Source organism: Ammodytes marinus (genome assembly GCF_949987685.1).
Source record: "Ammodytes marinus genome assembly, chromosome: 1".
NCBI classification, from domain to species: domain Eukaryota; kingdom Metazoa; phylum Chordata; class Actinopteri; order Uranoscopiformes; family Ammodytidae; genus Ammodytes; species Ammodytes marinus.
Genome location: NC_137230.1, coordinates 31,077,348 through 31,365,705, shown reverse-complemented (window position 1 = coordinate 31,365,705; position 288,358 = coordinate 31,077,348). Strand labels below are relative to the sequence as shown.

The 288,358-nt window shown below is 39.3% G+C and overlaps 7 protein-coding genes and 1 long non-coding RNA gene across 10 annotated transcripts in view; 4 read left to right on the top strand and 4 right to left on the bottom strand.

The window, feature by feature from the left end:
- The window catches only part of tspan4a (tetraspanin 4a), a gene marked incomplete at its 5' end in the record, with an annotated part of 119,093 nt that extends 59,663 nt beyond the window's left edge, over window positions 1–59,430 (top strand). For both annotated transcript variants that reach the window (XM_080041679.1, XM_080041678.1), the window contains 6 exons: window positions 11,573–11,764; window positions 23,435–23,509; window positions 44,863–44,964; window positions 46,954–47,085; window positions 56,210–56,293; window positions 58,870–59,430. In XM_080041679.1, the coding sequence (XP_079897805.1) occupies window positions 11,573–11,764; window positions 23,435–23,509; window positions 44,863–44,964; window positions 46,954–47,085; window positions 56,210–56,293; window positions 58,870–58,938 (654 nt within the window). In that variant the 3' untranslated portion in view covers window positions 58,939–59,430. The remainder of the gene's footprint in view (window positions 1–11,572; window positions 11,765–23,434; window positions 23,510–44,862; window positions 44,965–46,953; window positions 47,086–56,209; window positions 56,294–58,869) is intronic.
- Window positions 59,431–73,624: 14,194 nt separating this feature from the next.
- On the bottom strand, window positions 73,625–122,700 carry ddb1 (damage-specific DNA binding protein 1). The gene is made up of 27 exons (XM_080033515.1): window positions 122,561–122,700; window positions 121,311–121,459; window positions 120,753–120,869; window positions 120,417–120,638; window positions 119,655–119,769; window positions 119,195–119,292; window positions 113,278–113,436; window positions 111,462–111,545; window positions 110,624–110,740; window positions 107,511–107,613; window positions 106,450–106,525; window positions 106,251–106,359; window positions 98,835–99,013; window positions 96,134–96,297; window positions 93,009–93,116; window positions 92,090–92,297; window positions 91,410–91,505; window positions 90,650–90,761; window positions 89,625–89,748; window positions 87,644–87,808; window positions 86,839–86,933; window positions 84,275–84,445; window positions 81,227–81,336; window positions 79,915–80,084; window positions 77,605–77,707; window positions 76,734–76,857; window positions 73,625–74,313 (listed from the first exon to the last, which is right to left on the bottom strand). Exons 1-27 carry the CDS (start codon window positions 122,619–122,621, stop codon window positions 74,230–74,232), a joined length of 3,423 nt encoding a protein of 1,140 aa, XP_079889641.1. The 5' UTR covers window positions 122,622–122,700; the 3' UTR covers window positions 73,625–74,229.
- LOC307252131 lies at window positions 103,296–105,645 on the bottom strand. Its single transcript, XR_013844921.1, has 3 exons — window positions 105,413–105,645; window positions 104,541–104,669; window positions 103,296–103,420 (listed from the first exon to the last, which is right to left on the bottom strand). It is a non-coding gene; the product is annotated as an uncharacterized lncRNA (long non-coding RNA).
- A 29-nt stretch (window positions 122,701–122,729) lies between the features above and the next one.
- Window positions 122,730–137,696, top strand: cfap70 (cilia and flagella associated protein 70; the record flags this gene model as incomplete). The annotated part of the gene is made up of 25 exons (XM_080029011.1): window positions 122,730–122,744; window positions 124,472–124,655; window positions 124,793–124,888; window positions 125,030–125,094; window positions 126,596–126,781; window positions 127,299–127,481; window positions 127,849–127,943; window positions 128,153–128,231; window positions 128,526–128,663; window positions 128,872–129,024; window positions 130,581–130,672; window positions 130,848–130,908; window positions 131,073–131,255; window positions 131,439–131,570; window positions 131,999–132,130; window positions 132,366–132,499; window positions 132,918–133,033; window positions 133,285–133,416; window positions 134,647–134,780; window positions 135,118–135,270; window positions 135,602–135,787; window positions 136,237–136,326; window positions 136,423–136,524; window positions 137,427–137,474; window positions 137,583–137,696. The coding sequence occupies 25 exons, from the start codon at window positions 122,730–122,732 to the stop codon at window positions 137,694–137,696; spliced, it is 3,003 nt and encodes a 1,000-aa protein (XP_079885137.1).
- A 658-nt stretch (window positions 137,697–138,354) lies between these two features.
- Window positions 138,355–141,392, bottom strand: LOC307251624 (transmembrane protein 138-like; the record flags this gene model as incomplete). The annotated part of the gene is made up of 5 exons (XM_080028999.1): window positions 138,355–138,467; window positions 139,705–139,780; window positions 140,095–140,266; window positions 140,894–141,099; window positions 141,360–141,392. 5 exons carry the CDS (start codon window positions 141,390–141,392, stop codon window positions 138,355–138,357), a joined length of 600 nt encoding a protein of 199 aa, XP_079885125.1.
- Window positions 141,393–146,749: 5,357 nt separating this feature from the next.
- LOC307254975 (CD151 antigen-like) lies at window positions 146,750–173,480 on the top strand. 2 transcript variants are annotated; one of them, XM_080033564.1, is made up of 8 exons: window positions 146,750–146,934; window positions 150,703–150,787; window positions 153,982–154,173; window positions 168,083–168,157; window positions 169,704–169,808; window positions 169,951–170,103; window positions 171,919–172,005; window positions 172,135–173,480. In XM_080033564.1, exons 2-8 carry the CDS (start codon window positions 150,704–150,706, stop codon window positions 172,192–172,194), a joined length of 756 nt encoding a protein of 251 aa, XP_079889690.1. In that variant the 5' UTR covers window positions 146,750–146,934; window position 150,703; the 3' UTR covers window positions 172,195–173,480. The 2 variants fall into 2 exon arrangements, with proteins under 2 accessions (XP_079889690.1, XP_079889689.1); XM_080033563.1 differs by having other exon boundaries at window positions 169,951–170,109.
- Window positions 173,481–229,645: 56,165 nt separating this feature from the next.
- Window positions 229,646–230,780, top strand: LOC307251613 (uncharacterized protein; the record flags this gene model as incomplete). Its single annotated transcript, XM_080028988.1, has 2 exons — window positions 229,646–229,650; window positions 229,874–230,780. 2 exons carry the CDS (start codon window positions 229,646–229,648, stop codon window positions 230,778–230,780), a joined length of 912 nt encoding a protein of 303 aa, XP_079885114.1.
- Window positions 230,781–284,011: 53,231 nt separating this feature from the next.
- Window positions 284,012–286,060, bottom strand: kcna4 (potassium voltage-gated channel, shaker-related subfamily, member 4; the record flags this gene model as incomplete). The annotated part of the gene is made up of 1 exon (XM_080025911.1): window positions 284,012–286,060. The coding sequence occupies one exon, from the start codon at window positions 286,058–286,060 to the stop codon at window positions 284,012–284,014; it is 2,049 nt and encodes a 682-aa protein (XP_079882037.1).
- Window positions 286,061–288,358: the final 2,298 nt, after the last annotated feature.

The following is a 288,358-nucleotide window of genomic DNA, read 5'->3' as shown; positions in this document are numbered from 1 at the left end:
CACTGATAAATGATGTGTTCTGATTGTTCAATCACGGCATTCTACGGTCTGTTATTTCTCAATAATGCTTGCTGTTAAGGATAATTCACCGTTGCTATGGACCTACATTCAAGGTGAACCATATCCCTAAGCTCCGCGTCAGGCTTTTGTTCACCTCGTCTGTCTTTATTTCTCAAGGGGCGAACCTTACGCAATGCATTATCCTTTATTCGACTACTGTCCACTTACATTGCTTTAAAGCTATTGTCATCCAATTATTGTTTTCAAACGTCTTAAAATTCACATATTTAGATCAGGGAAAGCGTGTAGTATCTCATGATGCATTCCACCCATAGCCCCTGACACCTCAGTTTTTTTTTAATTCTGAGTATTTCTAACCCTCTTTCATTTAACCAGCCCACTCAGTAATTTTTAATACTTCACTGCACCTCTTTATATTTTACTCAAAGCATCAGTGACCTGACCTAATGTTGTGTTCATGTAGGACTGAATCACTTATGTCTATCACTGTATTTGTGCATTGAGAGCATTGACAAGCCAAAAGTCAAATTCCTCGTAGGTATGTAAGCATACTTGGCAAATTAATCTGATTCTGTCTCTAGTGAGATGCCAATTGAGAAAATGGTTTAAAAAGATTTCAAGGTGTAGCGCTGGGTTTTGTTTACTCTTTCAAAGATGAAGGTATATTAAGATCACACGGTTCTTTGACAGTTATAAAAGAGCTGTGGGCAAATAGTCACCCTTGATACTTGTTTGATAAATGATTAAAGCACCAAAAAAAAACAGCAATAATTAAGGTGATTTATTTTACTAATAGAAAATGAACAGGGTTTTGTTCTTGTACTACACTTTGTAGACATGGCCTTTGAGTGCTTTCTGCGCCATTGTTATCTTCACTGAAATTCCATTATACACACAATGAGGAACTATCTGACCAAAGTCTCAAAATAAACATAAAAACCCTTTGAAGTACAAATCAGGGAAAATTCATCTTTACAGAGACTTTAAGGCTAAGAGGCAAAACTCTTTTCATATAAATGAATGTTTCATTCAAGCCATCGCCAAACGAATTGACACAAAGCTGATTAAGCCATTCCTCTCCATGACATTTTCTCTTTATTTCTCAGTATGGCAGCGTTTACAAGCTGGTGCAGGAGCTCAGAAAAATCCTAAGAAGCGCCCAAGAAATGTTTCAGTTGTTGATTCTTCTGCTAAGAAAAAAACGGTACGTACAGCAGTAGGTATTACATCGATGCACAATCACCGAAGGCTAACCTCATGTAGATGCACAGACAGTGTTGTTGTAAATACTCAGAATTCCTCATGGGGGCAAAAAAAGTTACGCACTATAGCATAAACTATCACCAAGAGAAAATATAGCCTTTTATCTAATCATTTGATTGTTTTCGTTTTCTACACGCAACTTCATTGGGTCTTCATTTGCTTCCCTGTATCATATCTTATATTACAATATACTTTATGTTTTATACCCACGTAACGGGCCTTTATTGTATCATGTATCTTTGATTTTATTTCGCCACATACCTGTGGTTTTATTACATTATATCTCACCAATGCTATCCAATCTTGCAAAATCCTTCACAGATGTTCTTCAAGTGAAAGAAAAAGAGGGTTTTGTGTTGGATGAGGCAGTCAGGGGCGGACATGGATAGTCAAACTTGCCTTCTGTCAGAAAAATATTCACAACCTTGGTAAACCTACAGTGACACCACAGCACAGGGAGTCCTGGCAGAAAGAGGACTCTTCTTACACTCTACCATGTAAAGCTCAGAAAAGCTTGTCGGGCCAGTCCCAAACCCTTAAGCATGAGTTTGATGTGAATTCGAAACGATTACTTTTTGGAAATGAACCATGAATATGACCTGCCAAAAAACTCCTTTACATAATGTCATAGAGCAATGATACTGCCAACAGGAATTAGGAACCAAATGCAGATTAATAGTGGAACAGATAACCATGTGGGGACGTCAGGAGGGTATCTGTGAATTGTGACCAAATAGACAATCTGGCCCACAAGGAGGGTGAAGAGAAGCGTGTCGCTGCAAAGCCATGATTAAAGTGTGTTCTGTTGCACCTATAAACTATGGAAGAGTTTAAGGGCTGAGAAAAAAAATGAGAAGAGGATTTTTTTTTTTCCTAATGCAATTGGAGAAAAAAGTTGAGAATAAAGTTTGAAATACTTTTAGTGACTTAAGTGGAAATGAAAAATCAATTAACTGATAAATTTGAAGACAATTTGATTAAAACAGCATGGGCTCTGTGAACCGGCCTGTTGCTTGTGGACCACCTTTTTTACACACCCTATATTTGCATACAAGTTTACAGAGCATAGGTTGTGTATTAACACATTCTCTGATTTTTGAAAAGTTATTTTGACAACAAGCGTTCTTTTTTTCTGTGAAGGAAAAGACAACATTCAGTTTCCTAAAGAATCAACTATAATAGAATAATGCAGTAAGGCTCTCAGGCATCCTGGATTTTTCAAAACTTTCTGCTATTTCAAAATATATCACATGTTTAGGGTATTTCTTTTTTAGGATTCATGACTCAGCACCAGTGTTAACTATTTATGCCACTTAAAATGAAATGACAGCCACCATTGGAAATGAAAAGGGTGGGCACTGGGCAGCTAGCTAGTTAGCTAAATTGTAACTTAAGGCAAAAGTTGGAAACAAATCATGTTAGCATTCATCCATAGACACTTGACACAATCAGTCATCAATATCAGTATGCTCTTTAGCCTCATAGATTGGCCTATTTACAACCCACAGAAAACAGACATATATTCTTCAATGCAAGTTCATCAATTCATGGCTTAAAATCTTGAGCAGTCGAACAGAAATTCCTAGCAGTAAGCTACGCAAGACTCCTAACCAATGGGAGCATGTGCGACGTGTGGATATGACACAGGCTCTGCATGCAGCAAAATATTGAAAAATAAATACATTTAAATAAATAATAATAGGCTATATTTTTTTTTTTTTTTTTTTACAAAATAGATTTGGGGCTAATCAAATTAGATCCGGGGCTTTTGCCCCGAATAAAAAAGCCTAGAGACGCCACTGGGCCCTACTAATCTTTTCTGCCTGGCACCATGAATTACAGATTTCCAGCAAAGCAAATACAAGTCAAAGAAGATCAAATAAGAGATTTGGGGAATGAGATTTTGCTTCCCTATAATTGCTTGATAAATCTCTTTATGTAAAAAGACACGATACATTTTTTTTAGACCAAAACCAAAACTGTGACACATTTATTAAATTCCTACGTTGCAAGAGGGACTGTATATAAATGCAGGAAAAATTGCAGTTTGGTAAATTTAATCGCATTATTCTTGGTAAATAACATCACACATTTTGTCGCTTTCTCATAAAGCAAACATTGAAGATTTATTGTTGGTCCAAGGCATTTGCTGTTTAAAATGTTTGTGGAATGAAAAGATAATGGATGTATCCAAACAGGGTTATATCTCAATAAGGGGTCAGTAGACACAAACATGTTAATGAATGTAGAATGAATGTAGAGGTGCCTGACCTTTCCAAAGCAACTTCAACCTCTTCTTTCATGTTTTTCTTGTGTTCGGGGATAGTAAAATTGGATGATACTTTCGTTGTAAATTAATCTTGTATTCAGTAGATTTGAAAGAGCCTTTTATGCCCATTCAAAATCAATGAGGGGAACTTAATGGTTCTTCAGCGTCAGCTTTCAATGACTCTATCATGGACATTCTCACTGAAACATGTAACTGCTTCTCATCTCACTAAGTTTCCCCAAACTCCTGTCTGCTTGCTGATTATTACTGTCTCCCTGTGTTACAGATCGCATACTCTTTCTTTTTACTTTTCTACATACTATAGCTGATCACAAAAACGTATGTAGTTAGCAAGCAGTAGGCATACAATTGGGACATACTTCTACTTATTTATTTCACCATAACATCGCGCCTTGAACTTGCCACTTACACATCCATTTCATCACTGGTTATTTTCAGTCAAAGGCTCCATCAATGTGACGCAGCTTCTGACCACATGTATTGCAACATCCTGAATCTTTTTTTTTACCCGTTCTAAATAGCAGGGAAGTATAGGTTTTGCAACGCAGCCTCTGTTCCATGCATGTTTGTCTCTTCCTGCTGCCATTGTACCTGTATGCCTGTTTTGTTTATTGCTTGTGTATGCTACTCTTGTGTCTCTATTTGTGTTGTATTTGTTTTTCCTGCTGTTGTGAGTGTATGCAAGTAGAAGCTGTGTAGAATACATTATTGATGTGTGGATACGTGCCGATGTGCTTTTAACTTTGTATTGATGCTGTAGCTGTTTGAATGAAGATGGGAGTTAAAAGAGTTGTATGCTGGTGTATTTTAACTGTGCTGAATATGTTTGGTTATTGTGGGCTGCTTTTTGTCTTTGACTGTGTTAGAAGTGTTTTGATGATCTGGGTGTGTGCTGTTTGTCCTTTTAACATTTCATTTGGATCTTCTTTTCACACACACTCCTCTCCCCTTAAGAGGCGTTTGTCTTTTGCCAGGCCACCCTTGCAAATAAGAATGTGTTCTTAATGGCTTATTTATGATTTATTTAGATAATTATTTTTAATTAACTAATACATTTTGAAATCCAGATCAATGTGATTTGAATGCATATCATGGTGCTTCTGAGGCATGAACAGTATGCTATTGCATTCCTGCTGTAAACAGAGAAGTGTGTTTTTAATAATGTCTCCAAACAGAAATTGGATGTAGCTAAATTAATCCAAATGAAGAATGGATTGGGGGATGAGGTGGGTGTGTGTGTAGTTTTCTAATTAAGTCAATTGAATGAATTTGTCTTTGCAAATGGGCTGCTGCTGTGAAACTTGATTTGCGTTAATAAGCCCTGGCTGATTAAGAAAACAAGTAATATCCCTGACAAAACAATGTAATGTTTTAAATGAAAAAGATGGCTTATAGTAGCATATGTTCAACCACATTGTCTTAAATACATTAGTTTGTCATAATTTCTATTAGGAGACCTAATGAGCAGTTCATTCTTCTGGTGATGTCTGTGTTGTGTGCTGCTAGCTGCATTGGGTTGAGTTTGTGTTAAAGTGAGAAAGGCTGATTCCAATACCCATATTTGCCTGATATTTAGTATTGGTAAAAAAAAAAAAAAAAAACATTTAGGATGTCCCAATACATGTAGTCAGATACATCCTGCTTCAAAATACCTAGATGCCACAATCCTCTGCTTGCCGGAAGTGACGTCACATCGACGAGCCTCCGAGTGAGAACAACCAGCAATGTTATTCAAATTATTTTATTAGGATAACCCCTTAAGATGAAACCATCTTGTTGTGACGGATATATAAATAAGATGCAACTTCAAGGTGCAATGTTATGATGAAATAAATAAGTAAAAGTATGTCCCAGAAGTATGCCTACTGCATGCTAACTACATTATTTGTTATAATCAGCTTTAGTATGTAGAATAGTAGAAAACAAAGTAGGCACATTTGGAACGCAGGGATGGATGCTAGAGGGAAGTTTGGTGTTTCTGTTCTTCTTAGCAACAGAGGCAGGATGTTAAGCATCTTTATATTCTCAATCTAAAAAAGGCAACAAATAGCCTGAGGTTTCCTGTTTGTACAATGACTCACTTACAAAAGCAGAGTTTAAGCCGAAACATGCATTATTTGGCCTTCTCAACTTTTCTTTTCTTCTGTATGGAATAAGAAGATTGAAAGTTTTGAGTAATCAAAAGGCTCAAGGTTGTTTGTCACATGTTATGAAGGACTACATCAACTATGCAGATAACAGTATGAAAAGAACAGAAGGAAATCCAATGAAAAAGGCATCAAATACAGTTTTATACAATACTTTAAATGCTAAAGATGCAACAAATCTTAAAGTGCTAAAGCTGTTGCTCTTTTGTGGGGTCTTATCCAAGAGCATTCTTTTTTCTTTTTGGTGCTGCTTTTAAGGGGTTCTGAAGCCTCTCTACCAAAGCAACATTTGAAACTCCCTTTAGGGGGTGACCCTGACTATCAAGTATGGCGTTTGCCTTGTTGAGCAAATGCCCTTCAAAAGATTTCTGCCAGCTGGGCCCAACTCTAGTGATCTTACCGAGCGATTTATAAAAAGTCTCTCCAATCTTTTATCTATTGAACATAGTCAGGTTTCAAAATCAGGACACTAAAACGTTTTATTTTTTTGAAGGCTACATTTTACCTCAATTGTCAAATCAATAAACATGTCCTTCACAATCTAACACTTGTTTGTTCAAAATAAGACCATCTCCCTCTTCAAAAGAAGCTTAAGAATGAGTGAAATATCAGCTTAGTTTCTAATAAAACTATCTTCCTGATGACAGTGTGAGAAGATGAAAGCGAGGGTGTAGCCCTCAGGAGAGTTACTGAGGATGTACAAAACTTAAACCTGTTAGTAAGAAAATCTGCTATCTTCATATTTTATATATGCAATTCGCCTGAGATCCATCCAAAGCTTTTCAAATATAAATGTAGTTGAACTGTGTAGAGAGCTGATTAAATATGAAATCAATAAGCAGAGCTGTGTATGTACTGTATAGGCTCTTTAGACCATCCACATTGCAAGTGTAGATTTGTTATCACCCTTTCCTGCCATATTGTAACTGTAAAATTCATCTCTTCGGCAATATACAGTAGTCACACAAATACATTTCTATATCAACATTTATTTCATAAAATGCAGTCATTATTTGACGTGATGGCCTATATAGGCAATTGCTGCTCCAGCAGATTTATAATGGAAATAAGAAGTACTCAATACGACTTGATAGCATCCTGCTTACTACAGCATAATACATGCTGAAATATTTTTCTGTAAATATAGTGAAAAAAACGAAAACGAATAGACCTCACTGTGTGGCACCGTTTGTTTTCTATGTTTTCTATTTTTTACATTTCTCATCTAGTTTGCATCCACTTAATTTAGTTGGCAGCACACGTAGAAAGATCTAAACACCACACAAACATACAACCAAGTCTCTCTGCATGGAAAGAGACTAGCAAGTGGGGAAATGTTATGAGGATTCTTAAATAATATTAATTCACGAAGATTAAATACTGTTTGTTTACAGCTTGCTTCCAAACTGAACTCAATTCATTTGGTGTTACCATCAGGGCCATAGTCAGGGGTACTATGCACCAAAATTATAAATCTCCCAAAAGTGGTTGAAAATATTTGGATTGTTCATATTTGATCTGTTCAGCAAACTGTTAAATGATTTTTTTCTGCACTGTTTTGCACTGATCCGATACCTATCCATGCATTTGGGTATAGTCTGGTGGGAAAGTTATGAATTGTTTATTTGTTTTCACTTGGTCAAAATATAGTCCAATTTCAAAGCGATATATTTTATGTACACTATGAACATAAAACCAGCCGTTTGCCTCAGCCACGATTTGCAGCCATATGTCAGAGAGTTTTTTTTTGTTGGCAGCCCCCTCTTGTTCTAAAAAGTTGCTTGATGCTGACATCTAAGAAGTGTGTGGGCTGGGTTTAGATATAAATACAATTTCAGATGTAAACAGTAACCAGAGAGACATATCTACCTTCAGATATGTCTTGGGCGCACACATTTTTTTAAATTTTTTTATTTTTTTTACAGAACTAACTATTTTGGCTAAAAGTTTATAATATGTAAGTTAAATGATGTGCCTCATTACGCTATAATTTTGACATCAAATCAACTCAAATGAAGTGAAGGAACTTCTTCTTCTGCCGAACCAACTGAAAATCATCATCAATCAATTGTGTTGAACGAAAAAAAAGATGTGACAAATAGAAGGCTACAGCTGTTCAATGTGTCAGGTGCTTATTTAATCAGCATCGCAGACATTTTGCTGTTATGTTAATATAAGTATCAGATTTGTTTCACACTTGGATCCAAAAAATCAGGAAATCCTTTTTTAGAACACATTCACCAGAACAGTGATGATCAGATATGGAGCTTAACACTTACCACGCTCATAAATCAAGACAGTGCAGAAAAAGATCTTGCTTTCTCGTTTTTCCTCCACTTTGACAAATCAAACATAGCCCAAAGGTGATACGGTATCCCTGAAGTGTAAATACATTAAAAACCCACAACCTTTAAGCCTCATCGCCAGGCTATAACCATTAGAACGCATTTAAAGAGTTGGACTCTTTTTCAACTGAATACACGATTCATGCATCAAAGTGTCACAAGAGAAATAATACATGAAGCATGTGCATTTTAAACTCTCATTCCTCGCTGTGGTACCAACGGAAACTCAGTTTTTTTCCTGACAGTTCTTGGCACAGATAGCTTCACATTTTATAAATGTATGCATGAGAATTAGAGTATGACCTTCTTATTAATAAAATAATTATATCTATATATATTCCGTATCCATGCTGTGGATTGGGTGCTCATAATTGCAGTGAGATCAGAGCTACTGATAGTAATATACTGTGAATGTAGTCATTAAAACAACCACCTGTATCATACAGTGCATGCCTAGTCCATCCACTGCCCATGTATATTTTATTGGGGAAATTATTCAAAGAGACTATATATATATATATATATATATTTCAATGTGGATGTTCCTGCTCCGCTCTACAAACTTATGTGATGTTTCTTTTAATGCAAGAAACATTGAAGGTAATTTATAGAAGAAAACTTTATGTTTTCATCAGCGGTTCTGCCTCAAATACTGTAGACAAAAAGGAGATGGCAGCTCAGACGGCGGCATCAAATGAAACCCTGCAAAATCAGTGTGACTGTAAAGATTCAAGCTGCTATTTCTGGGCATGAGTGCTAATCAAGACCAGTCGTGACCAGAGTGATGGTAAAACTCCCTGTAACAGCTGCTACATGGAAGTGTTTTTGTGAAGGACTAACTGCACAAACAAGACCCCATGTTGGAGACTGTGGTGATTAAATGTTGCAAGAAGTCACTGATTAGTTGCCCGTTAGATATTAAAGGCCTCCTTCACCGGTTGGAATATGAAGGTGTATTGAACTCGGAGATCCTATTTAGTATAAATGTGCAAAAAAAAATTAAATCCGATCATTTTAGCCTGAGAATAGGCAGAAAGAGTGTTTTATGGTCTCACTGTCTAACCCTACAGTTTCCTTCTTGTGACATCACAGTAAGGGTTAGGATTAACAGGACAGCTGGGCCAAGGGAAGACTAAGGGAAGACTGAGGGAAGAAAAACCTCATTCATTATATTATAATACTTATTTTATAATGATAGAACGCTGGTTCCGTATGGGTGAAGTATTCCTTTAAGTCATTTATCATGTGAAAAACGTTCGTTTCAGCAGTTGAAAAGGGAGAGGATTTTTTTTGCTTTTCTGACAGTTTAACAAAACTGTATTAATTGACCACATTGAAAATGATCCATAAAAATAATAATAAAATGTTTTAAGTTGCATACAGGTATATGCAGCCCCTTTGCCGACATATGACTTTTTAGCATTGCTGTACAACTTAAGCATGGTACAAGTCTTAAATGTCATTAGGTAATCCAGTAGTGGAGCCTGAATGACACTCCTGCAAACACACATACGAATAAAAGGTCACTGCAAACCCAGGCAGAGAGGTGTTATGACCTTAGGTGGCACACACAAATCCCATATATGTGAGTGGCTTCATATGTCAAGCAAGCTAATTGGTTGATCCAACTCTTGTCGGAAGGTAAGTTTGAATTGGAGAGGCAGGAAATGTTACAAAAAACAGCCACACAAACGTCTCCTCATAATCTTGTGCTCAATCATGACATTCTTTCAAAAGACAAAATAAAAACGTTTCCTGTTACCACTGTCAGTTGTGTCTCTTTATGTAGGAGACTTTATGCTGACTTTATGTGACATGATGTAAGCATGTGGCTCCGCTCCTTCCATTACTGTCCTGTCATGGTTGAATAAAACCTTAAGTAATGTTTACGTAACAAACATGTCTAGCTTTAGAAAAAAGCATTCGATATAAAAGTTGGATGAAGCCAGCATTGAAAGGTTCTATCAATTATTCACAAACATCTCTGCACGTCTCTGTAGATGTGGCAATGTTGACTGTTCGTCAATGTAAATCAATGTTTTTGTGGTTCCTCTTTCTTGGAGTTTTTTAGAAAAGGACTTGGTTTGATATGTATAAACACGACCTGTATAATCTCGACTGAATCCATGTTTTTTTAATATCACCCTCTCCAATGAGACAATCTGACCTTATCTTTTTCACAGCTGTCAATTCTCAGCGTTCATATTTCATTCTTCTTACTGCGGCAAATCTCCATTAGAGAATACACGTCTCTGGGGCCTAATAATGTTTCTTTGTGAGTGACACTGACCCAGAGACACATCATTAGCAAACTGCTGCCTTATCCCAGCTGTGAATTGAAGCCTTCCTCAGTGCATGGATCCCCACGAGTGCATTTTTCCTTTACTCCTGCCCTGCCCTAGTTCTAGCTCAAGAACTCATTAAATAAGATCTAGAAAAAGAGAGAAAAGTAGTGGAGGGAACAATAATCCTGGATGTAGCCATGTAAATCTTATTGCCTTTGGGGGCTTCGGCAAGTGGCCGTAGAGATTGTGCGAGTGTGTCTATGATGGATGTTTTCCCATTCCCAGACGCATTTATAAATCCCTCGCTGATGTGCATCATAAATGTGCCCCTGTTTTTCTCCCATTATCATCCTGGGCCTCTGAAGGGAACATGTTGTGTTGCTGTTCAATTAGTCTGAAAATTCAAAGAATAAAAAAAAATACAAAATCCAAACTGACTTTAGACCCGAAAGATTTCCTGTTCTTCAAACACTAGACCCAATTGCCTTTAATAGTTCTCATATATTAGAGAATAAAGCTCTTTAGTGGAGGTGATAATTGGTTTAATATCACAATTCAGTTTATTTAATGGGAAATTCACACTCTCTTTAAAATGTTCAAAGCATTCCAGACCATGTAAACCAAAACAGTAATTCAAGTTAGACCTATTTAGGGTTAAAGTGGGCCAAACGTGTCTCTTAGAAATTACCTTTAAACAATTAGGTATATTTCCCAAGATTTTGCTGCGATGGTTGTTCCTTCTAGTAGTTTTATGAGCTCTTGCCCTGTGGCAGACGATCACTGTAAACTCAACCGTTTTAAATGGCTCATTTGTTCCTACCTCTATCAAACTTTTAAACAATGTTGCTTGAGGCTGTATGAGCTCATTCCATTTTCTATTTTGTTATGGGGTGTGTGCAATATGTGTCGTGATTGGTGCTGTATTGTTTGTTTATTTGTTGGTTTTTACTGCTACTATCAAAGCATTCATTCGTGCAGCTTTCGAGTCCAAGACATATTTCCACTAAGAGGACAATAAAGTATATCATATGGAATTATAAGTCTATGCATGTTAAATATAGGATGAAGGTAATATTTGCACGGCCTCGTGGACATGCAGTTTAAAGACAAATGAAAGCCCCGACAAGGTGTAGTGCGCATATGAACTTGTTTTTAGGATACCTTAGTGTTTTAAGCACACCACCATGTTAAACCAACACCACTTTGTGTCTCCTTCTGCAGTTGGGAGGATGTGGGTTACTGGGAGTGGGAGTCTGGCTCTCTGTGACCCAGGGAAACTTTGCCACGCTGTCATCCTCCCTTCCCTCCCTGTCGGCAGCCAACCTGCTCATCGCCGTGGGGACCATCATCATGGTGATCGGCTGTCTGGGCTGTGTGGGAGCTGTCAAAGAGAGCCGTCCTCTGCTGCTCACTGTAAGTTGGTTTCAAGAGTTTTTTTTTGTTTTTCTCAATGAATTTAAAAAACATAAGGCTTGCATGGTTGTGATGATGTCACATTCTCACATGACCTCATTGTATTGTTCTCGGGATGACAAACAACATCCAACTTGTCATGAATTAATAATAATTGCTTTCACATGACATCATACAGTACGAGTTTCTTGTTGATACGACACACTGGTGATTCGACCTGTGTCTATTACATGCTTTTACAGCAACTGTTGTGAACAGCTACTGTCAGTCGCAGATGAAAGTCACTTACAGTATTTACATGTACTGCTGATCGGCTACTATAACATCAAGTGGAAATAGTACAGACACAGGCATGTTAGCAATCGCCAAGAGTTTTCTCTTTGTGGGAAAATGACAAACCTACATATTTTACATTAATTAGCAGCAGCGGTTTAAATTGCCATTGAAATTGATGGTCACGGATAAAATGTTCACCTTCAGCTTGTTAAGACATAGCTAAACATGTGGATCGTGTGTGTGGATCGTGTGTATCAAATGTTTTATACATCAGACAATTAACATAGCATTAACGTATGAACAAAATCCTTCTGTAATAACCTTCAGTATAGTGCTAAGGATGATTAATTATGGAAAGTTTAGTTGATGTAGGTGCTTTAGAAATTGAGATTATTTGTTCAGAGTATTGGGGGTAAAAAGAATGTTGAGATAATAGCCGTTAAAGATGAACGTAGGAGGAATGTACAGACGCAAACAGACACCAATAATAAAGTATAAAGTAGAATGTTAATTTTGGACCTTAAAAAAGACATGACGTTGAAGCAAAATAGCCAGAAATCTCAAAATTGACCTGTGCTTGAAAAAATAATGTTTTTATGCACTGTCTTACCCGAAAAAATGAATTTAAATGAAAATTACATTTTTAACTCCAGGCTTCCCTGGGCTTTATGGGGGTCAAGCCTTGTTGCCAAGGGAGCTTGCGCCGCTTGGACTTACCCCATAAACCCCATTGACACGGTTGCTCCTTTTTATTCAGTTAAATGCCGGGAGTATTCACTAATCTCAGTCCAACAGCCCTTGCTGCTTTACTGAGATTGTTTGTTTGTATGGAGGTTGTCACTCAGCTGCCATTCACGTTGAATTACTGACAGGCAGCACTGTTGAAATCACAGGAATGAGCAGTGCAACACACACCTTCACTCAACCAATACGGTGTCAAAACAATGAATACAGTATTCTCTAATGAAAGAACTTCCCTCACATTTTGCTCATAAACTTGCTAGTATTTGAATGAAGTGTGAGAAACGGTCTATAATTAAATGGAATCACAAGTGGAGATGCTGTACAGTCTGTCATGGCAGCGATTTTCAATAAATCAGATGTTTTTTTTAAACGTCTTCGTTAATTTCTCTTGTATGAAACGTGATTCAAGTATTTTACTCTTTTGTATTTCATTCAAAGAGGAAACTCATTTTTAAAAGTTGAGTTGGCAGTAGTCAGCTTTCAGATGTATCCAAGAGCTATGAGGCAATGTGGCAAGCAACAATTTCAAAGCACACTGAAATAGTAAATAAATAATTTCTAAACAAACTGCCGACATGTTTAGATAATTTAACAGCAGTGTGCCATGAAGAATTATATTAATTAGAATGGATATATATCCTCACTTATACGCGAGGCAATGCACAAGAAGTGTTTAAAATCAAATTTGTACAAATCTTCCCCGATGATTTGCGAAATATGGACCCTTATTGGTATCAATAAGTATTTTGATACAAATAACAGCTCATGTAATCAAGCCTTAAGCACCAGCACTGCACAGCGTTTATCAGAGAGAAAAGTTCTGTCAGGGGGAAAATGGCATTAATCATTAGAAAAAATGACACAGCAGGAGAAGGCAATTATGTGCTCGGTGGGAATAAGTCTTTGTGTCGATCATTGACGTGATCCATGACATTTTGCGACAGTGACCAGACAAATGCCTGTGCTGTGTTGATATAATGAGACCGGGCAAATTATGAATCTGCTTTAATGAGTGACGGAGCCGCCCCATTCTTCATGGAGATTAGAAATTACTTTTCTCCCTTCAAGTTTCAGGGATAATTACCGCGTTGATCACTGATGAGGGACACAGAGCATTGCTGCAACATCGCTTCAAGATATTAGAGGAATTACTACACTGGCTAAAGTATCATTGCCTTTTGTGTGCCTGGTAATTTGAAGCACCAAACTTCAGAATTACTTATTAACAGCTTTTAAAATGAAGCAATCCTTTGATCTTCAATGACTTCAAAGCATGTTTTCATCTTAAATATTAAAGTGAAACTTAAACATTTTATTTTTATCTTTTACAACACATAGCTAGTCAGACAGTCAAGCTCAAGTCTTGATAGCTGGCAGAAGTTTTTGGAAAAAAGTTACTGAAAAGAAACGTGGGTTGTAATATAAGTGTAGAAACCAATCACTTAAAAAAGGCCCCCAAGGCCTAGTTTCTATCCACTTTATACTCTGAGTGCAATTTTCTGCCACCATTAGAACAATTCAGAAAGGCTTCAAGGTAGGTATTATAGGTAAAAGTTCTGGAAGTAAAAGTTGTGTTTTTTTTGTACTCTCTGGCTTGAATAGTATGGTCTACCATTTGAATCATCAGCACAGCAGATACGCAACTGCATTCCAAAATATCTGTTTCATTTATAAAAAGTTAAACAAGGTTCAAGCCTGCCAGCTTTCGGAGAAAAGCTAGATATGATTCCCAATTTGCACTGGTCTGGTTTAGCTTTCGATCTCTGATAGCAGCAGACCTAATAGATCGAAAGCTCAAATCTACTGATAGCATAGTGATAGCATAGTAAGCTGATCAAATCTTCAGCTTTTTAAATCACCTTAGGTTCAGAACTTAAACTCAGCAACTTTGGTACAATATGTTGTTTTCAATGACGACAAAAAGTATTTTTAATTTCCAGAAACTCTGGATGTGTGGCTTTAGTTGGCTTCTTCACCATGGCAACAGAAACTGAGTTCTGCCATCACTGTGAGGTTGTCAGGCAACCAGCGGAGACCACAGGAAGCCACTGCACCAGGCAGAGCAGTCATCCAGCACGTAACCCCCCTGTAAAACCACAACTTTTGGTTCTGACACTTCGATTTTTGTACATATTAAACCGAAATACATCTAACATAGGGACTTTTAGAGGTTCTAGCAGGTAGATGTAGTGACCTTCGCACCCTCAGCCAAGCAAACTGTTTCAGCCCGTTTCCAGTGTTTATGCTAAGTCCCTGAAGATGGACAGAAATGTAACTGTCACCAAGAGATAAAAGTATATTTCAAAATAAAACATTTTAAATTCCTCCCCAAATCCATCTTCACTCAGAAGCATGAGGTAATAAAAAATGTAGTCTTTTAACTGTAATTATGATTCTCTTCTTTCAGCTAAATAAACCTATAATCTAGAAATACTTCGATTTCGATTTAAAAAAAATATATATAAGTGAGTATCTTTATCATGTCAGTGCATCACATTGGTCATGACCATGGACTTTATATAAAAGAGGTTACATTGGATCTTGGACTAAAATCCAATTCCCTGTCCTTTTGAGTTTAAGATAAGAGCCATCCGGGGACACTGATTTTCTGTAGAAATTCAATTTCCATCAGGGTAATGTGTGACTAGTCATGTTTCACCCTGCTGAGTTTGAACAGTCAATGCTATTGCAAATCAAAGGGGCACAGAGGAGATGGTGGGTCCTAATCTTCCCACAATCTAGTTAGAAAGGTGAGGCGATGTGTGGTGAAAATGGAAGCCGATTGTTTACACTGAATGGTGTTCTACACCTCTGAGATATAGAGCCTGAAAAAATTATTAGAACCACCACATAAAAAGAGCACACAACTATATCGCCTCAGAGGCTACCCTGCTGCATACACGCTCAAGGCGGCAACAGCCCAAGAGGGACAGTATTGATTTTTGGAGGCACTGAAGGCCTGTGTGTCTGATAGGCTGCTTCACTGGTCTGTCAACACATGAAGGAACACTGTAGCTTTAACACCGTGTGGAAATCACAGCATGGGTGGACATGAAGGAATCAATCCGTGTGTCTGGAGTTCTCCTCCTGAAACCCTGCCAAGGAATCAATCTCTGCCTAACAGGGATAATGGGAGCTGAACCACACATAGAAAATTAACAAGTGGGCTTCTGCAGTGTATTTTATACCTGTTCATCATGCATGCAATCTATATTTACACAGTTGCGGCTGTTTGACGAAAATGTTCTTCAGATATATTAAAGTATACTTAAAGTGACTACAAGGAACTTTAAAATGTTTGTTAAACAGTCCCATTTTTCTTTTGATGATCATGAAAGACTTTTAACAGCAAACGAGAACATCAGTGAAAAGGACGCTATTTTTATGTAGGTATAATCAATGCCTTTGCTCAGGTCCAATTTCTTTCAAAATCAGACAAAGTGATTTACGGCAGGCAGACCAGAACAGCCTGTGTTTCCAAAGTGGTAATAAATCAGAATGTACTTTGCTTCACCATCGTCTTAATACCATTATTAATATGAAAGTGTCACATATTAATACATTACCTCATCGCGATGCATCCTGCTGTTTCTCTTTCACCTGCTTCCTAAACAAATGCACGCACTGCTGGCACGCACTGGCTTAGAACTTTAGGACAGCAGGTTCTGGCGTCGTAAAAACACTACTGGTTTGATCCAAAGGGGATGCCAGAATCATCAAAATCTGAAAGGTCTCTCGTAGTCACTTTAAAATAGAGAAAATACTGTATATTACAACCTAAATCCCAGCTCTCAGTCTCTAGTGACTAACTGCAACACTGTTTTCTGTGATATAACCTACTCCTGCTCCAATAAAAACAAGTTGCAAACATCAAAATACTTCAAAATAACGCTTAACCCTGAGGAGCCATGTTCTGCTCCTCGAGAACTTGGCGTCTTGCAGGTTTCCTTTCACGCCTGAAGGCATCAGACAGATAGAGACCAGCTGGGGCTCATTAACGCGCATGGTACAAAAACCTGTAATGGAGCAAAAACCTGCAGGACGCCGGCCAAACGTGACTACTATATTGAGGTCTTAAAGCACCACTTTCCTCAGCTATCTCTCTCTCTCCCCCCTCTCTCTCTCTTGTAATACACTGACACGATCATATACTCCATTAAACATGTCAGGAATATCTGTATCCCATAGGTTTGCAAGTGAAGCAAGAAAAATTACTGTGTAGCGCTCCCCGCTTCAAACTCTAGTAGTTATCTGGTAAAGAGAAATGAGAGGTCTTGAGGCCAAATATGAATCTTTCTTGCTATTTCTCTGCCTGTCACTACATGATCAGGGAAAGGGTTTCACAGATGAGAGCGGCCTCACTACAACATACAGTGTGTTGGCAAGTGTGATATACTTTACAGTACACAGAGGTAGAAAGAACATTTACTAAAGTCCTATCCCGAAATGCCACTACAAGGCAAATCTTTGTGTATATTCTTTTGACAGCAGCTGTAGCTACTCGTTACTTTCCAGGTTTCAGGTTTACAATAACAATTACATGGTAATCTTACAGTATAACAGTGTAAACCACTGGTCCACAACCTTTTCGGCTTGTGACCCCTTATTTAAAAGCATTGTGTGATTGGGGCTCCTTCTAACATATCTATTAGTTGTTAGTAGTTTTACCAAAGACTGATATATCCCTCAACTTCAGCTTTAGAACTTAAAGAAGTTAAGTGATCCAATATTTTACAAATACATTACGGATGAGAGAAAATTAAAAAGTTAAAGTAATATAAATTTGTGACACAAAACTTGTTTCATCTACTGACCCCCAAGATAAGTCTTGTGACAATTCAGGGGGTCCAGAGTCTTACCTCTAGGTTGGGACAAACTCTATCAAGTGTAGAGTGTCTCAGTAGCCGAGAAGTTACCAAGTGTGCATGCCATTTCATTTCAAAGTCACTGGGTCGATTCTAGTCTAAGACCTTTTTTTCCTATCTGCCTCTCAGCTTTCCTACTATCCAATAAATGTCAACATGTCCTATTAAAACCAGCTCAATCTCAGCCTGCTAAAATGCTGCTATCTAAGCATTGATTTGTATATCAATAAGGTAAAGTATATCATTATAAGATTGTGGAATTCTAGGTTTTACTTCATACAATTATTTAAGTGTACTTAAAACTAATACTTAAGTAAAATGATGCTTTGGCTGTGGTGGAAAAGGCTATACCACAGTACCTTGGGATAAATTGAAAAAATCCAAAGAATTTTATTTGACAACATTTTTGTACGCTCTAATCCTTTTTGCTCCATAGAAAAACCTGTTTGTAGCCCGATGCCGTTTCATTTCATTTTGATCTCGTATAAATCTCCCCTGTCATCAGGCTGCTCGGAGCCGCTGCTCCAAACAGAATAACGTATTTCAGTTTGAATAATGACAATCCAGTGAAAACATATCGGGTCTGCTTTGGTCCTTTTGTAATGGGATCTGAGTCTGTGTTTATAATAGTTTATCACAGAGAGACACACCGGCACAAAACAACCCACACTTCAAAAGGCAGAGATGTACTGTATCCACCTCCATCTTTTCCATGCAAACCTTACTTTCAACACAAACTGCCACCAATTAAAACTGAAGCACTGATCTAGTAGTCTTTACACTGCCAGATTTTCCTTTCACCAGCATCGGCAAGGATGTCATCACAGTTTTGCTAGTCAAAGCCTTTTGAGAAGTTTACATCTCAATGCAACATTTTCTACTATGACATTTTTAAACCAGTTGATGATTATATTGTTGTTGTTGTTGTTGTTGTTGTTGTTGTTATTATTATTATTATTATTATTATTATTATTATTATTATTATTATTAGCATGAACATGAATACGAAGTTTCATCTGTACATTGAAATATTTTCATAACGGAAGGAACAGCCCCACGATTCCTCTGCACTGTTATTGGTTTTATCATCATTGAATCGAGAATATTTTTTTACCAAATTTTGGGGGATAACAATATATAAAAAAGTATCATCATTGTCATGAAATAATCAAAAATTAAATGTAACTAGTTCATCAGATATGTCTAAATAACATAATGCATTGGTCTAATTTCCCAACAAAAGTTGTGATAAATTAACCTAAATATAAGTATATAAGGTATACAATGTTGACTTCTGAATTTTTAAAGAGCCTATATTTTTACTTCTATCAACCCCAAATTTATGTATATTTCTTTTCAAAAATGGATTTTCATCTTTTACATCCTTGCAACCCATTTGATAATAGTTAGTTACCGATTCAATTCTGCATTTTGAAGCCCCTCAATCTAATTAAATAGCTTTCTCGTAGTATATAAAAAAAGCAGTCTATGCCAGCCAACGATCCCTTTGAGTCTGGCTGTTGCCTGTGGTATAAAGTTACATTTCTTATTAAGAGCAAAGTAATGGGGACATATTCAGAGGGCCACGGGGGACAGCTGTGTTTGTTTTCCCAGTCCTGGTGAGCATCAATTTCTCATTCTTAACGATGTCCCTTTGCTCTGTGCTCTGATTTCATGGTCTCGAAGAAAAACTCAAGGACCCAGTAGAGCAAAAAGCTATCTGAGAAACAGAGGGGGGCAATGATAGAAAATACTTTAAGGTCCATTTATTTGTTTTCTCTTTTTGTCAAAACTGTGAATTTGCTAAACGATTGAAGTCTAACTGATGTGCTCATAAACCATCAGAGATAGACCAACAAAATATCCAGAAGTCGCAGAGCAAAGAATTGCATTTCTGTATTGCGACTTTGAATCAAATGGCTCACTAATGTTCTGATGAACCCACTGCAGACTCCCTGCACTGCACCAAACAACAAATATACAACATTAGCAACACAGTTGCCAACTAGCTAGTGAAGAAATACAAACATCTTCCAGCCAAACTCTTTTAAGATATGTTTTCAGGAGTTGGTGGTTAACTAGCAAGAGCAATAAGAATAGGGAATTCTGGATATTTCATTTGTCAAGTGTATGGAAACATGGATTTGAGTAAAGGCTACTGTTCTGCTGGATGCAGAGCTTAGCGACGTGTTGTTTGCATTGACAGTTTTTTCAGGGCTAGAAAAATGCGTGATCGAAACCAGTGTCAGATGCACATACAACAAGCTGTTTTGAGAAGGTAAACAGAGATATGCAAGTACATGCACATTTCCATAATAATTCACCTATGTGATCATTTTTCAGAGCCTAGAAGCGATCAATAAAACTCTTAGTAACGACATAATCTAAAAGATTTTCATTGCTAGTGGCAAAATTATTCAGACGCTGAATCTTAATTTCTAACAGTGTAGTTGCACAGTTGACCCCTCACTCTCTCATAACTGTAACCAGAAAATATCTTTCCTCAAGAATCGATAGCAGGTCAAGATATAATCACATAAAATAAATGTTTAAAGACATATTTCAGACTTGACTTCTGACTCTGTTGGCTTCTTCCTTCTATAATACAGAATACAGTATGTATTCTGTATTATTTAAAACATATTATTTTATGGTCCAGAGCCCATGGTGCATAATAAAAAATAGTCAGTCTGACTGTCTAGGGAACCTTGTGTGGTGTGAAAATGTGAAATATTCAGAGTTAGTTTCTTCACCTGACTGAATTGTATTTTGACATTATCTACTGGCTCGTTAAAGGATTTCATCAGCCTGAAAAGCTAGAATATTTGAAGCCTCTGTAGAGAATATTTTTTACGTCTAAAATACCTGAAGATCCTTTTAGACTGGAGTAACCTGGAATTGGGAATCACAGCACACAGCAAGTTCAGGCAATAAAGGCTGACAGAACAATAGGAATTCATTTCAGGCGGTTTGAGAGTACTTCTTGAAAAGAGCATCAGTGAGTTGAACACACCATGGGCTATATTCTGTTACATAGTTGCTTCTCACCTTCCACTTTTTGCCGTTCTTAGTGATTTATTCATGCAGGTCCTGCCAAAAAGACTGCAGGGGCAACTGACAGCCATGCTCGCTGCCAGTCTTGTGAACTAGCAGCGCTCACGTCCGCTGTCAGGTAACACCTGGACTACACAAAGGGCGTGAAGCCATGGTGTCTTTGAAAAACAACAACTGTCCTTTTGGAATCCGTGTCAGCCCTCTGGGACAGTCCCTTTTGCCTTCTCTGCCTCAGTCTCTCAGCAACACAGCCATAATGGCAGCTCTGTACTATAGGAACAGCAGGGCTTACAGTAGAGCTACTTGCTAATGTCGGCATGCTAACATGCTCACAACCATAATTTTAACATAGTAATGTTTAGTAGGAATAACGTTTACCATGGTCACCATCTAAGGTTTGTGTCAACACTCTTGTCATTATAAAAAGGGGAAATGCCCCCTTAAAATGAATCAGACTCCTCTGAATTCTGAACCTTTTTTAACACAGGTTTTGAGAAAGGTGGAGGTGAAGAAAAAGAGAGGGGGATTTTTTTCTCGTATTTTGGGAGTCTCTAGACACACCAGGCACCCATTTTAATGGTGAAATTTAAAAAAGTGCAATTTGCATAATAGGTGACCTTTAAAACAAAATTATGGAGTATTGTTCTTCAAAATGCTGCACAGCGTTTAGTTATATTCGTCTCCAGACATCAATTGAAAGTCCAATGCCATTTTCTTCGAGATCCTTCTAGTGACCCTTTTGCGACGCTGTATCGTTTGCTTTTAAAATATGTCCCTCCCCGGGATCAGACAGTCACTCCCACATGTGAGCCACTAAGTTATGTCCTAGCCGAGCGCTTGATGGATGAGCTCGTAACCATTTTAAACGCTCACATGGGCCCACGGGAAGAAGATGCATCACCCATCAAGCAGCTCATTCGGGCCGCCATACAGAGCAGGGTAGGGTTTGGGGACTGGTGAGGAATAAAATGTGGCTCCTTTAATAAATTCAAACGTGGATAGAGGGAAACTGTACATCACCTCTATCAGTCTGTCCCACTTGCTATGATTGTCCCACCTCGAACTCGCTCTCTGCTCTCTTCTCTCTTGACCTGTCACTGAGAAATATCGAAGGCTGAACAATCTACAGCGTTTTGATGGTTCCTAGTTCACCAAATCCTTTCCCTTTGACGCTCTATGGACATTACTATGTCTTCGTTTTTCTAACTTTTCCCATAGGGTCCCTCACACACAAAGTTCCGATGTATAACGTACAATGACAATAAAGAATCTATCTACTGTGGTGTCTGCTGCTTTTTGAATTTTTACTTCAACTTATAATAATAGTAATATATACATTGTATGCTGGCGCCTTTCTGAACACTCAAGGTCGCCGTATAGAAAATATAATGTCATATTCAATACATTTGAAAAAACACATAATAATCACAGTAACAAAAAAAATAGAATACACAGTTACGATTTATTTCATAGTGTGAATAATGAACAAATACTCTATTCCTTCGCAGACAGAAACTCTATAGACTTTTCTGTCTCCTTTTTCAAAATGTTTCCTTTTAGTCCCTTGCACAGTCTGTCTGCTGCTTTTTAAAAATGTTCTTCAATTTATAGGTCATTCATCCTGCGCAGACAGATGTGTGTTATCCCCCTAGACATTTATTTTCCTCTCTCTAGGGCTGGCACGAATACCATTTTACAGGCTTCGAATATTCGTTGGATTTTCCGAGCGAGTATTCGAGTACTCGTTCTAAAAAACACACCATCAAAACCAACATTAATAATCCCAGTGCACTCACTGAAACCGAGTGTGTGAGCCGAGACAGCAAGCTGCTTAATCTGTTGATGCTTTAATAACGTTCTAACGGTAATAAAGTCGGACTTCCTTACTTTTCCCCGTGGAAGCTAACAGCTGTTGTTCCGTTCCAAATCAGCTGTCCTCTGCGCCACTGTAACCCGTACAGGAGCTTATCAATTCATCAAGGAACGTGCATCTTTTCGGCGATTTATAAATCCATACAAATATCCATGACTATATTGATAGTCTTTTGTGTCCATTGAAAGGTCAGCGACCAAAGCTCAAATAATTTGATAATATATGTTAAATGAACGTCTAATTTGTATTTTACACTTTTTGTATAACTTGTGTATCTAAATATGTGGGGCGACTGTGGCTCAGGTGGTTAAGCGGGTTGGCCAACGATCCAAGGGTTGGCGGTTTGATCCCCGCCCGGCCACCTGTGTCATGGTTGTTGTGTCCTTGGGCAAGACACTTCACCCACCTTGCCTTGTGTGAATGCGTATGATTGCTGTATGTTTGAGGTGGTGGTCGGAGGGGCCGTTGGCGCTGAATGGCAGCCACACTTCTGTCAGTCTGCCCCAGGGCAGCTGTGGCTACTCTCGTAGTTTACCACCACCGGTATGACTGTGTGTGAACAAATTGAACCAGGAACCCTGTAAAGCGTCTTTGAGTGCCTAGGCAATAAAGTGCTATATAAAACCTATCAATTATTATTATTATTTGCTGTTGCAGTTTGAGCTACTTAAAAAAAAAATTGAAAGTGTTTTTTGAAAAAAATATATATATTCCGAATACTCAATTGAGCTCCAAATACTAATTTAACAAACTAATAGTCGGATATTAGAATAATTCGGGCCAGCCCTACCTCTTTCACAGATAAACGGTGTGTTAAATGACTCTCTCTCTCTCTCTCTTCCCTTTGTGTCTCCACAGTTCTTCATTCTCCTCCTGCTCATCTTCTTCCTGGAGATCCTGTCCATCATGCTGTTCTTCATCTACCAAGACGAGGTCAGTAGACGACTCGATTGCCCTTATGTTACATCCCTTGTGCTCTATCTAGTCTAGACTATCTCTCCTCTTTGTTACTTATTCAATACAGAGCCGGAGAGTGCATCTGCCTCCCTTACAAATCGCATACTCTTTATATCCTATATTCTACAGATCATAAAAAGTATAGTCAGCATGCAGTAGGCTGGCATAACTTTGGAACATACTTTTTTTACTAATGTATTTCATCAAAACATCACACCTTGAACTTGCCTCCTGCTTATATATTTGTCGCATTGCTGGTTGTTTTCACACCGAGGCTCCGTCAATGTGATGTCACATCCGGTGCGCAAAGGCTTGTGGGTCAGAATCGCCCAAAACTAAAATCTGACCGGATGTAGAAGGGCATGCTGGTATTTTTCAGCATGCTGCATCCAACCACATGTATTGGAACATCCAAAATGTGTTCCTACCACACTAAATGGCAGGGAAGTATAGAGATTCGAACGCAGCCATTGTTCATTGGCTCAGAGAACCCAGGTTACAATGTAACCGTGCAGTTGTGAAGAAGCCCTTCATGGGTCATGTGGTCGGCTGATGATTCAAATAATAGCTGGACTTCAAAATGGCAGGCTCAGCACGGAGGTTGTTTTGAAGTTCATTCCAGCAGGGTTGTTTGTTGGTTAAGGAAAGAGTACGTCGGCTGACATTAAAGATGGTTTAATCAAACTGTTGATGAACACACATCTTTGGGGAAATATCTCTAGGGCTACGGCCAGTGGAAATAAGATGTCCAACATTCCCTGTCCCTGTTAATAAATCTTAATTTAGCTCAGCTCATGTATTTTGGATGATTTCCCCCGTAAATAAACAAGTCGGGCAGGAGAAAAGAAGCGGTTGAGCTATCCCTCTCCGAGTATGAATATGTAATCCCTTCATATTTTCAGCCAAGGTTTTAATAATGCATTCAAAGGGCATGTTGAATACCATCTATCTTAATCTTAATTAAGGATTCGAGGGCTGGATTTTGGAATTATCGTGAAATTCTAACAATAGGTTTAACATACAGTACTATTGTTCCATGGCATTGCAAATATAAGAACCCTAATGACTCATTTGTAAGCAGTGACAAGGATTCTTCTTTTCCGTCCATAAACATCCATCAAACAGAATAACAAACACCATCATCACAATGGGTATCAGGCGGACTCTGTGAGATTAGTTTTCACACTGGAGGGTATTACATTTCAAAAAGGCTGGGTTGAAGTTTTAATACAAGGTCCAAGTGCCTCTTAAAAAACAAGTGCCTCAATGCCCTTGGAAATTATTTATGTGGTATCTTGTAATGCAGAACTTTTAACTGCATTATTCACACTATTTACATCATCACTTAAAATGTTATTCTTTAAAAAAAGATCCTGAACATTTCGCAATACTAGAATCAAGAGTCCCAAGCATGTTTGTTTGTATATTGTTTCATGTATTGTTGTCCTAAGTTACTAGAAAAATAAAATGACAGGCAACATGGTAAGCAGCAAGAACAGCAGCCGTGAAAAGATGACTGCTTTTGTATAATTTCATGGTTGATCCTTAAAAAAATTGCAATTAAATTACCAATTCAAATTCAATTTAAAATGTAGTGTTGCAAGTCATGTTTAGCATTGCAGATTAAACAGTTGGTTTATTTATTTATTTTTAATAATGATTAATTGTTTAGAGGATAAAATGTCACCGAAATGCTCACTGATTTCTTAAAGTGCGGGGTGACATTTTAAAATCGCAGTCAATTTTGTTCCAAGATCTTTAGTATAAAATACAACAAATCTTCACATTGAGGACACTTGAGCCTTAGGATATTTGAGAATTTTGCATAACAAAAACACATTTCTATTGAACGAAAACACGGCAATTTCTTTATTTTAGAGACTTTAACATTCCAATGCAGAACTTGAGTATCCTTATCTTAGATGAAATAATAAAATCAAAAAAATAATACTGTGCGCCATCTAGAGGTACTTGTGACGCCTGCCCAATGCCAGGTAGAATAGAATTAAAGTTTATCGTCCTATCATAAATTACTGGTGATTTCCCAACCACTAGCATTGCATTATTCATGGGAGAGAAAACGGTTTCCCCAGAAGACTTAGGCCAAGGCCAGTGCTGACTCTAACGCCTTTGTACATTCAGATAAATAACAACCTACTTTGATATTTCCCCCACTTTCTGAATGAATTATATCTTCGACCATAGACCTTGGAAATGCATCTTCTTAGTACTGGCTTTTATCTCTTTGTTATTGTAATTATGACATGATTATATGGTTAGCTAATGTGTTATATTTCCATTTCACTTTGCTTTAGTGGTGTAACCCAATGAGTATTTCTGGACCGTTCTTCTGGGCTTTAAGCCAATCAGCACTTTGCTGTCTAGCGTTTATTGAATGTTGCCTTTGGCCATGCCTCACTTCTCTTAGTATCTGTGTCCCATAATGTCAACTGAACCCCATTATTGAGTCTGAATTATTCAGTTTTGTCCACTTAGGAGGTGATTAGTGACAGAAACTAGTAAAAAGTTTAGGGTGGATGTTCTGTAGTGCTGGAACGGAAATCACAGTAAAACAAATTGGTGGCCGTTACTTGCACTTGATGCTAACCAGGTATGGAAGTCACCCACTGATTGCAAAGTGGCATGAAGTAAGGTTAAAATACTAAGAGGGTGGGGGTAGATGGTTTATTTACCGTGGGTGTTCAACAGTCTAATGGCGAGGGGGAAGAAACTGTCACTGAACCTAGATGTCCTACTTTGGATGCTGCGGAACCTTCTGCCAGAGTTCAGCATGGAGAACAGTCCGTGGTGAGGGTGAGTGGAGTCAGAGGAGATGCGTTGGGCTCTGGTCAGGCAGCGCATCTGCCCAATGTCCCGGATGGAGGGGAGCGGGGACCCGATGGTTTTCTCCGCTGTTCTCACCACTCTCTGCAGTGACTTCCAGTCTGAGGCCTTAACTACTAAAGCCTTTATACATAATTACAAAGTATATTTAACAAAATGGGTCACTTTATAGTTTTGCAAAAGTGGACGAATGTTTAAACATAAAATGTATTTGGAGTTACTTCTCATGGATGTGACGAATAAAATAACTGAGAATGTTGAAAATAAATGATTTACAAATCATTTGATGTAATACAAATATATTCTATGTGTCCTATTAATGGTGTATTTTCATCACAGCTGCTTTTAAATTAAAAGTTGTATGATCATCATCTTTGATTCTGGCCAGATCAAAAAACGACTTTGTGGTATCATCCAACCCACTTTGATTTATGTCAAACTCCAGGGGCCTGTTTCAACAATCTGATTAAATCATCTGATTCTAACTCTGAACATTGATTTGATTAACCCCTGGGTAGTGAGAAATTCAACAATGTTTCCGTTTCAGAACAGCTGAAGAGTTAGTTCAATCAACTTCAAGAATAAATAAATAAAAACATCAGTGGAAGCGAGATAAAATGTTTCACCATGGCAACAACAGGGAAAAAGGGCTCCGTCCTCCCTCTGGAGTTAGAAATGTTAATGAATGCGAGCACAATGTGGTACCATGCAAACAAGAATATTATCTCAGAGTTCAAATATAATTATCTTGTTACTTCAGAAAAACAGGGCAAATAAGTGAACTCATTATTCTTCCCTATATGAGAAAGAATATACTGTATATTTAAGTTAAAAGGGACAACAAAAGAACTTGAACTGGTGTGGCACCAAATTGCTGACCAAGTCAGTGCGTATATGTGTGTCTATATACAGTACAATGGTGCTTAGGCAAACAGGGGTGTTACAGCCAATTAGTGTTTGAGAATAAATAGGAACCAGTCACTGTCAGGTGTTCTAACCGAAAGGGAAACGCATCAAAAACACGCGCGAGCACACACACACACACACACACACACACACACACTACACGAAATGTTGATGGAGTTAGAGGCTTTGGTTTTGTATATTGCTAAACATCTAAGTGGAAATAAGTGTTTTTAACTGCAAATAACACTCAGACTTTCAAGGTAAAGTGTGTCTACAAATCAATCAATGGCAAAGCACCTCATTGGCTTAGCTTCTTCAGGAAGGGTTGAACACCTCCAGCTGTGGCCTTAAATCATGTGCTGCAAACAGGATTTCGCTCCTTTTATTTGGGTAACTGCTGAAAACCTTGGTCAGACAAATTAGTAAAGTATTCATTCAAGTCAAAACAATTTCCTCCAGCAGGTCTTGGTTCTGTCATTGAAGTAGTTGAAATGTTTTTTATGTAACCGGGTGGTGAGGAAGAGCATAGTGCAGTGTTTGAGCGTTTACAAAACTAAGTTTATAATCTAGACTTTAAATAAAAGTACCTGGGGTTATTTATTATCTGTGGAAATGTAATCTGAACGGCCTTCATAAGCTTCCTAGGTGCTTTGAGATAACAACATTTTAGCCAGAGTAAATTGGCCAATACATCTTTCATACACACAAAATATTTCTGAACCCACATTTTTATGAGATCCTTGTCGATAATACTTTTATCTTCAATAGTGTCCCACGTTTTGTAGTGATCCAGTTTATCTACCGATTTTCTTCCCTGCTTTTTCACCTGCTCCATCACCATGGTAACTCCCTTGAAGCCTCAGTCCTGTAGTTTGAGCTCAAGCCCGATGCCATTCCTCCAGCATGCAAAGCTTTTCTAGATGCCAAAACTTAAAACAGAGTGCGAGCAGCAGCAGCAGCATTGGGTGCATGTTGATGAACTCCTTCCCAGGCTTGGGGGATGGTCACGCTCACTGGTCCAGTTTATTACACCTGCTTTAGACCTGATAAAAAGCTCTGTGACGCTGGCTGCTGGAAGCTACTTCAAAAGGTCTTTTCCATGCAGCTGAAACGGTCAACGATTTCTTTCCTGGCTTCCCTAAGAAAAGGTCCATCGAGCTTAACTTCATAAGGATCACCGTGTCACCCAGTGTCAGAGTGAATAAAAATTAGTCGGACTCAGCGGATTGATATGGAGAATTGATGTAAGGGTGTTTTAAAGTTTATACCATCTTCTTGTGTGGGTTTACAGCCCCATGTGTGCTAGGCTTTATTGTGCCCTTAAAGGAAAATTCCCTCACCAGTGCAGATAAACAAACAGAGCAATAACAGCGAAAGACCACCAGAGATATTTCATGAAATACATGCTGGCCTTTCAATGTTTTGCATACAGTACGCCATTCTGTATTCAATCTGTATTGAAGAAGTATGGCCCATTTTTAGCTCAAGTTAAAATACATCAAACTTCTACAAGTGCTTCCAACTTTAAACTAGGCTTGTCCATGAAATGCTAAGCCAACAGCACTGGCAGCGACAGAATATAGCCAATGTTGGCAAACATTAACAGGCCCCACATGTTCACACAGGTGTTTTTGCTTCAGCTAAATGGACCTCTGTTTTGCCGAATGCACCATGGCTGAGAAGATGATGGTTTCAAAAGAAAATTGTACTTACATATTGCATTTGTATATGATGTATCACTCTGTAGTTTGACTTATTTAAAGATAATCTTCATACATGATATTTGCTGTTCTGGGTTTGTATTTTCATGGTTGAATTGACTGATATCTGCTGCATCCTTCTCCTTGGGAATTAGCACACCTCCAGCCCTTCGCCAGGCCTTAGGTATCACTCCCTTCTGCCACACTATCCTCATGAGCCTCCAAAGATAGCGTAGAACATCTGGAGCGTTCTTATAAAGCTTATACGGTACTCCATTCGGCCCAGGGGCTGATGCTGATCTTGCACGCTGTACTGTATTCTCTGCTTCCTTCCATTTTGGAGGGCCAATCTCCAATTGGAATTCAGGAGGTTGAATAGGTGGGATGTCATGTGGGATAACTAGCTGTTTGTGCCTTTTCGTGTCAGAGTGGACCTTTTCCAGGTGTTCTTCCAGTTCCTGCTTTGAAGTTTTCAGGGTTCCGCTTTTTTCCTTAATGAAGAGGTCTTTGACAAACTTGAAGGGGTTTTTATAGAACCGTGTTCTTGTGCGTTCCATCCTCTTACGAAGTTTCCTTAAGTTCTCTGTTCTTCGCAAGGTTGCCAAACGGCATTTGATGTCCCCCTGGAGTAGCATGAGACCGTCTCTCTCTGCATCAGAGGCCTTCTTCCACTGCTTTCTAAGCTGCCTTCTCTCTCTGACCAGTCTTTCGATCTCTTGCTGCCTCCTGGATTTGGCTGGTGCTGATGTTGCTTTGTTGCTTCTCCTTATATTGACTCCAAAGCGCTCTTCTCCGTAGTGGTATATAATGTCGCCCATCCGTTCCAGCTTTTTCTCTACTGTGCCCACTGATCTTTTCCTCCTTGGGAGGTCTCTGTGGTTGGGTTGGTTCTTCCACCGGCATTTCTGTGCTTGTAATTTCCTCCTCAGTGACAGGGGCGCTGATGCTCTGCAAACTTTGGTTTTTGTCCCGTTGCTGTGCTTCAATCGACTGACTTGACTGGTTGCTTCGTAAGAAGTACTGATCAATGCGAGGCCCCTGTCTCTGCTCTCTCAAACACCTTCTCTTTCCTTGGTGGATTCTCAACCCCCTGACTGATGTTATTTTCCCCCATCCACAGGTGCACACCTGAAGTGAGTGTCCTACTGCTGCTGTGGTTGTCTCATGTGTTGTGTCCTTGCTCGTAGTCATGTCCGTTCCTGGGTCTGTTGCCGTGTTGTCAATCGTTGAACCATCTTGCGCCCCCGCTCTCGCAGGCTCTAGGGGTATTTTCCTTTGTTTACTTTTCGTAACATTTGGCGGGTGTCAAATGCTACAAAATGGTATATAAAATCAGTACACACCTGCACAGCCCTGAGGAGAGATCTAATCAGGCACGAAAAGGCCCAGTTCCAATCCGATCCCAACGCCCTCCCACACTTTGTTGGAGTGTAGCTCTGTGTGGAGTCTTGCTCCTGACTGTGGTGGGTCTCTTAATTAACGGGTATAAATACACCGAAAACCACAGGATGCCTTTGTCTTTCTTCGACGAAAACCTGGAACTTACATCAGCATGATGGCCAATTATCTTCTGTCTGGAAATAGCAATAGAGAACATTTTCTTCTTTTATATTTATTTTTATATTACCTATCAATGTAATGGTACTTGTTGAAAATAATAAAAACAAAATAAGCAGTCTTGGAAGGTTAATTATAATGTTAATTATACTAAATAAAGATACAAAATAATTGCATATAAAGTCAATTATATTCTGTTTCCTTGCATGGGCACTTTGGACCTTTTTAAAAAATCTGTTGAACATATCAAATTAATTTTAGTGCATTTGACACATTTAGTGGATTTGGCAAAACAACTACCACACCAAAAGCGCTCCCCAATATTGTCATTATTATTTGTGCCACACAAAACTGTAGATGTGTGCAGTGTCTTCTCCATCCCAACCACAAAAGAGTTTCTGCACCTGAGAGCAGTGTGGTCTGTGAGCCTGCATCGATGCAGACTCTGTAATGGATGGCTTTATAACGCACTCCCACTTAAGGCTAATGGATTTGGAACGACATTTAATGTTGCGGATACTCCACGGGAACGAGCAAACGGCGTGAGAGATGGGAGGCTGAGGATATAGAGTCCAGATTGGAATTTGGCCCGAGGCCTTTTTTCACAGCAGGGAAAGCACAGGTGAAACTGAAAACATTGACGCTGGCTCTGTCCCAGTAAGCCAAGCCAGTGAACAAAATGGAATTTGGCCATCAACAATGTTATTAATTACACTTGGGCTTGTCCTGCTATTTTTTTTTTAAATTTTTCCTTTATTTATTCTCGAAAGATCAATTGAGGGTTACCCTCTTTTACAATGACGTCGAGACAACTATGACCTGTCAAAATGTACATGTGTAGTTGAACATGTTGTGTCTTAAAGATAAACAACCTTACTTAACAAGGGTGCAATGGATATACAGAATGTTGTGCCAAGTAGAGTTGTTTGACAATAGTTCGATGTGTTGTCTATATTTATTTCAGATTTATTCTCATTTCCAACTGTCAAAGTCCAGTCACAATTAGTTTCATCTAGCCTTACGGTTTGTCATGTGGCAGGGATGCAGTTGTCAACCAGGCTTTACTATATTTGACGTAGCTGCTGGTAATATAGTATAATTAACTCAAGCACTGTAATAATGTTGAACATGTGTTTTGAACATTACCATTGTAATGCTTAATTATACCTTAATTTCTTTACATTTCATAGTAAAACGTTGTACTACTTACTGCCCTATATTTATCTTTCACATAGTTTCTCGTTCTAGTTGTTCCTACGTGACAGGTTATTCTGACTCATAAGTATTTACATTTGTAATGAAAGTTGCACTGGAGAGTTTTTATATTGTCGTGCATTACCACTTTTATTTAAGGAAATGATCTGAATGGTCCCTTCCAGGGCCTAGGAAGTTATGTTGAAACTAAATGTTCTTCTTGTATTGTACATTTTATACTATTTTTTATATTCTATCTAGTTTTGCATGTGTCTTTTGTATGTAGACCAAAGCCAGTGTGTAGTATGTGTGTATCTGGCTTACCTGGCAATGAACTTGAATCTGATCCTGATTCTCATCAATCAGACTGCAGGGATGTTGAAAGGTCTCAACAAAGGCAAAAGTAATGGTGAGTGCTGGTACAAGCGATAGAAATAATTGGCCATCCTTGCACTATATACAATATAGCTCCTTCATAAGTGACCCTCTGAGGTATGAATAACACTGTTGTGTTGCTATATTGAAAGTGTTTTTTATAAATGATCCAAAATCAGATCAATAACTGAAAAGCTGTGAGTTACAAACCGTGCCCTCTTTGTAAAATATAATGGTTGTAGTTGTTTAATGTAATAGTTTTACTAATCCTCTGTTGAATGCAGCCAAATATGTTGTATTAACACGTTGATATTGCTGCTCAGGCATATATACAAACACTCAGTTCGCACTGTGCTGTGTGAGCAGCTGAGTAGACATCAGTCAAACGGATACATCGTCTACGAAGTATGAAACACTCGGAGATAAGATTCAAATCCAATACCCGTTTGACATTAACAGTGATGCAGACTTGTTCATCTACTGGGATCTTTGATGTCAGACACTCTTTCCAACAAAGGCCCTGTAGCAAAAAGGTTTCATGTTGACATGTAGAGGTTAGAGTTAAAGGGAAAATCCGCAGAACTCAGATGTTCTTAAATTGCTCTGTGTCATCAGTCTGTGATCTTCGGTGCAGTTGTCGTTCACTTTCTTGTGGTAGAGGACAACGTGTCTTCTGGTGTAATGTATTTAAAGCTATTCAGGGTTCTTGAGTGGAGTAGATGGTCTCTGTTTCTCGGTTACAATACCTTTTTTGATTTGTTGAACATTGTAAGAAGATGTTGAATCTGAAAAGGAAGTGCTGATTAACAGCACATTATACTGTATATTGAAATTTCCTCAACAGCTAGAATAAATCATTTAAGGCTCAGCTGATAATGAAATAATATGATATAAATGAAATATATATTTGTATAATCATCCAAATCCAAAAACTATTTTCTTCAAAAGTTAGTTACCAAAAAAAGTATTTACTATGGACCCTAAGTCACTGTGTCCTTAATAAAGTAAGAATACATTTGTTTGTAACCTTTATTTAACCTCGAAAGATCAATTGAGGGGTGACCCTCTTTTACAATGACGTCGAGTACAGATACACAATATACAATGAGAATACATAACAAGTTTACACACACACACACACACACACAGACAACAACAATTTAAAACATTCAGATCAATTGAATGAAATAAATAATAGCCTAATTAAAACAGTTACAAGTGTGGAGGGGTTGATTCAAAATAATACTTTTAAATTGGTTAACAGATATGAGTGTATTTATTTTAATTGTATGTTGTAGGCTGTTCCAGGAGTCAGGGGCACTATAGCTAAAAGCGGTTTTACCAAGCTCAGACCGGGCATAGGGGACATATAACATGATCATGTCAGTTGAGCGGGTTTGATAAAGCCCATCTGAAATAAGCAGCATTTCTGTCAGATAGAGTGGTAGCTTTCCAGTCAGAGCTTTATATATAAAAATATGCCAATGTGCATCACGTCTCTCCTTAAGGGAGGACCACCCAACCTTTTCATATAAAACACAATGGTGTGTATCATAAGCATCTCCTGTAATGAATCTCAAAGCAGAGTGAAATACAGAGTCAAGGAGTTTAAGGCATGAACGAGATGCATGCCGATAAACCACATCACCGTAATCAAGGACAGACATAAAAACTGCCTCAATAATCCTTTTCCTACTAAACAACGGGAAGGTAGCTTTATTCCTATAAAAATATCCAATCTTTTGTCGCAGACGACAGACAAGATTTTTTATGTGAAATGTAAAAGAGAGTTTTTCATCTAGCCAGATACCAAGGTACTTATATTCAGAGACTCTCTCGATCAAAGAACCGTTCACAGCATAGATGCATGCACTATTGTCTAAATCTCTATATTCCTACATCAATATATACAGTGCATATACAGTATATATATATATATATTTGTATATTGATATATGGATAGCATGAATGGATGGGATGTTCATGGATAGGGTCATGAATAAACCTCTAAACTCCACATTTTGCCCGTACTTACTGCAGCTCCACTAGGAATATAATTATATTATATAAATCTTATCTGGGTTTAGATAATCATCTAAATCTCATATCCAGTAATAAGAAAATTACACGGCTGAACAACAGTCGGGGCCTAGAAATGTAATGCCAGTAGCTGTTTATTCAGTTGTTATATGGTGCATGTGTTATTTTATTTTCCTTCAGAGGGAACGCGGTTGCTCCATAATCTAAGATGCTTATAACAAGTCGAAACGTGGCCTGAGGTGTATTTATTTTTATGGTGATATGTAAAGCAGGGTAGTAAACCTCAAAACATTTGGTGTTGTTTGAAAGTGTGACATTTGCTGATTTAAATAATCATTTTGCCAGCATGTTTAGGCAAAGCTCGTGTGTAACCACGTTCTGTTTTTATTCTTCAAAGTATCATGTTAGTACTTTGGGTATTTTATTGGTCAAAACATTTCAAATGTTCTCCCACCTGATGGATGCACCCGTGTTTGTCCCATTCACTCCTCGGAGATGAAACATTGTTCACAGTTCATGTGTTTTTAAAATCTACCCTTTACCACAACAACACCCATATTTTACTCCTCTGATACTGTCAAATGTATCATAAAAGCAAAACAAAACATCAACAACAACAAAAAATTGTGACACATGACCATAAAAAAAAAATTATTTTGACCTCGCCGTGCTCCGGCTTCATCATAACATGAACCTCATTCCAGAGTGCACCTGCAATAGTGTATCTCATCCTGCCAGGTCCGTTTGTTTTCTCTGTGGCGCTACATGATGTTAGTTATTAGGTCAATGCAGACATGAGGTATTTCGTCTGCTACACGGCAATGGGCTGTGTCGGAAGGCGCCTGTCATGGGGCCAGCCTTAGAGGTGATTTCCTATTTGCTTGTGTGCTTTGGGACGAGTCAAGGTGAGGTAATGCTGCAGTAAAAAGAAAGTCATGAAGAGCTATGGTCCAGTTGGGTCCCCCAAAAGACCTCATCCACTAACCCAAAGGGCACTGGAGCTGTTCAAATGAGTCATGGCTACTACCGTATCCACGACAGCAGATATAGTGGTTATGTATTTCATTCTGACCGTGCCATTTGTTAAACTTTGAAATTGCCTGCTATTAGAAACCCCGGTAGCATTTTTATTTTAACCTTTATAATCAATGAACTTGTGTTGATTAGAGCTAATTGAGCTATTTCTCCTTTTGCAAGAGTATGTAACTGTTATAGGCTATACAAATAAAGAAGCAATTTAATTATATGTACTATTTCCTCCCTCTCACTCTACATATCTCATTGCCTCCGATGAAGGCAATGAGATAAAGAATCACTTTGAAAGTGTAGATGCACCAACAATGTCGGCACATCAGTACATGGGGTAAGACTTCAGTGATTTCAGATGGGCTTTATACCTTCTGCTGTACGTCCATTTTTTTCAAAGCAGTACAGTCACAAACTGAAACATTTCATGAGCACTTCTAGAGCTCCTCCACCAGTGTCTGGGGGGCTATCCCAGTTGTAAAAGCTGCCATACTGAGAAATGCAGACAGAGTTTTCTGGAGCTGATAGGCTTAATCAACTTTTTGTCTAATCATTTGGCAATGGATTGAATGTAACCATTTATAAGTTACACACTATAGCTTTTAAATGTCCTTATATCTACTGAAGACACTTATATAAGCAGTGACATTTCATTTATAAATGATAAATATGGGGTTCAAAGTGTTACCTTGTCTGAAGTGATCTTTCATGCGTATTTGAACCATGACCTCTCTTCAAAGGAGGAAAACTGCCTCTTGCTGCTGCTACGAATCCCCCTTGTATCGTTCTGTTGGATGTGTTTAAAATTAATACAGTTTTTTTCCCAGTGAGAAGATGTCTCGGGGTAAATACTGTTGACATGCCTTTCTCCTGAGAAGCCAGGTCTGCTTCTGCTGTCACTCTCAATAGCACATCACTGTATTCCCCTCTTGGCTTTCCCGCACTGTTGTTAAACTGAACATGGAAAACTGTGAATAATTTGATAAGAGGAGGGAAATGGAAAAAAAGTATCCACTTGTGAACAGTCTTCAACCGCATTCACTCAGGGTAAATGCAAACAAGCATCATCTATCGGAGCCGCAGACTCTGCAACACGTGGGGCCCACTGAAATCCCATTTTAAGCATCAGAGCTCCAGTTTTTCCACATCATTACTGTTGCAGCATCAGCTGTCAAACTATTTTAGCGTGTCAAGCTATCAAACGACACGACAGCAGCTCTTATCTGAATACATTTCAAGCCTCAGGAATATTCATTAGATTTAGACTGGAGAAATGCAATTAGACAAACACCCCTGGCTAATCACATCGCTAACATACACCCACACCAGCGCGACGTTGATACGAGAGACAAATTGAGACCATCGACAAACCGACAAGACATTTGTTTGTGAAGTCTGGTAAACAAATGTGTGAAGGGAATGTGCAGTTTGAGTGCCGCTGATAATTTTTGAGGAATTGCAAAGACAGTAATTGTGAATGATTTAAACTGATATGTGGCAAGGATTCCGACACTATGACGGAACACAAGAGAGCGAAGCAATGCTGGAGGAAGTAAACTGGGCTATTACTTATCCCTAATTAATGAGCATAAACAGAAAACATATTAGAAAACTGAACCTAAATCTGTAAAGTTTAAGATAACAGTTTTTCATGTTCAAATGGTGGGTCTAAAAAGCAAATGCGTGAGTTTGGTTCCAGAAATTGTGTCCACAATGAAGCAATTATGAGATAATGCATTCATTCATTACAAACTCAACTTTCATAATGATTTATATAATGTAAGACCAGATAGTTAATACTATGACAGTAAATGCTGCCTTTACATCTTGGCTGCTTAGAGCACTGTGATTTACTGCTTTGTCTTTTTCAATGGCTTTTAACAAGAATATTAACTTTTTTTTTTTACTCTATAAACATGCTGAGAATATGAAGTACTTTAAAGACCATATTAATGTCTGCAGGTATTAAATAGTATTCCTTTAAGGCTGCATGCATCCTTAACAAAGTCCACCACTAAGGTAGGGTAGCCTCTTTGTAGCCTGAAAAATGAAACTTAGGGCAAAAAAAGTAATTAAATTAATAAATTAAAAATCACTTCCTGTTGTTATAATTAAATATCTTTGTATTTGTATCTCCCTTGGCTGCATCATGGTAGAAAAACTGTTAAAAGAAAATGTTAAGAGATGGAAGTGAGAAAATAACTATAAGTACTTACATTAGTTTAGTAGCAACCTGAATCGCCTGTCTAAATTATTTTATGACTCACTTGGAACATACATAAATGACTTGACGAATGATGCTGTCGTTTCAGCATGAGCCTTGTCATCTGTCATATGTCATACGTATGTCATATGTTCCACAAACACTTCCGAGCGGTGTAGTTTACAGTTAACATTTCACAGCTTCTCCACATGAACAATTTTATTTTCACCATAAACTGAAGCCTTATCCACAAATCAAACGTTTCCAGTTTGGATTTTATCTCACATGGGTGTTTTTACTGGGAACCTGACCTAAGCTTTTGCTCATTGCGAATGCGAAGGCTTTTTTTTTTTTTGCCAAGATTGTTATTGAATTTGACATTTCACTATAAAAAGGCTAAACAATTAATGATCAGTTAATGAGCTTTGTTCATGTCAGAAAAAATAAGCTAAATGGGCATCCCTACCTTGTTATAATCCTGTCAAAATCAGTGAACTGTAATGTCACTATAAAGCAGTATCTTTTAACGGTTCTTTACAATAATACACAGAGCAGGGATGTAATAAAGACAGGCTGGCAGTTTGACTTCTGCTGTAGAAAAATCCCTTCGGAGGTTTGAATGTGCTGGACTGCTTTGGATAAAATGAGTTCTCCATTTGGTCTTTGTTGGAAAAAAAAATTAAAATTGAAGTGTGTCTTGGTACATGCTGAGATTTAAAATGATTTCTAAAAAAATACTTTGTCAGGTGTATATTAGTTTTGGCAGATTATTCCCTCTCATTCAAATACCAAAAATGGCACCGAACACATTATGTTATTGAAAAGTGAGTCCATTACTGTAATGGACTCACCGGGAAGCTGGCAATCATACAAGCTACAGGGGAGTTGTGTTCACTTTTTCTTGCACTCATAATACAGCCGGTAAGTCTACTTCTGTTCAGGGCCGTTGCTTACCCCAAAGTCATGTTCTCGGGATTGTTACTGGGATTTGGGGTTTTTCGATAACATGAGGGGGAGATCATGTTCTAGAATTACACGTAAATTGAACATGCTGCCTTTCAAAAGTTGTCTATCTTATTTTATTCTATTTGACTGTTTTTGGGGCGATAAATTAAACTGTAATTCATTTTAAATACAGGGTTTTATATTTCCCTAGCAGATTGTTACATACCATGAGAAGGATTTAAAAGAACTGAAAGAAAAAACTTAAGAAAAAGGATCAAAATACAGAATTGTTAGCGTGATGTGAAACCGTTCATGTCAGACTGAAGGCATCAGATGTCGGCTTCAAAAAAATGAACCTGTTGTTGTCTATAGCTGCAGGAGGAGAAATATCTCAGTTATCCATCAGAAAAGGTTTCATACTTCACTGCACAATTCGTTGGAGCATCTAGATGGAGGGAGAAAAACACAGGGATATCTGTTGAATAAAAATAAAAAAACAGGAAAAACTTGAAATATTGAAAATGGTTTAGTCAAGCTATTATTATTATTATTATTATAGTTAGAGTTTTTATAGTTATTATATCTGAGTTATAGCTTAAGTTACTGTCATGGCTCCCCCTCTCAAAAAAAAGAAGGAAAATCTGGTTACCAAAAGAGAAAAGAAAGGGAGGAAAAACAAAATTATAATTTAAACTATTGGTGAGTTATCGTATAGGCTACAATATAGGACCGAGGTTTGATACGTGGGGTAATTTCAAATTTCAAACCCACTCAACCCCTTATAACTGATTATTATTTCTTTTAACTTGATATGAACACATCTTAGTGACTATCCTTATAAACACTATAAATCCAATGAACAGTTATTGGCTCAATTATTTGGAGGACACAATTCAAAAAGTGTTTGTGCATGGATCAAGAGAGAGAAAAGGGGCCCACAGAGACTATCTATGGGGCCAAGGCAAGGAATGTTTTTACAGCACAATTATGACACAGGGCAATTTCAAAGTGCTTTACAGGGAGCATCAAAAATCCATCAAAAATGAAGAAATTAAGAAAATATTGAGGTCATTTTGAGCCAAGCATTTTGTGCTATGCCCCTGCTCAGCCACCGTTAGTGACATTGATTGTCTACTCACACGGTTCGGTGTAACTCAGGAACTGATTAGTAGTGGAGGATGGACATCTTAATTAATTTGCCTGTGCAGGGAACATAATTTAAATTATTTAGGCATGTTATTGCTGTGCCGCGGGACAGAATTACAAGTCAGAGACAGAAGCTTTGAATTTGTGACTCTGGTTGCCCTATTCATTAACCTAGCAGCGCTGCCAGACACACCACTCTACACGTCTAAGGGTTTGTTCTTGAGTTTCCAGCTGAAGAGACGAATTGTTTAAGTTTGTAATGATTGAGCGATCCATCCCGAGGCAAAGGAATAACATATGTGGATTAATCAGAAGGGTGGCATTTCCCTTGAACTCCTTATCCGAAATGCAGTGCAACACTCCAGAAAGGTCGTATAAAGAGGATAGTGTGTACGCAGTCAAACAGTGCCCTTGAAAAACCCTGACTTTGGTCCAAATTGGGGAGCCAAGGGAATGTATTCTGGGCTCTCTCGGAGGTAGGATGACATTAAAGAATTTGCACGGAGCCAGCGCTTGGCCAGTATAAGCATTGGCAGCCAGTAAAGATGAGAAAGGCATTAAACCCCAGTGGACATTTAAGGACATTCGGGAAATACGTAGACGACCTGGTGATCAAATGATTCACATTTGAATGGACTGAAACAAGACTTTTCAAAATGAAACATTTCAACCCCAATCAGGATTTGGGATGATCCATTTGGTGCACAGCTGCCATGTGCCACAGTGATGAATTTCAAACTTCCACGGCAGAAATTTAAGCTATGAATCAATAATGTTAAAATCCTCCAGTAACGTCTGTGTAAGAGGATGAAGTACGGCATGTTTTATGCAGCCTGGCATTCTTGTAGTGAAATAATGTGTATACGAGACATCCAAAGGGAATATGATCACAGACCTGTTCCCTTTTTTTCTTTAATGCCTTTATCCACTTTACTGTAGCCTAAGTCTGATTCTGTTTCTTCCTCCTACGTCGGCGGGACACAGGTAATGGATTCTCACTGAGTTGGAGGGAGCTAGTAAATTTAGCTATTTTTTTGCTCTTATTATTTCCTCTCCTCTCCTCTGAAAACCCTATTCTCCTCCAGTTTCTTTCAACATATTGCCCCCTCTCCTTGGGTGTCACAAATGGAAAGGCTCCCTCTCTTCTTCACTGGCTCCTGTGTCAGTGTTATCTGGAGTCCAGTTGTCATACAATATAACCACTCCATCGGACCCACACTCTATTCGCTATTATTATTACATAGGCTAGTCTGCCTTTCATCACCGTCTGGTCGCCTATTTTATTCCGCTGATTACGCTTTTTTTTGCCTGCACCCACTCTCCTCTCCTCTCCTCTCCGCACACTCCCCTTATCTCTCCTTGTATCCCTGCCATATAAATAATTGATGGCACATCTCTCGACTCGCCTGGTGTAGTTAAAGGGCGACCAAAGTCCCGAGGACAACATCAATACTGTGTTACAGCCCAGGATTATATGCACAGTCTGCTCTCCATCCCCATTCACACAGGAGTCACTCTTCACTAATGACCTACGTAGATTTGAATAGGAAGTCTTTTTTTTTTCTTTCGACAACTTCAGAAGACTTCGGGGCTTTATCCAGTCCAATCGAATGGGTCATTAGGGCTCTCTATAGTAGATTCTTACATCAGTTTAGATATAGCTAGCATATTTGCTTGTGATAGAGTTGTCATTGCATACAGAGGTGTATAGCGCCAGTCTGTTAAGAAATCAGACCAACATTTTTTATTGTTGCATGACATTACGTTGGGTGTCATTTGTCACGTCATTAAGAATTCCTTTTCATCTCCTTCCCTTCGAGGCATCAAAAATTATGATGTAATAACGTTCAGAGATGGCAGATGTTCAATAAGTGTAGTAATAAGCATATTTATTAATGTACTTAGTTGAAAACGGCTGTGCACAATATTAAAGCTCCTCTGATTAATTATTAATAATAAAATAAATTACTTTGTGGAATTTGAAATGGGTCACATGAAATTATCTGCAAACTCTGCAGCTCTAGCTCTTTTAATTATTTTGGTTTATCAGCACACTTTATTTTATGTTTCCGTTTCACAGTTCTCATCAATATCTCAAATTCCAGCAAATAAAATAAAAAATAAATTAACAGTATGCTAACTGCCCATCACCAGAAAGAGATTTTGAATGTGTAATTGCTCAAAACACAGATATTTTACTTAAGAGTTGGTGGATACCAAACCAGACATAACACTTTGTTTATATTGGACTCATAGTAAACTAATTCTAGCCTTATTTCTGGTAGGATTATGTTTCTAGGTGCCCAAACCTATAGAACCATTCGTTGTTAGCAAGAATTACAAAACTGTTGTCTCAAATTGTTTTTTCTAAACAAAAAACACATGAGGAAAATAACATACGTATTTATGGTTTTAAAGTTTGTTTCTTTGAATGTTTATCTTGTTTCTCATTGAAACAGCTACAGCATTACTTTGTCCCCAAGATCACTTGTTATTTTGCCTCAATGGCACCATAGGAATTAGTTTTAGTATCAATTATAAGTTTAAAAGCAGGCTTAAACAACTTGGAACATTTGTTTGTTAATTCCTTTTAATCTTATACTCCCTACAAGAATAATTTCTGTTCTTGACTTACATATAGTAAACCTATGTTTGCAAGGATACTACCCATCCTTTGGGATTACATTTATAGTCGCCAAACCCCCACAAAACACCGCAGTTGGTTGCTTTAAACATGTTCTCTTGTTGAATAAATTTTGTAGATCAAAATCATAAAACAAACCCTTGTGAACCCTTTTAGTTTTACTTCTAGCAGTCTCTCATGGTGATAAATGTCATGTAGTATCAGAGTATAGCGCTTGTGCAGATGTAGAGTGAATGGAATATTACTGACCACATGGCCCCAGGGCATATGGCACATTTTACCTCACAGACACTACTAGTTTAACAAAAGAGCATTTTATTTGTCTCTATTACCATTTTTATAAAGATAATATACCGCATCATAGATTAAAGTGCTGTTTCCGCCATTTTTCATGATGACAGAAGGCCAAATATCTTTCTCCAATGCACTTTTCTGATTGCCAAATAGTATCTTGAATAGTGAAATCTCTGTGGAATTGAACAGGCATTCAACTGAGAATGTTCTGAATTTGGAACAGTCCTTGCATATAAAATTGTTATTCTTATCTAAAGGGTTTGCTTGCATTCTTGAGAGTATAGTGCAGGAAATGCATTTCATTCTTCAGCTTGTGGTCTTCTTTTTTCTCACCTACAGTAAAAAATGTAACTCCTCTAGTTGTCAAATGGAGGGCTGCAAAGTTTTTGGCAGGACCTTTTTCTACCACTTTTAGTCCTTGTGTATAACATTCATACAAAATGGGACCCAAAACAATAATAATTGTTCTATGGCACTTGTGGTCAACAACTCTACAGGAGCAGGATAGGGCATATGTATGGCCTATTTCTTAACTATACTGTACGTAGTTAGATGTAAGTGGTAGTTTAGGAGAAATCTGCAATTTTTCCAGATTAAAAGTTTAAAGCAAAGACCAATCCACTCGGTTGTAGGATGGGTGTGTGTTAACATTTGAGTAAAATAGAGAAACTTGATTACTCACATATAAATCTGCTTACTTCCAGTAAAATTACTTTTATCTTTTAAAGATATTTTTTGGGGCATTTTTATGCTTTATTTGATAGTGCAGAGAGACAGAGGTGAAATGGGGCCGAGAGGGGAGTGACATGCAGAGAACGACCGCGGGTGGGAATCGAACCCGGGTCTGCTGCTGGGCCCGGCCCGGGAGGGGGACGCCTTACCAACTGAGCTAAAGGCGCCCCCGAAAAATGACTTTTATCTAAAAAAAATTCAGGTTACAGAGAGCCAGGTACAACCGTGCCCTGTTTATGTCTTTGAACATTTCTATATCAAGGATCACCACTGAATGTACAAAGCAACCTATATTCAACATTCAGATGCTGTTTGGCAACATGAAGGCCATATCTAGAGTTTGACCTGAGTGTTTGAAGAAAGAGAGTTAATAGTTGGTTGGTGTCTGCATCACCTCACATGCTAAACCACTGCAGTGTAGGAGAAAGCAAGGTTAGAGGAGATCTATGCGATTGATATCTGATGGGGCTGACCATCTCAATGTGTAAACAAAACAGGCTTCCCTGTGTGTGAATGGATTTTGGGTTTGCTGTTTGTATAGCGCCCAAGCTCTCCTGCTGTATTGTAGGCTACTTTAGATCCAGTAACTCTGCATTTAAACATGTTTATCTCTGTGACTGTGTTCACACAAACCGTTTGTTTTCTTTGAAGTAAAGCTTAGTGGGAAAGTAAACGTTTCGTTCAATGTTTTTATCTTGTTTGTTTAGGTCCACACTGCTGAACCAAACCCTGCATTGATCTGCGTGTAGCTTGTTTATTGTACAGCGACTCCCGTAACCTTCCATCCTGCAGTGTGTTGGGAGAGACAAAGCAAATCCAATTCAACCCCTTTGACTTGAGCAGAGTGGACTCATTTCCACTGTCGAGTACGGTTTATTAGCCTTAATACGATGGGTAACACTTGAGGAAATATGAGTTGAGGTATGAGTCTGGCTGGGGTCTCTCTCGGTCAGTTAAAAAGGTATCAACATACACTTTTATCCACTTATGAAACCTTGTGTATAAGGTGTGGTCAGTCATGTGAACATTGAAATCAATTGTGCACCACGTAATCTAACAGTTCAACTTGAAATCCATGTAAACTGGTGGTCTAAATGGACTACATTTATAAAGCACTTTTTCTCGGGTGACATTTCACAATTTTTGCCTCATTCTCCCTTTCCGCACACACTCACACACAGATGGTAGCTGGCTACTATGCAGGGTGCTGGCCAACCACCGAGAGCAATTTGTGGTTCAGTGTCTTGCCCAGGGAAACGTCGACATGTGGCAAGAAGAGGAGATGGAACCACCAATACCACAGCATCCCTGAAACATGTCACCAAATAAACCAACATTTCACAATCATTGCGGATGAAATAGTCTAAAGATATTGCAAAATTATTTTTAGCCTATATCACCCAGACCAACGAGGTTCGCCATTTAAATGCAAGGTTTCATGTGTGCTGTCAAATAAGGTGAAATGCCATTACTTTGACTTCACTCCCAACAGATTGCACAGCGGCTTCCTCAAAAGAGAACAGACAATCTGTGTGGTTATTTGTTGTTGCCCATTACGTTTAAATTACACCTGACAATGGAAATAACCTGCTGCTAACACTTGCTTCCTCCATCACTCAAACTAAAAACTCACACAAGGTGGAAATGGGATTTGTTAAATTGTCTTCTTTTCTTTTTCTTTTTTGACACACATCCTTTTCTTCTGTTGTGTTTTTCTTGTCAGATTGATCACTACGCCCAGAGGGATCTGAAGAAAGGCCTCCAGCTCTTCGGCTCAGAGGGCAACGTGGGTTTGACCAACGCCTGGATGATCGTACAAACTGATGTAAGATGTGAGGGAGTGGGCGTTGGTATTTTGTGAGGGCTATAGGTATTTTAAACATAAGATCTAGATGTTTTAAGACATTTTCCTTTCTCTCAGTACCAGTTTGATCATGATTCTTAAAAAAAATCAAACATCCAGTTTTGAACACCATTCAATATTAAAGTCAAGACATGACTGAAGCTGAGATACAGACGTTTTGGCTGAAATGTTGAAGCAACCATTTCTGCATTTTGTGTAGTATTTGAATGAAAAAAAAGTTATCCTTTTTTAAGCTAATGGGATCTGCTCATTAACAATAAGACTTGGGGTCGAAGAAAATTGGCAATCTTAAAAAAAAATTACATTAGAACAATACATTTCTACCGACAGTAACAAACACTTAAATATTTTCTAGGTTAAATGCTTCGGTAAAACTCTGTCAAGATAGATTAAGGCACACATCATACTCTATGAGGTAATCTTTGGTTCTAGCTCTCACTTTGATGTCTCTTTTCCTTTGTATTATTTATATATATTTATTTCTTTTTTTAAATCCACTGCAAAGAAAACACAATGTGAGAAATAGAGATTTGGATTTAAGGATTGCAGAGGACGGCTGATGCGGCTGCTGAAAGCCTCAGGGAGACATCAAATGATAGATAGGAGACGTCAGGTCTCTTTGGACCTTTTTCCCATCACAGATCCATTGTTGATAGTCTTGTTCATTTAGAAAATGCTTAATGCTTCAGTAAATGCTTGATGTTTGCCTGTGATCTGTGTGAATGCACGTGTCTAGCGTGTGGAAGTCATGGTACGGAAATGTGCATCTGTAAGTGGGGAGACTGAAAGAGGCATAAATGATGACAGAGAAATGTATTGCTATGCAAATAGCATATGCAAATGTAGGCATGTGTCAGCATGTGTGGGTGTTGATGTGCAGTTTTTTGTCCCGCCTGCGAACATGATGATAGCATGAAGAAAAATATGCCGGAACGAGCCACCGTTTGAAAATGCAAGTGTGCTAGCGTGATTTTGCGTCTATATTTCCTTGTCAGATCAGCGACGCTGTGTGTATATGGAGATCCATAAAGTCTGGCTGAAAAGTAGCCCATTAAAAGGCAGCTCTCATTCTGTCACTCCTCTCCCTCCGAAGCCTTCTCCATACATGCTGAGTCACTTAAATAGATAGTACAGCAGATGTCCCTGGAGCAAAGTTCACCCTGCATATTATTAATAGCGGCTTATGGAATATAAGAGGATCCACAGACATGAGAAGAAGAAGTAAAACTTCAACAAGGCGCCAAATGCCGCTACCATAAATCAGCAAGGGTCATCCGCCACACTGGTTGTTAACGATTCGCGGTGATTACATTTGAATATTACAACTCTATGCAGTTTTCAGCCTTTGATTTGTCCCCCCCGAACTTTAAAACTATATACTTCAGATGTTTTTTGGTCATTTGAATTATGCCGCAGTTCATGATAAATTGCAAACTTGATCCATTGTTAAAGCTGGTGAAGGAGTTTTAAATTAACACACAATCCCGGGCGCTGTGCACAGAGCAGAACGGGGGCCGTGCATTACATTAAAGTCCACTGCTGGATGGACAAAACATCAGGGGCACTTTATCATTTCATATAGTACACTGATGAATTGAATTGTGGCAAAGGCCATGATCCCTCATCAAAAATCTATAGCAATCACAAAGGGGGAAGATGTGGATAAAAAAGAAGCAGGCAAGTTAGAAAATGCTTTTAGGCTTCTGAGACAAATGAGATGTGAATTGTACAAAAAGGGGCAGCAGGTCAATACCAGAAAGATTAAGTGTTTTCTACATTGGGCACGTGAATTATTTTGTCCAATAAATCTTATTGTTGACGGGTAAATAATTTTTGTTTCCATTAGTGGAGGATATTCGTTTCATATCATGTATTGGAATTTCAGTATGGTGATAATAAAATGTCAAACTCTCCTGACTCATTGCATTTGTATTTTTTTTTTTTTTTCAGTTTCGCTGTTGTGGAGTAACTAACCACACAGACTGGTTTGAGGTTTATAACGCCTCCCGTGTGCCAGACTCCTGCTGCCTAGAGTACAGTGACAACTGTGGCCTGGACAACCCAGGAACATGGTGGACAGCGGTAAGTTCTGTCAAATGGAGGTATACTTCCAAAAGCTGCTTCTTCAATTATTTAGTGGTACAGTTTCTTATTGATTAAGAATTATTATTATACTATTTGCAAAGTAAGCTAACCACCAAATTAGGGTTATGTTAGATTAAAAAAGTCTACACTGCGATACAAGAACAATGCTTTCTTCTCATTTCCATTTAACTTCAATATGATTGTGGTCCAATGAGGATGCACACTTCTTTGCCTAGCAGATGTAGCCACACAATTACATTAAACCTAATGCTAGGTTGGTTATCTGTATTGGGGAAAGTTTACTCTCCAAATTCCAATACAATTTCAGTTACAGATTAAAAACATTTAGAAACAAAGTAGAGAAGCTCCAAAATGGGGTGAGGCCATTGTTGTCTTGGCCATATTTAATTTAAATGCAAATGTTTCCAAAAGTAATTCCTCATTTAATACCAAATCATTCTGGGACCATAATTAATATGACTTGTTATTCCTTGCATACAAAGAACATTTAAAAAATTCAAGAAACCACTTTTCTATTTAAAAAAAACATCTTGGCTCGCAAATAGGTAAGGCAAGGCAAGGCAAGGCAAGTTTATTTATATAGCACAATTCAAACACAAGGCCACTCAAAGTGCTTTACAGGGGCAAGATTAAAATACATAAAACACATTAGAAGACATTTAAAAGCGAATGAAAAGAAGTAAAACATTTAAATTAAATAAATAGTACAGGTTAAAATGGAAACAGAAAAGTCTTCAGACTCGATTTAAAAGAACTGAGGGTTGCAGCAGACCTCAAGTTTTCTGGGAGTTTGTTCCAGATAGTCTAATTCAGCACCCCTGAAAAAACCAAGCCTGCAATTTTCTGTCTGTTTTGGAACTAATCTAATCAGGCTAGCGGAAAGACATAGTTGGAGCTTTATATTCATAATTACCGATATTGCATTAATTACTTCCATCCAGAAGGACATGACTGCTGTGTGACTAATCTTTATTGTGTTCAACTCGTATAATCAGTGTCGTATTTGAATCTTTCAGCAGCTGCACTGTACAAAGAGTTGTTTTGGATGACGATACGAGCTCATGGAAGCAACTAACTGAACAACCTCTGAACTGATGTTTAGCGTTCTTACACCTGTGACCTCTTTATGTCTCCTCACATATCTTCTACTATTATTAGGCCACACAGACTTTGTATCTCACCAAGCTTAAAGTCAACAAGACGAAAAAAGAGTTAATTTTTCCAATCATTACAACGTTGAGAAACAGCCCGACCTGATGAGAGTTTTGGAGAAGAAAGAGCAGCAGAATGTGCAGAGGTTTTCATCAGCCAAAACGAGATGAATACAAGCGATGTCATTTTTCCACGTTTCGTCTCAATGAATATGTTACACGGGAGGCTTCTAGCGATATTGCCAGGACAGAATGCAAATGGGTTCATTTGCACATGCAACATGATTTAGCAGGACTGGATGTTGTTGTTGTTGGAGAGGTAATTGAGTGTGTTGAGATAATATACAGGGACAGCCTGTATAATTTACACATTTATTCAGAATTAAAATGACTCCTCCTACTTGTGACCCGTTCGTCACCCTTGGTAATCTCTGCTGCACTGGATTATTTTACTACAGCATTATTACCATTTCGTAACACATTGTAAGTGTGTCCTGCATGAACGCAATCACCTATTCTCTTGACACTGTTCCTACAATCTCAAATTTTTCACAATTAGTCATTCGATGAAGTTGGACCTTGATAATGTAGAAATGAGGAGAAGCAGTATGTGTATAACAAATTATAATTGCTTATGATCTATTAATGTAGTTAATTGGCCCTTTTCTTTCAAGTACAGTAGTCCAGCCACTACTTTAAAAATATGAACTACCCTAGAGTCATTTTCAAAATTCCCTTTCTTCCCAAAGTCCTAGAGAAAACACTGCTGACTTTCCTGCTACAGAAGACGGTCTTTGAAAATTCCAGTCTTGTTTAAGAGAACCTGAAGAATAAATCCTCACCACTAATGATCTCCTCTTGGCAGCTGATGCATCAATGGTGGCCTCCTCTAGATTTTATATTCGCCTTTTACACCTTAGACCACCTTATGCGTATGCTGAAACATGGTGGTAGAGGTTTCTCAGTATCAGTACTTGAATAGGTTTCATCATATTTAGCCAAAGGTCCTCGGCCTGTGTTGGAAATTCCTTCTCATCATAAGTCCACTTTTTCTTGTGGGATCCCTCAGGGTTCAATTGTAGGTCCTCTGCTATTCAGAATGTATGGACCACATGAGAATATCAAATATTGATTGGATATGCAAATTCAGCTTGGCTTAGTTACCTTCACGTGGGGATATTTTTTTTCTCAAATAATGTAGAGTATGTATTATGAACATATATTGCTCGCCGGAACCTCCATCTGGCAACAACAAACAATTATTGTTTGGAGTACTATATTAGTAGGAGTACTATACACCAAGTTAGTAACATTATATTGAAATATTACCACCATATAACATTGATATGAATGTGTTTGTAAACAGTTATTTATTTAAACATCCAGCAGATACAGAGCAACATTAACATTCATTGGAAGTGTATCAGGCCACACAGCAAACCTCATTCAGTCTCCACTTAGCTTTGGTCTGATCTCCACCAACTCCTGAGGGAAATATCTGGCTGTTTAGCTGCTAAGTACTCCACTTTGTTTACCAGCTCACAGTCGCAGGTGGAAACAAGATTAATGAGAGAGCAGTGAGTGAACCAAAACAGTCAAGTTGCGTGTTGTAAAACTATAAGAATGAACTCAAATATAATAGCTTTGGGAACTTTGGAGCTCAGGGAGAACTGCAGGGTCCAATGACGATTGACAATAAGACACCTTTACATTACGAATAGTCTTTTTTTGTTCTTAATTTACATTATACATAGAAATGTGTTCAATTCTTAACATGAAAAAACTGAGAGCATCTTTAGCAAAATATTATATTCCTGCATCAGTTTATCAGTTGATGCTTGTTTGCTGTCACTAACACTGTCTGTAAAAGTATTTTCTTAAAGTACTTTTGGGGCTTTGTGCTGCTTTAACAGCATAGTGTGCTTTTTAACCCAGTGCATTTCAGTCCAACTGCTTAACACCAGGAAGTAGATAAAACTATATTGTACCCAAGGTCACATTAAAAGGCTTGTAGCTATAACCGAGAAACAAAATGTTTTACTTGTTTTATGATCAAATTCACATTATATCTTATTCATTCTACTAAAAAAACATAAAACACAACAGCTGCTGTCTAGCTCTGCCAACTGCAACAGCTGATTGTTGCTGTATTTGTTGGAAACATTATTAATAAAGAATAAATAAAGTGTCAGAATAAAATGTGATCACAAGGCTCATAAAATATGTTACAAAAAAATAAGCTGGCACATTGACATCAAGGACAGAAAATGTAAGGGCCACTTAACACACTGAGTAGTCTGCTTATGTCATGCAGCAGTGCTACAGCAGTCTGTACATTGTAGTGAGCGAAATATGATGAACAATAACGACAACGATTTTCATTACTTGAGGTGTTATTTGGTCGATACAACTAAATGGCAAATGGGCCCATTCCAAACATCATATCAAACATGCTCGATGTCGCCTGAAGTAACAGTCACGGTTTGTAAAGCTCCACATCAAGTGTGTCACTCATGTCTGTCATACCAATTTCATACCTCTTTGGCCAATTTCAGTTTTCTTCTAACAGTACAATGTACTTAAAGTCTTAAAGTGTTAGGTTAAGAGTTCATTCCTCAATTCAGTCACAGTAGCTTCATCTTTAGATACAACCTCCTCACTCCAGTTATAGAATCCTGATTTCATTTGTCCGTTCTGCATTAAAAGGACAAGGCTGTGGTCAAGCTGCAGGTGATTTCAGTGTTAGAAACAAACAACATAACCTTATAAAATGTTACTTTTCCCATTACTTTTACTGAAAGCAGGTTCTGCACAAACCATTGAAAGATTTTTCAAACGTCCTCATATTTTCCTCCTTCGGGTGACAGCTTTCTTGCTTCACATGGACTTCCGAATTCCACTGGTCCTTGGTTGAGGGACGTTTCAACCATAAATTAATATGGATATTTTGATAGATATTTACCTTTCAAATCAAGGATTCAGATTATTTCAAATTGAAACATAACAGCTCTCTCTCTTCCAATACCTGCATAGCCTTATCTTTTAATTGTATATATTGTACATTTAATTTGAATTAAATGTATGTTTCTGCCCACACAATGTCAGTAATGTTCAGTCAAATTCAGAACTTCTCATTTGAGGTAATAGTGACAAAAATAAGTCAGAGAGGACGCTCAAGACCACATTTGATTTGATTTGATTTGATTTGATTTATTAGGATCCCCATTAGCAACACACCGGAGTGAGAGCTAGTCTTCCTGGGGTCCGAAACATACAATATAGACAACAGACAATCACTTGTTTGACATTATGTCAAACCGAAATAGACAAATAATAACAACAATATTACACAACACTATGATTTAAAAACATCATAATTACAAATATAACAAAAGAAAATAAAGATAAGAAATCTGCAAAAGGAGATTAAACATTTAAAATGTATACATTACATATGGACCAGGGGCCGTATTCACAAAACATTTTAAGGCTAAGAGTAGGTCCTAAGGTCCTGATTTAGGAGTAACTCTCAAAAATAAGGGGCGTTTCACTCCTAATTTTAAGACTCCTAACTTTTTAAGATAAGTGTAATTCACAAAGCATTTTAGCGCTAAAACTAGCTCCTAAATCTATGAAAAGCTAGGAGTCCTCGAGAGGACTCCTAAGTCACTAAGAGTAATTCACAGACAACCATTTGATGGTGTTTTGGAGAGATTTAATGCTAGTGAGCTTTACAAAAGGTACCTTAATAGCTGTAAGGGTTTAATGATCTTAGTAAAGCTATATTTAGAAATGATAGACTCATTTATATTTATTACATTTATATAAAAAAATATTTATTAAGTTCCTTTTCCTGCAGTTGCTTTGGGTTTACGATGCGCTGAAAGTTACTGTTAGTGTCACGTTTGGGTTTAATTTGTTACTTGATAAGAGTTCCATCTCCTCCATTCCACAGGTCCGCTACTGTATGGTTGCGCGTCTCGCCTTTTTCCTTCCGCGTGCACTTTACGATTTCGCCGGCTGTTGTTTCTTAATTGTGAATTTCCTGGTTTGTCGCTGTCTGACTATTGCTGCATAGTCCGCCGTTGAGAGAAATACAGTGAGAGTGCATGGCGTGCAGCTGTTCAATGAGGATATTTTTTACGATTCAAATCATTGTAAAATTTAAAATGAATAGACCTATGTGGCGCTTTTGTAGGTTAATTTTGAACGAATGTGTGGGAAACCCTGCAGTATCTTGGTTTCATGTTAAATCAGTGTCACTTGTCATTAATTGTATATAAAAACTCTTTACTTTAATACAGCGACACGATATGGATATCTCCCACAGTGTTTCTATCATAAATTCACTCCTAGCTCTCATTCCCTCTCAGCCAATCACTGTGGGCATAGAAGGTATGAACATGACATCATCCATAGCAACAGGGTCAACACCGCCCTCTAGTCTTAGCTTAGGAGTCCCTCCCATTCCTTAGTAAAAGTTGGTCTTATCATCTTTGTGAATAGGTTTTAAGAAATTACTCCTTACTAAGAACTTTTAGTGGTCCTTAGGAGTACTCTTAGCGCTAAGATAAAATGTTTTGTGAATACGGCCCCAGATGTTTTTTTGCAGACTTTTTAAAGTTGTATTTGCTATTAATGCTAAAAGTAATGTTTTTTGGCAGTTCATTCCATAATGAAATTGATCTGTAAATTATAGTATTTTTAAGTACATTGGACCTTGGTCTAGGTAAAGCTAGATGTCCATTACTTGCACCTCTAGTGCTATGACCGTGTGTGTCAGACACACTAACTAAATAGAGTTTGATGTTGTTGAAAAATATCAAGGCAGATTTGAGAATGTCTTTTATTTCCAAATGGAAATCGTATGAATAAGTCATGTTACCTTTCAGTGAATAGTTTAGCAATTGATGGAGCAGAAATAAATTGCCGTGGCTCTGGTCATTGGCAGCATAGTGTTTATGAACCCATGAACTCAGTAAAAGTATTTTCTTAGAATAAAAAAGAATTCTCTTTGCTCTCCCATTAATAGCAAACAGAAACATACACACAAGGCCACACGCATAAAGGCTTGATGACATGCTCACACACGCAGATACACTCAGCCTGCAAATGTTCAAGCAGTGTGTACAACGTACAGTATGTTCACTTTTTTATGTGAACTGTGAAACCTCACCAAGGACTGCTGTTTGTTTACAGTATCCAACCAAAGGTGCATGTTGGTTTCTTTTCAAGAGCCACCCACTTGATTTATGTAACTAAGACCACAACCATTAAGAAGCACAGAATCCTGTCCTCCTTATCCTCTCCTTTAAAATATGTTAAGGATGGATCTCTTTCGGCTTTATTAAATTTTATTCAGCATACATCAGTTCATTTGATTTACAAGCGGATGTTAACATAGCTAATGCTCATTTGGGCACTTGACTATTGGTTTAAGACAGAAGTGTGAACCTCTCCTTCAAGTTACTCTATAATCATGACCTTGTTCTTTTAACTTGGCAAAACCTTGACCATAGAGGCGGATGATTATTACAACAATCATTAGGGAGGTTTTGTTACGAAGTCACAGTTTTTCGAGCCCGGAAGTTCCTACTTGACCAATTATAAACCCAGTCGCTGAGCTTTTAATCAGGGTAAATGGGAGCATGCTCACGCGTCAGTGGCCTCATACATACACAGAGAGAACATCTTATCAGTGAGCTGGAGGATAGAGGGATGGAGAGGCAGCATGTCCAACTCACACAAGACCATGACAATACCAGTAAGGACCATCATCAGGCCAAGGGTATGAGGCAAAAGCATTGAATTTAATATTCTCAAAAAAAGGCCTTAAAAGTATTGAATTTCACAGACAAGGTATTGCATTTTCTTTGATTGCCATTTTGTAAGATAAAACAAATTATTTGATAGGAGTCGTTAAGTGACGAATAAGTACTTTTTCAATGTTGTTATTAAGAGTATACACACACTTCACAAAGCAATTGTTACTGTACATCAATGTGAGTAATATTTGTTATTGAAAGTACCTTAAAATGCATCTGAATTTTCATTATATCCTTCTTACTTTTGCCAGTATGGCCTTGACGTTGGCATTCAATTTAATTTTAAGTCGCATTAAAAAAGGTATTAAGAAGTCTTAAATTCAAGTCAGATTTCCATGGGGATTTCCCTGATCATAAGCATCCCAGTGAGACTAGCCAGAGGTTGTTTATTTAAGTCAGATGGAGTAAACAGCCTCAACAAATTCAAGAGACTGAATAAACACCAGCATACAGACAACATCATCTGTCAGAGAGCACCAGAATGAAACTTGACACGCCATCGACTGTGGAAAGGTCATTGTCCAGTGTCAGTGGACAACGTGCGGAAGAGGGTGATCAAGGCGGACATTGATTGACAGCAGTGATGCATGTTTGGAACGTAGCCTACATTAACTAATGAAGGATGCTAGATGTGGTTGAATGTGCAGCAAAGTTACAAAGTAAAGTGGACCTTTTAGGTTTAGATAATTTCGTCACAAAGGCCTGATTTGTCGTTTTTGCTTAGCTTGGATGACTTGTAAGCCTCGCAGCAATCTGAATGCAGAATCTGTGCTGCTGTGCCTGGCTTAGCAGAGGTTGAGGTTTACTTATCTGTTTATTTCCTGGATTTATGTGCAGTGCAGGGGAAGTCAAACAATAAAAATATGAATTTATATATATTCAGACGCAGCTCTGTGGTCCGGGGTGGAGGGGGGGTTGTTGCAGTTGGAACATCAGTTTGATAAATAACACTGAAGTTGCTCTAAATTTTAGCTTACCCCATGACTTTCCATATTGATTTCACCTTGTGCTAGGGAAAAATATATTTTTGTTGGTTCCCCGATGTTTCAGGCAGCGGTGAAATGCGGAGTAGATTGTGTTTGCTCTTTCCTAGCTCTGACTCAGCTTCTTGAGGTGAAGAGATTTAAAAATAAATATGAAAATAAAAGAAATAGCACTATAGGAAAGGTATGTCTGTGGAAATGAATAATTTAATTAGAACAGCAGTGTATCCTGCTATCAAAGCACCTTTACCTTTACTACACAGTATTCCAGAAAGGTCTTTTCTCTAATCTAACATAATCAAACTCACATTTTGGCACTCATATTGTTTCAATGTTTACGTAAGAGGTGATGAAACCATGTGCGCCTCATGTCAAATGCCACATGGTAACATGGTTTTGATATCAGCTTTCAGATGTGCTGCTCCTTGTATTAATACTACTATTAGCTTTTTTTTCTTTCTGCTTGCACTACACAACATCTTAAAAAGACATTTTGAAATGTACTCTAGCTGGTGAAAATGTTTCAGAGACGAAAAGAAAAGAAAACAAAACAAAACAAAACAAAACAAAACAAAACAAAACAAAAGAAATTGGGAAGCAATGAGAGGGTGGATTTTTTTTGTCAAGATGCCTTAAAAATGCAAGCAATGTCAGACATGAAAAATTCAGCCCGTGCTCATGTCTAAATTATACCTGCAAGCCTGTGTGCTGGTTCAGTATTCACTTTACTCCTGTTTGTACAGCTGACGGGAGACAAGAACATCCGGGACTAGCTTAAATTCAAGAATGTTTCCCCAAAGAATATGAGGTCAGAGTAGGAGGAGGAGGAGGAGTGGGAGATAAGCATGTTGCCACGGGGGAACCTTCTAGCCAAAGAACATTTTGGCACATTTCGCAGTTTCTTAATGAAGGGGCAGAAGACGGCTGTATATGGTGTATCATTCTATCAGTATAGTACTGGAAATCTGAGTTTAAATTTGTGAACTAATGTTTGCTCTGTGTGTGTGTGCGTGTGTGTGTGTGTGTGTGTGTGTGTGTGTGTGTGCCTGCCTGCCTGCCTGCGTGTGTGCGTGCGTGCGTGCGTGCGTGTGTGTGTGTGTGTGCGTGTGTGTGTGTGTGTGTGTGTTTGTTTTCCCCACAGCCGTGCTACGAGCGAGTGAAGGACTGGCTTAATGAGAACCTGGTGGCACTTTGGATCTTTGCTCTGTGCACAGCACTTACTCAGGTAATTGCAGGCGAATTATTTTCTTCTGCATTTCTTTTTCTCACTCAGTCCATGATATACATCCCTCAGACAAGAAGCGTTTCTTTAATGATAAACCAAACCTGATACTTCCAGTGTCCTTTGCACTAAGTGCTGAACGGCGGAATTCTCTGGACAGCGGGAGCCAGTTTAAGCTTCTTGTGATACTACTGAAGACCACAGAGGAGGTTTTGACTTTCCATAAAGAATGTTTTATCTCCCTTCCAGCCTAGTGTTACGTGATGCGCTTCCTCAATGGCAGAGAGATCTCACACAGGGCTCATGCAGCGCTGCAGGCTGATTTTTAGTCAACGGTTAGAATCTCGGTGCCCTTTTTCACAATCCTACAAGCAGCAAAATGAAAGAAGAAAGAAAGAAAGGAAGGAAAAAACTGAAAGATATTATCACTGCCAGACTTATCTCCTACATCTGTGATATTTTCCAGCTAAGTCACACAGCATTATACGATACAAAGAACATGCTTTATGCTAAGACAATGAGCACTAATCGCTGCACATTTATGTAACTTCCGAAAGAAGAAATGACAAATGATTCATTTTATAAACGGAAAGCTGAATTTATATTTAGCACATCATATTGTTATCTCTATTGTTTATGGTGAGTGACTAATGTAATCAGTAACGTCCATGGTCTTTTGACTTCATCTCTTCATACTACTGTTAAGGCTCATTTCTGCTCATCTTATGTACGATTTTTGGTGCTGCTGCAACTGAAACGTTTGGTCCTTAGAATTCTTTTCATAGCATTAGATACAGGGGATGTGAATAGGAAATTAATATGTATCCATATTAAATAGAAAAATGGTGGCTGGTAAATTCAAATAAACACACGTGTGTCATTACACCTGGAGAGTGTTCATAAATATTTTGCAGAAATGCAGAACAAACTGATGTCAAAAGTAGTTCAACTTCACATCGTATCCAACAAAAAGTTAAGAAGCTATGGCATGAGATCAGTCAGCATGTTATCATGCGTCCCCGGTCATGCACTAAGATGAAGAAAGAGTGTTGGAAATCTTCAAAGAAGTGTTTCATTATGAGAGAAGCAGCCCCAATGGGAGTGACAGTATGGGGAATCCTATTAACAGCAGCAGCCAGTGTTATACAGTAAACTGGTCAAGACATGACCTTTCTATGGAATTTTTAAACTCCAGAGAACTGAAGTCCTATTAATGGAAAGACTTCATTAAATTAATTCACACGCACTTAATCAGCTACGCTCTGCAGTGATCTCAGACAACAGCGAATGAGCAAAGTGTCTTCTTCTTCGCACTCTTTCTTTCAAATCTTTAATGTATATCAACAAAACAGGCTCATGCATTCTACGAATATAGAAAATATAGCATTTGACGTATAGAAAAATATATAAAGAAAAAAAGGAAAATAATTGAATATCTTATAAAACATCAGAAAGTAAAAAATATTGCAAAAAGCTATACACATGATAGAGATCTAGTTACAAATAAAAATGTTTTAGTTTTAATAAATAAACGCACATAGTAAGATTTTGAGGAGAGCAAGAGCTAGTTTAGTAACAACTCAAACTCAAAGTTCTTCATTTCACTTAAATGACAGCAGCCATGGCGTGTTATTTGCTACATTTGCATCGAAAACGATCGATTACGGGAAACGTCTGAGACCAAAGGAGTTTGTCTTCTTAACCTTCCTGCCTGTGACAGCAATAGACACAGCTGGTTACTCTGCTGACAGACAGCACACTCACTCTTCATTCAGTCTCCTCCAGCTCTCACCTACACGCGTACTGCGTTTTAATGCAGCCCAACTCATGGCATATATGTTCTCATTCACACTGGCTATTTTAATAATCATGATGTCATCTGACCAAATCACCACAAAACAAGGTTTAATGACAATAGCTCTGCTTTGGCTAAATTTGCATTTAAAACTGAACAATGACAAAGAAGGTAATATAAGATGCGACTAAAGGTTGCCTGTTGGCTTTACTGGCACACAGCACCCCCGTCTTTTGTGAACATACTGAAATCCCAAAGGAGAAGCATTTAAATGGTGTTTTGTTTGTATTTTCACTTCACTGGGTAGATGGATAGATTAAAAAAGACTCTGAAAAGCTTTTTTGTTGTAACCAAATAAACATGAACGTCAGTATTCACCAGATAGAGATTTGTTTGAGATGCTGAAGAAAAGATACAAAGTTTAATAAAGAAGAACAGCCTCCTCCAACTCCAATCTGTGCATATCTTATACTAAATGAATAGCGCACAGATTGGATTGTGTGGACGCTCTGCCTATTGTTATCAACGCAATAAACTTAATGAGATCTGGATGTAATGGTATGAGGAAAATTAATCCTTTTGGCATTTATCTGTCAAACAGATGTACGTTATACTACACAGATGTGTCAAACGGATAGAAGAGTTCCTTTTTATATTCACTGTGGCTTTACACATTGGACATCTGAACCCAATTAACAGCTGATTTATGTCTCTCTTTGTGTGTGTGCGCGTGTGTGCGTGTGTGTGTGTGTGTGTGTGTGTGTGTGTGTGTGTGTGTGTACAGATCCTGGGCCTGGTCTTCTCCATGACGATGTTCTGTCAGGCAGTGAAAGTAGAGACCTTCTACGCCTAGCCCTCGCCTTCGCCCTCGCCTGCCCTTCAACACACACTTTGCGTTGTTCCTCATCCCAGAGGGACCGATATAGACCCACCGTCCTCTTCCTCCTCCTCTTCCTCTTCCTCTTCCCACCAAAAGACTCTTCTTTCCAACGTCCTCTCTGTGACATTCCCTCTCTGATGTCCAACAGTTCCCACACACACGTCTTTCCGCTAACTTTCAAACAAGCACAGTCAGTGTCATTGTAATAACTGAGTTGGTTCCTATATGGTTTGCTGCGTGTCAAAAAAGCTACTTTTTTTGTGATACATTTTACGAAGCAGTATTATGAACGTGTATAAAAAAATGTGTATTTTTTTTTCTTCTTCTTTTTAAATATGTGTTTTGTTTTAAGTTATTTTAATGGTTTGTATGTGTTTTGAAAAATCAGAGCTACAGTTTTGGGAAAGTGCTGCAAGTGCATGTATCTCTTTGCGATGGTGTGTATTATTAAATGTTTTTGGCTCTACTTAAAAAGCGCACGTCATCTTGTCATTCCTCAAACTGGTAAAGCTGAAGGGGTTGTGTGTGTTATCCTGCTGTGCTTATGCCTGAGGTACCGGATGAAAGAGAAAGGAGGGACAAAGGTAGACCCTGTGCCAGAACAAAATGACCAGGGGTGCTTTTGAGATTAGAGTGGGTGCACCGGTAGTTGGTTTATGCTAGCCACAGTGGACAGCAACAGCAATGAAAAAAAGCATCTATGTTAAGGTCCTCAATGAAAAGATTATGGCCTTTTTTATGTTTTCAAACCAAGCAAAAGAGAACATTTCAAGTGTGTTAAAAATGCTTTACTGAAATATTTCATGCAGTCCGTACTAATCATTCAAACTAGTCACATTGAGTTCATCCTAAAAGACGTCATCACAGACTAAACAAAGTGCTAATCCACAACAGACCAAATGCATCCCCATCCGTCATGTTGCTGTTGTCTGCAGGAGATGCAGTGTTGCTGGTGATTGGTGATGGTGGATTTAACCTTTTTCAGATATCCATTATCTACAAATGCATTGGCTAGCAGCAGCCTAGACAGAAGTTCAGTCACTGGTGTGCATGCATATAGCAAATGACGCACACAACGGCACAGGTCAAGCGCACCTGATTTTAGTGGGAAAAAATGTGATTAAAAAATTATATTATCATTATTGTTATACTGTATTTATACCATGTCTCACTCCTTCCTTATTTCAATAGAGGGTACAAATAATTCAATTGTGGGTGCAATGCATATTTATGCACCCCTGTAGAACCAGGCCTGGATGGAGGACATTTATTTAAAAAGTCCCTCTGGCGAGACACGCTTGAGTCGTTAAAATATTGTCCCACACCAGGCAATTAGGCATTAATTAGATATATGTACTGAAAGGCCACTTTATGCACTGTGGAACATGTGGATTATTTTACTTTGTGGATTTACTATGTGGAGCATGAGAATTGCACCAACCACAGTTTTAAAAAAAAACTGTTCTGTTGGAAGAATTTAAATGAAGCAGTAGCAGGATCCTCTAGACTCGCCTGGGGCAACATCCCTCCCAACACCAATCAGAGCCCAGATGACAGAGATTCACCCTTCAGTCTCTGAAGCACTCTTTGGCCCTTGTGTGACTTGTTGAGTTCCCTTTTCCTGCCACCTTTGGGCCGTCAAGTATAATCTCAGACTGTAAGTACACCAGCGACAGACTTTGATTAAATAGCCCCATAGGAAAATAAATGGCTTTAAGAGGTGTTTTCAGAAGTCTGAAAGCCCTGCAGGTCCTGGAACTCTTTATTTTATTTCTTCTCTTTTGTTTCAGCCCTCAAACAATCTGGACTAGAGAGAGAGAGCAAAAGTCCCAGAGCAATCAAATATGTGGGAAACGTTTCAATTCTGCCCCTGAAGCCAGACTAAGAAATGGTACGCATCAGTCAGTAGGTGGTGCTGGGACAGGCAGGTTTTTTACATTCCATTTGGAGGCCTAATAAATATAACATCTTTCCTAATAGTTTCCCTACATATGCTGCGTTTAACACACTATGTTTTGTGTTAAAAAGTGACAAATGTGTTGTTCTAAAATAGACACACAGTTATGTTAAAAAATGACAGTTCTTGTTCAGTGTTCAGCCATCACATTAACAAGACCGGCTGTGAAAACACGAAAAAGGTGTTAACACTAAAATGCTCCAACTAGACGTGTTCAAAACATGAACAAAGCTTCACCACAGAATTTACAAAAGTGAACTGACAATGAATGAATAGCACCATGTTACAGGCCGAATAAAAAGGCTAACGTAGCTTTTAGCAGTGGAGCAGTCGTCAGTGGTGACTGAAATAATCAGTTTGTCAGCTAAGTTTGCTGAAAGGTCACAGAAACAATCATGATCTAACAACTAGTTTGCAAATATGTGGTTACTTAGGTATGAACTTTACAAATGGCTCCCGATGTTGCTTCTAATGTACTACCATTACATTGGCAGTGCACAGAGCAAGGCATCCATTTTTGCTAAAATAAATATCTGCTGATCTTGGACCCACACAGTCTTCCATATTACTTTACCGCTGCTCTGAAGCTATTTCAAGATTCATCAAAGACTATTTTACCCATCTGCACAAAAAAAATGTGTGGCGTATTTTTTTAACACCTCTTTCTCAATATTGTATACATACAAACAATATACAGTACACAGTATATCACTGTTAAATTGAGTCATTCTTCACCAGATTTTACTCATAGCATATTTCAAGAAATGCCTCCAGCTTTAACCAGCTGCCCAACACACAGATGGGGCTGTCAAAGACATGCTTACACTTGATAAAAATTGAATACACACGGGTAAACGAGGGGGCGGCAAATTGTGTGAGATCACAGTTGGTAGGGCTCGGTAATATGAGGACAAATTTGCTCTATTGGAAGCCATATCTCTAGTGTCAGTTCGGCTGATGGGCCTGGACCCATGGACCTGCTACAGCAATATCTATACAGGCTTATGTGTTTGCTTTACTCTCACTTAAGAGATACCTCATTCTCACATCTAGTTTTAAAATGCCAAGATGGATGTAGACTATTTCCTCAGACCTCTTCACTCCAAACCAAATGTCTCCAGCTTTTCACATATTGATTTTGAGTGTTTGCTCAGATATAACCTATGGACCCTTTAGACACCTTTTATTTTCATGCAGCGTTTCAGCGTTATTATTATTAAGGTATAACTCAATTTTATGTGTGCAGCCCCTTAACCCATCTAGTCTTAAAAGGCTTCACAGTTCTCACATTACGAAACCATAAATGAAAACCATAAATGTAAAAGACAATATACAACCTCAAGCCCCTTGGTGACAGCAAGAAAAACTCTTATTGTGTTGGTGGCAATTAGGCTTGAATACCACTCGTTGATCAATACAAACAATGTAGACATTGAAAGGTATCGGTTCATATGGCCTAGATACATTTAAATATAAGAAGTCGGAGTCACACAGTCATGGATGTATTCCTGAATACAGTAGGACTGCAAACAGGCAAAACAAACACTAAAAATAAACAAAAACAAAAAATTCAAAATAAATAAAAAACGCAAAATACCCTTTTGTGATGTTTCGGAATTTGGTGTTCTTTTGCATCACTTTCAGTATGGGTGTGTTGCTGTTAATTAAAATGGATTGGAGGCCTTTTTATATACTCTACATGTTGCTGCCCCTAGCCCATTTTCTCATAATCCAACCATGGTCAGAGTGGAGCAGCGTGAATGGAAAGAAATGGGACAAGCCAAGAGTGAAAAAAAAAACACCTGCAATCAGATCACAGGCATGCAAAAGGCTGTGAACCTCTCGCTGCTGTGTGTGTGCACCTGTTCAAACACAAGCTCAGGATGCCTGGTTGACTCCATTACACAGTAAGAATGGGTCGCTTACAACACAACAGACTCTCTCCAAACCCAGGCGTCTCCTCTCTGTCCCCTCGGTTGCCTCTCAAATTCACCCCAGTGCTCCAGCAGATCTCTGTTTCCTTTCCCCGGGTCTCATGCATTATTCATTCTCATGTTCACGGGCTTTCACCCACCGTGTGCCTGATCAATAAAACATACAGTACCTGTATGCTTGCACCCTCACCTCTCCATCCGCCAATCTCCAAGCCCCCATTCTGAGCTGATAAAACAGAATAGATGGATGGCGTTTTCAAACTGGGAGAAAATGACTACAATGCAGGCCATCCCCCCCTGTGTGAGGTGTGTCTCTAATTTGGGTGTTATAAGGAAGTTTCTATGTATTTGCTATTCACACAGAGTTTTGAAAGCGCTATCTTCTTCACCTTTAAAAAACACTTACAAGAGATTATTCTTTCATAGCCCTGCTCCAAGGAGGAGGCATATCGCAGAATATTTCATCAGCACAGTATCACTTTAAGGGTTCCAGGCTTCACCAGGGCTCTGCAGAATACAGGTAACCAGATAAGGCTTGACTCAAGACTATAAAGATTTCCAAAAAATTCTCCAATGTATTATATTGAATTAGAATATATTCTTATAAAAAATAAATCCAGGTATTCAATACCACTCATGGTCAAATCCTCATGGGTTTTGCTCCACATGTATTTCTGCATTCATTGTCTGGACATAGGATTCATTGTATATGGACTTAGTCGGTGAGGAAGGGGTCGAGGACATACAGTACATCCTTGGTCGTGCCTCTTATGTTTGTACTTTATGATGGCTTGAATGAATGAAAACCCTTGAAGTTGTGTGAGAGCAAATTAAACCTTTTTTCACATTGTCACCAGGGAGGCTGGCATATACAACTATTAATTAAAAATTGAGAAAGCGCCACTAAAAGGTAGCCTTGACCACTTGATTTGATCAGTAACCTTCACAAAAAGCACCAAGTCACCGAGCACTACACACTTATTGTTGAGCAGGTACATTACAAAACAAAGGGAATTGAATCTGCTGATACATCATCTACTTTACTTACAGTAAGTTAAGTAAAAACACATTTTAAAGTAATAGTAAGATAATCATGATGCAATAAGGGGGTCTTAGTTAAAATACTTTAGCCTGTTTTACCCAGGTGATCTGTAAATCTGGATTATTTGAAGGAGGAGAGTCATTTTAAAACAAGACGACGATGAAAATGACGATGGGATGGGATGAAGAGATCCCAGAGTTCCTGGTATTTTGGGCCGTACAATGTACTGTACAGATAATAGTCTGAATTTCATAAGTGAATAGGGTTGGACTTTAATTACTACTCAACATGATTTATCACTTTATTTCATGAGGCACAAAGAGATAAGTTGCCATTTAATTGGAAATATAGTGCTATTTCAGAGCTAATAAGAAACCCCATATGAAGTTAAATGCACAGTATGACAATTCACAGATATGTATGACCAAATAATTACCCAGTGTTTCACTAATGTTATATCTCCCGGTCTCCTCTCATGTACTGTATGTAGCTCATGATTATACTCTGCATAGTTCATTTAAGGTTATTCAGGAACTGTCTAGCATGGGGCCACTAATGGAATTTATGAACATATTTAAGGGGTTGATACCCCCTAAAAATAAAGTGTTGTGTTTTTATTCGAAGTGTGGGTTTCGGTTTGTATTCTATTTTTCGCAGGTAGAATAACGTCAGAGCTCCAACAGTGGGTGTTTTGGCGTTTTAATAGATGTTACGGCTGATAACCCACACAGACTGTTGTGGACTAGGCGATTCATTCTCTGTATTTCAACACAAAGTTTAAGAGTTAAAACAAAATAAGTTTTTTGCTCGGTTTGTCTTTGTGCCGTCTTTGTGTAAAACTGAAAGGTCACACTTGGCTGCCACTCCTGCAGGTGACCGTCCATCATTCTGTGGCTGGCTCCACCAATCAGATGATGAAATAACTTCCACAACTTCTTCAGCACAACCATTTTAATTCTCAGCACTGTGGGTTTTGACTTACCTGATTTGCTCACCAAAATCAAAAATTCTCCATTTATATTTATGTTTGATGCCAGCATTGATAATACTGTCCGGGTACACAGCCCAACAGGTCATGGAGTTAATGGACAGTCCTCCTTTCGCAAACCAATGAAGTGTAAGTGGAGCTTTTTGTTCATGTATTTTCAGTGAGGCCGTATTGCACAGTTGTATCATATGCAGACCACAGCAGGTTTGTTATCATGCATGCGGTTATATATTTTTTCCCAGAAAGTCAGGTAATTTTTTATGTGCTTGCATACTAAAATATTTTAGTTGAAATCAGAAACAAATGTTTGGCATTACATGTGGAAGTGTTAGCCCATAGATCAAAAGGAATATTCTCTCTCTCTCAAAAAGTAAATAAACATATTTATAGAAATATAAGATTTATATTAGAATATGCTGAAGAAGTATGTTTAGAGCCAAGTCAATTCACTCAGCTGACTTTGGTTTCACTTGCAGAATATTAGACACTGGAAAAAAATTGTACACCAATTACAACCTCCAATTGTATGTGTGTTTCTTATGTTCCTTATGTGTTAGACTAAGGTAACAAATGACCAGGTATTGACATTGCTTGTGTTGAATGATCTAAACTACAGCATACTATCGACCCCAGCAGGATGGGGAATGAGCTGTAGGTTCAGGCTGTAGATGATACAATCTCTCATCTAATATTGATGTTTAAAAGGCATCCTTGAGGGCCTGTATGCCAAGACCAGATTTCATATATTTTTATATATTTTGGAGCATGAAGAGGTAGTCATAGCTCTTTTGTTGCAACATATAGATTATATGTATATGACAAATTTAATATGTGTGGTTGGTCAGTTTACTAATTAGGCTTGTTAACTCTGTCACATACAAATATATATATATATATATATATATATATATATATATATATATATATATATATATATATATATATATATATATATATATATATATATATATATATATATATATATATATATATATATATATATATATATAATATCAGCATGTTAGCATTGTAACTGGATATGTTGGTATACTGCTGTTAGGTTAGCATTTAGCCCAAAGCAACAAACATAAACCATAGGACTAAACACAGGCACACAGAGCCACAGGCATAGCTTGGGGACTGGCCATTAGTCCAACAACTCAATAGTCAGACATACTGTATATCCTATTGGACCTAGAGGCCATTGGTATGATGGTCCGTTATCCCCAAAATACACACATGAAGTTTTATACCCTAAATATTTAAAGTTTTTTTGTCTTTTTGGCTTTATAGCTGGCTTTCAATGGGAAATATGTCTGATTATTGAGCTGTCGGAATAATGGGCCGTCTGACCTGGCATGGCACCCACAGACTACACCCCAGACTCTAGTCTCTTTTTTTTTTACATTTTCTGAGACAAAACTGATTTAGTGGATACTTTAACATTATCATGACTTCGAACTCAACACTACAGTTGGCTGGCCCTTTCTCTGCTCAACATGCAACAACCTTAGCCTAGGGTTTTTGTCCTCTTTGTTGTTAGGATCCTGCACTTTCATCTCCATATTATAATTAAACAATGCTATGGTTCTCCCTATGCAACATCATTATGTGTGTGTGTGTGTGTGTGTGTGTGTGTGTGTGTGTGTGTGTGTGTGTGTGTGTGTGTGTGTGTGTGTGTGTGTGTGTGTGTTTGGACTACCAGATAAGCATCTCAAATGGCTGCAGAGAAAGGCTCCGTTATCAGACACTCGCCTCCAGTGAGTGTATACCAAAAAAAAAGTAGAAATTAAGATTCACCACCTAATGTAGGGCGCCTCCATTTGAATATTTCATGCAATTTGCCACAGCATCAAAACCAATCCCATTCTGTGTCTGGCTAATGTGATTAGAGGAGGTACATTATTAACACAATTGGGTGGAAATTATCCAGAGAGAGTGATTTCATCGATGAGTAAGTGCTGGTCATTTCTGTCAATAACCTTAAGGACAGATGGGTGCAGTTTGTATTACTGGTAAACACATTTACAAATCAGACTATCATATGTTTCAACCCTCTTCATCGCCACATCACTGTGTCAGCACTCACACACACACACACACACACACACACACGCACACACACACACGCACACACACACACACACACACACACACACACATACACACATCTTTCCCTTCCTGTGTTTTTATAGACAATTGTGGGGCTTTATGAAGGAATAGAGACCCTTTTTTTTTACGAAAAGCAACACTGCAATATTTCTGTAATCCAATTCCACAATAGCTCTGCAGGGTGTTAAAGTCTAAAAACGTTGCTGCAGATCTTTTTTTCCATCAGCGGAATGAACAATTATCTTAATATTTCAACGCTGAAAAAATCTCTGGAACTCATTATTGGAAGGAATCAGTTTGATAACAAGAGATAAAATCTATCAGATGAAAACAACAACATAACAAATACATGGAGAATGTAGTTTTTATCCTGCTAATACTGAAAACAAACACCCAGCACTAGATTTACTCTGGCTGGATCCCAGGACTTGCAGAAGGGAACAGCCACCAGGGGCTAGACTCCCCCTCAGTTCCTGCAGGACGGGGGAAAGGCAGTAACAAATTACATTCCAGAAAGTGTCGGGGCCCCCTGCCAGGGCCCAATGCATTAACCATGCTGTTTAGACACTCTGAAATAGTCTACTTCTGTCCTCAGGGAGAATATGGCGGTTCAGCCAGGGACAATGTGCAGTTTCACTCGCTTGAATCTGTGAAAACAAGCTCAGGTTTTTATTCGGGGGAGACAAGCAAGTTCAACGAAACACTCGAATACACTTTCAGTAAGTGCTCCACCTCTGAATGGGAAATCAGGGGCAGACAGAGGAAGTTTTTCTATGAAAATTATATGGAAATTCAATTCAGCAGGGTGTAAAACTCACACTTGGGTTACTAGTGCAGTGGTTCCAACAGATCTTAAGATAAAACAAAGGGGGCCATGAGATAAAATAACAAGACAAGAAGTAATTTTTGAATTTTTTATTGATTTCCATCTTGACTGTATGAAGAAATTGATTTGGGGCCGAGTGTCACAGACAGGTTGTGATAGTCAGAAAGTTATGGTGAGACAATGTTGGTTCAATCTTTTCATGGAATTGGTTCAAAGTTAAAAGCTGTAAAATGAATTAGCTTTTTCCTTTGTTAGCATAATAACCAACATAAACTCTGCATTTTATTCTACGGAAGCATTTATCATATAAACATTGTAGTTATTTAAATATCCATCATTTAAACAAATACGATGTTCTTATGACTGGGTGCATTCCAACCATATTTTGGGCAGAATACCTGACCAATCGAATATCACAATGAAAATAAAACCTTTTTGAATTGGTTATTTAAACTATGTGGCAAGTGGAATTACTCCATAACTCTGTTAGGTTGTGTTCTTTTACCTTGAAAAACCTTTAAGAAAAAGCTTGACTCTCAATCTCAATGAGGCCTTGAACCAGAAAAAAAATCAGTAATGTAACTAGAACATCCACAATAAACTGCCAGAGGCTGATCAGACAGGAGGTACACTACTAGCCTACAACCAGCACGGATAATACGATATAAATTGAATCCAAATATGTAACTGACAAGTGCTGCAAATGGCTGAAGCTCTTCGGGGGGGTCTAGGCATGGAGTTTAAAAAAATGCTTTGGTGTCCTGACATCAAAGACAGCGTCACTTTGTAGGTGCTGTGAAGGGCCAGCGGGGGCCCTCTCGCTCTGACTCAGTGGGATTAAAAATATGTGAAATGTAGCTCGGAGCCAGACCTGAACCAGGGGCCGGGGTGCGAAAACACACTTGTTGGTGAATACAGTGGAGCTAGCATGACTCCCTGACACCTGTTAAGACTCAGTAGATAACCACATGTCACACAATCTCGAGTGCAATGATTTTCTCCAGCCCCTTTCAACTGCTCCCGTGAACCTTCCCGGGTTTTAATCAGTATACGAGGCCATGGTTGTACTGGACATTTCCCCTGAGGTACATCCACATGTTTCGACCTTATTTTTTCCTCCCTTTAAAGTAAAATCACTCCCTCAGAGCCTGTTACATGGGAAGATAACAGCCCTCTGTGATGTTCCGATGCCTTGGAGTTATTTTTAGGAAAGCGTTTTAAATTTGTTTCGTGGTGTTGGAGGCTACCTGCTGCACTTGTTAGACTCGACTTCCCCTTCGCGTAATGATTTGCTATAGGCCTGTGTGTTCAAGAGCAAACCAGAGACGGGAAGTGAACTTATATCCAGCTGAGTGTTATATAACACTGTCGGTGGAACCCTACCAATTAGTCACACCGCTCACTCCAAATATCCAGTTTTCTACAGTTTCTGAGATAACATAATTATGATAAAAAAGTTTTTATTTCTGATGTTCTGTACATGTGTCATATCTGAATAATTATTATTATAGAGTTCACACAAAAGTATTCTACATGGAAACTTTAGGTGCCATGACAAACAACTAGCCTACTGGGAACAGAAAAATAAGGGATGTGTTCCAGTATCCATACTTCCCTGCTATTTAGAATGACAAAAAAGATTTAACCTGCGTTCAAATTAGCATACACTTTCTTTTTACTACATACTGCAGCTGTCCATAAAAGTAAGTAGTTTGCATGCAGTGTAGGTATGCAATTGGGACATACTGTCACTGTTTTAATTAGGCATGATATAAAATGTCTATGTCATGTGACATACAGTGACTTCCGATGTTCAGTGGATTGTGGCTCAGAATCACCAAAAAAGCATGCTGTTTTCCACACATACAAAAGTATGTTATAGGATATCCGGGTATTTTTTGGTGTACAGCATTTAACCACATGTATTGGGACATCCTTAATCTTTTTCTGTCATACTAAATAGCAGGAAAATATGGATATAAAAATGAGCGTAAGCCTCTGAATATGAAGAATATATACATTATTTCTATACATGTATATGTTAATTGAAGTCAGGTCTGTTGGGTTTTTGTTGTTGTAAAAAGCAATGATTGATTTTTTCAAGTCCGGTCCTTTTAAACCACAAGAAAGATAAAAAGAAACCTAAAATCTTGATGTCTCCTTTCCATGGCTCGTCCTCTGAGTCTTTAAGTGATGCTGCAGTGCTAAATCAGGCCAACATAAATCTTATTTTTCACTCCAAAGAATTTGACATGTCATGGCACAAAATGCACATCTATGCACAATACTTGCTGTTGCTGTTATCCATTGAATTGACAGTTCCAGGACCCCGGTGCTGTGGATGATGATTGCTCACTTGCATGGCTTCCTGGGATCTCAGCTGTCGTTGATAATATTAGTTTCACCTGTGTTAGTTTCACCTGTGTTAGTTTTCACCAAATAAAAGTAACTGGTGAAAATACATTTCTTGGCTTTTTCTTTTTAGCAGTGGCTGCTTTCGTTCTGCTATATTATGGCATATATCTGCTGAAATCTTAATGGGTTTTTAACAGGCAAATTGCTGCAATGTGTAGATATGATGCAGAAATTCTATTCATATACATTGAGGTCAAAGGCTTGATCCGTTATTCTTCTGATCATTCAAATTGTCTGTGCGTGCATGTATAAATTATGGAGTCTTATGAATAGAAAACGTTAGCTTTTTCTAACCACTTGAAAATATAGCCGTTTTTAGTTCTTAATTGACAGCAATTTATGATGTAAATACACATTTAAAAGGCCTTGTCAACCCATTCAAATGTGTACAATGACTTAAGAGATAGTAAAGGTAACCATTAAAGAAGTCTATGAGAACAACATTTCCTGCCCAACATAAAATACTTCTTTTTTTGTTGGGAACTGTCTGTGCTGTCTTGTCTGAATTCTTCTAGGTGTTTTATCAATCAAAATGTGGTAATATTTGGTTTGGACCTATCACTGGGCCCTGCAGTGGGTATGAGGCTGTGCTGTCATAAATCTACTGAGCTTCATGAAAGGGAGACACTGTTCTCTCGGCTTGATTCAACTTACTTTAAAGCTGCCTTTAACTCCCACTTTTACCAACGCAAAGAGCAGATATTCTGGGGCTTGACCCGGCCTTACATCTACCTGATATCTGCTCGGGTTAATCTGCAGTGTCTGGTTTGATAAAAAATTGTATCAAACAACATGAGCTCAGCACTATTGAAGGAGGTTTTTCTCCAAACTAAAAAAATAATACAGAGATGTTTCCCCAACCTAACTTTATCTTTAATTTGATGACTCATGATTTTTTTAATTTTAGAGAATGTTTTTTATATTCTTAACCTTCAATTCTCAAAGGCGAGACACTGCAGACAAAAAAATTGTTTTTTTCAAGCACTGCTCAGTTTTGAGATTTTTTTGCTTCCATGGCACCACACGTCTTCTTTGAAACTAGTATACAAAAAAGTCCAAAATGCACACTTAGGTGTTTATCTGACTAAATCTTGTCAGTTTGCATCTGTACATTTCTCCTAAACAGCCATCTTTAACTGCCATTATCTCAACATAATTCCCCCCCAATACTCTGAACCAAACATCTCCACTTCTAAAGCACTTACTTCTACTAAACATTATAATCATTCTTAGCACTTTTCTGAAGGTTATTACAGAAGGATTTGTTCCTATGTTGTTAATTGTCATACATTTTCTTCCAAAAAACAAGCTTGAAATGCATTTTTAAGACCTGTACATATTTTTTTATATACAAAAAAGGTAAAAAAGCTTTATCCAAAATTGTTTCAGTAAAAACCTATTGAATGTATGTGTTGTTAAAATGAAATAATTTAACGAAAACAATCAAATATTGTTATAATGTAAGTAATCAATTGGCAAAATTTCATGATGATATATATATATATACGTTTACCAGTATAACAATTTACCCTATTCACCTGCAGTGTGGGGTGATAACTCCAGATACATAACAGCCAAAACTTGTTATCTAAGTTGAATTGAATCCCTCAGCGACACTGGCTGGAAAAAAAAAACACCCAAGTGGTTTATTTTTCCACATCTCGCTGGCTCAGCACCGAGAATAAATGCTGTCGTAAATATGGCCGCATACCTTTACGTGTTGTGTTTATGCATAACTGTGCGGCATCACTGCAGTATGCATCCATAAATCCATAAGTGAAATAGAAATGTCAGTGGCATGATTGTCCTTATGAGTTTCAATAACAGAATATCTCACATTCAAAGTTACATCAATTGAAAACGGGGGAAATATTTCTGAGAAAAATAAATTGAATGTTATTTGAAGTCAAGTCACATTTAGCTGCGATTCCATTTCTATTTACCTTCTCTCAGCAGAGACGGTTGCATTGCAATTTCACTCATGGCCTTTTTATTTATTTAAAGAGAAAGCAAATGTAAATATGAGGAAGGGGAAGGAGGCAAACTTGTTATGTGAATTGGAAATCATGTTTAGAAATACCAGCACCAGACAAAAGGCCTGTGTGCCTCGGGATAGTGGCATGAGGACAGAAATGCCTTTAGGAGAACTAATACAGGACTTCCACCGCCATTTTCCAACCAGTTTGCTTGGTTTTCAACAAAATGCAAAGGTCTGAAGAATCATTACTGACGTCACACTGCCAGTAGTTTATTGCCAGTATTATCTTCGACTGAAAGAGCTGGTATCTTCCCATAGTTTACTGCAGATGAGAAAGAAATATGCACACAACCAAAATTAATGAGGCGCTTGAAGAAACAATATGCCTAAATATTCTGCCTTTTCAGCAGGTCTGACAAAGAAACAACCGAGTTTTTATTATTCGCACAAACTGATTTACCGACACAAAAAGACAGAGCCCTTTTCCTTGCACTTCCCCTCATTTGGATGTCTAGGATTAATTATGACGGTGTGTGTGCTACACATACAAACCAGACATATAGTGCTGTTTTAATTTGATAAATGAGGTAAATGCTAGTGATTGTGGAGGTCGACTTGCTTAATTGAATTAAGACTGTTGAATTTAGAAGCAGAAAATTACTAAATTCTGCAGTTTAAATGCAAACCGTTGGGCCTGAATAAAAAGGCTTTGGATTCAGTTATTTCGGTGAGAGAGCTACACCAGCTCTGGACAATAAATTGGTGACTGCTTTGTCTATGGTCCCTGCGCCCCAAAATCCCTGCAGACAGTTGTTTCCTAGATTTATCGTTTGGTCCATAAAAATGTCACAATACAGTAAATAGTCATAATTTCCCAAAGCCCCAGATAACCTATTCAAATTGCTTTCTTGAATTTATCATGGTGCGACAAAGACAGGTTATTTAATACCTTTGGGAGACTGTAAAAAAGGAAATGTTCACATTAAGAAGCTGTTCCAAGTCATGTGAGGAGTCTTGAGACTGATGGGAACGTATTTTATCAAGATGAGGGGATCAAAGTTATTACAGTTCATCATATTGCAGCCATGGATGACACCAAATGATGTGACATTCCAGTCTGTTGGTGTTGAGATATTTCACAAGATGAGTGAACATTTTAACCTGCTAGCTGGTGACACTAGAAGAGTCAGAGGACCATCAGGGTCAAAATAATTAATACTCAAGGGACACTGACGGGCGATCCATTAATAATGTTGTTGAGATGGTTCAGTCTTGGACAAAGTGGTGCATGTGTCACTATGTCACTATACTGTGGCTAAAAGTGACAGAGATAAATCAATTATCTATATAGCTGCCAACAGCAGCGCTGCCTTAATAAGAGAATAGACACAAACCAAGACACAGGCGTTAACAGTACTAAAGCAAAGTTTATTAGAATAAACAAAGAAAACCTCACAAAGACAAAATAACTATAAATTTATCGTTTTTCTTACAGCGTGTAGTTTACTCAAGACTTCGACAATAAACTTGAAAAGTGTAAATCAGTCAGATTTTTTAACTGCGGAGTGGAGAGGATCTGCTAAGTTTCAACCTGTCTGCAACTTTCACAAATATCCCAGAAACTGTCAGAATGAAACAAAATCTCTGGATTTTTCAGCTATTTATAATCACACATTATTTCACACGGACTCAATCGCGCACACACACACTCACACACAAGCACACGTTGAAACCCACTCAGACCAATGTCTTTACTTTGGTCTTTTTCTTTATCCAAACAGGATGCCCTACGCACTTCCGCCTAGAGACTGGAGCGCTACACTTCGTTCCTGTAGCACGTTCGGTTGACAAGTCATTGAAGTCAGAAGGACGAACATGCACACACCGTTTATTTATAATTATTTACAAATCTGCAAAACCCAAACCGTTCCCCCTTCCCCATGGTTCTGCCCACCATTCCTTCCTCAGGACCGTCCTACTAACTCAGCAGGGGTTACACCTGGTGCAGGAGGTTAGTGGATCCTCGTCAGCTCCTCCACTATCTTAATCACCTCATCCACCGTGGCCTCACGCTTCATACCGCTGCCGTCATCGATCTGAAAAAATTGAACGGCAGCAAACAGTGAGCCCCCCGACACTGAGACGGACCCCAACCAGTTACACACACAACGTCACGTTAGATGAACACATAAACAGGAACACATACGGAGAGGGATGTGTGTGTGTGTTTCAATAGGATTTTACTTCTGCAATGGGCTTTTGTTTTTGTTTTGTTTTGAGGTGAAGTTGACAAGCTCCTGGGAATCTTATCAAACTTTTGACAGTTGCTGGTTCCTATTTGTGAGAATTTCCTGCTTCTCGTTGCCTAAGCATTATTGTACAGTTGTATAATTTTGATGATTATGGTTTACAGCTTATGAAAAGCCCAAATTCAAAATCTCATAAAATTAGAATATTACATGAAATCAATAAAAAAAGGATTTTCAATACAGAAATGTCGACCCTCTAGAAAGTATAATCATGCATATGTACTCAGTACTAGGTTTGGGACACTTTTGCATGAATGTGGGACCTTGATTTCAAAATGAAACACAACATTTCATTTGTATCAGTGATGATTTGAGGTATCATGTCATCTGTTGCTGTTGGTCCACTGTGTTATTAAGGCCAGAGTCAACAAAGCCGTCTACCAGAAGATTTTAGAGCACTTCATGCTTCTGTCTGTTGACAAGCTTTATGGAGATGACAATTTCCTTTTCCAGCAAGACTTGGCACCTGTCCACAGTGCCAGAAACCACTAGTAACTGGTTGACTGACCATGGTATTACTGTGCTTGATTGGCCAGACAACTCTCCTGACCTGAAACCCATAGATAATCTATGGAGTACTGTCAAAAGGCAGATGATACACACCAGACCCAACAATGCAGACGAGCTGAAGGCCACTATGAAAGCAACATGGGCTTCCACAACACCTCAGCAGTGCCACAGACTGATCGTCACCATGCCATGTCACATTAATGCAATAATTCATGCAAAATAAGAACCCAGACCAAGTATATGGTAGATGAATGATACTTATGAAAAGAGCGACATTTCTGTATTATAAATATTTGTTTTGATTGGCCTTATGAAATATTCTAATATGCTCGATTTCTAGTTTTCATAAGCTGTAAGCCGGAATCCTGTACATTTAAACAAAACAATGCCTGAAATATATCACTATATGTCTAATATATCTAGAATATATGGAACTTTCACTTTTTGAATTAAATTAGATCTAAAAAAGAGCTGTTCCATGATATTCTAATAATATGAGTTTCACCTGTAAATGTTATATCTTTGGAATGTGAAATTTCGGATGGTAAAAACAAGATATGTTATAGCACCACCTTGGGCTCCGAGAGAAGGTGAGGCATAACACCTAATCAATAAATCAAGCTAAATAGTCAAGACTGGTCGATTTTGAACATCATTAGGAGGTTACTAATCAAGTCTATAATTAATTAAAAAAGGTGCACACTTTCACTTGTACACAGATGCAAATGAGCAGTCGATGCTATGTTCGATGCAACGATCCAATTCAAGGAGAATCTTGGCTTTGAACAGGAGTTTCCTGGCAAAGAATTGCCAAATATTTTATGAGCTTATCTTGAATGAGACACGGGGAATAGTCTACGTTTAGGAGATAAAAGCATGTGTTTTTTCTAAAAGCAATTAGAGCGAACAGAGACACAAAGCAGTATAAGCTCATTTTGTTTACCTGCCAAAAATATCATTGCTAACTTATTCCCAGTTCTCGCTCACACAGCACAGGGGCGAATAATAATAAAACTGTCTAAAGGGCGTTTGAAAGTTCAACATTGCTTAAAGCAAAACACAAATGGCAACACTATTAGTTTGCTTCTCCGCCAGATGTTCCTGCATTGCTTTTAGAGCAGGGGGCCACGTTCTATTTTACAAACTTATGTTTCCCTGTTATTAAACTTACTGTCCTATTTGTGTCTATTAGAGGTCACCGCAAGCTGTGCCAACAACCTGGCAATGAGTGAGCTGCTGAGTAGTGCTTAGCGCTCCCATTTCGAAAATGAAGCAACTGAGTCTGTTCGTAAAAGTGAGATACACAGTGTAGATACATTTGTTATGCATGTACTGTAGGTCTTATTTTTGTACATTCCTTTAATGACAGTTTTTATTAAATTAATTGTTTATGGCATTTACTGCTGTCAGGGGCATTCATTTAAATCCACTGACAGAAGAGATTTTAGTTTCTCTCTGTTGGGACAAAGACATCATGTAGAAGTGATATGTCATAGCAAATAAACCAATGTCAGAATCATGACAGAGAAAAGATGAGGAGCCATGTTGGCTTAAAAGGAAAATCTGATTTAGAATGAACCATCACTTTAAAAATAAGGAAAAAAAAAAGAATCAAAGAATAAAACTTTCACATTTTCACAAGCAAGAATCACATTTCATCTGGTTCCATACACAGTACATATAAATGAGCTGCTCACCTGTAGAGTGCTGACAACCTCCTGCATCTTGGCTCGGCCCAGATCCAAGAAGCTCTCGATCAGATCCCCGTCGATGAAGCCAGTGGCCTGCTCCGTTTTACGCTCTGTGTGGAAAGACCTCCAGGTGCAAGGGGAGTCAAGGAAACAAAATGGCAGCTGCTGCGCCCGCAGGTTGCACTTTAGGGTAAAATATCACATACATGACCCCAGGCAGTCAACAAATATTCAGTTTGATGATGTGTGCGGGAAGACTAATAGAAAAAGCACTGTGAAGAAGGTGTTCTCAGTCAAAATGCCTCCTTTACTTATTGTCTTGGTTGAAAGGGCTCCACCTTGTTCTTAATTCTTTCAAGTTTTTTTCAGGTTTTCAATGACTAACGCTCAAAATATAAATGCAAAAGCTTAAGAAGAAAAGAAAGAAAACATTTTCAAAACATCACCACTACAGATTTAGATCGACTCCCAATGATTGTCCTGGTTCTAATGAGCCTTTTCTCAAAAAATCCATTACGTGTTAACTCTTTAGAAAGGGTCTCACAAAGCCTTTACGCCCAAGGTGACGTCTACAAATATTTTCTTTTGTGCGACTAGCAACGTGAAACCCAAATATACTTAGTTTACTATTGCAAAGAAAGAAAGAAACCTGCAAACAATTCATAAGGAAGTGGCTGATACCAGTGGCTCAAAATAGTAGATATTTCTTTCAAATAGATAGGCTGTTAAAGATTTGAACTAATCGAAATTATAAATTTGAAAAATATTATCAGAACATATGGCATAGGGCCACACTCACACTATTTCAAGGATGAGACACCAATTAATGCAGCTACTGTTGCTTTGTTTACCGGACATAGTCATATGAAAAGGATATAAGCTGTGCTCAATCTTGCCCACGCTCTTGATGACCTTGTTGAGGCGGTTCTGCAGGTCCAGCAGGAGACTGTACCAGCCCTCGGACAGGGACGTCACCAGACCTGACACATACACACATACAAACACAAATGTCAACAAACAACTTAATAACTCCTTATTTTCGGCGTTAATATACTAACAGGTTTGTGCTTCAATGTAGCAGAGCTAAACACTTTATTTTGTCATCAGCGAAAAGAAAGACTGGACTCCCAACAGAAGTCATAAAAGCTTTATAATAAATAAATTAAAAGCTCATTAGTGTGACTGCAACCCTGCTAATGCAAGTGTCATGCTTATGTGTAGCATGATTTTATTACGTCAATAATTCAAGCCCATTCTAAAGAGTGCTATTTTGAGTATGAAAACATCTTAAGAGCCATAGGGCTTTGAGGGAGCATCACACCTAACCTCTGCGCTGTGAAAATGGAAGTTCAGAAACAGTGAGTGTATTTTTCTGATGCTCTGGGGAAATAAGCTACACTCAGATCGAGGCAAACATGTGAACAAAAGGCTTCACTGATTTGTAATACAGAGCCTGTCTCTCAGCATATGAAAACATGACGGTATTGGAAACAGTTTGAAGAGCGCTTGAGCTGCAACGAGTCAATATTTTTAATATCAATTAATCTGCAGATTTTTTTTTTGGATACGCCATGGATTTAAGTGGTTTGATTATAAAATGTTGTATTACACCTATCTGTCTATCTATTGTTTAGTATGAATTCCTTTGTATGTTTTCAAGTGCATTGTCATGAAGGCTTACACTAAGATTCCCCCTTTGCTTTTTTATTATGCATTCATTATGCAACTTTATACCTGTAATATTATACATTTTTATGTATAACACTGTGCTAATTTGCTTTTGTATTTTTACTTAGTTTATTACCAACTCCTTGTTGCAGCAGTCAGGATTATCAAGTCTTATGGCAGTGTTCAATTACCTGTATAAAGAATTAATAACATTTATACAAGTAAAACGAGACCATCAGTGCAGAGAATGCAATTTTTATATAGTTTGCGTAGTAAAAACACTTCCGCTTTTGTCCAAAGGGGATGCAAGAATGAACATAAACTGAAAGTCCCTCGGAGCACCTTTAATATCAGCGTCATACATTGTTATATCACCACACTGTTTCCAAGAACAGAAAGAAGAACCAAATAAGTTTAGTAGAAGTCTGTCCACTAGTTAGTGTTGTTTTCTGGGAAGAATAATCGTTAGTCAGTGCATCACACCGTCTCCCGCAATGCGAGAAGCAGTGGCATATTACTATGAATCACACAGAAGCTTGTTATGGGCTGATGCTGAAAAGTTTTTACCCGAATGTGCAACGGTTCTCATTTAACCGTTAGACTTTCTGCTGAGACCTTTAAAGAAACCCGAAGGTGTTTAGGTTAAATAATGTCCATTGTGTTTATACGGTGTGGGAGCGGATGGTGTAAATTGCCGTGGTGTTCAAATGATGTGCATACCCCATTTTTCATTCCCGGCCATCGTTATTGCCCGGGCTGAAAGTTACGAGTTTAAATCTGAGTAATGAGGTGTAAAACCATTTCTCTCTCTTTTTCTTCTTCTTCCTTTCCTGAAATGGAAACATTAGTTTTGTGTAAACGGTCTTGACAAGTGTTGATGTACCTACTAATTGGTCTTCGTACTCCAGTTGTAAGATGATTATTGGCAATACGTCGCAAAAAGTCTCAAACTTAATTCTCTTGCTGATGTTAACTTTCCTGCTTTTTTCTGCAATGAATGTTGACCTTTTTTCTGGGAGATTTGTCACAGGATTGTATTATCAAATATAAAAACATTGTTAGAATTTTTCACTGGTAAGTTGTTCAGTAGGTTCACTGATCTCAATATGAGGAATATTTCTACCAAATTTCATTGAAACGTCTAAAGCAACAGGGACACAGTGTTTTCTGAATAGATCTGCTGCTCTTGAATATTTCAAAATGCATTTCTTTGATGCTCTGACCTTCACAAACTAGCTTCTGTTTCTGAAATAACAGTAGTGGATATCCATAAACCTTTGAATTGAATTATTGTTTGTATCTCTGTAGGGCTGTGTGATAAAAATGTGTTTTTGGTGAACAAATTCAAGGGTAAAAGTCAAGAATTTCAAGATATCGGGTTGTCTAAGTTGACGGTTAGGGAACTATCTTCTCTGTGTTGCCAATAGTTAGATAAAAAGATTGAACCACTGTCATGTCTCAGAAAAAAAGGGTTAGGGTTAGTAATGTGTAATTGTGAAATTGCCCGTGGCCTTCTTACCGATCATGCCGTTAACTGTGCCGAAAAGCACCGAGCCCTGGGTGGGCGTGGAGCTCTCGCCCAGGTTTTGCAGCACCAGCGAGCCGTGACAGAAGACATTGACAAACTCCCCGAGGTGGAAGACCCCCACCTCCTGCAGGTGCTGCCGCTCCTCGTCCGTGGTGGCCGCACTGACACACACACACAAAGAGGGAGGAGACCATGACACATCGAAGGAACTTTATCAAAACAGGGACAGTGTACAGAAATACATTAACCTTGTTTAGGGCAAGGAGAGGCTTTAGCAAATAGCTCCCTTGGCAGGTAATTATGATGATAAAATAGTACACAAATAGACAAGATACAATGACATATACATACATAAAACATTACAAAGATTACAAAAAGCACTTCATTGCATATTAAAAAAAAATATATATATATATATATATATATTATAAATTATTATATATACACCCCTACTCTGCTGGGAGACTGTTCCATTGTTTTATGGCTACTAAGTGAAGGTCACCTTTCAAAACAATGTTTTGCACTTTGGAAATCTGCACTCTCAGGACGTACAGAGTTGGAGACAGGAGCAAACGGAAAGAGGAGAGCTCAAATCAAAAGTGTAAAAACAAAGAAAAATGTGTCAAAGGGCAAAGTGAGCTGTTTGTGGACGGGCAGAAGTGATCGATTAAGGTAAAAAGCAAAACGCAAGAGGGGGCAGAGACATCGGAAGTGTTTTGGAAAAGGTCAGACAATGATAGAGATGTAATGGAAGAACGTGTGAGGATAAGTGGAGGGAGCAACAAGAAGAGAAATGTGATACAAAAATAAAGGTCAAAAGCATTGAGCGTTCCACACCTGATGTATTAGGTGGATAATAGGCGGTGGCATAAATGTAACACACTAACTTCCGGGCTGCATTTTTCTTCCTTTTGCCATGAAATCAACACTGGTCTAATGGCAAAATGACATCAGCAGGAAACACAGCCAAATGGATAAAAAGCTCAGTGGCGAGATGAATAATAATTTCCCGGAAAAAAAAACAAATGCAAGGACAAACAATGCTGTTAAGCCCTGTTTGTGTCAATGATGCTGCTTTAAGACTTGGCATGGGAGAGACAGAGAAACAGCCTCCTAACGACATAACATTGATCTCAGTCAAAAAATATTGGAGCCAATTTAGAAACCCTTTAGTCGGCCCAGCTGTTAGAAGAGCAGCTCGGGGAGCTATAATGATTAAGGGAAAAGGTTGAGATTCATGTGCATTAAAAACCTCACTGCGCTTCGGCATTAACATACAATGAGACTTTTATGTTTCCCTCACCTGTCCTTCTGGCACACAAACAGGTTGAAGGCGTTCTCCGCCCCCAGGAAGTTGTCGTCGTCCAGGATTTCCACGGCGCTCATCCAGTTGGGGTTGAAGTCACGCGCGATCTGGCCAAAAGTAAACAAGACAAGTGTTGGACAAATAGTAAATCAATAGAATAGGTGTTCTGGGGCCAAAGCCAGGGAGGTTCTCATTTCTGAGTAAATACTGGATTATGAGGAGGCAAACAAGCGTCAATATCCAAACAGTGAACACGTTTCACTACAGAGACAACTGACTTTCTAAATACCCTTGAAGACACAGCCACGGAACATCTGTTCTTTTGAGGAATATTGAATATTGCTTCTTTGAATCATTATAATATTTCAAAAGACAGCGTTCAGGCTTATTGCTATCAATCACTGGCTTATTGCCTAGCAACATCACTTTCAGGCACTTAATTAAGAATATGTCCAAAGGTAATCAGAATCTGCCACTTAAAGGAATAATGCGTCATTAGGGGATGTACTTTTATTAGAGGTATTTGAGACGATCAATACCACTCAAAGGAAAAGGAGATGCTGTCCGAACACTAGAATTTGCATGCTTCATGTTTTTATTAATGCAACACTTTGACCTGTGATGTCAGACAAGACAGAGGCTGTATAGACAGATGATAAATACATGCAGGTGGAACTGACTGCATAGATATAGCCTGCTTTTTGTCCACATGGATGTTTTTCTCACAAAGACGTTGCAAGTTGAAACTTTGCATTCAGATAGTGTGTGGACTGTCATTCTTTGTCATGCACCCAGCTGGGGTTGCATGTGCACAAGACCCAACTTTTTTTATTTGCTTTCAAAATTGATAAAACTCTCATATCGGCAAAGTACTAAGTATCTAAGTTAGAGCCAGGAGAAAATTAGCTTAGCAAAAAGTAGCATTTTCAACCATTTCTTTCAATGTATATCTTGAGGCGTTCTGAGTCATGTTCCCTTTTAGAATAAAATCAAGTGTCTTTCTTAGTGTCTCTAAGGACTACTCCACAGCAGGCATTCTACAATGTGCGTGACTCGTCTTCAAATCTCTTCATCTTCCAACCACAAATCTTTTGAATTTGAATGATCCGCTCAACAAAAGGCCTGGAGGTACATGTCGGCCACAATGCTTGGTAGACAGACACACACGCATGAAAGTAAATTCACATAACCAGCAGCCTTGACATAAAAGTGACTTATTTGTGTTTTTACATAAATGTTTTGTAAAGGGGAACCTTGTTTGACCTTTGAAATTTCTAGTGTTATTGCCTCATAATCTTCTTGCCATCTCTCTAGGAATGGGTATCATTAGGATTGTATTGAGACCGACATCAATATTGATATTGCTTGTCTATACTTTTGATACAACTCGCCATAATTTGATGCAAAAAAATGAGGATATGAAAAGATTCAACAGTTATTTTATGATAACTTTTCTGCATAAATGAGCTAAACTCCTTAAAACTGTCAAACACGCTGAACTGCTTCAGATTTGTAATGTTGTATTTGGAAGTTTTCATGAGGTACCTGGTGCGACTCGCTTATAGGGCCCTATGATTTCCGCGATAACGAAAACACGGACAGAATCACGGAATCGGGCAATTAAAACGGAATCTACTGTTTAACACGGAATGTCACGGAATTCGCCATTATTTTGGTGAAATTCAATTTCCAAGGCAAAGGGAAACAACACGGTTGAAATTAAAGCAGAACTAGGGAGGAATTTTGGTTTGGCGACATCTAAAGACCAAAGTACTGCCGTGAAAAGTATAGCCTGGCTGCAGGATCGCTAATGTAACACACAGCGCCAAACCCCTTTCACAAATCTGTCTATTCAATGTTTACTTATGAATGTATCCATGTACGTAACTCTGACATGTACATAACTTAATTATTTATAATATGGTCTGTTTATAAATTCGACATATGATTTAAAGCATCTAAAAGCACTTAATCATGTTAAACGTTTACTGTTTTTAAGTTATTAATGCCACTCGCTCCCGCAGATACACAGCACAGGGAGGTCTTATATTCAGCCATTGCTAAAGGGAGTGTTGTATTATGGAACGGCCGCTGTGGTACGAAATTCCAGTCTCAACAATGTTTCCTACACGCAATTATAACTCTAGCGTCTACAGCCCGTTGTTTTCATGTAGTGTAACTTGTGTAATGTGTTACATTATTCAGCTGTTGCCGTGATGTCGGCTAACGCTGATGCTAATGATAACTAGCTCTCCGTCGCACAATACACTGTAGGTTGGTGTTGCAGCCAGCTGTTAGGTGAAGCGCTGTCCCACAGGTAAAAGCCATGGACCTATAAAGCCTGTCCAATATTCACTCTAGTCCAGCTTCTTGAAAAGTTTATAAGGACTTTATTATTTATGTAAAAATAATATTTAATGTTTCACTTGAAGCACAAAATGAATGGCTTTATTTTCTGTTATAGCCTATACCCAAAAAATTGTTTGTTTTTTTTCGTTTTTTAAGCACAAAAAACAGTGCAATGTTGTGATGTATTTTAAATTTAGCCTTATATCTGATTAAATTGTTAGAATATTATTTGTTAGCTATAATTAGACACTCGTTCTGATGACGAAATGAGTGTTAATTGTAAAAAAACGGAAGTCATGAGATTAAAACGGAAAAAACGGAATTTGTGAAAAAATAAAACGGAATTTGGAAAAAAATAAAACGGATTTCATAGGGCCCTACGCTTATAGCTTCACTTCATTTAATAGAGTAAAGTTAGCTCACACTTTTGAACCTCAGCCATGAATGTAGACCAAGAAAAGTGGACACACATTTACACAATGTCAAACGTAATCGAAGCTTGATACAAACAGCTTCATCATTATTAGGGGACGGTTAAAAAAGAAAATCGGAATAATGTTATAGTGAAATTAAAGTTGCATACATATCAATTACAATATCGATTGTCTAGGAGCTTATCGATATTTTGATTAGACCAATCAGGAGCCGGTACCAATTTAGTATAATTTTTTTCTTCTACCCATCCCTACATCTCACCTCTTCAAAGTTGCCCTCCATGGGTTTGTAAGCCAGCAGCAGAATGGACCTCATGAGGTCTCCCACCAGGATGAAGTCCCCCTTGGTCTTCAGATAAAGGGCCATGATGTTGTTGTAGTGGTTACACTCAGTCCTCAGCTCCTTCTCAGCCGTCCACTCATACAGACGGACCTTAGGAAAGACAGTTGAAATGAGCCATTATTTCATACAAGCTGTCAGGGGGTTAGCATCGGCAATTAGCAACCAGCTTTATTTGATGAACCGGCTGACACTTTAGTTCCACGTTTCTATCACTCTGGATAAAGCCCGTGCCTCAGTGAGTGTGAGCTTAACAGCCTGAGTGATAAGCTGCCAATGTTACCTCAACTGTTAACAGCTAATTACACTCACCGTTTCACACTGTCTGCCAATTTTTATTTATTTTGAGAAGTTTTTTGGGTTCGGTTAAGTGATGGATGGGTGGAAGGAAGTGAGTCTCTGGATCTAATTGGTATTCGCTTGATGTCAGCGGGATGTTGAGAAAAAAGGTCCAAGAAAAGACTAACGGTTCAGCTCGTCAATGTTAAAGTAATGGACAGATGAGATAGGTAAAGTTAGAACCCAAACTTAGTTTGTCATGCTGAAATGGAATTTTTATTATTGTAATTCAACTAAACAATTTTTTTGCATCAATGTTTACTTTTGTTTTCCTATTTTTGTATTCTTATATTCTGTTTAACTTGAATAGATGTTTGCAAACTGGAATGCATTTGTCTTTATATGAAAATAACAGTAATTTTATATTTACGAAATTGTCTATTTTTTGTATCGGAAACATAAAAAAACAAAAAGGAAGTTATTTCAATAAGAAAGAGTCTACGCATGACATCCCTTAACAAATGCTTGCGCCACCTGAACACGCTAGCAAAGATCTTTAGGACAGCGGGCACTGGTGTCATAAAAACAAAACAGAGGGTGCAACAGAATCAACAAAAAAGTTCCTCATAGCTACTTTAATAATGTGATACTAATTCAATGTGTCACCTTGTTACATTTACAATCACTCGAGAACTGTAATAAATACTGGGAATCACTGCTACATTAATGCTGACAAGCGCAGCCAATTTCCACTGAGTCAAACTGACTTTGAGAAATGACATTTCTGTAGTAAAACTTTTGTCAATTTTTGATTTCTGTTAGGAAATTTCCTACACTCCACATCCTTGAGATCTGGATAGAAATAGAAAGTGACAGTGATGAAGAGTTAAACCATTTTCAGCCAAGAAAATGTCGGAGGACAGAGAAGAATGAAGCAGTGGGCTGTGTTCGGCTGATGAAGTTATTAAAAAAGTAATTTAAGAAGACTTTTCACATGCAACTCATGTCAGATATTTGTCACTGTGTTGTATTATGTTGTACTGGGGCTGCTGTCATCGGGTAAACTCCGTAGCACTTCTATGATGGATTAGTCCTTAACGATTGTTTAACCTTGGTGTTTAATACGGAGTTTAGAAGCAAAAATGTAGCTCTAAAAATAACACAAACGTTTGTGATTGATGATTGAAATTTAACATATTTCCTTTGGTTAAAGCGTCCAAGAATATGCTTGTATAAGGTAGTGGTGGGAAGAGAGTCATTGTAGCAGAAAAATCTTGATTTCTTAAGATTATGCTGCCTTTTCAATCTTTTAATCCTTTTAATCTATATGTAGCTCAGTGTGGATGAGCGTGGTTTTACAGTAAGGCAGCAGGGGGGAAGCTACTCCTTTCACACTGTATATCAAGTGATTTCAAAGAGCAATCCATACGGGATGAATCCATTTAACTGGACTTTAAACTGACAGAGAAGGCACTTTTCACGGATCAAATGCTTCTTTCGTAATCAAATAAAGGAAAAATCTAAACACACACATAAGTCGTCCAGAGGTTGAGTTGTTGGAACGAAAACATTTGAGTAAAAACCGAACAGTTTTTCAAATCCAGAAAATTCTAGTAATAACAGAAAATAAGAGATGTGGTGTCTGGAATCAGGTGAAATGTATGCAATGTGAACTTGAACCCCCATGATACTGTGAGTATTATAGCTCAGCATTGAACCTCAATACTTCAATCTGAACATAGCTTGGTCCGATAATTAGTCGTCTTTAGTTATTATTTGATAAGTTGTTTTAATTTTAATATTTCTCTTACACTCCTTAAATTGAACATACTTTCCTGAGTGCAAGAACAGGAAATGTTGGAACGTTCCCCAACCCTAATATTAGATATACCATGAATTCTCATAATTTGTTCGTCAAATAATATTTTTTCATTTAAGGGGCTCAACAACAGTTTTTTGTATCAAACTCCAGTGTGAACATGACCATATTTAAACTACTATAGAAGAGTAATGCAAAAATGTTAATTAACTAGTGTTGAGACTTTTTAACGGTGTGTCTGAAGTGAAAAATGTAATCTTACAAATCAATGTCTTGTGTCTTTAAACGTTGAACTTGAACATAACTGTAGGACCGTAACTGCAGTTCAGTTTGGAGAATCATTTTCAAGTGTGTTGTACGTCTTGCTGAAAACTGTAGCACTACTTACTGTGCTATTGATGCTGGCCAGCAGTTTGCCATTGAACTCAACCATTGAATAGACGGCTCCTTTCACCTCCTTCTCAGCCACGGTTTGCAGCTTACCTGCAAAAGAGAACAAAATGTCAATATGTCTGTCGGTTCAGTTAAAGTTCAATGTGTTACACGCTCAATGTCAATCTTGACCAGCATTTTAGAAGATCCTAGTGAGCCAGCCACTCGACTACACCGATTTAAATATGTGTAAAAGGGGAAAGTGGGAGCTAGTGTGGCATTCAGAGTGAGGTCGAGGGGTTGAATGAAGGACTAAAGATGGATTAAGGAAAGACATGCAATGCACCTTGAGCGGGACAGAGAAAGAGGAGAATGAGTCGTGGTGAGACGAGATAAGTCTGATAAGAAAATGATTAAGTGAGTGAGGAAACAAGAGCATGGTAAGGACAGAGTGTCCGTGAGAAAAGAAAGAAAAAAAGGGCAGAGGGTGGGGAGGAGAGAATGAATACTGGTGAATGACGAAGATAACAAAGAAGCTGGATGAGATGGAAGACAAATAGGGTAAGATTGAGGAGCTAAACATCTCAGAATGCAATTACTCTCTATTGCCTATTACAAGTAAAACACGCCATAGCCAAATCTGTTTCCAAACCTTAATTGTATAATTTCAAGCGTAATTTTTCTTTATGTTGTAATCCGATGTAATAAGGGGAAAATTCAATAAAAACTTTTGTTACAAGAAAAGAACGTGTGTGCGTGTTTCCTTCTTCCTGAAAACAGAGAAGGCTTTTAAAAAAGAAGAAGAAGAAAAGTCTACTGACCGTCGGTGTAGTGGAAGACGATGATGCGTCCCTGCTTGGGCTCAGCCTCCTCTGGGTAAACCATGGCGGTGCCCACGATGAAATACACTGATGGGTCTTTCCCCAGACGGCATGACACCATGCTCAGTGCATACTCACTGGGGAGGAACTGATGGGCATGGAGAACTGATGGAGACACAAAGCACACACATATACCTTAGGAAACACAGTGTGAAAGCCCCACAACTCATCTCTCTGTTAATAGCATTTTACATTTGTCTATTATTTTGTATTGTGCTTTATTACAACTGGAGTCTGCTAACAGTGCAGCAACACACTCCAGCATAGTGAGTATGAAACAAGGGAATGATAAATAGTATAACTGATAGGCCAGATTGTTTACAAACCACTGTGAAGAACACCTGACTTAGAATCTTGATAACCCCTCATTGCACAGGAAAACTTAACTGTGGCAAGTATCGGTACTTTAGAGTGGAACCAGTGACTCGGTTTGTAACCTATGATGGACATTTACAGTGGACAATTTGGGTGATAATGGGGCAATCTGCCTTTGTTTTCCTCTTCATAATAACTCCTGGCTTATGGCCTGCTGTGATGCTTGTCTGATAGCTTGTTTTTCTTGCCCTATTAGACGTCTTCTAAGTGCTAGTTACCACATTTACATGCTCAGTTAACTTAGCAAGTACAATCCTGTCCAACACTAAGAAGATTATATAGCACACTGGATATTCCTCCCACAGCGGGGAAAAACACAGTGTTACAGTAACAACAAGGGACAGTGCAGTGACAGGTAAAATACAATAAGTAAACAAGTCTAGAGTAAAAACGTACAGTAAGTTACATTTTCAGTTATTGAATTTTGCCTAATCGGGTCTGCTCAGTCATTATTTATTCATCACCCTTACTCTCTTGGTGGTTTAATTGCACCTGTCCAGGAAGCCCACGTTTCTTTTTAATCACTGGTTTTGCTCATTTCTTAATCCAATTGGAGCTTAACATAGGCAACATAAAATGTAGAGTTGATCAAGTGATGAAAGGTACCTAAATAGAGGTACAGCTACAGACACATGTTCCATATCTACCATACATGCACACAATTGTGCATTAAAAATACATTTGACACAGCCACCTTTGATAATACAGCATCACACGAATGCAGGGTATATAGTGGTTCATGAATAAGACGGTAGTTTATATAATAGACACAGATTCTTATATTATAATTGCTGACGTCAATGGCGGAGCAGAAACGAAATAAGTGATTTTCCTAAGTGTATGAACCCAGGTTGAAGTCTTCTTGAATAGCATACCCACGCAGTTATATGCACCAATTAACTCAATGTCACGGATAACAAGCACCTACAGAGCAAATACCAGAGCTTAGAACACTGCAAATGAATATCTCTAAATCTCCTTGATGAAAATCTCACAGCATCTAAATGAGTGGCTAACTGATCTCACATTGATGAATTGAACTTGGCTGTGGACTCAACGTGTGGAACGTGTCCCTTATTAACATGTCATTAACATATGTCATAACCTTATTTAAGCAAGTGTGGTAACTCCACATCTGCATTGCAAAACAGAACGGAGCAAAACACCTGACACATGTGGTTTTACCATGGAAATTGTGTGCATGATAGTCATGAATGTCCTCAATTATTCAGTTATTCCATAAAGAGCATGTGTGAGTTTTATATATTAAGTTGTCAGAAACTTATTTTATGGATATATATTTTATTCTAGGCAGGTATTGTATGTTAAAAAAAAGAATAATCAAATAGTACTCACACCATAAGTGCAGCCATTTTAACATCAGATATGAGCATTCAATAACAGGGTGAGTGAGCGTTAGGACCAAGCATTCAGCTTTGACCTGGTTATTCTCTGAGTAGAGCAAAATACTTTTCCCACCAGAAGCTCCGTATGAAAAGCAGCCGCTCTGTGAGGTCATAATGAAATGTACATCCTGCCGTCTCACCTTCAAAGGTGTGTTGATCGACCACCAGCAGACTGTGGACCTCCACCTCTTCACCAAAGGAGGTCTCATGAGGAGAAGTGCTGCTGGGGAAGAGCTTACTGGAGCTCACACTGCTGGAGAGAGCCTGCAGAGCGGGACATTCATCAAAGGGGACCAATCAGACAAAAGGAAACTTAATCAAGGGTATGAAGACAATTCAGATCTCTATTTCTGCATGAGCTCAACAACACATTCTGCGCCATCTGTCGCAGCAGATGTACAGCATTCAAAATCAGGTAAACATCTTTCTGGTTATCACTTTAGTGAGAGACTCTGGCTTTGTTTCCACAAAGTTGTGTGCTGCTGCTGCTGCTGCTGCAGCAATAAAACCAAACACAAATAAAGTACACAGCTGTCCCCATGGGGAAGCTATTGAGCCAAGCTGAGTGGACACAGCAGACGCTGTCAGTATAAATCTGGCTAAAAGGACTGTTCGATCCGCCCTCAGAGTACAAAATCTCTTTTAAATGTAGTAGGTCCGATTATTTTCTTCTTAAGAGCTTTAACCTTATTGTCAGAATTCCGTGATAACTTCAAAATGATTGAGTTTAATGTGTTTGTAACTTTCAACAAACGGCCTAATTGAGCTCAAATAGGTTCTACACATTACACTTAGTGTATCATTTTATTATAATTGCACATTTTATAAAATATATTTATTAAATTTTTTGAAGGAGAGGGGCAATTATGAATTCAAACAAAGAAAGCTTGCGAGTGTCAGCTTAAATTTGACTAAGATTATAATGCTTAGACTATTAAAGCACACCATCAAACTGAGCACAACAAACCGGTACTTTAAACTATTTTCAGTACACCTGCTAGGTTACTAAAAGGACAAGACACAAAACCTTTGTTATTCCCAGTTTGTGCTATAAATAATACTGGCCCTTAGTCAGCAGGCCTGGTTAGGTAAGAGAACAAAACAAAAGGAAAGCCCTCGGGTGTCTGTTATCCCAAAAAAAAAACACAACATGCGGCTCCAGTACCTGAGTGCTGGCACTGGGGCGCACAGCCGACGTGGTGCCGCTCACATCCTGAATCTCCACCCTGCTGGACAGAACCCCAAAACACTGGGACACCTCCTGGTAACAGATGCGCCTGGAGAGAGAGAGAGAGAGAGAGAGAGATAGAGAGAAGGGGAGAGGGAGAGGTAGAGGGAGAGGGAGAGCGAGAGAGAGAGAGAGAGAGAGAGAGAGAGAGAGAAGGAAGAGGGAATTATTATTATTATTATTTTTTAATGTCTTTAAACATGAAAAGAGCAGACGGAGCTACTACGCCAAACAAAATTAAGTGCCATTCAGAGGCTGCTTTCTGACTTGATAACAGAACACTCAACCTTTTAATAACTTATTGAACAGCGGCTGAGTCATTGTCGTTACAAATGTTTGAGCACAAAAAAAGGGAATGAAAATAAATGTGTTCAGCAGATATGGCACAACAAAGCCAAACGGGAGAAAGGAGCATGTGTCAGAGCAAACAGGCAAAGTGACTACAAACACAAAGAACTCACAGCATATTTGTACAGAAGATAATAATGGATAGGATTTATATATATAGCGCTTTATTCCTTAAGACTCAAAGCGCTTATAGGGTTCCAGGTTCCATTCATTCACACACAGTCGTACCGGTGGTGGTAAACTACGATAGTAGCCACAGCTGCCCAGGGTCAGACTGACGGCTGAAGATGGCTCTGAAATGTTAAATTGAAGGTTGATTCTGACTCAGTTTTATAAAAGTGGTACTGACCTTGGAGACTCATAGAGGGGAACGGTGCGAATGTGGAGTTTCTGAATCTCGTCGATGGTACCGATGGTCAGAGTGCTGTTGTTGGCCAGAGCCAGACTGTAAACAAACAAGATGCAGCATTACAAATAGACAGAGGAAAAAAGTTAGACAGTCACTTAGTACAAAACAAGAGCTTGATTGTGTGCATTTCTGGAAGAGTACCCTTCTGAGTTGACTTGTCTTTTGAAGGATCAAAACAAAAGAAAGTGAAGATGGCAAAGGTGTACATATGTACGTGCAAGTCTGTGTGATCTGAGAGCGACATGTTCATTTCCAGGTCCGATCCAAATCTCTTTTATCTTATTCCCTTCGTTTTTTGGTGCACTTATTATTTGATTAAGCATAAATGAAGTTTATGAGCAAGTGCTGTAAGTGTTCATATTTACTGTAGATATGTAAACAGTTTTTATTCACTGTTAGCTTTTTTCCATTTTTTTCTATACACACTAAATGGGTCTTTATTTATGTCAACACATATTTGTGTATAAAAAAAGAAAGAAAGAAAAAAAGTTGTATAAAGATTAAGAAAAAAAAAGTGAAGTCCTCTTCAAGCACAGGAGAAGAAAAGATTAGAAGGCAGCAGTCCAGTGGGGCTGCAGACCTGATCAAAATGCACTTGTTCTAAAAGCTGTGGTGCTGACCTGTCTGGATAGCCCTCTGAGTTGAGTGGGCACATGTAGTTGACCTCCTTCAGGTTGACATTGGAGAAGACCAGCTTGTGGTTGGAGGAGTAGATGACAGTGGGCCGGTCGGAGCAGGCGAAGACGTTTGAAGTGGACAGAGATCGGAAGGTTCTCAGCACAGTGGGCTGCGTGCCAAGGGTGACTTTCTTACGCTCGCTCAGGGCGCCTGGGGGGGGGGGGGGGGTGAAGAGAAATAAGATCCAAACAAACAAACAGTGTTAACTCCAGGGTTGAAAGGTGAGTGTACCAAACATGATCGATTGGGTCGAAAAGAGCCACTCGCTAAAGTTTCTTTAGCTAATAAAAGTTTGGCCGTGTGCAGAGAATATCTATGTCCTTGTTCTAATGCCGGTCACACCGTTCAGAGAGCCCTACATGCATGTGAGAAGCATCTACATTCATTATGTTGCTACAAGTGTTTGCTTCAATTATTAGTTTTCAACTAATAATCTCAATAAAAGTAGTTCTCATTTGCTTATGATAATCTCATGTTTCGTCCCTTCTGACCTTTTTTTAAATATTTGTAGAATAAGCAAAGTATGTCTGAGGCATCCAAAGAAACATAAAATAGAGAGATGCTTCACCACTACCTCAGAGTCAGGCTTCACAACAAGTATGTAAGTCTCTAAATGATGGGTATTTAAACTGGTTTAATGATTTGTTCAATCAAAATTGTTTATTTGGTCCGTAAAAAAATATTTCTGGTAATTTCACCCACACTTGTTAAGTTTAAGTACTTCTGTCTATGCATTCACAGCAATTAATTGACTGCAATCAATCAGACTACACCATTACAATCACATTAGGCGCTAGCTGTCGTGCAATTCTTCATTAAATTATGTTTAGAAAAATGTAATTGTCGGTGTAACACACTTACCAGTCTGCAAGTCCAGACCGAAGTAGAAGAGTGCTCCGTCTCCCAGCGCACACAACAGGTAGTAACTGCCCTCAAAGGTGGTCATTAGGATTGAGCGAGGGATGATCTCTGAGGAGACACACACACACACACACACACACTTTATTTAGAGTCACAGGTCCATGGTTGAACAACAAAGTGATAAATGTCTGCAAAAACATCTTTGTCACAAAAATCCATGAGGGTTATCGGCCTGACTGGCTGGTAACTTTAAAGGGGTAAAAATAAACTATTTGAATGCTGCAGGCTAAAAATAATGTCTCTTACATTTCTCTGACTGCGGGCCAATTACATCAAAACATTATGTGCACTGGGGGGCGCAGCAGACCCGGGTTCGATTCCCGCCCGCGGTCGTTCTTTGCGTGTCACTCCCCTCTCTGCCCCCTTTCACCTCTGTCTCTCTGCACTATCAATAAAGCATACAAATGCCCAAAAAATATATTTTGAAAAAAAAAAAAAAAAAAAAAAAAAAAAAAAACATTATGTGCACTGATTATATGATCGCTGGCCGACTCTCCACAAGCACAGAGCTAAAACAGTAGGAATTTGAAAGGTTACCAGGTTTCCCTGGTAACGTACATCAATTACTCAAAGTCAGTGGGCTACACAAACATGGGGGCTATGTCTTGTACAGAAAAAGTTCATCTAAATTATAAATATAACTCCTGTTAAGAAAACTAACACAGCTTAAGTGCATCTGTGCAATGTTGCAGTGCTAAAATGCTCAGCTTCCAATCACTGAGCTAAAATGATCATAAATTATAAACGCACATGAGCCTTTAATTCAAGGGCTTCAAGGTTATTAACACTAGGCAGTCAGACGTTTCTTGTAAGGGAGCGGGGTAATAAAAGAGCACAGTTCCCAGCTGTCAATCAAACGCCATGGGAAAACAATATGTGACACTGTGGGAAATAAGTGTGGAAATACTTCTCACGCATGAAGTCTGCTAATTGGAAAAGTTAAGAGTCCTGTCTGTACCGGCTCATGACGTTAGGAAAATGTGTCTCCAGTGACTTTTTTTGAACTATTGAACCAGAATTTTCTCTCTTGCATATTTTAGCATTGAGTTTAAATACCTTTCAAGTGTTTAAATGTGGGCACTTGGGTTGGCAGCATACTTCATTTTCAAGGACTCATTTAGTTCATTCTGTAAAATGAGGTCCTTAGTGCCATTAACATCCATTAATGAAACTGGAGCATGGAAATACAATCCATTTGAACGATTTCTTCACTTGTATAGAAAGGAGTAGTTTAACATTGTCCACTCAGAAGGAAACAATATCTGCTGATCTAATGAACAGACGGCATCTCTTTTGTTCAAGCTGTAGAAATAAGACTAATTGTTTCAACCACAATTTGTCGTTTTATATTGGCTCATGTGCGGACTTTTCAAGCAGTGCGGGCTGTTTTCCTATTTCCAGTCTTTAATCTAAGCTATGCTAAGCTGCTGCAGAATCCAGCTCCATTTTTACCCCACAGAAAAACGTATGGATCTGGTATGGATCTTGTCCTCTAACTCTTGAAAGAAAAGGGAAATGTTTCACTATGCCTTCATTACTGGATTTTTCGGTGTGTTAGAACATATTGTTGTATTTGTTTTTTTTTCTGCTGAGTAACAGTTCCAGCCATCTGTTCATTTCCCAGTAATGACCTTTTTCCCACTTTCAGCCATCCGAGGAGAATGGATCTTCATTTTCTCCTACAACTTCCTGAAACTACTTGTGTCGCTATCGGTGCATTGGAATGTGGAACTGATTTTCTAGGACTCATTTTAACTTGCTGAATGAGCAATTTATTTATCTTGACCACTTTGTTTTAACAATGCGGAAGGACATTTTTATTTCTTCTTATTGACCTCTATTTTTCCTTTAATGCCCCATCACTAGGATCGCTTAAATACCCAACAAAATGAATAGACTGTGTGCAAATTTTTTAGGCAAGTTGTATTTTTGAGGATTAATTTTATTATTGAACAACTACAGTGCTCTCGGTCAATCCAAAATGTTAAAGAACCTAAACCTGAATGTTTACTATAGTAAAAGTGAGGTTTTGTCTTTCTTACGAGAATATATATATGTTTTGCTATTATTAGGCAACTATTAGTATGCAGAATTATTCTGCAACTAAATAAAAAAAACTAACATTTTCCCATCTCACTTGTTTATTTTCATCTGTTAAAGTGAGAATAATAAAACAACTCAAAATTGTCGTAAATTTTTATTTGTAAATTTGGAGTTGTTTTATTATTCTCACTTTAACAGATGAGAATAATCAAGTGAGATGGGAAATGTTTTGTTTTTTTATTTCATTCAGGTTTAGGTTCTTTAACATTTTGGATTGACCGAGAGCACTGTAGTTGATCAATTATAAAATTAATCCTCAAAAATACAATTTGCCTAAAAATTTGGCACACAGTGTACTATTAACAAGGTTAAGAAGCGCTCTCTTTTTGTACACTCACACAAATAACATACCCCAAAAAAAATTGGATTAATTCATCATCTATTAGTTGAAGAAAGATATAAATATATATACATATTATATTGGTTATTTTCATACTCCTAGCACCAAATAAACAGCTAGTCTCTTTGGATGAATAATTTCCATCTCAGTATGACAGATAGAGCTGTGAAGCTTTGTGCTATGCAGTAACACAATATAGTTTGTCAAGGTCGAATGAGGATTTAACTGTATAATAAAATAAGGCAATAAACTCATGGTCTGTCAGATAATAAGAGGTAACAATGGCCATAAGTAATAATGACAAAAAAAATTCCCTCCAAGCCTTATATATATAGGCCTATATATTTTTTTATATATAAATTTTTCCCTATTATGAAAGGAGATTTTTCATGTTCTGTTTTTTGCTGTCTCATAAAGCATTGATAACTTTAGGATTAATTATTAAAAAGGCCCATTGTGACCTTGTATGAACTATAAGGCTATCGAAAAGAGAAAAAATCACCTTCCCTTGACTTGACATTATCTAGCGACTACCTCTCCATCTCCCACCAGCTAGTTACAGCTATCTCTCTCCCCCTGTCAGTAGCCTCCAGCCTCTGTCTCTCTCTCTCTCTTGTCTCACCTCCACCCAGCATTTCCTTGTGCAGGGCGGTGAAGCAGGGCAGTTTGAGCATGCGGGCTGAGATGTCGGTCCAGAGCCCCACGGCGCACAGGGGCGACTCATTGCCACCTTCCCCCAGAGGGGTGATGTCCAGGCAGGCCACCTCGTGCTCCATCTCTGTGGTACTATAAGGAAATCATAGAAAAAAGTGTGAGAAAAAAAAAAAACATTGGCAAACTGCCCTGTATATTATGTGAACGTGGATGGAGTACAGCAAAGTTTGAGACACACCGGGGAACAATATGACTAATGCGTTAGTGTCACAGGGCAGACGTCCTTAATTGAATTGTTTTTTTTCATGCAAATTGAGAAACGATGCACAAACATCTGGGGAGCTGGGGCTGCCAGTTCAGACTGGCTTAAGTTGCAAGACAACACAGTTTATTTCCTATAAAGCCGTGGTGGGCTCTTTCTTTTGTTTAAGCTTTTGTTGTGCATTTATTTCCTTCCCAAACAGCTTGACCTGACAAGTGCTAAAACCATTAGCAGCGGATCAGTCATTCTCCCCCAGAGCCTGGTCTCCACAAAGAGCTGCAGGAATATCAAGTCTCAGGAACAATTAAGTGGACAAATGGTCGCATCCATCTAAGTCACCGGTAATCTGGAACATTTTAATCGCAGCAAACGTACCTTGGAAAACGTGCCTCCAAGCACATGGAACGACCTAATACGCACTTTAAAGATTGCTTTCCTTTCTAGTCGTACACAGTTCAAATCCCTGGTTGTTATCCTATGTTTTATTTACTCCCAGTGTTAACCACCTGTTGTGATTCTGCATATTTTATTGTATGTCACTTAAACTCTTTGTCACCGTACCGATAATAATAAAGGTTGATTGATATTAACCTAAGCTTGTCTAAAACAATGAATAGCTGACAATTAAAAAAAGAGCTGATCTCCTGTGTTGTCAAAGAACGAGGCTACTCAATAATGCAAATAGAATGCTTGGGGTAATCACGCTGTAGTGTTTTCAATACGTACGTTTATATTGCTATAAAGAAGAGCATTCAATCGACGTTAACACCTTTAATCTAACTTTGATCATCAAGTTTATGCAGAATTTTGCGACTCGCGTAGCAAACGGTCACCTTCTTGATGTAGGCGACACACATTGTTTCACAGCTCTGGTGAGACATCTCATTCATTGTTTCCTCATTTACAAACACTCTCAAGGCTGCAAACAAACACTTCACGGTTTAAGCAGCGCCGGCCCGTTTGTACTAGCTAAGTGTCTTTCCCTTGTCAAATCTTTTTTATATATATATATTATTATAATGATGACTGTGAATGTAAACCACAGCAGCAAGATGACAGAAATATGACAAAATGTAAGAATATATAGCTGTACTGCACTGTTTACTTCAAAAATGAGATGCAAATCCCTCAACGTAAACTGTGAGTCAGACACAAATGTGATGAACTATTGGGAATAGAGAACATAAGGGTGATAAATTAAAAACCTTTATACATCGGTTATATATATATCCTCTCTGCTGTCATATCTTTTTAATTATTCAATTAACCTAAGATGACTTTGTAACCTGAAATCTAAGTTACCTGGCCCACTGCCTTTCAAAAGCTTTGTATATTTCCTTCAAAAAGGGCAGCTTTAAAAATAACACAGCCAGGGGATTACTGATGGGATGAGGTCGGGCATTGTTTTTTTTTTTTTTAACTCTTTGTGAACTTTCAAGTTGACCCAGTTTGTAGAAGTCTCAGCAGCAACTGACATGCTTGGCGTTAAAGGAATCGGTTGTCATTTTAGGAAATAGGCTTACTAGAGTTATATAAGAAAGTTGATAAATCTGTCATATCTGCACAGTAAATATGTTGCTGGAGTCAGCAGCGGAGATAAGGGAAAACATCTGCCAACCAGCACCTCTGAAGATCATTAATCAACACTTTCTATCTGAATTCAGAATTAGACATGCTAGCAACTTCTGCCAGATTCCAGTCTTGCTTACAGGCTGCAAGTGGTAACTTAGTATTTACCGTACAGACTTGAACTTATCCACCATCCACCAGAAATGCCTCATTTTGTTGATATTGATTTCGTTAAGTAATGTCATTACGGGAGATCTCGAGACATCTAGAAATCAGTGATATAGATATGATGTACACACTTACTGTATGCCATGTGATGCAAAAGGAAATGTTTGTTCGTGTGTGTCTGTGTAGGTGTGTGTGTGTGCGTGTGTGTGAGTGTGTGACTCAGTTGTAGATGACGTCACAACTGTTTACATTGAGGTTGTACCATCATTTGTACCAACTTGTAATGGGAAATGACCTCCACTAGTCCCCGATTCCAAATGCCAGTAGAGTAGAGTAGGGCCAGTGCCATGTAATGGGAATGCTGATAAAGTGCTTATAGTACGACCTTGAGGTGCTGTGTTTGCAGTGGAGGAGGTTATCAACCGGTAAATCCCCAGTTAATCAGAGGAAGTCAAATATTGCCTGGAAATATCTGTAAACCGACAGTGGGTCTTATCCTGTGTGTGTGGTGTGTGTGTGTGTGTGTGTGTGTGTGTGTGTGTGTGTGTGTGTGTGTGTGTGTGTGTGTGTGTGTGTGTGTGTGGTGTGTGTGTTTGTGTGTGTGTGTTGCGTATGTGCGTGCATGTGTGTGTTGCGTATGTGCGTGTGTGTGTGTATGTATGTGTCCTACCTGATCTGTTTGAGCTCTCCGGCCAGTATCTGCAGGTAGTATAAGGCCCGTCCCACAGCCAGCACCACCTGTGTGTGGTTACAGGCGGCTACACTGATGTTCCTGCCCTGGGGCTCCTTCCATTCACTCACCAACGCCTTGCTCTCCTGGAGCACCAGACGCACAGAGCCGGACGTAATCTGGAGGCACAACACACAGATGATATATAATTATCATTTTAAATAGGATTTTTCACAGTGTTTCCGAGAAGGTTGATGCAGAGGCTGGGACTTAAAATATTAAGCCAGGATTGTTGTTGCATTTTTTTGCATGACTGGAACAAATTATGATTAATTGTATAAAAAGAAAATACTGTATATATATATTTTTTTTGTTAACAACAAGATATCACACAAGAACAACAAAAACATAATACAATTTGTGTAAATACTAATGTGTTGAGACAAAGTTTTAGCTGGTGCAGAGCTGATAAATTACTTTGTGTTTAATTGATTCCAGCCAACTCAAATTTGCTGCATGATCAGTCCTGAGATAATGTTTAAAAACAATAAACACTTTCAAATCCCTATATAGCTCTTATACCAATGTCTAAGAGAAGAATGCAGTGGAGAATTTGCATTTAAGACCAACCTGAAGGCTACACTTACATTTGACTCACATGAAACCAACTCCATATATTGTAATAATGGACGAATGTAGCACTTCAATCAAAACGCACATGTTAAGAAATACACCTTGATCCCAGGAATATCCCTTTTATGGAAAGATCAAAACATGTTGTCCGTGTTTCAAGACCTACTTATGTCGTGACAAACATCCATTTGATTGCATTTGAATTGCATGTACCAGAGGGGTTTGTGAATACCCGCCCGGTAAAAGCCCCCTGGTGAAGGAGAAATAAAAATGTAATAATGTAATAATGTTATAATAGCAAGACAAGACATAGAGAAAAAAAATGGAGCCGGAAAAAAGGCTCATTAAAAGCCTGCAGACGGCAGAAACAGTCTAAACTATAAATGGAAGTGTTGCACTGTTGAGGAGCCCACACGTGGAGGTGCAATGAAATGTGATCTACGATATAAATTAAAAACAGGATCATTAAGGAAGTCCTCGGAAGTGGTTATGAAAGAGTGTATTGTCGAGTGTCTGCAGTCTGTAAACTATTGTGGTGTAGTGCAAATCACAGCACATTTTTGAAGAGACAAAAATGATTGACAATTTTGTTTTGAGGGGGCAGGAAATATAAGATATTCTTCACCCTGCCTCCTTTTCGTCATGGTTTTATGGATTGTACATGTGAGAATGTTGAAATGAGTTTTGTTGGAAGACATCCATGGACGAAATAAATATAAATCAATCAATCAATCAATCAAGAGACAAAACTATTTAAATTTCACCACTGCTTGCGAATGTGAGCAAAGACATCTTTTCTTCATGAGTAATATGTTTTGTCAGAACAGTGTGTGGGGAAAACAGCAAAACAGCAAGCGTCCAAACAAGCTGTGGAGGTCATTGTCAAACAAGACAAAATAATCCAAAGCCTGCACTACATGTAGAAGCTGTGTGCGCCTGTACTTAGGCCCAATGGGGGGTTTGAGATGAATACAAAAACTGAGAGTGCCAACCAAAATCCTCACATGAAAATGCTAACATAATAGGATACTATTCACTTAGTAGTGTAGTACCTGTTTAGGGTTTAAAAGTAATTAGTTTAGCTTTGACCCCTTCCTGAGGAGAATATATTGGATGTTCAGCGTTGTTTACCTGGCGATTCTTTCTGCTAAATTGTGCCAGGCATGTAGTGCACAGTCATTGTTTTGCTAGACTGTGCTGCCTACAGTTTTTCATATTTCAGGGTTAATTGAAGCAGCACAGTTCAAGCATATAGTCTATGGAGAACCAAAATAACGAGCTAAAGCAAGGCTAAAAGCTGCAAATATCTGCAGAGTCAGACACTCATTCATAATGGGGTTCAAGTGTATGGAGCCACCATTTCATCTTAGAGGGAGTCATTTGATTCATTCATGATAAAAAAGTGTTGCAAAAATGAGCAAGAGTTAAAGGTGGAGCCAGTGATTCTGGAGAAGGCTTGTTGTGAAAATCACTTTGTGAAATCAGTTATATCTCCTCACAATCTGCTACCTGTCCATACTGTGTGTGCGCTGAAGAAAATAAACCTAGTGATAATAAACAGCCTAGGCTCTGTAAACGGGCATGTTGCTTGTTACGGTGGGCCCCCTTTCTTTACATACCAGTTTACAGAGACTAGGCTGTGTATTACCACAGGATTTTCTTTCAGTGCACACACAGTACGGACAGGTAGCAGATCGTTAGAGATATTCACTGATTTTGACAACAAGCGTTCTCCAGAATCGCTGATCCACCTTTAAGTGTGTAACAGTCAGATGAGCGAAAATCTAAAATGGATTCAAAGAACAAACTGAATATTTCTGGTTCAGGCTCTTGAAGTCAGCAGGTTTCACGCTCATTTCCACGAGGCAGGCTTAAACTTGAACTTGAATGAAGTGCAATATTCATCTCAACCAAGTGTAGAATACATGAAGTCCTTTTGAGGCCTTCACATTCACAAGTGCTCCTTTCAATCATGTATTATTCAGATTCAGCAAAGTGTATCTTATTAGATCAAATTAAAAAAGGGCCACAGCTGAATAATTAATTCCTGTCATTAATTTAGAATTTTCTAAATTAGGAGCTTTTCCCCCGTGTGAACCGAGTTGTACAAACACGACATGTCAGTTTATCCCCGGAGAGCAGGCCCAGACATCACACAGGGTTCGTACAGCTTTTTAAGAGTAAAATTCAAGCACTTTTCCAGCACTTTCAAGATAAAATGTCAACATGTGATTCACATGTGTCAATGATTCAGGACTAGGGTTGCTGAAAATTCCCGGAATTTACCCTTTTCAAATCCAGGGATAAAAGAGCCTCCTCCCAGGAAATCCCGGGAATTCCCGTTAAACTGGAAGTGCCTTTTTAATACTTTATGTTGTACACACGTACTCGGCCAAGTGGTTTATTGAGCATGTCATAGCCTCATAAGCGCAGGGCAAGCTCTAGAATGAACTAAGGGCATTAAAAGCATGGTGAATATTCACCATCTCATTGAGGAGAGAAAAGTAAAACACTTTTCAACTGTGCCAGGCTGCCAGCGCGCGTGTGTGTGTGTGTGGGGGGGGGGGGTGAGAGGAGCACAAATGTGACAGTTTAGCGGTAGTGCGGCCGCTTGTCGCTCCGTCTGTTGAACGGGGGTGCCTTTCTCTCTCTCCACTCGCATGTCATTGGAAATGTTTTACCAGACACGCCAATCGCCTCCCGTCTGAAAAGGCCATGATGGCGAGAGTGTCTTTTATTACTAAAGGCCCCTATTAACCCTCTGAGCCCTGAGGGCATTTTCTCGATTTTACATGCTTTTATAAATTACCATTTTAGAGGGCAAGTAGATAACATAATACCCAGCTGATTCATATTAAAATGTTCAGAACACTCTCAGCTCTCAGTTAGGAAGGTTCAATTTTGCCCTAGTCCAATGTAAAAAAAAAATATTTTGACATAAATGTTGAAATTTGAAGTCCAATTTTTGAAAAATTTCGAAATTTGTGTGAAATAATACCTTTATTCATCTGATTGAGTTATTTTGGCTCTTGAAATTGCTTCTCCAAAACATTAGCTTCTAAAATGTACAAGAATGTTTCCATAAAAAGGTTGGGAAGAGCAAAAAACATGACTAAAATGATCTTTTTGTCCAAACGTTTTTTGGTTTTTTGGTTCTCGATTTTACATGCTTTTATAAATTACCATTTTAGAGGGCAAGTAGATAACATAATACCCAGGTGATTCATATCAAAATGTTCAGAACACTCTCAGCTCTCAGTGAGGAAGGTTCAATTTTGCCCTAGTCCAATGTAAAAAAAAAATATTTTGACATAAATGTTGAAATTTGAAGTCCGATTTTTGAAAAATTTCGAAATTTGTGTGAAATAATACCTTTATTCATCTGATTAAATTATTTTGGCTCTTGAAATTGCTTCTCCAGAACATTAGCTTCTAAAATGTACTGGAATTTTTCCATAAAAAGGTTGGGAAGAGCAAAAAACATGACTAAAATGATCTTTTTGTCCAAACGTTTTTTTGGTTGAGATCTAAGGGCATTTTCTCGATTTTACATGCTTTTATAAATTACCATTTTAGAGGGCAAGTAGATAACATAATACCCAGCTGATTCATATTAAAATGTTCAGAACACTCTCAGCTCTCAGTTAGGAAGGTACAATTTTGCCCTAGTCCAATGTGAACAAAAATATTTTGACACAAATGCTGCAATTTGAAGTCAGATTTTTGAAAAATGTGGAAACTTATGTGAAATAATACCTTTATTCACCAGGACAAATTGTTTTGGCTCTTGAAATTGCCTCTCCAAAACATTAGCTTAGCGAAGGAATACAATAATTGACTAATGTTAACATGCTAATACTAAAATAAAATATGAATAGTGTGGATGCAGGATAACTTCAGATGCTGCCAGAGGAAGGACCTGATCCACACCGTCTCGTCTCCACCAGGGAAAACTGGAAGAGAACAGACAGACAACAAATGAGCCAAGAAAAGTGAACAGGCATGAAAACAAAAAGACTATCCTGCTGAGCGAAAGCATTATCCCCATTTACAAAGCATTAGCTTCTATAATGCACTGTCATTTTCCCAAAAAAAGTTGGGAAGTGCAAAAAACATGACTAAAATCAAATTTCCCAAAATACAAATAGTCTCTTACTCTACTTTGACCACATATGAGGAATTAAGCAAAATGAGACTGAATAATGACTTGATACTAGTGTTGTTTTTGTCAACGAAATGTATGACAAAATATCGTTGTCAACGAACATTTATCACGTGACAGAAACGAGACGAGACGCAACGTAAATGGTGGTCATGTGACGAAGACTATAATCAAATATATAATGCTTTATTGTTGACTAATAAAAACGGGACTAAATGTGGTTTACAAAAACAAAAACTGACATTACAGCATCGTAAGAGAGGCCGTGTCCGGAGGGGATGTCACTTTTCCCTGTGTAAATGTTAAAATCTATGGTGTAGCCATTGCTTGAGTCCGCCAAAACGAACAATTTGAAACCCCACTTAGTAGGTTTGGCCTTCATGTATTGAGTAATTCCAGTTTTAGCCTTTGAGGCAACCATCCTTTCATCCACAGCTAGGTTTTTGTATGGATGAAAATAGGTCTTTGCTGCGGTTTTGATCAAATTGAGGAGAGGTTTGACCCTGAAGAGTTTGTCGAATTGTGGCGTTCCCTTCTTCCTATCATTGTTTACATCTTCATCTGGATCACTTATGTGTAAGTTCCAGGAGATGACACCAAATCTGTCCCTACTCATGACTGTTGCGGCAAATGGACAGGTTAAACTGTGGTTCTGCCTCCAGTAATCAGCAATGTGGTGTAGTCTAACCAGGGCCATGTAAAAGAGGAGTCCAATGTACTTGTAAAACTCCTCAACTGTCAAATCAGTCCATTTAAACTTTTTACCCATGGCAATTTTTTTGGCAGCCTGTTTATTTGTGTTGCTACAGAGTGTGTGTACAGTGTGTGCAGTGAAAAACAATTTGAAGAGCTCAATTGGTGTGTAGAAGTGCGTGCCTAGCTGTGGGCCAGGGGTGCGTGCAGGTTGAAACCTGGAGACAGGAGGAGCGGTGTCCTGGTCTTCCTCAGTCTTCCAAGCCCGCTGCTGCGTAGGGGGTGCTGGTGGAGTTAGGACACGGGACCTCTTTGCGGGTGGTTCTCCTCTTCTCCTGGACCTGGTGCTGCCACAGATTCACAGAAATCAGTCTCATTATCTCATAACAAAAATATTTAAACTTCACAACTTGTATTTGCAAACAACAGTGTAATAAAAGTCGATGCAAAAACATTTCCATTCTGTACTATTTGTAAATTGTAAAGGGAAATACTTTTACACAGAATACACATCTATTACTATTATTTTCAAACAAAAGTAAACAAAAGTAGTGCTATCAATAGAGAAATCAGTCCCTGTAATGTCAAGAATGCAAAATTCAAGCTATCTTACATTTACACACAGAGCTTCATTTGCAATTTCTAAAATAAATTATTATACCCGTTTATAAACAGCTGTATAGCCTACTACAGTTTGTTTGTTTCTCTCTCTCTCTCTCGTAACTTCTGTCTCCTCCCCTCAGCCAGACTAAATGACGGCTTTCCATCTCCCACAACAGACAGCGCTGTGTGTGTGTGTCAAAATATTGACACACACACACACACACACACACACCCCGGGTGTCCATTTATGCGAGACAGCTAGCAAACAAAATTGAGACACACGGGGAAGATTGCTTACTTTTACTTGTTTTCAAACTATTACTTGTTTTCAAACAACAGAAGGCTGGCGACAAGAGTATACAGCTCTGTCACGTCAGTTCCAAAAAAAAAATCGGTCACGTCACGGACGTAACATTCAAGCTAGTTTACATGTTCACACTTAGCTTCCATTACAAAAACAGACGTTTTGTCAAATAAATGCTCTTACCCGTCTTCAAATGGATCCATGTCACCTTCATATTCCTCTTCGTCAAAGCCCTCAATGTCGGAATTGGCGTCTTCCTCTGAATCTCTCAGCTGTCGAACATCCGCGCCATGGTGAAATCGAAATTAGGAGCATGATAGGAGTCCTTTGTTCAGTGATTGTGTATGTTTGACCTTAGTGGGAGGTCCTTAGTGATTACACTAAGTTGATTGGATGGTTTTTCACAAAATATGACAGCAAGCAGCTCTACCAATCACGCAAGGGAAAGGGCCGATGACGTTTTCGCAAAATGTTGATTGACAAGCGGCTCAGCCAGTAGCGCAAGGGAAAGGGTTGATACATTTTCGCGCCTCTCAGCAACATATCTCTGGCTGTGAGTCACGTAGAATCACGCGAGAATATGTCCCGGAAAGGGGAGAATCTCAGCTTTCCGGTGATATTTAAACCACATTGCTGCGATTTAATAATGTTAAATAATGTATTAAAACATAACGAAATCACCGACAGAACGCCATAGAACGCAGTACTGCGGGCTCCGGGTCCAGAGGGTTAATGAAAAATATCCCACCTAAAAGAATTAAAAAAAACTCAAGCGGGAGGCGGGATCCCGTGGTCACTTCCCGGTACTACCGTGCTGACCAATTTCCCAGGTCCCAGTCAGCAACCCTATTCAGGACGTCTTCTCCTATGTGTGTGTGTGTGTGTGTGTGTGTGTGTGTGTGTGTGTGTGTGTGTGTGTGTGTGTGTGTGTGTGTGTGTGTGTGTGTGTGTGTGTGTGTGTGTGTGTGTGTGTGTGTGTGTGTGTGTGTGTGTGTGTGTGTGTGTGTGTGTGTGTACTAACTTGAATGAGTTGTTGGTGCGCCACGTTGCCGCAGTAAAACGTCTGCTGGTTGTCCACGAAGCCTGGAAGTTCAGTTTCCTCCACTTCCTCTCCACTCAGCATCAAGACTCTGGGGGAAGACACACTCTTAAGATGAGATAAGATAAGAACATTCAACCATCGACTCTCTGCACTTATCAGGCTCAGTGCAAACACTCACCGTGTCTGACCCACAAACGACAGCACAAGCATGTCATCTGTCTCTTTGCCTGGCTCGGAGCGGAGTGGCCACAGACCTTGAAGGGAGTTAAAGAGGGGCTGTTAGGAGTAGAAGTGACTTTTTTCTGCACCATTCTGAAGAGCAGGAGAAAACATAATATCAAGCTAGTATCAAAGATGATCTTGAAAAGGTGGAGTCAGTGATTCTAATGCTTGTTTTCAAAATAGCTTTTTGTCAAAATCTGTAAAATATCTCCTCACGATCAGTTACCTGTCCATACTGTGTGAGCGGTGGAAAAAAAGTCCAGTGTTAATACACAGACTAGGCTCTGTAAACGAGCATGCTCCGAGGTATGGTGGGCCACCTTTGTTTACCTAACAGTTTACAGAGCCTAGGCCGTGTATTAACACTGGATTTTTTTCAGCGCACACGCAGACAGGTAGCGGATCCTGAGGAAATGTTAACTGGTTTTCCATCCGTCAAATGTTAGTAGACGTACAGGTTGCAGATCACTCTCAGTCAGCCATTGATTGGCTGAGTGAATAATCGCCTTTCCATCAAGAGGCCAAGTGTCGGCAGCTGAGGCTTTTAGGGCGGAGATTGTCAATGAGCAGTTGAAGACTAACAAGGGCAAGCAGGACCTCATGTAAGCATCAGAAGACAGCCTTGAGAACTGAACCTCATTTACTTGGTTTAAGACGCATCTTCCATAGTAAAAACCTGATTCTTCCACTTGACAGTCTTCCTATATTGCAGACATAGGTTGCTTGTTGGTTTACTAAATGAGAACAAATGTTTTTCTTCCAAACCTAACCTTGGCAATGTCCCTGTTCGTTTAGTAATGTACAGAGCTGAGACCATCTGCTCACTCTCGCACGCTGAGCTCAGTGGGGCTACAGCTGGCTTGTCTTGGCAAAACGGATGTGCAGGGTGAAGTGGCTCTAATGTCAAGTCACTATGGGATTAAGTTCCAGACAAAGTCAAGCCTAGAGAGAGAGAGAGAGGGAGCGGTGGAGGTGAGGAAAGAGACACAGACACACAGGTATACAGAACAAACAAACCTTTGATTCCAGGCAGGTCAATGCTGGCATGCTCATGAATCCCAATGCCGTTGCGGATTATGCGAAGAGAGCCCTCCTTGAACGCACCCGAGCACGTCACCAGCTGAAAGTAGAAAGAAAGGGACATAAAGACATGAACTAACAGAAGAGAGGTGTGTATGTTCATGGTCATTTTATTTTCTTCTTTTTCCCCCTATACAACTCTGCTTCAGGGATTCAATTCCAGTTTTGTACAACCTAGGTCTTTTTGTGTAGTTTTCAACATCTTTGACATCTTGTGTACACACCAAACTTATTTAGATGAGAAAAAATATATATAAAATTGTTACCCAAATCATCTGTAATCGTCCGTCCCAGTTTACAGACCAATTTACTGCCTTAGCTCTAATTTTATTTTCTTCTGGGGAAAATGATGGATTATTATGTTCTAATTGTACACTCGCTTTCTCTTTCCCCACCAAATGAAAGGGGATAATCTGGCTAAACGTTGCAGCAATGTTGTTGTGTTCCCAGATCTCAGCAGGTGAGTACAGTGCTCTGTGATTGAGCCAAACCTACCAAAATAAGCCCCAATTTTGTATTATGCTAGGGCCTTTTATTGCAGTGCTTTGTCAAGGCTTATAATGAGGATTTACTGTTATTAGAGCTGCAACTAAAGCATTATTTTCATTATCAATGAATAGGCTGGTGATTTTCTCCATTAATCTATTATTTAATTTGACAATTAAAAAAAGAGCTACATTTTGCAGACCCGCTATATAAAATGTGTAAGGCCTTTAAAATAGTCCGTGCTGTGCTTCTGTAGAACCATAGTGGTGCAACATGCTAACGTGCCCCGCTCCGATGTAGATATAAATCGCTCATTTTCAGATAATAAATTATGAATATTATATACATTTCTACCAAATCTGTTCTGAAAAATGCCAATAAATACTACACACTGTACCTTTTAACCTAAAAGTTAGTTTAGCATATCACACATTCTAATCTTACAGAAGACTTGAAAGGAAAATGTCGGAATTTTTGTGCTTGACCAACAGTAAAAAAAAAAATGCTTTTTAATCTTCCTTAGCCTAATTGTTTCAGCTCTTTTGTCATGGTAACACCTACAGTTGTAACAGTGAAGGATGTTCTAAATCACCATCAGTTTATAGCACAGCCCAGTTCAAACATGGCCAGTGTTCAGATCCAACACCCTGAAGGTAAATAATTCTGCTGTGTAGTGTGACTGGAGAGAGAGCATCAGAATGTGATTCATTCATTCCGTCATGGTGAACTGACAGGATTAATACCAGAGCCCAAATAATCCCTGGCCCTCGCCACCTGCCACGCACAAAATTCATCCTAATGGAAATACCCATTGTGAACCTGGCTGGCAACCCAACTAACTCCCCCAGGCATGTTCTCAAATGCCCTCACACACTCCCTCACACTCTTATAGGACTGACTGAATGGTGATAATGTTCACACACCATATTAAATGATGTAAACTCTGCTCTTTCCGAGAGAGGTTCAGGTCTGTTTTTGTCCTGCAGCCCGACCAGTTAATCCTGTCAAATGTTCAGTGAATTTAGAGCAAATGGCAAATTAAAACAGTTGTGATTGGATTGAGACTGGAATGAGTTGGAGTGTGTGTGGATGGATATAGTGAGTGGCAGTTTGTGTGCTGGTCTGTAACCAGCGAGTGGCTCTGTGCCTTTGGAACCACATCAAGTACCCGGAGGCCTGGTATCCAATACTGCCAACTCAAAGCCTTCTGTACTGTATCTCTCTCCCTCGTTATTTCACCGTTTCATCTTCCTCTGCTTCACCGATATATAACACAAAGGAAGGACAAATGTTCAAATAAAAGGTTTTTTTGTACTAGTTATTATATCCTGTGCAGTATTATGTCAAAGAATGTGCCAAAAGCAATTAGATTAGTTCGGCACATGTTTTCTTTTTAATATGAAATTAATTCATATGTTGATGTTAAACGGAAAGGAGGTATCACATTATTTTACTGAGTATAAACTTGACATTAACATGCAATATCGATTAATAAGATGTGTATCATTAGTATTTTATTGATACTGATATCAATACGGATTTTCCTTATACTGATACAAATACATGCGGTCATTGAAACTATTCTCCATTACAGACACCTGACAGATTCAACAGATATTTTCTGATGACTTTTTGGCATAAATAAAGCCATGAATGTCCATGTCTGGAGAGCCAAGAAAGTAAATATGCAGTTACAGCAATGTCAAACGTAATCGCAGCTTGATGTTGGTCAACTTCAACACTTAAGGATTAGAAAATGTTGCTTCGTTATAATGAACTAATAAATACTAATTGCAGAATCGTTTGTCAAGGAGCTTATTGATATTCCGGTACTGACAAGTCAGGAACCGGTATTAATTTAGTATCACATCATATATTTAAAAAAGCAAACTGTTACATGGAGTCAGGGAACGACTGAGACCTGACATGTCCTCATGGTCAGTTGTTAAGGGAACAAATGTGATAAGAGATAATAACAGGCACAGCAATCAGCCTGTTTGTAATTAAACAGGAAAGCCAATTTAGGTTTGTGCACCAGAGATGCATTTGTGTAACAGCAGCACAAGATGTATTTTAATGCCAGGTGTTCAGGGACGACAAAAGAAGAACACCCAGACTGCCTATAAAAAGGCCCAGGAAGTTTTGTGTCTGATGTCAGCAGGAATATGCTGAATACATTGTCCCCAGCTATTCTGTATGTGTGTGTGTGTGTGCTGTGGCATGTTGTATGATTGATTCTGCTGACAAAAACACTGTTAACATGTCTCAAGGCGGCGTCTGCGTTGGTGCCACCAGCCCAGACTCCCTGGAGGCTGTGACAAAGAGGATAATAAAGAGCAAAACACAAATGGAGACCGGAAGCTATAAAGTGCATCCAGTGACTGTTCGGTAATCACTATGTCATGTCTGCATCTGCTGGCAAGCGCCCCAAGAAAACTTTTATTCTATCTGAATGACTCACTTCCAATATGTATCTGTAATATAACATGTTGTTGTGTCTTGTTTGGCTGGCAGCAAAAGATAAAGAATGTTTTTCACGGAAATATAAAGGAATTAGTTATTACCTGTCCCTGGCCCTGCCTCTCTAGGTCCACCACACACATGTCCACAATGGGCCCCAGATTAGTGAAAGTCTCCATCACGGCCACGAAGGAGCCCTGGTCATTGCTGTCAACGTTGAGCTAAAGAGGAAGCAACAGAGCCTCTTTACAAATGAAATAGTACAATACAATGAATAGGAGTGACACAAATCGTTAGAAAATGCACCGATCCCCTGTTTTTCAGTTCCAATCCAATATATGGGTTCTTGTTATCAGCAGAAAATTGTTGTAGGTGATATTATTTTTAAGGTTATGAACATTTAAACAACAATGCGAGCATAATTTAAAAGAGCAAAAAAAATGTTTTATAAAAAAAATAAAAGTTTAAATGAATTGGAACTCAATTATTTGAACTGCTTTGAATGGTTTCGATGCATGAGTGTGCAGAACTTCAACACCTTCACAATTTGCCGAACTGTTTAATCACTTAACTTTTTTTAACATCTGCTTTTTCCAGTAGCTAAGCAAGTCTTAAAATTGAAGTTTCTTTCATCATTGAAATGATAAATGAAAAAAAAAAATTTAAAAACGGATATCAGTCCAACATCTTTGGATTGGGGCCATATAACTCCGAAAGTTTAAGAAATCAAAATGTAAAAGGTAGTTGAAGATTTATAAAACTTTACCATACTAACTAAAATGAATTGCTCAATGTAATGAAAAAATGTCACAGGTACAAAATGCTATATGTTTTATTAAACATAAAATAAGAAAATTGCACCTTGAAAGACTAAATAATAAATATAAAAACAATCCATGACTTTAATGCTTGTAGAAGGTCAAACTGCGTCTTGCTGCTTACCTTGACTAACTGGGAGTCGCCCAGTCTGGAGCCCACAAACACCACACCGTTATCCAAGTAGGTCAGACACTCAGCGATGGAGGTCTGGCATTCAAGAGACAAACAAAAACATCTCAGTACTTTGGACTGCATCCGCACTGGGGCTGCAACTAACGATTATTTTTAGCTGTGCTGGCAGCCTGGCTCTTGGGATGACAATGTCAAATTGTTGGATGGATTTCCATAGAAATTTGGCATTCATGAAGAAAAAAAGTTGAAATGTAAATTGCAATCTGTTCAGTGAACCTCTCTCTTTTCATCTAGCACCACCATGAGGTCGAACTCACAACTTTCTAAATACTTTGTTTTATAACCAAATACCTGCAAAACTAATGATATTCATCATTAACCAAAATAGTACACACTACTGCCAATACATCTGTTTTTTTCAGACTGCATCAGCATTTACTAACTAAGGAATACAAATGTAATAATTTTGTTAAGTAAGCATAGCTTGACAATGGTTTGTCAAACAAATATGAGACTATTTTAGTCCCTGGTAATTCATTCATCAGATTGAAGATCAATAATCTTTCTGACCTTGTACACACAACATGATAAATAGAAAAAAACTATTGGCAGATTACTTACTAATGAAAAAATTTATTGAGAAATTAACTTATTTTTTTTAAACTCATGCACATACCTGATGATTTCAAATTCAGCCTTGGCGAAGTGAACGTGACCTCACAATCAAAGTTATTATTATTACGCCATAAAAATTGTTTTTTTTCTGTCTAGCATTTTAACGTCGAGTTGCGGCTGTTGCCTGTTTACTGGACAGACTGGTCCTCACACAAAACGTTAAGAAGCATTTGAAAAGCAATCTGTCTGTAACCCTGCAGTGCAATTCTGGGTGATTGTTTCCAGCTCCAGCATCACTCAGTGGACCAGCGAGAAAGCTTTCTACCTTCTCTAAACTCCTTGGCAGGTCGTTAGAGGAAGGTGCCACGGGCCAGAAAGCTCTGCACCTTTTAACATGAGATTTAGCTTCGAGTAACAGTATTGACATATAGCCTCGTCTAAATCAAACGTAAAAGCTAGAAGTGACACGCTGGTATGCAAGCAACAAAGGGCTGGTATAATTTTTTATCATCTTCTGTACAACAGCAGACTGATCCATTAACTTCTGTCAGGGCCGTAAACCATTACAAAGTCAATGGTGACAAAAGGGGGGAATGAGAGGGAGAGGCAAATCAACAAGCTTGAAACTGGGTGGTTGCGCCAGCTAGAGGCAAAAAGATGGGAGAGATGCCAGGGGAAAGGCAGGTGGCTAGACACAGTGGGGACAGACAGAGATAAAGAGACTCATACACTGCTGCCCCGAATACACTCTAATCAGGCAACAATTCTTCCCTAAATTCAACATAAAACACCCCCAACTTCACTTTAGTATGCTGGTTTGCATACTACAAAACAAAATTGGATGTATTTGGGTATCTGGGTATTTTTTTGCATACTGCATTCGACATGCATGTATTGGGACATCCTAAATCTTTTTTTGCTGGCATACTAAATAGTATGGAAGTATCGGGTATTGGAACGCAGGGTATGTCTTTACCTGTCTCAACCTCAGTTAGCAATCCACATTAGGTCTCGCATAATAATTTATCATTCTTACAGTCGTATGGCTTATCATTTGTAATGTGGGTGGGGGGGGGGGGGTGTTCTGATTGTTCTTATTTGTCATTTTCTATTATTTGTCATGTATGTTTTCCACAATAGCCAAAAAAGGGTTTTGAATTGAATTGAAATTGAAGTAAGATAAATGTAGCACCTCTCCGAGCAGCTCCACGTGCAGGTCTTTGAGCACTACAGTGCCGTCCATCAGCTCCTCCTTCTCCAGCAGCAGCATGAACAGACGGCCCTCCATGTCCCCCAGCAGGTAGCGCGAGCCGTTGGGGTCCACGCGGTTGTGACAGACTATGGTGCTTTGCTGCAAATGAGAGAGAGTGGAACACAAAACAGGATGATCATTCAAATATTGCAAAAACCTACAGGAGCTCCTAGATTACACTAATACAGAATTCATCTTCATACACTTTACATACATCATCTATTTATATATATATATATATATATATATATATATATATAGCCACAGAGATCTGTCTCAGCAGTGTTTGTTTTATTTTTCCCATTATGAAAACATACTCTGTGAGGACTGGAGTCTTCCCAATGTACAGTGAATGTGACTCAGAGTTGCAGACTCTTCACATTTAAAGGTACCTAACATGAAAAGGTACAGATTAAACAAGTGTGCCTGCTGCTCATCAGGAACCTGTCTACACTACACCATGAGTTATTCAATTCCATTACAAATGTAATGTGACACATTATAGGTGTATTAACATCGAAGAATGTGGCCTTCAAGGACAAGAAGCTAGTTACTAAAGATGGCGTCATCCACCACTGCCTCAAGTCTTTTCACAATATCAAGTGATGAGGTTAAGATGTATTGAATAATTTGTCTATAGTACTTCCCAATAGGTGCATTTCTGCCAGACATGCACTATATGTAAAACTGTGTAAGGCCGTTAAGTGTGTCCATTCTGTGCTACTGTACCCCGCTCCTATGTAGATATAAAAGGCTCATTCTAAGGAAATAAAACAAAATCATAAATTGTACACACTGTACCTTTAAGCATGATGATACAAATATGTGCTGAGTGCAGAGCACAGTGAGCAGAAAATGTTATAGTGGAAAATAAATAATACAAATCTACTGATGCAGACTCCAACAGGAGTAACATGTGTCTTGTTTGACGTTCCACTTGAACAAAAAAATCCCTCTGGAAATGTTCACTCACTTTTAGTTCTGTTAAAAACTTTAGACCGCCACACACACAACATGACGCCTAACCAGACTGGACAACAGCAAAACATGTTAGGAGCTATAAACTTGGGTTGGGGGAGAACACAATCTCCCGTCTCAAATAGAACTACCAGTTCTAGAACAAGCTGGCTGGAATAGCAGTCGTAATAGGAATTGGCATTAAAATCACACAGTGTGACTGAGCTTTCCTTCAACAGAATAGAGTATTTATCTGCTGTACATGACGAGCAATTTCCCACTTGATCGACCCTTTGCAAAACTTATTCTAACAATCCTCCTGCCTGTGGTGTTGCTCACATCTTGTGTCAAACTGTGGAGCCAGTTTCATTTTTCACAAACCTCTAGCATAGCATCCCTCACAACTGAATGGTGGGTATAATTAGCCTGTTAGAATCTACAAGTGAAACCAGTCCGCAGGGCCACCAAAAACCACTCTACAAAAAAAGAGTAAGACATATCCAGCCGACTTCCATGCAGGCATCTCACATGTGTTTTTCAGTTCTGTGCTCAAAAGTGACAAATGATTAATTAGCTGCCAAAAACGTTTTCGTTGTGCATCAAAGGATATGCTTCTGCGTTTACTTGACACAGCTGAAAGGAGGATGTGTTTCAGCTGAATACTAATGTTGCATTAGGTGTGAAAAAATGTCAAAAATAAAAAACATTGCAACAACAGATGTCCCACTAACTCTTCCCTAAAACATCTGCTTGGCAATGTTGGGTAATGTAGCCGGGGAAACTGAGATGTAAGTGACAATGACAGCTTGCAAAGTGTGAGTCGGGAAGGCGTGCAGGCTGTTTGGGGCTTTTAAAGATAGAACTGATCACCAAGGCTGTGAGATGCAGCTCAGAACAGAAGGGTTGGAAGCATTTTAGGCTGTACTGTTGCACTTTTATTCAGGACAATTGGGTAATCAACAACTTTTTTCCCCATCCTAACAGTGTGCCTTGATTTGAGAAATGCTTGTTGAGTCCCTTTTACTTTATATTAAAAAAAATTAGAAATGTGAGCAGACGCAATATTTTTTAAGCCCTCTATGTCCAAGAACACAATATTATGAACTGAGTTTTGGACCGGGGACATACATTAAATAATTCATTAAAAAGGGGACAACAAGTGCTGAACAACTGCTTATCAAAATTCTCAGTCAACAACACAGTTGATAGGTATTTAGTTACAGATTCCCGGTAGGGCTGGCACTAAATTTCACAAACTGTACAGCAGCTGAAATGACCTCAACTTCTACTTAGGAAACGTTATAATAAAACTGATTTGATTTTGGGAAACGAAATTTCAAGCAATGTCTGATCCATGTGCCGTTATCTACAGCAGGTGAAACACGTTGTTGAAGATATCAAATCAAAATACCGTCAGTGACAGTTTGGTTTTGCATTCCAAAATGTCAATCAGAAAAGGCTAATGTTGAATGGATTCTAAAAAAGAAGGAATCAAATCCACTCTATATCAGACTCATAAGTTAGCCATCAACATCAACCAATAACTCTAGCAAAGACATTGTCCCCCTATTAAGACAAAACAAACTAATTAAAAAGCTTCTTATTTAAAAATGTTTTTTTTCCAAAATTCATGAGGCCCCTGTACCAAAAACAAGTGGGATGAAATTCTCCAATTATAGAAGCAGGATGGTGCTGACGAGCTCCTTTGGGACTCAAGCTTTGTTTAATACAAGCAGAGCAACACACACACACTGCATCTCAATCATTATAGGATAACACTTAAAGCAATGGAGTATGTGTGGGGATATAAAGTCATCATCACACAATCACAAGAATCATAACGAATCAACTCTAATGTGCACACCTCAGGGTCTCTTTAAAGTATAAAAAGAATTCATATGTTCACATAATACAGAGTGTGATGACAGTTTTACTGACAGCATTTATATTTTGCGTCATTATACTGAATAGCTATGCAACTGGGACGTTTTAACACACACACACACACACACACACACACACACACACACACACACACACACACACACACACACACACACACACACACACACACACACACACACTCCTTTAAAGTTGACAATTTTACTGGAGCCTCTTCTAGCCAAATTAATATTAGCTAAAATTTGCTTTAAATTATAATGATAACCCTATGATGGTGCCTCTCTGAAATCTGGCAATATGAATAGATTGGAAACATATGCTGCATTTCATCAACTCTGCAAGTGCCTTTACTTTACTTTGGACATTTGGTGAACAGTGCCAGAAGGATGTTTTGTTTTAATTGGATCGTGTGTACTTCTCCCTAAAGATAGTTCATTTGCTTTACCTCCCAATTAAGAAAAGAAAAGAAGAATCACTGCTCACATAACAACATAATTACTGTGGTGAAAATAAATTTATCCTGTCTTTTTCTAGACACTGTGTTAAGGAGTCTGCACTTTAATATACTGCAGCTGAAATGATAATATATATATGAATATATATATATATATATTAGTGGTGGGCCGTTATCGGCGTTAACGTGCTGCGTTAACGCCAGAATCTTATCGGCGATAAAAAAAATATCGCCGTTAATCTCTTATTCCACCTCCTGTTCGGCTCAGGGGAGATAATAATAGCCGGGGGCCGTTGTTGACACTTGAGGAGCCTTTATTCTCTCACACACCCGCCGCTCTCTCTCTCCATCACTTGCCCACGACACAATCGGGTATTGGAACGCAGGGTGGGTGTGTGTGGCCACCGGTCGCCACGTGACTATAAGTTTCCAAGTTTTAAACACTTCTATCTCTTCAACGTCACCGTACCCGAATCCTAAATATCCCCTTAGCAGACGCTATATTTCATCGGGGGGAAAACTTTGTTTTGCGCCACAGTTCGGCCGTAATGCTGCTGCACACACACACACAGACACAGACACAGGCGCACACACACACGCTGCATGTCAGAGAGGGGCGCTACCAAAAAGACGAGAGGAGCGGTTGGAGCAGTTGGAGCGTTTAGAGACACATGCGTGCACATTTATTTGCATAAAATCGCAATCGCAGTCATTTGTGCAGTTATGTAAAATGTTTCACTAAGGAAAATTACAGAAAAAGTAACGCACAGTGACTTTGATGAGTAACTTTAATCTGATTACCAGAGGTGTGGACTCGAGTCACATGACTTGGACTCGATTCAGACTCGAGTCATGAATTTAATGACTTGAGACTTGACTTGACAAAATGTCAAGAGACTTGCAACTCGACTTGGACTTTAACATCAATGACTCGTGACTTGACTTGGACTTGAGCCTTTTGACTTGACAAGACTTGCTACTTTCCACAAAACCCAAAGATTAAAAAGTATATTTTTAAGTAGGCCTGCCGCTCTGTATCTTTCATCATGTAGCCTAGTGTAGCCTACCGGTACCGCGCTGATCTGCTTATCACTGGTTTCACTTCAGAGGTGTCGGCCAGAACACCTTATGGCCAAAAACGTCAGACTATAATCATGAGACTAGGAGAGGAGGAGTATGGTTTATCCGCTCTTTATTTTCCTTCTTTCACAGGCACAGCAGCATAGATCGCGGGAAAAGAACAAAAGCTTACATTCCGCTCGAGGAGACGTTAGAACAGCTGTTGCGACCGGCGAATCGCGGCTGTTAATAACATCCATACACTGTAACTTATAACAGCGATCGGGACTGCATTTAGGCTACTTACACACACGGGTGATTCACACATAAACTCAAATAAACACGTTTCAACTGTGGAATGATCGACTACTGCAGCAACATGCTCGCGTCACACATCTGACCGAGAGAGAGAAGAAAAGGAAACAGACCCTCCGGCCGACTGACGTCACGGCCACTAACTGACAGCTATAATGTCATCCACACTGAACAAAACACATCTTAACACACTATAAGAAATAACAACACTGTAACCTATAAAGTTTGGGGGCTTTTCTACATGTAGCCTATGTGTGATGTGTCTGTGTGTAGGCTATATGAGGTGGTCAACATAAAACAAATTAATAAATGTTTTTATTCTGTAAAGGAGTGGTTTAAAATGAAGAATATTATTGCAAAATATGAGTTAAATGTTAAAAATCACTGGTAAATAGTGCAATTGGGAAGTGCAATGTCCGTACAATTTTTTTTCCACAATTTCAATTGCACTTGTTTTAATAAATAAATATAGATTTTAAAAGCGTACATGATGTGGGTAAATATATTATTACTTTTTGGTTAAAGGACTCGAAATGACTCGAAGCTCAAACTGCAGGACTTGTGACTTGACTTGAGACTTGTCAGCATTGACTTGGGACTTGACTCGGACTTGCCTGTCTTGACTCGAGACTTGACTCGGGACTTGAGGGCAAAGACTTGAGACTTACTTGTGACTTGCTAAACAATGACTTGGTCCCACCTCTGCTGATTACTGGTTTGGAGATAGTAACGCGTTAGATTACTCGTTACTGAAAAAAGAGGTCCGATGCCGGTAACGCGTTACTAAGTAACATCTTGTTGAACATTATTTATTTTCATCACCAATTATCATAGTAGAACAGCTTCCTCAAGCAGATGAGCCCCTGGTCTGATGCGCCACCTGGCTTGAGAAACACGTTCTCAAAGACTTACTTTGAGTCATTATTTAGGAGCACACACATATTATGAATGAATTCAAATGAGCCATTTTAATCTAGATTAATCTAGATTAATTCCAAAATTAATCTAGATTAATCTAGATTAAAAAAATTAATCTATGCCCACCTCTAATATATATATATATATATATATAATGCTGGAGGGTTTAAAAATTATTATTAACATACAACTTTTTAACGAGACAAATAACAAAACAGAGCACTATCAATATCTATTATTACATGTGTTTACCTTGATCGTAGGCGGTGCAATAGCCAAGTATTTGTCTCCATTGTGGTAGGTGATAGACTCTTGTCCTATGATTATAGCTCCACCAAATGGCTCCGGCACTAAAATACAAGCACACAGAAAAAAATGTGAGTGCTAAATTTGCACACACACACGCACACAGAGACCATTTCTATGTTTTAAAAAATGTATACATTTAAGTAGGGCTTCAACTAATAGTACATTCATTATCAATTTTACAAATTACATCCGTTTTCAATTTATAATTTAATCGTTAATTGCCTTCACTGAGACCTTTTCATACTATGTACCCATAATGTTAGTTGAATATTTTAAAAGTACAGATGGTTCTTGAGAGTTATTTTCACTGGTGTGTAGGAATGATGATAATAAAAACTTGTATTCAGAATAATTTCAATAGACAAATACAATTATACTGTACAGTATAACCTGCAGTGATTACCTGGGATAACCATAGATGCTTCAGCCTCCACGTTCTCCTGTTTCCATGGGCCCTTGTTGAACTCCTTCTCCCGCAGAGAAACCTCATAGGTCTTCACGTGGCGTCCCTGGGGGTCCTAGGATACACAACAGGAGTTACCATTTCAAAACTTGAATGAGCACAATATGAGAAAATGAGAGCTTCCCTGTGGAGTTTTAGACCTCTAGAAGCGCTACCGATCCATGTTTCTGTGAGTATTTCCCTGTTTTGTTGATCATGCACATACATACATGATGCGTTCAGGTAAGGTGATACCCAATCCTACCAATGGCGTCACACTATTCCACTGATCAACAATTGCGTGTAATACGCCAACTTATGCTGTAATATAACCTAAGCAAAGACAGAGAGAACAAGCTAATAAACATGGATGTCAAGAATACTGGAATTTAAAGACTTTAAAAAAATGTTACTTTGCACATTTTTTATGTGGAAGGTTCTGCACTGCACTTTGGTGCTGATGGAACCCAAGGACACAATTAACGTGCTTTGGTGAGAACTCAATGTAAATACAAAATTTGGTTGACAAACTCTACAAGGCTCCTTTAAACTTTACCAGCAAACTATTATTTAACTGCCGTCATACACTACAATACGATATTTCACTATCACTATATGCTTTAGATAAAACTTGAAAGAGTCCCACAAATGGCCCACGTATAGGAAAAGGTGAACATATTTATTTCCCATGCCCTGTCACAAGAAGCCCTCCTCCTCCGGTACCTGGTAGATGAAACAGACGGTTGGGGCCTGGCAGCCGTACAGGAAGTGAACGTCGATGACCTGCAGCTCCTCCAGTCTGATGTTGAAGGCCTTGAGCTCACGGTTGTCCCGGTCCAATGGGATCACCTTGAACAAGCCGTCGTACAGTCGCAAGCCAATCATACGGCATTCTGGGTCTACGATTCCGATTATACCTGTCTCTGATGGACGTCCGATACGATCCTGCAAAAAAGAGAATTTGATTTGGGTTTAAGGCCTGTAGGAAAAAAATCGAGACTAAAATCACATACATAGAATTTCAATTATCCTAGTATGTTCTAGCTCCGTTTAACCCACCTGGACATTGCCGTGTGCACGCGTGATGATGTCAATGCTTTCACCGTTCTGTTTGTACTCCAGGATGCAGGCGTTGTACTTGGATGTGAGAATGAACAGCAGGTCTTTGCTCTCACCCTGAACACACCACAAAAGACAACCGAGTCATCAAGAGATCAGACATGCAGAGGCCTTCATTCAATATACTTGAACCGGCTTACTATAACTATGCTGCAGAAGTGGTATTGAATGATCATACATGTAATTTACCTCCACCAGCCTGATAAGTGGGACACATTTGACCAGTCTTTACATTCAACTGTTTTACTGAGATTATTATTTTCTGCCGAGATTTATAAAAAAAAATATATATATATTTGGGACTTGTTTGTTCATTACTATTAGGCACCTTTTACCAGGTGAATATTTGTGTATCACTTTTTTGAGAGGAGAACTCTTCTAATCAAAAACTGTGAAAGGAACATGCCAACATGTAAAATCTCCATCTTAATTCTAAACATCAATGAACCCTAATATTTGTCATATTGCTAGCAACAGCACACGCTTAACAAAACTTACCTTTGGCCTGAAGAGCTCCATGACAGCAATCTTTCCATACATGCCCACTTCCTTGACGGGCCTCAGCCCCTCTGCTGTCACCACATAGATTTCCAACCGTGTGTTTTTAGCTATGAGCAGATTGAGGTCGTCCGCAGAGGTGAAGTGACCTGTAGACACACCAACATTCATAACATGTTAACGACACTGTTGTTTAGGCGACAGAAAGAGAGAAAGGGGGGGAAATATCAGCAATACTGTTGACAAAAATCACAATTTTTCTTAGCCAAATATTATTATTGTGTAGTGCTAGACTAGTGCGGCAATGTTTGGGGCATGAATATTGTTGTCCCTTAAAGATATTGTGTGTACAGCAGCAATTAACAATTTTCACTATGTGAATGGTTGAATGATTTCACTTCAATTACAGTTAGACCTTTGCAGTTAAGCTGCTACAAAAAAAGAGTATTACATTTTACATTTAATACAATTATTTTGAAACAGAAAAGCTTACAGTTAATCAACTAAATAATGTATTTAAACCATGGTAAAGAAACTTTCTTCTACAAATATATGGGAAATGCAACCTAAGGCCTCCATATGATCACATTAATAATATTTAAGGGAATGCTGTTAGAAGCCTTCTCTTATGTAGATACATGTAGATACATGGCTTCATATGATATTACATATAACTAAATTAGTTCGGGGTCAACAGGAAAATACATCATCTGCTCTGAGATGATTCAATAATAATACATTTGAATAAAGTCGTTGATTCGTAAATCAGCATATTTGAATATGCTGTAGAATATGTTATGGTCCATGCACGTTTGATTAAAAGACGACAGCAGCTTTAATACTATTTGTTAAGACTGACAAAAACACACTGCCTGCGCATTTTACGCAGATTGCACTAGCCATGTGGTGGAATGATCATGTCTGTCACCCAAAGGAAACGCATTTTTGATTTTGGGGACGTAACTAAAACCGGGCACAACAACAGCTAACGTTTTTTACAGAGGGTACATCCAACTAAAAGCTTCACCAGATCGTATGTGCGTCAGATCAGACATAGCATAAACATATCCGATGTCCTGCAAACTGGGCCTAGTCTTGCAAGTAAACATTTGACTTAGCAAAACAAAAGCTAGCTGCAGCTACAGGCCCATCTTGGGCACTTTGGTTGCAGCGCGGGAGCTCAGCTAGCACGCAGGTGGAAAATGTTTCATATACTGAGAGAAAAACACAACACATAGCGGGTATTTTACCTGTGATGCAGGCGTTGACTGCAGTTGGTTTCTGGGCGGTTACCACGTAGTTGTACGACATTTTGACAACAATTAAAGACAAACACCAGAGAAGTGTTTTAATCTCACAAAAGTGACAAAATCATTGATAATAAAAACTCCCGGAAGTAGTTAGCTGAGCCGTTTAGGCATGAAGCATAGCGGGGTAACGGAGACCAAAGAGCGGGGGTGAAGTTAGAGCGCCCCCTAGTGCCGTGGAGGTTTATTTTTTTGTGTTTTTGTTTGTTTTTTAATCAGTGTATATCTGATATCAAATACATTATGCTTTAAACCACATTGCAAGAAATATTGCATACATGCTATATAAAACAAATACTAGTGTGACGACCTGAGAGCTCTGGATGGTTCATAATGTAGCAGCAGATCGAAATGCCAATCAATGTACTTTGGCCCCAAACCATTTAGTGCTTTATTAACCAACAGCAGTATTCTAAAATGAGTTGTCTGACTGACAGGAAGCCAGTGTAAAGTGTCCTCAGAACTGGAGTGATGTGATCAACTTTTTGGTCTTAGTCAGGACTCTAGCAGCAGCATTATGAATCAGCTGAAACTGAACCAGATTTCTTTCCCAATTTTGACCATTAATCTGGTGGCTGATTTTTACTAAGTAGCCTACATTAACCAAAGTATTACATTCCTTATTTAATCACAACAGCCTAATTATGATCCAGACACACAAACAAATATTGTAATGGTGGATTTGGACTCTAATAGCACAAATACGTATATCATTAGGCAAGGAAAATAAAATACTTTATAGTATTTTTCCTTGCACAGAAACGGACAAATAATCTTCTGCAACACACCACCCAATAGTGAAAGTGTCAATAATTTTTTTTAACAAAAAAATGTGTTTATGTTATAGGCCCATGTACTGTACTGTATATATTTTGTCAATGGATATCTCATAGCAATGAATAAAGTGATGCTGTAACCACATTGCATACATGTTTTGAATATAAAGCAAAGAATAGTGTGCAAATGTTCTTTGATAACTTTCACAGTTGGAAAAAGGTTAAATAGGCCTAAATAAAAAAACAAAAAAAGGAAAAATATTTTAAAGGGTTTCAAACACGATGTAACGTGGGCAGCAACAAGTTAGCGTGGTCATTTTGCTCTTATGCTGGAAGTCTGATGTTCTTAATTTTCTTCAAAGGTGGTCTAAAATGCCTTTTATAAATTAAATTGTTGTGGAGTTATTTTTGGTCTGTCAGACATAGGCCTCCACATCTCAGATTATACTTGAACGCAGCACCGTTGCCCTGGCAACGAGACTCCAACGAAAGAGCAGCAGTCAACGTTCAACACAATGGAATCACCTAGAAAAAGTGCAGGAACAGACTTGAAAATTAATATTAATATTATCCGTGGAAATAACCTGGTAAGCTCGTTAAAAGTTACTCTGTCACAAACGCTATAAACTTCAGCCATGCTATGAGTTCTAGCCAACTCACTTCGTACTAACTTATGTTAGCAATCTAAATGAATAACGTAACCAACGGCTAAAGGAAAACAGTGCTTAGAAAGTACTCATGAATGCTCCTTTTACATTTGAGTATGCTAAATAAATTCCAAAAGTACCGAAAATGAATGCCATCATGGACCATGAATTTTAGGAAGGACATGTAAAGACAGGTAAAAAATGTCAGTCTCTGTTGTGCAGTTAAATGGCCCTGGTCCTATTGACATTTATGTGAATTATAGATAAGAGTATTTCTCAAAGAACTGGAAACTTTCAGTGTGATAAGTGACATGAATTGTAGGAAATATAGGCATTTATCTGTTTATGTTGAGTTGATTTTATAGGCTATGTGAGACACTATACCACTGTTTGAAATCTAATGTTATGTTTTCTTTTTCTTCTCTCTTCAGCAAGGGAAAAAGGCAGACTTCCAGAGTTTTGTGAAGGTTGAAGTAGATGGAACTGTGCTGGGAGAATCAGACAAGAAGCATGTGCAACCCCTTGAGAAGCGTGTGCACTATGACTTTAACTGCAGCTTCAACTGTCCAAACGAGGCCCAGGCTCTCAGTGACTTCGCCAATAAACCCTTCATACGTAAGTTAGTTAAGTTTAAGAATTGTTGAAATACATTGTGTCCTTATATCTGAAGTAACTGATTGAGTAACCATCTCCACACTCAGATAAGCTTTAAAGACTTTCAGTGGTAATGTGAATGTTTATGTTGTGATTAGTGACAGTGATCGAGTTCCTTCCGGACGAGAAGAAAGTTGAAGCCAGGAATGCGGTGCTTGGCCAAGCTGTGGTCGACCTGTTGCCGCTGCTACAAGGTACAGGTGTACCTGCTAGAAATGACATCTTTGAACGTTTTTAAAAATTCAAAGCTGGTGTCAGGAACCGGCTCAGAACAGCAGGAAAATACTTTGAAGACCATATGCGATTTTGACTGTGATTTTCTCTGTTGTCTTCAGGTGAGAGCAGCTTCTCATCCACAGTCTCACTGAATCCAGTGAACAGCGCCCCAGCCAGTGGCAAGGTCAGTAGTCTAATGACATCACAATTCATTTACTCAGTTATTCTTAGGGGCAGGGGGACATCCTGTATTTTATCAGTTTGCAAAAGCACATAAAGGCAATTATAGATTATAACAGAAAGGTACAAATGGCATGTTACTTTACATTTCAAGTTGACAAAAGATCAATGTATTTGATTGGATTACTCATTAAAAAGAGATGTGCTTATGCACATTTTGAATGGCTTTCATACCATTCTTACTCCCTAAGCAACATTTGAACTCACATCCTTTGCCATTGTTCAAGGTGTGAACTATTGTTTAGTTGAAGGCTGGGCGATATGACAAAAGTGAGATAGTAAAGACAGTCAGTCAGTAGAGTTTTTGTATACCATTTCTACTCTTGTACTATAGCTATTCCATTGTTGATATTTAGTGTTTTAGCCATATACATTAGCAAACTGACTTTCACACGTGGTCATTTTCTACAGTATAAATTATTTCTTTATGAAGCCTAAGTAAATAATATTATTTTGACACTATTATGTGATATACTATTTCCTCCACATGGCCCACCCCTGGTATAGTTCTTTGATAGAGCTATTGGATGAGACCAAAGATAGATGCTAGTTGTTACTTCCAGATTCTTCTATCAGTGAATGTTTTACAGTCACAGGGCCGGAATGTGGAGACAGCAGATAAGGCAAGACAGAGGTGGTTGGCCAACCAAGTCATTTTAAAGTGGAAGAAGGTAATCCGTCTCAACTCACCAGGGCAGTATTGGGTACAGTTTGTATGAATATCAAACATCCAACATGGGACACCTTTTACTAGTGTCTCATCCATGTGAAAATGTGGACGCAAAAGAGGTGCACTTACTCATATATCTTCTTAATTACAGAAATGCATTGTGTAGTATTTGGTTGTTTTGGGGTTAAGAACACTGGCAGCAATATTTTAATACTTATTGGCCAATAAGTTGAGGGTGATTTGAGTGACCAATGAGAGCCAGAGCAGTGCTTCAGGCATTCACTATCTCTTTCAGGTATCATCCCGTAAATTTGACATTCCAGAGGTGGTGCTACAGACACATTGATGCCAATTCAGAGAACAGCAATGACTCACATTTTTTCTAAAAGAACCAAGACTGATATATTTCTCTCTGTTCATCACAAATGTTAAGCTAACTATCACATTTCAAGCACAAATACCAACCCCACATATCAAACCCAGCAACACTACACCCACGTGGCACTAGGAATGAAAGAATGGCTAAACAAAATGATATATCCACTACGTGTCAGTAGTAAAAATTCCTGAATAAAATAAAACAGACACACACCACTAGTGAGGGCAGCATTTTACACATCATCCTAACCTGTAGTTTATCTGCCTCAAAGGCACTTAGAACCTCAGATGGGAAACCTCTAGCACATTCTGTAACCTTTAACTTCATAATGACATTTGCGGACATTTAAAAAGTCCATAAATAAAATGATTGTCATCATGATTTGACCCCTTTTAGCAACCGACCCTGGATGTGTGTGTCAGTGTGTTGGATCCAGTGCTGACTGAGGCTGAACTCTCAACCTCCAACCTGCTGAGCGTTACCATGGAGACGGTGTTCTCTGTCCCTGAGATATGGATGCAGCAGTCTGCCGCTGCTGCATACACATACACTACTGCCCTGGAGGTCCCGCTCACTGCAGGGGTGAGAACTGTGGTTTTTATGTAGCTTCTCTATGCTTCTTCACTGATTCAAATTGTATAACGGTGTGTTTTACTGTTCAAGGTTCAAAGGTGGAGTAATTTTTTTTGTTGTTGTCGATATTTGAGTTATTATGACACAGCCTAGGCTCTATAAGCGGGCATGTTGCTAGCTACGGTGGGACCCCTTTGTTTACATACCAGTTTACAGAGCTCAGGCTGTGTATTAACACCTGTCTGATTCTTTCAGCACAGACACAGTAGGGACAAGTAGTGAATAGTGACGATATATTCACTGATTTTGACAAAGAGTGATTTAGTCAACTAGTCTTCTCCAGGATCACTGACTCCACCTTTAAGTGTTACCCTCTAAGGAAAAAAATAATAATATTCAACCCCTTCTTGATTCAGATTGTCATGCTGCACAATGGTTCTATTACGTTCAGAACAACTTATATATCTGAGTCTATTCAGCTTGAAGGCCTTAAACACTTTAGCTGTACTATTCCTGTGACTCCCAGAGAGACCAGGCGCTGGTGTTCTGTGAAGGGCTGCTGAAGGTGGGGGGGCAGAGAGAGGAGAAGGGCCGACAGAAAAAGAGGCCGCATCGGGCCACGCTGGTCGCGGGGAACCACTTCCTGCCCGATGCCTTTATCAAGCAAGAGTCCATGGAACAGGAGGATGGAGAGCTCACTGGATTGGAGGTATTTGCTTAAACAGTGTGAGCTACCAACTTAGCTACTTAGCTGGAATGCCTTGGTGCTTTGGATATGTATTGCATTACTGTCAATATTTGTTGTTGCAGGAAAATGAGGCGGAGGGTCATTTAAATGCTTTTGAGTTGATAGACAGATCAGATTTTAATGCCACTTAGTATCTTATCAACACAATAATACATTTGACACACAGGCTTAGGTAGTTACTAATGATATGAGACGTTAAAGTGCCTTAAAAAGAGTAAGTAAATTGCCCTCAGTAGTATATCAAATACTGTTGAAGTTTGGAATATAGAAGATGTTTAACTCAGCATGGAGGCAAGCTGAATTACAGGATGTTTATATGTTCCTACAGGCCCGCAGGTTTCGTATTGAGGCAGAGACCAATAATACCAGAGTGAGCATTGACACACAGATGCGCTGCTTCTTGAATGAAGGAGGAACTACCAGGTCAGCTGCTCACACAACTCAGTCCCTCTCCTCTTATCTAACCATCATGCCACTTGTTGTTGGCCATGACTTTTGAGAGAACATTCAGGAAAGGGAGAGTCAGTCATACAGATTATCCACATTTTAGGATTGTAGCAGAGTGTACTTGAAAAGTCTCTCACTTGAAATAGATATTGAAAAATGTGCATCAATGTTGACTACAATTTCAGGCTGCGGCAGAAGATCACTCAGAATCGACTTTGGCCGGTGGAGATTATGAGGTCCATTATGTTGGCTCCAATCGGAAAGGGAGCAGAAACCAAGCAAGTGAGACATCTTTTGTTATCAAAGGATCAGTTCAGTGATATTATCATGTCTCCTCTCTACCCTAAACCAACGTCCGCAACTGTTTCAGGCAAAATTGCACTCAAATTTAACTAAATAATTTGATGCATAGTAAAGTTTCTAGTGGATAATTTTAATAAAACATTTTTGAAGACTTTTTGTTTTGTGGTTTTTAAACCTGGATCAGAGATTGTGACTATCCAGCAAGTTCATCCAGTCACTCAGTGTTTGTGTTTGTGTGTGTCTGTGTGTGTGTAGCTATCTGAGGAGAACCCAGAGATCCCCTTCCATGGTGTTGCGTTTGTTGACATGGGGCGGCTGCTGTATCCTGGAGTCAGACGCATTCGAGGTGCATACAGCATTCAACCCTTCTCCGAGGCTGAGTTGCTGAACAAGGTCAAACAAATACACACATACAACTACTATGAAAATGTGGTATCTGCTTTTTGAAGAAACAGGTTTGATAATATGTTTGTTGGCTTCAATATGTGATACATAAATAAAGACAGAAGTCTCCAGTAATTAACCCCTAATACCGGTCCCATGGTATGTGTACTACAGCTAAGCCTCTAAAGTCAGTTTCTCATTGATCTTGTACTTAAAGGCCAACCGGAGTGTCAGTGTGTTAAAGGAGCAGGCCAAGGCCGCAGCCAAAGCTCGTGCCGAATCAGCTGCAAGCTGCACCAAGGCTAAAGGAGGGAAGAATGGAGATGGCGGCAACAAGGGAGGCAAGGAGGCCAAAGAGCCTGCCAAAAAGGTCAGCAGAGAGAAAATGAGATTCACTTTTACTTGGAAGTTTAATTAACTAATTAACAGATTGTGTTAAGGGGGGGGGGGGGGGGGGGGTGAAAATCATACAAGACAGATTTACAAGACATACAAAAAAAAGTATTGGAAGCGTTCTAAAAGATTCCAATATTGCTTATAGATCTGATTCCTTATCGATTCCTTATTGATTCTCATTGGGTAAGAGAATAAGTACAAATTGCTTTGTTTGTATTAACTCTCTTTAATATCTGATCAGAAGTGTGTCTAGTGTGTGCTTTGAAAGATTATCAAGAGTATTTTAGGATTAGGAAATTGTCAATTTTCACATTAATTGGTCCAGATGTAAAAACAAGTGTTTGGCTTTTTAAGCCCAAATGCCATTATATGCCCTAAAAACTAAAAACACAGACTGAAAACAGTCAAGGAGGAGCTTGTGCCTTTTGAAATATTAACAGTGCTCATTCGCACTTGAAACAAAATTCAACTGACATAGAAAATACAAAGATGTATTCCACCGCTGTGCGTAAAGGCAGCATTATAACAGCTGACGAACGAGAGTAAACACAGCGGGCATTAAGGCAGCGGGCAAGAAATCTTTTTTGCCTTGCTTTATGCTGCTCTCGTCTGTTTATCTCTCTCCCTCTTTTATTAGCCCACACCTAGTCCTACACATACGGCAATTATCACACATTTTATGTTCAAGTCCAAGTGATTGGCAATTATGGTGCCGATAAGTAAGACAGCGGACGTTTAAACGTTTAACCGTTTAACCGTCAGGATCGCTGTCTGAGCGCTTGCTTGTGCTTGTGCTTGTGCTTGTGCTTGTGCTTGTGCTTGTGCTTGTGTGCGTGTGCGTGTGCGTGTCGTTTGACGAAATGGAAACTTTACAACTTTTGCAAGTGGCCGTATTGTCGCCTTTTCGCGTGACATACAACCAAACTTTAGAGCGCTTCTGCCTTGATGCCATGTTTGCTGCGTTCTGAACCAAAACAAAGCAGCTGGTGCGTGAAGTCATGACTCATTTGCAACGAACGGAACCGATAAGCAGAATCGTTAAGCAGGCATGCTGACGATTCCAAGGTATTGATTCACTGGGCACAGATTCTGGAGAAGAACCGGTTCTCGATTCCCATCCCTAGAAATTTTAGCTGGAAACACACTAGCTTATAGTTTTTTAATCTCAGCTAATCATAGCCTTTAAAATCACAGGTTGTGTGTGAAGGTTGGACTCTCATCTAAACAGCTTTCATTATTTCAGCAACCTGTTATTCAAAGCAGGACGGCTACAAGTGAGAGCGTAGCTGTCGCCGACATTGAAACTGAACCTTACGTCAATACGGAGGGAAATGTAAGCTTCCACTCAACACCAACACAACTCTGAACAGTTCATCTGCAGTGAGAGCAGCAGAAATATAAGCTTAAATACTATTGTACATATTTAACACTGTTGTATACTATAATCCTATATCCAGTTTACATGTTTGCTGCTTAGCATTATCATGGTAAGCCTTCAGCATTGTAACACTTCAGCCCTTATAATGACAGGTGTATCTGGAGGCCAAAACGTATGTTATCATTGAGATAGCCTTGGAGAAACCGCTGGTGCCCAAAACATCTCCAGAGGAGCTGGCAAGAAGGTAATGTGTCATAATAATCCACTAGGTGTCATGTCATCATCACTGAGTTTTACCCAGTTCTGTTGGTTACGCTGCTGCATTCTTGCTAGATTGTGGCCCAGAGCTGTCAGAACTGACAGACCGTGAAACAGCAATGAGTGAGAATGTGCTGAGAATGTGTCTTTATTTCCTGCAGGGTGAAGGCACTGATCCCACCCAGAAATCCAGTTCCAAGGGGTCCCATCAGAGCAAACAGAGTAAAACACGGTCAAAGTTGTATGCACTGTTTACATACATACATAAAGGTTTTCTCTCACATACACACACACACACACACACACACACACACGCACGCACACAAAATATACCACACACCAGTATAGAGTTGCTCACTTGCTGAATTCTCCCCACCGCTGTGTAGGCAGTGCTGGACTTCCACAGGCAGGTAGGCAACGTGGTGACACAGGTTTCCGACCAGTACAAGGAATTGTTTGGAGCAGAATGCAAGCCATCAGATGACAGCAGCAAGGAGGAAATGAAGGTTCAGCTGATGGGAGCGCTCAATGTCTCTGGAAGATACTTTGCCTTTAAAGAACAGATGAAGGTCAGAACAATTCAAACTTGCAGGAACCCTGAAACTTTTTGGAGTGGGTCTGTTGTCCCTCTGGTTTTTTTTCTGTTGATAGCAGTTCTTCTGTCAATGTTTGACCACATATTTGTGTGTGTGTGTGTGTGTGTGTGTGTGTGTGTGTGTGTGTGTGTGTGTGTGTGTGTTTCTGAAGTGTAGCATTCAGTAGTGAAGATTGTACGTGACAAGATGCAGCGGACAGAGGCATTCACTGACCCTCAGGAGCTAAAAGCGTTTGTCAGCAAGCTCTATGTCTACCTGGTCGATGAAATGCACATTTCTCTCAACAAGGTAACATACACACATTACACACTCTCAACAAGGTAACAAACAAACACACACACACACACACACACACACACACACACACACACACACACACACACACACACACACACACACACACACACACACACACACATATAGATATACTGTATATATACAGCTCTGGAAAAAATTAAGAGACCACTCCTAATGATCAGTGTCTCTCGTTTTACTATTTATAGGCATATGTTTGAGTAGAATGAACGTTTTGGTTTTATAATATAAACTACTGACAACATGTCTACCAATTTCCAATACATTTGTTGTCATTATAAGAGCATTTTCAATAAGTTATGTAGAGATGAAGATTTAAGAAAAATTCAGACCGGTTCCTAATTTCTTCCGGAGCTGTATATAGCTTTTTGTGTTAATAATCAACCATTACTCCTCACCAGATTTATTCAGATGACGTGGCTGATGATGTCTCCCCGGAGGAGATCCAGTTGAGTTCTTCTCAGCTGAGACATTTTGCCAGAGAGGCTCAGCTTACTGGGGATTATCAGCAGGCTGCTCACTACTACCAAGAGGTACAAAAACATGCTCGCCTTTCCCATCACATCTGCTCCTCATTAAAAATAAATTAGAACTTTTATCGTCATACCTATATTTATTGAAAGGGTTGATATAAATAAAACAGAAACAGGTCTGACAGACAGTCACAGATGTCCATTAATTTCCTCTTTTCAGACCTATAAATCAAATGCCTACCTATGATTTATTGATATACTATACCATTTATTGATTTGTTGTCATGTCCTTCAGCTAGTGGTGAGACATCCCAGTGAGCCTTCCCACAAGTATGAGTGGGGAAGCCTCTTCATGCAAACCAGAGACTACATGAAAGCTAAAGAGTGTTTTCATGGTGCTGTGTCCATCCAGCAGGCCCATCAACCCAGGTTAGAAATACACCAGTTCCACTAAAATCTTAAAATATGTATAGAATAACAAACTTTACTTAAAGAGGAGCCATGAGCTCAACACTGTACAAATGTGACTTTTTATCCATCATTCAGAATACAACAGTTGTTGGGTGTCTATCGAACTTTAACTTCCTGTCAAAGTCTTACTCTCCTCTCCAACTGATCACATACTGTATTGTTGATCACTAGACATGTCAAATCACATGTCATTGTGTACATGTGAAACTGGATGATACTGTAACTTTTGCATCTTGTGAAATTCAGAGCAGCCAAACCTCACTTTTCATTGGAAGGCAACTCAGTCCCTATGTACAGACAGACAGACAAATAATCTGATGTAGTTAAAACATTTAACTGGGAAGACCTGTTTCTCTGTATCCTCCTGTTTCTCCAGCCTGATGATGTGTGGGGTCTTGGCGATGATGTTTGAGAATTATGATGAAGCCCAGACGTTCCTGGAGCGAGCCACCAACATTGAACCGCCCAGTGTGGTGGCCTGGACGCTGCTGGGTGAGATAACTGTGATTTCAGATATTAGAGAGTCACTATGGCCTACCGTGAACATGGCGGAGGTTCTTTGCTCAGAAAACACTAGTCTGTGTGTATTTTAAATCAGATTAATTGTTTGACAATATGGCCTCACACACTCTGACCCTAATGCCTCCTTTCCACTGAGCAGATCAGTTCGGTTCGGCACAGTTCGGCAAAGCACTGTAACCCCTACTCATTGTGGGATTTCACATTTCGTGTCTTCCTTCCAGGTTTGCTCCATGAGAGCCAGAATGAATCAATCCTGTGTGAAAGGGCTGTTCTGGAGGCCAGGCGGCTGCTAGCCGCAACAGAAGCAAAGCAGCAAATAAAGAGAGAGCAGGAGAAGAAAGAAACAGAGAAAAACAAACCCAAAGAAAAGAAAAAAAAGGAGAAAGATCAGTGTGAGGAAGAGGAGATCACCACGCCCGCCTCTCAGTCTCCCACTGCTAAGCAAGGTGAGATACAGTCTGAGTTGGGTGTGCCATCTCTTGGGGTAGTTCGTGCCTCGTGGTGTAGTGGTTACAGCGTCCCCCTAGGCTCAGACCTCATCACAGTAGACCCGGTTCGAATTCCGACCCGTGGTCGGTTCTCTGCATTTCCTCTCCTCTTTGCCCCCGTCTCTTTAAATCTCTCTAATAAAAGCAAAAAACGCCCAAAGAAAAAAATAGTGTACCATCTCTTCATGTGATTGTAACAATGTGTTAATCTTGGAGAAAACATCTGTGCCAATAATGAATGAGTAGGTGTTTTTGGTTTGGTGTATCTTGTGTTATAATGGATTTGGATTTTTATGGTTTTGCATTGTTGAAATTCTACCCACATCTTCAACACTATGTATACACGATGACACACACAGATCTATTTGCATCGAATTTTTTTTTCATGTTTGACACTTTATATCAAATCTGAAATTACATTGATTTTTTTTGTGCATACCTGGTTGAAATACACTCTGTTAGCAAGAATCCCCGAAAAATATGACTTCCCTTTTTTGTCTCTCATATCGTCACCCTCTTATTGTTTCAGTTTTTTCAGGAAACACAAAAAACTTAACCAAGTATTGAATATATGATATTCATTAATAATTTCACTCAAACAGGGAATGTCAAAAGATGACTCTTGACATTGTAATAACAATTTCTGTCAATTATGTCACATACTAGGAATAAACCCTTTTTATAAATGTTTAAGTTGTGACTTAAGCCATTGTACACGCTTGTAAAATGTCCTTGAAAAAAAAAAAATTAACTGTAAATTTTGACTTATACGAAAACAAAACGGCCTAAAACACACTCTTGACATTCTGGTAATATGGTATAATGGTCAAGTAAAATCACATGATCTGTTCAACTGAGGATTTAGGCCATTTTACCAGAGGTGGCCAGCATCATGAGGAGATGATTTAAGCAAAAAAATCATTTTGGCCAAAAAGTGACTTAGGCCATTATTTTAAGAGGGTGACGATATGTTCATTGACATTATCAGTGAACATTTGCCTGATAGCTTGTGGCAGTGAATATAGGTTTTTCTTTGAACAGCCAATGCTACCTGACAATGTTACTGTCATTATTTTATTTTTTTGTCAATGTAAGACCCAGAGTGTGAAGAACCGGACTCAGAGGTGCCTCAAGCTCGAGGTGGCAGCTCCAGATCAGCTCCACCTAAACCCACCATCACCATTTACACTGAGACAGTTCAGTTCCTGCTGCAGAACGTTGCCCTTCAGGTAAAAACAGACACGCATAATGTAGCTGGCTGGTCTCACACTCGCAATCCACAATGTTCAGTAGTGCTGTAGTGCCATTAAGTGCTATATGTGGTGGAAAATCAAAGAAAATTGTGAAAAAAAGCTTATATGATCTTGGATTGTTGTTTATTATGTAGTTGATTTTTGAACACAGCACTATGGAGAAAATCTACATGTTTGTTATTTATCTAAAATGAACAATGGCTACCGAGTCACTAATTTAAAAATCATCAAATTGTTAGCAGTAAAATTTTGAAAAATTTAAAATGTTGTGGTTGCAGACAGTTATAAGCAGTCACTGTTTCCCTGCTGTTAGATGGCAGAACATGCTCTGTCCCAGGAGCTGCTGTGTTGTGACGATGGTGGAGGTGTCTCCTACCTCCTTCATCTGGCCCAATTGCAGTTTTTCAGAGAGGACTACTGCAGTGCTGCCACCAGCCTCCAGGAGGTGCTGCTGAGCAAAGACCAGGTACTCACAGTTCAACTATTGGCTGCACCACTGAGAAAGGACTGTGAGGAAAATGTATCATGCTTGATTCACTGCCTGTACACTGCTCTGTTATGTTGAGCCACAAACAGGCTCTTATTAGTATGGGTAGGGTTTTTACCACACTCCACGATATTGATGAATAGAATACTTACATTACTCAATAATGTTGCAGTTTTCAAACCTAAATATGTTCTAATCTGTCCTGAAGTTTACTTTAGTTTCTTATACTTGCATGTTAAGCGACTTCAGCTGCATGCTCAGAAAATCTCCATCTAAATCTCATATATTATTTCAATATTTTTAACCTGAGAACTGTTGTCCACCTTGTGAGCAGGATGCAAATGCCTTGGCACTGAATGGTCACTGTCAGTTCCTGCGAGGTGCGTTCACTGATGCCAGTGAGAGTTATGAGCAAAGCCTGGACTTCCATGAGCAGCCATCAGACTCTCACCTCGTTCTCCTCCGCCTGGGATCCATCTACCTCCAGCAGGGAAAGGTCAGATATTCACCCAAGCTTCACTGCTGTCACTCAGACAGACAGTTTACTTGTGTTCATTTGCTGATGAGTCAGGCAAGAAAATGTAACTTGGTAAATTTCAGCAGTCATTATTCAAATCTACCTTCTACACTTGGTTCTCCCAAGCAGTTTGGAGAAACTAGAAACTCTAAAGTACTACTATAAACTTTTTCTAAAATAGCTACATGGGCCAAGACATATTTAGAAACAATGGCAAATTTTTGTTTGCTTTTGTATATATCTACATGAATGTGTATGATTGTGTGATAATAATTTGTTTTAAACCATGTGCTGTAGAAACTGGGCTGAAATCACAGTAATTCTTATTGAATGCACATAGTTTGTACATTGTTGAAATTGTAAAACATCTTGTATAAAGCCACTATCAAGTGTGACTAAATCTCTTACTGTGTGTTTTTTAATTCCAGTTTGACCAAGCCAAAGTTGCCTACCTGCAGGCTTGTGAACAGTCTCCGTCCTGCCTGACCTGGCTGGGCCTGGGCACCGCCTGTTACCGGGTAAATACCCACCTTCCTTGATCGAAACAATGATAACTTGAAATTATATTTCAATCAAGTTTAATTCTGATTTTGAAATAAACATTAACATTGTAGATGGAGGACATGTGTGTGGCTGAGGAAGCTTTGACTGAGGCCAACCATTTGAATAATCAGAACGCAGAGGTGTGGGTTTACCTGGCTCTCATCTGCCTCAAGGTGAGTGACGACGACGCTCTGAAAACACACAAGCCGCTCTGCCTCCATTTCATTACACATTCCCCTCATAAAAAATCGTAAAAAAATCTCACCTAGAAATCTCTACCTCTCATTACCCCAACACAAGGGGCAAAGCTGGTGTATCATTTAGTCTTGTCCCACAGACATTTGCTCACCGGTCACTGACCTTGTTAAATTCTTCAGTGAGACTTGACCACTTCAATTGGGGAGACAAAACAAGTTCAGCTTAACCCTGAGGAACATGCCTTTGTGGCCTAAAGCCTTTCAGTAATGCAGCTTCTATATTGGGACAAAGTTTAAGGAGAAGTAAGTGATATGGTCCTTTTAGCTAACTTCAGGTCAGTGACTGCAGTTAGCAGTCCCCTCCCTCGTCCCCACGTCACCACATTAATGCACTGCGGTCTTCAAGCAGCGAGTTATCTAGCATCATCTCTGATCCATAAGTGTGATAAAAACATGATAAAAACCATCAAAACAGACATTGGAAAGGATTTTTACCTGCTCCGCCATTGTAGGCTCATAAACATCACCCATGTGTCGCTCTGGCGTGCACCGGCAGTGAGACCATGAGTGAGACGGGTGTCGGTTTGTAGCGTTCTCTCTTGTGATTGGATATTAGTTTCGGGATCCCCGAAAAGTTTATTAGCCGATTACATGCAGGGCAGCTGACTGAGAAATCGGCTTTATGAAACGCGTACATTATGAAAGTGATCACTGTATGAATAAAGAGCGATTTAACACTTATATTAACATAAATAAACCGCTTACTTCACCTTTAACATATCTTACTTCTCCTTTAAACTCAAACTAAACATTTTTTTTTTGAGCCATCTCCAATCAAACCTACGATGCAACCATGTAATGAACCGTTTTTGTTTCAGTCTGGACGACAAGAGGAAGCAGAGCAGTTTTGTAAATATGCAACGATGGTGAGTGAGAATGGTGTTTCTATCAGTCATGGTGATGTTAAAGTAGGACTGGGATAAGTTATGGATTAATTATAATGAATTATTATTTTCTCTTTTCCTGGTAAACAGTTCAAACTGAAGAATGGGCCACTCCTAGAAGAGTTCAATGAACTGATCGATGAGCTCCGCTTCAGTCATCTGGCGTCATGCTTTGGAACAAGCTCTGAACAAGTAGGAGTTTAAAATGTAAGACCTACAACATCTCAAACACACACCAGGTGTCCAAACATCTTTGAAAACAAGTTTATTGTATTTAAAGCATGTACTGTATCTGTGTCAACACACAAACACAGCCGGTTCAGATTTTACAGACATCAGTCATTTGCCAAGCCATGATACGGTTAAACCCTGTTCAGTTTCATAACATCATAACACAAATAGTCTCACATCAGTATGTAAAAAACTTCAAGATAGCCTTTAAAAAATGTACAGCTTTAACAAAATAAAACAAAAATGGCATGTGGTGACTGGTATTAACAGAATATTTTAAAATGTTTTTAATGAATATCTCACTTTTATGTAATGTTTAACCATCTGACTGCAAAATAAGCTCCTAAAAGTTCTTAACTACTTCCTAATATTTGGCACAATCCTTTATGTATTGTTAATAAATATGTGGAGAAAATAGTTGAATACTACTACTAATTGAATTTCTTATTTTACATTGGAAATTAGTATTCCCGATTTGTATTATACGTGGAAATTCATCTAAAAAATAAATGTCTACTACCTCTACCTGTGAATGTTTTAAATGCACACTTCATTGTCATATATTTGCTTTCCATATGGACAGTTTTTGTGCTGTGCCGTATTTACACTTGTCCTGGCTTCTGCAGGAGGGTCACTGTCTGGTCCGAAAAAAGACTTCTCGCAGCCATGGTGAATCCTCATAGAGCCGAGGGTCTCCCAGATACTCTGAGGTCCTCTTGTAGTAGTAATAGTACATCACAGAACCTGTGGACAGGAAAATATGTGATTTTAACGTACAAAATAAACAAAACATACGGACAACACACTTGTTTCAAGTCTTTCTATCAGCTCAGAGTCACCCCAATAATTAGTGACAGGGTTGACACATTTGTTGATCAATAATTATGATTACAGTAGCTGACACGTGCTTTTAAATACATTTTCTTTCCTGGGCTCCTTTTTTGTATTAAAATGAAGCCCATCCCAAAAATGTATATTTGAAGACAACATAATTCAGTTACTGTTCACTGCAGCATACAGTTTTTGTAAACCAATCTCCATTACCAAAACAGACCAAACTGACGACTTTTAAAAGTTAAAAGTATAAAAACAAAACAAATGTAATTTGTGTATATAATTATATTTCAGGCCCTTTTAAGATGGGATTTTATCAATAGCCATATTTAAATAAGAAACTCCTATGTTATGACTTTGCTCAATAATTAAAGTTTCTTGAGAGTTGATTTGTGACTGTAAATGGACGATTACAAAAGCCGACAGACAGTTAGGAAAATCTCAGGATTCACAACTGTCTGCCTTAAAGTACAACTCAGCCTAGCAGAGTTTACAGGTTTTGTGAACTGATGATGCAACACTGAATCACCCACTGAGTAACTCTCAAGGTGTGTCTTGAGCAGCAGACACCACAAGCCAAACTAAATAAATATAGCAACTTAATAAGGGATGACCTGCAAACAAATCTAGACAATAAATCCTTTTATCCATTGATGAGCTCATACTGTATTTGTATGAGAATCACATCCACATGACAAAGTGAGGTCACAGTCACCTATCCTGCCAGTGGGGAAGACGGACTAATATAACACACTTTGAGATCACTATGAGCTTTCTATTAGTGACCTTCATCAGAGCATTAAAAGTAAAGGATAATCACACAATGGCATTTTGTTGTAATTAAAAGGTAATGGGGAATATAAAAGGCTGGGGGGAATTATGTTTAATCTTACCACTGAAAAGGTGAAATCACTATCTCTCAAATTTAACATCTATAATTTATATGAACAGTTCCGATTGCCATAAGATTGTGTTTGAGTACAATCAAGTATTATGTAAATCATAATAATTAGTGGTACACAGCTCCTTATTTTCTCCTTTTTTAAGCCTTTAAGACAGCAGTCATTTAACATGTAAGCTTCTGTGATTAAATAAGATGAAAACATTAAAAATAAAAAAAAGAGAATGTATTAACATGTCATCTTACCGACTCGTTGGGCAACAAAGAGCACCTGAAGGCTCTCTGTCCAAATAAATTTGTTGGCAGTCAGCCAACGCAGATTCTGGAAAGATCAAATGGGAAATAAGGTCATTTTGATGTCACAGCTTTTCGTATAAATATTTTTTAAAAGATTTAAAAAAAGATTTTTCTACCCGAACTAGAAATGGCAAATCAAGCATTTCACAGCTTGCAGATCTTCCCAGTCTAGGTATAAGTGTTATTCTCCCATGCTAACCTCATTTTATCAGGAAAGATGTGTGAAGTCTAATCTCTCAACTACATCATTGTAGCATTTTTGTAAATGCAGCATTAATACAAGAAAAAATAACATTCACAGGGATTTAGACTATAACACTATTCACATATAGCACGTACCATAAGCCAGGAATGGAGCATGATACTGAAGATCAAATAGAGAGCTGAGTGCATTAACAGAGATCTAAAGCGCTCCAGCAATATGGCGACCAGGCCGATCTGGAACACGTAGGTGTTAAACAGCATCAACAGAATGATGATCAGGTTGAATAGGATGGAAATGTCTTGAATTCTGTTGAAGAGAAGCAGAAAGGGAAAGAGCAGATAAGAGGGAGGAATATGTGTGACTAAAAAGGATGAGAATAGAAGAAAGATTTAAAACACAATTACTCAGTGCTATTTAAACCTGGTCTAAAATATTAAAAATCAATAAATTATATCAAACTTGGGTGTCACAATAAGCTTTACAAAAATGATTGTTAATAAATATTATAAAACTTTGTTAAAAAAAAGATTTAACTCTAGACTGTTTGACAGGACTGTGTGGGCATGGCCATATCAAACGGTCTCCATGTCAACAGTCATTATTTTTATAGAACGTACGGGCAGAGAACTGCCGTGATTGGTGCAAAATATTTAGTGTGTCATAAGAACCACAGCAAAGCCTGCCTCATCTAAGCCGAATTTCTGTAAAGTTTATCAAACTTAAATGACAAAATATTTCATGTGGATTGAGAACTATCCAATGCTATCATGAAACTAACTCCCCAAATTACATAGTTAGAAGGATTTTGTGGATTTGGGTGTACAGGGGTTTTAATGACTTCATCGCAAATGACTCAGTATAGACCAGTAAAGCGTGCTATTTTTAGCAAATAATTAGTTTTCCCCCTCGAGCAACAGTGACAAACTCACTCACATGAAAAGTACCAGCTGGACAGCCGGTTCTCCCCTCAGCAACTCACTGAAGGAGTTGACGAGCAGGTCAAAGGAAAGCAGGCTGAGCTGAATGAGAAGAATCAGAGAATAGTTGCTGGTTTGGAGCGTCTCCGGCCCGAAGGCTGGACGCCCAGGCGGACCGGTGTTCCACGATGGATCCAAGGCTGCAGTTCCCTCGCACTCACACTACATAGAAACATCAATCCACACACAACAGTCCTGGCTGTTCAGTGGGTCTTCGAGAAACGTTCAGATGGTTCCACTCTGATTGCCCAAATCCAGATCATGTGTGATCGACACAACATTAGGGCTCCATTGTCTGTTGTTAATCTCAATCCTGTTTACTGTTGAAAGAGGTCCTCTCAAAATGTGAAGCAAAGTCCAGTTTAAGGATGAGACGACTGGAAATCATAGATGTCAACATGTCACAACTGTAGATATTTTACATCAACTGATGTGATGGTGAGGTACTCCAGCATGGACGAGCTGCTATAGCAAAGGTTTTCTTGAATCAAAAATGGTGTAACATCAGCACCCAAAATCATCCAGCAGAGACTCTGTGGAGGGAGACAAGAGAAACACATGCTGAAAAACTATTCACCGTACCGTACCATGCATTTAAAGAACACAGCACATAAGACATATTGTTTAACTAGTTGTAAGCCAGATACAACATAACATAATATATAAAATGTCAAATTGAGTGAACCCATGTAACTGCCCAATGTTGATAGTTTGGAAAGAGGGTTTGGTTGTCATTTATCATCAGTAAAGTTTCAACCTTTTTGACACATGGAAGCTACTGGTAAACTTCTGAAAGCATCAAATATGTGGTCACCTGCAAAAAAGGAATAAGACGTACTGTGGGATCAAATGAACCACCTGCTGAATCACACTTTTGTACATTTGAAGGGGAGGGTCCCCGTGCCTCCAGACTGAAACATGAGTAACCTGGACTTCTTAGAGCAAGACTGTTTTCCGGAGCTAAACATGGACTGGCATGTTGATGACTGAATACATTACTCACAGTGTAAATAAGCAGAATAATGCCACATGATTAGGCCTCAGACTGGCCTGCTTCATCATTTTAGGGTTGGTTCACCTGAGTAAAATAAATATCTTCTCAGGTCACCTAGTGGTATTTGTCCTTGAACAGTTCCCATTTTTAATTGTTCATATTTTCAGATATCCATTCAAGATATCGACCTCATTACTTTTTAGTGAAATGATTAGTCATCATAGAGCATCAAAAATTATATTCCATTCAGCCCCATTTTACTAGTCTAGGTTGTCGTCTGCTCAGATATCTCGAAACCTGGACAAATAAAATCAAACTATCGCCACAGGCTAGATTCCATAGTAGAGAGTGAGATAATCTGTTTTTTGTTTTAAATCATTTAGGTAAATCAAACCACAAGCCCCAACACTGATTAAGAATAAATCAAATTAAACAATAACTCTACACCAGGATATTTATAAACATTTAGTTACCGTAAAGTAGAAAAGCGGCTTCTCCCTCAAAAAAGCCTATCTTTTTTCTGATGATTGTTAATAATATCCAAAAAGATGCGGAGGTATTTCATCCAGGTTAATTCTCCTCCATCACATTGAAGCACACTATTCCCTCACGCTGCATGTTGTTGATTGAAAAAAACAGGTTTCACTACTGTTGCTTGGAGTACTAGATAAGTAGGTAGATCGCAATCCAATAGAATCCTTTACACTGACACCAGGTGGATCCTATTATGACCCCCAGTGTATTTATAGCTTGGCACGGCCATGGCAGGTGTGTGGAGGATTAAGACTACTTCTCAACTGTGAAGAGTCAACAAGAAGGCTACTAATTCTGAAAGCTGTCCCACTGAGTTTCTGGGTTAGCAGCTCGTACTCGCTCCCAGGCACAAAACTGGATAAAAAATGCATATACAGTAGCTTGAAAAAGTATTCATCATCCCCCTTGAACTTTTCCACATTTTGTCACATTAAAACCACACATGTACATTTATTTTATTGGGATTTCATGTGATGGACCAACACAAAGTGGCACATAATTGTGAAGTGGAATGAAACTGAAATATGATTTACAATTTTTTTTATAAATAAAAAACTGAAAAGTGTGGCGTGCAAAAGTATTCAGCCCCCCTGAGTCAATACGTTGTAGAACCACCTATCACTGCAATTACAGCTCCAAGTCTATTGGGGTATGTCTCTACCAGCTTTATACATCTACAGACTGACATTTTTGCCCATTCTTCTTTGCAAAATAGCCTGAGTGTCAGATTCAGCGTCAGATTGGATGGAAAGCGTCTGTGAACAGCAATTTTCAATTATTTCCAGATATTCTAAATTGTATTTAGGTCTGGACTTTGACTGGGCCATTCTAACACATGACTATGCTTTGATCTAAACCATTCCATTGTAGATATGGCTGTATGTTTAGGGTAGTAGTCCTCCTTGTAGGTGAACCTCCACCCAGTCTCAAGTCTTTTGCAGACTCTAACAAGTTTTCTGCCCTGTATTCGGCTCCATCCATCTTCCTATCAACTCTGACCAGCTTCCCTATCCCTGCTGAATAAAAGGACCCCCACAGCATGATGCTGCCACCACCATGTTTCACGGTAGGGATGGTGTGTTCAGGGTGATGTGCAGTGTTAGTTTTCCGCCGCACATTGCATTTTGCATTTAGGCCAAAAACTTCAAGTTTGGTCTCATCTGAATACGCTGTGTCCCCCTAATGGTTTGTGGCAAGGGTTGGAGGAAGGTGTTCTGGTCAGATGAGACCAAAATTGAAGTTTTTGGCCATAATGCAAATTGCAATATGTGGTGGAAAACTCACACTGCACACTACCCTGAACACACCATCCCCACAGTGAAACATGGTGGTGGCAGCATCATGCGTTGGGGTTCCTGATTTCAGCGATAGGTGGTTCTACAACGTATTGATTCAGGGGGGCTGAATACTTACGCACGCCACATATTTCAGTTTTTTATTTATAAAAAAAAGGAAAACCATGTTTCTTTTCATTTCACTTCACAATTATGCGCCACTATGAGTTGGTCTATCACATGAAATCACAATAAAATAAATGTACGTGTGTGGTTGTTACTTGACAAAATGTGGAAAAGTTCAAGGGGTATGAATACTTCAAGCCACTGTAAACTAAGGAAAAAATGTACATCACAAATATGTAAGAGGTGAAATACTTTGTCCAGTGCTATAGATACACTTCATAGAGGAAGATTAATCAAGTTCCCCTTTCATATTAAAATGTCCTCAATAAAACTTGTTTCAATTTGTCAGATATAAGGTTCTCCTTTGACAAGAATAGTTGTGTAATTTTAAATTTAAACAGCTCTTGTTGTTGACACTTTGATGCCAAATCTTCGTATGATGCCATTTAATCTCATTAGGAAACTCTCTAAGAGCTTGTTGCCATCCACAGAACTATACTCTTTATTATTTACTACAGAATATCAGCTATTTACATCAAACTGTTCCCAAAAACGCAAAAGCTTGTGTACCTGCAAATGAAGAGTTGATTTCAGAGGCTGGAGTAATATGTATCTTTTCCAAATGATGCGTGAGGCCACAAAGAGCTCAAAGTAGCACAGACTGACAGATTGTGTCTAACCTGATAACAGGTTTATCCCCCACCACACATCTCTAATAGACAGGCACAAGATTTTTGTATGGCATACTATGCATTGGAGTTTTTTTGTTTACATACAATTTAGCATGCAGTAGCTACGAAATACTTATTAAAAAAAATGTTGTAAGCTCCCAATGTGAAGTATTTTGATTGATACAATGTGTTAAATAGTAGTTCAGAAAGTGTGATTTTCTCCCAATACCTCTTTTGGACCAACATTAAGATCGATAGAGCATCGTCGATAAGTTCCTGAAAATGTCCATTTCATTTTACTGTGTACTGAATTTCTCACCTCTTTATAGGCCACATCTTTTTTTATAGTTTAAAGGTGAAGTAAGCGATTTATTCATGTTATAAGTGTTAAATCGCTCTATATTCATACAGTGATCACTTATATAGTGTGCACGTTTCATAAAGACTTTCTCTCAGTCACTCACTCTGCATGTAATCGGCAAATAAACTTTTCTGGGATCCCGAAACTGGTATCCAATCAGAAGAGAGAACGCTACAAACCGGCACCCCTCTCAGTGCCGGTGCACGTGCAGAGCGACATATGGGTGAATGTGTATGCGCCTACAATGGCGGAGCAGGTAAAAATCCTTCCCAATGTCTGTTTTTATGGTTTTTATCATGTTTTATCACACTTATGGATCTGAGATGATGCTAGATAACTATAGCTGCTTGGAGACCGCAGTGCATTAATGTGGTGACGTGGGGACGAGGGAGGGGACTGCTAACTGCAGTCAGTGACAGGAAGTTAGCTAAACTGACCATTCTGCTTACTGAACCTTTAACTTGTAACCGTGAACTGAAACAGATGTTTTCTTGCTGCGATGTACCAACCATTTCTTTGAAAAAAGCAATAAAAGTTTAAATGCCATAGTTTGCGGATAGTTTGTCCTATAAAGTTGAGTGTTTTTTATCACTGTGGACTGATATTTATGACAAAGGACAACAGGTTTAGGCAGTAGCTACTACATATGAAACTGTAAATTGATGCTGTCTGAGCTGTCCCTGGGGATTTTTCAGTCACATTTCCATTACGGTTTACGGTAAGCTCTGGAATCGAGCCAGAAGAAAAAACACTGACATCTATTGGTGAATGTACATTACTGCGCAAAAAACAATTATTGACCATCTAGCTGTGCAGGACATCTATTTTTATTATAGTTTTTATTGTTCATACTCAGGTACTGATTTGTCAAGCGCTGCACGGCTGTATTAACGTCTGGGTTAAGTGGGAAATGGCCCTGCAGCCATGGATCACCAGGGGACAATACATCACAGTCCATAAGTCTGGAACCATGGAGACAGTGGAAAAATAAGTTTACAAATCATTTACTTTATGAAACAGTAATGATTTAAAAGTATAACAAATATTCAATTACACGCAAAGGTCTTGCATTGATAACCTCACTACAGTAAAAGAATAACATTCCATTAAATATCCTCAGGTATCAAACTTGAAATTGTGAATTTGTCAGAATGGTCATTTTAAATGTAACAACTTTTGATTGTTGGGCCATTATATATGATTATAAACAGTAGCCTGCTTTAATGTTATTGCTGGTCCAGATTGATGAGTTAATTTGTACTATATCCTATTATCAACTAAAACGGCCAAATACTGTAAATGCAGTAAGCTATAGCCTACAAGGTTTCCCTCTGCCATGTGGTGCAGAACATGTAGAGTTTTAAAGGCCTTAGTTAAATTCCACCCTGGATTATTAATCAGTGTTTTTGTGAACTGCAAGTCTTGCAGATTCTAAAAATGCAAATTGATCCTCTGAAACATGCTAAGCAAAACACCAAAATCACAAACATTGTGACACAACACCAAAAAACAATTGCTTTTTTGTTTTGAGAGGTGGACATTTTTGACACATTTCCTTCATGGATATTGATAATTTAGGTATTTTCTTTGTAAAATTAAATTTGAAAATGAAGCCTAGAAACTTGCAGGAAGTATAAAATAAGAACAAAAAAATTATTTTCGTATTTGTCACTATTATCAAAGCAACCAACTAGGTTACATAGCTTATACCTTTCTGTGTCTGCCCGGTCTTCCCTGTTGTGTGTCTCTAGACTGCTTGCATCACAGAAGCATCGCCCCGGGACAGTAAAAAAAAAATAAAAAAAATCACCCTGTGAAGGTGGCCCCGGGGTGGAGCCAGCCGCAGCTCCAGCCTCACCCACTCACTCAATGAGCTCAGCGTTTTGATTTTCTAGCCTCCAGCTCATTCTCTCGGCTGTCGACCGGTCTCTATAAGAGAAAAGTGGAATGAGAAAAGACGACATTTAAGAATATTTTTTTACCCAACACATTTTTCCCGTCGCTTTAATATCGACAAAAAATCAGAGAAGACGGCAGGTAAGACAAAACAGGAAGTGCACTGTTAGCTCATACTGCGTTGTTGTCGCACTGGTCAGACATTAGGCTGCTTTGTCGGCTTTTGCGATACAGAACAAACATTGTACAGTTTTTCATGAATATGTTGCTTGCCATACAGGTTATATCAGTGCTTTAAAGCAGGTTGTTTTGGTAAATAGGTTTTTTTAGCGTCAGGACGGAGGGCAGAAACTTTAGCGTTAGCCCACGGAAATAAATCATTGTAACCAGGTTGTAAGTAACCAAGGAAACATGTAACACTGGTTTTAATCTTGTTGGATAGATGAATATATGATATGGTTACACTTCGTGAAGTGGTGTTGTGAACTCAATTCCTTAACCAAAAAACACAAGAGGATGTTGCGTCTTCGCAGCGGGCACATATGTGTACTGGATATTTTTGGCTAGCTAACTTTCCCATGAAGTCAAGGTAAAAAAAAAAATCAATACAAGTAACCAAGTTGTATTGTCCTTTTAATAGGCCTATACATTTAACACAACAGCCATTCAAACACTTTTACTATAATGTGTCCCCCTGTGTGTGTGTGTTTTTTTTTTTGCTATCCAGGGGCAGGTAGGCTTTACTTTTGTGCCAAAGTAACATTGGATTGGATCACCGACCGTGATCAAAGGAAAGTCAAGATTATTGCACAGCACTTATAAACTCAAGGAAATTCAAATTCAAAGTGCTTTACATTTATAATATAATCAATCAGAAGGCTCGATTTTGATTTACTGAAAGCAAGTGCATAGCTTAGAATTCAACATTGGAGAGCACCCTAGTCTATGGGTGTCTAGTTTCTAGGTAAATAATTTGGTCCCTACCCAAATATAATTCCATCAATTAAAGGATGTAGTAAACAGAAAAGTCTTCAGCTTTGATTTGGAAATGCTGAGAGTTGAAGCAGACCTCATGTTTTTTTTTAGCAGTTTGCTCCCAAAATATGTGTTGCATAAAAACTGAAAGCTGTTTCTCCAAAGGTGGATCAAAGGTTTCAAGAACAACACATAAGTTTTTATCCAGTAAACCAAGATTGGGTTGTCATGATCTGATCCGATTACAGCATCCGTTTTTCTTATTCTTAATAACAACCCATTAGATAGAATCTGATAGTTGAAATCAGTCTACTTATGAGCGATTGTGCCCGGGTTCCTCTGCCACTGGGGTTGTTCCAGTCAGTTTTCCTTTCGAAATGAACGAGGTCACAGGTGTGATTAATATGGTTTCAAACCTGAGTCAGACGGGTCGGGTTTATGTCCTTTCAGGTGAGAGCATACTGTATGTGTTCAGACTGGTAAATTGATGTGGCACACTCACATCCAAATGACTGGTTTTCTCCAAGTCTGTGGACTAATGAAATAGTTTTACAGCAGAGAGCCTGAAAGAAACACCAACAACATAAGTTGTAGTTTAGTTGTAGTATTTATTCAGTCATTACAAATCATAATTATGAACATATCACTGTGTTAAAAAAAATGATTGTGAAAGGACCCTCGCCCAAAACGAAAAGAGCATAACCGCTATGACAAAGCAGAGGAAGTATGATATTGTCTTTTCTTTCAAATTTGAAGCAGCGACACTATTTTCCATTTTAAATGTTTCTTCTTTGTTGAATAATGATGAATCTAACATTATTTGGCATAACTGAGTATGGTGATGTTTTATCTTAAACTATATCGAAGTTATTATTTTTCGACCATTTCTAATAACATGAAACTAACTTTGGCAACATGCAGATGGCAATGATGGCGTTGGTGAAATAGCCTACAACTGGTGGTTTATGCACACCACTGCAGTAATTCAGCATTTTTTTTAATCCAACAGGCCTGAAAACGCCTCACTGAGTACCACTTAGCTGCAATGATAACTATGCAATGAAATCCGTTTGCTTATGCAGATAATATAACATTATCTGGAACTCTTCCAAGTATTTCCCCCCCACTATAATCTTTCAGGGTAGACGAGAAAACCATTAGCTCACTAAATGGGATTTATGGTGAGTGTGTCAGTCTGGTCGTACTTCTCTGCTATTTACCAAGGCAACGGTTTTGTTTAATGTTCCCATGAGTAAAGATAATACGTCCTGGAATAAACTGAAAGCTTATAAAGCGTATAATTGTTTAACCCAAAGTGAAAGAAGAAGGGACAATTCTTTTTCTGTGAGTTTTTTCCATATTGAAAGAAAACTTGTAAACATTCTAAACAGTTTACTCCCCCCTCTTGACTCAGCTGTTTCCCATCGGCTCTAAAACAAGACAAAGGAGGAGTTGTCAATTAAGTTTTGTTTGAATTGAATTAACAAGATCATGCTAAGAAGAGGGCCCACCATGACAGATGGTCAACAGACAGAAGCCTAGACACTCACTCACTCACCCACTCACTCATTCACTGCACACATGGGAATTGACACTTAAATGTGTGTGTTGGGGGTGGGGTTAGGAGGGGAAAAAGGAGTTTGATAAGAGGCACTCAAAGAAGGGCGAGTCTGGGCCTGGGAAAATTGTAGGGTAAAAAGGAAAAAAAATCCAGCTGAAAAAGACTTGAAAGGGGAACATGATGGCAGCAAGTATTGGTCTATGATGGGATCCATAAATCCTGCAAACTGTACTGCAAACTCAAAAGTCCTCGTTATGGTGAAAACACTGGCATTTTAATGACTGCAGTTTGAACACAGATGTTGTTAATTTAAAGAATACATTTGAAATACATTTTCATGAATATAGTCGAAATGTTGAAAATAAACAACCTTTTGAGATAACATCATACAGTGCCTATGACCGAATCAACAAAGTGCCTTGTGAACTGGTGAAACTGTACTTCAGAATTGGCTTTTGTAACAAATACATAATTTTCTATTTGAGCTCTTTGAAGAGATTGTGTGGAAAAACTGCATCTGTTCGGAAGGAAAAAACCTTTTGACTTTTGGTTTACTCTTCCGTAGATGTATTCATTTGAAGTTAAAAGAAGACTGTTTTGCTTCATAGACAGTAGATGTTGGCACCCAGGAAGTGAGTGTTTATAATTCCCAGTCTTTTGCCAACTCTCTCAGCTCCCACTTAGTGCTTAGTCATGGATCTTTCCTTACATGTAATAACTCAGAGCGCTGATTCTGCCTACACTGCTGATCTGATGCTCACTCCCCTATGTTTATGCATTAGCCCAGTAACATCTCATTCGTTAAAAGCACCTCACACACAAAAAAAAAGGATGTTGGCTTTTATTTCAAGCCCTAATTCAACATCCTCTGTGCCAACTCCCAGCCTGCATTCTGCTCAGTCAGCTGTTTTGTGTTAGAGTTGTTTTATACGACCACGTTATCTTCTGAATATCATTTGGTTTATAGCTGCAGCAATTACTTTAAAGTTTAAACTTAAACTAGAATCATATTTACAATTTTTAGAAATAATGTTAACATAGAATGTAGAGCCGGTTGATTGATACCTACCAAACACACTGACAGTTGCTTTGATTTTGTGATGATTTTAAATTTATAGAAAATATTTGTATGTAGGCAACAATGTTTGTGTTTTAGACAAAACGTTTGGTTTCTATGTTTAATGAAAAAAGGATGATGTAAAAAACAGTATTTTGGAGGTACTGACACCAGGAGAGCTGAATGCTTTTTCTTGTTTGAAATTCCAGGATTTAAGTTCTCAATCACAACTTGATTGTATTGTGTTGAAGGAACTACAAATGACTCCTTCTGTTTCATATTGTCATAACCGAGATAAACCCACTGTGTCTTTCAGAATGGGGGCCTACGAGGAGAAGAAGGAAAAATGTGGAACCATCTGCCTGAAATACCTCCTGTTTACTTTCAACTTTCTCTTTTGGGTAAGTTTCATTCCGGCATTGTTTCTGAACCTGCTGAAGGATTAACTTGCCAAAGTGCCTGTGTTGATCTAGTGCTCCTTAAAGAGATCCTATTATACTACTTTTCTGGTCTTAATTTCTTGTTAAAAACTGCTATAGAGCAACCTGACACGAATCACATCACAAAAAACTATGTAGATTTTCGGGAAGCTCTTTCTCTTATTTTGGCGATCCAGCAGGCCCTGTAAACACTTTGCTTCTGCCATCTCCGCCCCCTCCCCCCTTCCTGCAAACCCAACTCCATTGTGATTGGTTGCCTTGCGAAGGGAAGTCGTGATTCTAAATGTCTGCAAAGAATCAGCCCTGCCGGGACGCGAACTCGGGTCTACTGCTTCGTAAACGATCTCTCTACCGGGTGAGCTAAGCGAGCACTGGTCTAATGTTGTCACCCCCTGCTATATATTGCAACCTGGGAGCTTGCCCGACCATATATGGCAAAAAGATCTGGTGACACACATACCGGAAATTTGAACAAGTTCGGCTCGACTGGCTGCCATAGTTTTTAGTGCTCTGCACAGCCACCCCAGACGGTCAGCAGGGAATACGTCGAAATGCATGTACGTAATTACTTGATACTCTAGTATGGTTAAACATGACTATAAATCATTATAACAACGAATAGGTCATAAAAGTCGAAAAGTATCATAGGTCCTCTTTAAGCATTCTGTGTGCTTGGGGCAAAGTCTTCCAAAAATTTCTTAAAACATTCACGATCTGGATACAAGCATTGTTGTTTCTTCAATATTTTTGAATTGGTAATTACAACATTTTAACTCATAAATGAATGTAGTCACTGTACCATAACATAGGACTTCTTCACAAGCACCGTTGGACCAAGTGTCCTTTCATTCGTTTCAGTTACAGGGCACGTATCTTAGCGTTATACAGACGTTTAATTTGACTCATTCATTTTATTGATCTTGATGTCAGACGATCATACAGGTCTTAAACAAAACCAGAGGTGAGCCAAACATTCTGTTATTGGGAGAGAATACATCACTCACCCAACTAATCAAAGTAAATTAATGTGGATTGCCCACCTTTTAAGCTTAGACATTTAGTGTAAATGTTTTTTCAACAAATCGTTCAAAATAGACGTCATGGCTAGTCTGAGGTGTTAGCTTGATGCAATTTGCTGGGGGTGTGTCTTTTTAGAGATATGATTTTTACCTTATTTCCATACCAATGTCTGTGTTGGTGTGAGCTGTTGGCTTTAATAGACGGTGTTGTTTGTGATGTATAAGTCCACTGCTTAAATCCAATTAAAACCAAATCCTCCCATCTGATGTGTATAAAAGAAAGAAGCCAGGGAGATCAACACAGAGGTCTTGATCTTTTATCAGATCCCAGAATTAATTGTCTTATTGATTAAACTGCAGAAAGGACATCCTACACAATCCCAGAAAAAGGAAGGCAAGGATACTATACGTTTTTACAAACCATAAAGAATCATGAAAAAAGGACACAAGTAATATAAATGCACACAGTATGTCCTCTTAGTCTTATCCACACAAATAATTATGTTTTTTACTTGTGAATATAGGAAGAATTGTTCTGATAAAACCTTTTTCTGAACCCTTCAACAAAGCCCTTTTATTCAGACAGCGTATCAATGCTTTAAAAAAAAAATGACATGCCTCATAGCAAGTACAAGGTATTTCAGCACAGAATTTCATCAAAATGAACTCACTGAAACACAATTTTTGGTCATTCTTTTGGTTTGTCTTTTTTTATTCTTTCATTTTTTTAACTTTTGAGTCCTTTTGAGACAGATATTCTAGTTTGTACCTCCATCTGCCACCGGAGGCCGCAAAAGTGAATTTCCTTTGTGCAGGTTTAATTTTTTTTTTATATTCACTAATTCCTTTGGGTAACTGAGTTTCAAAAGCAACATGTTCATCATAAATGATTCCAACTGCCAGCTGTATTGGCTAGAAGGTGAGTTTTTAGGGGCTTTCACAGGAAATGTAACAACAATCTTTAATTTAAATAAATAATGAATACATCTTTGTAATCTGTCAGCAATTAACACAATGCATAAAGGTGTGAAATCAAACCAAACAATGCAGGGTGGATGCCAGCTGCAGAGAGGGAGAGAGAGTGTGTGAACACATGGCCGGGTTTTTAAAGCCCAGGGGTCAAGAGAAGGTAATAAACTGAAGACCCCTTCATGTCAGCCAATAGTCTGCCAAGTGGACAACCTCTAAAACAGTGGGAGGGGGGCACCACGGTGTTGTCTCTCAAAATAATCACTGTGTCATAAATTGAAAATATCTTAAATTAAAACAAATGTGTTTATTGAACTGTTAAACAGTGAGTGATATTCAGCTATTGATTCAAGCGGTCATTCGAAAAAAAAACATTGAGAATCACTGGACAGACCAAACAAAAAATCTAAAATAATGAGCATGTACATTATTGTAGCATAAGGTGTTATAGCTAATTACTGCTAATGTTGAGTAATTAGTCAAGCTCTGTGGTGACTCCTTAAAATAGTAATTTTAAGTTAATAGCGTGTGAAGCCATCCCTTTATAAAATCAAAATTAGGCCTGCTGTTAGATAGATGGCTTTGGCACGATGACAGGTTTCTGTTGCAGTGCTGCACCATCTGCTGACTCGTCATAGTCATAACTTATTAATACAATTTTCCTTTTTTTTCTCCATTAATTGTTAGCTTTGATAATGCTGACGCTGTCGGACTACTATGTGACAGTAGTTGTAGCTGGATTGAAACTGGTTTGTGATTACAATTAGTCCACCTAGTGGGTTGAACGATTCCCTCGAAAACCCAGATTTCCAGAGTTAAAGTACCTAACGTAAAGCATCTCATACGTAGCCTTTAAGAAATGCCTTTTCCCTGACCGACAGTTGAGCAAAAAGTGCGGAGTCTGGGGCTGCAACAAATAATTATCTTTCATCAGATAATGCGCTAGTTATATTCAGCTCCAGGCAACTCATTCAATAGTATCTTGCAGCCTAAACCGATTCTAGATCATATTATGTGGTGTGGGAGCTGTGGGTCGTTTTTTTTTTTTTCATCAGCTCGATTCCTCTTTGGTCACATTGAAGCTGGCTTGGGTGATAAATAATTGAAACCTCTTTTGTCACACTCAAATCTTTTCTGACTCCCTTCTATGGTGTGTTCTTCTCCCAGTTGGCAGGGGGCGTTGTCATGGCGGTGGGTGTTTGGACCTTGGTGGAGAAGAGCGACTACATCAGCCTTCTCTCCTCCAAGACCTACGCCGCCTCCGCCTACATCCTGGTCCTGGCTGGAGCCATCGTCATGGTAACAGGCGTGCTGGGCTGCTGTGCCACCTTCAAGGAGCAGAGGAGGCTACTGCGAGTGGTAAGAGAGCGCGTCAGGTAGAGAGAGATAGTAGAAACTGTATACATGTGACATGAATGGCTCTCGAAGAGGTAGAAAACAACGGTGATATGGAAACATCATACTCATAAAATCATATAAAGGCATTTAATGAGACACTGGAATTTTTACATAAATTTTTTTTTTACAATAAGTAAATCAGTTATTTTGGTCACTGAGGCAATGTGTGACACCTGTTACAACTGCCTGTCATTGTAGTTTGCTAGAGGGACGTTGTTGTGCCACACACACACACACACACATGCTGAGAACCAATCAAGGTCGATGTGTCGGCCTCGTGTCAGTTCAGTTCAGACAAAACAAATCCTTCATACAGTAGGAACGTGTTGCCCATATTTGATTCGGCACACTCTGTACACAACACTGGGGTATGCCAACATAGACACCTGCATAGCACTAACCAGCTCACTATTCAAACACATAGAAACTGCATTATTCACACAGTCTATGCGCCAACACACACTGCTCAGGTCCTAATCCACACATTTAACCATGAAAAATGTATGCATGCACACCGCTGTATGTGGCCTTTGCGCACATATTTGTTTACAAGAATTGCAAGAACATGCATCATATGGCATACTCCACTTGTTACCAGGAAAAGATTGCACAAGAATTCAGAACAGCCAGATATTTTCAGCTCAGGATCAGGCAGATGCCAAAATGTAGCCAGTTTAGAGGCTGAATGATTAACCAATTTCAAATCCTTGTGTGAAAGTCATGCTCACCAAGGCAGCTGTGTACACACCCTTTTCTACATCCAGACACATTTAATTCTAAGTCAGCTCTTGTGTGAACGTCCTCTTCTCCTGTGTGCGTGTATGTCTTTTAGAAACCCTCTGCGCTTCATCAAGGGTTGAGATTAGGGCAATGAATCACAGTGGAGGAATGAACTTGTCAGCAAGGAGAGATGCTATCGAGATTGTTAAAGAGGGCAAACATAAGGCCATGCCGTGGCAGAGTAATTGTTTTCCTGTATGTGACTTTGAGTGGCTGGTACCTGCTGAGATTACATGAGAGCAGCAGTGATTGTCGACTCTGTACGTCCGGTAATTTTAAAGTTCACAAATTTGACCTAGAAAAAAGCTGATCCAGCCAAAGCATCACCAGGATCTTCTGCAGCTGTAAGGTCAGGAATAAACGTACTGCAGTTGATTGGTAAATTCAGATGCAGATTCAGATTCAGAAGACTTTATTTGCCATGACATATGAACATGTATGGAATTTGATTTGGTACAGTGGAGTTTACAATAGGACAGGTGCAAGACAGGACAAGACAGTGCAAACCAACATGTATAGTGCAAAAATGAGTAAATAATAAATGATATAATCAATAGAAAGTGCCAACGTGCCAAGAGATCAAGTATGTGTATAACAACAGACCATTAGGTTAGTGAGGGGGGAGGGGGCAGTGCATTTAGTAGTCGGATGGCCGTGGGGAAGAAGCTGTGCAAATGTCTGGTTTTAAGACATTTGCACAGGTCACCACATACACAACATAACTACAGGCATGAAATGAATAACAAGAAGGAAGCCCTCGATATAACAAATGGTCTGTCCATTTCACTGTACCCACAGTGTGAATTTCTTCCCTCAGGATGGCTTTTTTTCAATTGCGTACCTATTGAATACATATCCATGAATACTGACTACATTTTAGATTAAATTGTTAAACAATTGTATTTCTTGCTTTGTTTTTGATGCCCATTTTGTTTATTGTTGTGAAACAGAAGAATATTGTTATGGGCAGTAAAGTTGACCTTAACCCTTATGCCCCGTTAAAAAAAAGTTACACTGGGACCGCTTCGTACATTTTGTGTATTTTGACCTTTAAACTGCATTAAAATTATGAAAGATCAATATTTTTTCACAATTTTTTTTTCCATATTGTTCATGAAGGGGTTGTTGTTCAATCTATGTCATGATTTCATTAATCACAATTAAAAATTAACCCTTTAGATGCCAGTTTTGATCATATACCACCAACCGCTTTAATGAAAAATACACAAAAATTCAATATTCAAATCTTTTTTTTTACTTTGATTATTATTAGTATCACCGGCTCACCCATCTGAATGATAGGTGAGAAAATTATATTTGGTGCATTATTACTTTTTGTTTTATGTCAGATTGAATAAAAAAGTTACACTGGGACCGCTTCGTACATTTTGTGTATTTTGACCTTTAAATTGCATTACAATTATGAAAGATCAATATTTTTTCACAATTTTTTTTACCATATTTTTCATGAAGGGGTTGTTGTTCAATCTATGTCATGATTTCATTAATCACAATTAAACATTAACCCTTTAGATGCCAGTTTTGATCATATACCACCAACCGCTTTAATGAAAAATACACAAAAATTCAATATTCAAATCTTTTTTTTTACTTTGATTATTATTAGTATCACCGGCTCACCCATCTGAATGATAGGTGAGAAAATCATATTTGGTGCATTATTACTTTTTGTTTAATGTCAGATTGAATAAAAAAGTTACACTGGGACCGCTTCGTACATTTTGTGTATTTTGACCTTTAAATTGCATTACAATTATGAAAGATCAATATTTTTTCAAATTTTTTTTTTCCATATTTTTCATGAAGGGGTTGTTGTTCAATCTATGTCATGATTTCATTAATCACAATTAAAAATTAACCCTTTAGATGCCAGTTTTGATCATATACCACCAAACGCTTTTTGGAAAAATACACTAAAACTCAATATTCAATTTTTTTTTTTTTTTTTGATTATTATTAGTATAACCGGCTCACCCATCTGAATGATAGGTGAGAAAATTGAATTTGGGGCATTTTTACTTTTTGTTTAATGTCAGATTGAATAAAAAAGTTACACTGGGACCGCTTCGTACATTTTGTGTATCATTGACTTCCATTATAACGACACTTATTGAACCCCCCTTTAAATTAAAGTGAAACATTTTTTTTACCTCTGATTTCCAATTTTTCTGCAGAAAACACAATGCAATTTGATAAAATAAAAGAGAATAGCAAAATTTTCCCATTTAATCACCTCTGTCTTTATTTCAAAAGATGGGTTTTTATCAAATATACAGCATTTTTTAAACAACTGTTATCAAAACAGACAACACCATAACCCGTACAAGAACAAAACAGGTGTGTGTGTGTGTGTGTGTGTGTGTGTGTGTGTGTGTGTGTGTGTGTGTGTGTGTGTGTGTGTGTGTGTGTGTGTGTGTGTGTGTGTGTGTGTGTGTGTGTCTCTACTGTGCGTCAGTGCACAGTGTGCACACTGGTGACCAGTGCTCCCTGCAAACGTGGTCCCCGCACATGGCACAGCAGATTGTCACCCTTTTGTGGCAAATTGAGCAAAAGCACCCAGCTGGTAACTTGTGAAAAAATTGTCACAGGTGACTGTGTGACCCTTCAGTCCCTCCATCAGCTGGAGGACCACCCTCTGGCCCTGTCCGACCTCTCTCTCACTCCCCAGCTTGCCTGTGTAAGGCTCCATTTTAAAGGCATATGAGGTCTCCGAGTCGCACGCTACCCATATTTTAAGGCCATATTTTGCAGGCTTCTGAGGCATGTATTGCCGAAACTTGCATCTGCCTCGGAAGGAGAGGAGCTGCTCGTCAATGGTGATGTCAATGCCCGGATTAAAAAGGATTGGCAGCTGATGCACCCACATCCCCCACAGTGGCTCAATGGCAGCTAATTTGGAGAATTTCATCCTCCTAGGCCGGGTGAGCCTATCATCAAACCGAATTGCCTGCATCAACTCTTCAAATCTGTTCCTTGACATTGTAGCTCGAAACACCGGCCGACCTGTTTTTTCATCCCACAATGATCGCACAGCCTCACCTCTAGAACGGTACACTCCGGCTAGCAGCAGAAGCCCCAAGAATGCCATTAGTTCTTTCTCCTCCACAAGCTTCCAGGGCTGTGTCCTGGGGGTCCGCTGCATGTACAGGTTTGTATTCTTTAGAATCTCTTTCATGATTTTATCCGTCATCAGTAGGTTCCATGCTGATTGGATGTCCGTTATCCGGGCAGTTGCAAAGCGAGTTGGACCTGGCTGGGGGATTGCTGGGGGGACATGCCGCTTCATGATGTCAGCAGTGGGGGACCAACGGATTTTCCCATCCTTAGACCACAACATATCCTCCAGTCCTCCATCCTCTTCCGACTCTGAACTGTCTGAACTTGGTGGCGGCATCCAGACATCACTTGCCGTTTCGGTGTCTGACTCAGTGGAGTCAATCTCCTCTTCAGATGAGTAGTCAGAGCTGGAGTCGCTGGAATCAGGCTCTGGTGCTCTGGAGGAAGAAGCCTGGGAGTCAGCCACTGACCCCCTCGGTTCAGGCCGCCGGCCATGGATGTTATCAGCGCTGAGCTGGGAGCAGGATTTGCCATAAAATCGACGCTTGTCCATGGCTGCCAGATTAGAAATGAATTTTTCTGATACTGGGTGTATAGAGTAACTTTAGATCAGCCGCACCTGCATAAACAAAACTCCTGCCTTCTCACCTTGTTTACATTTTCGCACCATGCAATTCGCTGCACCAAAACTGTTGTTGGGGCACTGGGGTCATGTTGATATCTTCTGACAAGTTGAGGGAGTGTAAAAGTGTTTGATCTATTGACTTCAAAGACACAAGTCAGAAAGGCTGTCACTTGTTCTCTTTGTTCTCTTGTGTGTGTGTGTGTGTGTGTGTGTGTGTGTGTGTGTGTGTGTGTGTGTGTGTGTGTGTGTGTGTGTGTGTGTGTGTGTGTGTGTGTGTGTGTGTGTGTGTGTGTGTGTGTGCGTGCGTGCGTGCGTGTGTGTGTGTGTGTGTGTGCGTGCGTGCGTGTGTGCATGTGTGTGTGTAAAAGTGTGCTTGTGTGTGTGTATGAGAGGAGAGAAATAGAAGGGGTACAGATTTGCAGCCATATTATCCAATGACACATGCAAACACACACACCCACGCACACACATACACACACAATCTTTTTCTGTCATGGACATGCAGACAACAGTCCCTCCCATCCATATTCAAACACATTTGACATTTTTCTTTAGATTTGTTGTCGCAGTGGCCAGTATTCCTGAAATTTTTGAAAATTATGAAAAATCCTATTTTTTTTCTCGTTTGTGTCATGAGGCAAGTTTTCCCCCAGTAATACACCATATGCAATTCATAAATCAACTAGATAAGAGTTAAAACCTAAAATATGATGCCTTACCTTCTAAATGAATGCAAAACATTATATAAATTCAGATTTTATCTTGCCATGGCCAAGGAATCAAAAATACTGGTTTTATGGCTTTCTATGAGTTCACGAAATGGCATCTTTTTAGACAAGGATTTCAGTGTATGTGATTTGAGTACACACAGACACACTCCTGGATTTTTTTTTTTAACTTCAACCATTCTGACTAAAAGATGTGTTCACTAACTACACATCAAAACTATTTTATTGTATTTTTTTATTTTTTTTATTGGTTTGCAGCCATGAATTACACAAGGATGCCAATTTGTTGTAAAGGGTCACCATAGAGATTAGTGGGGGGGGGCTAAAATGGGGCATTTTTTTTATTGACCTCATTTTTACATAACCTTATCAAGTTTACTACAGAGAAATGGGAAATTACAGTCAAAAATATTTTTCACTTTAATTTAAAGGTGGGGGTCAAAAAATGTCGTTATAATGGAAGTCAATGGTACACAAAATGTACGAAGCGGTCCCAGTGTAACAAAAACATCTCACACAGTCAAAATGAAGTGGAAATGGATGAAACTCAGAATATCAAAACTTCATTGTAAAACACACCTCCTTACCAAATTTTATGGCTAGGGGACAATCACAGCCAAAATTATCTCAAAAATGCAACCCCAGATACACAAATCTCCACCAGCGGGGCATAAGGGTTAAAGGAAAGGCCCTATCAGATTGAAAAATAAATAAAGAAGCTGTTATTGATTTTTTTTTTTGTGCTTGTCCTATGCAAAGTATGAGAGAGGTCAGTGAGACAACGAGAAGAAGGGGACAACTTTCCTACTGTGGGAGGTGTACGTGTACGTGCGTTTGTAGATAACCAGCTTCATTGTTCTTCAGTAAAAAAAGCGACGGAGCGGTTTTAATGACTAAGGGAGAAGTGAGAGACTTTTTCCTTCTAACTGACAAGAGCCAAATATAAAGCCGATCTGACAGTCTGAATCCACCTGTGGAGAAACTGACTTGATGCATTTTGAGCAGATGTATTACAAGTCTCCTCTTGATTCTATCTTTATTTCCCTTTTTGCCCTCCTTTATATTACTCTACTACACCTATCTCTCTCTCTCTCTTTCTGTGGCTATCGCTTCCTCTCTGTCTGTTCCATTTTTATGAAAGAAGATTTATCGTCAATAACCTAACAAATGTAATTATTAATGATAATTGTTCTAATTGGTTTTCATTTAGACTTACAAATGAATAGATTTAATTATTCCGTCATAAAATGTCAAAACAAATCAACATCATATTTTTCCCAGCACAAGGTGACTTCTTCAGTTACTTTTTTGAAGTGGACCTTTTTAATTTTCTATATCAGTTCTAATTTAGGCTTTGAATTATACTCTGCCTGCCTCGTAAGGTGACCTCGGGTGTTTTGTTATGTGCCTTTAAATGACTAAGCAAATAGACACAGTATACGGTATTTTACAATAGGACCGTCCTAGATAGATTTATGTCAAACTAAGCCAAATTGGCATTTACTAAAAGTATATTACTGCAATTGATACTATTTTTTTTGTTTGATATGTAAAGAAGGACAAATGCTCTACTGGAGCACTCATAACACTTTTTCTCTCAGCTTCTCCATGCTCTGTATTTTGCTTTGTATTTTCTTATCAGACTATATTCCTTGAGGTAGTTCATTCTGGCAGGCCTTTCAGGTCAAAGCCGGCCTGTTTCTGCAACCAGATTGAGTCTTTCATGACTCGCTTATGATCGTCAGCAGTTGTTTACTAAGCTCCACTGAAGAGTTTCTTAGTAGAATCTTTTAGGCTTCAACAAGGGCAGAAGAGTTAGGTGTAAATTATATTATTGTGGGTTTTTGTAGGTTGTAGGTGTGTTGTGTAAAACATAGTGTGAAGAAAAATGTGGTCCAGGTCTAAACAGCAAAGTGTTGCTGTGTGTGTGTGTGTGTGTGTGTGTGCACACTTTGTGATGCATGGGGCATTTTGAAGAGTCGAGATCACACAGTGATGAATCACAGAGAAGGAATGAACTTGTCAGGAGGGAGGTGGATCGCAGGAGATTGCCAAAGATGGAGAGGATAGTTTGTGTGTGTGTGTTTTGAAACCCCATTAGCATTTTAAGCTCGTTAGAACTCTACCATAATTTATTTATGAATTTTCAAATGGTCCAAACAGCTGACAATGAATCTAACTATTGATTTATAGTGTTTTAATGTCGTCCAGCTGCACTCGCTGTTATTGGCAAATTGTGTGCAGTGTTTCTGACTTATTTTGACATCCAAAACAAGCTCCTAGAGACCATGAATAAATGTGATTTCAATTGTATTTACTACCAGTTGGCTGATTTAAACAGATATGCAGTTTGTTCAAGGATGATTTACATTGTCTGACAAAATATGAATGTTTGTCTTGACTTACCTGTTGAGAGGATTTCATATGGAGTAACTTTTTTTATTATCATTGTATAATGTTCTTAAAGTAACATTGGCTATTTCAGCTTCTCCTCCTAAATCTTCTGCTTTTCCTATGGTCTAGATTAAACTAATTTCAAATGTTGAAGTTTTGGCCCAAAGCAAATTGGACACATCTTTGAAGTTAGGAAGCTGTGACGTGCATTTTTCACAGTTTTTTTCTTTTCTTATACATATCAAGATAATAATTATAGGAGCATTTTTTATTAAATAAAAAAATCGAGAATAGCCATCCACAGATTCCGTAAGACGTGATCTTTGGTTAGTTTGTCAGAACTCAGTTTGATGATCCAAGGGTCGTTTGAGTGAGTTAAACTGTGTTGTCTGACTGTGTGCAATAAGCATGATTAAAAATTCCTTATCATTTTAGTATTTTCCATGATAGTTATTTCCAAATAATTCAAGACTATCTCCAAACAACATATATAAAACAATCAAACATGTGGTGGGTGATTATTCTCATGGCGTCCAAAGTTGTCACATCTGCCTCCATTAACAGGTTCCTGAAATGCAAGGTCATGATGATTATGATGGGGATGATGTGCACTTGGCTTAGAACCAAAAACTTCCACTAGGTGATGCCAAAACTACTTCCCCTAAAACAATTGAAAAGGCATAGGAACTGATAAGCTTTCTTGAAATGGCCCATATATTTAATAATAAAATAAGTATTAAATACAAACACTGTTGTTAATGTCAGAAAAAATGTGTACACTTTTATGAAATATATATCCAAGCTTCAAGGAAAACTTGAAGGCAGCATTTCTACTGACTGAGGTGATTGATTGTGAGGTGTTGATGAGTCATAATTCACCTCAGCTGTTGACATACTAATTTACTGATATGGATCCATTTTCATTTTTAACACATTAAAGTACGTTTATATACTGTGCAAAGAAAAAACAGGCAAACCTTAACCCTGCCAGTTTGAAAACCAGGCTGAAGGTAGTTTGATAATGGCCAGCTGCTGCCTAATAGAGTCTGTATCAAGTTGACGTTAGTTTAAAGTTCCAATTGATTATCTGTGTAAGACGGAGAGCCCACTATACAGCAAAAAGGTCGCAGGATGATTCCTCCATTAAAATCACCTTCAGTGTCACTCTGAGCTCCTGCTGTAAAGGTAGCAGTACACTTCTAAGTACATTCTGAAATGGAAACACACTTGAAATACACCTGAATACATATGAATATTAATATAATTATATGGTAATGATCCACATAAGAACTATGGAGCTTGCACTCAGTTGCATTGTAATTTGTATCCTGTCCACAAATTATTTGTGTTAGGTATTTTATTCTTTTTTTTAGGAGCACATGCTGTATGCTTATTAAGCGAGTTTGTTGTACGTTAAACCACTTTTAGGATGATTTTCTGTCCCAATAGAGAATAGACAATGAAGTATTATGAGGCCACATTAAGCCATGAATCCTATGTTTGTGTAGCATATTGTTTATGAATCTGAGCAATTGCTTTAAACACAAAAGGTTTTGTCAATATGGACCTGCGGAGATGCATTTTGGCAGTAATTACTCTTTGCACCAGGAGAAGAAAGGCAGCTGAGACGTAAACCAAGTGTCTCATAGAGAGTGTTCTTGAGATCATGAGGAGTCGCTGCAGTCAGTAATTCAGCTGCCACAGAGTCTCTACAGCCAACAACAGGTTCTCTGTCACAGCCTGTACACATCACCAGCCCTGTGGGATCTGTCTGGGAATAAAGCATGTGTTTGTGTGTTTGAAAGAGAAGCGTAGGCAAAGTCGCAAAACAAAACAATGACACAGTTAGAAAAACTCGCCTTAGAGTCGTTTGTGGAAATCTAAATCAAAAAAATTATTGTATCTCCTAGCTTTCCTCCACTTCCCCTAAGTGTCTTTTGCTGCTTGTCTGGCGCCAGTGTAAATAAATAAAAACTTGTTTTTATAGACTTGCCTGTTGAAATAGTGCTAAACTGAAATAGATTGACATAGTAGTTCAGACTACTGTCCTCAATTTGATATGTTTCTGTTCAGCTTCCACCTTTTGAAACTACCAATTTTGTGCCCCACAAATACTGACATGTTCAAGCCATGGATACTAATTGTTGGGATAAAAGTAACCATCAGTTGGATTTACATAAAGACCAAAACCTTTTCTGCCAAGGATACTTCAGTGGTTAAAGACATTTCCTCAGACAGAATATAAAAGTAATTTGAAGAAAACATCAAGGTAAACAAACATTTTACTTGAAATGTCATTGTTATTCATACCTAATAATGTTTATATTGAAATGTATGGGTGTACTGCACTGGGTAAATCATCTTAATTATATCTAATTAGAGGAAATTAAATCAAATCATTGACGAGGTGTGGGATTTTGTAATGCACTGAATTGTCGTCATGATTTCAATTGTTTAATCCGACATTTTTATTTTTATATATATATATATCTATATATATATAGATATATATATATATATCTATATATATATATATATATATATATATATATATATACAGTATCTCACAAAAGTGAGTACACCCCTCACATTTCTTCAAATATTTCATTACATCTTTCCATGGGACAACCCTGAATAAATTACACTTTGATACAATGTTAAGTAGTCAGTTTACTTGTATAACTAAATAAATAAATGTACTGTCCCCTCAAAATAACTCGACACACAGCCAATAATGTCTAAACTGCTGGCAACAAAAGTGAGTACACCCCTAAGAAAAAAATTCTAAATTGGGCCCAAAGTGTCAACATTTTGTTTTGCCATCATTATTTTCCAGCACTGCCTTAACCCTCTTGGGCATGGAGTTCACCAGAGCTTCACAGGTTGCCACTGGAATCCTCTTCCACCCATTCATGGCAACATCAAGGAGCTGGTGGATATTTGAGTCCTTGCGCTCCTCCATCTCCCGTTTGAGGATGCCCCAAAGATGCTCAATAGGTTTTAGGTCTAGAGACATGCTTGGCCAGTCCATAACCTCTACCCTCAGCTTCTTTAGCAAGCCAGTGGTCGTTCGGAGGTGTGTTTGGGGTCGTTATCATGTTGCAGTACTGCCCTGCGGCCCAATTTATGAAGAGAGGGGATCATGCTCTGCTTCAGTATGTCACAGTACATGTTAGAATTCAATGAACTGTAGATCCCCAGTGCTGGCAGCACTCATGCAGCCCCAGACCATGACACTCCAACCACCATGCTTGACTATAGGCAAGACACACTTGTCTTTGTACTCCTCACCTGGTTGCCGCCCCACAATCTTAACACCATCTGAACCAAATAAATGTATCTTGGTCTCATCAGACCACAGGACATGGTTGCAGTAATCCATGTCCGTAGTCTGCTTGTCTTCAGCAAACTTTTTGTGGGGTTTCTTGTGCATCACCTTTAGAATAGGCTTTCTTCTGGGACAACAGCCATGCAGACCAGTATGATGCAGTGTGTGGCGTATGGTCTGAGCACTGCCAGGTTGACCCCCCACCCCTTCAAGCCCCTCAGCAATGCTGGCAGCACTCATACGTCTGTTTTCCAAAGCCAACCTCTGTGTATGACGCTGACCACGTGCACTCAACCTTCGTAAACTGGGCCGCAGGGCAGTATTGCAACATGATAACGACCCCAAACACACCTCCAAGACGACCAGTGGCTTGATAAAAAAGCTGAGGGTAAAGGTGATGGACTGGCCAAGCATGTCTCCAGACCTAAACCCTATTGAGCATCTTTGGGGCATCCTCAAACGGAAGGTGGAGGAGCGCAACGTCTCTAATATCCACCAGCTCTGTGATGTCGTCATGAATGGGTGGAAGAGGGTTCCAGTTGCAACCTGTGAAGCTCTGGTGAACTACATGCCCAAGAGGGTTAAGGCAGTGCTGGAAAATAATGGTGGCCACACAAAATAATGACACTTTGGGCCCAATTTGGAAAAAAATTCTTAGGGGTGTACTCACTTTTGTTGCCAGCAGCTTAGACATTAATGGCTGTGTGTCGAGTTATTTTGAGGGGACAGTAAATTTACACTGTTATACAAGCTGTACACTGACTACTTAACATTGTATCAAAGTGTCATTTATTCAGTGTTGTCCCATGGAAAAATATAATGAAATATTTGAAGAAATGTGAGGGGTGTACTCACTTCTGTGAGATACTGTATATATATATATATATATATATATATATATATATATATATATATATATATATATATATATATATATATATATATATATATATATATATCTGTTGCCATGCTTCTTAAACCATCAACACAACATCAAAATGCATCTTGGATTCTGCTCAGGGTCAGAGCCACTCAAGAGGAGATGTAATCAGCCGTGGCTATCAAATCAAAGACCAAGCCCACTTTACCGGGCTGATTTCCTCTCTCTGATAGCAGCTGGCCAGAGGAATGTGGGTCAAGGTTTTGTCTGATAATATCTATTCTTGTCTTTAATACTGAAGAAAACTTGGCATGAAAAGCAGACCTTCCCTCTAAACCCCATGGGCCTGCTCAAGAATCAGATACCGATGATAAACTTTAAACAGCAAATCTCCCTTAAAGGCACAGAGTGTGAGATGTGCCACATTGCAATTAAAGCTACAGTGCGTAACTTTTGTAACCCCCGTGAATAATTACAACACTGTTGGCGCATCTACAAGAGGCAAGCCTTGGGTGATCATGCATGGATTTGATTGCTGAAGGTCCAGGTTTTTTCTTAGCAGTAGAATCATTGCCGACACCAGTTTGTAAACACTGCCATACTGAGAAATACAGAGAGTGTGTTGTGGAGCTGATAGGCTTAATCAACTTTGTGTCAACTGATCTGGTAACAAAGTTTTGTAGTTCCAGGCTTTAATACACCGAACTTAGAGCAAAATAGTTAAACATGAATGTTAAAGTTCAGAGAATGTTTACTTCAATTTGTCAACTTTTTATGTGAACTGTAAGGCCTCTTTTTATGGTCTCAGTTGCACATGTAATAGCAGCACTTATATTATCAGTTTATTAGCTACAAATACAAAAAGCAATCCAGAACTTCTGGCCATTAACTTTACTGTTCTGGTACACCACCGTCATAGCATGGTTTTGGGGCCACAGCAGACAGCTGTTTTCAGTGAAAAGGTTCTAAATTCCCAATACTCAACTCGACAGACAGACACAGATACCAAATAGCCAGTGAACATAGTGGAATATTTAGCAGCTTAACAGTTGGATATTTCCCTCAGGAATTGGCAGAGGCTAAAATAGAGTGAATATTGGGTTAACATTTACAAGGTGGCCGAACCATGAATCCAATTGAACGATAGCCTACTTTTCTCTGTAACTGCTGGGTGTGTAAACAAGCAACAGTTTGACCTGTTTGGGATCTTGAATCTTGGGTACATAAAGGTAGCCTGGCTCCGCCCGCCTACCTACATCCGGCCAAATTTCATTTCCCCTTCAGTAGTCAATCTGGTGATGAGGCGTATTATTGGGATCCTGCTCGAACAGATTTCTGTGTGTCCAATCAGTGAACGGAGCGAGTGGCTGAGAACGATGACGTCAAAGTCGTGCTCCAGTTTCAGTTGAATGCTGCGTTCCTTTATACTCGGAAGAAGGAGATTTCCGACTTGGTAGTTCCGAGTTCCGACCTGTCTGTGTTCCAGTGCATCTGCTCGTGAAAGTATGGACGCCGACAACCTTTCTCGTCCAAATAACTAAACGTTAGGCTCTAACAAGTTACCGTTGCCAGGTACCGGTAGATCCATAGACCACAATATGTAGTGAAGTCGGAGTTCCCTGTCCAACTGGAACGCACCGCCAGAAGCCGGCTCATGACACACGTGACGACCAAACGTTATGTGATTGGTTGGCTAATCCAGAGTGGCACTGGGCAGATCCAATAGTTTTAAACTTCAACAGACACCAGACTAACTGACCAGGCTAACATAAAGGCACACTGGTAGGCAAATTGACTATTTTGAGTATATTTTATTTTGTCCCTTGAATTAGTTTTTAGTATAGGATTACAAGATTCGGGCAATATTTGTTCTCAGTTGTCTTTGTTTTTATCAAAGAGCTGTACAAACCAGGGGGATGGACTCACTTTGACAATATTTTTTTATTTCTATAAATTTGCTTTATGTGTGACTTCAAATGCTCCCAAATGAGATTTTTTTTTAGCCACCAGAAGTTGCACCACATTACCATCTACTAACTGTATCTTCTCCTCCGCAGTACTTTGTCCTGCTGCTGTGCATCTTCCTGTTGGAGATCCTGGCCGGCATCTTGGCTTACATCTACTACCAGCAGGTAATCCCGCTTGGACCGATTTAAAAAAAAAAAAAAAAAAAAACGTTCTAATGTGAATCTGTGCACGTAGTCAAAAAGCACTGTAATAAAACAAATCAACTGCACCAGTTCCCACATGGAATGTGCTGCGCTGTGATTTTGGCCCAAAAAACAAAACCAGCGTGATAAATGAGATTGCTGGGAGGAAATCTAAGAAGGCCCTTTTTAAAAACCCAAATATCAGACTTACCATATTACTCTTGGTACATTAAGTTCAAATGCCTCCTGGAGTCCACACAGCAAGGCTGAATGCACTGTCAGACTTATTTAAGAGCATTTTGTTTTGATTTTGAACTAAAATACACATAAACAGAGCTTATTTCACAAATAAGAAATGTCTTGGGTTAATACACTCTCCAAACAAATTGCACACATTCTGCTTACAGGTGATTGTTTTCTTATGTTGTGTGCTGTAGTGACTGTAATGTCAAGACTGGCAAAGGGCCAACACTGTTTTACTGACTGCATGCCAAGCAGTCACAAATGAGAAATATCATCCTTTCCATTTGTGTCATGACATGTCTCTTCACCAGCATCAGTCCCCATGGTGACTTGTAGCTCAGCAACAGGACTTTTCTCAGTCTAGAGGAGCTCTGCTTTCTGCCTCATTCATAAATTAATATACTTCTGGTCTGAACATGAGCAGCCACTGTGCTGCTCATGTTCATGCGGCTCCATCCTGCTTCTTAAAGCTTTGTCTTCTTCACTTGCTCCAAAAGATTTGGGCCAAAATGCAGTGGCATTAGCCACCTGCGGAATTTCACTTTTGTAGAAACTACAGGAAGTACATTAGATTGTCTCCCATTTCCCATAATGCATACTCACCACAATCGAACCGCGCCAGAGTTTGTTTGGAAACGTACCAAGACCAAGCTTTTTTAGTTCACATTTGGTTCACGGCTGTGTAAACAAACCCAAGTTCAATTCAATCAAACCAAATACAGCCGGTTTGAAAGCGCCCTCAATCTAGTGTTGCTGTTTTCACTACACTGACGCAGTGCTCCCGAACTGTCAACAGGTAAAATGATCAGCTGACACCCCCAAACTCCCAGATCCCTCCGGTTTCCTCCCCTCTCCCTCCTTGTCTTTACCTCCCGTCTCTCATCTCTCTCTGCCCTCCCTTCCTCTCATCATTCATTCCCTTGATATCTCCTTCACGCTTTGATTTAAAATGCTTTCCCCAGCTGGCTTGTTGCCATAGAAACTGAGCCCCAAAGACCAACCTCTCCTCAAGCGAGCGTTTCCTCCCTGCCACTGGTCTAGAGAACAAAAAACTTCTTCTACCTTCGCCCTGGTAATGTCTGTCCCTTTGTTGTCGCCCATGACCAAGAGAGCATTTAAATCCTGCGTGCATATATCATCCGTAGCAACTATTTTATCGCTCTACGTGCTAGCCTGAGATTTGTTTTGTTTTGCTTTAAAGTGGTGTCCTAATGCATATGTCTGTGTGTGTGTGTGTGTGTGTGTGTGTGTGTGTGTGTGTGTGTGTGTTTGTGTGTGTGAACAGTTAAACGAGGAGCTGAAGCAGAACCTGAGAGAGACCATAACCCAGAAGTATCACCAGAACACCCATGAGCACATCACCCAGGCTGTGGACAAACTGCAGCAGGAGGTATGTGCCTCAAACCTTTACTTTTGACAACAAAAAACTGTGTCCTATATAATACATGAACCAGATCATGTAAATAAGATAAATCTTTGCCACTATCAAAATTTGCTGTCTTAAGTTGTTGTTTCCCTCTGTCTCTCTTCAGTTCAAGTGCTGTGGCAGCAACAGTTCGTCGGATTGGGCTGAGAGCGTCTGGATTCGCTCCAGAGACGCAGACGGTAGGAAGGTTCCTGACAGCTGCTGTAAGAGTCCCACTGAGAACTGCGGCCGGAGGGACCACCCATCCAACATTTACAAGGTGGAGGTGAGAGGGTGAAGGGTGCTGTGGAGAGAGCTAGATCTGTTATTCTGTCAAGTCCAAATATGTTAGTTAAGAGTAGAAGAGAAAGAAGAGACATATTGGTACCATGTACTAGGGCTGCATGATTAATCGCAAAAAAAAATCCCGATCTTGATGTATATCTATACAATTTCATTTCTAAATGATGGCAATTCACTTGTTCATCATACTCCACCATGTATTGAAGTCACTCTGCATGCTGACGTCTTTGAGTCACAACAATATATATTATAGATATTGCCAGTGTTCCTCCTTGAAAACCCAAAATGTTGATCCTGTAGGCTTGTGTTCTTGACCAAAAACCTTAAAGTACTATGCTTGGTTTTCCAAAATGGACTGGGTGCTAATTTTTTTTAAATTTATTCTAAAGTTGTAACTTTACATATATATTTTTTATGTTCAGCAACATTTAAGTATTCCAAACTAAGATAGAACAGACTTGAGAATTTTCTTAAGTTAGCATAGACATTCAAGATTAAGTCCAAGACTTAAATGTTATTTTTAAGAGAGAATGCAATAAATGTTTTTGTTAAAAAATCAAATGAGAAAATTGTGTTCTCACTTTGTGATTAACTTCTTAGCAAGAATATTGCAACATTACTGTGTGCATAGCATTTGTTTGCAGTTAGAATCCAGCAACACTGATGCAATTTACTGATGCAACTTAAAGCTGGGGTTGAGAGTTTGCGAGAAAACAGCCGTTGGGATTCTAACGGCTGTTTTCCCAACACTCTACCTGCTGTAGCTCCTCCCTCCGAACGACAGCTATGCACGTTCATCTGAATTCAGTTACATTGACAGGAGACAAACACCATGTCCGATTCCGAGGTGATTAAACATTAGTAATGATAACTACATAAGTACATATTGAGCATCTACATCTTACTCACAGACATACCATGTATGTTAGCTTAAAATCATTGTAATTGTGCTGGTAAGCCTAAGAAAAGTAGCTGTAACAGCCAGGCAAGATAGCAAACTAATTGTAACTGTAACAGAGCGGAGAGGTGTGTATCTCCTGCTCTGACCGCAGCTGGGAGGGACTGCTGCACGAGGATTTCGCGCTTGTCGCTGTTTTTAAAAAAAAGTCGCCAGGGGGGCTGAAAAGTCGCTAAATATAGCGACAAAATCGCTATGAGTTGGCAACACTGAGCACAGGATGAGGGATATTCAGGGCCAGCGCACGTCCTGCTGCTAGCGGCAGGCAGCCTAGGGGCAGAGGAAGGGGACGAGGTCGCGGTCGGAGAGGTCTTGCCGTGATAGGGCAAGAGGACATGGCCTGTGTGGAAACAATCCAACTTTACTCTGGTTTTATTTCGAGCTCTCTCCATCTCCCTTTTAGCAGTTAACTTTTCAAAATTAGTCTTTCCTCGTTTTTTTGCTGTCTTAGTTAGTTGTTGGGATCCGGGGAATGGTAAATTGAGGGTTCGTTTGTGAAGACATTGCTACTCGCTGTCCGCCGTAGTAGTGCCAAACAGTAGTGTCAGACTGCTAGGGTCGTGAATGCTCACGCAACTGACGCATCAACGTCGTTGCCAAGGTGAACGGACCTCGCTCTGATTGGTCAAAAATTTACATCAACAATTAACATTAACGGTGGCAATTTTTCGGGGCAGCACACAGAGGCAGGGGAGGGCAAAGTGATGAAAAAATATTTCCAGACCACTTCACCTACATATAGCTGAATGGTTATTATGACAGTTTTGCCAAATATTACAATGAAAAAATTATCAACCCTAGCTTTAACGACACACTTGTTTGTTTGTCATTCAGGGCGGCTGCATCACTCAACTGGAGAAATTCATCCTGGAACATCTGAAGATCATTGGAGCAGTGGGTGTTGGGGTTGCCTGTGTGCAGGTGAGCAAACATCCCTCTACCTTTTCAACAATTTCCTGGCACATACAGAGATATTTAATTTATATATATATCCATGGAGATTGCAGTTTTACCAAATTAACTTTTCCTTCCCTTCTATCCAATTCTCAGATCATAGGGATGGTGTTTACATGCTGCCTATACCGAAGTCTAAAGGCAGAGCCGTACTAAGAGAAGCAGCATCGGAAGAAGAAAAAGTGTGTGTGTGGGTGAAGGAGATAACTTCCCCATCACATGTCATACTCAAATAGCCCATAGGTACTTTTCTTTGCCTTGCACGTGGGGGGAAGGATCATTTTGGCAAGGGATCAAATTGCGCATCTGAGGATCTTATTTCGGTAAACAAAGGGTGGAAAAACACTACAAGGTATCTCTAAGTAATTAGCTATTCAAATTGCCGTCTCGGCTACATCTAACAAGATCGCTGCGCTGCAGGAGGGGGAGGGGGGAGGCCTCTGAGAGAAACTGATGGCAATTTTAACACAGTATAAAATTAGTGTGAGACAGCCTCCCTGGGACCAAAACATTGTAGTGTTCTTCCACTCTTATTCCCTCGATGTACATTTATGTTTGTGGACCAGGTGCTACACTTCGAGAGCTGTGTACAGATCTGTGGAATATAAAACTAGCACTTCGTAGCAAATGTTAATCCCGGTCACGGTAGCCTCCCTTTCCCAGCAGTGTGGTTTTACAAGCCTACCTCGGGGGCCCTCTTCAACTGCAACATCATTTTAGTTTCCATGCTAACAAGCCAACCATGCATTTTAAAGTTTGTTCAGTAGTGGCCTTTTAAACTTTTGAACTGTTAGTTTTTATATCTTGTAAATGAGTATTTTTCATAACAGCAGAGGGGCTTTCTTTTGAGCTATGATGCTTTACTGCCTAATGTGTCTTCATAGTGCCATGTCGGTGTTGGATTTTAGTCAACTCAGTTACACAATATATGCAAGGTTAGTGCCTTGTTCCACAGCATACAATTGACTCAGCAGCACCAGCAACTCTGACTGCTCTGAGATAAAAAGGCTGATGTTAATTGAGGTGATTGTGTAAATGATACATACAAGCAGCGCTACTGACATTGCTCATAAGAAAGTGCCTCATATTTACTTTACTACAATTTTTATTTTTTATACAAGGGATTTTATCCACTGATGCCAAAGTCATGAACCATTAACTTTGTGTAAGGACCTACTGTATTTCTTCAAGCCTTATTCACTTATCTAGTGACATCTCTCGTTTTAGATTGTTTTACTAAATTAAGATTTTGTGTTAACTTTTTTTTATAGACCATATAGATATATTTAACAGTCACATGGTAGGAAACAATTAATCACTCGCTGTTAGCAATGAACTTTTCCTGTGTGCCTAAAAAGACAACACTGTATTAATCTGCTGTATTTCTGTCCTTGTGATAATCATGGATTTACTTTAGATTGAATAAACACTGATCAACAACACACTTTTCCTTAAACTGTTTACGCTTTCTCAGAAAATATCAGGCAGCAATTGGCAACATGAACGGAGGAACACGGAGCATTTAAATTTTTTGATTTAGTGAGATGGATTATGATCCGTTAAAAAAACAATCTGACAAATATATCAAGTAGACTATGCTACAGTACTGCACAAATGCTGAGCGACGTCCTTCACAGCTATCAGGTCATATCCCAAAATCTTGTATTATTGTGAGAAAACAAAACCAGGTGCCTGTAACCAGTGGCCCTTACACAATTGGCACCAGCTTACAGGTGCATTAGTGTATTAACCCCAAGTCAATTCCCTAATGTTACAGTACTGTTAGTGATGTACAGTTGGGATGCAAGCCATATTTTCTGACAGCTGCGGTTGGAGTGTATCACTTATAACATGACAGCTATAATGGGAGTTATTTGTCTATGCGGTGCAAGGCCGTCTCGCCTGACCCTTTGTTTTGTTGAGTGCCTGTGCATCAGTGTCGTTATGGCGACTAGCAGCAGTTACAGTATGCAAACACAGGGAGGCAGCACCAGCCAGGCATTTCCCCCATCACAACTCAACACTGATGCAAACAGCTGGTCAGAGTTTTTTGCATAACATCCACAGGCTATTTAGCATTACCCCCTTCCCAAACACCCTCGCTCTGTTTCCTAATTCAGGTTTGTCAGAACATTTTCAATATGGTTTCTCCGAGTGTTCAGGATGATGTTGGCGGAAATGGGGCTTTTCAAATTTGCTCACAATGACAAATGGAAATATTGAACTTTACCTGCTTGCGATTTGTCAGTGAGAAATGACAAATGATTTGTACATCCAAGAAAGTGCTTCTCTGCATGCTGTGTTGTAATGAGCCGAAACAAAAATCTAATGGCAACTGGTCAGCTCACAGCCGCAAACCACTAATTGGTCTCCATTGGGACTGCTGCTAACAATGCAAATTAAGCTATTTCTCAGTTTGTGAAGCTGGCAGTATGAAATGTTTCCCCTCTTGGTACACACAGAAAAAAATGAAAACAACAGAGTCCGAGTCATGGTACCCCTCTTGAAGGTCTCACAGCACACCTTGTGATAGCTGAGTCATCCCTGGCAAAAAAAAAATAATAATTTGAAGATTTTTTTTTTGTTATTGTCTTTTGATAGGGGAGGATTCAGCAGTTGACAGTTTCCATTGGAGTGAAAGTAATTCAGCACATGCCGATTTTAGGAGGGCACTTTTCCAGCGAGTCGACATCTGTGGAATTTAAGTTGTCTGCCCTGCTCTTGACACAGCCTTTCCCCTTTTTCTTGTTGACTGAGTTTGACTTTTAAATAGATGACAGAAATTACAGCAAGCCTTTGAACAACCAGTGTGTCCACTCAAATTGTGCCACGCTGATGAAAACCATAATAAATCTCCCTCCTCCGGGCAGGGCCGTGACAGCTCGTACACAGCCTATATAGCAATGGGTATGTTAATAATGCCAGTGCATGACATTTCCAAAATTTACCCTCCAGTACTTCCTAAGCAAGCAAGTGTCCATTTGGTGCACGTGTCACCTGCTGCACCTTACTATTGGCCCATCCAGCAGAGAGGTAAACTATTTTCAGTGATGTTCACCCTTCTCCCTCCACCTTTTTCTGCCTGAGAGGTGATGTGATTTCTGTGCCTTCTGGACAAGCAGACAACAGGGAGGTGACATGAGGGAAGTACACACGGGCATTCATTTCCAGGGTCAACCAATGGCAAGGGAGCCCAAGGGTACAGAAACCTGTGTGTATGAAAGTCTAATTTTAGGGAAAGTTTATATAATTTTCAATTTAGACTTAGTCAACTGTGGACAGCTTGTCTGCTGAGGTTAACACGGTGTTGGTACTCACTTGGTTTCACAACAGTTACATTTATCATGAGCTAAAATGGTTCATGTCTTCACCGGGGTTGGGTAAAGGTTAAGGTGAGTTTCACTTCTGGTTAAGTTTAGCAAAGAAAATGAGTGTTAACCCTGCAGGGCCTCCCAAAGAGGTCGTGTGATAAATACCCAGTGGCTACTTTTTTTTCAGATGTTTTTTTTACTTTATGAATCACTGGATAATTATATCCTCAGGCCCCTAAAATGAATCTTAAGCCATCTGGCAACAGTGGGTAGAGAAGAGATATGCAACCTTTGACATGGGGCCGTAAATAGACAAGCCAAAGACATTTCGAACTACTGGGCAACTGTATATCAACATCTGTGTGTGTGGCTGTGTGTGTATATGTGTGTCTGCGTGCGTGCTGCACTGCACTGCATAGACAGGCCGTGATGTCAGGGAAGTACAACAGATAATTCTCTATAGGCAGGATATTTTATTATGCGTCTGAAGCTTTACAGCGGTGACTGTTACCAAATGTGAATAGAGGAGGTCTAAACATAATCTCGTATGTAGCTGTATGAATGCATACATCTCTGGTGCAGTCATTGAAATCTCAGGTAATTTATTTTTTCATTCAAGGCCTCTGCTGTTTACATTGTGTAATTGTATGAGGTGAGGGTAGAGGGGGGTTAACACATGTAACATTGAGTCTGTAGATGGCAGCAACACTCTTGGCCAATCTGTCTCAATAAAATGAGAGATTAATTTGTCTTGGCGGTTAAGGGGCCGCCAACTGAAATTGAAATTAATTGGACTAATCCAGTGTCACGAGTTCCCTTGCCCTTCGTACATCTGTGCCCATATTCAGGCCAAATGTATGCAAAGTCATGCAGTCGGTGCATTTTGTAAAACAGTCATATGGATGCAGAGCCGGAGTGGGACTCATTTTCAGCCCTGGAGTTTCATGCCTCAGACCGGCCCATTTTAGTTCACGACCAACATTATTAATATAATGTAATAACAACCTTAATATGTACGTCTGCAAAAGTGCACTGTTCTCTGTACCCTTGTAATTCTGTGTTTTTAGACTGTGTGGACTCAAATGCTCCTGTGTAGCCTAGCCTATAGGTGGCTGCCATGGTGCTACTATGTGCAGTAGGAGTGTGCGGAGACGTCATTATCTGTATCTGTTCAACAAACACAATTATCTGTATCTGTATTAGGATATGACACCGGAAGTGGGCTGGGCTTATATCTGAATATTTTTTCACCAACAATTATTGTCCCTTCAGAGCCTCAAATTGATTTAATATTGGCATATTATTAATAATGAGATATATTTTCCTCATACTGTAAGCTACTTCTCATCTGTTTCTCTCTCTCATTATAAGTTATGAACTGTCTGAGCCCCTACACGTTTGACTGGGGGACATTGAACATTCAGAGTCTAAAACAGTAGGCCTATTACATCACAGTAAATCATAAACTTGCGCACTCTTTTTATTTTTAACTATAGTTGTATGATCCATCGATCTAGATAAGATTTATTTTTCCCGTTTATTTCCCTCTTCTCTCTCACTCTCTCTCTCTCTCTCTATAGGCCTATCTCTGTCGCGCTATCTCTCTCCCTATCTTTTTTAATTTCTAACTTAGTTCAATGAATAATTACTTTGGACTAGGAAACAGCGTTTTATAATCTAGTGATGTAAGTGATCAACGCACAAAAACTAAACTTTGTTTGAGCAAATCTCTTAGTTATAAACAGATTGTATGAACTAAACAGGCGGAGTCTTTGCAGATCAAATATTTAAAGATCGATTTTATTAAATGAATTACACGGCCCGTTGCCATTAGAGAGACGCGGTTCACGTTCAGAGATTTGAAATAAATTAAAGTCAGGAGGGACTGAAGGTGAGTTGGGGTCAGAAACTTCCAGCGGAATGGAGAGAGACCGCGGCTCACGGGGCCATGCATACATGCAGCCGGTCTTTCTCTTCTAAGCCACGGCAGCGGAGATGAACAGCTGATAGGTGCGACTCGTTAAGGCAGAACGCGCTGCGTCAATTTAGTGCATGATAGGCAAAATAAATAAATAGTTGTTTCCCGAATGATTCGGGAAGTAAAAATATTTGGATCGATCTCATTATCCGTGCTCATCGGAATAAATGTTCGGATTCGGGCACATCCCAGTGCAGCCGACGCTCCAGTCGCCATTGTCCCGAGCATAGGCCTACATTGAAAATAAATGACTGGGGGCTGGCACTAACTTTTATGAAGCCTTTGGTATGAGTGCAGAATTACAAGTTATCTTCTTTCACCGCGTAGTCCGACATGGAAGACATGCTGCTAGTGAGAGACACGCAGCAGGGCTAGGAGTCCTTAGTTCCTGTTTCTGCTTCAAAATAAAAGTCATCTCACGTTACGCCAGTTAGATGCTTTTAATGTGAAACTGAAGCTGTATGAAATGGTCAGTTTCCATTAGCAGTAACTTAACTGCGGACTAATAATATGATTTTTAATGCACCAATAGGTATAATGATATTTTAACCCAGTGCCATGACTGGGCCGGCCCTCGCAGCCCAAAAACCAGAGCGGCCCACCGGGAATGCTCCCGGTTCTCCCGATTAGCCACTCCGGGCCTGTATGGATGACAGTTTATTAGAAACCCATGATATGCAAAGTGGATCAATCCAGTCTCATTAATACAAAGTCGCAGCTTCTACTTCACCCACTTGATTATCCTGACTATGGGTCAAGGATGAGGCTCATTACGCTGCAAGTGTCACTTTACTTTAGTCTGTTCACTTGGTCAAACTGTAAATGAACGTGCTGAAAATTACTGACTATATTTGGCTGTTTTTACACAGTTATGGACTGTGTTATTAAGCACCTACTTCACAGGTTTTGGGGTGAGTGTAAAGAGGGTGCTGATTATGCAACTCATTAACATTTCCTCCAATTTGAGAGTGACTGGCTCAGCTAAGCGAGTGAGGCATGGAGCCTTGGTACCTTTCAAGCTCCGCTCAGAATAATACTGATACTAATACTGCCTCTCAGCTTCTCCGAGATGTCACCGGTGCATATATACGCGTCAAGCAAAGGAGCAACTACTATAGGACGCACATCAGGGTAAAGCTCCAGTGTGCTGACAAGAAGCTCACATATGGCTCTCTTATCCCTCTGCATGGGGTAACAGTAGCGTACGTACACCACATATTACGTCATTTGGCCTGTCACTCACTTGCTCGCTCGGGCTTACACTGCAGCCCACGCTCGCTCCCTGAAGCGTGGCGCCTCAACATCTGGCTCTCCATCCTCATATACTCTTCTGGGTCATGTCAGAATTGGAGTCCTTAGGTGTTTAGATCCCCTCAAAGGGGTTTTGACCAGCTGGCCTTCGATATACCTCTTAGGGTCTGGAGTGTTTCTGTTTAGGGGGTTTGGCTAGGGTGTGTGTGTGTGTGTGTCCTCGGGGATGGCAACAGGGCAGTGGCTGTAAATGTGGAATCAGAAGGAGTTGTGGTGGAGGGCATGGCATTAGATGTGATACCTTAACACTGATGAAATAAACCCAATGTAGTTGTATGTTTTGCCACATTATCTTTGAACACAATCGCCTTAACACTTTAAACACTCTGAGTCTAACATACAATTCATATCCATCCAAATTAAAGATTACATTTGAATATTGTGATTGTGGAAGGATGTGAAAAGGCCCATTTTGGTTAGTAACATTAAGGTGAAGTCAAAAATCAAGGTTTGAAAAAACATTTTCAAAAACAAGGAAAAGGCCATAAATGAATATGGTTGTGATTTTCAAGTGAAACCTTGACAGAAGAGAGGATACAGTATGTTCAGTTTGAACTTCAAAGAAAGACAATGTTAACTTGAGCAGCATATTAAATAAACTTCTCTACAGGAATACAAAAAAAGGCCCATGATTTAAATGGACAGCATGGTTCTAAAACCTTGACAGGAAGGGGAGGATGCTCATGTTGACCTTCCTATTTAAGCTCTGATTTCTTTTCAGAAAGTCTGAGAAACAAATCTCTATGTTATAATGATGGAATAGGTAATACATTCAAAGGACAACAGTTTAAATCAGTAGTAGAGTATGTATCCAGATGATTTACATCAAGTAAAAGTTGTAATAGTGCACTATAAAAATATTCCATTACAAATAAGGTCCTTCATTCAGAATTGTTTATGTGCTAAAAAAATACTTAAGTATTGGGGATAAAAATCTACTTAGTTTTGAAACATAAATGTTCTAATTTTGCAGGATCACCCATTTCAGTGCTCTCAAGTACATTATATTTCACATTATATTCTACAGGTGCACTTGATTCATCTAACAGATTGCATCTCGACAGTGTCTAGGGTCAATGACTGTGAGCTGCACTTAGAGCCGACGGCGAAGTTGAATGTGCGTTAACATTTTCTGAGATTTTCCAAAGTGGATAATAAAATGCTTATCGACTGCTCGGATTACGCAAGATGGGGAGAAAGATATATTTTTTTCAATATCTTTAAACAAATTTTTCCAACAAGCTCCTCAGGCTAAGAAAAATACACAGTGACAACAAGTTATTGTGTTTTTAGGGGATGAGGTAGCCTACATAATGATTGCTGCTTGTGGCAAGGGAAGTGGGATCCATACTGCATTAACATTATACCATTATACATTTCTCTAGCAGGTTAATATTACCAATCAAATGGACCATATCACGACACAAACCCAGAAACAATTTTTATTTTTATAAGATTATTCTTTCAGCATTTTCAAGCTCCACCAGACAGCACAGAGTTGAAATGGGGAGATAGAGAGAGAGGGGGGATGACCTGCAGCAAAGGTCCACGGGCTGGACTCGAACCCGCGACCACTGCAACGAAGGCCGGAGTCAACATGGTACGCCACCACCGATATGCTGTCAGTCTATATCTGCAGACATTTTCCTTTTAAATTTTTCTATCTGAGCAGCAGTGAAAAATACTCCTCAGGGTGTCTGAATGTGCCACAATAATAAGGTCGGCATTCTGGGGCACTGTCCCTCCTCACAAGTTTTCATATTTTTTTCAGGAGGTAATTGCAGTGGGAATGCAGTTGCGCAAAAGTATGTCTATGTGTTCACTGACAGATCAATATTAACTGAGTTTATACTGCTCCACACACTCACTGTGACATATGGACATTATAAAATTAGAAATTACCCAATGTGCAGTACTGAAAGTAAGCTTAGCTACAAAGTAGCCTAAAAGTGCTTATATTATAGTATTTCCCAGCTCCTGGAAGACTGCTATAATTACACCAGTATTCAAATCAGGGGATCACACTGTCATTAGCAACTACAGACCCATAAGCATTCTTCCAGCCGTATCAAAAACGGCAGACAAATGGATTTCTGAACAGATCACAGTGCATTTAAATATAGGTTCCTTCCCATTACATCCTGTGCAATTTGGGTTTAGAAAACATCATTCTACAGAAACAGCAAATTGTTTTCTTTTGGAAAATATTAGGGTTAAATTGGACAAGGGTGGAGTTGTGGGGGCTGTTTTTCTTGATTTAAAGAAAGCGTTTGATTTAGTTTATCATGAGGTCTTAATTACGAAGTTATCAAAGTTTAATGTTTCACCTGATGTCATCAAATGGATAACATCATACCTTACAGAGAGGAAACAATGTGTTCAAGTGGATCATAACATTTCACAAATAGCTGAAGTTTGTGTGGGTGTACCCCAAGGTTCCATTTTGGGTCCCTTGTTATTCAGTCTATTTATTAATGACCTACCTGAAGTCTGTCCACCTACTGTCACCTGTCAGATGTACGCTGATGATTCAGTCCTATATCTACATGCTAAAAACAAGAAGCAAGCTGCAGAAGAACTATCAGCTGCAATGGTCAATATTTCAAATTGGTTAGCAAACTCCTGTCTGCATCTAAATGTTGAAAAAACTGTATGTATGTTCCTTTCAAAATCTGCAAACAGCGATCCAGATCCAGACGTGACAGTAGAAGGGAGAAGACTCTCAGTGGTCCAAGAAATCAAGTACCTTGGAATAATGATAGATTCTAAGCTCACTTTCAAAACACAAGTTAAAAAAGTCCTAAACAAAATCAAATTCAACTTATCAAATTTCTGACACATCAGGAATAATTTAACTACAGAGGCCTCAAGGTTGTACCTTCATGCTATGATTTTCTCACATATTAATTACTGTCTTACCAGCTGGTCACAGGCAGGACGGACCACATTACGCTCAGTTGAAACACGTTTTAAACAGGCATTGAAAACGCTAGATAAAAAATCAAATTCATATCACCATTGTAAAATCTTGATAAACTATGATTTGTTAAACTGGGAAAACATGATTAAGTTGGCAGACATTCTACTTGTATATAAAATATTTCATGGTATGGCTCCCCCTCCGCTAAAGGAATTTGTTAAACAAAATATAAACTCTTCCACCAGAGCATCCACAAGAGGGGATTGTAAAATACCATATAGAAAAAGTTATTTTGGGCAGTCAGCCTTTTCCTATCGAGCAGCACATACTTGGAATACCATACCCACAGAACTAAGGAACATTACATCACTCAAATCCCTCTTAAAATCTATAAAAAACTGGTTACTGACAAATCAAATATGCATCCATAATCCTCTGGGATAGTGTGTTTGTCTTTGTGTTTACTAGTTGTGTTTGTGTCTGAGTTTTGTGCTCCTTGTATACCCTTGTTTGTGCTTATGTGTTTTGTCTGCATTCATGCCACTTGTATGCTCCTTGTCTGTGCTTTTTGTCTTTCTTTAAATACTTATGTGTTTTAATCGTGCTATATGTTCATGCACTTTTATCTGTTTCTGTATGCTTCATGTTTTTCACACTTCGCCAACCTGTTATGTGCTGGAGAAATCATTGTGTCGTTTTGTTTGTCTACTTGTGTCATTTTGTTTTTGTGCTCATGTGTTGTATTTTTGTATTTTTCTTCTTTTAATGTTTCTTTTTTTCTTTCTACCTGCCAGGAACTATAGGTGAAAATTAGCCTGCATGGCTAAATCTGGCACATTTACATGTTGAACTTTGGTGCTCATGTCTATTAATGTGCGCTGTCCCTTTTAAATAAAGAAATCAAATCAAATATAGCCTACTCATCAATGCATCAATCATAACCCAGTTATCTAATGGACCATTCTGCAACTTTAGGTTTACTTTGAGTATATAGGCCTATTGTTAATAATAATTTTGTATTTTTACTTAAAACATCTGTATGGCTATGCAAGAGTAACTTGTAAGATTTCCGTCCAGTGTGTAGCCTACTTTTAGTTTTATTAGCATAAATAAAATACTTGAAATCTTCTTCTACTGCAGTGTAGCCTATTTTTTTTCACCAAAACAAGTTTTAACACTTTTTATCTGTGTAGTGTAGACCTAGGCCTATTTGCTACTTTTATAGCTAAAGGACGTGAAGCCTAGCCTTACTCTAGGCTTTTGTGTATGTAGCCTACTTTACACTTGTGTACAATTTGTTTATTAGTTATTTTATTTATGTAATTCAGGACTTAAATGACTTAAATAATAGGGAAATTCTTCCACCACTGACTATTGATACTTTTACAAAAATAAAGGACTTGAATTATAGGCTACTTCAATCACCCCTTCCATTGACATTCACATGCAGTCACGCAGCTGGACGGTAACTGTTTACATAGTTTTTCAACATGGCGGGCTGTATTCATCATACACATATTCACTGTCTCCTTGCTACCTGCTTGCTACCCAGACCTTACACTGTTTTGGTGCTTTGATATAGTCTGTGATTAATTAGCTCGTCTACCAACTAGAAGTGTTTTTTTTATAACATTTTTTGGGAGGAATAGGCCTACTAGAATTTCATGCCGCCATTTCAAGCCAGTGGTGGAGTTTTCTTGTCCTTACTGACAGCAGAGATATGCTACTGGGCCAAGGTAAGTAGGCTAAGCTACTGATTGTGTTGCTAGGTGTTTGAGCTAACCTGCTAATCTGGTTTGGTTGTGTTTGTGTGTTTATAATGTTTATTCAGGCCGTGTTTGTGTATAAATTAGCTAATTGCCAGTCATTGTCAGTTATGTATGTGCTGTGTTATTGCAGTATTTCCTCATTGTCTGGTATCTTTGCTTGTAAGCTAACAAGTAGCATTTGGTGCAGTGGTTGGGCTTAATTATTGTCTTTTGATTAGCCTATAGTTTGGCTCATACATTGTCAAACATGACAAAAACATTATGAGTATTATGAGTTTTATAATGAGTTGAACTGGTTTTGTAATTTAATAAGATGAAATAAGGTTAAAAGGATCCCTTAAGGCTACAGGTGACAGGTGTTTTTTTATATAGTGCCAATCGTCACTAGAGAAAATGTTGTCCCATTTGATATTGTGTTTTGCTATATTGTAATGTTATGAAGGATATATTAAAATATATTTGAAATACCCCTAACATAATGTGCAGAATTAGCTAAGTAGGCTACTCTTTTAGAAGAAAATGGTCCCCTTCAGTGTTTTACTATTTTATATATAGCCAACTGTTTTACACATTTTTCTGGATCAATATTACTGTTGTGGCATTAAAGTGTGTGCTTGCATTTTATGGCTCTACGTGTTTAAGGTAAGTTTATTCTACAGAAGTGCATCATATTCTATAAGATCATGATGTTTGTAGCGCCATTGTCCTTCCACCAGCCAATATCTCTAAAAGGTAAAAAAAAAAAAAAAAGGAATGAAAAACACCCTGTTTTAAGCCGTGTGAAGATGCCTTTCATGGATTTCATTCAAGAAGGCTTTTAAGTATTTTTTCTGTTTGGCTTTAGGAGAATTTAAGTGTACACATTATCGGCGATCGCTAATCAATTTTTTGTGGATTTTGGATTTTAGTAATTTTTTCGAGGGGTAGCCTACTACTGAAAAAAGGTTGTTCTCTGTTCCCTGTGTTCAATCCATGTTGTTTTTCTGTCTATCAAGGTTTACATATGAATTATCATATGTAACCAGCTATGTTAGTATGCACGGCCAAACTGCACTTGTTTTGTTACCTGTGTATGTGAGCTTGAAGAAAGTCTCTCCTGGTGCATGAGAGAAGAACCAGCACGTTGCCGTAGCAATAGCAAAGGGAATGCATTAGTGTCATATTACTGAAGTCAGCCTCAGGTTGCAGTATAATAGTTAATGAAACTTAAAGGTTGTGTCATGCCGGCGGCTTAAAACATTTACATAACAATTTGTGCTCGATGTCCGTGATATAGTCATTTACTACGTCCCATGTAGAACAAGCTGCGATGCATCAGAAATACTTTATTGGTCCCAAAGGTGAAATTCGGTTTGTTACAGTTGCTCCAATTTAGGATAGAAACATGTATAAAAAGAAATAAGTGTATAAAACATGTGCTTAATGTCACAAGGTATAGCTTAACAATAGCAATATTAGATTAAGAAGTAAATACGTTTGAACAATAAACTACAATTTATACACAATCAATGTAAGTACATGTATTCTTGAAATACTGTACATTCAATATATCGCCCAATCTATATTTTCTGCATTTCTTCCATTACAAGAAGCCAGGAACTGTTAATTTGCTCTGTGGGAAAGGAGATGGTGGAGGAAGTGGGGGTGCTGGGGTTGTGTGTTGGAGGTGATGGGGGGATAGAGTTGCTGGGGCGTAAAAAGTCGACTACTATTTGTCACCGTCGGCTGTAAGTGGCGCCTGCCTGCATGTTGCACCGAAAGCCTCCGGGAGCCTCGCATCTCACCGAGTGCATCTGCCAGGCAAGAACCTGAACGACTGTGACTCCCTCTAGATAGCAGTGTATGTTTGTGTGTGTGTGTGTGTTTCTTTGCTTGTTTATTTATTCCCCATTAGCTTCAGCATAAGCTAGAAGCTATTCTTCCTGGGGTCCTGTGTCATTCTAATACAATTTACACAATCACATTAATGACAATACACAAACATTAAACATTATTATACCATTTATATTATTATTATCAACACAATCACTACATACAATACTCATGTTCAGTAACAAAGATCACATCTGACTCAATAAAATAAGAAATAGACATTAGAAAACTCAACTGGATGAATATGCAAAAGTGCAAACAAAAAATCCCAGCCCACTTCTATAATTGGCGGCTATAATTGGTTGCGTTTGTGTTTGTGTGTTTACGACTGTTTGCTGCAGGCACCACGGCATCCCATGATTCCAAACTTTGCCAAAATACTCTCTGGGGATCCGGACAGGTTTTGGCCGCACTGAAAATAATTATAATGACGTTGTTGCGACAAAATGTATTATTTAAAACATATCCATACGTTCAATTTCAAAACTCACCATACGACAACGACAACACTTACCTGACACGCAGTGGCTGAAATATGCCAATGTTGCTAACCGCCATATTCCAAATTATTATGCAAATGATATTTTTCCCAGATTTTCCTAAATAGTCGATGCAAATGACAGTCAGTATAATTTTCAAGTCATCAACCGTTAGAGTATGATTCAAATTTTATTGAACAAACCTCCCAATGATAACAGTATTTTTTCTTTAAATAAAAAACTCAAAATGCACCGTTCCAAATTATTATGCACAACAGAGTTTCAAAACATTTTATAGGTTGTGAAGAACTAAAAATGGCTATTTGTTGAATTTGCAGAATGTGGAGGTCATATTTAGTGAAATCAAATGCTATTTCAATCAAAAACATCTTAACAGGCCAACCCTCTTTGATAACACCTTCACAATTCTTGCATCCATTGAACTTGTGAGTTTTTGGAGAGTTTCTGCTTGAATATCTTTGCAGGATGCCAGAATAGCCTCCCATAACTGCTGTTTTGATGTGAACTGCCTCCCAACCTCATATATCTTTTGCTCAAGGATGCTCCAAAGGTTCTCAATAGGGTTGAGGTCAGGGGAAGATTGGAGCCATACCATGAGGTTCTCTCTTTTTATGCCCATAGCAGCCAATGACACAGAGGTATTCTTTGCTGCATGAGATGGTGCATTGTCATTCATGGAGATGATTTTACTACGGAAGGCACAGTTCTTCTTTTTGTACCACGGAAGAAAGTGGTCAGTCAGAAACTCAACATACTTTCCAGAGGTCATTTTCCTTGCTGACGTCGCAGCCTTGTTGGGACATGGTGGCCATTCACCAACGATCCACTACTCCATCCATCTGGACCATCCAGGGCTGCACAGCACTCATCAGTAAACAAGACTGTTTAAAAATTAGTCTTCATGTATTTCTGAGCCCAGTGCAACCGTTTCTGCTTGTGAGCATTGTTTAGGGGTGGCCGAATAATTGGTTTATGCACAGCTGCAAACCTCTGGAGGATCCTACACCTTGAGGTTTGCGGGACTCCAGCGGCACCAGCGGCTTCAAATACCTGTCTGCTGCTTTGTAATGGCATTTTAGCAGCTGCTCTCCTAATCCAATGAATTTGTCTGGCAGAAAACTTCCTCATTATGCCTTTATCTGCACAAACCCGTCTGTGCTCTGAATCAGCCACAAAACTCTTCACAGTACGATGATCACGCTTCAGTTTCTTTGAAATATCTATTGTTTTCATACCTTGTCCAAGGTATTGCACTATTTGACTTTTCTTTTCAAAGGTTTTTTTATTGAATTTCAAAGTTGCAAAGCAATTGTAGCACAATGGGTTAGAAACTTTTTCCCCTTTTTTCCCCCCGAACACACTCCAATGTGAGTGGGAAGGAGGAGCAGGATCTTTCCATTTAAGTAAGATAGCCCTACGAGCAAGTAAAGAGGTGAAGGCCAGTATCTTTAGCTTCACTTTAGGCAAGCCTGAATTGGGAGCGATGCCAAAAATTGCAGTGGAAGGGTTCGGCTCAATTTGATGCTGAAGTACTTCAGAAATTGTTTGAAAAACTGATGTCCAGAACTCAGTCAAGGTGGGACACAACCAGTACATGTGAAAGAGTGATGCCGGTGCGCTCTTACAGCTATCACAGGTCGGGTCTACATCGGGGAACATACGAGCTAATTTAGTTTTAGATATGTGGATACGATGTACTACTGTAAATTGCACATGAGCATGTCGGGCGCACATGGAGGTAGAGTGTATCCGATCCAGGACTGAATCCCACATGTGATCTGTGAAGGCAGAACCTAGGTCCTACTCCCACAGGGTTCTTATAGCTGCTAATCAGGGGCTATGCAACTTCGAAATAAGGTTGAAAAACACAGAAATTGAGCCTTTTAATGTGGGGTTTACAGAAAGAAACAAATCGACATGATTGGCTGGCTGTTTATAAGGGAATTGGGGAATTAACTTCTGCGTAAAATGCCTGATTTGCAGAAATCGGAAAAAAATTAGTCTTTTCGATACCAAAATGTTTTGTCAATTGAGAAAAACTAGCAAATAGATCATTAATAAATAAATCACCGATGCATTTTAAGCCTTTTTTATGCCAGATCTTGAATGCACCATCCACCGTCGAGGGAGTAAACAAATGATTAGCTGCAATAGGGCTGAAAAGTGAAAAATTCTGCATTCCAAAATTCTTCCTAAATTGGGTCCAAATTCAAAGGGAGTGCTTAATCACGGGACTACTGTTGGGAATAGCCGAAGAGAGTGGAAGTGCGGCGCTTAAGAGGGCAGATAGAGACAATGGGCTAATAGCGCTGGACTCCATTGTTACCCAGACTGGGGCTGAGTCGTCAAGGTGAAAATGCACCCAATACACTAAAGAACGGATATTAGCCCAGTAATAGTATTGGAAATTAGGGAGGGCCATTCCACCTGTTTGTTTGGGTCTTTGAAGAAAAGATTTCCGTAACCGAGGGTGTTTACCATTCCAAATATAATTTATCATTAAAGAGTCAAGGGCCTGAAAAAAGGATTTGGGGAGAAAGATGGGGAGACATTGGAAATAGATATAGCAGGGCTCCAGAGTGCGCCTAATTTGGGCGCACATGCGCCCAAAAATCTGTGGAGTGCGACCAGATATTTCCACTGGTCGCACCAGTGCACCTGAAATTGATCACGTCATATTAAATGTAATATTGGGTGTTGTGCTGCACGATTCATCTAATTGCGATGTGAGCAGCTAGTGCAATTACATAACCGCAAAATTGGCTGCTGCGATTGCGATTCAATGTAGGATAAATGTGCGCGCGTGTGTCTATACGTTCCAACTGCTCCTCTCGTCTTTTTGGTAGCGCCCCTCTGACAGTGTGTGTGTGTGTGTGTGTGTGTGTGTGTGTGTCGGTGTGTGTGTGTATCTGCGCGCGCACCTACACGGCGTGCAAGACGGTTGCCGAGTCGACAGCAGAGTAAACAAACAAACATGGACGCCGACGCGCAGCAGCATCCACGCTGAACTTTGACGGAAAACAAAGGCATATAAAAGAGTTGCCTACCATGAACTGTCTTTGGGTTGAAAAAAAACTCCTTCAACTCAGTATCCGTCTACCTGTAGTCCAAAAAAATAAAAAAAATGCGCACAGCTGCTGCTGCAGACGGGCTCGGAGAGTCGGCACCGTGCGCATCAACAGTCATTCAAAGCAGCGGTAGTTATCATACAACCGGACGGTGTAGAAAGTCCTGTCAGTTAAAAATAGTTATCCAGTTTTCAAATCCATGTTAAAATCGGCAGGATATAGCATGTGATATAGAGCTAGTTAGCTTAAAAAAAAGTTGCTAACGGTGTCAAATGTGTTGTGTTCAGGTCACCTCGGTAATATAAATTTTAGGCAAAGGTAAATAAAAGGTCATCATGGTGTGTTCAAATGTAACAAAAAAAAAAAATGTTTGGTTTTTGGAGAGAAATTTTAATAATACAGTTTTGGTGAAAAACTTGTTTTTTTCAGCAATATAAAATAGATAGTAGCCTAACTATGGAATTATGACCTGTTTAACATCCTATCTTGAGCTCTGATCATCTTATGGGCAATTAAAGCAATAATACCAGTTATCTTTCAACAAAATAATAGAAAAGTATGGATAGTGGTATCGATAAAGACCCGGATCGATAAGGAGACTCGATAATGCTTATAGAGACTATTGTCTTTGGAGGAATGCATTTATTTTAATGGGGAAGTATTTTTTTTTTATTACATTTTTTAACTATAATTTTGATTATTTTGAAAACAGTATAGGCCTAGTAGAAGCTTTATTTTTTATATTTTCACTGATTCTTAGTGTGCTTGTTTTAAATTGAGATCAGGTATTGAAGCTGTCAATATTCTCAAATCTTCCTTGAAAACCAAGAAAGTAGAATCATAATAGCCTACCATTTATTATATTGCATCGCAAATCGCAATATTGGCCACTATAATCGCATTTCTCCAATTCATGCAGCACTAATTTGGTGCACCCAAAATATATGCTGGTGCACCTAGATGAAAAAGTTAGGCGCACCGGTGCACCCAATGAAAAAAGTTAGTCTGGAGCCCTGTATAGGAACTTTGGTCATAAAATGTCATTTTAATTGAATTTATTCTACCTATGAGAGAGAAAGCCAGAGGAGACCACTTCGATAATATTTGCTTCGCCTGATCCAATAATTTGAGGAAGTTCGATTTAAATAGGTTTTTAAAATTTCTGGTAAAACATACCCCAAGGTAACTCAGCTGCTCTGTTACCACTTTGAGTGGGAGAGCTGTATAATCAAGTTTAAGAGCTTCTTTATTAAAGGGTAACTGCACCCCCTGTTTGAGCTACTGCACGATTTTGAAAAATGCTTTCAGACCATGGATTCTGAATTCCGTTTGAGAACCATTGTTTTTAAACATTCCGACATCAGCCGGCCGACTTTCGGGAGGGAGGGGGGCGCGCGGTGTCAGTGAAGGAGGGGGCTAGCTGCTAGTAGCTGTCACTCAGGAAGATCTGAATGACATGACTTCATTGAAATATCGAGTGACACAAAGTCTAACGGCACTATCGCTACACAGTGAGCTCATATGCCACACAGATGGGTCGTCTGAGGTGGAGGACTTTCTTATTCTAAATTGTTGGCGGGTGTTTCTATCGTAGTGTTAGGAGACCGAGTAGCGCAAGTGAACGAGCGGCAGTCTGTGTGTGTCTGTGTGTGAGCGAGGAGAGCGAGCAAGCGGTAGCGTGTGTCAATCAAGTGAAGTAATGAACAAGTCCGGGTCCGTGTGTGTGTGTGTGTTATACAGTGTGAGATAATGCAGACACACTGCCGATAGAAGTGAAGTGTGTTAACGTTAACCCCCGAAATAACATCCTTGGAGGGATGGTATAACAGTAGTAGCTCATGGATCAGCCATGGACCTGTGAAGAGCGTGACCGGCTTTGCGGCGACGTGATGACGTACATTAAGTCAACATGTACGTCATTTTTCGAACCAAAAGGAAAAAGTTTTTTTCAAATCTTAGTAAAGTTCTAAAATGATTTACAATACAAAACATTTCTTAAATTGCCGATATTTAACATATTGCAATTTTTTTCAATATCAACACCAGCATATAAGTGTTCCTTAACAACATAGTGATTTAATTCAGCTTCTATCTCAAAAAACAAGTAAAAGGGTGCAGTTACACTTTAATCGGAAAGAGTTCGCTCTTACTCAGGTTAAGTTTATAGCCAGAAAACTGACTAAAGACCTCCAACACAGAAAGTGCCTCCAGTAAAGAGGTGGCTGGCTTGGCGACAAACAAAAGTAAATCATCGGCGTATAATGATACCTTATGTTCAATTCCTCCTCTCCATATTCCCTGAATTTGTTTGTTACCGCGAATGGCAATCGCAAGTGGTTCGATTGCAATAGCAAAAAGGAGCGGGCTCAAAGGACAACTATTTGACGCTTTTCGGCAGCAGAGAGATCCTTTTTCTTTCCCATATTGCTTGAAACATGTGGAACGTCCTTTTTAAGTAGATTTCCTTTGATTGGGCTCACATGGCAAACTAATTATCACAGGTGTATGAGATTGATTTCAATGATCCAAGGCGTCCTGAGACACAATATCATACATGAGTTTAATTGAAAAACAAAACATTACATGTTTATGACACTTCAATCCAATTTGCATAATCATTTGGAACACGGTGTAATAGCGGAAGCTGAAGTTAACTGATACCTGGTTGACACTAATGGTGCGTTCCAGTTGTACTGGGAACTCGGATTTCCGACTTCAAAGTCGGAAATTTAGAATGGAACGCCCCCTGAGGTCGGATTTCCTACTCGGAAAGTCGGAGACAAGTAGACAACCCCAACATCAACAATAAAGATGGCTGCTCCGCGAATTAACAGTAAGTAAACACAGCTGTAATATAACATTTTAGCTCTTATGTATTATTTATGTCACGTAAAAGCACCCGTACCCACGATACTGCCTCTCTTAAATCTGTACGTTTAATTGTCAGGAAATATTAAACGATATCAAGTAGCTCAAAGTACCACAGAGCGTTGTTATTAACTGTTAAGCTAACAACGGCTAACCCGAGGTGATTGCTACAACTGTCAACCTGGGTTGTAGCGATTAAGCGGCCAATGTTATAGGCTACTTTGTTTAAATAATGTTTAAAGTTTCGATTGTTCTGCATTAAACGATGGCGGAAAAGGTTGACATGGCCTGTACATGCTCCATTTGGATGTATTTAAAATAGATTCTGACTAATACATCGGTAAACAATGGTTAAAACAGCTTAGTGTTTATTTAGCCGTTTTATTTTCATGGGTTATTTTTTAAATTGTGTAGGCAGTTTGTGTGTGGCTGAGCATGGAGAGGCACTGTTGTGCTCCAATATTGTAATATAAATAATGATTTCATTGTAGACATCTATCATGATGTGATGTTAACTAGGCCTATGTCTGTCCTTTTTTAAAGTCTATTTAGATAAAGATGCTGCCATGTTCATGGATGAGATGAGAACAATTCCCTTCCTCGGTCCTCTGTACCAAACTGATGCTGACAGGAGCACATATTTCCTAGATAAGGACTTGAATCGCCCAATCAAATAAAAAAATGCTGTGGAAGGAGGCAGCACAGAAGTTGGGAGGCCATTTCGAACAGACCTTCTGCCCGGACAAGGTCGCCAGAAAGTGACACACACTAGTGGATGCATACAAAAAGGTAAAAGATAATAACCGCCTTGTCTGATAAACACGATGTGGTCTTCCCTGTGGTTGGTACAGCAGCAGGGATGGAGGTGCGGAGGCCAGAGGCATTAGTGCCCACAGCCTCAGCTCCCCAGGATAGCGTAAAACCAGAAGCATCATCCCCTTCTAGATTCTGCAGCACGACCAAGTGCTCCGAAAAAATACGAAACGACCCGCAAACGTAAGTTTGTTGATGACTGGAAGGTAGAATTTCCCTGGGTGCAGCACAATGCAGAAGAGAGCGTTCTCCTGTGCAAAGTCTGCAGGGAGTTCCCTGCCATTGCCGACCGGTAAGACTTCTATTTTACAACTAATGGTAAACATAGCCTAATTACGTTGGCATTAACGTTACATTTACTGGAATTCAAATGTATTTACAGGACAGCATCATTGTTTAATGGGTGCCAGTCATTCAGACAACCCATATTAAAAGCTCACGGCCAGAGCAAGCGCCATCTCCTCTGTGAGAACGCGCAACAGCGTGCATCACTTGGAGGTGACGCACCGCTGCCTCCGGTCATGAGGGGTGTTCTGCGGATGGAGGAAAAACTCCGGGAGAAGATGGTCAATAACATGCACATTGCATATTATGTAGCAAAAAGAGAGCAGCCGTTCACAGAATTCCCCCATCTCCGTGCTCTGGTTGCCAGAACAGGCGGCAAGGTGTCCGATTGCTATAATAGCAATAATGCACGCAAGAGGTAAATTATTTCTTAAGAAAATATATATTGATTGACTTTCTAATAGCAATTCATAATTACTTATACATATTCCATATAAATAAATGTCATTTATAGTGGTTATTTAAACATTGAAAATGAATCATGCTTAATTTATTTATTTATTTATTTGCACACACTCAAACACACTCAACAAATACATTAACACATGTAAAGATTAAAAGAGTATGTGCTGGAGAGGTCAGAAACCCGAATGGGCTTATCGAGTGACCTCTCCAGGTTACATATAAACAAAAAAAATATATAAAAATATATATATATATAAAAAGAAAACAATTACCAAAACCAAGCAAACAAAACAAAAACAAAAAACATCAAGACCCACAAAAAATCACAAACAAATAAACTGCATCTAAATAAAATAATAGTTTCAATAAAAACATTTAGAATATAAATAGATAAGATTAAAGGCACAACTTTGGATGAAAGTGTCTATGTCAAAGTACATTTTATTTTTATTTAATTAGATTCCTTGGAGGAATTTTCGAGATAGAGCAGAAGAAACTAGTCCAGACCATAAACAAGGCTAGGTATCTCTCCATTATGATTGATGGGGCCACGGATTCTGCCAGGATGGAGAACGAAGTGGTGTTTGTGAGGCTCTTGGCTGCAGGGGGCCCAAAGAATATTTATGTGGGCATCCATGCAGTAAGACATGCTCATGCAGCGGCTGTCTTGGAGGCTGTTGAAACTTGTGAGTACATTTGTGTAGCCTGGTCATAAAAAATATTTGATATATTATTTGTAAAGCAACTTATGTAAAGGCTATCTTTATGCAAAAATAAGTAAAAAAGTCAAATATACAGTTTTTTATCTCTAGAAATAATGTGCTTCTGTTGTAGGCATGGACGAGGCAGGAGTGAGTGACTGGAAAGCCAGGCTGGTGGGGTTCGGCAGTGATGGGGCTGCAGTCAACCTGGGTTCCAAGTCGGGGGTGGCAGCCCGACTCAAGCAAGATGTGGAGCACTTAGTTTCGATCCATTGTACAGCCCACAGATTGGAGCTTGATGTGGTGGGGGCGATCAAGGAACACCCCAAGATGGCAAATTTACAGGAGGTGTTGGTTCATTTATATGACCAATAACTCTACTCCCCTAAAGCAATAAGGGAGCTCCATCTTATTGCTGAGGCACTGGAGGAGAAAGTCCTGAGGCCCACTACACTCCGTGGCGCTCGATGGCTGCCGTACGTTTATTGTGCTGTTAAGGTATTATACAAACCATTATTTAATCATTATATGCTTTTGTTAGTTGCATTTGGCATTTTACAGATTTTCAACTTATGAACGGATATAAAAATCTTTGACATAACTATTGTTTCAGATCGTGTGTAACAGCCACAGGGTCTTAGTGGCCCACTTTGAAGATATGGCCAGTCCTGAGCGCTCCCCAAAACCATCTCCTTCAGTGTCTGGACGAGCAAAGAAGGTTCTCTCCCTCCTCCTCGATCACGAAAGTGTTCTCTTCATGCACTTTATGTGTGATGTCCTGGAGCACCTCTCTGTTTTGAGTCAGGCATTTCAGCGATTTCTCTTTTATCTTTCAGGTGCTTTCTAAACCTGGTGGAGCTCAAATCCAGCATGGGCCCGGAGATGTCAAAGGTGGCCCAGGATGTGGAGCGTACAGGGTCCTACAGGGGAGTGAAACTCCACAAAGTGGGGACCACGACACTTCTCATCACGAGAAAGGAAGTCATAGGTAATGTTTCACTTAAAGATTTGATGGCTAATAAAACTGAATTTATATAATACAGTAAATAAATCAACCTTTGTGCACTTATAAAATCACTTTTATTAATACAAAAAATTATAATAATAATAATAAACACTGCTCTACTCTTAACAGACTCCATAATCACACACCTCGAGGAGAGGCTGAAGGACCTGCAGGAGGACAGTGTGGTGGCGCAGTTTGCGGTACTGGATCCTTCCCGTTGGCCTACGTCCAGAGAGGACCATGGGGTATTCGGGAAGGAACAGTTCAGGAAGGTGGCACAGCATTACAAGAAACTCCTTGAGAGGGCTGGGACCAGCTGTGAGGAGGCAGAAGCTGACTTTGCACTTTACAAGTCATATGCAAGGAGTCGGACTCACAGCACAATCAGTGAGCTCTTTTTGGGCATCCTGCAGTGTGGTATGTTGAAAATTCTTAATTATAAGAAGTAAAGCCACAGTCAGATTTAGTGCCCCAGTTTTAAAATATAATATTAATAATAAAATAAGCTTTTCTATTTTAAGAGGAAAAGAAGACCAGGTTCAAGGCCTTGGCCCATCTGATGGAGGTGTACCTGGTCCTCCCAGTGAGCACTGCAGGGTGTGAAAGAGGATTTTCCTCAATGAAGCGGATCAAATCGGACCAAAGATCCAGGCTGACACCCACCCAGCTCCAGATGCTGATGTTCCTCAGCATCATGGGTCCACCTGAGGACTCATTCGACGCTGATGCTGCCGTTCAGCGTTGGTGGGGATCCTCAAAAAGAATAAGACGACCTACAACTAGTCAACAAGGGGTTCAGGAACTGGTGTCAGAGGAGGAGGAGGAAGAGGAGGATTAAGTACACCTTGTACATTATGTTGTAGTTTAAGTTAGTTCTGTATGTTGTGTGTAATTTTGATATGCAAGTTAAAAAATAAGCTATTTAAATCTTTGTTTCATGATGTATATATATTATATATATTTTATTTTTCAAGTGATAGTTCATTTCACAGTTCTGTCTGCATGTTATTGCTTGGCTGTATGTACAATGATATGTAGGCTACATGAATTGTTGTTGGTTGTATGTAAAAAGGTATGATTAAATTATACTCTTCATAACTGTTTAATCGTTTTTGTTTTTATTTGGGCAAGTGAACATTACATTCGGGCAAGTCAAACATGACCTGCACTTGCACTATGTGCAAGTGCTTTTGAAACCTTAGTGTCAACCACTGTATAAGTATCCTAAGTCAGAAAAAAAGTGAGGTTAAAATAAAGAATACAATTCTATAGAATATATTAAAGTACTATTTAAGTACTATCACTGTATGAGTTGCTTCATTTTGAAATAATTAGAACAATTCGGGTTGGGGATGTTTTTATCTTATTTGAAATTAAGTTTTTGCAAATAACGAATGCTTCAATGTATGACACAATATTAGACTATACACATAGGTCCTGCCTACTACATCCTCATAAAAAACAATTGACTGCATTATTTTGTTTGATCAAGGTGTAGGCTACCTAATACACTTGTAACTTAACAGGCCCTGGTTTGCAGTGAGCCAATAGCAAACCCAAAAACAGTAGCAATCTTCTGTATTATAATTTGTTATCAACACAACCAATTGAACAAGTAATGACAGTGAGTCAGAGGCTTTTTGTCAATCAGCATTACGCCTAGGCTTATAAGAAAATAACGATACGATTTTTTTTTATCTCGCTCTCTTTTCAGACCCAAGAGGCTATTTTAATAAGGTGAGCCGGCCTCCACCACGGTTGACGGTTAATGCCAAAAATCAGCCCCGCCACAACAAGAAATGCAAGACGTGATGTTTTTATTTTATTTTAAATATTCAAGTAGCCTAATTGAAACCGGTCATGACCCATTGTTATTGTGTCTAAAGTAAAGATAACGGGATTTCTCATTGAAGCTGTTGTATGGTTGTACCCGTTTATTCTGATGCACGGTAAATTGAAACAAAACTCCAATGAAATATCCCGTTAGCCGTATAAACTAAACAGAAAAAAACATGTATCAAAACAAACAGACATACCTTCTGCGTTTACTGTCATGTTCTGTCATGTTTTTGAAGTGGACTGCATATTTTTCTTGTAGTTTCTTGTACTCGGCAAGAGCTAAAACGGCAACAGCTTTTCTTCGGGCATCCATCGTTCTTCTCACTTTTTTTCCGAGTTCCGACTATCAAGTAACTGGAACGCAATCAGGTCGGGGGTGACGTCACTCCCAGTTCCGACCAGTGGCGTTTTGTCCCGTAGGCCTTTCACACCGCAGCAAAATCGGAGTCGGTTCCGGGCTAGTTCGGAGCTAGAACCATTGTTTTGGTTTCACAATGCCAGAGAACCGGCTCCGGCCTGTAAAAACCGGCTCAACTCAAACCCCAGGATTGAGCTGGGCTTGAGGTAAGAACTGCCTGCGCCAGCGGCCGGGGGAGGGATTATCCTGAAACAACCAGACCAACTCATTTGACTGTCTGGGACGGGTCCGTAAAAAACAAAATGGAGATCATAGTGGCCCTGCGGTGGCCCTGGCCCATTCATTCCCAATACAATTTTGTCAAACAAGAATGTATCTCCGCTACATTTTTTCTGGATATCAATCAAAGGCTCATACTTTTCTTTAGACCATGTACTAATAGAATGGAAGTTTTCGCTTTTCAAAACGCCACCGAAAGCGTTTTATAGCCGTTTTATTTTCAGTTTTAGCCGTTAGGCGTGTAGCCGCTAAAAGGAGCCGTAGTGAAACAACCGTTGCTTCGGACGGCCCGGCCTCCGGTGGCGGGAGGAATCTTCGTTTATCACTATATTACTTTACAACGACGGGGTGTAATTTAAAGATTACATACAGAGAATCATCGGGGATTAGTAACTTATACTTCCATGGTCGATAAACAATGCAACTGTGCTCGTCCCGCTTAGCTTAATGCACGGACATATTACAACGTTACACTGCTCCAGGGCTCTCATGAGAGCAGTATGGCCGCTTCCTTGTTGCTTCTCTGCGCCAATGAGCAGCTTTCATAGGAATGAATGGGCGCCATGTTTCAATACGGTGTCCATTTCTTTATATGTCCATGGCGGAGACCGTCCCGTTTAACAACGCTCGTTCGGCCTTCGAATCGGCCTTCACAGGCTATAGCCTTCATAGACCGCGAGAGGAGGCGGTCTCTGTAACGGGATACAGCCTTTATGTCAGCAAGGAAGCCAGCCCGAGCTGGCATCCCTTAGTGAAAAAAAAGAAAGAAGGATTGACCAATCAGGTGAGGCTATTGTCTTGACACTGCCCTCCTGTGATTGGTCAGGAGGGTGTCATGAGGGTGCCAAGGGAAGCCACTCGGCCCTTGGCTTCACACCAATCAAATCAAAGCATCATTATCAACGTCACTGAAATGTAACAACAATAACAATAGCGGGATATTAGCATGTTTGCATTGTTATTATATTAGCAAGAACAGTTATGAGAGTGGAGATTTTGAGTATTTAGTAAAAAATTATTTTTCCAAACTGCCAATTGAGGAGCCATTAAAAATCTTATCTGACGGCAGGCCAATGCGTGTGGAGAGAAAGAAAGTTTATCGCACGTTCAGTGAGGAGAACTATGTCCGCACCGAGTGGCTAGCTGGTAGCGGCAATCTTCAGCTAATGGCCTTCCTCTACAAATAGTGAGTAAAATACACACCTTCTCCCGGCGCGGGTTAACTGTTCCCTTAACTGTCCGTGTAGCTATGTGTGTTATGTTTTGTGTTATTTTATTGCTGAATGTGCCTTGATTGCCTGGATTAAGTTGCATTGGTATCCACTGAAGTTGTTCTGGGTTGTCTTAAGTAGTGTTGTATAATGAACATTTGGCCTAGTTCTTAAACAAAAAGGATGTATAGAAAGTATGTGTGTATGTCAAGCACATACAACTGATTGTGTGAGTCGTGTCTCACGTGAAGGTGAAACTTAAAATAGCCTAACACGTCCCCTAATTATATTGTGAATGAATTCGAATCTATATTGGGCATTAAGCGGCAAGTTGTGCATTCCGGTCGGGGTGGGAGGTGCATTTATAATAAAAATTATAATTTAATAAGACAATTAGGAGGTGTGTGAGTGAGAGAGTGAGTGAGAGAGAGAGAGCGAACGAGCGGTGTCGGACAGATTACAGGCGTGTGTAAATCCTGGTAAATTGACGAGGCGCTATAATAGCTCTTGTAGTTACATTAAAGGGTAACTGCACCCCCTGTTTGAGCTACTGCACGATTTTGAAAAATGCTTTCAGACCATGGATTCTGAATTCTGTTTGAGAACCATTGTTTTTAAACATTCCGACATCAGCCGGCCGACTTTCGGGAAGGGGTGGGCGCGGTGTCTGTGAAGGAGGGGGCTAGCTAGCTGCTAGCTATCACTCAGGAAGATCTGAATGACATGACTTCATTGAAATATCGAGTGACACAAAGTCTAACGGCACTGTCGCTACACAGTGAGCTCATATAGGCTATGCCACACAGATAGGTCGTCTGAGGTGGAGGACTTTTCTTATTCTAAATTGTTGGCGGGTGTTTCTATCGTAGTGTTAGGAGACCGAGTAGCGCAAGTGAACGAGCGGCAGTGTGTGTGTGTGTGTGTGTGTGTGTGTGTGAGCGAGGAGAGCGAGCGGTAGCGTGTGTCAATAAAGTGAAACAATGAACGAGTCCGGGTCTGTGTGTGTCTGTGTGTGTGTGTTCGCGCAAGCGAGATATTGCAGACACACTGTCGGTAGAAGTGAAGGGTGTTAACCCCCGAAATAACATCCTTGGAGGGACAGTATAACAGTAAACGCTTATGGACCAGTCATGGACCTGTGAAGAGCGTGCCTGGCTTTGCGGCGACGTGATGACGTACATGGGGTCAAAAAAGTCCCATGTACGTCATTTTTCGAATCCGAAGGAAAAAGTTTTTTTCAAATCTTAGTAAAGTTCTAAAATGATTTACAATACAAAACATTTCTTGAATTGCCGATATTTAACATATTGCAATTTTTTTCAATATTAACACCAGCATATATGTGTTCCTTAACAACATAGTGATTTAATTCAGCTTATATCTCAAAAAACAAGTAAAAGGGTGCAGTTACACTTTAAATACAAGCTGCGACCATAGGGCTGCGACGTAGCCTACCCTTTTCTGTCCCCCACCTTCCAATAAACATGTAGATTAAAGGTGTTGTCTCAATTGGCTTCCTCAAAAAAAAAATCCCCACGCCACGCCACTGGTTCCGACCTCCAACTTCCGATATGGTTTGATGTAACTGGAACGCACCATCACACACGGACCGCCGCCATTACAACTTTGTGAGTGGACGAGCCATCACTACTGACAACAAGTAAGTCCCCCCCCCACACACACACACACTCTCTCTCTTTCTCTGGGCCGCAGCTTCACATTAAAAGCAATTAACGGACGAAAAGTGAGATTACTTTTATTTTGAAGCAGACAGGACCTCATTTAACCATAGTTAAGTTATTGTAGGCTACACTTTGTTAAGGAACTATATGTTGGCTTCATTCAAACTGTACAGCTTAACCCCATATAACTGATTAAGATGACAAATTTAACTTTGAGTATGAACAGTTCTTAGTGACTATAGTAGCCTAACTCTGGTCAACGTCTCTCTCTAACATCTCTATCTGTTTTATTCAAACTATTAAAAAGTGAGAAGAACCCAACAACCTATACATGCTCATTTCTGTTCCCAGCCACTCAACGTCTCAGCTTCTAAGCACACAGCCACGCATGGAGCTGCTCTGCTCTGTTGCCCTGCCACAAACATGTTAAGTAGGCTATTAGGTTATTATTCCACCTGCTTTATCCATTAATAATTATGACACAGGTGTTGATCCGGTTCAGCTGACATTATCATGACAGATTATATCATCACTTCACAGATCAAAGTTATAGAAGTTATAATTTATCATTCACAGGACAAAGAACAACCAACTGTGAACAGTTGCTGAAAATGTGGACGGCCGTTTAAGGGACACAAGCTGCAAGTAGGATACAATCGCACCCTGGAGCTGGTTCCACACCTTATACAACAAAACACTGATGACACACTACAATGAAGGCGTGTTGTTCTGTCATGCTGCAGAGGAACCTCCAGGCTGGACATGGCTGCAGCATCACAAGCCGGACCATACTCATGGTTGTGCTAAGGTTGGACAGGGCAACAGACTGTGGGGGAAGCAGATGGCCCTAACAAGGGATTATGGGTCTCCTGCCAAGGATACCTCTCCATGACCGGGCCAAGGAGTTCCCATTCACTGTGGTCCAGAGGTGGTTCGCTTGGCACTTGCTGTCACAATAGATAAGGTGAAATATACGCGGCCACCCATTAAGTTGGAATAAAATATGTTTGACCTTCTCACAAAATGATTGTGGCAATGTGATGTATTCTTGCAAGATAAAGTGTATATCTTCTCAAAACTGTATTGATCGTACCTACTCCATGCTCTGTAACCCGGAAGTCCAGGTTTTGTCTTTTGTCATGTGATGTATTCTTGCAAGATAAAGCGTATATCTTCTCAAAACTGTATTGATCATCCAAACATATAACGGTGAAAATGAAACCACAGTTAACTTTTGCAAACTGTGTATTCAGGCTAAAACAACATTGGGGGGTATTGAACAATAGAAGTTTTTTTTTAATTATTTTTGCTCCTTGGTCAATTGAACACGTAACCTAAATTTGAGGCTATTTCATGCATAGTAATGTAGTTACGCTACTAATCCTTCAAACTACCCCTCTGCGACATAAAGTGCGCCCCACAAGTCATGATGACACACATCTGTCAAAAATGTCTGTCATAATTCCTTGCCCATTCCTATATAACTACAAACTCTAGTATTATTAATGTATGTCATGTCTTATTGTCTTCTATAATATGTATTATTATATATAAAAAAAATTAAATTTTTGATTAAATTTAGGAAAACTAAGAGTATATAATGTTTCTTTCACCGCTTCGAGTTGTATTCATTTTCCATTGACTTATTTGTTATGGGCTTCCTCACTCTTCATCTTCTTCTGCAATGTAGACAAGCAAAGGCTACCGAAAACTTGGTCATGTAACTTGCAGATGAAAATATTAATGTGCGCGACTGCGTGTGTGTGTGTGTGTGTGTGCGTATGGGCATTTGTGGATTTTCTTCATGTAAAACAGCAGACATGCAGCAAAATATTCACACACACACACACACACACACACACACACACACTCTGCCAGCGCTTCATTTACACACGATTGATCTCTCCTGACATACAGTACAGGTCATCAGCTCAACATGGTAATGAATGAATGAATTCCCTAGCATGCCCAAGTAAACGACGATCACAAGATGAGCCCAGGATGTCCTAGTCAAGCTGTCTTTTGCATTAAGGTTATGTAACTGAAGGAGTGGAAAAGGACATGTGTGTGTTTGTGTTTGTTGTGTATTTGTGTGTGTGAGAGAGAGAGAGAGAGCTCAGTTTCTTCTATACACAAGTGCATTCTGACTTTGTTCTTCTGAGGATTATGGAGGTGGCAGATAGCTTCAAAGAGTAACGTTTCCAAAGGTCATTATGAGTTATTCTAGCTGCTTTTTTTTTATCTTGCAGAAAATAAAAGTCAGTATCACTGAATCTTTATCAAACATAAATATTTTTCCTGCCGCTTTGCTGTGGTTTAGGCCAAAGGCCTTCTTATCGTTTGTAAGCAATCTGAATGACCCACAACAAACCGTAACCTATATGGAAAGATAAAGGAAATCTCAATATAGCATTTAAATGTGGACAAGTCGAGAGGTCAGTTAGAAAGGTTTTGCTTCTCGATAAGTACAGCACCTCACCATAGTTGATTTTGTTAAGGCCACACAACCACAATATTGATAATTTTTTTGGACCAATCATTTTATTTTCTTCTGTAAAAATATGGATCTCTGAGTCTAAGCAACCTTCAAATTGCATTTTTATCAATGTTTGTGTTTGAAATATATAAAGCCATGTTTGTGTACATTCTTTCCCCCCGAAGTTTGTAGTGAGCCTTTCCTGTACGGTGACAACATGCATGTCGTGCAAGACTGAAAACGAACTGGCCAGACATTTTTATGTAACTATTACTTTAAAGGAAAAATGCCCACTGGTCCACTTATTAATACCTTCACCACTATAGCCACACAACTTTCACTCCGCCTTCAAATGTAGCAGCTCTAAAAACTACTTGGCTTGTGCCAAGACATTGTGCGACCTTCTTCTGAAATAGCTTTTTTTGCCTTATATATTGTGCCCTTTGTAGTTGGATATTGGGTCTTGTGAGTACAGCCTCCTTCCCCATGTTGAGCAAGAAAATTACTTTCTAGGAGTGCACATTGCACCAAATCATTCAGTCAACAGTGAAGTGGACTCACACGAAGCCATGCAGTGTATGTATGTGTACACAGCGCCTCAGGGAAGTTGGCAACGGAATGTTTGTCATACATACACATCGACATCCATGGACGGCTCATTATAATAATTCAGTGGTCTTGAAATTAGATTATGCTGTTCAGATCCTGAGGCTTTAGTTCCTTTCTCAGCAGTTTGATGTAAGTTTTTCATTTTATCTCAGAAATATTAGGACCAGTGGGTCAAATGCTAAGATATTTTTGGGTCAGGTTAAAGTCTGGAAGTTTTTATTTGTTCTTCATGGCCTGCTTCAGAATCAGCTAAAAATCAATTGTATAACTCTTGTTCTTGACTGATAGATATGACAGTTTAAGAGGCAGCAACACTATCTCCTCATGACTGCACAGGATGTGATGCAGAAAAAGACATGGACATGTTTATTGGTTGGTATGTTGGTATTAAAGATGAAATCAGCAATTCAGGGGAATGCTTGGTGTGAAAATCACTTGTTCCAAATCACTTTCTGTAAAAATCAGTGAATATTTCATCACAATCCACTACTTTACTGTTTGTGCACTGAAAAAAACAGTGTTAATAGACAGCCTAGATTAAAAACAGGTATGTTGATAGCTACGATGGGCCCCCCCTTTGTTAACATGTCCTTTGTTTACATACCAGTTTACAGAGCCTAGGCTGTATATAAACCAGATGTTTTCCCCTCACACTGTACGGACAGCTAAGATCGTAGGGAAATATTCGTTTATTTTGAGAACAAGCATGACTCCCTCTTTAAATGACTGCAATTTGTACGAAGTAGATGATGAGCAGACGACTAATGATATCTATTTGATTCTATATAAGCCTCTGTGCTCAAATGTAGGTCAGATGGTGAGTCATTGCAGAATCATCATAGCAAAAACAAACCGTCAACATGGAGACATTAAATGTGTGGGAGATGCATTTGCCATTGCTGTCTCTCTCCGGGTATCTCCCTCTGTCTCTCTTGGTCATTTTCATTCTGTTCGCAGCTCGACGCCCTCACCATTCGTCCACGCGACTCAGCGCAGTCATTCTATCCGCCTTGACAAGGAGGGTCTTTTGCCAGACGCTCATTTGGAAATGGGTTAGGGCTGCTTCAGTGACTCAATTGAGATGCATCTGAGAATGTTAGTCTTGCTGTGGGCCGCCGCCGTTTGTCGCTGACGTGGCTACAGCTTATACCAGAATGGAGACGTTTTTATACTGTTTTTATATTCATTCAGTTGTGCTCATTAACGTCAACTCGATGTGACAGCCAGGACAATTTGCAGTACTGTTTTTCTACACTTTGTTCCCCGTTGCGCTGCGCTGCCAAACAAGCATTTGTATCAAAGTGGTTTTGACAGCTGAACTTTTCCTACGTGCAAATTGTGTTTGACGCACACAGGTGGCACAAGTGCTGACAAATGTTGCTATCTGGACATCTTTTGGTGAATGTCATTAAAAATTTGATGATGTAAATGCTGGTAGGCTACTTTGAACTTTAAAATCACCTTCTATCTATTGTCACATGATACAGTACGTACGTACCCAGCCACGGTCCTAGGCCACTGAACGGATTTGCTCAGTTTGATCAGCTTGAGAACCAACTAGTGATGTAACTAGGCTATGACCTCACTAACCCATCCAGCTCAGTGGCTTTATTAATGGGCTTCCCTTCCTGCCTCAGTGGCAGGAAGGGAAGCCCACTTATAAAGCCACTGAGCTGGATGGGACTTGACATCATTGTATGAACCTGTCAAAGCTAATTTCACCAAATTTATAAGATCGTATTACAAGCGAGCAGTAGGCAACAACATATATAGAAATTTGATAATAGATCTATCGTTTAAAGTATGATTACTTCGGTCAAACACTCGCTGCTTTCCGCTTCGTGGATGCAAAGATTTACACATTTTCCTATTTCACATCAATGTTAATTGAATCCCATTGGGATTAATGACTTAATGATAAGCAAGCTTGAGATGGATTCTTATTCTTAATGTAATGATAATTATTCTTTTTGGTGATATTTTTATATATTTCATATGAGTCGTAGACCCATTTTTACTTTATATATTTTATACGAGGAGCGGGACGAGCGTTAAGTGAACATTGAGACTGATTTTCTTTTACTGTCCTGTATTATCTTTTTATCATTGATTGCTTTATTTCACTCAAGTCAAATGGAATTAGTTAAATTGTAAATATGTGTTATGATGATGACATTTTGGGAACCCAACTCATTTGGATATACGTCCTCTAAACAGTAGTGTGTTCATCCAACATTTGGTCATAGTGAAAACAGTTGCCAACACACAGAAGTATCTCAGTTTTGTTTCACCAACACACTTCATGGATGAGCAATTCTGATGAAGCCCGGTGGCAAAACACGGGAAATTCAGTGTTTTTATTCTGCTGTGTTGTCTATTTTTAAGGATGTCTCCGCACCAGCAATAGCCGAAAGCCCAGAGACATTTATTATGTTTTGGGTTTTCCGTCTGTCTGTGCATACAGTATGTAATGTATACGTACGTCTGTCCTTCCGTTCCATTCTCGTGAGCGCAATATGTCATGAACGCTTGGAGGGATTTTCTTCAAAGTTTTCACAAATGTCTACTCTGACTCAAAGATGAACTGAATAGAGTTTGGATGTCAAAGGTCAAATACATTTTACCATATTGTAGCTTCTCATGAGCCTACCTTTTATAAAGCATTGCCTTCCACCCAGTGGAGGATCTGGAAAATTGTACCTGGGGTGGCGAAGGGGGGGCGAGAGGTCTTGGCAGGGGGGCATGGGAAGGACGGTAGCGGGAATCCCCATATTGATCATCATTTCTGATTAAATAAGAAATTTGTATATCTTAAGCCTACATAGCTTACCCTATACAACACATTGCTACACCAGAAAACAGGCAATAACTGAAACATGTTATTTTGAGTGACATGACATATCATTCTAGTCTAGTGGAATTTATATGGAAGGAGAATAACAATATAGTAGTTTAGGCTGGGACTGCAGTCAGACCCTCTGCCTACCTTCCATCTGCCTGCTGATCACTACCTGCATCTGTCCCTCCCTGTCTGAATATAAAACCTCCTCTTCATCCCTCACATTTATTTCTTCTTTTCCCTCTTTTCTTTCACTTATTTATTCATGTCTTTAACATATGATTGTGTAACCTGGTTTAATTTGTGCTGCTCGTTTGCTGTGATATGTGAGAGTTTTATCGATATTATCGAAAATGATCGATCTCCTAGCGAGCACTGTCAGTGTCACTGTAGTAACTTAATGTCTCAGAAACGGCATCTCTCTCGCTCTCTCTCTACGGTGACCCACTGTTAAATTGTATGGATCCGAACATGGAAGTTTTTTTTAAATATTTTTATCAAGCTCTTGCCTGTACTACAGGCCTACAAATTAATAAAAGGGCAATATGCTCCTACAAGTCACAAGCGAGTGATTTCCGTTTTGGCCAACGATTAATGGGTGTGCTCTTTTTGATGAATTAGCTACTTTTACATTACATTAATTACAAATTTAACTTTAAGTTAAATTGGTGTGTTTAAAATTCACAAGGGTAAACAGACTTCACCTTCAGATGCTCGGAGCAGGTCACTTACTCTTCACCGGGCTGCATGGCACAGCAGCGCGCTGAGTCGCTGACAAACTGTGTGATCGCTGATATGCGCATATGATGCAGGGCCGTGACTAAGTATTTGAGGGGCAGGGCATAAGATTAGATTCAAAATGATTTACTTTTGTTCAATTTATTGTTTGTTTCAATTATTTGAGTGGCTTGTTGACATAGTGGCGGTTTGTTCTTACAAGTACATTTTTGAGAATGCAAAAGTTAGGGGGGCAGCTGGGGGGTGGCAAGGCTCTTCAGTAGCCCCCCCTGTAGAACTGCCCCTGCTTCCACCACTGTACTTTCACCGTCCGGTAATTGAATGCCTCGCAGAGTTGTACTAAAGACAATTTTTTTTAAGGTTTGGTGGAGACCTTTTTTTATCTTAAGGTAGAAACAGGAAACCTCTGTGCTTTCCTGGTGGCTCAGATTTTTTCAGAACCTTTTGATGCTTGTTTCAAAAAGCAGAAATACAAGAAAGAAATGTATTTGAAATAAATGCCATTGGGACCTAAACACAGAGTGGTTTCTAGGGAAAGATGTTGGAAAATCAGCTTGAAAAACTAATTAGTGGCGGCTTAACTTTGTTTTTACAGTGGCATGTTATACTCTTTACAGGAAGTTCAGCAGTGTGCTCAAAGTTCATATTTAAAAAACAGGACCAGGCCTGGAAAGCAATCAGACATAGGAGGCAATGCCACCAGGAAAACCTCAATCAAATTGAGCAAAATATTACAAAATCTCATTCATGAGATTCACATTAAGATACCCGGAAACTTACAAAATGATGAATGGCAGGCACACCAGGGGCCTGTTTCAGGTAGCTGGTTTTGAGGCAACCCAGAGTTTGTTCGCTCTGAGTTGGTGGAAACTCTGGGTTTTCCGTTTCAGGTAGCAGGTTCAGTGCAACCGAGAGTCAGTTACTGCGGCAACATACGCCGTGGGTCTAACCTGCTCGGGAGGTGGTTAGACCTACCCGAGTTTGTTTTCACTTTACGCTGCAGCTCCGACTGAAGAAAGAGTGTCACTGTCACACGCGTCCCTGTACAGTTTGAAGCAAAATCACTCTATAGAAATCTCCATCGGGATGTTTTTATCATTTCCTGATGATTTTACGTTTGACCAATCATTTATCTGATCAGCCTTGTTCTCAGCCCTCGGTCCGTTCATATAGGCGGCCACCTTACACATCGTGACATGCTCTACATTCAGATTAATAAACCTATTTGTATTGTATGTTTTTTAACGTCTGTGTCACTGAACAGATTTATGTCAGGTGGATTCATGTAACGCTGCGGCTGCACGCGATCGTTACAGTTCACTTCTGCGATCCTAAAGTCACAGACGAGCCTCGTTAAATAGCCTAATATGAATATAAAAATTATATAATAATGTAAACTGTGATCACTTGAGGAAAATGGATCTGGTAATAAATCAATCAGGCTCTTCAATGGAAACTGTCACCTAATGTGTCTTGACGTTAATGTCTTTCACTCCCCATTTAAAAGAAGCGACAGTCTGTTCTGTTTGCTGCACAGTAGGCTATTAGACTATAGCTTGCCAACATATTATACAGCAAATATAAAACACTGTCAGCAGCAATGCTGTGCCGCGCCAGCTTTATTACTTTACAGCTGATATGCGTAACTTTTTAAAATAGACTATGGCTTCTCATACGGAAGCGAAATGATTCTCTTGACAAAAAATGTTTGCTCTGTTTTTTTTCTGAATTGCCGAGGAGATTAGATCAGAGTTATGAGACAATATCCCGTTAATTCTTCTCCATAGGCTACCATAAGCTCATTCGTTAATATTTCTAACTCTAGTGGGAGGAGCGGAGATTTCTTTTTTTCTTTTTTGAGAAGTGGAGAAGTGGGAGGATCAATCATTTGTTTCTTCTGTTTCCATGGTGAATCATGTTATCAGCGATCCATTGACGATGGCTTTTATGCACACGCTCCACCCAGAGTGAACACGCTCAGAGTTGATAAACCCAACGCTGATCCACTGTTCTGAAACCGAAAACCCAGAGTTGCTTATCAACCCTGCGCTCTGAGTTGACCAACTCAGAGCGCAGGGTTAAACCCAGAGTATGTAAAACCAGCTACCTGAAACAGGCCCCAGAACATCTTGTGTATCCCGAATGGAAGTATTCACCTGCTTCCTGAACAAATGTACACGATGCTGGCAAGCAATTTGCTTTTGTCTAAAGGGGCTGCTGGTATCAACACAATCTAAAAGTTTCTTGTAGCTACTTTTACAAAGTGGGTGAAGCTATGTGGGTGAAGGCAGACATTCCTATACAGCTCCATATTCCACTGTATTCATGAATGATCACTTCTGGTAAAATGACCAGATAAAGACACTGTATCTGATGGTTCACTTACTTAACAAAATCATATTGGGTCCACTAATTTCTATTTTACAGGAAAGATATGGTCCCAAGACAAGATACAAAGTCACTCTTTCACTATCTAATAGTATTAAATAGAATTGCACTGTAATTACTTTCTGATAGTTTGGCTATTCCCACACTGAAACTGAATTATAAATGAATCTGTTCGCGGTTCTAATTATGCTGAGCAATTTTGTTGAGTAAATTCAGGATGAATATTAGCTGATTGATTAGTTTTACGTTAATGTTGCAGGTTCTCACAGTCTTATATCTTAGATCCTGCCTTTGTTTACATTTGTTTGGATTTTACCCTCAAAGCCACCGTGCACATCTGTAAAAATAACCTTCAGGTGGTAAAAACTACAATGACAAACACGACAATGAAAGAAGTGTTGCTCAGTGCCATTCAGATGTTGGACTATACTGCCTCTGACGAAGTCGTTGAAGCAAAGCGCGTGACTCAGGAGGCCCAGACTGTGAGCGCTGGCTTTGAGGCTCCGACAGCCATTCAGCCAGACAGCTGGAGGTGTCTGTGGGACCATGTAGTGGGGTATTTGTCCATCCTCACTGCCAGACACTTGGTCAGACTATGACTGATGAATGACCGGACGTGATGAACAGCTTGTCATGCCGATCCTGGAGGCACCGTCGGCGCCTCCAGAACGACTTGCTACACAGCAGGAAGTTTCTGCAAACATAGTACTTACATAGTGACAGGAGAATAATGCCATTTGAACATTTTGATTATGACCACCATACAGAAACAAATAGATTGATATGTAAATGCAAATACAGGCACTGCTGGGAAAGCATTTGTGCAACCTATAAAGCAAATCAATTCATCCTCTCTAAGCTGTTTTTTTAGCAGAAAATCCACACTCTTTTTGTGTTCCCAGTATTTCCTTGTCTTCCTCTAGATCAATATATCTACCAGGGTATTATATAACTTTTTGTTTTGGACTAAATCAATCCGGATTTCACCAAACATTCAGCTATAGTTTAATCTTAAACATAAGCTGTCAGATCTCTGGCTTATTAAATGTTGCAGTGTAAATGTTAACATATTTTTAGTTGCATTTTTAAATGTGTAAAAAAGATTAAAAAAATAATTTGGGAGCCAAAATGAACAAATTTATGAGCACGCTCAAATTTAATTGTTTATGTTAGCAATTTTGAGCATTTCTATAGCATTTAGATTGTTTTGTGAGCATGAGGAAAATGCCCAGCAGTGCATTCACCTGTTTCCAGATGTGACTAAATTATATCACTCTATAAGCTGCCACTTGTCAACTGTACTTCTTTCTGCATAAACGTTGGATCGATTGAAGTTTTAAAATGATGTGCCATAGTAGATGTCCAGTGTTTCCCCCAGGAAATGTCTTAGTCAAGGTGGTCACTGTTAAGCCGCACAGGAGGCGCAAAGCGCCGCGGCGAAAATTTTGGGGGTATTTTGCTCAAAGATGCCAATGCGCCCTAAAGAAATGGTTCTGTTTATTTGAATGACACTGACCTTACAGTTGTGCAATTTTGTTTGCTATGTGCACATTTTGTGCAAACATGCAGACGGTACAAAATACAATTAAAGAAAAGTTCTACTGTTTTGGTGCAATACCATGCAGACACACTAAATACAAATAATGGACCATACACTTAACATGTGTATCAAAGTGCTTTTTAAAGTTCCTTTTTGGATGGGGGGCTGTTGTGAGATTATTGTGGACAATAGGCATACTGTGATGCGATTAATTCATATATGGTTATTATTAGCCTACTTGCTTGATTTCTTTTTAAATACAGAGGTTATTGGTTGTTTTGGAACATGTATTTCCAAATTTAAAACATAAAAATAAAGCAGCATTTAAAATTCAGAAAAATAAATCTTGTATGGCTACACAAGCATGCTGTTTGAAAAATAATTCAATTATTGAAATAATACAAAGTGTTTTCCCCTTAAAATGACTAAAGGCATTTCAAAGACAGTTACAGTGTGCACTTCTGTAAACTTACTGAAAGGTGCCTGGGCCATCACTCTCATGCATGTATCAGACTTTTCTCTGCGCTGTATGAGCCGATAAGTTGTGTTGCCACGGTGATGTGGAGTTTTAAACTAGTCTAGCTTTGCAGAGCACTTCTTTCTGTTCAGCTAAATATCCCCATAGAACCGCACTGCGTTTATTATCGCCACAGGTTAAATGTCGGTTTGCTGCTGCTCGTTTCCCGCGTACATGCCGTAGTCGCGCGCAGCGCGGGACGGTCGCGCGCGCAGAGCCCCCGACACAGAGCAGCTGATAGTCTGAGCAGAGAGAAACGCTTGGAGACATATGTGCACATTTATTTACCGCAAATCACGGCCTTTCGCGCATTTCTGACCATGAAAAATCACACATCGCGCTTGCTAGTACATTAATTGTGCAGCACTAAAAATAAAAAAATAAAGATTTAATTTTTTTTTTTTTTTGGTTGGTCAGTAGTCAAGACGGGGGGCCGGTTTTGCTAAGGCGGCCGCCTTAACTATAAAGCGCTGGGGGAATCACTGATGTCTAAATCCACAAGTCAATCAAACCAAAAAGGTTTCAAACATTTCAAATAGGGATTTGGGTGTGTTGCGATATGACTCTGAATTTTTGATCACCTTAAACGTAGGCTACGTGTTTTTCAAACCCCCAACTAAATGTTTTAATCAGTTTTATTTTATAAATGATGGTACGAAATCCAACCGGCATCCTACAGAATGAAATGTCCTTGGGACTTTCTACCAGCAGAGTCTGTGGTGGTTGTTATTTTAAGAGCTTCAGTTTTCCATGTCACGCACATAGAGGTCCTTGAGCCAAAAGAGTCAAAGACTGAGCAAAAAATAAATAAACTCTAGACACGGAAGCAACCACCCGCAGGTGATACTAAGATCATACCACTGTCACTATAGACTAGTTTGCCCTCCCTGGTTTTTCTGTTTGTTCAAAACAGCAAACGGATGCTGTTATTGTCGTAGCTGGGGGAAGAAATGACTTGGACTTAGTCACGCTGCCTAGTACCTAAGGGGAATCCACTTCATCCAACTAGCCGCTCAGCTCAAGTGTATTAGGAGATGAGGAGGATGAGTAAGTTTGAAGTGCTTTCAAAGTATATTCCCTAGGTTCTCTTCCTTAAGATATGCTCAAATCTGTTATGGGGAGAGAAAAAAAATTCTGCTTACTGCTCAAAAGTAACCGCTGTTTAATGTGTTGAAATCTCAAAGCTTTCAAAGTCTTAGAGTAAGTTCTGTAGTGGATGAAATCTGTCTTTTAAAGTGACTTTCCTCCTTCAGCCTCATACATTTGTTATTTTTCCAGTCACACCCCAATCGCCAATATCGATTTGCCCGTCCCCCGCTGCCAATCCAGATTTAGGACTAGGGGCCACCTTACTTGACTTTTCATAGCAGGAGAAGTGTTAAGATTCCTCCATTGTACTTAAATGTATCAGTAAGCCGTGACAGTGAACCAGCATGCATAATAAATGGAAAACAGCCATCATTCTTTATATTATTTACACCCTGAATTACCCAAGTAAAAAAGAGTTTACCTTTAAACTAAAGTGCAGTAGTTTTCGCCATTTTGGAAAATTTGAATACATCAAATGGTGGACATTGTTATGGAGTTATTTCGTTTCCAGCTATTATTGCCAGCAAGCCAGCCAAGATCATATTGAGCAGAGGAGGCAGGTCCATTCATCACTGGCTTGTGCAGTCCACTCAGCAAATGATACATTGGCAGCTGACAGATGTGGGTCAGTTGTACCAGCCAGAATGATAATCGTCGTCTGGGCAACCATGAGATGATGGAGGACTTAAGAAGAGGCTCCAAAGGTGCTGATGTCCCCACGAAACAAAGTCACAGTATATTACTAACTGAGGACTGAGCCGTGTCTCACAACTCTTACAGTAGCAGTAGACCTTTGTCACTGAAGACATTTTGTCACAGTAGAAAAATCATAGTGTAAATGATAAAATAAATGATGGCTGATTAAGTTGAGCTGTTTCGTATGTGCTTCCTACTTTGATATATGAAATCAAAATGTCGGCTGTTAAAAGGGCCTATTGGGAGATACTTTTCGAATGACATGCCACGTTTCCAGGAATAGTTAACATTTTCATAACAATATATACAGCATAACAAGATATATTTATTGAAATCAAGTATAATTTAAGGCAGAGTCGCACGTGGTAGGTATAGGTGTTCAGCATCGAGACAAAGGGCGGCATGACTCAGGTGAACAACAGGGAGTGTTGTTTGACTAGTAAGAAGAGCAGCATATTGCTCCCATTTTAGAGGTACAATGATGTTTTTAAAGGTGCTGCATGCGTCTTTCTGTCACTAAGGATGCTGATGTTTTACCATCAGTTTAAAAGCGCAACTCTGTAATGTTGAAGTCATTGTTGTATTTGCAATATTCCTCTAGATGAAATTAAATCAGCCAGGCTCTGAATCTGTTCAAACACAAACTCAAAGCCTATTAGTTACATTGCAATTTCCCCATTGACAAGTTCTGGCATTTGTTAACTGTTGCAACTAATTCATCTTTTGTGTGCAGGCTAAACACATGCAAAGTACACACCATACACAAGCAAGGTCACAGATTATCCCTCATTTTAACAGGATGACAACTGTCTGTTTACAAAGCATCAAATACCCCCCAGATGCCCTTGGTGAAGGATTTTCTGGGGAAATGGGAGATTTTTTTTATGTCTGACAATACTCAGCTTCAGGCAAGTTGCACTGCATTAATGCTTGTTTTGAGTAAGAACCAACTAGGAAGGGAGCAAAAAAAATATATACAAATTTGTCCTTGTGTAATTGCGTAGCCCACTTTTCTTCTTCAGGCCAACCTCAGTACACAAAGGAATGTGAGGTGCAGTACAAAACTAGACTATTCACTGAGCAGCTTCATGGCAATATTGCTAAGACTTCTTGTATTATAGGTTGTGGAGGAGGTGGTTCAGATACAAAAGAATGTGTAGGTGGACTCAAATGTCAACCTACAAATTCTACAGTACATTCTACGTACACAACAACCCTGAAACTGTTCATTTCAGTTGGTATTCCTGCAACCAACTGAATGAATATTTGTGTATTCTATTGTCATGGTGCAAGAGACATGTACACTGAACATTTTGATGATACGTAGCCTACAATAAATAAATAGTCACATATCCTACAGTTTATTATTTGAAATCTCAACAATTTCTCCACATAGTAAGCTTCATGTAGCCGTTTCCAAAGAATCATTTGATTGCAGGTGCAATTTGGTCTTTTTGTGCATGCTACCTAATCCTAACCTTTTCTGGTTTGAATGTGACCTACCGTAGCAATATAAGAAAGAAAAATATTATACTGCATACTTATTATAAGTTAGTTGAATGTTAAAATTACTTACTGTATAATTTAACACCAAGACCATTTTAACAACACAAATTAATACATGGTTCTTACTACTATCTGACTTGTTTATGCCTGTCTTGAGGGGAGTAGCAGTGGGTGCTTATGTCATTGAGCTTTTGTCCATGAGTGAAGAGTTAGTTGGTGTAGTGTACTTCACTCCGCCTGTTGTCGTGTTCCTTTTAAATCACGTTTTTCAACTGCTATGCTACACTTTATGAAAGTGATGCTAAAACTATTGACTTCCAAGTTGAGCCTTACTACTATTTGTGAAGATACTCATTGACATAATGGCATAAAATTAATTTGCCTAACCCAAACCCCAACCCTTACACTAACACTCACCCTAAACATTATTATTACCTGAACTTAAAACCTATAGTCTTAACCCGTCAAATACCATTTAAAGGCCTGTCCCGGAGTAAGAACCTTCCAAAATGTCCTCACTCCTATGGTTTAAAACTCAAATGGGTTCTCTCAAAAATAGGTCTCACACACACTCTCTCACACACACACACACACACACACACACACACACACACACACACACACACACCAATAGATTTAGCATCACTTTTATACAGTGGAGCAGAATAATGTATCTCTATGGCTCACAATGCGTTTAGTACGTTAGTAGGCAGTATTCAGTTAGTATCCAGGCCACGACCCTCAGGATTTCAGCTTTAAAGCTTCATAATGACATTTCATGAAGGAGCAAAAGTGTTCCTCTTCTCAGAGCAGAGGGAGTACACTTTAAAAGATGGATTTGTTAAACTATAACTCTCCTCTTTTTGTCCATCCTAAAATGTACAAATTATTTCTGCAGTCATTTAGTATTTGGTTGTGAAGGCTTCCATCCTGATACAATCAGGGGGAAAATATACTATTTTAGGTAATAGGCACATTTTAGACCTACTGCACCACTCTGCAAAATCTGTAGAGAGGGCTTTTAGGAGGGAGGGTTGTTTAGATTGTGCAGTATGTCACTTTTACACTTACTGTTTACATGAACTATAAAACTGGCATGAGTGAGTGAATACATCTGCATTGTTTGAAATGCATTACAATAGATCATGCAAATGTGTATAAATGAATTGTAGCATACTAAGTTCTTCTTAAATGGACTATAACACTTATAATGTACTATTTATCATTAGGGGTGGGAATCTCTTGGCACCTCACGATTCGATTCCGATTCAGAGGTCAACGATTCGATTCAAAATCGATTATCAATGCATCTCAATGCAATTTTTTTTTAACGTACATACCCATGTGTGATTTTCAAAAATATCACATGGGTTTATACACATCTGAGTTTGCTACTCAGAGTTTGCTAATCACTTCCTACTTTTGTAATGATTATTAAATACAATCAACAGATGAATTGCCTTCTCTAATATTATATTAGAGAAAAGGCTTTTCATGTGACAAATATGACTTTCTATGAACAGTTCAATAATCAATTCAGCTTGCATTTCAACACAATATGGAAGTATGTAAAAACTAAACCAATTCACTTTAATTTTCTTTCTACTCTTGTAAATCATGTTTCTAAAGGATTTCTATTCTATTATTTTCCTATGTAATTTCAACACATTGTGCAAAAAGTATGGCTTGGAATTCAGCTCTCATACAAAAACGTAAACAGACACAAAGCCAGTGCAGGTCATATGGGTTTGCTGCTCTCTGCCCTTTTGTCGCCACTTTTAACAACTCACACTTGTGTGGTGTGCATGCGCAGTGGCGCAAGAAATACTAGTATTAAATACTAGTAAAAAATTAAAAATTAAAAAATTACAATAATGTTAACTATGAACAGACAAGAAAGGAAAAAGCTGAAGCTGTAAACACATGAAGTACCTTTAAAGCAGAATCTTTGTAGAACTCATTAGATGGTTTACACAAAGGAGCAAATAAATTAATTTACTCTCCAGTCTAGGGACCTGGACCAGCAGCCTTGCACTGCATCCTGCCAGTCTGTTTCCTTTAGGATCAATAGCAGTGGACAGAAGGCAGTTGAAAGCTTGCTTGTCAAAACTTTTGTAGTGTGCCAACTAATTTTACTTGGGACTCCTTGATTAGTCTTTAATCTCACTGGCTTTTTCTAAATCCTAGTCATCACCGATAAAATAAACTGTCAGCTTGGATATCCGAAGCCTGTTCAATAAAAAAAGTGCACATTTTGGATACTTCAGCAGATGACGAATGGTTAAATGGATGGTACTGCAGTATTCACTACAGTAAATATTCCAACAATGTTTATTTTTGTTAACTGGGAACATTGTGTGAATTGTGTATAGCTTGTAATGTAGTTTTCAGTTAGCATGCCAACATTACAACTCAAAGCAGTCGAATAGGGCTTGGATGTTAAAGGAGCTGTAAGCGGAATCGTTCTTTTAGCTAACTTCCTGTCAGTTACTGCAGTTAGCAGTCCCCTCGCTCGTCCCTACGTCACCACATTAATGCATTGTGGTCTTCAAGCAGCAAGTTATCTAGCATAATCTCAGATCCATTGGTGTGATAAAACATGATAAAAACCATCAAAACAGACATTGGGAAGGATTTTTACCTGCTCCGCTATTGAAGGCGTATACACATTCACCCATCTGTTGCTCTGGCGTGCACCGGCAGTGAGACCATGGAGTGTACATAGTATGAGTGAGACGAGTGACGGTTTGTAGCGTTCTCACTCCTGATTGGATAAAAAAAAATCGGGATACTACAACATTTTAATTGGGCTATTACTGCAAATCAGAATGACTTGGAGACCTGTGCTATGACGTCCGTACTCTGTTGAAGTGATTGCTGTAGGAATATGGAGTGATATGACACATATTAACACTGTCACAGCCCGGCTCAAGGGAATGACAATGAGGAAACCACACAAGAGATTAAGTTTAACCAAATAATAATTTATTTAAACAAACTTTAATGTAAGTGGTGCGTGAATGTCAGTAATCAGTAATGGGTGCTGTGTCTGTGTGAGTGAAGAGTGTAATGTATGTGCAAAACAACTAACTAAGCAAATCCAAAGCAAAGCAAAACAAACTGTACATCAAGGAAGGGGGACCCAAGTGGCTGATTCCTGCAGTTTATATAGCTGAGGAGATCAGCCAGCATGGGTGTTTGTAATTAGCGATCATCTCCTGGAAGCCTGCCAATCAGGAGGTGCCAGGAGTTGTCACACCCCCCTCCATAGAAACGAGGTTCAACACGTAACCTGCAAAACAACAACAGTTAGATACGGGCAACATAGTTATATTACCAAACAAACAAAACAAACAAGCCTAAGACATGTATGCTCAGGCCTGACCACTGACCCATTGAACAAATATATCTCTTTGTCCTAACATTTTGTATACCGGCATCCAGGCCCGGAGTGGCTAATCGGGAGAACCGGGAGCATTCCCGGTGGGCCGCTCTGGTTTTTGGGCTGCGAGGGCCGGCCCAGTCATGGCACTGGGTTAAAATATCATTATACCTATTGGTGCATTAAAAATCATATTATTAGTCCGCAGTTAAGTTACTGCTAATGGAAACTGACCATTTCATACAGCTTCAGTTTCACATTAAAAGCATCTAACTGGCGTAACGTGAGATGACTTTTATTTTGAAGCAGAAACAGGAACTAAGGACTCCTAGCCCTGCTGCGTGTCTCTCACTAGCAGCATGTCTTCCATGTCGGACTACGCGGTGAAAGAAGATAACTTGTAATTCTGCACTCATACCAAAGGCTTCATAAAAGTTAGTGCCAGCCCCCAGTCATTTATTTTCAATGTAGGCCTATGCTCGGGACAATGGCGACTGGAGCGTCGGCTGCACTGGGATGTGCCCGAATCCGAACATTTATTCCGATGAGCACGGATAATGAGATCGATCCAAATATTTTTACTTCCCGAATCATTCGGGAAACAACTATTTATTTATTTTGCCTATCATGCACTAAATTGACGCAGCGCGTTCTGCCTTAACGAGTCGCACCTATCAGCTGTTCATCTCCGCTGCCGTGGCTTAGAAGAGAAAGACCGGCTGCATGTATGCATGGCCCCGTGAGCCGCGGTCTCTCTCCATTCCGCTGGAAGTTTCTGACCCCAACTCACCTTCAGTCCCTCCTGACTTTAATTTATTTCAAATCTCTGAACGTGAACCGCGTCTCTCTAATGGCAACGGGCCGTGTAATTCATTTAATAAAATCGATCTTTAAATATTTGATCTGCAAAGACTCCGCCTGTTTAGTTCATACAATCTGTTTATAACTAAGAGATTTGCTCAAACAAAGTTTAGTTTTTGTGCGTTGATCACTTACATCACTAGATTATAAAACGCTGTTTCCTAGTCCAAAGTAATTATTCATTGAACTAAGTTAGAAATTAAAAAAGATAGGGAGAGAGATAGCGCGACAGAGATAGGCCTATAGAGAGAGAGAGAGAGAGAGAGTGAGAGAGAAGAGGGAAATAAACGGGAAAAATAAATCTTATCTAGATCGATGGATCATACAACTATAGTTAAAAATAAAAAGAGTGCGCAAGTTTATGATTTACTGTGATGTAATAGGCCTACTGTTTTAGACTCTGAATGTTCAATGTCCCCCAGTCAAACGTGTAGGGGCTCAGACAGTTCATAACTTATAATGAGAGAGAGAAACAGATGAGAAGTAGCTTACAGTATGAGGAAAATATATCTCATTATTAATAATATGCCAATATTAAATCAATTTGAGGCTCTGAAGGGACAATAATTGTTGGTGAAAAAATATTCAGATATAAGCCCAGCCCACTTCCGGTGTCATATCCTAATACAGATACAGATAATTGTGTTTGTTGAACAGATACAGATAATGACGTCTCCGCACACTCCTACTGCACATAGTAGCACCATGGCAGCCACCTATAGGCTAGGCTACACAGGAGCATTTGAGTCCACACAGTCTAAAAACACAGAATTACAAGGGTACAGAGAACAGTGCACTTTTGCAGACGTACATATTAAGGTTGTTATTACATTATATTAATAATGTTGGTCGTGAACTAAAATGGGCCGGTCTGAGGCATGAAACTCCAGGGCTGAAAATGAGTCCCACTCCGGCTCTGCCGGCATCCCCGAGAAGCAACTAAGACCCTACAGAACGGGAACACACCACAGGAATGAATGCTACCAGGTCTTTATACAAGTGGATATATCCTGTTTCATACAAGGCCAGAAAAAGTGCTGAAGGACCCGTCCATATGTACTCCTCACTCCCACTTAACCAGCTACATGCGCCATTTCGATCACCGGCTGTCTATATCACACAGGAAGCACAATCTTCCCCACTGATCCCCCAGCCAAATTTCTCCCATGAGGGACCCACCTCCTCATCAGCAGGCCATTATGGAGAAAATAAGCTCCAGAATGGTGTCCGAACTTACCAGAACACACAGCACGATCAAATAGTTTAACTAAAGAAAGGTCATCTATCTGGTCCTTCACCAATTCTGCATGAGAAACAGACCCAAGATCAGCTATTTGCACGTCAACTCTTGGCAGCATACTGAGAGAACGGGACACGGCACACACCGACTGCTCAGGGACCTCAGACCTCGCTTTAGCAGGAGACAATACACACAACCCATCAGAGGTGGACGCATCAGGCCACATACATGCTCCTGCCAAATCATTGCCCAGAATAATGTCAACACCTTCATTGACAAATCTGGACGCACACCCACCTCTACATCCCCCTGTATCATGCCACAAGACAAATGCACAGCATGGACAGGCACAACAATGGTGTTTAAACCCATTCCTCTGATTCGAACACACCTTCCTGTGTCAGAGTCTGGTGAAAAATGTAAGGCTGACTCCCTAATGAAGCTAACTAGAGCCCCAGAATCTCTAAAAATGTTGACAGGCACCTTCTTGCTATTGTCAACTAAGGATACAAAACCTTCTGATATAAATGGAGCATATCTTAACGCAATATCAGCTGCACTCAACACTCTGGGTTGCATCTGAAAAGGAGGGACAATTTTGTCAGTACTTAACTCGGAGCTACTAAGCGGAACAGCTAACCCAACGGATTGAGCAGGCCCTGTAACAAAACCCTTTTTTGATTTTAACAAAGGGCACTCCTTCTTCCAGTGCCCCTGTCGCTGACAATAATTACAAGTTGTATTAGGTTCGTTGTTCCCAACTGTGCCTAGCTCTCCCTTTGAAGAACCCCGATTGAAATCTGATTCACCTTTCTCCCCGCTGTCTTTGAGTCTAAACCATTGTTGACTTTGCTCCCCAAAGATACGCTTGTGTGTTAAACCATATTCGTCCGCAAGTACAGCGGCTTCTTTTGGAGTTTTAACTTTTCTCTCATTGATATAAGTAGATATATAGTTAGTCACTGACTGCTTAAATTGTTCCAGCACAACAAGGTTACGCAGTTCTTCAAATGACACAACACTGGATGCAGAACACCACCGATCAAAATGTATATCCAGCTCCCTTTCAAAATCCACATGCGTTTGCTTTTCCCCTTTTTTCCAATTTCTGAAGAGCTGCCTGTAAGCTTCAGGAACTAATTCATAAGCTTTTAAAACGGCTTCTTTCACCATTTTATACTCTTTGCACTGTTCTGCTGTTAATGCTGTTCTGCTGTTAATACCTCTAAACACGCATTGAAGTAACAACGTACGTTCACTATCAGGCCACTCCTGTGTATCAGCGAGACGCTCAAACAAGAAAAAAAAAACGTATCTGGGTCTTCCTCATCAAATTTAGGCAGCAATCTGAGATTCTTAGTACAATCCACCCTAGATGAACCAGCAGACCTAGTTATATCAGTTCCTGCCATTTTACCTTCTCTAACTAGATCCAGTTTACATTGTTCAATGTCCAGTTTTGCCTGCTCTGTTCTTTGTTTCATTGCTTCAAGCGCTAACTCCTTATCCATTTTTGTACGTTCAAGAGCCTTTTCATGTTCCATCTGTATTAACATCAGTTCTTTTTGTTGATCAAAGGTGAGACCTACACAGTGGTGTAGTCTACGTGATACGCAGGTATACGCAGTATACCCACTAAGAAAGCTCCAGCATTTCGGTATGCCCACTAAGAAATCCGAAATGACACGTAACAAATTCGATAGTGACAGAACTCAACTGTCATACTTTCATTCATAAATTCAACCTGTGCGCTGTGTCCCTGTGGAAGTCGCAACGGACTTATAATAGATAAGCGGGACCAGGCATTACCCCACGGCCCGTTTCATTGCGAACGGTTGTGTAAAAGAAAGGGCGATGTCCAACCCGAAAATACTGGCAGCGCGACGCAACATTCAGCTCAGTAGTCCCCTCGGGAGACGCACACGGTGCTGTCGGAGCTCACCAAAAGCGCGCAGGGACTTATTTTCTCCCAATGAGGAAAAAGTAATATTCTCAGTTTGCATAACCGGTCTGAAATTCATATTAACTTTTGCGAGCACTTCAAGATTGGATCATCAGTGCAGTTTTCATAGGCTTAGGTGGCGATTGATTCACCCCGTCAACTCATGCACTGAGTAACATGACAGAAAACCAGAGCCGGCCCGAGGCATAAGCGAACTAAACGGTTGCTTAGGGCCCCCGACCGCCAGGAAATGGGACTGCCCTCAGTTGCACATGCACTGTGTATAGTCTATATTTCAGCCTCGTCTGTGGAAAAAAAGATAGCTGGACAACAGAGTTCTACTGCTTAGTTCCTCTCACTGCATTTAAATGCATTCACTGTATTACAGAGAAATATGTCCCATAAAAGAAAAAGAGAACCAAGCCCATCCCAGAGGACCCTGCATAATATTTTATTTTAAATTAATATTTTTATGGAAAATCCAAGTGTATTTCTTCAATAGCTTCTAATTCACCCGACCCTGTGTCTCCAAATTCTTTGTTCACACAATTCTGCAGATTAAGCCTCTTAATTTTCCTCTCAAAGTGCACCAGATTCATAGCCTGGAAATCCAGACCCTGATATCTTGAACGATAGAGGGTCTGGCCACGATCAATAGTAATTTCCAACTCAAGGGGCGGCTCCTACTTGTGCATTTCAAATGCCACTGCACGCAGTTGGATAGCACTACAACCAATCAGAGCGATGCACAAGGCGACGTAAGCCCCTTTCGTTTAGCGAACAGCTGTTAAACTGTTAAATTAAACGTTTGCCGTTGTCGGTCGGCAAAATAGAACATTCCACTTACTTGCTAATGAAAGATTTGAGTGCCGTCTTCCAAATCGTTAAGGGTCGAGGCCAAAGCAGTCTCAAACTCACACAACATATCCGCAGCCATATTTGATGTTTACTATCACGGCTTCGACGTCGCATGCACGTCACTGTCGTCATCCGGTTACGTCCTCCCCAGAGCACCATATAAAGGGCTCTGGCACGCCCATATTAGATAGAACCAATTGAAACCACCAGCCAGATTTCTGGCTTTCTTGATAAAGCTTCAACAGAGCGTGTCCAGACCAACACGCGCAGCAAATTTAATTTGCCAGCGCCTAGTGGCAGGTCTGGGAATGCCAGGCTACCAGATCATCATGCATTTCACTTAAAAAAAAGGTAAAAAAAATCTCCCGGGGGGGCATAACCCCGGATCCCCCTACAAGGGCCTAGAACAGACTTACTGATTTTTGTTTAAATCTGGGGGAGACCCCCATACCCCCACAATTTCATTTGGGAATAGAAATCCTAAACTCTGTGTTTCAAAAGGCAGGCTAAGGTGCAAAATGTTTTTTGCCTTTGCTGCACCTAATGCAGAAACAACAAAATTGTAAACTAACCACGGTGTAAGCCATATGTTTAATGTACAAATGCTATGCTGCATATTCAAGAAGAGGCTAGGAAGGAATCATCACAGTATACCCACTACAAAAAACTAGACTACACCACTGGACCTACAGTAGGAGAAACCACAGCATTACTTTGCACTGTGACTGGCAAAACACCACTTTCAATTAAAGCAGCCCTCAGTGCCCGTTTAATTTCCTTCTTTAACTTTTTATCCCCAATGTCAACCTCATAATGCTCCACGAGTTTCAAAAGTTGGTCTTTTGTGCAACCATTCAACATTGCCTCAGAGGGAGATTGAACAAAACTACCGACAGAAGCCATGACAAAACAGCTTTGATCACTGGGATGCAAATAGAATTAGAACTTCCCCACTAACTGCCTATCCAAACCTGAATAATCTTGACCCTAGTGTTCATGCAGCTTGCGGTGGGTATTTATGCACTGTAAACCAGCCGGTTTGAAAGGCGACCTGCAAGCAGACAACCCCCAAGATCCTTCGGATGTGCTCCCGAGACAATTGACATTAAACAATTGACACTAACCACGCCCCACAGCACTACCAAAAGGGAAAAACAACAAAAGAAAAAAAATTCACGCAACCCAAGGGGGAAACGCAACTGAAGCCTAACGGGGACAGTTCAAATTCAGACATGTGCTCACCAGACAATCAACTCTGTTAGCCTAGCCTCAGCCGATTACCCACTCCAGACACAAAGCTCAATCCCCAACCATGCACTCCTGCTTTACAATACTAAACCACAAAAGAGCTTCCAAAATATAATAACTAGCGCACAAATTAACTGATTTAACAAAGACTAACCGGCCTCCCCAAAAACCAGTACTGCGCACCTTTAATCCCAAGACTAATAAGTCCCTTCAATTATTGCCCAGACTGATTTCCTCCATTATGCAAGGTTAAACCCTAACTCCTTCACCATAATATCTATAGAGTAAGCTAGATGAAGCAAGTTCCAGTTTAACTACCAAAAGTTTTACTCATCACTGAAAAACTTACCAAATTAGTTTGACGTAGCCCCCATTAAAAGAAGCTGCTCCCAAACAAACTACCAACCTGTCCTGTGTGATTCCTCCAAACTGTTCAATTACTCAATCCAACCACTTATTGACGAGCCCCCATGTCACAGCCCGGCTCAAGGGAATGACAATGAGGAAACCACACAAGAGATTAAGTTTAACCAAATAATAATTTATTTAAACAAACTTTAACGTAAATTACTAAGTGGTGCGTGAATGTCAGTAATCAGTAATGGGTGCTGTGTCTGTGTGAGTGAAGAGTGTAATGTATGTGCAAAACAAAACTAACTAAGCAAAAGCAAAGCACCGCAACGCAAAAGAAACCATACATCAAGGAAGGGGGACCCAAGTGGCTGATTCCTGCAGCTTATATAGCTGAGGAGATCAGCCAGCATGGGTGTTTGTAATTAGCGATCATCTCCTGGAATCCTGCCAATCAGGAGGTGCCAGGAGCTGTCACAACACAAATAAACCGCTCACTTCACCTTTAAAGTATTGCTCTGACCAAGAGCAATACGTTCTAACACAGTAACCGTACAGATGCTTATTTTTGTGATGCCAAAGTTTATTTGTCTATTGTCCTACTTGCAATGATAGCAGATTAAAGAAATCTCTCAATTTTTTTTTTCGACCATCCAACCATATCATTTTCTGATGTGGAATAAGCATTGCATAACCTATGCTTCGGTGGCCATAGACCTTAACTCCTGTTTCTGTGTAATGGAAAATCATAATAGGCATATTAGGTGCACCCACTTTTTTAGACTTTGATTCCAGATAATTGGTTTAGCTAATAGGGGCAAAATTGTGGATCTGCTCACAATGTACAAAATCAGTGACCGCTCATGACGCAACTGCACTCAAAATGCTAAGTAAAATGATATTATAGGGTCAGGGATGATATAATGATTAATGTTGCAGTGGTTCTCCTGTTCACCTCTCTGTTCCCATCTTCACAGCCAATGCGTCTTTCACGTTACTGAGGCTTTTGCCCTTGTGCAGAGATTCATAAAAGATAAGACGAGATTAAAACTTTATTGATCCCTGTGGGGGAATTGTGTCACTGCAGCAGCAAAGAAATCGGTTCCAAGAGGAACGAATGAAACCGAATATGAGAACACAGTACATATAGAAGAAAAAAAAATCAAGCAATTTATGGGGTTTTGCAAACACATTTAACTGGCGATTGTTACGTATGGGAGGGAGATGTTATCTAATGTTAATGGATTTATATGCAGTCGTTAGATGTTTTGACCATTACCATAAATATATATTTGTCAATATATATAACAAATATATTAGTTTTTTAAGGAAAAGTAAGGTATAAAAACAATATGTCAACCTAGTTCAATTGAGTCCAATTTTCGCTCTGTATAAAAGGGCTTTTAATTGAGATGCAAAAATTAAAGGGAGGAGAAATGTGCACGAGGCAAGGAGAGAAAAGTTAGCACTGCCAAAAAACAAAACAGTGAACGCCTGAATTTGTTTATGTGCATGATTTAAAGCTTCCAGCCAGCAGGGACTTGTGTGTGTTTGGTGTAGTCTAGACGAGGAGGGTCATGTCAGCTGCTGCAGGCCTACAGCCCACTGTAACACCCCTCCCTGCTCTGTCTTTGTCTCACTACCTCACTGCTCTGTTCCTCTCTCTGTATTATTATCACCACATTCTGTCTGAACAAGGGGACGATGACTGTGAAGATATTTTCCTCTCTGTGTGCGCTGAGGAATGTCAGGGGCCTTTCTGTCCTTCACAGCTCCCCAGCTGATAGTGTTTGACATCATTGGGAAGAAGAATTTGTACTATACCTGTATTAAAGGTGTAGTCAGTGATTCAAATTTTCCAATCCCAGCTTGTTGTCCAATTTTATTTTGTCAAAAATCGGTGAATATCTCCTCACAATCCACTACCTGTTGGTACTGTGTGTGCGCTGAATTTTTTTTGTTATGTTCATACACAGCCTAGGCTCTATCATGTAACAAAGTGTATATAAACAGTGGTTTTAAGGAGTCAAATTGGTTTGACTTTGTTGAGTTTATTCTCCAGGAGGCTGCTGGAGGATACTGTACTTTTGTGGAAGAAAGCAAGACTATTTTTCACGTTCCTATGTTGTTAAATGAGAAGTAAGTGATATGGTCCTTTTAGCCAACTTCCTGTCAGTTACCGTAGTTAGCAGTCCCCCTCCCTCGTCCCTACGTCACTGTTACCTGCAAAAAAAATGGGTAGTGTCTGTTTACACTAAAAAAACTTTAATGTAGCATTTTCAACACATAACATCAACACCAGATGAACGTGCAGCCGTCTTCGTCAGTGCCGCGATGTAAAGAAGCGAGTCATCGTTCTAGGGCACAGAGACCCGCCTCTTTATAGCGCTCTGTCAACTGATTGGATAAAAACGAGCGGGATACTCTACATTTTATCTGGCAATTACTGCAAAGCTGAATGACTTACTATCACTTACTTCTCCTTTAATGGTTTGTCAATACATTTTAAACCTAGCCCATGGCCGATACTAATACGGGTAAATCAATGAAGATATAAAGATAATACGTTATTTTTAACAAACAATTAACATAAACAATTTTAATATCTCAATCACTATACTAAGGTATACATTTAAGGTACCAAGGTAAGGTGCAGTATGTGTATTTCATACTACTACTTATACTCTGCTGCATTTTATTGGGGAATATCGGACTTTACCAATTTTTTTTGATATCTCTGTAGTCACTAATTGTCGGATAAATTAAGATTTTTAAATACAAAACATATAAATAGTTTTTAAAATAATATTGTTTAACAATTTAAAAAGTACAACTGAAATAACTAGTTGATTAATTGGTTAGTTGACTGACTGAAAATTAATTAGTTTTGATTGTTTAGCAATTTTTTCATATAAAAGCATTGAATGATTTCCGGCGTTTGAGGATTTGCTGCTCTTCCTTTTCATTATTTGAATAATTTTAATTTAGGAACAAGCATTGTGAAGTTGTTGCTTTGGGCTGGGATTTTACATGATTTTCAGATTTTATACAAATAAAACAATTGATTAACGGATAAAATAATTACTCCATGACAAAAATTATTTGTTGTTTAGTTGCAGTTCTTTATAAAACGTTAAAAATGAGCTCCACCTCAAGCAAGTATAACAGTCAAATCCTGCTTCTAACTTATCAGTTATAATAATCTTTGATATGTCATATCATTATTCTGCATTGAGTGGTTTTACTTTGTGACATCGATTGCGACGTAATTTGAACAGACTGAAGGCCGTTTCAGACGGTAGGCGACATTCCGCTCGCGTTGTCGCCTGGCACCGTGACGTCACGTTGCGCTCCCCGTGTGAAGTGACAGGCGGAGGAGCGCTCCGCGAGGAAACGCTTGGCAGTTACGCATAGTAACCATGGAAACGGTCTCCGTTCACTTCACTAGTGTATCCCAGCCGCAAATTACTTACTTGTTCACGTTATTTACTTATTAGCACAATACAGCAGCAGATAATTCAGCTTTTTTACTTAGTTTTTTACTTGAATAGGTTTTTTCTTTTTAATAGGTGTAAATAATATAATTGTGTGTATAGTTTAATCATTGAATCATGCTGCAGCGGAGAAGGATGATCCAGATGTGTGAGCTGATACGAATTTATATCATGTACAAGAGGCAAAAGAGGCAGAGGCTTTGGGTTCATCCGATCCTGACTTCACGGTTAGAACATGGCGAATACCACCACCTTATGAACGACCTTAGGGCAGATCCTGCCAGATTTAAAGTGTATTTCCGACTCAGCCCTGCTCTGTTCGACAATCTGCATGCCCTGGTAGCCCCAAGGATCCTGAAGATTGAGACCAACATGAGGAAGCCCATCTCCACTGAGGAACGACTGTCCATCTGTCTTCGGTGAGTTAAAGACCAGTGTTTCACCTACTCCTTTAACAGTGTGGCTGCCCCTGAATTGTGTGCCCCATAGAAATAAAGTACAATTGGACCTCCTATAATTGTGCTTACCTGATTGTCACCTAAATGATTATAGAAGTGAGTATTCAATTGTGTAAATTGTCTTTAAATGCTTGATATGAACCAGACAAAAAAAAAATCCCTGTTCATCGCTGTGATAAATGTAGTTTGTTAGGCCTATAGTACTTAAAGTCAGTGGCAGGGCAGTGCAAATTGTATATCTTCACAGATTTCCTTGCTCCCTCAAATACTCCGCTGTCATTATGTCTCAACACTAAGAGAAACACTAAAAAGGTTATTATTGCTTTTTAGCACATTGTAAAATAGATTGCACTAGCAATTCACGTCTTGCTTTCAAAACCTTATTGAAGAAGTATTTAAGTTAACACATATTAATAAAAACAAGGAACAACTGAAAATAAGATATTCATAATAATACTAACAAAAAAACAACAACAATATTAATTAAAAATCAAATTTAATCATCTGGAAATTCAATATTTGTCAGCACTTGGAAGATCTCCATTCTGGCCCTTGCCTTCTGCCTGGGATTTAGGCGCCTCATGGCTGGTAGAAGGCTGTGCAGGTAGAGCTCATCCTCATCCTCTTCCTTCTGTGACAGACCACTAATCATCCGGAGTAGGTTGTCCTCAATTTCTGAGGACTTTCTTCTTTTTGCCGGCTGGGAGGGAGTGGATGGCGCCCGGAGAATCTGGGAGGGAATGGATGGCGCCCGTAGAATCTGGGAGGGAGTTGAGGGCGTTGAGGGCGTTGGGAGAATCTGGGAGGGAGTGGATGGCGCCCGGAGAATCTGGGAGGGAGTTGAGGGCGTTGGGAGAATCTGGGAGGGAGTTGAGGGCGTGGGGAGAATCTGGGAGGGAGTGGATGGCGCCCGGAGAATCTGGGAGGGAGTGGATGGCATCGGGAGGATCTGGGAGGGAGTTGAGGGCGTTGGTGAACTATCGGAGGGAGGGGGTAAGGTTGGTGACTGGGAGGAAGGGGGCCAGGTTGGACACTGGTCAGATGAGTGCGGCTGTGAATCCTCCTCTGTCTGACCAAAATCGTCCTCCATATTGCCACTCGTCTGGCGCTCCTGAACAAACGGCTCTAGGAAAGTCATGATGTTGTAATATTTCCATACTTTCTGGCTTCCTGCTGCTGACCCGCTCTTTCTATCCTTTAGTCCCCTTCTTGTCCGGATGTACTGATCCCGCAGATTCTTCCACCGTTTTCTTGCAATGTCAGCTAATGAAAAGACAAAAGAAAAAGAAGAAAAAAAGATTAAGCACAGAAAAGCATCAAATAATTTTTACATATTTTTTTAACATTTCCTTATTGTATTGTTGCAGATTTCTGGCCACTGGAGACTCCTTCACCACGATAGCCTACAGCTACAGGGTGGGCATCTCCACTGTCTCAGACATCGTTGGTGAGGTGACCGACGCCATTTGGGACGCTCTCCTCCCTGACTTCATGCCAGTGCCTACGACGGAAGATTGGCAGACCATCGCAGGAGATTTTCATCAGCGGTGGAACTTCCCAAATTGCATTGGAGCAATTGATGGGAAGCACGTGGTATTGCAGGCCCCAGTTAATGCTGGGTCTGCTTACTACAATTATAAGGGCACCCACTCGATAGTCCTGATGGCCCTGGTTGATGCGAACTATATGTTCAGAGTGATTGATGTGGGTGCATTTGGCAGGAATAGTGATGGGGGCATTCTGTCCAACTCCCCTCTCGGTAAAGGTCTGAGGGAGGGCACACTCGGGATACCAGAGGACAGGCCTTTACCTGGAGCTGAGATGCTGGGGCCGATGCCGTATGTCATCGTCGGAGATGAGGCGTTTCCTCTTCAGCGGCACCTGATGCGCCCATTTCCAGGCCGAAACCTCCCCAGAGAGGAGCGTCTCTACAACTACCGCCTGTCTCGTGCCCGCCGGATTGTAGAGAACGCCTTCGGCATCCTTGCCACCCAGTGGCGCCTGTTTCACCGCGTGCTGGGGATCCCCCCAGAGAAGGCAGTGAAGGCCGTGAAAGCCACTTGCATACTGCAAAATTTTCTTCGGAGGCACGGCGAAATAGAAAGGGCAGAGGAGACCGGGTTGACTGGCCCAGTTCCACCGGCAGGCATCCAGCGGATTGGCAGGTTTGGGTCAAACAATGCCAGCGAAGAGGCCTCCCTAGTAAGGGATAAGTTCACCGAATATTTCTCATCCACTGCAGGAGAAGTTTCATGGCAGACAGGAGTAGTCTGAAGCTTTCAATCTACAAATCAAATTAAAATGTATATAATTATACAATTTACAATCAAAAATGGTATGACTTATTTATATCAAACTGAATATGTGCTTATTTAACAGAGGTTGCAGCATTTAAAGTTTTTAGAATAATTTTCTATAATAATTTGGTTTGGTTGGCTTGTAGATGAAATAATCAAATAAACGAGTTATAATGTATCTTAAATATAACAATCAGTGTTGAACTACGGTATATATAATAGGCTACTTTTGGCCAAAACAATAAAACTAGATGAAGAACGATGAATTATCAGTGCTAGTTCACAAGTCCCACGAGCGGCAGCATCAACAATAAACCATCCCACCTACTTTTGGCCAGTCACAGGACCGCTGAATGACTGACAGGCCTCACTGCCTCTGCTACAATATTTCTTTATATGTCCATGACAAAGAAACGAGTTATAATGTAGCCTATCTTAAATATAACAATCAGTGTTGAACTACTATAACGTTCACATGGGTTGGCAATGTATTTGCGACCATAGGCTACTTTTGGCCAAAACAATAAAACTAGATGAAGAACGATATTTATTTAGCCTATATGTCCATGACAATAGCACACGTTGTTTGAATTAGCAGTCAAACTTTATAGCCTAGCTTATTATCAATGTAGGCCTAGTTAAAACGTCTAAAATGAAGTTACCTGATATGCCCAGCGATGCTCCAATTGTCTGCCAAGCGAACGCCTTCCGGTTAATGTCCCGGTAAGCGGTCAAGAAGCAGTTATAAATTTCCGGAAATTCAGCGACAGTGATCACTATTTTCTCATCCATTTTCGATAGATAGTAAATTTTCAACTGCCGCGCGTCAAAAGTTAAACAGTTCTCAACTATTCCAACGGCCCCCGCGAGCGTGCGCGTGCATTTTCACGAGCACGGCAGCGACAGTTCCACGGGAGTGCGCCCGCTTGTCGTGTCGCCTGACAGAATGCCGCGCCTTCTCTCTCCCCGCTCGCCTCTCCATTGACAATGCATTGCCAGGGGCGACAAACGCGTTCCGTCTGAAACGGCCTTGACAATTCGGGTGTTTTAGGGACATATACTGTTGTTCAACTACTGTGTTCTGTTTCTCCCTCTTTCTCTCTGCTATAAACCTCTCAGCATTCACGCATTTCACTGTGTGCCTTTCATCTTCTATGCTGCACCTTCCGCATTAGTAATTCAGTACACAGTTGATCATTTATAAACATTAAAATTTCAATACTTCTCAGTTTTTGGCCTAGATGTTAGCATGCATGAGCACAGGAAAATAAATGTAAATATTTTTAGAAAAATTTATTGGAGGGGAGTGTGTGCTGGTAAACACTTGCCAGGGCGACCACTAAGGGTCACAGTTATTAAGGCGTGAGCAAATTAGGAAGTCAGGTGACTTTATTAGAGAGTGAGAAAGTCAGTGAACGGACAAGGTCAGGGTGATTTGATGGAAACCATAATCAGAAAGGATCCCATTCCCAAACCATAACAAAGAAGTTATTTAAAAGGTTTATGTTTCCCTCAATTTAACCAAGTAATTTGGCATGTAAATAGATGTAAGAGTTGAAAAGAAAAGCTTGTCTGGAACTCAAGCCACTCTCATTGTTTCGAGGAAACAATGAGAGACATTATATATTTTCAAGAGCAATGTGAGAACAGCAGAAAGAGTTGAGATTGATCAGTACGTGTAGGTGATACATTAGCTGTGCGCTCACAGTGTCAAGCTGATAGCTAGCGTTCATTTAAATTATCTCTGTCGTCTACGTGCAGGAAGTTAACAGACCAAAGGGGCCACCTCATGTCATTTGGAAACAGCATCTGCGAAAGCCAGAGGTCATGAGTCTTATGTATCCAAACATGTGGTGAAAAATAGCTGGGGGAGCACATTTTAATGTCACATATCATCAGACCTTAATTAGTAAAGTGGGCTTTAGGGACTGCGCTTTCCATCTGTCGCGGTTTGACATACCCCGTCCTTCACATTTCATCAAGAAGAAGAAAGTTGGAGTGTCCGCCTGTCACTGTCATCAATGCAAGGAATAAAATGTATCTGGCATGCTGGTGTTTATGAGTGTTTTAATAGCGCAATTAGTGTTAACTGCGCAATGTTTGTGCCAAGTTGCAACAGGTGCACCTGCTTTCGTCCTTAATTTATTCTACCGATAAGTTTATCTGACATCATTGTTTAGTTGTGGAGAGGGAACAAACTGGTGTTTTTATGTGTTAATATAAATCTTTATTCTGAGATATTTAGAAAATGCCCATCACAGGTTTTCAGAAAAGGTGACATCTTCAGATTGCTTGTTTTGTGTGAAGTCTTAAAACAAAAATGTATTTATTAGTGCTGTCAAACAAATAAAATTAATTGCATTAATTTCAACTCGCGATTAATCACAATTAATCGCACATTTTTATCTATTCTAAATGTCACTTGATTTCTTTTTGTCCCATTATTTTTTCTCATTTAAATCACACCCATTATCTACACCCTTGTGAATCAGTGTATTTCTTCTAAAATTGGCCTATGATAATTTCCAATTCAGTGCAAATAGCCTACAATGTAGATCCCCCCCACCCCACCCCTAGAACAGCATACACAAACACAAGTGGAACTTCCTTTTTTTATTGAAAACCAAACTATAAAACAACATAGGCTATATAAAACAAATTAGTATTAAGGCTCAATTAAACTGGTTGTTGTAGGCCTAAATGTTTTGGGAGTCATTCATCCACGGCTTATTTCAGACTGTGTGTGGTTGCTATGTTGCTGCTGCAGCCGAGGCTCCAGTCGCCCTTTGTAGCGAAAATGAAAGTGTAAATGAATGAATGGCGGCTGCCACTAACGTTCATGAAGCTTTTGGTGTGAGTGCAGGGTTATTAGTAGGACTTTTGCAAATGACAAGCTTTCTTTCTGTTCTTTCACTGCGTAGTCCCAGAGTCATAAAAGTGCGATAAAAAAAATTAACGCCGTTAAAATGGGTTTGCGTTAACACCGTTAATAACGCGTTAAACTGACAGCACTAGTACCCTTTATATTACAATTATAATGACACATTTAAGATTTTGCGATTTTTGCTTGATAATTTACTTAATGAGATTTGATTTTTGCCAGTTGATTTCCTGTTGATTAACTAATTAATGAACTGGCTACTTATTTCCACAATGCTATTTTAAGTTCACGGCTGGATAAAAAATCTTGTGCGGCACCAGGGGCTATGCCTCGTACCACGTGATCTACAACATTCCAATAATACTCTCCCCACACTTGTATGCCTCTCAACTAAACATTGTATATTACCGATATAAGCAAAAAATTGCCAAAAGTATACAATGGTCATTCTGAGCATGTATGGTCTGATCATATCTTTATTTGTTTCTATACGCATGCAAGTAGAAAATAGTATTTTAAATAATTTTCCTGAAAAAGTTTAGTTTGCATCTTTGATGAATGAGATTTTCATGCTCAATTTCTGCTGCTGTGTGTTTATGTTGTGTCTTGTGAAGAAGCATTGGAGAAATAGTTTCATCCACCTAGTTCTCTCAGTGGGCCGACAATCATAACAGTGTCCGCTCATGTTGAACAAAATGGACAGAGGAGCATCTAAAGGCTCATCACTGGCGTGGTATTACCCAGAATTCCTCTTGGCTGTGTTATGCTCATCTCTCGCTCCTGATCCACATTTGGCATGGCTGGATGGTCGTTTTGCCAGGGGAGAATGGGAAGAGATTGTGTGCGGCCCTTCAGTATGTTCTCGCTTCGAGGTCTCTGGATGTTTCCAGCAGCTATGCAACACAGCAACAGTCTATGGAGAGGGGGTAATTGCTTCCCGGTGATGAGCTGAATTGACATTCTCTTGGCCGCCGTTCTGATTATTTCCCCGTCTGTCGTCTCCCCCGAACGCACAAGCCCTGAGTGTTTGTGTATCTGAAATGCATTTACCAATTCTCAAATGAATACAATGTATGGGTCCGTGACTGTGGATTTCTTCAAGGCTATTCAGATTGGCACAGAATTGTCCATCCAAAGTGCAGGAGAGTGGGTGTCTCCCCGGCCAACACACTCCTTGATGGGTATCTCTTACCATAACGCTCCAGTGCGTCTGAGCGCTTCTCGACTCCAGACGCAGTGAAGAGAAAAGAACACATCCTGCAGAACTGACAGGCTTTATTCTTTATACTGTCAGGGCTTTTTGTAAAACAACTTTTCTTTTGGTGACAATTCTTTTGAATATTAACATTGTGCACTTAATTTTTTATTTTTTTGTGGTGGGTACTGGAGCTTTTACTCTACATAGTGAAAGTTGAATTCACGCAACACCCAAAAATAGACTGACAGCTTCTCTGGGGTTTTCCACTGTGGATATTCATGCGGAGGCTGCAGCTTGGGGACATGGGGGGGGGACTTCTGACAAACATTTCCATAACACCACCTTTTCACAGTGTGGTATTCATCAGCTTAGTGACTCCTCCGTGACTGCTCCATGTCAAGGTCTTCTTTCACAACCTTACGTTTGTAGCGTCTCTAGCTCAAGACATTTTTTTAAATCATTAGCAGAGACAAGCTGAAATTAAATAAACGTCTTCTTCTGCCTCATCAGTAAGATTCGAACTGAGCGTGAGTTACATAAGCCCTGCTAAATTTATCAATGCTCATCTTATGCAAAGCCTGAGCTCCCAGGCGCATCAGACTGTGTGACGTTCAGAATGGTGGGAAGGCTTTTGTTTCCCTGCAAGGCATTTGATTTCTTTTTCTGTGCCTGGAAAACAAGATTTTAAAAAGGTCATGCTAATTTTAGACGTGTTTTCTTGAAGCAAAAGGAGATGTGTTGTTTTTTCGCTCAATCACGCACAGACAATCAAAGCAGACTTGTGGCAGTTTACAGCTGTGGTTGCACAGGGGATTTTCACTTGAGAGTGAATGGCAGGCACATACTTATACTGCATATACTGCTTGCTTCAGTCATTCAATCTATTTGTGTGTGTGTGTGTGTGTGTGTGTGTGTGTGTGTGTGTGTGTGTGTGTGTGTGTGTGTGTGTGTGTGTGTGTGTGTGTGTGTGTGTGTGTGTGTGTGTGTGTGTGTGTGTGTGTGTGTGTGTGTAAAGAAGTTTCAATGTTTTTTTTCTCGTTTGCACCTTGAAGGAAAATGTGTTTTGAAGCCTCTCTGAAAGTTGTCTGATTCAAAAGTGGTGAGTCCCAGATCTCACACAGGATCTTTGTTGACAAACAAGGCGGCTTTCCGTACTGTGATAAGGCGTCTCTTCCGCCTCCACAAAACACACACACACATAAATACTCACATTTGGCTTTCTACACTTCTGAAGACCTCCACTGACAAGATTCACTCCTTAAACCACATCTTAAACCCCTGTCTATTCGTTATAATACACTTTAATCCCCATCCTAACCTACACTTAATCCTATTATATATTTGTCCCTTTTGTGTGATTTTCATTTATATATCATCATCATTTTCATTATATTATATTATAAGACTCAAGGTCAATTTAAAAGACATACAATAAAAACAATAGACAACACATATAAATTAATAAAACAATTCTGTCAATAACAAAAAGACGACATTTCCATCATTTATATCCACCCATAGGGAGCGTTTCCCGTTTTTCAGTTCACTTAACCTGAATGTGTTTGGACTGTTCGTGGAGATTTTCACACAAACAAGAGGAGAATACACAAATGCCCCAGGCGCGAGCATGTCTATGTTCCCACAGCCCGTTGGTCCCACATTTCTAAGTAATCCAACAATATAATAGAGAATAGTATTTCTGTGTGTGTCACTTAGGGCTGGGCGATATGACCAAAATCTCATATCCCGATATAGGAATTACTTATCCCGATAACGATACATTTGACGATATAGCATATTTTCTGTAAATGTATTAAATTAATAAATATAAAAATTTCATATAAATAATTAAATTCTCAACAAATAAAGTATTTACCCATATTTTATTATTTTCTGCTTTAATTAAAATGCAAACTGTCAAGCATTCAACAAAATAGAAAATGCAAATGTAACATTTGCCTAATGGAGCTATCGTCTTTAGTTGAGGCTGCGGCAGCTTGTAAATTCATCCCGCGGAGAGGGTGACCGCCCCGGGGAGTGCAGGAGCTTCTCACCGCTGAGAGAGCAGCTGGGCCGCACATTCTTGGAACTTTACACTGCGAGCTGGGCAGCGCTTGACAGCCCGCAGGGACAGCAGCCAAACTGCCCCGCTAGCTCGGCTGCTAACCCTGCGAGCCTGTCAAATGCTGCCCGGGTAACGCCGGCTCGACTGCTCTGTCAGCGGGGATATATGCTCCTCTCCCCATCGTGCAAACACCGACAGGTCTGTTACCGATGGGTTTCAGTGTCCGAAATGAACTTTGATTATCACACAAGCGAGAAAAGTCTGGTGCGGTCGGGCAGAAATAGTGTGATTGAAGCGCAGCGGGCCTAGGAACTAGGAAGCGCTTAGTGTTTCTGCTTCAAAATAAAAGTCAAAGTTGACTTTAATTCCTCACATTTCACCAGTTAAATGCTTTTAATGTGAAGTTACGCTGTAGGAAATCTTCGGTTTGAATAATAGTAACTTAAATGCGTGCTACATGTATAGTTTGTGTCCTGAAGAGTGGGATTGGCAACATAACAAAATAAACGATATTGCATAAAATGAAACGATAGACGTTTTTATTTAGTCAGACGATATATATCGCCGTATAGCAAAGCCCTAGTGTCACTCCTATTCTAACCTCTCCCTGTCCCCTGAACTTAACCCTAACCACCCAGCTGTTATGCCTGAACCTATCGCCGATTTCAGGAAACATAGGGCTGTGGGACCATCGGGCTGTGGGACCAACGGGCTGTGGGAACATAGGGATGACACCATGCAGGGTGGGAATTTCAACCCTTAACTTTCATGCTGTGGTGCTTACCACTCAGCCCCCAATTGTTTACCAATTTTACTAGATAAAAAAATATTTTAAGTAGAACAGAGATTACAGATATTGATAATAATGCATTACCTTAAAGCGGCAACGAGTAACATTTAAATATCTTTTAAACAGCCTCATGTTTCCTCTCATAATCATAAATTACCTTTAACAGCAAACGAGACCATCAGTGCAAAGAAAGAAGTTTTTATATAGTTTTTATTACTGCATTTGATCTGGTCGTACACCCAGTCCGATTTTTGGTTCGCTCGTGCATGCTCTATGGTCACATATCCGTATTGGTCGCAGATTTCAGTATGGTGCAGGAACGCGATTTGAGAAGCCTATCACTCCAGGTGAGGGATGGGGATAGGGAGACCAGATCCCAATTCACCAGATGTGGGACAAAGACTACGTTTGTGCGGGACAAAGTGCCGTTTTTTTTTAGCAAAATAAACTCGTGTCACCACCGGTAATGCCAGAGACACGGCTTTCTATATTAAAAAAACACTATCTTTAGATCAGCGCGCAGCAGTTAAGTTAGCTACTGTTAAACAAATAGAGCATTAAGGCTGCGGCTTCACATTAAAAGCATTTCACTGGCTTTACATTAGCATTTCACTTGACAAACGTGAGTTGGCTTTTATTTTGAAGTAACAAGAAGGTGAACGCTGAAGCACTGCAGGCAGCACCATAGATATATATAGACTACAGCCCAGCAGCCCGATACACACACAGACAAACACACACACAGACAAACGGAGACTGCTGTCTCCTCACAGCTATCGGATAAATGCCAGATTATAAAACACGCATTTAAAAAGGGGGGCTCACTTTCAATAACAATGCGGGACAACGTCTCAATTTGCGGGACGTGTGAAAAGTAATGGAAATGCGATCTGGTCATCCTAGAAGGGGAGCGAGAGCCTTGTTTGAGGCAGTTATTTGTCGTCATAATGACTGATAACGGGGCTGAACCATCAAAGAAAAAAAATAAAATGCAATGAAGAAAAGCTAAAAGGGAGAGTGATAGGCGGGCGGGTGGGCGTTGCCAAGCAACGTATACACAATTTTACGGAGCGAACCTAGACTGCAGTGTTTACTCCTAAATGAATGAGCGGTAGCCTACTAAAACAAAGTTTACTTTGCCTCACCAGCATCATCAGATGACCATTATTCATCTGAAATAGTCATTATTTACAACAACATAAACACATTACCTCGTCGTGATCCATAACTAACTGCCGTCTCTCGTTCATTCGCTTTGTGGGGACACATACTCGTTCAGCTCCGTGAGAGGTGACAATGGATCAACTCATTGCAATCAGGTGTAGTTGATGCTGTGTCACTAACCACTCTCACCGAGCCGAAAAGAGTCCGGTGCCCTCACACTTTCAACACACGGACACGCACTATATTGCTTCCTGATTATTTGAATCTTGAGGCCCTGCACGAGCTAGAAAACAGCTTCACGACAGCTGGCGTCGTAAAAATACTACCGCTTTTGTTCAAAGGTGTCGCCAACGTGCCGACTTACTCGTTTTAATGATAAAATAGATGTTGGAGTGAACATTTGTTTTAGCATTTTAATGTATTGTTTCCATACAAACAGGATGCTGACAGAAAATGTCCTGCAGCAAAACATATTTTTAAAGTTACATAATTAAGTGACAGATGGGAAGTTTTATTAGTGATATGCTAGCCATGTCTCTCCATTAAAACCGCAAGATGAGATACTCTAAAATAATTCATGTAAGCAAGTTACTAACTGCCTCACAATCTTGTTATCACTAACATAACCCAAGCAACTACTCAACAATTGTACTTGAATAACTTCAAAGTTGCACATTTTAACAGATAACACTGTACAATGTAAATGCCTCTGATATTTTCATGTAGAACTGCCAAAGTTTTAAGATGCACTGTTTAAAATATCTGAAGAATGTATTTCTAGGAGTATCAAATTGATTTTATTCACCGAGGTCCCTGAATATTTAGGTACCACCCAACACTGTTTATCATATTTATGTGGTTTTATCCCTCAGACCGTCAGCACAATGTTTACACATGATGGCGCTTTAAATCTGCCACTGACATTGTTCGGTATCACCCTTACAGTAAGTGTCATTGTTGTTGACAATTTTCCTCCTTCACCTTTATGCATGGTTGCATCGGAATCCCACACATCATAAAAAGACACATCTTCCAATCCTCACACTCCCCAAAACAATTCAGTGATTCACCTCCCATTTACAGTATGAAATCCTACAATCCACCCTGATAGTACTTTACTACAGCACAGTTCTTACACATGGAACTCTCCACATTTCTCTTCAGCTCTGATGATCTGTATATTTCGTATGATTCAGAGCATCACGCATCATTAAACATTTGCAGAACAACCAGCGTTCCCACGTTCAAAATGGAGGAGGGAGCTGTGCTGCCTGTGAGGAGCCGCTGGATCAAGCCTCAATTGCCAGTGATGTTTTTTTGCTACAGACCACACTGCTTGTTACCATGACAACAAACAGAAGTTTCCCTTCATGCACTTTACCCAAGTGCTTTTCTACACTCAAACCATCTTCCCCTCAAAGTTACTCCCCGCTCTTCTGCTCCCAGCATCCTCTGGAGTTTGGGGAATACACTTCAATTGATCTCCGACAGACAAGCGAGGCGAGACCGATCACACATGTCTAATTCAGATGTCAGATGATGAGATCACTGCCTCATTTCTTTCTTCTCTCTTTCCAAGCAGCATCAATTTGTGAGCAAGCCACTCTGGCAGCGGCAGCTGTGACTAAATCACATAATCAGCAACAGAATGAATAGAGCTGCTATTCACGAACGTGTCAGAGTACGGCGAGATGTGCAGGGGTGACCCCAGCTGTTCGACCACTTTGGGCTATCATGCATCACCATCTGAGGAAGCTGCGTATAGAAAACGCTGTCAGGCTTCGGGGTACCCGCCGGGTCTTAAAAACATTGAATTTAATATTCTCAAAATAAGGCCTTAAAAGTATTGAATTTCACTGCAGAGTACTGAACTTTACAATGGCCTTATATTTTTTTTATTGCTCTTTAAAATACTTTGAGACACTGCGACAAAAAAAAAAAATACCTTGTTGTTACAGTATATCAATGTGAGTATATTAATGTGAGTTTACAATACATGTTCTTTTTTAAAGTACCTTAAAGTGCATCAGAATTTCTACTATATCCTTCATACTTTTACCAGTATTACATTTAATTTTAAGTTGCATTAAAAAACTTTAACATTTTCAAATGTAACTTTGAGATCTCTGGGGATACCCAGGATGAGTGATGGAGGAAGACGCTCACTCAGTCACCTGAGGCCAAACCTGAAAAACCTTTTTGGTTTTGGTCACCAAACAGAAATAGACGGGACAAACATCTTACCTTTGAGCCAGCAGCGACAATTGGCAGTGGAGATACACTTACGCATCGTGGGAGGCCCCGACACCAAAATGCCAGGCTTGCTGAGCATGGATGCCACATCAGACCTGGGCCTGTTTTGGGACAATTCAACCCTTGACCTCCATTCATTCTCAGACATTGAAGTGTCAGAGATGGATGAAGATCTGTCAGAGGCTCTAATCAGGGTAAAGGGCAGTTCTGTGTATCTTAGAAATGACATTTTGACAACCGAGCAGGAGTATTTGGAAAATATTTAAGCCCAAAATGTTCTTTCTTGAAAACAAGAAAGCATAAACATTCAAACACCATTAACATGTGAATAAGTAAACCAAAAGAAAGTGCAATTTACTCACTGTTTATAAGAAAGCGAAGTGTGCAGAAAGATTAGAAACTTAGCTGTTTGAAAAGCCCTTTCACAACCAGCATAGACTTTCGTCTTCAATTATTTCATGGAATGTCATTTAAATTGTGCTCTGATTAAATTCAGTGGGTTCCTTTTAACATATTCATACCACTGCCGAACATCCGTGCAAATGAAAAAATATCCGGTTAGACTTTGATCTCAACGGACTTACGCCTGCCAAAGTATGTGATGGACCAATAAGATGTTTTGTTATCAGGAGATCACTGTGGTCAAATTAGTGAAAACATACTACATTTAAACAATAGGAACAAAACTATTTACTGATTGTTTATTTTCACACTGGTGGGAAGCTTCCAATTTTAAAGCAGCTGCTAGATAAATCCATTGGAGATTGTTGATGGTTCTGTTATTTGGATTTTTTAAATTTGGCCTGCTGCCTCTTTCTTAAGCTCTCTTCAACACGTTTCCTGAGAATTGATCTTACTCTTAAGTTTGTCAGGATGTTTGCATTTAGTGACCTTATCTATGTTTATATCGATCTATTGGCCTGTTTATCCATCCATCCATCCATCTGTCTGCCATCTGATCTATCTATCTCAAGCTCTCAATCTCTCTTATTCTACGTCTAGGTAAATCTATCATCTTAGACATAGATTAATACGACAGCAATTCTGTGAAATGTTATCTCTATCCTTGACATCACAACTCTCCAATGTCATTGACTGTCAAATTTAATAAATTGAGAGTGAAAGGAGTATGCCAGGGGAGTATGTCCAAGGTCAGCGCCACTGGATCTAAGTGCAGAAAGTGGTAAATGTTTCCCTGAGGAGGTCACTGGCCTGAGTCATGTTGTATTTGTCTGGCAGAAGGCCCTACTGACATTTGCTGGACTTAAAATAACAGTTTGTCTATGGCAGCATCAAGCACAATTGTTGCTGACAACTTTTCCATCCGTACCTTGCGACGTGAGTGTGGTTTATAAAGAAGTGGGCGGGACCTTTTGGGATCTGGACGATTGGGTTTCAGGGGCCGGCTGCGTACAGTATGGCGGCGTTGGGTTTCAATGCAGAAGGGAAACGGTGAAGGCCAAATTCACTGGCATGAAGTATGAGAGCAAACCCTCCCACCATGTGTAAAGATATTGTTCCCTATTAGGTGTTGTCTTACACCTCTGAGTGATGGAGTCTTTTCCTGGAAGACAGTAGCAGACTCTGACACAAGCAACAAGAGCTGTGACAAGTGTGAAGCTGAGAAGGTGGCAGCCTTTTGACAAGTTCTTCTTCTATCTCTATGTAATATGTAATATTACACTCAAAACCTTTTGTTTTTTGCTTAGCCCCAAATACACTGCAACAATTTGTCTGCACTTTAAAATATGAGGCAAGGCACTCCATTCTTCTCAATGAAACTAAAAGCAATGTAGCAAATTCCATGTAGTTTACATTGCCATGCAAAATCTGAACTTTTAATTAAATGGAATTTTGAGGATCAAAGTAAGAGCCTTTTTTCCACAAACCTGGATTTGTGGCTTATACACTCTTAGATCTAAAATAGCCAGCTATGTTACTAACAGTGCACACAACACGACACAAAACTACTCATGGTTTAACTGCATTTACTCTTCATGACTCATTGTTATCATGAAAACAGTGGAAACATTTTAGAGCACAATGTAAATGACATTAACACTGTTAACAATGCAAGATGATTATCTCGTTCATGAGTCTGTTGCATGCTGGGAGATTTAATTGTATGCTTACCTCAGGATGCTACAAACTTTAGGAATCATATCATAATACATTGGAAGAACAACCAAATACTTTTTTCAATGGAGCTAAATCCAAGAAGTAACTAAATGTTTTCCAACAACCTAGGACTGGCTTATTTGTCCACATTCATAGTTTATACAAGTAAAATCACAAGTGCAAAACAGCCAATGAGAATTTGGTCTGCATCACTGCTTTTTCAGGTGGGCTCACAATGACGAAGCAGTCATCTGAAGGAGTCTCTCTGGGTGTGTGGCTTTAACATTTAGTGCTTATAGTGTTTGGGTTGGTTTTAGGCATGTCTGTGTGCACACCCTTCTGTGATTGTGTAGGATAGACCTTGTGTGCCTTGTCTTGTTTAGTGCAGACAGCTGTATAGGGTGAGCTACTAGCCTATATATATCTTCAACGGATGGTCTAATTTTCTTCACTGTGGCCCGAGTCATACATTGGCCTTTCAGGGGACGCTGTCATGCTCGACAAACTTACAAAAAACTCCTTTAGTTTCTCAAAGGTGTGTGGAGCATTGCAACATTTTGTTTATTAGCTGTCTGTTTATTTTCCTTGTTCTGTGGAGGTTTTGTTGAAGGTGAACAGGATTTTTTTATGAGGCAAAGCACAGCAGTTTGTCCATCACTAGGTTGATGGATGATGTGTTCTTTGTCCAAGAGTCAAGTAATTGCACCACAACGGACCCATTTAAAATATTTAAACGGTGTCAAACATGAACGGCTCGGGCATCGAGTTTCAAAAGCAACTACTGTAAAAGGCCATTGGGGATGAAAACATTCTGTCACTGAGATATACAGCCGCTGCTGACAAAGCTGATTCTGTCTAAGAGACACGAGCGATGTACGTAAACAAGTCCCAACAGGTCAGCATTGAAAACACTTAGTCAGGTTGGCAAATATGCTGAATTTTAGCAAATTAGCTTCTCTGTATGGCGACACCAAGCAATGGATTGCACAACATGATAATTTTTAATTGGATTGGATTTCTGAGTGAAAAATATTCAATAAACGTACATGTGTTGCAATTGTGCTGCTTTTTCTGCGATTCTGAAATATTTGGGACACTTTTATTTGAGAAACCAGTACTGAGTGAAAGTTAATAGAAACCAGACCACAAATAAGGCTGCTGATACCCCTGATAGCCTGGAGCTTAAACAGCGTTGTACCTTTTATGGGAGAGGAAATTAAACTCCTGTGAATAGACTAATTTGTCGCCTAATTTATGGGTACAACTCCGAAGTGACACTGCTATTACTGCAGTGTGGCACAGTTGAACTGAATGCATTTAAATTTACAAGTGAAAGCATGTGCGGCTGCCTCCTGAAGTTAGCTCGAACGAACATAACGGCATGGTGGGCTATAAACCTATAGACTTGACTCAAAGTTCACCTCTGATGAAAAAAAGCACTTCTTAAAACGCTGCTGTTTTCTGAATTTTTATTGAATATATTATTTTTTTCTTTAATCAACATTGCACATATTCCATTTTCAATCACATCTCATATTGCTGTCTACAAAATGTTATGAATGTAGAAAATCCAGAACTTGGAAGGTTTACCAAAAAAACAAAAAAAAGCAAGAATTAAGGTTAGAAGTGAGAAGCTCCAAAGATACAGTGAGAGAGAGAAAGAGAAAGAGAGAATGAAAGAGAAGGAGAGGAGCTCACTCTGGAAAAATAATACAAACATACCTTGGGTTAGGATGCAATTTTCTCAAAACAAAGCATCATGCAGAATAAAAGCAAGGCTGGCCAAAACTCACATGGATATTTCTCAACACCCTGAATTGTAGAAATATTTTACATGTTCGTTAATTGTAACCGTCAGTTTTCCTTTTGATTCCTTTGATCATTATTTCCCTCCTTTGTTATGAGTGAAGAAGCAGTGGCAAATGGACAGTTTGAATATTAGGCAAACACATATGTGAAGCAGTAACATTAAAACAAAAGCACCCCCACCACCGCCCCACCCCAAAAAAATTACAAGTATGTAGGAATGAATGTATGTCGCTATTATAAATGACTATCCACACTGTAGCCCTACGGCACAGCAGCAGTGTAGCAACATCTCCACTGGCTGCATGTAGATAGTTTACCTCTCTGCAGGTGAGATGACTGTGAGGATCAGAATGACTCATGAAGATAAACTGGATTATAACTGCCATATAAATGTGACCGTGGCCTTGGCTGACCAAACTGCACCAGCTTCCATAGGCACCTGATTATTATGGGTTTGAATCCCATCCTTTTCCTGTCAAATTCACATCTAAATAAATTATTAATTTGTTATGTAACAAACAGTGCCCCTTCTTCATCAAGCTCACGTGGATTTAGTTCAGAAACTACAAGACTATGACCCAAAGATCCCTGTCACAGTTTATTGACGGCTGAGACTTTAACACCTAAAGTCTGATTCATCACTTACCGATATAATCTGCAAAGACATCTAAGGCTATATATCCCTACATCCCTAAATTCTTGTTGTTTTCCCCAAAAAATATTATGGGTTAATCTCCAAAATATTTTGTCAATTTGACATTATGTCAATCAAATTATTGAAAATGGTTTTGAAAGAAAGTACCTGTTATAATTTTCTACAGCCCAAGGTGACAGTCAAAAAGTCAAATATAGTATGTTTACTATCATGTATGGCAAATTAAGAGGATCAAATACTCAAATAATTTTTGAGAATGTTTGTCATGTGTGTTTGTGTTTGTAACTGTTTCTTCACACCACACCCTAAATTACACTTTGTCAATCTCTGTCATCCTCATCTGTGTGAAATTATCCAATTCTTAATTTACCATAGTCTGACTCCTGAGCCAGAAAATTAAAGGGCGTTCCAACGTAACAAACTTAAATTTGGGTGATATTTAAGCTAATGAAGGCTGTTATTGTTTAATCAATATCAAATTTTCTGAAGGAATATGTCATCTTCAAATTATGATCAAAATTACTTCTTTAAGTAATGACAACTGAGAATTTGTAAGTGTGATAAGTCAACATAAACTGTAAGGCCTTTAAACAAACGTGTATAAGTTCCTCATAGGATTTGTATTTGTCTCCTATGTGAGACAATTCCCTAAATACAGGTATGACCAGGAATAGACAGTAATCATTGTATTTGCAGCAAAGTGCACTAATACTGTTCTGCAGGAGGCAGACGGTGGAAACAACCTGAAATCCAGTCAGTGTCTGACACATAATATGCAGCGCAAGTACCAAACACATACAAACTGCCTCACTGTTCGACAGTTTTGCAGCATCCCTCATGAGCCACCTTGTTTATAAGGAGATTAAGAAATAAAACTGCTTCCTGGTGTTATCTGTGAATGTCACAGTAAATCCTTCTATAGTCTTTAACCTCAGACTAATGCATCACTATTTATTGTGTGTATGTGTCCGGGGAGAAGTCTTCAGTGCTACCTGGGTGCTATGTGAAGATACTGGGCTCAGGTTGTGCTTTAATAAAGATGTCCCTCAGCTCTAGTGTTCAAACAACATTTACAAGTGAGATTTCTTTTAAAACCAAATTCGACAAATAAAAATAAACCTAGAAGTGTGGGCACTATGGGCAAAATCAGTCAGTGTTGCCAGATTGGTAGTTTTCCATCCAGTTTGGCTATGTTTTATTAAATTGGGTGGATATTGTTTTTGTCAGCTTTGAAGATTTGTACAAATGCCGACAGCGGTCACTGTATATATATCCGTATATATATCTTTTTACTCTGTCACAAGAGATCATGAGATAACAAAGAAGTGCAAGTCTCAACTCATTATTTATAATTTTATAGTCAGTTATCTCGAGATCAAGAGTTTATTAACTTAAATAGAGCTTTGTCTTCTCTAAATCATGAGATGATGAACATCAATGGAAACAACCTTTTGTTGTAATTGGGGGATTATCTTGTGATCTCAAAATAATAGTCTTTAATATTAAATGTAATGAGATTAAACAAGCTTGGTTATTCCGTGATCACAAGATAAAAACTTGTGATCATGAGATAAAGGAATTTAAAAAACGATATGGGCATTGCAGCTGTTGACTTGTGTAGATTTAGGCTTCTCTTTGTACCATGTTTTTTTTTTTGGGGGGGGGAATGTGTCTATTTTCCAGTGAATTGACGCACCCTCTGCCTATGATTGAGACTGAGAAGACTGATAGCAGATGATCAATAAAAACGAATTATATTTCAGTTGATTACAGCTAGGCTGAAACTTTACCTATTACAAGTTGTTATTCAGTTACGGCTCGGTGAGAAATTGCCTGTAAAAGTTAACACCTATTCTTAAAGTTGATGATGTGAATGTTTAATTAATATCCAAAAGATTGGATTGAGATTCTTTTCCATTATTGTAACATTGTTTATTAGAACAGATGACCAAAGTACGGGAAAACATCCTGAGGCTCCTTTGCAGCTCAGCCCGCCTTTTTTATATATGGAAATAAAACATTTGGCAACATTTATAAGGGTTTGGCAGGCTTGAGGAATTTGATTGGGATGCTTTGTCTCAGTCAAACCTGGCAACACTGACAGCAAGGTAACATTTAGTACCTCACTAAATCTAATTACTCGGCTGTTGTTTTACATCGGTTTAGATGTGGTCAATTGTGTTAGTTTTTTTCTAAAAACATTTGTTATTTATTGGGGAAGGACAATAATCTTAAAGTTAATCTGGCCTAGTTCTTCTGTGGAGGATTGGAGGAGTCTCCGAAAAGTAATTTCTCATGTGGGAGATAGCCCTTCTAATTGTTAAATCGATCTCCAACAAGAATTGTATTTAATATTAGTTCAGTACTAATTTCTATTTTGATGGGCTGTTTGATTTGATAGGTACTCATCTTCCTCCACTGGCTAGTAGATATGACAGCAACATTTGCTTGTGTTAAAAAAAAATACAAATGTAGCCCAGGTGAGTTTTCAGCTCAGATGTGATATTTAAAATGGTCTAATAATCTCACATTGTTGTGTGCTTTATCTAGTTTCCCCTGCATAGACACACATTGACTGTTAACATATTTCTAAAAAATAAAGTCCTTGGCTGTGCTCAATCACATAAAGTCAAAGAAAGAAACTATTTGATTTGTTAATTTGTCTAAAAGCTATAGTGCGTAACTTCTGTTGCCCCCATAAGGAATTCTGAGTTATTACAAAGACACTGTCATGCATCTACATGAGGTAAGCCTTGCGCATGGATTTAAAACCTTCTGCTGTACGTCCAGGTGTTTTATTTGCCGTACAATTAACAACTGAAACATTGTGTGGGTGCTTTTGAGCTCCTGCACCATTTTTGGGGGGTGACACCAGTTTGTAAATGCTGCCATACTGAGAAATACAGAGGGAGTATTGTGGAGCTGATAGGCTTAATCAACTTTTTGTCAACTCATTTGGCAATGACTTGGATATAACCCAGATTCATTTATATGGAAAAAAGGTATGCACTATAGCTATAAGGATATGTTTTGATTCATGATATATTATGGATGACCTCTTGATAAATATCAATGTGGATAACTGTGGATTTTAAGCTTTTTATTAATCACATAAATCTCATTCAGCTCACAATCCAGGATACATTATTAATCTTCCTGTAATATTCAATCTGCTTCAAACTCTTGCCTATAGAGATCTACTATATTTTTTCGTCATACATTATGGTGCCGATCCCGTCTTTGGGTGGCAATACTGACCTGACCTGATGACAGCAGATTTAAGTGAGGGTGCCATATCGGTGCAAACTTGACATGATTGCAGCCTCCAACCAAATACATTGTTTTAATTCATAGACTTGAGGAAATGGGTTACACAGACTGTCCAGTTAAACAGATTTATTTCAGTATCCTTTGGCTTGTTTGTTCTGCTTGATTGGATGTGTTGGCCGTAAGGATCAATTCCTTTGCCGATCTGGTTCTACTATCCTGGGGGCAAATCACTCTTTGGCTTTCTATCCTTTGTGCTGCTTTGAGACAATATTGAGCTCTAGCTGAACAAATCACTTGATGTTGACGTATGAATGTGTGTCATATTTGTTGTGTCTATTGCCTTTTGGTATGATAGTTTTGCATTTGGGGCTATAGCTAAATCTCAGATGTGTATGTGTGTGATTGTTCCCAAGTCCTAACTCCCGGCCAGCAATGCACTGGGGCTTCTGCCGGCTGAGCCCATCAGGTTTGGAACAGCTTGTGCTTGAGGCACATAATCTGACAAGATTAGTGTCATAAAATCACTTCTGAAAATATATTTCTACAGATACTATATTCTATTTTTATCTAATTTATCTCTGAAAGGACTGATTCAACCTTTTGGGAAATAGGCTTGTTCTCAGCCTGCATGGTTCACAAAATGTGCTTATAATAGGAAGTGCAAAGCTCACTTTTTTACCATATTTCTGAGATACAATTACTTCGCTGTCTTTTCACACGGTCGTTTTCTTGTAATATCGGATTTATTGAATTAGTTTTGCGCATCACCATTCTTGGTAACTCCATCTTTTTGTCACTGTTAAGCATCTTCCACTTAGCAATATTCCACTTTTTGATCACAATGGCGAACGTCCTGATGCAGAACTATTGATGGGCTTAAACTATCTACAGTATATGATAACTGTAACTAAATAAGTGTCTCAATGCTAAGCTAACTGGTTCATCGCTGTAATCTTTACATTTCTTATACCCACATGAAGTGATTCCCTTTTAATACCTTTCTATTCTTGGAATAGTAGGACCAAATAACTTCTTTACAATTACTCAATTTGAAAAAAAAAAAATTCTCTCTAAACACACACTAGAGAAGTCAGCAACGGCCCTGTGCTTGCAATTATCTTAAAAAACAAAGCTGGTTTCCTTGTGATAACGCAAAAACAAAGGTTGTTTCTTCCTTGTATTTATACCATAAAATTCTGCTATCTCAAGTCCACTAGTTAATTATCTCATTATCTCAAGATAATCAACCAATTATCACCAAAGTTTGTTTCCTATTACGTTCATTATCTTGTAATCTTGATAAGACAAAAAAAGGTTATTTCCTATATGACTTATAATATTCCAGTAATTCCAGATAAAAGGATTATTTCCCCGACATCATAGCATTAACGGCATTAAGAAGTAACTGCAAGCATGGCCTTTCTCATCATCTGTACAAACAGCTACAACCAGTTATTACTTACTTTCAATTCACTATTACTACCATTCCTTTCTTTCATGTTCAATTTCCCTTTGATTTACTCTTTTTTTCATTCTCATTTTCAGTGTTGTGTAACATTTTAAGGAATGAACACCTTGACAGATTTGACAGTCCCTCAAATGTGTTTGCAGAAATGAGGAACTGAACCCTGTGTACCCGGAGGAGTTCCAAATAAACTATTGACAGATCTATTTCAAAACTACTGTGGCTATTTTTGTGGTTACAAGTATTTTTTTCTGACAGTAAGGAAATATCTGGAACATTCATTTGGAGGGACAATATTACTGAGGTAATTACAGAAAAAGAGCAAGAATGTGAACTTTGGATTTAGAGGGAAAAGACACTAGGATCAAAAGTGCCATAATAGGCAAATATTTGAAGGAAAATATATAGGAAAATAAGTGACTGTCTTCATCGATATATATAATATAATTTACTTCTACTTCTAAAAAGTAAAACAAAGCTGGCATGTCGGAGTGGACATTTCTAATTATTTCATTAACGGGCAAAATTGCATGTCCAAGATTGGTAACGAAAAAATCCAACACCTCTCAGCCAAATCTGCACATAAGACATCCACCTTATATACTTCAGTGTGTTAAATCAATGAACATGTAAAAAAAAAATAAGAAAATAAAAGCCAAAAACATGATAGTGAAGAATGTTGGAGCAGCATTTGCAACAATATGAGGAACGTGATTGTACCAGTGGGGACACACTGAACACAGAGGATTATGGTTGATGGTCATCATAACAGTCAAAGAAAGTAAAAAGTCTCAAATTACTCTTATCTGCAACACATCTTTAGGACACACAAGTATAAATATCTGCTATTTACATTTTTTTATCCTATTCGGTGTGCATCTATATCACAACATTTTCCAGAAGTCCACAACATGAAATAATTTCAGGGTTTCACCTTTGGTTATGTAATTATCAAGGCTAGGTTTAAAAAAATATATAACACACGTCCATGTTACTTTTGCATACAGTTAAATTCAAAGTGAAAACATATCAACAAAGCAGCTGGTCAGCTCTAAATTTGCATCTGAGAAAAAAACCTAAGGTAATTCATCTTTACGACCGCGGTGAAAGCCCGGCTTGAGCGAGTTCCGTACGCTTTTTTTCTGCGATAGAAAGTGAGTGTGGCAAATATTTATGATTGTGTAAATGTGCCTGACATCTTTGCTTTAGTGTAAGTGGATCTTAATGTAAGAGGATATTGTTCTGATGTAATTCAGTGTGTTGCATTGAGCCAGTCAATATATGTCTCTCCCAAACCTCTATACACTTTTCTGAATGAGGATTTTCAGGTGTAATAATGACACAATGTGAATTAAGAGTTTGTCGCCAGCGTTTGAGCGAGCAACTCAGGCCAGCCTTGTTTGGTTGACAATACGAAACAAGATAAAAATAGATTAAGTCGTACTGCTGACTGCACATAAGCAGAGAGCAAACTCACCATTTTGTAACCAATGACACCTACGAAGCCGACCCAACTAAAACATTATGTCGACGTTACAACCAAAACATTATCTCTATCATATTAAAATATTCACATCTGTTCCTTACAAGACACTTTTTTCACATAAATAAAACATCTTTGAACTTGTTTAAGTCTCTTGGTTCCATCACGTCATACATCTTATGTGTAGTAATAATTAAGGCAATCATTTTGGGCCACGACTTACTCCTTTGCCAACTCCAGTATCAACTCCCATCGAGGACTTGTTTCTGAAGTCTCTCTTCCCCACTTGTCCAAATGCCCATTTCCGTTCCGTCGTTGTTGCTTTTTCAGTCCGACCGGTCGCAATGTCTTTGCTTGTTTTCGGTTATTTCCAGAGATGTGGAGGAAACTCCCTCTCCTTGTAACTGGCACAGCTGTAACAGAGAGAGAAACAGGAAATGGATGCAAATCTATCGTCATTTAATGAAAAAAAAATGGCACCCTGAACAACATAGCCCAAACGCCCCGCACCGGTACTGTGTTTATTTTCCTTTTCCACCCAGAAATTGGGCATGATGCATCCTACTAAAGATAGTCATCAGGGTCATTAGGCAGCAGCTCCTTCTGAAGCTCTCGGGGAGGGGATATGACTAGGCCGTGTTACAAACATTAACTATGAAACACCTCTTACATACAGGTCTACAAATACACACATTATACTTTTGCTATCTACAAAGTAAAAGTAATTTATGTTTTAAAAACTCTATTTAGAATTGGTAATGAATACCTTTCTAAAAAAATTTAATATCTCAAAATTTGACAAAACAAGAGTAACAATATCCAAAAGGGTAAATTCTTATATATAAAGCCCTACCCGGTCCCATTTCTCCACTATCCATTTATACTAGATGTTACTTTGCAATATAAATATACAAATCGCTATCCCAAAGTTATGTACAACCTAATTTAAGTATATAAATAACCATCTCAAGTTTTCTACAAACAACATAATATAAACAAAATGTACCTCCCAAAAACACCTTAAAAAACTGCACTGTATCCCAAAAAAATAAAATATGTCCTACATACGTTAAAGTCATAAATCCCATAGCAGCTGTAGTTATTAGGATGGGAATAGAGGATGAAGTTGCTTGTCATAGACCGAAAAAGTCTACATAAGGAAAAGGTACGGGTGGATGCTTGGGTCAACAAACATCAGACTAAATCGACATCGCCACAATTGTTTCCTAATTTAAATCAATTGTTTAGTCATATAACGATGACAAAGATGAACCTTACGAAAATACTGACATGATACCAAAACATTATATTTCCCTGACAGTCTTTTTCGTGCCAAAACCTAACTTAATCTTTACCATTGTGTTCTCACATGATAAAACTGAATCATTTTTCAACAGTGTGTGTATCAGTTTTGAAAGGCACAGACAAAATGTCTTCCTGCCAAATGGGGCAGAAAATCCTTCTATGTCATTCTGGAGGGCATGGACAAACGCCACGTGTTTGTCCTTTTTAAATTGGTTTTGTCCTGAAGTCAGCAATACGAATTCACTAGTTAAAATGTGGTCAGGTAGGTTCAGTATGCTCAGCCATTTCCTTTTGATTTCGAAAATCACAAGCAAAAGTTATGTTCATAACATAAAGTAATTCAAATTTGAAGTAATGCAATGACTATTGCAATCAATGATGGTGACTTTTATTCAGGTGGATACAGCATATTTTTACAGATTTAAATATTTAAAAAAAAATGTATACCAGCCTGACACAACCCACTTCTGTAGCTTGTTTGTAAAAATTGTTAAATTCAAATGAATAACGGTTCTGTGGCATAGCTGTTTGTGCTTATTAAGACTCGGGCTATTAGAGATGAGCGTCCTCTTTTTACCACAGCAGCTGTTGTATAATTCTCCACCTCAATAATTTGAGAATTTCCACATAGTCTCCCTGGAGTTGAAGACATCCTGCATGCAATTATTGCTGCAGCAAGGCAATTACAACAAACATACAGAGTCCTTTTATCGAATTCCCTTATTAAGACTTTTGGAGCTAAACCTATGGTTGTTTACATTTGAGATTTTGTTTGTTTGGGGAGTTGCTTGAGTAAGCAGACCCTCAAATGCCCTCCAACTGTAATGATGAGAGGAAAAATATATTCACTATTCAAGTCGGTACTGAGTATACAGACTACAGAGTGTTAGAGACATTTGAATTTCTGAAAAGCAGCGACAAGGTGAATTCATGTGAGCTCAGGTGATATCCTTAATATTGTCCTGTTTCTGTGACCTCACACAACTGTTAGGCTAAAATGTCAGTGTCTCTCTGAGTAAAGAAATGAAGAAGGCAGTGGTTTACAGTAGAGCACAGTGGTGTATTTTCTCTCAGGTGTCGGTGTTGAAATAAAAACAGCTTCTGTGTGTTTAAAGTAGGGAACCTACAGCTGCAGGGTAACAGGGCCGTAAAGTGACGACATAGCCTAGTACAACACCAAATACCCACTCCACATAATGTTAATTGGTGTTTTTGTGCAGTTGCTAAATGACAAATAAGTGACAAATGTTTTTATGTCTGGTAAGTTTCAAAACCAAACAGTAAATTGGTCCAGGACATAAAAAAAACCTTTTTCTTTCATGAGAAAAAAAAAATTAAGCCGAAGTGTGATTATTATACTGTATAATGTGTAATGAGCTAAGAGCTTTGTTGCATTGAGGTTACTTACAATGAATAATGGAAAAAGATCAAGGCCTGACAGCCCCAAGAGTTCAAGAAATGCCAACATCGTAATTTTTGGTTGCCAACTTTGACAGAATCTTTCCCAATAGCTTATTACCACAGAATTATTGCCCTATTATCTTTAGAAAATACGTACATATAGAGCGTTTCACAAAATGATGTAACTTTTTAATTTGATTTACAAGACTGAGTAAGAAGAAAACCCAACAGAGAGTTTACGCCCTGTGCGTTTTCAAAAATGTATCCCAAAAGACACAATAATCGAGTGCTGAGACAGTGGCTCATCAGAGACTTCCAGTGATAAAGATGAAATATATAGAAGACTCTTCTCATAGATTATTCTGACAGTCAATGTCTGGCATCCTTAAGTACAAACTGAGTCCTGGAAATACTATAAACTGAGACTTAGACTCGATATCCAGACACAAGCGCTGGATACATGGAATCATCTCTTGTGTCATAACTCTCCATCTGTTAAAAATATATCTTGCCCGCCAGTTGTATCGGCCTGTAGTTGTGCCACTTAACAGCTGTTTTCAACTGTCAGAGTTTAGAAGTGTGGAGTTAAACACTCGGATGCCATCTTCCTACATTGCTATTTAACTAGATTCATGATAAAAAGTTACAGAAAATGTGCAGCAAGCATGGATGAAATCAATACAGTTGTATAAGTTGTAGGTCTACAGGAATAACATCTCTTTTATCGACATACAGTATGTCCTAGAGATCAACATAAAAAACCTTTACTGCTTTTAGCAACAGCTACTGCAGCTTTTGAAAATTATGTTTGACAGAACTAATGGGTTAAAACAAAATAACACCCCAAAATAACAAGGAATTGGAAAAATGTCACACTGAATGAATAAAGTTAAACAAACTGGCAATTCAATCTGAGTTGTTCATTGATGGGTAATAATCCTTTATGTAGGCGATTGGCTTAATGTGACATTATAAACTAAAATGGAGAAGTTATTGGTTTTCTGAGCTGAGGTCTATGTGGACTGTTAGCAAGTTTGCCACCTGCGGAGAGTGGTCAACTCAAGTTTACTAGATTACTTATTGCTCATTCACAGTGAACACCTAACAGTTAAGAATAAACCAGTCAAAGTTAGACTGCAGAGATCCACCAGGCTTAGAAAAATTGTAAAATTATAATGTCTTTGGACTGAAGTGATCTGACTTTCGATAACCTCTCTGATATTTGATGGTGATGATTACTGCTGATGATGGTAAATGTGTGATTAATTGAGTGGCAATATGGCAAAAATGAATAGCCTCAGCTGTGCATAATGGCTGTGAATAAGGGCATCTGCTCAGGTGTTCTTGAAGGACCTCAGTCATGCAACACAATCAATAGATCATTTTTTGTTGCTGGCCCAATGCCAGGTTTAAAAGCTATTGATATTCACAGGTAATTAAGTGCATGTCTACACTATGTATGGCTATACGGTATGTGAGTGGATAATGCATCTGCACCTAGTTTCACTCGTATGATAGAGATAGATTAACCGAACCATACGCAGTTCTTCAGTTTTAGTGACGAACCTATGCAGTTTTTTTCCACCTGGCCCCTGCAGTGACGTCTGACACTGGGAAAGTTTTCCACTTGAACAGAAGACTAATGTCTGTCCCTCAGACTGGAACAAACTCCTCAAAAGGGCAAATAGGTGAGGACATTGGCCGTAAATACTATTACTGCTGAATCGGGTTTGGGAAATGAGACATAACAGCTTCTCATTACTCGTTACCGCTGCTTGCACATCAACCCTGCAGCCTCCTGCCACATCTGAGGTGGTAAATCTTTTCCAGAAGGCACATTTATTTTAATACATTATGGGTATACATACATCATCTTACTGGTTTAATTAATCTGACATAACCTCAAAAAGAAAAATAAGCATTTGGAAAAGGCTTTCTGTTGCAATGTTGTAATTAGTGCTACAATTTTCTCAGCCACGCACTTTATAAACTGAAATCTAGACATACAGAGACACAACAAACATCATTGACATCAACAAATGGCGGAATAAACTATAAAATACATTTCAGAAGAAAAAATATAAATTTAAGCTGTCCTAGTGCAAAGAGGCATGGTCTCTGTCAATAGCCCTTGACTATGAGCTCATGATTGTAGTACTTTGTCGTCAGGTAGAAAACTGTCATCTCACCTTTTAATTTTATTCAAACTAGAGCTGCACAGTCATGGCAGATTGCACTTGAGCTTGCCTTGCCATAAGAATATCCTCTCAGACACTGAAGTGTTTTTCTTAATATCCTCATCTAAATATTTTTCTGATCTGTGTGTCACAGGCACTTGAAACTATCATCATCATCAAAGCGCCATTGAGAGCTTCACAGACAAGTCACCAGTTAAATTTTTCAAGGGAAGCCTGATTTTTGTCCAAGAAATGTTCTGATGTTTTTGAGATTGTATTAAAACAGACACGACTTTGCTTCTCCTTTCCTAAGGATATCAGACGTTATTTATTACCGTGCCAGCATTTCCTGCGGCTTGCTGGAGAACAAGAGGTCAGATGATGAACAATCATGACCCACAAAAGCTGCATGTGCTGCTCTTTGGTGGGCTGAGTGAGACACAAATATTTACAAGCTCCTTAGGGCATTTCAAAATCTGAGGACGCAGTTTTTGCAGGGTTAGCAAAATTTCAAATGCACGTTATACTTAATGTCTACAACATAAGGCAAGGATCGCAATGAAATCTTCACAAATGTTTTGTAATGGTAATTTATGTATCTCTCGAACAATCTACACACACTGTAAAAGTCAGAGTTAACAAGATAAAAAGCAAACATAGATAAATCAATCAGATTTCATCAAAGAACAAAAAAGGACGTGTTGTAGAAGGAGCAAGCAGAAGCATAATGCTTGTATAGTCCTCCCCTATACAATTTCATATTATTTGAGAAGAAAATAAATAGTAAATCACTGCACTTATACAGTAATCACCAATCTGACAAAATTACACAGCAACAAATAGATGCAATGCCATCCTTTGTCTTCAGATATATCAAATAAAACTGATAAAATAATCCTGTGGGACTGTCTATATGAGAGTCAACATGCACATGTAGCACGGTGCCTGGCTTCCTGCGTGCTGACACTAATCCAAGGGCAGCAGGGTTTTTCTTGCTCTTGCTGCTTCTTGCCTCACACCCCTGCAGCGCTCGCAGATCCACACTAGCTTTCCCAGTCTCACACACTCATACAAACATACACAGAATAACACACCATGGACTATAAATATGCAGGCCAGGATCGGCGGAACCTGCGGCGCAATGTACGCCAGGGACACAACACACACTGGGCTTATTTCAAACCACCAAGCTCTCTGTCAGCACGTTTCTGTGGGAAAAAAACTTGCACATCTGCTCCTCTGTAATGTTTATCTAACCTCTATGGAGCCCAAACTCCAGCAGCTACATCACTGTTTTCTGTACTCATTAGATATGTGTGCTGCTGCATGACGATGCCAAGCTTCAGGTGTTTGTATCAGACAAAAACACAAACAAACAGTTTGTGTTATTGTCTGAGGGTGAGAGAGAGCTGCTGTTTGGAAAGCACATGTGCAACATAGCGAGTCACATTACACCATGGCAGAATGTCTCTGTGAATTAAAGGCAGCACACAAATAGGCATTGGCCAGGAAAACATCATTAATGCAACAATGCTCTGGTCCACTCTTAACTAGACGTGTTGTATGAGAGGTACTTATTACAACTTAATACAATTGTACTGCCCTAGTTGTGGTTTTCAAGCATTCCCTGAATTAAAAATGATCCATTGTCAAAATGTACGTTCCTGCCTTTGAGTTACATAATCAGTGTACACTATACAGTACGTAATCTAAAAAGAGACAGCAGAAGCATCTGCAAACTGGGTTAGCGCCAATTACTATCATGTCAGTAGCCAAATAAGCAATAGTTTTAGATGCTTGTGTTTGCTGTGACACTGATACAAAGAGACAGCAGTTCTTATCTAATCTTTTAGCCCCACAATTTACTGACATAACGACTGGTTTAGAGTCCACAATGTCAAAGTTAAACTTTTTGCGGCCTTGAAAACACATCTTGACAGCTGAGGTTTATAGACTGGAAATTGGAAAACAAGAAAACATCAATGCAACTGGAATACTATGTGATAGTTTTTTCTAGAGGATATGTTGTTGTTGTAAACTATGTCTAATTAACTGAGTAAATATAATTTTTATTTTATTTAAATGTTTTATTTCTATTCGTATTTTTTATTCATTTTTTTAACGTGTATTCTATACTTGATGTATTTTAATCTTGATGTATTTCATGACCCTGTAAAGCACTTTGAGTGGCCTTGTGTCTGAATTGTGCTATATAAATAAACTTGCCTTGCCTTGCCTAAAGTAAGACGGTGAAGCTAGACATCAATTATAGTTAACTGTTAGAGTAGACCTCTGCTTGCTTGTTAACTATATTTTCATGCACTCTCTATTGCAATACATTGTGTTAACGTATTAAAGCCGACTCAACATGTGGATATACTGTATGCTTTGATCAAATTATAGCTATTATTTTTTCCAAAATGATATGAACTTATATACAACCTTTCCATGTAAATGTAGAACTACTACCCACGGGTACAAATATTCCATAATGCAGAAGCATTATTTAAATTTATCACATTTTGTCTGTTATTTATCAAGTCCAGATTTTAAATGTGGTACATTAAGCCCACTTTCATAATGTGTGTAACAGAACCACAGAGTTGTTACATTAAAATGAAAACTGTCATTATCTGCTCATCCCTTTCAGTCACATAGTACCACCTCCAAACCCGTCTCCTCTACCTTGTGCCCCCGCAGGGCTTCTCTCACATGTGCACTTCAACAGTGACTTAATGAAACGCCTACGATCACTTACAAACAGCAGATGTAGATGCTTGCCAGTCATGCTGCTACGCATAAAAATTACCATGTTGGTTCCCTTGATAATAGTAGCTGCTGGCAATCCATCCCCCAATTTATAAACTAAATTACAAACTAGAACTCATTTTGCACCACTGACCCATTGGAATTGTGTTTTGATTATTTGATTTTAAGCATCAATTATGGCGAGGGCATTTGATGAATGCTAATATCCGGCAATAACATAAGAACTACTGTGGAGTATGGATTCAAAACAACATAATATTTGATTAAAAATATTTTTTTAAACACACCTTTTATGTTGCAACTGAAGCTATTCTCAGTGCCATGTGTGAGGTGACAAGATCTGCAGTCTTTTTAATAAAAAAAAATATATAGGCCTATATATATATTTTGAAATTTCAAAGAGGTTAAAAACTAGAATGACATGCTGATTTCACTTAATATGTACAACCAACCAATGTCAAAGATGTAATGACAAAAAATCAGATGTGTATTTATTAAACACGTTTCTTATAGGCTAAGTCAAACACTTCTTAATTTGTAAAACTTTTAACACATATAAAAACTTTTTTTTTAATTAAATTAAATATATAACACAGGTAGAAATGTAAATTCCATTTGTGTTATTTCAATGTGTGTATAACTTAGAGAGTTTGAAATACACTCAAATAAAGGTTCCCAGCCATTTTGAGCCATCATGACCACCAAAAAATACTTGTGATGGATCTGATCTGAATACTGTGGATCTTGAAAGGTTTTGGCATCTCCTATGTAAATCATTCTTTGGATTGATTATGGAACCCTTCTTCAGCTTTTTTTTGCCTCAATAGTCAGTTTTTCAAACCTATCTTTCAGATCAGAATTTGATTAGCTCACATAGCTTGATGCATAGTTTGCTAAATTAAACTGTGTTGGATTAAAATTGATACCTTGAACCAAGATTTATTCTATTTTGTCAAAGGTGTGGTCAATACACCATCAGCCTGAAACCAACTGAAGAGAGACAATAACAAAGAAAATAACAAAGTTCACAAATATAATGATGTTTAAAAGAGCGAGTCTAGATACACTGTAGGAGTGTCAATTCAAAGTTGAAAATGTAAACATTTCGTCAGCAGTATTTCTGAAAAATATAAGTCAGCAATTCCCTGCATTGAAGTAGCATATTGATTATCATGTTTACATTTTCCAATTCCAAATTTCAGACCCATAAGAAATACTTCTGCAAGTACATATCTGGCAGGGCTCCCCCACACACTCCCAGCGGCTCCTCAGCATATCTTATTTAATTTGGTACGAATAAATGTGCGCATTGTAAAAACAAACCAGATTTAACCAAAAAAGAACAAAATTGGAGTGGTTAAAGTCATATTTACCCACGTCAGATAATTTTCACAGTGATTAAGAAATAATCATCAGCACGTACAGGTTTGCAAAGTATACATCTACATTAGTTGTGAACCATACTTTGAAAAACTATAACTAATTTATTTATTTAACTTGTATTTATACTTGAGAGATCAATTGAGGGGTGACCCTCATTTGCAATGATGTCGAGTCAAACAAATGCAAATCAAAAACAACAATGCATACCAATATACAATGCAAATACATCAAATACACACAACAAAGAGACAAAACAATCGAAACACTTAAGACAGTGATGTAGAATGGCTGCAATACAAATTAAATGGGTGAAAGTAGCCTAATTAAAACCGTTACAGGTAGAGTTAGGCAGATTTAATAATTATTTATTTTTATAATTTTTTCAAATATTGTGGTAGCTTCCCAGTCACGGCTTTATATAAATAAAACATATGTATAACCCTAACCCTTAATATATAATTACAAAATGAATTGAGCACTAATGCTGAGCTTTGCCTAAACATAATTTGATAGTTTTTCACTTTTATGACCATGAGTCATCTTAGCATGAGTTGAGATTTGGCTTTATGAGATCAGACATCACATTACTCACCCACTCAACATCTGCTCTTACAGGGTCATGCACAGGCATTTCCAAAGGCATGCATCAGCTCAATTAGGCAAATAATTTTTTTTTAAAGAAAACTGGTGAAGGACACTTGATACAAAAAGAGCAACCGGGGCTGTAGCCCGAGCCATTATAAACACTCGAATCTGAGCATTACATTACACTACACTACACATTTACTGACTTCAGGATAATTATAATCCAAAAATAAAAAACAACAGTTGATTTGACCAGATGTGTTTTTTTACAGGCATAAACTACTCTAATGTAATACAACTACTATGTCTGACCCATAAGAAAGCGTTCTACTGTTACATTACCTGCCCTGCATGCCAGCAGAACGTCAGTAAATACTTTCTTTAATTTGGTCAGCCTAAATTGGTGCATTGTTAAAAAGACTTAACAGAAAACTGACCAAAGGTGTCAATTTCACCATGATTTGGCTTAGCCATGTTGTGAAAGTGCCCTAAGAGATGATATTTAGTTTGAATATTGTTCTGGTTTATATGAACTGTTACTAATGTAATGCCCCCTCAGTGATTGAGAAACTGCATTGTATATACAACTGTAGTTGTCCAATATGTTGAAATTGCCCAGACATGACCCAAAACAACACTGTATGATCCAAAGTAAACTCAGTTTTAAACCTGACCACAATGACTCGACTCTTACCCAATAAACCAGGAGAAGCTGGAAATGGATGACAACCAACTTTCACGCGGTTACCTTGGCATTCTGGCCATGTTTTAGCTCTGCCAGTGTGCTCTGAGTCTTCACATACAGAGTCTTGTCAAACGGCTGAATTAATTTCTCAGTCACATCTCCCACAACGTCTCCTGTCTGCCCTAAATCTCGCCTTTCCCAGAAAGCTTGATTTACTTTCTCCCGCAAAGGAAATCATAATGAGCAATGTGACTTTGAAGTCTTAACTTGAAAGCAATTTTCTGTTTGACACGTATTTTGCTGCAAATGAGAAATGTAAAAAACTGCAACCTGGAAATTCAATTTAGGCACGTGGTTTGACTTTGAGAAGAAACATGTCAACCCCATTCTTCCTCTAGCAAAAATCAAAGCCCCTTTTGACAAGTCTTTCCCACAAGGACTGGCTCCATCCCAGATGGCCAACTTCTTAGTGTCTCCTCTCCAACTGGACACTTTTATGCTTCTAATTATACCTTATTTTTTTTTAAATGGGAAACTGTGGTCATGCATCAGTCAGATCTATCCATCCCTAGCACTGTGTTGGTAAAGAAAAAGCAACATTTCCTGTTTGGTAATCGTCCCAGTTTGAAAACATATGTGCAAAATTACCTCCATGAATAACGACATGTGCAAAGCTGTGACTTGATATTTTTTTGTAATTTAAAATCTGTGAAACTGCCTGACATGAACATGAGTGCAGTGACTCACACGTTGGCCCTGTTCACATGGTTGTGTTGACTGAGCTCACCTCAACACTGTACTTGGGAATTTGCAAGTATGAATAATGAAGCAACAATCCACAGCAGGCAACAGCACAGTGATATTAAATCTGCGTGAGCTACAGGTGCAGGGATTAACTGATCTCACTATTAACCATGCTTCAAAAAGGTCAGCGATTCTGGAGAACACGTGTACATTTTGTGTGCACTAAACAATGTTTTATTTTGTCAATAAGCATTCTCCAGAATGGCTGACTTCACCTTTAAGGCTCAGCTACGTCAAGTGTTTCTGTTGTCATTCATGAAAGCAACAGTGCATTGGTGCCTGGGCCGTCATTACAAGTTGGATGTTGGTTGGTTTACATTTTGATAAAAACGTTTTTTGTTTTCTAAAGAGTTCATATAAGGAAACTCGGTTGCATGATTTGGAAACAGGTCCTGCATTGTGTTCTTAGAGGACAGCTATTTATCCTGCAGTGTTTCCATCACACTCAATCAATGTCAAACCACTGTCTGCTTATAGTTGTGCCTCCTTCACTTAATCCTTTCATGGTTTTAAAGAGAGAAAAAAAATATTTTTCTGACTTTTCTTGCACTTGGCACACTGTATTTGCACTTCAGGCATTGTGCTTCTTTCATGACACCTAGGAAGATACAGCTCCACGCAAACACCTCAGTCTCTTTGAACTGTTCCATTGTAGATCTTCTTCTGCTCTCCTTTCAAAAGCCTCTTTGGTTTGAATATTTATTTTCTTTCTAACAATCCCTCCTACTTCTTTCATTTCTTCAACCTCTTGGTCTCAACTCTACACTAGCATAATTGCAACCACCTCCTCAATTGACTGTCTGAGACAAAACATCAACATTTAGCCAGACTAATATTATCTACTGGTATGACTGCAAACAAATTATGTTCTCAGTTCAAGTATGAATATTGAAAATTACATTTTCTTTCCTCAAATCAGAGAAACACGTGGATTTGGTGCCCTTGGCCTTTATAAAGTTACTAATTTAGCCGTTCAATGTATTTATATGTTGTATTTACCTCTCTCTACAGGAGTTTTCTTTGTATAATGCAGTCTGCCATTCCGTCACTGGACATAGATTGCCTTCATGAGATGCAGGATCAGGAGTTACAGGTAACAGGCATCAGTAACGACCCAAAAAGGGTTTATTGCCAAGTACGTTCAAACATTCAAGGAATTTGCCATGGTCTGATGGGGCATAACAATGAAAACAGTACAGTAAACAAAAGGCAAGTTGGATAATATAACATAAAAATATAATGCATGTAAACATTATTGTCAATGACTGTTCTAATCTGTAGGGTCTAAGGGCACAGGATGTCAAATCGTGTACGTAGTGTAAAGCCAACAAAAGCATTTGGCTATTTGTGATATTTGGCTATATAAATAAAATTTGATTAAATCTGATTTGAATGTGGAATAAACTTGAAAGGCTTCTGCTACTATCCGCATGTTACACGAAGACTTTGAAGATTTCTCAATAGTATATGATTGTGTCAGAACCAAGTGTGATTTAATTTTACAGCAGCCAGCTCCTCTGTACATAATGCAATATTTCCTGTATTCAGAAAGAAAAAATTAATGAGATAATTTCCCTTTTTGCCGTGATAGCACAAAGGGAAGAATTGCTTGGCGTCTGGTCATGGCAGCTGATACAGACATTTGGACCTAATCAACAAAAATATATTTTTCTCTGTGCACCAGTATTGCTTAGAAACTCTGGGGTTAATTGCAGTGATATAAAGGTAAGCATGATTACTGGATTGATTCTGGGCCATCTTCCTGAATTGTCATTAAACCGCATTAGTCTCGAAAGTGAATCCTTCAGTTTCTTTCCAAGGTTTGTCTGTATACCTCAAAATTCAAAGACAGCTATAGGGACCTAGCCATTGTGCATCGACGAGTGAAGACAAACATTTTTTTGAATGTCGGGAGCATCAAATATAATGAGGCTTTTGCTAGGAAGGTTTTTGCTAGGAAGTTCAGTGAAATTGGAAGTGAAGTGAAATTGACTTAGTTGGAGCATCAAAACACCATCGATGCCCTTAATTTATTATTTATTTCCCATCGTTGGCTCCCAATTCAATTTAGAATCAATTGCAAAATCCTGTTGATCACTTACAAAGCACTGCGTGATCTTGCCCCAAGTTACATCTCCAACCTTCTCATTCCGTATTCCACTCCTCGATCACTCCATTCATCAAACCTTGGCCTTAAATCTATTCCCTGCTCTTACAGCAAAACAAAAAGAGATCGGGCTTTCGCAGTCTTAGCCCCAACACTCTTGAACCATCTCTTCTCCAAATCTGTCTGATCTGCTGATTCTCTGAACTCTTTTAAGGGGCTTTTGAAATACCACCTATATAGGCAAGCCTTTTTATAGATGCCTATCTTTGTCTTACTTATTTAGTTGCTAACACTTAATTAATATTCAATGTGTCCTTTCCACTTCCTTTTCCGTATTTAGATAACCTTCATATGTTCTTAGGGGCAACATTAAAAACCCACTCAGATATTGTTTTTTACCTAAGTTTGCACACCGGTTTCTGAGTCCTTTTCCAGCATCAACATGAACTCTCCAGGAAAGATGAAAGTTAACCACACCTTGCTCCTGGATGGGCTAGTTTTCTGTCTGTAACTGGGCTGTCATACCATATATGGACATAAAAGAAAATTATTACTTTTCTGGTGTAGTCCTTAGCATCCTATTTGACTCCGTAGCAGCTACCTAGAAACTATTCCTGAATCCCTTCTGCACATTTTGTCGGAAGTTGGCGTAAAGCCTGTGCCGTCTGTTAAGTCTGAGCTATGGCCATCAACTTCTTTACTTTTCTTTCATGACCAATACTCTGTCATGACTGAACCAGTTAGTTTCTGCCTTTCTTTTGAAATATGATCTGTAACTCGTAGTTTTCCGATAAAAAAATTGCACGAACACGCCAGAATGATACCGGTTAAGAAATGTAGTATTTAGTCAAATACTACATTTCAATACATTGAAATCAATAACACAAATGTGCCAGGACCTTGAGTTCTTGTTATCGCCTTATGTGTTCATTTAATTGAAACCTTACTGAGTGGAATTGAACCTTAGATCGTAGGCTGGGTTGATGACATCACCTTTCAAATGTAACAATCTAATCTGAAGCTGCTTTCAACCATGCTTTCAACTCAACACTTGGCAAATTACCAATAATGCAGACAGTGAACTAATAGCTCTATGAGGAATAATACGACCATGATGCTAATTATAAACTGCAATAAGGACTAAACTGTGTCACAATATCAAAATATCAAATATACTGTATCCATTTATAATAATAATGAAATCACCCTGTCCTTCATCTATCAAGGACTTAGCTAAAAAATAAAAACCGTGAGATTGTTAAGGCCTATTTTTTAGTGCTTGCCCAGCATGCACTGATGGTTTAATAAATTAAATGTATAACCACAAACAGCACACATGACATGAGTAGTAAATAAATAAAAATTACAGACTCCAGGCAACCTGAATAAACAAACAAAATGACCTTGAATTTAGAATAAAACGGGTTAAAAGGACTGCAGATTGCACATTATTATAACCATTAAGTAAAACGTCACTTTATAAGCACTGAGATATATATAAATAGCTACTTCTTCATGTGTTATTTACAGATGAGTAGCTGTAAACACAGTGTGGAGCGAGGAGACAGGACAAGCACTGCATTTACAAAAACTTGGTGTAATATGCACAGTGTAATGCATAATTCAACCCTGCACCTTGGGTTAAACTCTGCTCCCCAGCTGTTACCGAGAGCCACTTTAAAAACAGCATGTAGCTAGACGGCCAAGACCCTGAACTGTTACTGATATCATGAGGTGACTCGCTCGCTGTTTAGCACTCGCATTTCACTCCAGAAAGTGCAGCAGATTGAGTCACATAAAAAAAGTCATTCTTATAATATTGCTATTTTTAAAGCTGTCCAGTTTGCCAGCGATCTGCTGGGGGAAAGAACCCTGCTCTCCAACACACACATTTTCCAAACTGTGGGTGAGACATGGAAGAAAAATACAGAATTCTAGAAAGTGCAAATGTTCACACATATGTTTTTTTTTACTCTTACATTTACCACACTCAAATACAATGACACACACACACACACACACACACACACACACACACACACACACACACACACAGGAGAGAGGAGAATACTGCTTTCCATAGCAGCCACTATCAGAGATTCCAGTCCTTGTTGCCATGACGATGATTAAATTTCTCCCCAAACACGGGTTTCTTTCTTATGACTTATGCCGCCCTCCGCCCCATCCTTGGGGAGAGTGCTTTCGACATAATGCATGGGAATGCAACCCAGGAACAACATTACAGGGAACAAGTTGATCAAATCTGGCACACGGGGAGAGCGCTGTCACGACAACACACCGGACGAAAAGTACAAACTAACGCTGGACAATTCTTCAAACTAACATGGGCCTGATGATGTCATACCTCACCTAAATATAATAAACGTAATAAAAATGATCTTTATTTGTATAGCACCTTTCATACAAGAAAGTACTATACAATATAGAAATTAAGCTAAGATAAAATAAAGTTTAAAAATAGATTGATAGTAACAGTCTAAATAGGATAAAATGAAGTAAAAGTCTCCACACTTTTCTTATTCGTTACACTTCAGTGGTGTTAATTTTTGCGACTTAATAAGCAGAACTCAGAAAGTTTTTCGTCATGCATACACAGTCACACTTCTACATCTGAAGATTTTCACGGGGTTTGTGTCTGTCAGTTTGATATCGAACACATCATCGAACACCTCAATGATTCAGAACTCTACTAAAACTTATGTTTTAAAGTGAGGTCCTCTCTAAACTATCAATAAAAGAGCATTGGAAATGCCAAAAAATTATCTTGAAACCTAATTTATTTATTTAAGCAGCAAATATATGAAACACCTCTATCATTTACATTGGTTAGGTTTGCTTTAGATATGGTGTTACTAATCAATAACTATACCCATTAAGTAAACATATTATAGCTAATTGGTTGCTGATGCTCCTGAAAAATAATGAAAAAGTGAGGTTGTGTGACATGGGATTTTTTTTTTTAACTTTTACTTTCTGGTGCACACCAGAAACTATCCCGTAGGCACGAGAAAGACTTGAGCATTGGAAACTTTCTTGGGGCAACAGGATAGTATCTGGTGCGCACCAGTAAAACATTTTTTTAATATTCTTTTCCCATGTCACCTTAGGGGCTCCTTAAAGGTGGAGCGGTGGAGTTGTAAAATACTTATATAAACCACCATCAGCGTTTTGGCCCCTGACAAGCCTTCACTATCATGGCTCTTTTACTGAAATGTCTTGACAACACTGAAATACTCCCATTTGAGCATAAAAACTGTAACTTTATGCACAAAATCGTATTTAAAATTAGTTTATTTAAATTAACAGTGTCTGTTAATCTTGGAAAATGTGCTAGCTAAATAATTATTTTATTGGGTTTATACGCTTAATTTTTCAGCATAAATGGTGCGAAATGCAAACCTCCAACACACCTTCACTGCCAGACTGATCTGATCAGTGCAATCGATAACTTTTTAATTGAACGTAGCAAATAAATCAAACCAAAATCGCAGGCAGGCAGGCACTGGGAAAGCTAAAATTAGAGTGTGATAGTGTGGACATCATTTTCCAGCTGTATGTAGAGTCATGTCCTGTCACAGTAAGGGACGATACTTTTTCACACAGATGAAAATATTAATAATGTTATAATTACAGTTATACTGTTTAAACTAATCTGTATTTTAGTTATAGTTAGCCAATAAAAACAGACAAAATGGAGAAAGTGTCATGATCCAATGCATTAGGCAGTGATATACTGTAAGAAAAAATGGTGGGTAGAATCTGGTTTATTATTCATACCGTCTTCATTATTCTTTTTCGGTTTTCAAATACTGGTCCCAATGTTACAGAGCTGGAATGAAAATTAGGATCTCCCTTTTTTATTTATTGTACAGTGCACAATGTTTGTCGTTCACATTTGTACATGATTGCAGTTTATCAGATGCAGCAGCTACTGCTAGAATTAACAAGCAGAACCAAGGTGGGGTCTTTTTTTAAACAAATCCCGTCCCTGGCACAGCAGGAAATGCTGCACCTATTTTTATCCACAAACATGCGCTTTTCAGCCGGGACACATGGGAGGACTCCAATTAGCTCACAGGAAACCCAAAGAGGCAAACAGTGAGATAACTAATAATGTGTCTCTCTCCCCACATGCTGCCACAGAAGGAAACTCAACAACATGTCTACCACGGTTGGGAGGAAGAATTTGATTCTGGAATCATGTAGGCTACAGTATATTCATATATCTTACTGCAGAGTGTTATATAATACAGTATGTGATTTAGAGCAGGGGTTCTCAGACTTGTTCTGGTCAGGTACCCCTTACATGCAGGGAAAGTCCTCCAAGGACCAATGCTATCGTCACCACGAATAAGCCTGCTTATTACAATATGTGTAATATCCCCTCTTCTTCCCCTCATTATTTTCCCTTCTCCCCTCCCCACCTCATCCCCTTTTTTCTCTCTTCCTCCCCCACTTCATCCCTTCTTCCTTGTTCTATCTTCCTCCTCTCTGAAAAAGTTAGAGGGGGTGTGGCGGTGCACTTAACTTGTTCTGTGAGCAGCTGGATGTGAACAATGTGTCAACACAACGATCGATTGTCGACTTGTGCTCAAGCCGACTCTAAAGAAAGATAATAGAAATCGTAAATTCGTAGGGTTTCCCGTATTTAAAAATCTCTTTATTGGAAATAGCGGATGTAACCTAACCTTAAATGCGAGCTCATGTCTGGTCGTGAGCGCGCTGCAGGAGCTTCACTTCTGCAAATGTGCGCGGATGAAAATTAAGCTTCAAACAAGAGGCTTTTGCAAACAGCGCAGTGCAAAATGTAAAGCATCCTCGTCTACCGGGATGTTAAATCACCTTAGAAACACTCAAAGCCTACAGCCGACACAGTTAATATGACCACCACCTAAGACAACAAAGCCTTTCATTCTTATTGTCATAAGGGCTCCAATGCAAATGATTAAATCTGAACATTACTGTGGCAGTAGTGGTGCGTAAAAGGACAGCGCAGTTGGCAATCCTCTCCTCAGCACCACAACTGCCGCAGCAAAAAAGCCACAGTAAAATTAGATCGCTTTCATGCCTCTGATACGTCGACTCGCAGAATAATGAGTCGAGGCTTTGAATTCAGTGCAGGGGATGTGGAGCTTTTTGGCCATTTCCTGTGCCTATGTTTTCTCTCGACCCAAAGCGTTCGCTCTCCCAGCGCACAAACGCTTTTTGGCCAGTGTTCCACCCGAAAAAAGAGAAAAGAAACACAACTTGGACACAAGCCCTTAAGCTGAATGATCGCTCTGGTAACGGGCAGTAAACGTTATAGTTTACTGCTGTATTCATATCTGCTGATTCTTGGATTAAAATGTCAGTACAAAGTTTAAGTATAAAAGTTGACTTGAGATTTGATTAATAAAATCAGTTATGTGGACAACTTTAAAAAAGAATAATTTAAACATGATCTGTGTGGTTAACTTGCATCTGGTTTCTAACATTTAAGCAAAACAATATACTTTTCATTCTTAGTCTGGTGCTGAAAGAGACTTTTTTTATGATAAATAGCGCTTGCATAAGATTTCTGGCCCACACAAGGATATGACACACACTGTAGCTGCCGGAAAAATCAACAAATCAACCATTTGTTAACATTAAAAAAATTAAATGGAATTTTCCATCAGTGCTGTGTGTGACAGCCATTTAAATATGCCAAGTGCAGAGCCTAACGTCTAATGAAGAGGCAGAAACCATGACTGTATGAAACCAAGGGCTTGGCTTGAGGCAGAAAGGATTTACTGTTAGTGGCCCCAGGGAAGTGAAACAAAAATACTAAAAGAGGACGTTGTGGTGTCTTTGCATAATCCAATAGACGTCAGTGAAAGCCTTCCAAAATAGTGGCATGGACCCGGCCCAAGAAAAATGAAACTGCAAAGTCCCTTGAACATAAAGATGTGTTTCACCCTCGGAGGTGTGAGCAAAGCCAAAAACTGCTAAACAGCTAATCAGTATGCTGGGAGACTTAATTCCACGTCCTGTTTTGATTAACATGTTCCAGCATTTAGAAAACCAAGTACCAAATGTATGAAAAACATAACTCTTGACATAGGCAGTGCTAGCAGAATTGGCATTGTACCGTATCATTAACTAATTTCAAAGTCAGACACATGAAAGAATAACCAAATAAACAATATGATGGCTCAGTAAGTTATGATTTGAACCACTTTAAATAGCTGTTTCCCACATAATTAGCAAAGCAGTGCATATCCAGCACCCTATTTTAAAATGACAAAAGCCTTATCCACACGGGCTAATCCAGTGCCCATAAAAACATTATATACAGAGGGTTATTAATTTACACTCCAGCTGATTTTTTTTAAATCACCGCAGCTATCGGGAACACACTAATTGGAGCCAAATTGGATAAGATCAGCAGAGGGAGACAAGGAGCAAAGACACGCGATAACAAATTATCTGAATGAGACGTAAAGCAGCATAAATAAAATGAAACCGACCTACTGCAGTAACTTAAATCAAAAGGAAAACTGAAACCGTGGAAGCCAGTGAGAGGGTGTGTGTGTGTAAGTAAGTAAGTAAGAGTGTGTGAGATCAAAGAGGGGAACGGGGTGGGCAGAAGGGCTGCGATGTGCCACGGAGGAAAACAGTCAAGCAGTTTGGTTAACCACACAGCTATCTGTGTTACATTCAGCAGATACTTGCAGGAGACAGAGGTAGTAGCTATTTGAGCAAACCAGAGCTCAAGGGAATTTTTTTGGGATGGTACCAACAACATACATTTTAAACGCAACCACCACTGTGCTGTGCAGATGCTTGTTCTTGAAATTGGTACAATATAAAGTTTAACCCCATGCACTAAGTAGCACGTCTACTCTATGGCACCTTTGGGCTTTAACTGCGAAAATGTGTAAGAAAGGGTTGGTAGATATTTCATTTGCAATGATTCACCCATAGGCCAGCTGCTGCTTTAAATTCATTTCTGTAAAATGCTCTTCCTTCCACTATTTCTGTATCCAGTAAATGTGCTCTCCACTGTATAGAAAGACAATAGAAGCACCATGATGTTTATTTTATAAAGCTACATTAACCTCAGCTAACCAGGCAACATTACCTTATGTATGTGGTAAGCTAAGACGGTCAAGACCTCATAACAAATTCAAAGATATCCAATGCAACATGATGAACTCAGTTCATCATCAAACCAATACCTGTTGAGTAAATCCCCAAAAGCCATCCATCCATTCATTATCTAGCCAAAACAAGGAGCTTCTTGCTGTGAGATGATAGTGTTAAACACTGAGCCACTGTGCTGTACCACCTGCATATTAATAACTGTGTTATGTATGCTAGGAAAATATGTCACTGCAAAAAAAGTAACCGACAGAAATGAATTCTGACAATGAAGGTGAGCTTCATGACTCTTTGAACAGGTGATTGGGCATGCTGTATTGTACTGCATTTGGCTGCATTTTAATTAAATGTAGTAAAGTAAGCCATGCCTCTGAACACGTTCCCCTGTCAGCCATGAATGTAGAACAAAGAAATTGCAGCTCAACACTGGAAGGTGATTCATAATTAGGGGACATTTAAGAATTTGAAAATGCTGCTACGTTATACTGAATAACAATGAGTTTCTCAATAATTTAGTACTGACAAATAAGGAACTGGTACCAATTTAGTGCCTGTTCTCATGGTCTCACCTCCATCCTCCTCCATATGAATTGGCACTACAGCGTTACTGTACACACCCACTCTTATGCACGATTACAAATCAAACGTGCGTGCATCGAGATACAGGCTGTGTGTGTGTAGGGGGGCGGGGGGGTCTCGTTCTTTGGAGACCACACAACTGACTCATCTTCATGTTAGCAAGTCAGACCCCGGCCAGTGTGCTGATTGGCTGCGTGCAGCCTCCGTGCACACACACACACACACAAATGCACATACCCGCACACATTCAGACACAGCAAGATATACCCCAGGCCCTTTAGAGCGAGCGTTAGTCACTCCACATAAACGCATCTAGTCACTCCAAAGGCAAGAGAGAGCAGAGAGAGTGGGAGTGGAGGTCTGGAGAGGCCTGGTCATGGCAGCCATTTTCCATCATGTACGATCGCCGCTCGAGAATATACTTAATGTTGGAAAAGCCCAGCTCAAGTTTACATAACAGCGATCGATACGAGAGGAGAAGCTACTCCCTGATCTAGGCTCATCTAGGATTTCTGTTTTCCATGTCCACGGCAGGCCTAGACTGACCACGGGGTGAAAATTGAGGTTGTGTGACTATAATTGATGTTGACTGCACACGTGGCACTTACATAACTTGATATTAGCTATCGGCAGTTAACATTAACAGTTGTCAGGCAGTTTTGAACGAATGGAGAAAAAATACTCACATACTGTAAAGGGTATTCAGATGTACACGCACTGAATAACGCTCTGATTTGATCTGAGTTGAGGCCTAGGTTATCTGACAACACCACAATAGAGTAAATAATATAACATATTGCACAATGTACAGTACACCATCTGTAATGTCTGTTAGATAATGGTGGTATATTACTTACTGACATTGCTATCAAACTGTGTAGAATGTAATCATTGAAATAGTTTGTCAAGCTACTGACAGAACAAGAAAAAAGGCACAAAAAACACAGGTTTCAGAGAAAAGAATAGAGGCAGAAGATGGATTGTTACTGGTATTCTCGACTGTGCAGCATAATATTGTGGATGAAGAATTGTCGCATTGTTCGGTGCTGAGTACAAAGGCTTCAAGTTAATGTACAGTATATAAAACACAGCAATCTACTCTCGGCTGAACTGGCAATCCTACATCTGCTGCGATAATAGAAGGTATTTTGATGATTATTGCTACTAGGCCTGCTATAAATGAGATTTTGAGCTAGCTGTTAAGCTAAGTAACAAGTTAGAAGTCTTTTTGTAGCTCGAAAAGGAATCAGATTTAACAGAAAATTAAAATAAAGGTAATAATACATCCCATGTCCATCATCTTGCTTGAATCACCCAGGCTAAAAAATTAGCTGGTTGGGCTAACTGTAAGCACATGTCGGTATCCCTTATCTACTGAGAACTAACTTAAAGCTACTAATACATTTAATGGATTTCTTGTCATTAGGGGCTGAAAAACTCTTAAACAAGCAGACACAATCCTGATACTTGATCAATATATACGTTTTTTTTTTTTTTGCTCATGAGATTGCCGTTTCACACATGCAGTGAAAAAGGTGCAACGTTATCATTATGGTCTTTTTACTTAGACTTTCTTCACCAGGTAGTTGGTAACTTTGTCTGACACTGTTCGTGGTATGGACAAGTAGAAACATATCAAAGCTCTTTAAGCTGTGAATTATTATTAATACAATATTAGAGATCTGCTCTCTGTATATATTCTCTAAGCCAGTTGTTTGTCGTTGCACTGTTAACAACTCACATTTAATGACTTTAAAAAAAGCAACATCTCAAGACCATCAGAACAACTTAATTATGGTTTACAGTTCAACAAAGTTTCTTTAGATAATGCTGACACACACATAATGCCCAAACAGTATCTGCTTTTCTCTGCAGTGGCCGGTAATACAGTAAATTAGCTGCACTTTTCATGTAAGTGCTTCGTCATATTTATAACCCTTTTCTCTGAACCCTTATTTCTGTTCAAGGAACCAGTTGCTTGGAAGAAACCCACTATCAGAACATGAAAACTCGACCCTTGTACTTGATGGTTCCATTACACCTTACAATAGATGACCTCTGAAGTGAATGAATAGCAGTCCAGTTCACTGACCAATTATTTTTTAGACACATACTCATGTGTGTTTGTGTTCTTCTACAACTATTTTCCTGAGAACCAATTTGAGCTTTTAATTTGGACCTTAGAAGTGAGGACAATTTTGTAAAGTGAGGACCTGTTAGCCGGCTCTCACTTTGGGACATACCTTCAAAGGGCTGTTTGAGAGTTAAGACTAGTTTTAAGGTTCAGGTATGAATTAGGTTTAGGTTAGGGTAAGTGTAAGTGTAAGGATTGGGGTTTGGCAATTCGTTTTGAGGGTTAGGGTAAGTGTTAGGGAATGCATAATGTCAATGAATGTCGTCACAAGTAAAGCCGTACAAACGCGCGCGTGTGTGTGTGTGGGGGGCGTGTGTGGGGAGTGTTTGTGTGTGTGTGTGTGTATTTCTTGATTTCCACAGCATCTGCGGCCCCTCAAAAGTTTAGTGGACCAGCAGGGCGCCTGCCTAGGCTCATCACCAGCTCATCTTTGCGGGGAGTGTCAGAGAAAACTTTTAATGTTTGAGCAGCTGCTCCATTTAATCATATCTCAAGCTTGTTCATAAAAAGCTGCAGCACTGTGGGGGTTTAGGTAGCACACAAAATGAGGGGGGGAAGCCTAAACTTGATATGACAAATCTTTGAAATGCTTACCTTTCCCAGCGCTATTACAAATCTGTAGTCATCCGTTGTCCCAGATTGTTAGTGTGTGGCAGAAAATCTAATCAACATTTTGACTACACATATCTCTGTTTGCACTGACAGCATATCTAATCATATTCTCAATATCGATTTTGAAACCTATACTTTCTTTCATATCGGAGTTCATTCCGTTAACAAAAACTATGACCATAAATGTCAACAACCTTTTTTTTATGACTAAGACAAGATGACAACAAGCTAAAAATAGATTTAAAAAAAAACTATGACCAAATGTTTGTATTGTTTTCTTTGACAAGAAGGGACTGAAATGTTAGTGGTCAGCTATCAGACCTTAAAAATCAATGATATCGAGTTTTTAGTCTGTCTGTCAAAATCGTAAGGTTCGTTTGAGACAAACTGCTCCTCAAAAGTAGTCGAGTGCAATCAGAGGATTTATTATTATCTTAGGCTATACTATACTATAGATATAAATAAAGATGAGCAAATACTTCAAAAGTAAGGAAGATAAGTCAAATCAAGAAACAACATACATCCCCACAAATCTTTCTTGCTATTTTCCTGGAGTACATATTATTTAAATGCTGAAAATCTTTTACACAGCTAACCATGGATGGTTGGTATTTCTTCATTAGCCACAATGAATATGATTTGAGTTAAATTATCACTTTAATTTTTTTTAAAGAAGCTGGTGAGGTGGAAGCAATAAAAGTCTCTAATTGAAAAGAGAAAAACATTTTGACTTTAAGTTGACTAGAATGTCATGACTTTCCATTGACTAAAACTGAAATGTGATTAAGACTAAATCTTAAAACGCTGCCAAAATTAACACTCTTTTATATTTCATTTTGGAACCTATGAAACCAATCCAGCATGTATTTTTTTAAACACATGACATGCAACATCTGCTGTTTCTGTAACTACATAAGACAATGGCATGAGCATACAAAAGCAGACAGTTTTTTTCTGTGGGTGAAGATATCCAACACCGAGGCATATGTGTAATTAGCAATACAATCTACACGTAACACAATAAAGCCTGGGATACTGTGAGATTAATGCAGCCAATTAGAAAGAGGGGATACAGTAGAGGGTTTAAAGAATCGGGTTGCTATCCGTCAATAGAGGGACATTATGTAACATGGAAACCATGAGCTGGTTTAAATTTACACCAACACTGTAATCCCAAGAGAGCTTTATTCCTGCTCTCATCAGACTGGGATGTGAACATTTTGTTTACGTGGAAAATGGGAGGTGTCTAACAGTCTTTGCAGAGTACATGATGGACTGGAGCAAGTAAGATGTTAATGAAGTGCTGTTCATTGGTCAAAGAAATGGCAGTTTGTAGCCTACAACCAGTTCATTATACAGCAGAGTTTACACAGCGATAATAGGGACGGATTTAGCATAGAATTTTTAAACAATGCGTCCTAGATTTCAGACAGAAGTGAACAAAAGCTGTTGGTGACTATTGATTTTGTTGACTGACATGACATGGCAATGGCTAACAAATTAATTCACTCATGGCTATCAAAGACCATGATCCAAACTCTTTAAATCTAAAGCTTGAAAGGCTTTTAATGTTACAGTAGATAACAGATGATCAGATGATCTTTGTTCAGGGGAGGGGTTTGCTGACTTACCCAACAAAATAGGGCTGTGTGATAAAACAATAATGAAAATGATCTTTATATAAAATGTTCTTCAGTGATAACTGTTCGAAAAACGTTCGGAAAAATCAAACCTCCCATACTAGGGGGTGCTAAATCAACTCACTCAACCACTAGTTGCCACCTGCCATTGAACTGAAGAACATGGAGAGCAAAAAGCTGTACCTCTATCAGGAATAGAGGTACGGCTGGTAGTAGGGCTTGTAGTTCTGTAATGAAAACACAGGTGAAATGAGTGATAGCAACACTGAAGAAAAAATAGCCCGCCAATTCAATTCAAGATGAAACCACTGCCTACAAGAACAAAAAGTCACTCAAATTGGAGATATGACTTTTAACCATCCGACCAAAAAATAGAGCAGCGTGAACTGCAAACTGTGCCGAAGACAAGTGGCAGCTAAGACGGGCAACACCACCAATCTGTTTGATGCTTTGACATTATCACCTGTTAGAACACACGGAAAGTAAAACATTACAGTCCCGATTAGGATTAGTTTAAATATTTGTTCTTTTGTCATATCCCCAAGCCGTACATCAGAACCAGTTCCAAAACATGCCGGCCGTGCTTTCTCACCTGTTTAAATGCCTATTATGTTAACCTCGCTGCCCACTGCCTTTGGCTCAGCTTTCTCCGACCAATAGCTTTGGACAGTAGCCTATTAATAATCAAAGCTAATAGCCGTCTTGAGTCAAAGTTGGCGAATTAAATCTCTTCCTCTTCGAAACCATTTGTAAACGATTCTACAAGAAGGTAACTTGAGCTGGCTCATTTTCTTGAAGGGACGATAATTATTGTAAATACTCGCACGATGATGACAACAGCTGGGATCGTCTCTTGTGTGTGTTGGCAACGCAGCCAGCTGACAGCCCTTTATCAGGCCTGATTAATGTATTGGCTAGCCAGATGAATAGACAGACATTCCAGCCTCATGAACTTCTACTCGTTTTTTTTTGTTTGTTTTCTTTTCATGTTGCTTTGGTTACTTCCAAGGAAAAATATTGCATCAGTAAAGGCATGATGGCTCCGCTATGGATAGGTTATTTACTTAATACAATACATTTAAGATTCTTTTCTCAAACAAGCAGTAATTATCATGTTGTTTTAGTCCACGTAATTTTGCTTGATTAATGATACTTCCACAAAATCATTATATATGAAAACATGGCCGTCTGGATCAGTGGAAAAACTGTGACAGAAAGAAAAACTTTCTCGGTCAAACTCTGAACATGTGGCCTTCAAGGACAAGAAGATAGCTACTAAAGACCACATCATCATTATCCACCCCTGCCTCAAGTCTTCCCACCATATCAAGGGATGAGGTGAAGATGTATTCAGTTATTTATTCTATAGTACCTCTTCTTCCTCTCCCAACAGCTCCATTTCCAGCAGACACACACTATATATACTGTATATATATATATATATATATATATATATATATATATATATATATATATATATATATATATATATATATATAAGGTCGTTTAGTTTGCCCATTCTGTGCTAATGTAAAAACATGGCTATGCAACACGCTCATTCTAAGGTAATAAAAAAAAAACTTTAATTTTCAAGCGATTTTATAAACACTTAATAAAAGATATGATTATCGTATTCCATTTCTACCAAGTCTGTTCTGAATTTTGTTTTTGTTATTTGCGGTATGTTAAACTGCATTGGTTAGTTTTAGCTAGGGTATAGTATTTTGTGATTAGCCATAATCCTACACTGTGAGCATCCCCCCACAGTCCAGTTTGGGTAACCTGGAAACTCTAAATATTTTCCTAAGGAATGGCAATTAGTCTAAATGTGTGTGTGATACCTCTGCAGAATATATCTGTCAGTATGTGCAGTGCGTTCCCTGCCTCTCTCCCTGTGCATGCTGGGATGGACTGGAGCCCACTGTGACCCTGAGTAGGTATTAGCAGCGGATATAGAAGATGGATGGATGTCTTGGCTGAAGCTATAAGAGTCATTTTGTTTGAGCTGCTAAATGAGCCATTTGTCAGCAGGGGTCAGCGGTGACTTTGACCTGCGGTTGTCAGCACAATTTGGCTTCAGTTATGCAGAACAGGATGTTTCGATCTAGCCACATAAAGTGTGGAGCGGTAGGCGACTAATTCAATAAAACATTTGTAGATGTGGATGCCAAAGTGATAACTACAATGGAGAAGCTGCAAACTGGTCTGATAGTACATTTTATTGACTTAGTTTAAAGCAATCTGATTATCACTGAGACATGGAGGGCATTTTAACTCTGGAGCAGGAGTAGTAGTAGTTGGGCCTTTTGCCAGTGAGGTGCACAGGTACATAAGACTTCTGTATAACTGCACATATACAGTAAAAGAGAATTGATTACATTTTCTTACACCTGTATTTGTACCATTAAGGGTGTGTTTTCCGGCAGAATGGCAGCACACTTTGGTTGAAATATCCAAATATTTTAATTTTTGATTTGTGACTTTGTATTGGTCTACACATTCTACATTCAAGCTAACAGGTTGTTCCTATTCCGTGCTATCCCAGGTTAGAGGACTTAAACAATGGCCACAATTAAAACAACAGTCCTCTCACGAATAGCTATCAAGTGGTTTATTGCCTGATTTTCTTCATATCTTCAATTATTTTCTTTAAAAACTTTCTTGAGGACAGATATTGAGAATTAACATGTATGCTAAATCACTTAAACATTGCATCCATTTTCGTCTATGTAATTGTGATGTCCATGTCAAATAAAATCTAACCCCCCACACACACATTCCCCCAATGCTTTTGGCCTTGAATCCTTAAAACCAATAAGTATTTCTAACCGGACCCTTCCCCATATTTGGTATATAGCTGTTTTTTCTGTGACTTCAACTGAAATACTAAATATCCTTAAGGCGACGGGCGTACGTGCAAAATAAGTAAACACATATTTATGTAACTGTCTACTCCGACTTTTAGGCGAGGACCTTCCTATAAAAGATAAGATTTACTGTATATGTACTTAGTGACGTCCTATTTACGGTACTACTACTAATAATAACACATGTTGAGTTACATATGATCTAAAAAAAAATATATATATATATATATATATTAATTGAAGTACAACAAAGTAATTGCCACACGGAAAACCTAGGGCCTTTTGGGCCACTATGCAGTTGTCCCTTCTGCCTGACTGGTAATCCAGCTTTGGTTGTGAGCAGATGTGACTCTCACCGGTTGAGTTCACTCTACAAAAACCTGAATGACTCTGGTTCCATGCTGTTTCCACTGTGTACTAGAGCGGAGTATTGTAAACAACATTTATCAATGAATAATTTAACCACAAAAAACTGTAGTTGTGTCAGCATCTCTTAGAACTGTGATCAGGGAAACTGTCAGAAATCGTATCAAATTATCAATCAACTAGTAATTTAGTTCACATGAGACGTAAACATTTACAAAAGAACATCAATAGCTCCCATAACCTAAAGTGACACTTTCAAAATATATTTTGTCCCCGCACAAGTGTAACAGTAGTTTATTATAGAGGTGATCAGCCTATTGTCACACTGGAGAAACTTCAACCAGCAAATGTTTGGTGTCTTTACAGATAAGTGACTATTGAATAGAAAAAGCAGAAATTAACTTACTGTTGATCAACACAACTCATTTGAACTTTGTTCTCTCTCTTATTACACAACCTAGTTTGACATGTTGTACCCCACACTAACTTTGTTTCCTCTCCCATATGTCCTTGGACAGTCGGGGAATACTTTTGGAGAAATAACCATAAATAACTCTCTGCTTTGTCACATGGCCCGGCCATATGGTCTAAATATGCACTACAAAGAGCTGCCGTGCATGTGACGATTGGACACTATGAAAAAGAATTCGGCTCTGCTCATGGCTCAGGATGACACAGGCTGTTTTCACAGTCGGCTCGGCTGCTACAGGCCTAAGAATATGCCTGACCCACACACTTTGTTGGAAAAATATTTTGGATTGTGAATCTCGCCATAAGCCATGTTATGTAAGTGCTAAGTGTGAGGTATGGAGAGGGGACGGCTGTGTGGCAGGCTGCATGTTTTTGTATGTGCAGTGTGTGTGTGTGTGTGCGCAATGTGCATGTGTGTGTAGTGAGTGTGAGGTGGCAGGTGTTGAAAATATATTGTATGAATAGTTCTTCAGAGGAAACCCAAGTGCAATAAATGATTATATGCTGATTCAGTGTTTATGTGCTGAGGAATGCTGAGGCTCTAAGTGAGTGAGTGACTCTCCTTGTGGATCTACTTTATGAATGTTAATATGTGAATATTTTGATGCATTTTTATCAATATTCAAAACACTTCAAAGGAGTGCAAATTCACTAAAGCACAGTTTCCTTTAAATCTCACGAACCCAGTCAAGAGTTTATGTAGATTATAAAGAACTGCTGACGTATTTCTATACTGTCATTTTTCACTTCTTGTATATTAGTTTATTTCATTAAACCCATAACAATGTGGAACTAACCTTCTACTACTTAAAGGGCCATCTAAACATTATTCAAGACCTAAAGAATACCCTTGCTTTGATTACCAATGTCTTTTCCACAAAAAAAAATCCAGAATCCATCAATACGCAAAGTTCCTATGGGACCAAAAATTGGCTTTCAAATAAGCAGTGATGTCCTAAAATCTTGCTTGTATACAAACGTCTCAAACTGAGATTGAAGAAGAGTTACAGAGAAACTTCCCCCATTTAGCAGATGAATGTGTGACCAGCCTTTCTGTGTCAAATTCTACACACACTTCATTATGCACAGGGAAGATTAAACATCCAAGTGCAGTAACAAAAAGCATGACACCATTTGACATATTACATTTTAAATCCTAAAAGTCATCGTCTAGACTGATAAATATAGTGAAACAATATCCTGTCTTTGTTTGGCACAATACCCTTATACCACAGCTGCTGTGGATGGTGAGAGACAAATAGTCCAATCAAAAATCCAATCAGTTATCTTTCCACGTGAATATAGAGACTGTCCAACAAAGCAGGGAGTAGGCTGGTCTGTGGCACTATGACTTCCCTTTCAGATGAACAACTACTGATCTCACACTTTGCTTTAAGTATTGCATTTGTAAACCTTTTAAGACACTATTAATGAGCCACAGAATCCTTGGCAGTAAATCTCCCACAGCTTTTGGCCCAAGCTCTTAGCAGTCTGACCTTGTGTCACCTAAAATGGGGCAATTACAGCTATGAATGATAAGTTGTTTGCAGTACTGTTGGGTATTAGACCTGACTCGGACGTGCGCCTCATTCGGCCGCATTTGGCCCAGCGTCATTCTACGTTATATTACGCACTATTACGCACGTGTAATCATGCGTCATGTTTACGTTTGGAGGACAAACAAGTGTTGAAAATAAATATTAGTGTGAGATATTATTAAATATTATGTATATTTCAAGACAGCACTAAGTGATTGTTGCATTTGCTGTGTATTTATGTATTTATTTACATATTTTCTGACTAACCCCCGTGACATTGGGAGTTGTTTTCATCATCACTGCATAAAAATCACTGTCACACACAAACTGCAGCCTACATACCTTGGAAGACATCCACATCCCGAGGATCCTCTCAGCTCGGAGATAATCATAGTCCTCTTGAGGGGAAAAATATATTTTTTTGTGCACGAAGTCCAGCGAACAGGAGAGGAAGGTGCTGGCAAACAACTCTCCAAAGCGTTTCCATCACAGAGTCGTTTTTGCCATTCCATCCATCTGCGTCCGTGTAAAGGGATATTGTCATTTTTAAGTGGTTTTAATGAAACCGGGGAAACTGTTGTCGCCAAGGCCCCGAGCCTGTCCACACAAAAACCTGACGGGGCAAGTCATTTCTCGTGATTCCTGTGCTTTAGCTCTCATGATGAATCCACAACACAAGGCGATTTATTTATTTTTTGGCCTTTTGTGGAAAAGCATATTGGTGTAAATGTCATAGAAGTAACTCTAGCCCTGGTTTATTTGATGACTACTAAATGCTATTTCTTATCAATGCGCTTTTTTGTTAATATTAAGTGTTGGAACGGTAACACACGTTTTTTATCCGTCTTCGGCCTTTCCTTTAAAGGAGTCCAATTTTTATTGGCAGCGTATGAAAGAGGATAATGATATCCTCCGTTTGCTCCCTTCGAGGAAGTTACCACATTCTTCAGCTAAGTGGTCAGACGATAACTTAATCTTTGCCATTTGCATGGCCTACAGTTGCTGTCTCACAATAAGAAATGTGCCAAGCTCAGCGCAAATTCTACATTAGTGCAAACGAATTATTAACTATATTGCATAACAGCAAAATATCATCTCTATACCATTTCTGTTATTGACAGATGGAACTTATAAAGTGCGAATGCATAGCCTGTCTTGTCTATTATTTCGATTTAATATCAGATTTGGAAGCCCGCACAGGAATTATATTATGAATTATTCGTCATAATTGTTCATAAAAGTTCGTCGGCTTGGAGATAATTTTGGGAGTGAGATAGAGTGAGATAGAATATTGCATCTTGCCAATTTGTGACCTTTGAGTGTGTCTGTGTGAGTGTGTCTATGTGTGTGTGTGTGGGGGAGGGGGGGTTCTCTGAGGCGTGCGTAAAACTTGTGTTAAGGGGACCACCTGCTCTTGTGCCTTCGGTATCTTTATAGGGCCTATTTTTCTTCAGAAAAGAAAGAAAAGGAAAAACGAAACACTACTTGTAATCACACGTCAGTCTGAATGGATTTGGAGATAGTACTGTTTTTCCTGCCTATGTCCGTGCCGTTCCCTTTACTGGGGCTCTTGTCCAGCCCGCAAAGCGACTCCGTCACCCCTTCCTCCATCTCCATATACTCCGCTTTGTCGCCCATCGATGACCCAGAAGGCGAGCCTTTGAATTTCCTCAGAAAGTCCGGGAAATAGGGGCATCCGGGGGGCATGCTCTCCACCACGGGTGCTGTCTGGTCTTCGTTATCCGTCTCCCTGTGGTAAAAGTAGTTGAAGTTGGACACTATGACGGGTACAGGGAGCGCGATGGTCAGCACGCCGGCGATCGCACACAGGGAGCCCACTATCTTCCCACCGACGGTGATGGGCTTCATGTCACCGTAACCCACCGTCGTCATGGTTACAACGGCCCACCAGAACGCGTCGGGGATGCTCGTGAACTGAGACAATGGCTCGTCCGCCTCGGCAAAGTACACCGCGCTGGAGAAGAGAATGACGCCTATGACGAGGAAGAAGATGAGAAGGGCCAGCTCCCTCATGCTCGCGCGCAGTGTGTGCCCAAGGATCTGCAGTCCCTTGGAGTGCCGGGACAGCTTGAAGATGCGAAAGACCCTCACGAGGCGTATTATTCTCAGGATGGCGAAGCTCATCGCCTGGTCCCCTTTGCCTTGGTGCTGCGCCAGGTCCGTGCCGAGGGTTATGAAATAAGGCAAAATGGAGACGATGTCTATTGTGTTCATAATGTTTTTAAAGAAATCCTTTTTGCTCGGACACGCGAAGAAACGCACTATAATCTCAAAGGAGAACCAGATGATGCACACCGTCTCCACTATGAAAAACGGGTCGTTGAAAGGAGTAAATCCGTGGTCAGGTTGAGTGGAGTTCAGTCGTGGTTGTAGATACTCTTTCTCGTCCCTGAACTCCGGCAGCGTCTCCAGGCAGAAAATTACAATAGAAATGACTATGACCAGCACGGACACCACCGCTATGCCCCTGGCCGGCTGCGAGCTCTCCGGATACTCAAAGAGCAGCCAAATCTGCCTCTTGAACTCGTCCTCTGGCAGCGGCTTCTCCTCCTCTTTGACAAAACCCTCATCCTCCCGAAACTTGAGTATCGCCTCGTCCCCGAGCTCGTAAAACTTCACCTCCTCGGAGAAGATGTCAAACGGCACGTTGGCCGGCCTTTTCAACCGACCCCCCGACTGATAATAGTACAGAATCGCGTCAAAACTCGGTCGGTTCCGGTCGAAGAAGTACTCGTTTCTCAGCGGGTCGAAGTACCTGATGCGCTTGTCGGGGTCTCCCAGGAGCGTGTCCGGGAACTGAGCGAGAGTCTTGCGCTGAGTTTCAAACTTCAAGCCCGACACGTTGATGACCACTCTCTCGCAGCAGCCGAACTCACTGAAAACGTTCTCGTAGCCGGACTGGGGCCGCCTGTCAGTCAGCGACACGGTCTCGGTCTCGTGCTGCTCATCATCCATGATGTTGCACAGCAGAAAACTGGACCTCTTGCTTCCCCGGTCCTTCCCCCCTTCCCCTAGCCCGAACCCCCCCGCCTCCCCCTCCTCTTCCTCGGCTCCCTCGGCCTCCTCTTCCTCCTCCTCTATCATCATGTCCTCCTCCGAACCGAGCAGCGCCAGCTCCGAGTGGCGCAGGTCCCCGCCGAGAGTGCGTCTCCACCGTCCAACGCCGCGTTGCTTTTTCCGCTCTCTGAGAACTCTGTGCTGTTGCTCAGGCTCGTGCTGGTGCTGAGAGGAGGAGGAGCTGCTGTTGGTGGAGGCGGCGCGAGACTGATGCTGACGGTTGTTAAGGAGATGAGCGCTCGAGGAGGTTGTGGTGGTGTCGGTGTTGGACCCCCCCGTGCCGTTGCCGTTGTCGCTGCCGCTACTGCCGCCTTCACCTTCCAAACCGTCTCCCGCCGCTCTGGACTGAACAGCTTGTCGCTCACTCTCGCTCTCCTTCTCCCGTGCGCGAGCCGCTTGGGCACATCCGTAAGGCAGGTGATTGTTGCACCCGCCGTCCGCACCCACTATGGCAAACTCCATTTTGGGTTTAGTCAGTGAGAGGTTCGGTTCGCTTCGGTCCAGTCCGGTCCGTGAAGAGCAGCGCTACAGAAACAGCCCCAGGGTGACGTGCAAGGTGCAGTCCAGAGGATCAAAGTTGCAGCTCAACGCGCGCGCACGCAGAACATGAGACATCAATTGCTTTCGACCAATCAGTGGTGGTTCGAAATAGGAGAGTCTCACAACAACAAACACACCTCAATAAGGTCCATGTTGAGTGCAGTCCATGTGGCTACTTACATGGTAGGAGAAAGAGGTGTTGATTAGTCCGTGTGGCCCGTATAGGCACAGGCCTTCCAAAAATGTCATGACATCATTGCCAGTTCCAAAATACTGCTCGTAAAGGCCTATGGCACAGCCGGTTACGCAAACTCCCCCTGTGTGTCAAACTTGCAGCAGCGCCCTGTATTTGTCCAGCATTATAAATCACGAAGTCAACAAGCGACACCAAAACAGTCTCTGCTCTCCCCTTTCGCTGGTGCCCATCAGGTGGTTAATTTCCTCACGGCCGCGGCGTGCGCGTTTCTTGATCCTCTGTGGTCACTCCTGGTTGCCATTTTATTTGATGAGATTTTATATTTAATATTTACTCTTCTATCATGAAGCTCCGGTGAATCTGTATTACCTTATTCCTGTGACGCTCCTGTAAGCTGTGAGAAAAAGACAAGAGAAAACAGCAGTTTGTTTAGGTGAGGGGGGGGGGGGGGAGATGTAGGCTATTCATTTATCTGTTGTTTTGGCCACAGCACGATACTAGACGTCTTTTGCAATATGTGTGCGCTAAAACTTCATTGGCACATCATTCTGGTAATAATTGTTATTATTATTATTGTTGTTGTTATTATGATACTAATTATTATTATAGTGAGTAAACATGGAAGTAGGTTTTCGGGATTTGAATGCATGGAATGCATTTATGTTTAGAATAGACATTACGCACGCATTTCTGCCCATTAGCTTCCCTTTATTCTGACATTCCTACTTACATGTGAAAAGGGGCCAAAATGAGCTCGCCTCAGCCCTCCTATAAACAATTCTGCTGGAAGAGGAGAAGGAGGAGGAAGGCTAGGTAAGGATGCAGTTCTTTGCTTTTGCCCAAATTCCCGTCTTGATTTTGGGGTAGGTAAAAAATCATAAATCCCTCGTCGTATCCAAATAGCATCATCCACTATACACACATCCGTGATCTGACGCACTATGAGGAGGGACACTTTTTTTTTTTTTTTTGGCTGCGTCTCGACGTCTTGTCTCAATTCAACAGGATCTAACGCCACTTCAGCCCCCGTTTCTGCGGCAACGCTCCCGGTACACTGGCAGCAATACGGGTTTCCAGGAAAAAAGGTGGAACAAAAACAAGCAGGTGTGCATGCAGCGAGTTGGCATCAATGACGGCTCAAGGCGAAAGGACGCAAGGGCGGCTAAAAGTTTACCTTGACTCAGGCGAGGGGAAATAGCCCTATGGTTTAGTCTGAGCATCACACATCTATATGTCTGCCGCTGTAGTCCTACCTATAGGCTACTCCGGTATCCTTTCCAGTGTGTGTGTGTGTGTGTGTGTGTGTGTGTGTGTGTGTGTGTGTGTGTGTGTGTGTGTGTGTGTGTGTGTGTGTGTGTGTGTGTGTGTGTGTGTGTGTGTGTGTGTGTGTGTGTGTGTGTGCGTGTGAGTGAGTGTGTGTGCGTGCGTGCGTGTGTGCGTGTGTGTGTGTGATGATGATGGAGAGCATCGGTGGAGAAGTCGTCCATGTACCGCAGAGCGTGCAGGCGGTGCTCGGTCCTCCCCCAGTGGATGCAGCCGGTCACTGCGCACCGTGCTGCAGTCTCACACCGGAGCCTCCTCTGCCCTTCACTATCTATACTGGATGGCAACCGGTGTCCTTACCCCCAAAAAGTAATGTATTTGCTCTCTATGAAAGCATTTCAGTAGTTTCTCTCTTAAAGGTATACAATCCCTGAAACAACAGTTGCCAAAAAGTTGTGAAAAAGTAGGCTACTAAACACAAAACAAAATTATTGTTATTCTGACGGTGTCAGGGTCTGAGGTTCGGTTCATGTGCCCCAAGGAATTATGGGTGAATCTAATTAATCCAAACCCTGTTTTCCTCTGATCCTCATTTAAACGTTATGAAGACAACACATGTCTTTATAGAGAACAAGTTATATGATAAAACATCTTTAAATGTCAAACACAGCGACACTGTGATTCACATTGATCCTGCTTTTTCCTTTGTGTCTGATTTAAGGTTTCCAAGGTTTGTAGGTTTCGACAGAACAGAACCATGT

Bases quoted from the DNA above. Each gene is read 5' to 3' on its own strand.
- ddb1 (XM_080033515.1), bottom strand. From the start codon at position 122,621: ATGTCGTACAACTACGTGGTAACCGCCCAGAAACCAACTGCAGTCAAC. The intron at 106,360-106,449 runs GTGAGTGTTTGC...GTCTTCCCCCAG, and splicing joins TCGTTTGTGGGTCAGACACG to AGTCTTGATGCTGAGTGGAG. The intron at 89,749-90,649 runs GTACTGGAGCCG...CCCGCTCTGCAG, and splicing joins GCCCCAGTGCCAGCACTCAG to GCTCTCTCCAGCAGTGTGAG.
- LOC307254975 (XM_080033563.1), top strand. From the start codon at position 150,704: ATGGGGGCCTACGAGGAGAAGAAGGAAAAATGTGGAACCATCTGCCTG. The intron at 150,788-153,981 runs GTAAGTTTCATT...TTCTTCTCCCAG, and splicing joins CTTTCAACTTTCTCTTTTGG to TTGGCAGGGGGCGTTGTCAT. The intron at 170,110-171,918 runs GTGAGAGGGTGA...TTTGTCATTCAG, and splicing joins CCAACATTTACAAGGTGGAG to GGCGGCTGCATCACTCAACT.